Source organism: Anser anser (assembly GCF_964211835.1).
Source record: "Anser anser genome assembly, chromosome: 7".
Taxonomy (NCBI): Eukaryota; Metazoa; Chordata; class Aves; order Anseriformes; family Anatidae; genus Anser; species Anser anser.
This window is the reverse complement of record NC_139727.1, coordinates 8,378,244-8,666,601: the sequence shown is the minus strand read 5'-3', so window position 1 is coordinate 8,666,601 and position 288,358 is coordinate 8,378,244. Positions and strand designations below refer to the sequence as shown.

At 39.1% G+C, this 288,358-nt stretch overlaps 3 protein-coding genes and 1 long non-coding RNA gene across 30 annotated transcripts; 2 read left to right on the top strand and 2 right to left on the bottom strand.

The window, feature by feature from the left end:
• Window positions 1-40,316: 40,316 nt before the first annotated feature.
• Window positions 40,317-89,439, top strand: RASGEF1A (RasGEF domain family member 1A). 3 transcript variants are annotated; one of them, XM_083843852.1, is made up of 13 exons: window positions 40,317-40,475; window positions 64,598-64,777; window positions 71,176-71,304; window positions 76,462-76,599; window positions 80,016-80,237; window positions 80,539-80,613; window positions 80,817-80,909; window positions 82,548-82,650; window positions 82,946-83,025; window positions 83,669-83,860; window positions 85,344-85,467; window positions 85,708-85,780; window positions 86,801-89,439. In XM_083843852.1, the coding sequence occupies exons 1-13, from the start codon at window positions 40,458-40,460 to the stop codon at window positions 86,823-86,825; spliced, it is 1,452 nt and encodes a 483-aa protein (XP_083699978.1). In that variant the 5' UTR covers window positions 40,317-40,457; the 3' UTR covers window positions 86,826-89,439. The 3 variants fall into 3 exon arrangements, with proteins under 3 accessions (XP_083699978.1, XP_083699979.1, XP_083699980.1); XM_083843853.1 differs by lacking the exon at window positions 40,317-40,475 and adding an exon at window positions 63,129-63,380; XM_083843854.1 differs by lacking the exon at window positions 40,317-40,475 and adding an exon at window positions 63,457-64,211.
• An 8,939-nt stretch (window positions 89,440-98,378) lies between these two features.
• On the bottom strand, window positions 98,379-130,377 carry CSGALNACT2 (chondroitin sulfate N-acetylgalactosaminyltransferase 2). 17 transcript variants are annotated; one of them, XM_083843845.1, is made up of 12 exons: window positions 130,264-130,369; window positions 124,140-124,236; window positions 123,347-123,418; window positions 122,405-122,519; window positions 115,177-115,334; window positions 112,790-114,030; window positions 107,039-107,255; window positions 106,417-106,518; window positions 104,611-104,789; window positions 102,972-103,066; window positions 101,502-101,583; window positions 98,379-100,358 (listed from the first exon to the last, which is right to left on the bottom strand). In XM_083843845.1, the coding sequence occupies exons 6-12, from the start codon at window positions 113,445-113,447 to the stop codon at window positions 100,066-100,068; spliced, it is 1,626 nt and encodes a 541-aa protein (XP_083699971.1). In that variant the 5' UTR covers window positions 113,448-114,030; window positions 115,177-115,334; window positions 122,405-122,519; window positions 123,347-123,418; window positions 124,140-124,236; window positions 130,264-130,369; the 3' UTR covers window positions 98,379-100,065. The 17 variants fall into 17 exon arrangements, with proteins under 17 accessions (XP_083699971.1, XP_083699960.1, XP_083699958.1 ...); XM_083843834.1 differs by having other exon boundaries at window positions 115,221-115,334; XM_083843832.1 differs by having other exon boundaries at window positions 122,405-122,515.
• Window positions 130,378-142,187: 11,810 nt separating this feature from the next.
• RET (ret proto-oncogene) lies at window positions 142,188-269,815 on the bottom strand. Of its 9 annotated transcripts, none has more exons than XM_083843792.1 (24): window positions 268,949-269,815; window positions 242,402-242,551; window positions 241,802-241,943; window positions 226,714-226,797; window positions 224,966-225,270; window positions 180,956-181,207; window positions 179,018-179,311; window positions 178,306-178,547; window positions 176,045-176,246; window positions 175,383-175,582; window positions 169,314-169,572; window positions 168,123-168,248; window positions 167,455-167,565; window positions 163,583-163,702; window positions 161,767-162,023; window positions 160,372-160,519; window positions 156,749-156,856; window positions 154,969-155,183; window positions 154,740-154,862; window positions 153,251-153,321; window positions 148,951-149,088; window positions 146,778-146,877; window positions 145,603-145,750; window positions 142,188-143,700 (listed from the first exon to the last, which is right to left on the bottom strand). In XM_083843792.1, exons 3-24 carry the CDS (start codon window positions 241,924-241,926, stop codon window positions 143,543-143,545), a joined length of 3,786 nt encoding a protein of 1,261 aa, XP_083699918.1. In that variant the 5' UTR covers window positions 241,927-241,943; window positions 242,402-242,551; window positions 268,949-269,815; the 3' UTR covers window positions 142,188-143,542. The 9 variants fall into 9 exon arrangements, with proteins under 9 accessions (XP_083699918.1, XP_083699916.1, XP_083699917.1 ...); XM_083843790.1 differs by lacking the exon at window positions 268,949-269,815 and adding an exon at window positions 253,212-253,327; XM_083843791.1 differs by lacking the exon at window positions 268,949-269,815 and adding an exon at window positions 253,212-253,327 and having other exon boundaries at window positions 241,802-241,932.
• Window positions 244,577-246,322, top strand: LOC310902402. The gene is made up of 2 exons (XR_014586703.1): window positions 244,577-245,055; window positions 245,784-246,322. It is a non-coding gene; the product is annotated as an uncharacterized lncRNA (long non-coding RNA).
• Window positions 269,816-288,358: the final 18,543 nt, after the last annotated feature.

The following is a 288,358-nucleotide window of genomic DNA, read 5'->3' as shown; positions in this document are numbered from 1 at the left end:
TGCCTTTTGTATGTACTAACAAAAGCAAAAATGTGCTTTGTGTCATTCTTTCTCATCACCTATTGACATTTTAATGAATTTTCCTGTTCCAGAATCTCTCTAACACCATTCATATTCACCGGAGAGAGCTTCCTTTGGATAAACTTTTCATCTTGAGCAGAATGTTCTTCCACTTTGCTGTCTTTAGCATACCATTAGTTTCTACCCTTTACCTATTGTATTACTTCTTAATCATAACACTTATAGAAACTGTGCTTTTATATGTAAGTTTCAAAGCACCTTAAAATAGATATATATTAATAGATAAAAAGATCATATAAATATGCTGGAAAGTTAGGTGAATAAAAACTGCGAGAGGGCATGTTTAGCTCTGCTAAACTTCTAACTACCTGAACAGGTAACTCCATAACTTTGGACAGCAATAAAAGATAATTTTGAAAATTACTTCCACAGTTGTGGATCCTGCTAACCGAGTCACATTCATGCAAGCCTTCCCAGATTACAGAGTCTACCTTGCCTGTTTTCAAACAATTAAAAATCTGCACCTCTAAAAGCCAGGACAAAAAAAAAAAAGAGTTAGACCAGACCCATTTCCAATATATAAAAATATGTCCCACTAGGGGAAAGCTTCACATCACTTCAAGTGTTATAGGATTCGATGAATTATGCATAAATAATTACTATAGCAGAAGCTACATCTCAGCCTTCACTGAATCAAATATCTCCTGAACAGAGCATGCTAAAGCCAAAAACTAAGACACACTTCAAGCTGCCAGTCTGCTACTGCTGTTCCCTTGCACCCCTGCACAACCACCACTCTTCTCTTGTGCTAGCACAGGCACTTGTGTTGTTGCTTTGCAACTCCAAAGTCTGGTTTACAGCTAACCATTATACTTGGGTTTTGTTCTGTGGGCTTGGCTGGATGCTTGGTTTGGGTTTACCAACACTTGATTTAAAAACCTCTTGCTAGTATACATTGCAGCTCAAAATAAATAATTCTGGCTGATTCTGAAGGTTATGAAGATACTGAGAACAGGAAGCAATATACAAAGGTCAAAAAAATATTTGTTTTGCACACTTAATCACTGTTACATACGAACTTCAATTTGACAGATAACAAACTATAACGCAGATAAGTTATAAAAAGTTTCTAGCAAATATTTTGTCCTGTGGACCACCCTTTCCAAAAGCCCACATTTTGGATAAGTCAAAAACTAATTGGTTTCTGCTCAGGGAGCCCAAAATAAATGCTATAGCAAAGACAATCTTTATCATCCCACTGAGCTGACTAGAATACAACATGGTTTAAAGCAGAAGAAGCTGAAAGAGTAATACGATATTTTGTTTTTTAATACATTGGAGTGCAATTCTTTTCTCACCCCAGTTGTAATTGACAAATGGCAGCGTCGCTCTGGTATAAAACAGAAGGAGGCAGAAAACCCTGTACTTTGCATAACTAATGGAACAGATTGCTCTAAATCAGAAATTAGTTCTTTGCAATTCATCTGTTAAACTTGCACCCAAGAAGCATTTTCCTTAAAAAAAAAAAAAAAGCCAGAAATCTAACTGCCATAGAACATTTGCTTCTATAAGTAGCTTCTTTTGCTAGATATTTTGGGGTTTTGATAACAGAATCAGAATTGATTCTGAACAAATGGGGAAAGCAAATTTTAATTAGGGAACTGAATATTGCTTCTCTTCCATTTTGTACAATCGGAATCATTCATCTCGGCAAGGTGAATGGATACGAGGAAACAGTCTCAAGTTAAGCCAAGGGAGGTTTAGACTGGATATTATCAAGTATTTCTTCATGGAAGGGGTGGTCAAGCACTGGAACAGGCTGTCCAAGAAAGTGGTGGTGTCCCTATTCCTGGAGGTATTAAAGAGGTATGCGGATGTGGTACTAAGGGACACGGTTTCGTGATGGGTCTTGGTAGGTCAAGTTGGTGGTTGGGCTTGACGATCTTGATGGCCTTTTCCAACTTAGATGATTCTGTGATTCTAAGGCCCATACTTCACTACTGACAGTCTTTTGACTGAAATGAATGTTCAGTTTCTGCTCAGTGGAGGGTGTAAACTCCATTCAGAAGTGGAAATCTTAGAAAAGAAGTCTAAGAAGTAAAAACAGCTGTGGACGTGGCATTCACAGTGGCAGAGAAGAACACAGAATGAAGCAACAGAGTCAATCATAAAAAGGAACAGGAAGATCTGCACTGTCCAACCTGTGGCTGCCCACACCTGATGACTCAATCTGAAGGGTAGCGGTGTTCAAATACAGCATGTGCACAAAATTAGTGAGAAAGCAGAAGGACAGAAAATGGGGCAAAGACCCTTTCATAAGCATTGGTTTATGACTAAAACCGAACAAAAATAAACAAAAACAACAACAACTAAACAAGGACAAAGAGGAACATAATGTAGTCTGATTGAGCTTCAGCATGCTCCAAAAACAGCACCACTGTTATTTAGTAATATATTTATGAAACAGAGATAAAAGGTTTTGAGGGAAAGAATGGAGTGAAAACACCAAGCTCTAAAAAGAATGGACTGAAAATGTAGACAAAGTGCACTAGAGACTGCAAAATCAACATCCTTACTTTTACTCAGTAGCTAAGCACACATAATCTAATGGCGTCACCCTGTCACCACAAACACGTCTCAAATAAAGTTATCATCACTTTAGCATATCTATGAACTCTAAACCAAGGAACTTCAAAGTACTTCCCTCCCTGCTTTGGATCTCACTACCAAGTCAAAACACTGAAGCACATTCATATCTGGGAATTTGAGCCTGTCCGTCTTCCCACAAACAAGAACCTATTCTAAGAGGTTCTGACCGTGACTCATTTCTCAAGTGCACATAATGGGCCAGTTTGCACTCAAAGCTGGCGCATCCTGTTCTTGATTACATAAATAAAGGGGCCAATTTAAGTCATTTTTTTTTTCCCTTAAAGTGATTGCTGTACTAATGAAAGATGCCAAAATGACAGCTCCATAAGATAAGTTTCACCATTAATCACTGGGTGGAAACAGTTCAGCACAAAAGTCAGCAGAGCAGACTGCAGAAGCAGCCGTGGCATTTCTTCTCTTACTGTTCTGCCAATACATCTGAGCCAGCAGCGATTCCCCAGGCAATTGCTTTCCTTGCTTTGTCTTCCCAGCTGATATTCCAAAGCATGTCAGCCAGGGTTGTTTCTTTTTTTTTGTTGTTCAAGGTGGAAAGATACTTCAATAATTCCAATATCTCACCCCAAACTTGATAATCCATTTCATGTAGATTAATCAGACAACAGTCAATTGTAATTACTTCGTTTTCCGTTGAAATCTGTATTGCATACCTATTTTCAGCTCTTGAACTGATTTCAAGTCAGCACTTCTAGGGTAGTGTGCCAAACTAGCTTGCAATCAGTAATAAATTCGTAAACTAAACTTTTAACAATGCTCATGTTATTAAAATGGGCTGGCGATGGGATGTGGAATTTGCTGATTTATTCAAATTTCATGGATTTCTCTGTAACCAATTACCATTGAAATTTCAACCTGCTTTTTAGCATCCCAAATGACAGAAGTTTTAAGGGTTACTGAAGGACTTACTGAGAGCTCAGATAGAAGTCTTGTGGTCTGATAACACACAGGGAATCTACAACTAGTTGGAATGCAAAATAACATTAAACTGCAATCATCCTCTGAAGAAAAATATATGAAGCAAAATGTTAAATCACAATCCATGACAAATTTGTCTAACTGATGAGCAGTTCCAGACCAACAGCCTTAAGCTTCCAAATTCTTTTTGCTCACAAAATTAAATGAGACATATGGAAATGGAAAGCAACAAAAGCTGCAAACATGAAAAATGGGAACAAACACACAATTAAAGGCATCTGAGAGTTCACGTCCTTTGCTGCCTCCTCAGAACAGGCTGTCTGGAAAACTAGATAGATAGCAGTAATGACAGATCATAACTGAAGAGCTGAAAAATAACAACATCTCCCTGGCTGGGCCTGATGGTTACCCCAAACAAAAAATCTGCTTTCCCTGAATTGGGAAATGGGTGCCAAATTTTAACCAGATCTTGAGATAACAGCAAGTACATTAATTTCTTAATATTAGAACACAGACATCCAGGAACTTTGCCTTGTGAGATCCCCTAAACGCAAGAGTTTTGCAGAGGTACTTCAATCTCAAGCGAGGTTAGCAGCTTGCCTGTGCTATGAAAAGCTGCTGCAGGCAGCCGGAGCATGGTGCTGCAGGCTAGAGGTTGCCAGCTTGCCATGGAGAGGTCCCACTGCCTGGCAGGGCAGAAACCTAGCACTGGGACTCACAGGGCGGAGACAGGGCACAGGAATCGGGTTCATAATTTTACCAAAGCATGTGAAGAGGCTCACTACAGAAGGACAAGGGGTTTGTGAAATTCCCCAGGAGCGATGCAGGTGAATTTCACTGTTCTGCCCTAGCAGACAGGCTATCCCTCTGCTTTCTCCTTCACCAGTCTAAAAGATACCTCGCTACCTTGAAAACGGAAAGGTTGAGTTTTAGCCAAAGAACAGACTCCCTTTGTTACCTCTAAAGGGACCCCTGTCATGATTAACCAAAATTCCCATTCCCTCTTTTCACATTCTTTCTACCAAATCGTGCAACAGTGCTGTGCCTGCTTACTTCTCCTTTTTGCCAAACAATAGCTGCATTTCAACGATGCTTTACAAATATATTCTTGGACTGTGCAGCCCTTTGAATGAAATGCCTTATATACATGTACAATATGCCGTGAGTATTGTCAAGGAAACCCTAGCTCTGAAATGCAGTAGTTGCTAAGAAACACCACAGCAGAAGGGGAACAGGGCGGACCAGCAACTTGTTTACTGGAAAATATATACATATTTAAAATATTCATCATTATTATTTGGGGTATTTGTATCTCAAACCAAACCTACACATTCTTAACAACCAGTTCTAATTTCATTTTCTTCCTGAAAAAATCCATATGTATCTTAACATTTCTGAATCAACGGCCCCAATTTCCCCATGCTTGCCATAGCTCACCATCACCCCAAGGAGCTGACTGACCGGCAGGAATTTACTTCCACTCTCCATGGGCTCCAGCAGATTTTGTATCAAGCCTTTTGAAACAGAGAGATGTTTTCCAAAAACACAGTTTGTTTACTTTCAACCAGGGCAATTATTTGCATAGCTGCTTGAACAAAACACCTAGAGGAAATCAGCATTCCTGAAACTTTTGCAAGCAATAAGCAACACAAGAATAGGACATCCTGTATATGTAAGCTACTCAGGTTAATAAAAGAACGTTGTCAGAATCCACACGCTCATCCTCTGACTTTATTGCAAAATGGAAAGAATTTCCTCAATGTAACTGAGACAAATGACTAAATGAGATTCAAGTGCAGAAAAAAGAGAGCAATACAAATTTTTACAAGCACAATCATCCAGTTCCAGAACAACAGGAGAAAGCACAGATTAGGAAAACTTGACTATAGTTGCCAAGTCAAATAGTTAGAAAGTGCAACATAATATAATAGAAAGCAAATTCCACCCCCCCTCCCAAAAAAAAGAAAAAAAAAAACACCACCACTAACAACAAAATTATGCCACTTGAATTTTGTTCTTTTCTACACATATATCATGTTAGGAATTGTGTGATAAAGACTGCAAGAAAACCATTTTTTCCAAGATGGCATTCAATAGCTTAAAACATTCCATTTTTCCATGCATTTCTCCAAGGCAGTAAAATTCCCAATTTGTAACACGTGAGACAGAAGTTTCACAAAACTGCCATGCTCACTAGAAAGAGCTATCCTGTACCTAAATGAACCAGAGAACCTGCGGAAAACACTGCAGTAATTAAAGAGTAAAGAATAACACACAGAAAAAGGCAGAAGCTGCAAAAGCTACAAAAGCAACATCAAAATGGAACCTCTCAATTTATTAACACTTGACATTGCACATCTAATAATGTTCATGTAAAATACAGCCTTTGTGCATTAGAACAAATGGGAAAAAAAGGAGTTTTAGCATCTGGCTCTGTACTGGCACCAGTGTGAGTCTGCAGCAGAATCAACCAGTTTGTTGAAAATGTTGATAACTTACTCCCATTGTAAAACTCCACAGAAACAATTTCAAAAACCTTTCACTCAAAAAAACAAAAAAAAAAAGCTTTTCAGTAAGATGAATTTTTTTCTCCAAAATTCATTTTTAGACTGCAATTTATATCAAAGAAAGCAAACCGAAAACCCAACTGTGAGCAACCCTTTCTGATTTAATGGAAAATATAGCATTTTGACTACAAAGGCTAGAAAGGCAGCTAGGCAGCTAGAGCTGTTGTCATTCTTTCAAGGGGATAAAAATACTCTTAGCTGGACTCATATGTGGCCCCAAATGGGTTGGAATTGCATAAGGAACATTTGAATCAGCACATGCCCAACATTTATTTTCTTGTGCCCAGGCACAAGATGAAAGTTTCGTACATCATGTGCATCCCACAGCCCAGCTGCAGCCACTCAGGAGCGGCACTGTGCTCCCAAAAAGCCACTCTGCAGCATGCAAAGCCCTTCTGTCACTCAGGCTACCTGTGCAGCACCTGCCCAGCAAACTCAGTGCTTTCTGCTTTTAATGAACTCATCAGGTGCAGGATGTGAACCCCCCGCCCCTCAAAAAACCACATTTCCATCTGGGAAATCCCCAGGAAATATGACAACAACCATCTTCTTGCTGCATTATAGAGGCCTGCTACAAAGCACGCTAATATTGAAAGAAATGGCCACTTGAATGTTTTACCAGAAGAAAAACCCTGTATTTGTTTCTGAATTTCTTATGCGAAACAGCTGAGATTAAAAGGAAGCACTCTGCAAAAATAGTAACACAAGTCAGAAAAAAACCAAAACTTAAGAACTTGTAATACGAAGTGTCTGTAAATTTTACTAATTCAACGGTGTTGATGATCTTGATATCAATGATACCCGTAACAACTATCACAGGAGTAGAAACCGTCCATTAGCAAGTACACAGAGACCCATTTGTAAAAACTTCCCTCACCAAGTTGAGATTTTGATGTCATCATAAAGAGAATTAGATTAAGAAAATTGTCATGAGCCCAATTATGACTCCATTCCATGTTCGTTTTCAACAGTAAATTAAAAGGTAAAAAAAAAATACAAATTTTCCATCATCCACTTTTTATAAGCTTGATGCTTCACCATTATATTGTGATTATCTAGGCATAGAAATTTTATAGTGAAAAGGTTGCTTTTAATATTACTGGTCATAAGAAAGTGAGTATGAATAATAGGATCTTGAATAGCTGAGGAAAAATTCATTATATCTGTTGGGGACAGATAAGCATTCATGAACAGATTCCTAAAGTGCAGATGAGTTCCAAGGGAACGTGATCTGTCAATCACTCCGGTGGCTTTTGGAGACAAGTCTGCTGAATGGACATGTTATCTTCCAAGTAAGCGGTTAAAAAATGTAGGTGCTCTTAGACTCTATTAGAGTTCACCGAATAAAACCAAGATGACATTTTTAATGCCTCACAAGTTTGTATAAAAATATATAGTATGGAGATCAACAACATAAAAATTACTTCTCATGTTAATAGTCATTACCCAAGCAATAAATTGGCATATCTGCTAGGACGGAACAAATATGCTCTACTGTGAACTAATTGAAGTTTCCACCCCAGAGCACAAGCCAAACTTGGAGAAAAGAAATGAGAGATTTAGCTCCACTCTTGTATGGTAAAACCAGAAGCAGAGAGCAGGAATGCTGGGAGGCTTCTAGTCAAGAATGCAGATGAAAGCCTTCTCTAAAATTTAGGGAAGTATCTGTGTTTTAGAGTCCTTCCCCAAATAATTGTGCACAGTTACTTGATAGTAACTTGAACACCTAAGAATTTCTGTCATTGCTTGCTTTCTTAGGAAATTGATATAAATCTTTGTGATTTTAGAGTTTTAAATGTCCAAGGAGGTCAGAGGCTTTAGGGATCAGTCTTTTCCTTCACAATATTCCTTAAACGTGATTTGAAAGAGTTCTGGAAGCCTTGGTTTGAACCATAAACTACATAGGAAAATGGTACATGCTCACTAGATCTAGTATATTAGATGCATTAAACCACTGAATTCATTTGGAGGTAATTAGGGAGAGAAGATAAGAAACACAGGTATAAAATTAAGAAAAGTTTAAGTGACTGAAATTACAAGCTGTGTGTTATGGAAATTAAGGTGACACTACTCAAAGACCATTTGCTGATGCCTATCAATAAAGAGACATAACAGATTTTCTGCCCATGTGGATTTATCTTTGCATCACCTAGCCAAAAGGAAGCTATCAAGATAGTTGGTACATTAGCTGTTGGTTTTCTGAAAATCACTTAAAAATAGGAATCCTTCAGTATCCAGCATGATCTTCCCAGCAACTTTCTTAGAGCTGTAATTTACTGATAAGCACTACATGGAACCAGTATATTATCAAGCTTCTTCATCAGTTCTGTAGCTTTAGAAACATTTATTTCCTGAGGCCACTGAGAGAATTTCAGCTTCCCCCAACCACGTCAGCAGTCGGAGCTGCAAGTTGTGTACCCGACAGCACCTGGGACCTGGCCACCAGTGTCAGCCTGCGTCAGCTCTCTGACCCCAGTACTCGCTCCTGCAATGCTGCCGTGGCCTGAGGCAGGCCAGGGTTGAGGGAGATCCCCCAGGGCATCGTTACAGGCTGTGTAGTGACTGCTCTGGATGTCAGAGAGCTAACACGGCTGTCAACGAAACCCTTGGCTGTTCTTAGGCCACCTTTGGGTCCCTTGCAAATTCAACATTCATTGCAACCTTAGTCAGAGCTCAGCATTTCTCAAATGTGGTAAATATATCTTATTAAAGTTAACAACGTGAGTAGGAAGGCTAGATCAGAAGTATGATCTGCTTCAGAGATGGACAAAACGTACTTTTTATTTCTGAATTCCTTTGAGCACTTTACTGCTATGGTTCTTGAACTGCAGTCACGGAAGTGTGACGGACCACTGGAGTCAGATATTCTGCTCTTGTCACGAACTGTACCTATGGCCCTGTAGGCCCACAGAAATTGCTTCTGATTACTCAGCTAATTGTTTGGTACCGTATATGATAGATAGACTGACAACAGCATGCAGATTTAAAGAAATATTTCTCATTTTAGCTCTCGCAACATTTCATGAAGCTGCCTAGCATTCAGATTATATATTCAATACTCTTACATTATTCCTCAGCTGAAGCATAGGAAAAGGGGGGCACAGAAAGTTTGAACCACCTACATGAAACCACACAAGAAATCTGGCAAAGCAAAGAAATAGAACAAGGGAGCAGGAGGCTGCTTGATGACTGCTTGAGGTCCTACCACAAATACCCTATAATCCCACGAACCCATCATTCCCATGGCCCTTTGTACTAGTCCTATACATAAGTACAATGCCATTATGGGAAACCTAGCTGCAGAACTTCTTTTACTGAAAAAAATAAATAAATATATAGACACAGCCTTGCTTTGTGTTAGTCATGTACTGTATTAGACTAGTATTGAATTCAAACTTCGAAATAAGAACAAAATCTCAGGGATTAACTCTGAGATTCACACTTGCTACCTGTATACTTCATTCCATAATCTCCTCTTTTGGACTGCTTTACTTGCATCCTACACAGCACTAACTCAGGCCAGCCAAAGCTGAATGAAGGGATTTGATGAACAGCAGGCACAGAAAAAGCAAGCAAAATAATCTCAGGCTTTTTAAACTCACATCGGCCAGGATGATCGTAATGTCTGTCACCAATCTTGTTTTTCAGCCTTTATTAGGCAGACATTTCATCCGCTGTCCAAGGCTTCAGCTAGTGACTTTGTTCTCTCATTTTATGTCAGACGTGATATGTAGCTATGAAGAATGATTACTATAGCTATTTTTCAAGTGGATCTTCAGCTAATACACATACAAATTCTCAGTTCAGCAGCTAAATGATGTGTATGTTTGCATGATGAACTAACAGCTCAGAAGGGGGCATTATATACTGCAACATAAAGAAAGACAAGTTTCTTAGTCATCTGTTTACCTTTTCAAATTATTGCTGTATATCGGGTCAGTATACAATAACGATACCATACAACGTTTTGAGATGGCAGGCACCCTTCTGAGCAAAATAACCACCTGCTTAGCAAGATCCGAACAAACACCGAACGTAAAACCTTTCTTAAGTAGACCAGGCTAAAGTGTTAAAACATGCAACCATAACACACACATGTAAAATTTTATTTACACAGGGGGCAATTCCTTGCAGGCTGTGTTTCTTCAGCCACTCTGCAGGGGCAGCAAGGGAAGGAAGTGTTTGCAGAGCAGCTGTGGGGGAACAATGGGAGGAAGAAGCGTCCTGCGGGTGTCAGCCCTGCGGGATGTCTCCATTGTGTCACACCTTCCGCAGGGGTCGGGGGCAGGAGGAACAGCAAGCCTCTAGAAGCGAGGACAAGTTGTGCAGTCCTCACACGGTCTCTGGTTTCTTACAGAATTAGGAGCACAGCAGCCCACCCCCTGCCACCGCCTAAGTGGTGCCTGATGGCTTATACTGGCCTAAGCCCCTGTCAGCTCAACAAAATGATTTCCCTACAGTATTTACTGTTGTTGCCTCTGCACACAGCTTACAGATGCTTAAACAATCTCAGAAAAGTTATCCTTCCTTCTGCAGACAGTTGCCATGGCTATTTAGCATTCCTTTAATACACATTTTTGTGGCACCTATTATACAAAAGCTGGGACTGAGCTGAAGCTGACCAAGGAAGGTGGCTGCTTGATGGCATTTTCACAGATTTCTCTTTATGGTAGCAATATTCAAGAAAATAAATAAATAAATAAAAAGCAGCTCTCCACATATTTCAGCAGTTGATGGCTTCTCAAACCCTAAAATCATTCTTGATAGAAACAGAAATTATAGCGCAAACACGGAAACATTTTAGACATAAGTGCAGGCACAGAAACAGAAATTACTGACGAGTAAAAATTGATTCCTTTTGCTAAGGAAAGGCAAACACTTTGAAGAGATCAGATTGTGCTGTGTTATGCCATTAGAAAGCTGATGAAGTTTGAAGCTCTGCAGAGGCAGAAGAGCTAGTTCTGACAGAAACATGCTGACTAAGAAAAATCCCCTTCTATATTTAAAAATTGCAGCAGATGGTGCTAGCAGTGGGATGCTGCACCAAGTTGTTATGACTGTGGGCACTCTCATCTATCACGGCAAGTCTTGAAATGCTGTCACCATACTGTAGGTCTCAACCTGAACTCTGCAAAATGCTCAGAGTATGTATATGATTTATTGGGTACCAAGTGCCTCTGGGCCAGGCTTCATTGGAAAAGCTTCAAAAATTACATTCCTGTGGCCTGGGAGAACTTGGGATGTCTTTAGGATAGCCAGGATGCTGGAGAGCTGTACCCTGTATTCGCTACACAAAACTGTTTCCCTCCTAACCACGTAAAGCCGGTAGCTTTTGGAGGTCGGGGGTATTTCTGCATGGCATAACAGAGATGCTGCAGCCCACAAGCATGCCAGAAGGTGTGCAGGGCTGCCAGATGGGGCCTGGCACGGAGAGGATGGTTCGTGGCTGTGGAAGGTGCCTACCAGCAGACACAAGCTGCATCTTCAGCCTTCCTGGTGCCACGAGGCACTTGGGTTTGGGGGCCTTCACCCAACGTGAGGGGGCATGAGCACGGGCTTTCAGACACATCAGCTAGCAAAACCATCCCCAGCCTGAATGTGCTGCCAGCCTCTCCTCCTCCTCCTGGCAGAGGGGAAGGCATGAGGGATGCTTGCAGCCTCCCCGCCTGCTCACGCCACCCACGCTGCCTGCAGCAGCACAGCTCCCTCCCACTCCGCAGCCCTCCACCGCAGTGCCAGGGAGCTCAGCTCTCTCCGCATGAAGGTGTGAGCAGGCTCACGCCCACGCCAAGGCTCGAAATCACGCCGTCATGCAGCTACCCCTCCCGGTCACCTCTGCTCTCCAGCAGCATCTGCAATCATCTGAACAGAACGAGCCAAATTAGCGGAGAAATTCCCTCCCTGCCTTCTGAAAAACCCACAGTATTTTTTATGAGTTATTAAGCACACAGCCCTGCTGAGTGATGATTTTGGAGTTACAAAGGTATTCGCTGCAGGAATTTTTTATTCTTTCTCACGCTTGCCATGGCAACCAGGGTATCGAAGTGCTTCAGAGTAAGACAGTGCCTCACAGTATCTAAAATAATGTTTGTGGTACAACTGACTTGTTTCTTTTTTCTATAATGGATTAAACATTTTTAAAGCTGTCTTCGAAAAATTGGCTGAAGAAAACAAAGCCTACAGAGCACTATTTTTTTCTGCCTACTTTAACAAAAGAATGTGAATATAGCCTACGTTGATAGAATTAGAGGACCAGAACTCTAATAAAGAGAAAGACTGCAAAACAGGACCCAGCGTTTTTTTCTTAAAGCTACAGGGAACCTAAGGGAACTGGCAAAAGTACAAGAAAAATCTCTTCATCTTTTAAATGTGATTCTGTGTAGGATTTACGGCAATGCATTCACTAAGGTTTCTCTTTTGGGGGGGTGGGAGGGGGGCAAAGCTCAAAGTTCAGGATCCTGCCCTTCTCATATCTTATCTGCACACCAGCAGCTGATGCCTCTCCTCAGGCGTACAAGACAACAGAGAAATACAGGGGAAAGATGACATACCTAGAATGCTGCACATTTCTGGAGGGAGGGAATAGATAGCTGAAGGACTCCCGTCACCAAAGTATGGATGAAGCCTGTAGAATTTATCTCGTACTCAATCACAATAAAGCAGGATATTTTCTCATTCCTAAAATAACAGAAATTATTACTGTAGTATTAAGAATTTGGTATACCTTTCAGAATCAGGATACAATTGATAGACATGTTTCATGCTTCTAGAGATGAACCTCTCAGATTAGAAACTCTTCTGAAAAAAGAGCTGTCAAAATCAGACTGATCTCCATGAAAAGAGGCTACGCCATTAGCAGGCACCATCTTGCCCTTCTGTTGGTATCCTTGTTGAGGAAACAGATCTGTCTCCATAATTCTTATTTGCGCAAAGATAAATTATGTGCCCTAGGTAAAATCTTATGACAGTGCTTTCAACCAGTTAGCTATAGAAACACTTTTCTACTCTAAATTGTTTATATATACACCTTCTTTTGTCTCCATTCATTCCCATACAGTAGACCACAGAAAATGGGATGACTGAAGTCTCTTTTTCCATTTTAGGAAGCTCAAACCACCAACAGGCTCTTACTCACCAAAAAATTAAAGAATAAGATAGGGCACATCTCCTCTCTCATCCTTCTTTTGGTGTTTTAGGATGAAAACTGGTGGTGAAATGAAAATAAAACTCTTAAGAATTGTCTGGAAATAGCTTTTAGGCTTTCTGAGCAGTACGACAAAAAATTAGGGAAAGGACTCTATTCTCAGCTATTAATAAATGTAATTTCCAAGAATGAAAAATAATGAATACTTCCACTAATGAGCACTTCCCAAACACTTTCACACTTGCATGGATTCTATTATTCATTTGCTGTAGAACTACAGTTATCTACTCTTATGCAAATTAAAACCAGAGTGAAGAACAAATAGGCCATTTCTATACAAATCATGACAGATTCTTAAGTTACCAACAGTTATTATATTATCTGATACGAACAATTCAAATCCAGGGGCAAAAAACAAAACCAAAAAAAAAACCACCAGACAGTATTGAAAAGATTTCTCATACACTGATTTTACGAAACGAATCACAATGTGCCGAAAACAAAAGCAAATTCTATCCTTCTGTACCAACTAAATTTTGGGAACCAGTCAAAATATAATCATCTGATAATTGTGTTACTTCCCATTGTAAAACAAAAGCAATTTTGCCATCCAACCCTAATATCTTGTTTCATTATCCTAAAAAACATTTATTATTGCCTATTGCTGGAATAAGTTCATTTACTTCTTTCCCTTTTCCTTTTTTTTTGTTTAAATATTGTTTTAGTAGTCCATAATGTACAATGGGAAGGAGGCTTATTACTTCTGAAGAACAGTATTTCCATGGCAATACCAATCATCTATACTAACAATCTCCTATCATCTTTTCCCAACGCCTATAACTGTTGGAGCTTTGCTTAAAATAAGTTAATAAAATACTCTACAAAGAATATATTCACAATAGAGATTTCATTACTTCCTTTATGTATCTTAGATATTCTTGGTTTTTATAAGAGCATTTGGGTCATAACATCTCTTAAGCAATTAGAAGCTCTTTAATTAGATGCAGGTTCATGCAATGCTGGCACACTTTTTCAGAAAAAAACTCAACTGTGTAGACTCTTACTGAAGCTACAGGGAGCAGAGGACCATATCTACAAGACCAAAATATTTGCTCTTACTTCTTTTGCATATATGTTAACAAAAAAATTCCTGTTGTAAAACCAGTTAAAGTTAGGGGGTTTGTTTTTGTTTTTGAATTCACAGAAAGTGTGAAGAATAGGCACATGGCAGGACTAGCACTATTTGCTAGTGCTTTTAACCTTAATACCATAATACTGGCCATAGTTAGAAACACATGCCCTATTCCCCTCTCCACAAGGCAAAATCTGCCACCAGTGGCAAGGAAAAGGCTGAAGTTAAATTATTATGCTGTTGCTCTTAAACCTGCAGTTGATTTTCACTGTATCAGAAAGACAGCGTGACTGACATAAAAATGAAGATATTTTGACACAGCAAACTGATTATTTTATTTCTACCCCTCACTGATAATTATCCCACTTTCAATCTGATCCAGCGAAGAAGGAACACAAAGGCCTATTATAAACTCAAGCATATGGCACCGATCAAAGGAATTTAACTTTCTTTTCTAGGCTAAAATTATTTTCTTTGGTAAGACCAGAAAGCAGCATCGATCTGCTGCTTTCCTCTTCATGTTTCACTTCAGCAGGATAACAGCAACTCAACTTCATTGTCAGCAATAGACATGGTCCTCAACAGACAGACAGCAGTAGCCAGCGAACAAAGTCTCAGACTTCTTCTGCATCCACGTGCTCTCATACATGCGTTTGCTTCCTCAGAGAACACAGAGATACAGAAGAACTGCAATATAACTTCATCTCATTCTTTCATAACACAAAAGCAGTCTCAGAATTCAATAAAAACAGAAATCTTAACTGAGAGCATCTCCCAGAATTTTCTGTATAGACAGAAATCTAGATGGAAAAGGAGGAGGAAGGAGGAGGAAACCTTAACAGCAAGTTGACGAAGGAGGCTCTGTGTGAAAGGAGCAGAAACAGCCTTGGAGAAGTGACAACTGCCCTGGCTTCTCTCCCTGCAAACTGGGGTGTAGGCCTCCCGTGCTCCAAGAATCCTCACAATTTTCCTCCACACAAGATGCCTTTTACACCATCAACGCTCTCTCTTTTCCCCTTCAGATACAACTGGTTCTGATCCTTTGTAAAAGTTGAGGCTCAGCAAGAAATAAATCCCTAGCAGATAAATCAGATAGATAACCCTGTGGCACATCACAGCCCACAGAAGGAACCAAGTATTACCTCTCCCCAGAAGAAACTGCCTTTCCAGAACATCATACAGGCAGCTAAGAGTCCCTTTACTCCTGCCTACATGTAACTGTGAGAAACCATTTCCTGTTAGCAGTCAATACAGAAATTCCAACCTATTAATACATATTCCCAGGTATCAGAAGCTTAAGAAAATAAGCCTGAAGTCTTGCATTGAATTTACAGTGCTTTTGCATGACAGCTACAGCCATCAGTTTTCAGGCTGTTCAGAGGATATCCTTCCATAGCACATTTTGTACAGGGAACAACTTAATATTAGTAGCCTCTACGTTAAATTGTTGGAAGAGTATCACTGCATCAGTAAGGACTGGTACCGTGCATTTATTTTTCAGCAGGCAATTCCAAACAACATAAACCATTAAACAAACCGTAGCATTTTGAAAGATAAAGACACTGTGTAAACTGACGGTGCATGCCGAAAAATCTCCTCCCCTGAAAAATGTGAGGAATTTGCATTGATGGCTTCCCACATTACATATGGTTCAGTGACATCTCTCATTCCATAGCAATCAAAAGTTGTTGGGGGAAGGGGCTGAAGAGAGAGGGAGAAGACAGATGACTAATTACAATGACTGAAATAATACATACTAATGAGGATTTACTCTCTTGATCACTTGCACATGCAAATATACACCTGAATCAAGAATATATACAAATACTTCAAGATCTTCTATAATAATTTTTGTATAATTTTAGTCATGGTTCCCTGACTACTTTTTCTTGCTCATTTAATTTCATTGGGAAATCTGGAGTAAGTTATTATTAAGCAAAATAGAACATATACCTTTTCATGTTTTGGATGAAGAAGAGATGGAATATAAAATAGTAATCAAAAGACAGTGTGCTAAGGAGAAGGTTATTAAGGCTGCAGAATGATTTGATTAATCATTGCATGTAGAAGTAAAGTATTCCAAAGCTAGGAAAGTTTGTGATTAAACAGGTCTGTACAGCCTTGACTTCATGCTCTGGAGTGTTATGAACCAGTCCTCTAACAGTGTAACCATACCTTGCTCACTGCGTACACAACCGCCAGCACTCGGTGAACCAGTCGTCAATTAGCACTTCGGTTCAGTCTCTCTGTTTGGTGTAAACTGCCACATACTGTTGTAAGAGTCAATGACAAATTGCATACTAACCAAAAGCTGCTTTAAGACAGAGCTGCCCCTCCATAGCCATCACTTCAGTACCCGAGTGCTTCCCCAAGTCTTTACTGCAGCTTGCTCTGGGAGGGGGCACGATGTTTCTTTCTTTGCATCAAACTCTGCACTGCAACTTTGAGATTCATCATAGAAAATCTCTTAAGGCTGTTTCTGTTACAATGGTAGCATCAACTAAAACATTCCACAAATAAAAAGCTTTTTTTTTTTTTTTTTAATTGATGCTATCCTGTTCAACTGCTTCATCCCTAACTATTTACAGACCCTTTGAAGAATCAGGGACACTGAAATCAGTTTGAACCTGCGTGACCCAATAAATCTTAACATTCTGTCTTAAACTGTCCTGCCTCAGACATCTGCTTCAAAGCTCTTCTTTTTCTTACTGTGTTGAAATTAAGAAGACCACATTGGCCTTGGAGGACAATCATACAAAATATCCTTGAATTTCCCCATAAGTTTTGAGTAACTTTTATCCTCTCCTCTTCCATTCTAAAAGGTTTTGTCATGCTTGTGTATTTTTCATAGTCCTTCCAATCCAGCAAGAATTAAGAAAAGAAAGAAAACAGCACATTACATATGCTTCTGAAGGCATTAGGTTAAGTACTTTGTAATTCCTTCTTTTGCTAAATATTTTAATCAAATGGTTTGAGCATTTTTAATAGAAAACTGTTCCCTCTGGGGAAAAAAAAATCAAAAAAAATCAAAACTGACAAGTTACTCCCAGTTTAAAGAAACAGAGAAAACTGCACAATGTTTCTTTAAGAAAAAATACCCCAACCTTTTTACAGAAAAACACCTCATGACCAAAACATCAAATGTGGTGTTGAGAGACTAGGAGGGATGCTACTTCAGAAGCGTACAGCCACACTTACTCAGCACATCTTCTTGTTCAGCGTTTTATTATAAAATCTGTTGAATGACTTTGTAAAAAGAAAAAGGATAGGGAAAAGATTTCTAAACAGAAAAAAAGAGGTAAAAATCCCTTTGAAGGATGCAGAACTCCCTCTTTTGACGCTTTTCCCACTTTTCTCTAAGTGACAATATGAGACATACTTTAACTTTTCTAACACCTCAAAAGAGCCGTAAAAATAACTTATTTACGCATTCATTCATTGCTGAAGCAAAGAAAGTCAAATTGTTCAAACCAATAATATCAGGGAAAAAAAAAAAGAAAAAGAAAAATTGTGACTTATTTTGTTTTATCCAATGCTCAGTTTCTCAGTGAGGAAATATTTGGGTAGAATATCTCCACAAACTTTGTCTGTTGCTTTTTTTTTTTTTTTTTTAACGAGGTAGGAATTCCACCTTTTTAACACAGGCACTAGATCAACCAGTTTTATTTTGATACTGGATGGTCACCAGGCCATTCAGCTGACGTGGCTACTTGAATTCAGGGAGCATGGGCTTCCCTTTGCCTGGCGCACGCTACAACAGTTTAGTTCTGCCCTACAGGTCTTGCTGTTCCTGAACCTAGGACAGCAACATGAGTCACCTGCTTTCCCAGACCAGGCTTTCTCTCATCTTGGAGGCCTTCTTTACAAAGTCAGGCTTTTCTCTTATGGATGACTTGACACACTGGGATGCATATTTCTCCAGCACGCACCACTACTGAGACACTAATTCAGAAGAGCCAGGGCAGCAAAGCTAGCTGCAATGTGAGACACAAGAGCATTTAAAATAAATAGTGAGGATAGAAATTGAGTCCCTCGGAGCAGAACAATTCTTTGGTGGCCTCGGTCTGGTCCTGGAATTGTCTTTCTGTCAGCACAATTTACATATTTCTTTTCTTTGTTTATTGCAATCACAGAACTGCTTCAAAAATATTTAGATACTGGGAGCTCAGAGGAGACATGTTTACATAGCTGACATTGTGAAAAGATAGAGATTTCTCTGGTGTACAATGATCCAAGAGGTTTTATCCCTTGAGCAGGAAATACTAGTACCCTAATCAAGATAAATTATGTTTTACTAATGTAGACAGACACTAAAGGATATTTTTCAAACAAGCAGTATAACACAACGTCACTTGCTGATACACTACGCCATATAACATTTGGGCAACCAGGTATTTCAAGAGAAAGAAAGCAAGATTAAACATATTAGGACCAATTTTCATAGCAAGTTAAGCAGAAAAATTAGTCAAGTGGCTGCTAATGGAGTACACTCACATTAGCAATAGATAATAAGCCTCCAAGCAAGAATTCTTAAAACCTATTTGCCCTTTTTCTGCAATTCCAGTGAAGCAGCAATTGTGTACCTGCTTGGTACTTTTGCTATCACAATTTCCCAAGGAAAGCAGTAAGCCAGACACTCCAGCACAAACTGCAATACATATGAGGTATTTTGTTAAAGGAATGCGTGTGAGCTTAAATGGATCATCTTTGTAAGGGATAACAACTCAGCTTCCAGATCTACATAATCTAATTTTATGATAAAGCTACCAGTTCCAGTGATCTATGGAACAAACTCCTAACCTTTCAAACAGTGTTGAGGCAATCAGCAACATACTTTACGGCAACAAGACTTAGTCATTTCGATACTGGGCCCACAAGCAAGTGCCTTGCATGTGAAAAACGCCACTCCTCAGCCACATCTGGCTCTTCAAAGCAGCTCAGCTGACCTCATACCCACATATACCTCTAACATGAATAGCAACAAAAAGTCATATTTATTTTACAATTCAGATTAAAACTAACCATGTCCATGTTACTACTTACAAGTAGTCTCTCTTGGAAGACTGGCAGATACCCCTAGATGCACCTTTAATGTCTGAGTTTTCCAAAAGAAAGAAAATGCTGGCAGGTATAGGGTTTCAAAGCTCTGGAAAGAACACTGATAACTCCACACAAATATTAGGATGTGCACGCTTTTTCAAGGTTATCTAAGGAGGAAAAGATTTCCTGCAGATGAGGCAAAACATTCACATGAAATTGGTGTGACATTTCTGTGAAATTAATATTTTTAAAAGCCTCCAAACGTTCCCATCACAAGCCATAAATTGCTTAACAAATCACTGGGGCTGAAGACCCACAGAGCAATTTTCTTAAAACTTGTCCAAAACCCTGTGGTTAAAAATGAATAAAAAATAAATATGCCCATAGCACCAGTAACTAGCACTGTCTAGAGCAATAACACAGAGCTTGAAAAGGCCTCTCCAAAAACAACTTTGCGGAATACAGCGTTATGAGGGATGTTTGTGCCCTGGGGGCTGCTTTAACAAACACTGTTTCTGTTAAGGGGATTATTACTGCTGGGCAGTCGTAAAGCTGATGGCTTCTTTAAAAAACTAAAGCAATCACTACACAAGTGCTGAAAAAGGTTTACTGTGGTCAACTTAACAAGGGGTCAAGAGCAAAACTAACACAGAAAAAAATGTGTCTCAGAGTCTATCCAGAAGACATAGATAAGACTGAAGTCAGGAAGACTTGAAGTTATTTATCCTACAGTTCTCAAAGGACTGGACAAAGAAGTTACTGAGATCTGCGCACTTGGGATGTGGAGAGCACAAAGTAAATTTGATTAATTGGATTAAAGGACAGAATGTAGCATCCATTTTTAAAATGTGGAGGAGAACTAAGACTTGCAGAGTTGTCAGCCTACACAGCAGCACTGCTGAAAAATATCAGTGCTAATATGAATCACAGTTGAGTCAGTTATGTAACACTGCACAAAAACAAAAAAAAGCCATTCTGGGAGGTAATAAAAGGAATATTATATGCTGTACGCAAGATAGGAGAGGTAATTATGCCTTTCTTTTTATTATGTTCAAATGGGAGACTAGGCTCAACTGGAGTTCTCCCCATCAGAAAGGACAGAGACAACATGCAGTGCCCAGAACAGGCAAGCAGAAATGAAACGTTGTTTTGGGAAATGCAGCTGGATTGTTTTGTTTAAAGAACACCAATTCTAATCTGCCAATAAGTAAAAAATTTCCACGCAATCGACAACGTTAATTGTTCTCAATGGCCGTGTACACTGGGGGTTAGGAAAGGGAGGAAAAAGGAGGTTACAAAGAATTTGCAGCAAGAAGCACTGAGGTTAAATATTGTGAAACTGTTCACTTGTTCTTACTGAATCACTTGATCAGGGCAGGTGTTCATGAAGTCTTGGTCTGACAACAGAGTGCAAGCTTTGCACAATACAGAAATGAACTCACCACTGGACATTATAAAGGGGAAAGAGGAGTGAGCAATAAGAAGAAGCTCCTTGCAAAAAAAACAAACAAACAAAAAAAAAACCAAAAAAAAACCAACAACAACTGACAATAGCCAAAAAAAACACCAGCCCCAAGTTAAATGAAAATGTTCAACAACATTTCTTAGTACAGTGCTTTCTTAATATTTGAAAATAGTTCCAAAAATATCCACCAGGAAATTTGCAGACAAATCTGATCTTCCTCAGTGTATGGTGTTAAAGTAGGTAATCTCCTGGGGAGAAAGGAGCCTTCCTTTCTATTATTCTATTTTTAGATACAGGAAAAAAAATATCATTTTCAAGAATAAATTATAGCACCTAAAGTACAGCTTTAGCTGAGGTTATTAGGAAGAGAGTAATGAGGCTCAAGTCCTAATGAAACTTTGCCGTAACATGGAGACCTTAATGTGGTTTTTGGTTGGTTTGCTTTCTTCTGATGACTAAATAATCTACATAATTTAAAGTATTTCAGAAATAAGACAGCCAAGTACCAACTATGGCTAACATATTTTCCTTTTTTGTATGGCTTAAATTTTACTCCTTACCTTGAACAAAACCAATCAGCTAAAGATTTTAAACCAAAGAGGAGCTAGTTTATTAGGTTAATCTGGCTTGCAGGAAAATTTAGCCTTCTTCTAAATTCCTGATTATCTCAAAGTATAGAAATAGCAGCAGATGCCAAACAGGCTGCATTTAAATTGCTGGTTTCCCAGCAAGTGTGTTTCCTAGGACTGCCTCATGCTATGCTGCATTTCAGAGCCATAACAACCCAATCCCATTATAATTAACACATTGCCTATACACAATGTTTTTGTGCCATGAGGCAGTCGCTTCAGCCAAAGAGTTGCCCGGTATTTCTATGATCCTCAGTGACTTCCTGTCCAGCTTCTGTAAGAATTTGGGCAACTGGAAAAGCAGAGCGCTTGCTCCTGGCTGCTAACCCATTTTTCCTGCTTCAGCTTCCAAATGAACTTCTTGCACCTTTGCTACTTTAAAATATCTCAACATTTTGAACCGGTCCTCATTTCCTACGCAGGTCCCCCAAGTGGTGCTGGTAAATTGGCAATCAGTGGCTCTCATGCCTCCCTGAAATAGACCTTTTCCTTTGCCAATGAATGAATGGATGGCATCCCATATTTTGCAGGAATACATTTTTGCAATGATTTAGTGAAGCTCTGAGAGGAGCAAGTGCTACAGGAATAGCTACCGTTGGATCTACCTGAGAGTACCCATTACCAGGAGCGGTGCGTGACCTTCAGCAGCTCGCTGTCGATGTGCTGCCTCCTGTGGCTGGTTGAAGACATTTTCCAATACGCCCTGACACTAAGAATTACAGCAGCACGTGTCACGAGTGGTTCTCTTGTCCATGCAAGTTATCACAAGTGAAGCATCAAGCTCCATGCGTTATTGTACTCTGCTGCAGCTATTTTTAAATAGATCACTCTGCAGAGAGAAAGTTTCTGTGAGCACCTGTTTTCATTCATATTTTATGTATTTACACACACAGTATTAGGTTTAACACCTATTTTATACCTTTCCATTTTTCATTTATTTTCAAAAGAACAAATTATATGACAGAAAACAACAGAAAGCTGAAACACAGATGCAGTCAGTAATTTTATGTAGATGTTCAGCTGATGGTGATGCTTTTGAGATTTATGACTTCCGCATTATCTCTCATTTCCAATTACTGCTTTGTGTGCAAGTTGCAGGGTATGTGCTACGCTTTATCACTGCCAGATGGTTCTGAGTTTAGTGAATGAATCCGTAAGGTTTCCAGGCAAAGCACTGGTGTTGGGAGTAACAGGGAAGACTCTGTTACAGATTTTTGAGCATCTCCCACGTTGTACTGATTCAAATAACTTGTATTTACTGTGGACTGCCCTCCATGTCAAAGTGAAATGCTTGGTGGGGAGAAAGCATTTCCTAGTCCACAGCAAAACACATGTCATTAGAGATGCATTTATAATGGATTTGACTTAATAGAGGTGGAGGCCTACAGACACTGTTAATGCTTTACAACAGTAAGGTTGTAGCAAGCTTTTAGCACAATATAATGATTTGCCAGGCTAAAATTATACACAGAGCAGCGCTCGGTTGAACTAGCATATTATGTTTTCACTACATACTCACACAACTTGGCAAAACACAGCTCCTTCAAATCGCAAACCATTTATAATAATTGGAAGTATCATCCAGCTACGCTGGCTCCAGAAGCTCCAGACAAAAGGGGGTTAAACTATCCACACTGTCATCGTGCAACTAGTTTTATGGCTCCCCTCACAGGGCTCAATATTAAAACCACACATACTGTTGCTTATGGGAAATTCTTAATTAATAAAACCTAAGTATAATGTTGTTTTCAGTAGGAGACCATGTACAGAATACATTCTTATCAGCTCTGTACAAAATCCTTTTAGATGAGCTTATGGAATGCCTTTGTGGAGCAAGGAACACCAAAAATTACTATGAGGTTCCTTGTCAGAGTTTATTTTGCATTAGCTACAAATTTTCATTTGTAAAGGCATTACATAAAATTATCAGAAGTGGTTCTATGACATCTTTTAATAAGAGCAGAACATTTCAAATTTTCTTACACTTCTCACTCTTTTACACCTGTGGAATTTTCCGGAGCTTATAAGAATATTTTTGGTTGTATTTCAAGATGAATTTTAATATACATAGAGAACGACAAACTGATGGCTTCTGGGAGTAAAGCCGCCTGTTTACCTGAATGACAGATGCAGCGCAGGCATCCTGAGGGCACGTTTCCCTTACACATGCTGCCCTCCCACTGCCCTGAAAGGATCACCTCTAAGCTGGCAGGGGATATCCTGGGTCTATGCAGCGTTACTCCGTGGCCTCTCTGCCAAGACTATGAGCAAAGGTCTCCTCCTGCCCATGATGATAGGGACACCTCTCCACCCACGGGTGACTGGACCCATTACTCCTCAAACCCAGTCTCCTCAGATAGAAAAGGCACGTAGAAATCAATGTCAGACAGCAAATAGGCTTTCCAACCCAGAAAGTAAAACTGCCTCACTGATAAACAATCTAATATTTTCTTCTGTTTTAGTGCAAAATGGCAGCCAGACAATTTTTGTATTTGAAAATAGTTGCATTAGTTTGCATCAAACTGCATTTCTTAGCCTCTTTTCATTTACTAAGCTATAATATCTAATTCATCAGTCTGAGCTGAAGGAAAAATATGCTTCATACTACAGCCAACTCTACTAGGCAGCCAAAAATCAGACTTCAGTAACAGCAAAGTCGGATATTTTACTTTCATAAGTTTCCAAGTAAAATATCTTTGCAGAAACAGTTAACAAGTGAGAAAGGGAGCTGGAAAAGCAAGTCAATAATCCCCTAGAATTATTGTGCATATCCGTGAAATGCACTGGTATAACTGGGAGCATCTAGACAAAAATGTTGAGGATTAAGAACTGAATGGAACATTAGGATAGGACTGGAAATATCAGTATTCTTTGCCTACATTTCCAGACTACAGTCTTACTGCACCAAAAGTCACATCAAGATGTACACACACAGGGACTGTACCAAACTCTCAGGCAAGCGGGCATTTGAGATACATCACTAAATCCCAATACTTCCCCGCCGTGTATTTTGTCCCTTCTTTCCACATCAGTTCCCAGCACAGATCACAGTTTTCACCCATCCATGTCAACATACTAAGTCTGTAGGAAGCTAACCAAACGATCAGAAGTCAGACAACTTTCTTGCAACGTTGGGTGACGACAATGAACACTGAATAGATCTGAAAAATCACGCAGAAATCCCAGGTCAGGCATCTGAGTTGTAACCGCTGCAAGCTGTGCCCCGGGGGTTCACCCTTCCTCCTGGCAGGCGGAGCACAGGGCGATCCCTCCTTCCTCCTCCTGTCCACCCCGCAGCCCCAGGCGCAGGAGAAGAGTGGGAAGCGCACTTACCTTGTGAAGCAGCTCTAACCGGAGGCCTGTCAGGTGTGAAGGCAACTCAGCAGCAAGGGTTTCTCTTTTGACATTTCCCAGAACGGGAACTGTAAAAACAAAGCAGGTTGCTTTCCCTCATTTTATTCCTTGGGACAGCTATCAAGAGCAGCTCAAAGAATCTTTAGCAACATCTACCATTTGTTACTTGTTACAAAACATCAAAATAGGTACAGTAGCAATACATTTTACAGAACCAAAATGCTCTCACAGCAAAAAGAGCACTTGTTCTTGATAAATTGCAAGCTAAAAGTATGCGTTGGTTTGTGGGTTGTTTTGTTTGTTTTTAAGCTTTCCTAATGAAATACACAGAAGAGCAAAGCAAAGTGACTGAGTCTCTATATTAGTCCATTTGCTAAAGGCACAGGGTATGGGCTTTGGGTTGGAAGACCAGGGAAACAGCAGCAAACAAGCGCCACTCCGTAAACACCCACCAAAGGCAGACGCAGGAATAATAAGAAAATTAGCATTCCTTTAACAGAAATACAGTAAGCTCCAGCTTGAATTCTGGATCCAGATGGTTTTCTCTGTACCATTTGGAAAATCATTGCTTGATCCTTTGCATTGATATGTCTAGCAGAGAAAAATGGTTTCACGTATTCAACGTCATATCTACATGACAGAAACCTTACAGTCAGAGACCACTACAGCCCCACAGCATGACAGTCCTCAAAAGGCAAATAAGATCAGCTTCAGAGGCACCTCTTATCCTGCCCTGCTCTGTGCCTCTGTATTCTCCCCAGCCTGCAGCACCGCTGAGCTTGCTGGGACTGACAGCGAGGTCTGCAGCCTCTCCTCCCGAAGCACAGACACGGGGCTGCTGGCAAAGAGCAAGCCAGCCACAGGCTGCCGGTTATTTCTAGTGCTCGGGCTGTGCACGGTCCTAGAGAACTAACTTACTGATAGATATTTGCACAACTGGTGGTATGCTCATCTCAAGTTATATTTCCAAGTGACTCTGTGAATACAAACTTTTCAGTAGCTATTGCATCCACTCTTCCCCTCCCCCATCCTAATCACCACCAGCATCTCACATGCAAAACCACTGACGTACAATTAAGTAATCTAAATGAGATTATTGCAAGCACTATACAGAGTTTTTTTTAATTAAATAATGCAATTACATATGTATATATATGTACATATAGACACAAATTGATATCCATACAATTCTCACAGAACTAGCAAGTCTATTACACCAACCTATCTAACAATCAGTCTTCTGTATTCAAGGGGCCAGTCAGCCTCTGCTTGAATGGAAAAGGCCGGGAGCAAGACAATATTAGCTAGTGCTATTGGCATGGAGGCACTACTTTATAGTTCGCAGCAGAGTTATTTGGAATTATTATTCCACCACAACCTATAATAGAGTATTAAAGAAGCACAAAGAACTGAAATCTTGCATGTTTTGCTCAACAGGCCAATGACAGTACTTTAACAGTGCTCTTGTTCAAAGTCCTTTCTAACTCAGATCCCAGAGCACTAAGCTGTCACGGTACCCTTACCATCTGTTAAGATAAACTGGCCACCTTCATACTAGTTCAGATAAGCCTGGTGTCCCAGTTCAGAACCGTATAGTTATAAACCCAATGGATGGCAATGCTTAAGATGCGTTTGTGAATGGGGATCTAAGTGAGAGAATTAACATATTGACGACGCCTCCTGCTTTCTGAAGTATGAACAATTTCACCACTGACGACTTCTTTTTGATTTCCTCAGCACATTATTTACAATTCAAAAGCATCAAAATTGCCAAAGGTGACCAAGAAAAATATTATTATGGCTTCGTAAAAAATAAAAAAAAAAATAAATAAAAATCGCCGTGAGCCAAATCTAAGAGTTAATTGAAAAAGAAATTAAAAATCTGTTTATGAGCTAATTGCTTTTACCTTTAAAGATCATCATTACTACAGCACAGAGAGATTAAGGTTTACAGCTGATTAAGCAAGCTAAAAATTCCAAACTGTCAAATAAACTTTTCTGAAATAAAATATAATGCCAATTTCCATGGAGAAGAACATTGAAATAAATGCAGTCAAATTAGATTGCAACTATCTCCAAACAAATAATGCTTCTTTTCTAAGCTGACAAAAAAGGAGAGACATTTAACTGTATAATTACAAAAATCTTTATAACACAAAGAAGTAAATCTAGATCTGAACATATGGAAAGTTATACTTAGAATTGATTAAGTGTGAACTGAAGTAATGCTCCAAAAGGTTAGACTGGGAATTTGTGATCTCTGAAAGACAAAAGCTTATTTGCAACACCAAGCACAAAATACCTCTCTTTATGCACAGTATTTTATGTAGTAGTTCTGCCAGCTTCCACAGGCTCCCCTACCTTGCCTTGCACGTATGGTGAAGGACCCATCCATAAATGTTCTGGGGAATAACGTACAGTGGTATTTTTGCTTCCTAGCAAGCTCATCATTATTTTCAGAGTACTCCAATTAACTATTCATTTTTTCCTGTTAACACTAAAAATGAATTAGTACCCTAGAAAGCTTCCTCTGCTCACTAGATTTGGGAATGATGTTATAAAACCTCTGCAAACAAGTCATCACACGTCTGTTGTTAATGCCTCTGGTCATTATCCGTGCACAGAAAAACACTTACAAAAGAACAGAGATTGTCTGTGTTTAAATCACACAAACAGGCCAAGGATTACCTCGTTTAGCATAGGTTGATGGCATTTACATGAACTTTATTTAGTGCACAACAGTCCTGCTAAATTTGTAACTATTAACAGGATCTGTTCATGAGACATCTGACAAAGTTTCCCTTGATATCAAATCTAAACCCAAGAGATGAAAGATTAGAATAATTTGCTAATTTTTCTGAATCAGATGCTCTGTTGTTATGCCTCAATATTCAACATAAACTGCTTCCCCTCTGGAAACAAGAGACCATGTCTCCTTGGCTGACAGGGACTCCTTAAAAATACACAATCTGAATGATAAATTGTACTTGTCTGTATTCAGGACAGGGTTTTTCACAGCTGGCTTGTAAGGTGCTAGGAAGATAGCTGACGGCTACCCTCTACAAATTCAGTTCTAAAATAGAGTTGACACTAAATGACACAGATGAATTCTTTCTGCAAACATAACCCAAGCAGTTTACATTCAAAGAATACCTTATCTTAATGGTTTTACTAGAACTAATGCAGCCAAAGTGTCTTTTTTATCATAACTTGTAGCCCTGAGATAGATGGACACTGAGATTTTGAGGGTTAAAGACTGTGGGTGAGCGTAACGGCAAGCAAGAAGAGGGCGTACCAGCCCGAGAAACAGGAAACCATGAGTGGGTAGCAAAGAGACTCAGAGGGGTTTGCTTTCTCAAATGCCATCAGTTGAACTTGTGATAATGCTCAGAAGAAACATAACAGATTTGCTGGAAGCAATACTTGCAGTCGTGTGACTTCTTGGAAGTATGCTTAATGCTAAGCTCATGAATAATCTCTTTGACATCAAGGAAATTTTAAATGGCTACACACATATTTTGTAAAGATCTGCAAAAAGATGTCAAATACAGCAACAAATGCTTTGCTACACAATGCAACTATGGAAAAGGGGGATCCCCCTGGATTTTGACACTTCGGTTACACCCCTGGTTTGCCCTATTTTTTCTGCTTCTTTAGGTTGGAGGAATACAAATGGATCAGCATCAGTTTTGGCTGTTAACCCTTTTGTTCAAGATAAGCAGACATATTTGAGCAACTGTTGCTAAGGTGGATTGCAGGCGTACTTCTCTCAGGAGTTGTTGAAAGGGCTCAAGTGTCTATTTGGAGCAGGGCAGTTAGTGTGTTGGTGTAAAAATAGCAGAAGTTTCCCTGCAAACTTGCTGTACTGTACCAAGGATTTGTTGTTGCTGAAGTTTGTGTGCAAAAATCACACCAAGTTTAGCATAATAGTATTGTGCATGACGTAAAGCTGAAACATCCGTTAGCTGTAAACATCTGATGTTTGTTCAAGCTAATTAATCCTCTAATAGCTGCAGTATTCAGATGAGAAGCTCATGAGAATAGACATGTAATTAGTTTTCCATTTGTGCCAACTCCGTAAAGTTCTGTTCTGTAAGCATCGCGGAGCATAGACGGGGAAACACTCGAATACTGGAGAAAGACAAATGCAGTATTTTAGGAGGTGGAAATGGGTAGGACTCGCTGTGTTAAATACAAGGACGCTAATTGTAATGCTCAGGCAGACCCAGGAAGAAAATCAGTCAATCTGTAAGCTCCTAGAGCACAAAAAGCCATGAGAAATAGCCCACACGAACTTGTCAAGAACAGATCACGTCAAAGCAATCTAATTTCCCTCCTTGACAAGATAACTGGCCTGGTGGCTAGGAGGGAGCAGTCAGAGTGACACGTCTCAACTAGGTTAAAGCTATTTGCTTTGTCACAGAGGGCGTTCTTAAATGGGGCCAGAGAAAGTTTCCTCTGCAGGGAATGACCATAAGCAGGATGCACAATCAGCTGGAAAATCCTAATGGAGCCACAGTGATCAGTGTCTGGTTGCCCTATTAGCAAGCTGTCTCCAGTGGAACGGTACGGGGGCTGCGCTGCGTGCTGCCCAGTGCGTTCAGGAGTCCATTAACACCACCGTCAGCAGCATAAACGACACATGAGAAACTTGGGAAAGTTACCAGAGTGGGTGGAGACGTACTCAGGAAGAAGGCATTAAAATTCAAAGTGTTCCTAACAAACCAGAACTTAAAAATAACAGGACAAAATTCAGATTAGACATGTGCGCGATGAGTGGAGAACTGCAAGCAAACGCGCTAACACAACCAGGAGAACTCATTAGGCAGGAGGTGCAGTGGATCATGATAGGAGCCGATAATGTGACTCAGAGCGACTGCTAAAAAAAAATTTAAAAAAAATAAATAAGAGATGAGAGGAATGTTATATGCAAGCAGTGGTGGCAATGATTCCACTAGTTTCAATGCTGGCATTTCTCCAGCTGGAAAAGAGCCCAAACTTGAGCTCCAAACTACAAAAACCCAGGAAGTGCCTAGGAAAAAGCTAGAGAAATGAAAAATACAGGAAGACATCTTACAGGCAAACACCATGACTGTTTTGTTTGCAACACACACACAAAGCAGAAAACAGAAGGGGTTATGATAGAAATCCCTCACTCCTTCATTAAAACCTTTCAAGAACCATTGCAAAACGATGTGCCAAGAATATTGGGCACTTTATCTTTGGTGGATTTTAAGTGAGAGACCTCAGGTCTCTTCCAGGCCCCATTCCTATGATGCTCTTCCAGCAAGTAAAACAAACCCCACACCACTGAAAGCCTTTGTTGCATAAAATAGATGTCAGTCTCCTGACAGTCAGTCTCTCCTGGCAGTCAGTCTCCCACCTACTTGGGAATGAAAACAACTTAATGAGATTATAATTCGCAAGTCAAAATGAAAAATCTATTTAATCTGTAAATATCTAATCTAAACTACAGAACATTCTTGTCAAGAGAAGCATGCACAGTGATAAGATAATACAGCAAAGAAAAAAAAATCACATAACTTCCACCCATGATATTAAGAGAACAACCACTGCTAATATCCCTACATGCTACAGTAATTGGAAAAATTACAAAAAAATAATAAATAAATAAAGATGAAAGAACCCTGTTAGTAATTCAGTTTTAACATCTAGTAACCCAGGGAAAACTTCTTTTTCAGTTACTGGAAAAAAAAAATAATAATACAAGTACCTGCCTTCCACATCATCTAAGATGTATTTAGGATCAGAGAATGATGATAAGGGAGAACTTAATACTCAGAAACGTATTGGAAAATATTTTGGCATTCTGGCACTGACCTCAGTAGACAGAATTGCATTAGGCTCATTAAATACAGACTAATCAGGCTTCCCACAGGAGATCATATGCTTATGTTAACTATCTATAGGAAAATAGAACTCACTTTCATAGGGCTATGATTAATTATGAATAAGCTTTACAAGACTATTTTATTTTCCTTTATGAAGCCTCCTTTGAATTCAGTGCAAGTGAAGAGGCACCTGAAATGACTTCTTTTGTACAAACTAGTGTTATCTTTACTGGAAAGCTGCATGGAGAAAAGTCCACCTACACATACCTGCAAAGCAGTGAGGAAAAGCCAAACGAGATAGTTTTGCTCTAGGTTTCCTGGTGGGTTTGGTACCAGTAAATTGGCTGAATGGGTCACAGGACTGGGTGTCGTGGGAGCTGGGTTCTTCACCTGGCTCTGCCTTCAGCCCCTGACACTTTCCAGGGACCATGGCAGTCTCCAGCACTAATACATTATATGCCTGGCACCTCAGCTCATTCTGGCCACCAGAATTAGTTGACCAGGTTAAGTCTGAGCTAAATGCCAACACTGGCTTTCAAAGCAGTGTAATCTGAACACACTCCAAAAACCCAAGAAGATTTTACCGGGCACTGCGGGGAATCCTAAATGCACGGAACTGCTAACAGTGCTGTTGCTGGCTGCAACAGAGGTCAAGGGACTCAAAATTGCAGGTCTTTTCCTCTAGGGTTAGATGTATGTATCAATAATCATTGTTAGCACCCAGTTGTGAATTTATTTTTTTCCTGCGTCTCTGTGGGGATGACTGTCATTTCTTTAATTATCAAGGACAACTTTCTTGCTCATCGCAGAAAGTGTGTAATACATGAGACATTTTTTCCAATAAATAGGTGCTGTCATTTTTTCAAACTGTGAACTAGGATGGAGACATTTCAGTAGGGAGAAAGGCTCAGCAACAATCAGCATCAGATCACCAGCTACCGTTGCCCACCGGCTATGAGAAAAGGGTGGTAGAGAGATGCGGAGTTGCTTGAAGGAAAGGCAATAGGGTGGGATAGTTTCCTATTCTTTCTGCTTTTCTCTCTGTGTGATGTCCACACCCAAAGCACTGGAGCACAGCCAAACACTCACTGTTAAAAATAAATAAATGAAGCACCACAGTGGTGTGGGACACTAAAACTATCCAAAGAAGGAGAGGTGGCCTGCGCTTTTGGCAAAGAAAAACCCCTCCTTGTTAACCATGATGCTCTGAGCACAGTGTTCTTCTCTGGGAAACAGGATTGCAGGCACAGCATCTCATAGTAGATGACACCACTGTCATCTGCATTTGGTTTGTTTTAATGTAGGTGCTCACCCCCAAGAAACTGAAAACAACATCCTTCAAACAAATATCTCTAATCTGTCTTCAGATAGCAACCACTGCCAGCCTTTATTATCGGATTCATTCCCTCTTAAAGCAATTCACAGATCTGGAAGCCAGAAGGGAACAAAATCATCATCTAAACTAACTTCTCACATAATAGGGAACACACAATTTCACCCACCAATGCTCCCATCAATCCTCTCCACACTTGCAGCCACGGGAGAACAGAATGCCACGTGGCCCCTGGCCAGCACACCACAGCTCAGGGCTTCATCGCTGCTCCAGACAGCAAGTCTACTGCCAACACCAATACTGCCCGGGGAGCCCTCTGGTATGGAAACACTGCTCGCACCTTGCTAAAGCATGCTAGCATTGGTCTTCTCCCATCGTCGTGCTCTGTTCTGACAGCTCCATCCAGAAACCTGTGAAAAGCCAAGGATGCCTCTACCCAGTATTAAGTAACAAAGGAAAACACGCTCGAGCAAATGCTCGGGAAAGAAAGGATATGACCAATAAAACAAACCCACTGGTATTCTGAAGCCAAGTGTCTAACATTACCCTTACCGCCTCATCCTGATAAATGAGCCGCGGGCTTTCTTCTCTACACAGCGCGCAGCTGTGAGACAAGAACCTGGCGGGAGCTTCTGGCTGAGCCTTCCCTGGACGTTTTCTACAGAGTGATGTGACATGGTGACCAAGCTGCAGCAGGGCTGGTTTGTTGTTTTCTTTGGTCCCATTTGTCACAGCAAGCTTAACTTATTCATTCAAGTCAATTTTCCGTAGAGCGCCCTTTTACATCTACCAAGAAAACGACATGTCACTGAGCAAACCAACAACACCGCCATTCATTCCAGAAGCCAAGGTCACCGCCTGCTGGCCCTCAGCCCAGATCCTGGAGTACCCATACTTAGTTTGTACGTCTGTATTACCAAAAGGGCAATGCTTTATTAGCAGAGAATTTCAAACTCCTAATTTCTGTCAGGCTTTTTGTGGCTACATGACACATGCCGAGCCCGAGCTTTTTTTCACTTCCTTTTCACCTAAATCCAATGAAGCATCCTGGCTGCAACACCAGCCATCCTCTTTTTCCAAGAAGTATTGTGTCTCTCCAGCTCAAATTGCCTTTTTTCTTGGAATAAAGTCTGCTTCTCAAACCTGTTCACCTTTCACACGATCACTTTCAAACACCTTTTGTAACAACTCCCATATGGTGACTGTAGGAACCACTTTGCCAGCAAAGAGTTTGGAGTTGCCTGTAAACAAGAAAAATGCTGAAGATTTATGTGAGAAATCTTTTGGTGCTTTCCAAGCTGGATTTTTTATTTTATTTTATTTTCAGCTGAGCTGCTGGGCATTTCCTTTCAGAATTAGGGATAGCTGTTTTTTCCGCAGCTTCTGCTTTGGTCACGAGGTGACCGCCTGAGGTCTCACGCCCTTCTGAGGATCCTCATTCTATTCTGGGACCTATTGGGGGACATCAAAAGCACAAGACTGTGGCCACAGGGAGTAGCTGAAAACATCAGGTCATACACTGATGGCTCCCTTTGAACAGGCAAGCTACAGGGAGCTACCTCAATACCAATCAACTAAAACACTGCCCTTACAATAACACAAACCGAGGAAGTCCACTTCGTTTTAACACAACTTTTCAACCAGAGAGTGTTTAGTAGCAGACAAATGATGGTTCATCATGAATGCAAATCTGAAGTGATTCACCGGTTATGACACTTGTTTTGGGAGGAAAATAATCTTCCAATGTGATCTGAGTATAAATATTTGTGCTAAGAAAGATGATCAAAAATTGAGATAGTGTCCGCTGAAAATTTGGCTCAAATCTTGCAAACGTTGAGCCTGTGCCAGGCAATCCACTTCACCAAGGAAATCCCCAGTAAATAGCTTATTTCCTAAAAGTGCACAGCACTTCTACAGCCAGAAGTTCCACTTCTGTTTTGCAAATAGAAATCCCTTTAAACAAAAAAACAGCAGACTTAGTACAAGTAATTTAACCCCCGTATTCAACATCGTAATGACTCCTACATGATGAAACAGTAAGGCATAGCACAGCCTTACCAATCTGGTGCCCATTTCCACTTTTCAAAGTGAAAATGAAATCAAAATTCTCATTAGGACATGGATGAAGGTGAAACTGTTATTAAGAAATGGAAATATATATATATATTCCATCCTTCATTACTCCAAGTTTTCAGAAAAAAAAGTCAGTGCCAACGTAGCCACACACATACCAAAGCAGAGACAAGGGAGCTGACACACAACCATACTGACCTATCCCATTCCTCAAAGGGATCCAGAATCTGGTCTCGGTCCCAATTTACATCTTCAGACACTCCCAAGATCACACTGCTGTAATCAGATTTACAGTACCAGTATATATACAAAAACTGTCAGTGCGCATGTGTGCCTTAGTGTACGTTCTGTAATTATTACAGACAAACACAGCCAACCTTAGTTTAGATCCCATTATCATGGTTATCAGAAGTAACAAAGAGGCTTTCTCTCAAACACAGATGCTGGTTTCAAGCTCAAAATTCCTCTTTCTCACTAAAACTCTCTCTAAAACAACAAGTTACATTGGGTAATCAAAGATAATCTTTGGAAAGCCACAAATCAGACATCAAGTGATGATATTCTGGGCCTTTTTTAGAGTGCTTCCTCTTTCCTACTTTAAATAAAACTGAAGGGGAACAGTTTTATTCATCATGTACAAGAAATAGTTCAGAGGAGATGAAAAACATTCCTCAAAATCTTCTCTACTAAATTAATCATTTGAAATAGAAAACACTAAAATTCCTGCATATTGAAAAAGCATGACTGTTCTCTTTCACTTTTAACTTTCCCAAGCTGACTTTCAAAATAAGATACAAGTTTCAACATCAAGTAATGCCCAGTAAAAGCACTGTTCCTGCAATCCTGACAGCCCTATTTTACAGTGATGGTGGAGCAGCAGAAGAACAGAGCAGCCACCACTTTCTGCAGGCTGTGTTGCTGCCCGCCCCATATCAGACCGTGCTCCTGTAGGCAGGATACCATGAAACAAGCCCCATGTGTACGAGGAGTGGCACAGTTCAGCCCAGCCACGAGAAAATTCTCCTGCTATAGGTACAGGCCTATATGTATCCGGACCTTTTTGAACCACACGTGCTCAGACCTTCTCTGGGGCTCCTTCCAGCTGCTGGCAGCCGTACACAGCAGCAGCCACCAGCAGGGCATGCTCGTGTCCACAGGTGCTCTGCTGCTCTGCTCCTGCCACCACTCCCATTGCTGGTGCTGGTGCCATGGGCACCTGACAGTCAGAAAACAGGTGTAGCTTTCCTTTGTGCAACAGCATATACCCATTACAAACACAGCAACTCCATCACAGAAAGGTCTTTAGACTCTGAAGGTTCAATGGCTTCCCCAGTAGCAGCCAGACAACTGAAAATGTCTCGGCACTGTGTTCTGTGACCTCTCCATCCCTCAACCTGATGGACTTTCCAAGAACCCATACCATGACAGCTTCCTACACATCTTTTGCTAACCAGCTACTCACCATCCTCAACTATTATGGAACACAAAACTGTTAAGCTCCATGTATTCACCACCCCTTTGTAAAGCTTTGCCTTCTTTCCATTTTGCTAACAGCAGAGTCAGTGGTGCTGAGTGACAAAAACAAACTGGTACTGAGCAAGAGGTGACACCAAGACAACTTTTATCAGCTTAACGAACTATAAGTCAAAATACAGACACTATGCAGGTACAAAGAAGTGAAACGAAATCTATATTCATACGTTGTTGTGGCCTTGACATTGCTTAAAGATAACACTCCATCAAAACCAAACTGCAAGAGTAACATTCAGACAGGGACTCTGCTGCCAAGCACTTGTAGCCGACCTTCGCCCACGCAAACAGAGGGAAAAAGAAGCGTCTCCTCCCAAAGGCAGTCACCTCCAATGAGAAACGAAGGCTATCTCTGTGATCGCAACTCGACGCGTTAATCACAACCTGCCTCCAAAAGGCACCTCTTTTGTTCTACATGGGTCTAGCAGATTTCTTGGGAAGTAAAGCTCTCCTGATTTTAAGCCTGCAGCATGTATGGGTCTTTTATATTAGGAAAAAATGCAACTGTTTGCTGTCAGCAATAAATAGCGCTAGTACATTTAAAAACTGTATTTGGGAAATTATTTTTTATCTTGCCATCGTAATATCTCAGGAAGGAAGATGGAGCATAAGGGACATCACTATTGTATTCTCTAACACCAAATGTGATCTTCAGTTCTTCAAAAACATCCCCCAAAATTCAAAAATTTCCTTGGGACTTTATTAGCTTCTCTTTTTTTTTTGGTCCTTTCCCCCAAACAACTACATTCAAGTAAGTGGGTGGATGATGAAAAAAAACAAAACAAAAAAAAAAACGAGAAATTTTCACTCCCACAGCAGTTTCCCACTTCTCCAAAAATAAACGCGCCGTTCGTTGTGTTTTTACACTTGCTGTAGGTTCCACTACATAGCACTGAGGGGGATGGGGGTTTCCATGCTCTGCACAGGGCTGTACTGCAGTATGGGGCTGGCAGGAAGCTGCTCTCTTTACAAAAAGGGAAGCTGGCTGCCTGCGTTGTTTGAAGTCACAGCCTGGCTTAACCCTATATGGGCAACCCAGCTTCCCTCAAAACCGAGCCCTATCCAGTGTTTTCAGGGGTGAGACGTGGTTGTGAGAAGTAGGGTAAGAAAAGATAGAGCAAGCGTGGATCGCAGCCACGCATGCGCCCAGTTCAAAACTTAGCAACTACAGCAGGTCACATCTCACTAGGGCTGAAGGTCAGGAACTTCACGTGGATCCCATTTAGGCTACGGTGTTATGAGGTTTTCTCTAATTCTCAAGCAATAGGTCCTGCTCTAGGCTTTTTGTCATCCTCACAAGTAGGCAGGAAAAGCGAGAGCTGCCTTTCCACGGGAAGTCCGTACGTGTGGCATTACGGCACTGCAGGCTTTACTGAATGAGAAACCTTGACAAGGAAGCTGCACAAACACAGCTGGTTTCCCAGAAACTGTACTTACTAATAATGCAACCTAAATACAGATGTGTGCTCTTAACTGTGTTAGGTTCTGATAGCTTCTGCAGCCGGGCTTAGAGAGGCCTGCCAGCAGATCTCTCGGTTACCTGTATGGAGTCATCCTCATCCTCAAGGTCCTTAGAGAAGCTCTCCCAAATCAGGAACATAGTTATTCATTGATTTTTATTTTATTTTTAAGTACTACAATCAAAACAACGTTTTCACTTCAGTTTCAGGCAAAATCTGCAGCTGTTAGCATGGAATTGGAGCAGCATTTTTTCACTGATCTTTTTAACAAGGAGAAGCCTTGCATCATATAAAAGTAACAGAACAATATATTACGTCCAACTCAAAATTGCATTTTTCTAATTACTTGCTCACTTCCTATATTTCCTTATGTTTGGATAATGAAAATCAAAGAAATAACATTTTGTTTTGAAACCAGAGAGTTACTTTGGATTAAAATTGCCAAAATGGAGACCACAGGAGCCCTAGAATTTTTGCAACAGTTGGTGTGAAGTAAAGGAGGTCGAACAAGCACTACTTGAAAGCAAAATTAACTGGCGACATCGAACCGCTGTGAAACATTCAGGCTTGAAGGTGCAAGTGTATGAAGATTTTGTCCTTAGTTTCTTATGGCTGCCAAGTCACTACCACAGCATTAAACCCTTATATTAATATGAGCAAATGTGCACTCAGTACCAGTAAGGACCACGCATACAACAGGCACATCGTAGGCACAACAGGGATCGTCTGACAGCAGCCCTCAATCTCCCTTTTCAGTGGTTGCAGCTATAGGCACAACCAGTTTGTGCCCTACTTAAAAATAAATGACGTTAAAACACATTTTCCTAGCTGTGCTTCCCTAAGAAGGGAAATTTTAGTTTTTCAGCCACAGCAATTCAGTACCTGTCAGTTATGTGGATCAGGAGAGGACAAAAGAAAAGGTTATCCCTAAAAAAAAAGGCAAAAAAGCTGAGATTACTCTGACACAGAAGTAAATTGAGCTGTTTTTCCCCCTCTTTTGTCATGCCTTTCTTAAAGCTAAGCTATTTTAATTTCATTTTGAGGAAAAAATAAAAATAAATAAAAATAAAAAGCCTTAAAGCCACAAACAACAGCACCCAACTCAGAATCACAACTTCAAATTCACCTTAGTAATTCAGCAACAATGAATTTCCTGTAGATAAAAAAAAAAAAGAAGAAGAAAACCCAAGTCCTACTAAAAGCCTATGGGACTCTGCTCCAAAATTGGCCTCTGGCAAATTATCTCTGAATACTGTGTACTCAAATTTGGATTCTCTTCAGTACATTTTATCTTAGGTGTCAAGAGAATGGTTGCCAGTTTCTTTGTATCTTTATTTTTATGTCACATTGAAGACAGTTTAGTAGATATTAAAAATATATAGTTAATGATTTACCCATCATTCTGATGAGATACGATTGTGTTGTCACTTCCCTTCATGCTGCCATAGTACTTCTCAAGAAGAAAGATTTATAATTCTTCTATCACCATAACCATGCTAAGGAACAGAATTTTAAATTCCAAAGCTTTTATTAAACACTTTTCAGCACATACTTTTATAACTAGTCAATTTGACAATGTAAATATTATTGATATTATTCTAGATAAAGTTTTTCAAGGACTATTACAAGACTAGGGTGTTTTGGTGGTGGTGTCTTGTTTTGTTTTTCAGGGGCGGTGGGAGGCATTTGTTTTACCCCAAACATGCTCCCAATTCCTTTCCTATTTCTCTTCACCTAGCATCTGAAATTCTGCCTTTATCCCTTTTTTTGCTATACCAGAATTTGTGCTATTTCCTCCTTCTTATGAACCTCACCTCTTTAAAGCTACACATCAGATCTTATTCTGATTCTAGAATGCATTTTCAGTTTAAAATAACAGTCTGTTCTGAATAGTAATCCATTGCACCCCTCATTTTAAGGGGAAGGAGGCAAGACACATGACAAAAATCATAGAGTGAAATAGCTGGAAGTCCACCCACTGGGAAAGGCTGGATGGCAGAACCACTGTGCAATGCTGCTGTAAAGAAATGCAAAGTAAGTATTATTTTACTTCTTATGATTTTTATGTAAAAGTTTCTTTCATATGTGAAAGCACTAGCGTAGGCTAATTTCTAGTTAGAGACTTATTTTGTTCAGAAGTCATATTGGGCAGTCTTATACTTCAATAATTCCATCCAATTCCATAAATTATGCCATCCTCTTCAGCAATCGCCTTTGGACCTTCTTCCTCATTTCCTATGGCAATTTCCCAGTTTCCCCATTTTCCTTATTTCTACATACTTATTTCTGTATCTCTATACAAAATCCAACACAAATAAGAAACAACAACAAAGCCAATAGCATGCCATCATTAACTACAAACTAGCACCACCTATATAGAAAATTCCCTTTGTTATTTTCTGCTTTGCCTCTTCTTGCAATAATTCACAATGTGGCCATATATGTATACAGAGAATTCATGCTTTGTTATTATTTTATTTAGCAAAGATGCAATACCATGCAGGAAACCCATTCAGGTTTCCATCAAAGTACATCTAGTATTGTTTCTGTATGATTTAACTGAGCTTCTGAAAAGTACTGGGCATACTGCAGATATTACTGGGCAAAAATTAAGTACAAAGAATGGTCAACTGAAAATTGATTTTGAAAAAAAAAAAAAAAATCCCAACAAGCTTAATTCTAGAGTGTTAGTTCCTAGCTGCCAGATTTCCATGGGAAATACTGCAACTAATTGCCAGATACATGTGTAGGAATTTTGTGTGTTCCCCCTAAAGATAATCAAATTGAAACATCTGGGAAATGTTGCTCTAAAATCACACCAAACCAAACCAAAGCCAGAGAGATTCTAGCAGCAACAATATTAGCAGTGGGCCAAACAGAAATTCCTGCCCCAAACCTTCTTCCTCTCCTTGACCACATCGATACTCTGCCCTACCCAGCATATGAACTCCTATGGACCTATGTGCAGGGCAGGTAGCAGAGCAGCTGTGGCTTGGCTGGAGTTCAAGGGAGGCTGAGGCCAGTGTGGAAGTTCCCAGCCCAGCCATCACCAGCTGCAGCACATGACACCTACGTAGTGGAAGGCCGGGGCCGTCAGAGTTTCCTCTCACGCGCAACCCTCGGCAGCGCTTTCAGTTTTCCTGGGGTATAACTGGCATGGAAACCACAGCACCCACCCACAGCCAGCACGCTCTGCCTGAGCGCAGAGGGGACACGGAGCGGCGGCACGGCAGGGAGGGCCTCGGGCACCAGCAGAGGCCCAGCTGTGAGCAGAGATGCTCCTGCAGACCCCGGTAAGTTTGGCACAGTGCCCCCCTTACAGGGGACAAACACGTCTCTGGGAAAATGAGGGTGGGAGCAGATTCTGCTCCTGCAGTGATGACAGCAAGCTCTTGGGCGGCTAGCTGTGCATACAGATGTTTAATACGACGGTACAGGGAAAGCATGTTTAAAAATGTGATGCAGTTTGTATATTCACTGGTGGTTCTGTGTGTTACATCATGCTTGAATCGTATGTAATCACAGAATGATTCAGGTCGGAAGGGACCCTTGGTGAAGGGAGTCTGTAAGGATTATGTGGCGTTGGCTTTGTGCAATACTGTTGTGGAGAAATGGAAACAGTGGTTGATATTTCATGCTACTGCGGTACATGAGTATTTCTTCCTCTTGCTGCCAGTGTGGGATACCAGAAAAGACAGAAGGAGTGGTGTGAACAGACGTTCACCAAGTGCGGTGGGTCAGAATTGTGTGGGCAGGTTTAAAGACAGGCAATACCTCGAGGGGTGTTCAGCTCCCAGGGGTGCTTCAATTTACCTTCGGGGGTCCACCCATCCCAGACCCGGAGCATCAACCAGCAGGTTTCAGATATTCAAGTCAGAGTTAGGTATGTTGGGGCAAAGACTTCATTCTCAGTCCCATTTTTTCCTCTGCTTAATTAATTAAACAAATGAAGAGCAATAACAAGCAACAAAGTAATCCATCTGTTAGGTAGTACAACCAAATAAATATTTTCCTTAAGACCAAAATGTAGCAGGTTTTAATACAATAAAATGAAAACAATTAGAAAGTGAGAGCTCTAATTTTCAGATGTGAGAATTACCATCCCCAGATGTTGTTCAGGGGGTGTTTGCAGTGCAACTTCTGCTAGACCAAAAATGCTATCCTAGCGCTTTACAAGGGGATGGTTCTGCTGCAGCCAGCAAAGTCCCACTTGGAGTTTCTCAGTCCGGTGAATTTAAGCTTTAAGTGGATTGGTAGGGACCTGATGCACATAAGCCATGCAATCCCTTGAGAAACGATTTTCAGATTAACTAATAAGATATTGGACTGCTTATAGCTTATTAGAGAGAAACAGTGAGCAGCAATACTAATAGCTACTATGCCTGGGATTTAAGAGCTGGATTTAGCTGTCACGTCCATAATTCTTATTGCACTGGTTGTGTAAAGGAGTAGGTGAGAGGAGGGTTTAGCTTCATATTAAGGAAGGTAAAAAGGCTCTACAGCAACGTAATTGCAGGATTAGTTAAAAGTATAAGGCAGCTTTGCTCCACTATTTACACATCAAGGCAATTTATGGAAATCCTCACACAGAAAACTTCAGTAATTGAAAATAAGAGTAAGCTGTTTCTGAATCTCAAGTTAAAGGACAAGCAATATTATTTTTCATGTTAAAATATAATGCATAGAGAAGAATGGTAAATTTTCACAAGATACTTTAAAGGTCATCTCCCCAAGGGAAAAGAATAAGATATGGGAGCTTCTTGACCAACAGTAATTGCTATGATAGTAATCGATCTGTAAGCCTGTAGATATCGAAACTACAAGTTCACGAGATTTCTGCACGAGACCATTTTGACACTAATTGCCACTCATCCTGCAGTGGAAAGTTAAGGCCAAAGGGACAGAGCAACCAAACACCTTGAGAATAACCTGGTACAGGAGCATCACAGTACGTGGACGACATGTAAGAACAGAGAAACCATAAAGCCAACAGACAACATGAGTCAAAATATGAAGGGGCTCGGCAGACCCAGCAGGGCAGAGATACTAGGCTGAGTAGAAATGGAGGTAGAAATGGTCAGATTTGATAACAATATATAAAACCCTAAGCACAGAGAGTGAGGTTATCATAAAAACAATCTTTAGCAAAGCCATCATCTCAAAACTAGAGAAGCACAAGATTTTGAGATTGCACACTAGAATGCATCACTGGAGATGACCAAGGTAGCAAAGGGAAGAAACCAGGCAGCTAAATTTATGAGCAACTGGTGGAACAAGTAATCTAATTGCATGTGATAGCAAAAAGAGGCAATTCACAATAAAATAGAGCCATTACAGAGGACCAAAATTAAAGTGCTCTGCCTGGAATACATATGAGGCCAGTGACTACTGCTTTCTAATTCATGAAGCCAATTTCAGAACCTTACCACCTCTTCTAATAGAGATGACATGTTAGAGGAGCTGAAAGATGAATAAAAACATAAACTGTTCACATGAAAATGAGGGTTATTAAAATAGCTATTTGATGTTTGAGGCATAAGTAAGGAAACCTTTAGTTTCAACCTTTAGCTGCGATCTAAATGGAGATGGATTACCCTTTTGTGACAAAGCCATCCTTGCACAACTTCTCTCCTATCCTAAGGAGGCACAGATCAACCTCGCTGTCACATCCCATTAAGAGCAGAGCTGATAAAATGCACTGGGATTCCAAGGTGACACAGCTGCTTTCGTTACATTTGTCACAATATTGATTAGATTAGGTCTGAAGCCCATCTTTGGCCTGCTGCTGACCCATCGCATCTCTAGGGAAATTCTGTGGAGTGGGAAACAGAATTGAAAACTACTACAACAACGGAAATGTTCAAGATGGTTACAGCTCATGGGACTGACATCGGTGTGACAAGTGCTGATTTTTACTAACTATGCATCCTAATCCATTAATCCCCAACTAGACAACTAAATATTATGTTAGCATCCCTTTCACAGTAGTTAGCTTTTGGGAGCTTAATAGCATCAGAATAACACATTAAATATTTTTCCTTCATTCACTGGAGTAAATATTAATAACAAAGCGATGCCTCGCTCATTTTGCCCACCAAACTTTTAAAAAGCAAATAAAAAGCAGTAGGTGCTCTCTCTGTGGAGCTTTATAGCGTATCATTTGTCTTCTACAGGACGTTCAGTTGTAGATATTACACTGCACACAGCATAGCTGGTGATGTTTCAGCTTGGAGAATTGTGCAACTGAGCTGTGCGGCACACAGCAGCACACAGCTAAGCACCCTTACGTCTGTTCTCATGTTTTCAACAGGCTTTACTTACTGCCATTAAATATTTCTAATGTAACACACGCCCTTTCATTGATGTAGCCTTTGTATGTGGCAGATTTGACAGTTCAGAAGGTACAAAGAACTACTTTGAATTGCTAAATATGCTTCATGTTTTAGACAGCATGGATACCAGAAAGAGATTTTTTATTTTTCCTTTTTAAGCATGAGATCATTTTTTCTTCCCTTTCACACGGGGGCTACCCTTATAAATACCATCAGCAGACACATCTGAACTACAAGGAGCCTGAGCAATAAGTTCAGTAAATGTCATCCCTTTTCCCCACGCCTTTACCTCCCACATGTAACATCTACTCCTCTGACAGCACCACAATGGTTTCGTTTCTCCTTTCTTCCAAGCGTTCCCTTCTCATCATCTTCATACCGCTGTACAAAATACCACAGCTAAACAGTTAGCACCCTGTAAGTAAAATAAACATTCCTATCTGCAGCGGGGAAATTGCAGTACACCCGTCATGCTCTGTAACAGAGCCTGCGACTAGCTGACAGGCAGCCTGCTGTGGACCACCACTGTCCAGAGCGACTTCTGCACACTCTGAAGGATGCAGCAACATGAAGCAGACCAAGCATTGTGCACTGTTAGGTTTAACATAACAGGGTGTTACAGCTAGATCCTGCATTTATTTTATTTCCATGGGAGTGGGGAAAAAAAAAAAAAAAAAAAGAGAGAGAAAAAAGAAACCTGGGATTTTCCTCTACATAAAACTTTGCAATCTCAGTGTACCTGTGACAGTACATGTTTCAGGTTGCTATTTTGATCCTTTTCAAAACTGTTAAATTTTCTTCCAAATTAAGTCCAAGAAATTGTTTTGCCCTGTTCTTAACCTGGTCGTACTTTTTTTCCACTCAGAAAGAAGGAGCATAACTTTTCTTAATACAATCCTAGATTTTTTTTATATTAATATTAAATTAATATTAAATCTTCAAGAAGCTCAAACAACTGCTTTGCAGAATCTTGCCTGTTATTACTGCGCAGACCTCAATTAAGATTCTGTGAAAGCCTTCACATCCCCAAACTATGGTTTGCACCCTAAGAATATGAAAGAACCAAACTTCTAAGAATTGCCTGGTGACAGATAGGGGGTCAATTTTTTCCACTTTAAGGGCTGAAAACTTTGCAGGGTGGTTTCAGCCAGAATTAGAGTTTTCCTCAAAACGGTACAGGTTATGTCCCAAAGAAATACGTTCGGAAGATCCTCTCCTGAATTGTCAGACAATATTCTCTAATTATACTAAACGTGTTCCACTGACACCTTTGCTCTCACTTTTAAACAAAAGCAGTAAAGCAGCCGCACCCCTTAAAAGTTATACATCAAAAATTTTCTGAGTGTAGGCCAAAAGGAAAGTGACCGTCCCTTGATACAATACATAATTTTAACATTTTTTCGTTGTTGTTGTACGTTTTAAACAGTCATTTATTTTTGCGCAGAATAGATCCACAATCTGAGAGGACATTGTCTTGAAACTCTTCATTCAAATTGACATGGGAAGCACCTTTCTCTCCTCTGAGAAAGAAACAGGCTGATGTGTGGGTGGAGAGAAGTAGTTCTGACAAGGTTTAAATGGCCTACTTCGTCACCCTCTTTTCCGCGCCCGCTCCTTACACACAACCCTTCCCCAGCTCATCCATCTCTCCTGCCGTTCCCCTCACAGCATGTTCCCCTCTCCCTGCCTCATCCTCTTCTCCATGCTAACCTGGACACGCTGTCTTGTGTCCCATTCTTAATTCCATTCCTTCCCTATCAGTCTCTGGCCTCCTCATCACCACTGCTGGGTCTGGTTATGAGAGCAGGATCTATCCCCACTCCTTGCCCACCCCTCTGCTGGTCTCTGTGGGCAGGTCAGGCTGGAGCCACGCACTCAGCCTTGACAGAGCTGCTCGGGCCAGTTGGGGGTCTGCATCCCAGGAATGAGAAATGTTAGTTGAAGGCAGACTGATAGCTCTTGCAGTTTGGGTTTGTAGATCACAGACTACACCAGAAATGGACTTGACGTAGTTGGTTCTGTTTGACCGTTTCTAATGGGGCTTTCCACTACAATAACAGAAAGCTAAGGCACCCTACAACTCAGCTGGCAGTCCGCTGCATCGATTTGCTACTAGCATACTTCAGAAGGAAGCCAGAAAAAGAGGGTGGAGATGCAAAAAGCAATGTCATTCTTCTGGACTACGAGCAGCTCACTTGTGTGGGGTGCCCTCCTCTCCCCAGTGATCATTTCTGCTGCACACAGTCCAAGGTGTAAACATGTCTCCGGCCCACGCTTCCTTCTCACCTGCAGAGAGAGCTTGCAGGTCGAGCTTAAAGAGTACAGCAGAGCACATGAAAAGAAGTGTACAGGAACCCACTTCTTTGAAAGTGCTGACACTTTGGAGGATGAAAGAGGCTTGAAATCTCCAGAGTTCCAGCCTCACGGGCACTAAAAAAAATCCCTTGAAAAGAAAAGAAACAGGAGAAGGAAAGAAAAAGTGCACATCTCTGTATTTAGAAGTTCATATATTTAAGTCTCTTGAGGAAGGAAATAGGTTAGGAAACTGACAGTGAAAAATACCAGATTTGAAATGCTGAAAATAAATCTGATTTTCTGATACAAGTTTTAATTATTTTTAAAATGAGAAACAGGCCTTAAAATGTAATAAAAACAATTCACAAAACACAAACCCAATACAATTTAGCCACCAAAGGGCAAAAAGTTAGGAAAACACATGCTAGGAATAGTTTGGCCAGAATTTAATTTGCTTTCAGAGACTACATGTTCACCATCAACAATGGGCATCCCATTACTGTTCCTGCCACCGAGCAATAACGGAAATGAATGCCACTCATTTTTTATGCAAGACACAGACGGCCTTATAGTGTAGAGCAACTGAAGCTTTAACCTTGTAACACAAGTCTCTCGGTAACACGTACAATCATTGTAGCCAAACTGGATTTTTTGAGAATAATCTGGAAGAACAGCCATAATGCATCTTGGATAGCATTATTTTTATCTCATGTGCTGACGATGCCTGCAGAGATAGTGCTGAGTAACACATACGGCTCACTTTGATATTTATTTGCAAAGAGAAGAGCAAGTGCGTGCTGCTTGCAGTGAGGGGGCAGTTGGGACAGGGAAGCAGCAGCCTCACACGTTTCATCCTGAAGGCCTTCAGGGAAGAGTAAGGATGCACAGTAAATAAATAGCTGATGTTTAAAGAACAGACTAGAAGCAACTAAAACTTTGCCTCCTGCAAAACAATAACATAATTAATGGTTCAGGAATTATATTAGAGTGCGATGGCTTTTTCTGTAGACTAATGACACCCAGAAGAAAAGAGTCTCTGCTTTGAATGAGAACATCAAATTTGATTTGTGTAGCCTAAACAAATAAATAATGATTTCTTAATTTAGATAGATCTCTACAAAAACAGAATCCTCGCATTTTAATTGCGGATGAGACAGTAAAAAGTAAACAAAGAAGTTGGGCAGTCCTCGAGCATATGAAAGAAGTGGAGAATCTGCACGAGGCAGACCTCTTTGGTAATCAGTCATGGCAAATTGACAGGCATTGCATCTGCTCGGCACCTTCCAGCTTCGTGACTCAGAACTGCACTGTGAAAGCCGCTCGCAGCGCCGTTCTTAAGGGGCGGTTTGCACTGAAGGAAAGGGCGACTTGTCAGCAGGCCGAGGGCAGGACGTAGAGCTTCAGCTACTGCTGGACAAAGATAACATCTCAGAGACTTTCTGGGTATCAGAGCTTGCCCTAGCCACTTGGTACTTCCTCAGCACGCAGCAACAACCTGACGACCACGTCCGTTCTCAGGGAGCTGAGGCCAGCAGAGGGGAAGGCAACAGAGGCCACAAGCAGGCGCACCCCAGGACGTGAGGGTCCTGCGGCCTCCAGGCCCGGCCTCGCTCGTGGCCCCGTGCCCCTGCAGCAGCGAGCCCAGCTCTCACTGTGCGCTCACTTAGCGGCTCTGTTCGGCACCACGGTCGCTGGCGAATGCCCTGACCCCTGACTCGTTGACCTCTGCAGCAGCAGAACAGAAGGCGAAGGCTGGCAGAGCCCAAGTTTTAGATTGTTTTAAGCAAGGACCTTCCTGTATGGCAGTACCACACCTTGCAGAGCTGTTCGTGTGAATAAACACAGGCCTTTCCCCCCCGAAGATCCCTGTTAGCCTTTTCTCAAATTTAGGAGTAATAAAAAAGCAAGCAGGTAACTGATCCAACACAACCATATATAATTCAAAGTATAACCTGAAAATCCAGAGCAGCCCACGTCGCAGTAAAAGAGTTTTAATCAATTCTAAAAGAGTGAGGATATAGAATAGAGATAACAGTAACATTTAGTTTAGTTTCTACTGGGCAGAATTTAGAAGAGGCTGAACCCTTTTCCCTTAGAAAACTGAAATAGGAGAAAAAGTTTTAACCACACTTCAGTGAACCGCTGGGGGTCAGGGATCCTTGACACACTCCAGTGCTGTTTTAGTTACCATAAGGAGCTTCGGCTGTGCCTAGGAGTTTTGTTCTTCATGGCGAGATAACTGGAAAAACCCTGAGAAAAGCACAATACTGCACAGTCAGGGCCTGAAAAACCTCTGCACTTCCAGAGGCAGGAAGCCAAGACAGACTGCAAAATGGGTGATGAATGCTGGGATGAAAGCTGGGGTTTGGGAAGCAAGAGGCAGCGGGTCAAAGGCCAGGGCCACCCGGGCTCTCCTTCCACCCCGTGCGCTGTCCCTGCTGGCTCTGCCCACACACCAGGCCGGGGCTGCCGGCTGCCACCGCAATGCCAGCCGGGGGTGGGCACTCGCGGTCTCAGCACCTTGCTTGGAGTACAGGGGAACAGCAAGTCTGTTTCAATGCGCTGGCAGTGCCAAGAGAGGAGTTTTATGCATCGTATTTTGCAAAGGGCAGCGTATAGGCGGAGAGCGAGGCCGGGCGGCTGAGGGGCACGCAGTCCCCAGGGAGGCAGGCGGCGGCAGCGGCAGGCCGCAGCTCACTCCTTTGGTTTGAAAGGACGGCAGGGAGTGAAAGGGCATTCTTTTACACAAATACCAGGCAGAGAAAGGTCCTGCAAGCAACTCATACCCTGGTTGTGAGCACTTGCAAGAGCTATTTAAATTAGCAAGCAGTCAGCACCCACAGGAATTAACACCACAGGCGCAGAAGCTCAGATGCACACCCTCTAGATGTTCTTTTCTACCAGGGAAATATTCACTGCACGCAGATTGTTTTGACAAGTTATCTGTTTTTACTTCAAGAATTCTAGGTACTTTTCACTAAGATTTTCACTTTCAGTTACTCTGTCCTCAATGTGTACGTACTATTAACATAAAATAACAAATACAGCTCAACAATCAAAATATTATTTCCTCTTTGTTACATATTATGACTTTTTCCTCCTCACTCCACCAGGAGGGGAACAAATGGAAAGTTATTCACTGTAACACCAGAAAAAGTTAACTTGGAGTGGGATGGGTCTAAAGACCAACAGAAGCCTGAATTTGGCCATTCACCGTAGCTGCTTGCATATTATAAGAACTAAATTGTCTGATGTCAAGGCACTATCAAAACCTAAGTTGATAGTCAGCTACACCCAGTCTATAGAGCACGCATTCCTCATCAATTCACATTCCCACATACAAAGCATCTTCCTGCATACTTGTTGCAGGCAAAGTCATTTATGTTTGCGTGTGACCATAGCAGCAGCGCTAACAAAACTCTGGTCCCCAGGCTAAGGTATTATTTATGAGATCATCCACTGAATAACAGCTGGGTACTTGCTCCTTGCATCTTGGGACCCAGCCAACAGAAGTTACACATGATGCTTTCCTCACCGATTTGTCTTCTCATTGACAGTAACAGTTCCTTCAACATTACAGACATAGTTTAGACACAGTCATAGTAAAAATGCACATATATGTATTGAAATCCTGACAAAGACTGCCTTTCCATTTCTGACAACACGTGACAATATATATAATTGCTGATGTGGTGGGGTGCTGAGGTCAGATTAATATTTATGATCAAGAATTAGTGGGGGAAAAAAATCAGCTAATAAATCCCCCCAAACCAAGCAGGTATCGTGATTCATTTAAGTATGAAACATGTTAGGCTAATGAGGTTTTTACCAAACCAGAGCAAAGTTTCAGGAGCTAAGGATGATTCTTAGGTGGCAAAATAACTTGGATCAAAAGAGACAACAGCAGTTCTTCTGTTTCGAGCTTTGCATTTCATTTTTCAGGGTTCATTCTAACCCCTAAAAACTCAAAACAAAACTCCTTGGGTGTGGACTGAAACAAGAGGTTTGAGTGAAAAGACTGGGTGGAAACCACTGAGCCTGAGAGCCAAAACGAGCACTCGGACCTGTGCTGCGCACACGCCTGGCGAGCCTGACACAAGTGTTCATTTTCCTTGTCTGTAATTCTAAGCCCAACTAATTTACCCTAAGAGCTTCCACTGTAACCAAGGGTCTGGGGGCCAGGGACAGGAGGGAATTAATCTGAAGTGGCACCTCCTAATGAGCAAATAAAGATCAGAAACCTTGGGATCTACTTGCGCAAGAGCAGGGAAATTACCTTTGAGCGTTTGATTTTCAAGAGATGAAGGAGAGAAAGAGAGAAACGGAACTGTGGCCACAGGGGGGAAATTTATGAGAAATGCAAGTTGTGTGGTTGAGGCAGCCTCGGGGACCGCTGAAAGGTTTCAGAAGGTGGACAGACTCCTTTCTCATTAATGAAGGGGCCCTGACTCTGGATCCACTGAGCTCTCTGCGAGTGGAGGGCTATTCAGCAATCTCCTTTGATTGAAAGCGTGAGCCTGCTGCTCCAGAGCTCCTGGAAGCTTTCCTTTTAATGAGGAGCTGGGGGAAGGGGGGGCGATGGCCAGAGGAGGGGAAGGAAAAGATGGGTAGCAAAAGCGCTGGTAGCTGGACATGGGACTTGAAAGGATTTGCAGGACAGGCCTCTGGGGGAAGGTTAAAAACTGACAAGGTAAGTGACGCCTTGCCCGGGCTGACTTTTTACTTGCTGTTCATTGAAAACTTCTCTGCATCTTAATCCACCCTCAGCCTCCTACTTTCTCATAGTTTTATCAAATCAGTTATTCTGCTAGCACTGAACTTAAAAAGAGAAAAATGCTGATTTTCAGATTTTGCCTAGTTGATATAAGCTATTTGAGTAATGTTTAAATATATACATATATAAATAAAATCCTGATCATCTTCACTGCTGCAAGAGGGAACATGCAGCTTGCTGTTCTGACTTGTGCACAGCCGTGAGCTCTCATCAGACTTTGTGTGGGCTTGAAATGCTCTTTTAGTCCTCTGCAGCTGAAAGCTGAACACACATTATCACTAAAAAGGATATGAAAGATGGTGCTGGGACATTTGCCATAAATATACAGGAATGCTCCTCAAAGCAATGAGGAATGTGAACAGATTAGTAGCTAGCGCAGTTCTGAGGATTGTAATGCCAGATAGCTGTTTCTGTTAAAGATTACAATTTTATATTAAAAAATTACAAAAAACACTTGAAATAAAGTCACACCTGTTGCATGTGTCCATGATGTTTACTTGCTTGTAAGTGAGCTGCAACAGAGCAACGTGTTTAAGCACTGACGTGTACTTTAGAAGGACAGAATCTTAAGTCACGTATTCAAACAATTTGGGCATAATTGCCTCAATGGATTTTAAGATATTTAAGGCATAAAAGAGCCTAAATTAAAAATAATATGAAATGTCATTATAATGACTATACCAGCAGTGCAAGTACTTCCAGTACTTCCTTTGTGACGCAAAGTGTAAAGTATTCAATTTTAAAGGCCCAATTGATGCTTTTACAAGGTATAATGTTATTAGTGTTTGACTTAGTATTCAAATCTTTCAAAAGCAATATAGCTACAGAAAATGCTTTGAACTCACTCACTTGTAGCCAAATCTGTTGAAGCCCAAAGTCTTCAGCTATTTCAGTGTTTGGACCAATCCATAACGGGAACTTCTGGGAATGGTTATTGTCCTCCCCAGAGACAAACTGTACATTATTTTAGCCTACTGTGACATTCCAAACCACGTCTCAGACCAGAGTTCTCAAACCCAACTGAGGATACAATTTTATTTGCATTTATAAAACCAGCATGGATTTACCTCATCGGCTCCCCAGCTAGCACGCAACAGTGCACTAAGTTAGAGTCTTCCCAGACACAGCTCTCAAAGAAAAGCTGAACTGTTAACTACTGGAGCTCTGTGGCCATACAGATGCTTGGGTATATAGGATTGAGCTCAAAGTCTGATAAAACCCAAGATGACACATAATTTACACGAATTAAAACAGTGTCACAGAAAAACTAAAGCTACCACTTTCAAAAGCATACTTGAGAACAGTTGAGCATAATTAAACATCCCTCCCTTTCCATTTTAACCACTTCAGTGCTCCAAAAATCAATTGCAAAAGATCTCATTTGACTCAAAATGAGAAACCAAAGTACTACATAGGAATAAGTAAACCTAGCTAATTAATAACTATTTTCTAAAAACAAGTAGGTGACTTTTAAGCAATTACTTTACTGCCCAAAAGGTATGGTAAAAACCGTTCTTGGTAAAGGAAGGAAGAAAAAAAAATTCTATTATTTATTTATCAACAATAAGAAAAAAAAATGAAAGATGCAGAGAAGAGCTGGGGTATATTTATAAAGCAAGGGATTAAATTTTCAGTTATATCTGCTAATGCTACTGGTGTCTATAGATGTGTGAATTCAGTTTAAACAGCATTTTGCTAGCTTTTATCAGCTGCCAAGGAGAATATATCAGCCCCTTGCAGTCTGCAATCACTTTGTTGATTACTTTCTAAACTGAGCAGAGATCTTGGTGGGAAACTGAATGGGAAGTTCAAGATAAATCTAAGCACAGCCTGTGTGTGTTGACTTGGGGTTCAGTGCTGTGATGTCTGGAGTGCTATGATCTCAGTTTGGTGGAGCTCCTAGGTGTGTAGATTATTAAGTCACATTGACAGACAGTATTATCTAGGGAGTAACAAAATATGAGCAAAATCTGTTTGTTTTTTTTTTAAATTTTATTTTTCTAGGCACATGAGACAGTTTGTGTCCACATTTAAAACAAAATACATACAGAATGATTTTAAGAGTTGAGCATGTCATCACTAAGAGAAATGGTTTATAAGGAAAAATTGTAATGAAAAAAGATGAGGCCATTTACCTCAGTGATGAAAATAGTGACCTATGATTGTAGAAAATAATGATATGGGTTATTACAAATTATACAGTAAAGCACTTGAGCGCTTAATATGACAATCCCCCCAAACCAGTTCTCAACATTTCATACATTGCAAATGTTAGGAGGCAGATGCTAGTGAGAGGCTGCTCGTAACTGCCGCTACCTTGCAGGACATCGGTGCGCTGTAACATTTGTGAGGTTGTATGAAGCATATAAATCAGTCAGGTTTTAACAACCATACTTATAAAATATTTAGAAAACTTCAAACAGGAATTAGGCACATGATGTACTTAAGCCTCTGCAAGTTTCCTTCATTTGATGTGATCAAAATCAAACCAAGCAGAACACAAAGCAGTTCAAGCAGCCATCCTTAGCCCAGGCCTAAGCCCTGCTCTCCCCAAAGTTTCAGATGCTCGTTTATCTCCCATGCCTGCAGGAGAACCCATGCGTCTGATTACTTTCTCAGCTTCTTGGGCAACAAGTGCTATTTCAAGCCATAAACTTTCCGCACATCAAAGGCTAATTGGGCAAAGCAGGACCTCACACTCTGCTTCCTACCAAGCAGATCACTCAGCAAATCCCACAACTTGAAAGGCAAATATCTTCCAATTCTCGCTGCGCTCCTCACCAGTCCACCTGAATTTGGGCTGAGCTTAGAGAGGCAAGGAGGAAACAGGTGCATGCAGCAGAAAAACAAATAACAGATACGTGGAGGTGCTGATGATTCCTGCTAACAGTCTCGCAGCACCAAAGGGAAAGGAGTGATTAGGTAACTCTGATGACCTACCTTGACTTGGGGCTTTACCTAAAACCTGCTTAAATTAGTTCTGTTGCCTACAAGGAGTTTTGGACCAAGACCCAGATATGCAGCACTGGACACGATAACCTAGGTCACCACTCCAACGAGATCATTGTGATTTTTTAAAAGTCATTTATTTTTGAAAGAACCAGGAATGTCCCAACATCCCTAGCAAAAAAAGCACCTCCTCATGCTTTAAAACACATGCATACATACACTGCAAGAACAATGCTGTTTGCCGACTTCACGCTCTTTGATGTGTGAATGTATGAGACAATTGGAGACATTCCAATTATCTCCAGTTCAAAGTTATGCCAAAATTAGAAGCAGTTATGAATAATGTATTAGGTTTTAGTGGAAACAGCTATGCTGAGTAGAACAAAGATGAAAGTTTAGCTTACCTGTGAATATGTGAAATAGGTGAATATGTGAAATAGGTAAGCAGCACTGCTGCCTTAGACAGAGCTGTTTGGAATTGCACATCCTCAGAAGTTCAATTAACAAAACCTATGTCAAAACAGAGTTTTGTGACAGGTTATAAATTGCTTTCAAATGCACTTCTGATGTTTTCAGAGTAGAACTGGAAGCCTAACTTTCCAGTGAAACCTCCTCTAACTTCTTTATGTGGCTTTTCAGAAGAAATAACCAAGTCAGACCTATTATCATTTGCCGCTGCAGACTAGAAGTTGTTTCCTGGTCAGAAGGTGTATCCTGAGAGGCTCCTTAACTAGTACTGCAGTACACTGAGACAGATCCTCAAAGGGTGCTAAGCAGTCTCTTTCCATTACTTTCAGCAAACTTAGTGATTTCCTAAAAATCTAGTATTTTAAGTAAGGAATAAACTACTTCCAGGTAGAAAAGCTTCTAGATAGATAAGCTGTTCTTGCTTGGATGTCTACATTATGTACCAGATAGATATCCAATAGGTATTCCAGCATTGCCTTCTATTATTGCAATTCTACTTTGTGGACTTTGTGAAAAAGATCGAACCTCAGAAGATGATCACGAGAGTGCAGGCTGTAGAATGAGAAGATAAATATAGGTACTTCTTTGGTTTTGCATTCTAAGAAACCTGGTTTTCCACTCATTACCCCACATCCTCGTGTTCTTTTTGAGTAATTGGAAGGAAGCCTTTCTGGTAAGGCAATGGTTACCACTTAAGCACGGTCAGCAGCAAGGACCACACATCTTTGACAAGGGTATCTGACAACAGGCCAGAGATTATTTTTCTTTGTTTTGCGTATAAAGTTATCTGTACCGTTATTTACAGGTGCCCTTGCTGACATCCTGTGTTGCTTTCCTTCACTGACTTCAGTTTAAGTTTGCTGGTGTTTTGCAAACCATAAAAATGAAGTCATTGTATAAAACGATCCCACATTCACTAGGTTTTATTAGCAGTAGCAACAATAGTAGCTTTAGCAACAATAAAAATTGTATCAATCAACAGACTCACTGGGGTTACAAAACAACAAAGAACATATTTCAACAAACAAATTTGTAGTACATCTTACAAAAGTTAGTTAATGTAGCAGCTAGTATGAAATATTTTCCACAAATAGCATGTAATGCTAGGCAATTCTAGGCTTTCATTTACTTTGGAAAATAACTACCAATACAAACCATTAGTGTACAGAGTGATTTTCCTCTTTGGTCTTAAAATTTCATTTCCATTTCCCAGAACCAAACTGTTCTACTTGAGCAAACCCTCCTTTACGTCACCAGGCGTAGATGGTAGATGACGTCAAATGCCTACCCCCTCTAACAATGCAGCAATTCCTCCTGCATCACCCAATTTTTATGCCGATGAAACACAGCAGATCCAATAAGCAGCATGGAAGTAAGCACAATGCCATTTATCTCCTTTTCTGGGCTTGTCTTGCACAAAGTAGAATACAACAAGGAATTGTACAGCCTACACTGTATCTCAGTGATGTGAAACAGACTGGTGTGTAATCACAGGAGTAATTTGCCTGCAATGTTCTATATTATGCTCATAACCATTCTTGGAAAAACATAAAACAAGGGAATATAGTGTCTCCAGTTAAGTGGAGTTCATGTCTATAAAAAACTTAGGTTGAACACATAAAGAGTTTCTGCATCTCACTGATTAAGATTTAGGCTAGACTTCATTAATGAATTTGAAAAGATCACTATTCAAGTAACTTAATGCATTTGCAACACTTCATGTGAACCAAGTTGCATTTTTCACTTCAGGATTAGGCTGCCTGATATCCTTTCAGTTAAATCTATAGCACAACTAACTCCCAGCGGGATGGCTTGTCAGTTTAGAATTTCTAGCTCATCTTTGCCGTGCACATATCCTGTGGGAGAAGCTAGTGAGAACAGAGCAAGCTAGGAAATGTTTATAAGGAATTATTCTCCTACACAAGGAAAATAATCTGATTTTCAGTGTTATAAATCACTACTGCAACACAGTTAAGTCATTATTTTTACATAGCTACATTTGAACGCAAGGCATCTGGACATCAGTTTCCTGGATATAGATCTGACAGAAATGTAAGAGTACTGTCTGATCAAAATTCCCTTACCACTATGAAAATTAAGGCTGTCCAGGAAATCTGCAATAGCACAGAAAAGCATACAAAGCTTTTACTTTTATGCCAACTGCTCAAGTCTCACTCAGACAGTAAGCAACCATGTACCAGTTCAGAAGACAAACCAGCACAAGGGAATGAATGGAAAAAAATCCCTTCCATTCTTGCTATCCAAAGTAATTTGAAACTTACTTTTGGCTACGTTTATTATTATTATTATCATGCAATGCGCATGATTGTATGAGCATGAGTTTTACATAACATTTCATACTTTGCATGTATAGTGATGTCAATTTGTTTTGAAAGGTTACGGAGAGAGAACTAAATAACAGAGATGATAACTATATTTTCCCAAACTAGTGGAGGCCACTCCTCCAAACACCACTTCATGATTCTTCATGAAATTTATTTGCATTGCAACCATTTCTTAAAGATGGCTTCCCATTTCACAAGCCCAGCCTCTCTCTCTCTATAGCTTGTCTCCCCAGACACATCCACGATCTGGACCCATTTCTGGCTCGTCTAGTTCTGGAGAAGAAAGGTAGTCAGGAAAGCTGCATCAATCACGGGAGTGTGCTGTGAACTGTACGGAGATTACAGATGCAAGCTCAAGTTCCTGACTCTGATATGACTGTTTATTTCAGGGAGATTTGTCATCCCCACCCAAATGACAGTATTTAAAAAAGCAAATGTCCAGATAAGTTTAAAAAAATCCCCAAACCTGAGCTAGGAGACAGCTGGGAGTAAAACAGGCTCTGCTCGTGCCATGTACAGCCTTTACACACCAAGAATTTTGTCTGATGAGGAACACCAGTGAGCACAAGAAAGAACAAGCTTCCTCCGGGGAAACGACATCAGCTTTAAGTTTCCCACATGTTCATGCCTGGGGAATCCCCTCTGAAGTCGCTAGCTAAGTGACATCTGTTTCTCACCACTGGAGCGAGGCAAACAGCAGCAGTAAGGTTCAGTCTCGGGCACACCAGAGAACATACAGGGCTCCTGAATTTACTCGATTTGTTTTACACTATCCAATCCTCCTTATTCTGGTGAGGGGGGAAAGAGGAGGGAAGACCATAAATGATAACATTCAAATAAAATAAAAACAAAGTTCCCCAAAAGATCTTTAGTGTTGGTGCAATGAATTTGAAAAAGGCAAAGGAAAGGGAAACAAGTTTGATAAATTATTATCCTACTGACAGTGAAATAACTAAGTGTTCCACCTCACCAAAAAAGACAACCTATGAATATGGAGACTACTATAACTAGGTAGCCTGTGTAATAGCTAACTTTTGGATGACTGCCAGTCCCGAATGGTAAAGCCAAAAAGGCACACATTGGCACACATTGTTTATTTGTCGTCAGTTATTTGATTTGTGACCTGGTCAATACCGAGCACAGGGAAAATGCAAGTTCCAGGGAGAGAATAAATCTCTTTTATTTGTAGTTCACATACATTTATTCTCTTATGCAGATATTGTCATAAAGGGTTGGGCACAGCAGCTCAGTCATGTTAATTCTTGGACCAATTCATGTCAAGCTCCTTTAGCAAAACAGAAGACTAAGTAATTGTTCAGTTAATTTCACTCATGGAAGAAAAATATATAGTTTGGTTTTGTTTTACTTTCAACATTTATGCATATATAGTAAGGGGGTGTTCACCAGCAGTTCAGTCCTCAGTTTTATCCAGTGCAAAAACTGACCACAAAGGGTCATCATGTTTTAGTGTTCCATGTTTGAAGTTTATTTTGGGATAGTCTGAGGCTGCATCCCATGATAAATAAAAAGGCTAAACTCACTTGTAGAAGAGACAATATTGTATATTCTGTACTACTCAGCATCAACTCAATATACATTTGTTTATTCACTATGGTTCTGATAAAATAGGGCAAGTCCTTCCCATGTGCCTCAAACTATACTGAAACACACTGTAGCCAGTCCATCTACACACACATTTCTAAGCAGGCTTGGGGACTCATCCATCTGTTTGCCAGCTCCCGTTGTTCATCAACACGTGTTCTTAAAAATAAATTCATTTTTGAATGCTTGGTATTTTGGTGACAAGCTTCTAAAATCAATCCATATTTATTTTCTCAGTGTTTCTCCTTACCTCTTACTTAAGATATTAATATGCATACCTCGAGGTTCCTAGTTTGGTTCTATCCCGAATAAAGTCATCGGAATTAAACCAACAGCTGTTAACTGCCTGTACACTGAGTAGAGTTTAGGCCACTCTAAAACTTCCCTAATAATTGTTGCTGAACGTCTTATTGGTATCAGCAAAAAGAATCCAAGCAATAGATGCGCACAGGAACTGAATTACTAGCGGTAATTCAGGTAAGAGATACATTACGTGTGCAACAGAAATTTGCTTGCAGCAGTACCAATATGCAAACAAATTACTGCAAGTGAGCTCATCCACCCAGCATTCTCACCATCAGCTGTAAAATCAGATTTGTAAAACCAAAGAGACTGAAAACAGGAAAAAAAATAAAAAATGATCATCTCACTGACCTTAATAAATCTTCCAAAATACCTGTGGGAATGCTAACAATGTTGCTGTTATAGGTTCTGCTAAAGCAAACAGAGGGCTGACTTCTCAGATTGGCAGTTTTGATTTGCTAATTGTGATACCCCAAAGCCTATAGCACTAAAAATAAACTTCTTTTTTGTTGAGATGGTTTAAAAAAATAGCAACCCATGTGCATTTACAAAAATACCATATCAAGAAGATTGACATCAGCACACATGCAGATTTTTTCTTCCCCTGGGCACCAAATTGCTGATGTATGTACGTGCTCCTTTCTTGGCATAATCGATTTTCGCTTTCTGCACGGTGGCACATTCTTGGAATAGTTGGTGTCGCAGCAAGCATGAATATGCAAGTGAAGGACAAAATAGATAGGATTAGACCAGGACTCCTTCGTTTTGAACCCAAGCTTGAACCCGTTTAAAATAGAATATTGGCTGCCTTTAAAAATTCAGCTTAAAAAGACTCTAAAAAAATAATAAAAAGAATGCACATTACATTGACATGCTTCTGTTCTTTCACATTATAGTCAAAATCACACTGAAGCACTCACAAACATTAAAAACAGCCTTTATATGTTTTTATGTCTTTTCTTTGAAAACAAGACACAAGCAAAACGAAGCAGATTCCAACATCTCCACAAAACATACAACAAGAATAAGAAGGGAACAAATCTACAACTGTAGTAGAAGCAGCTGTTCAGCTACACCCGAATTGCCTAAATTGGCATTTATGCATGACATGTTGTCGCAGTTCCTTTAAGCAGAGCAGGCTAAGCCAACTATCTTTTTCCGAGATCTTTTTCTGTCACTCACTCTCTGACTAGCTCTCTACGCATTTAAATGACCTGAGATCATCGGACTTGTAAGATGTTCCTGTTGCTACATCAGTGATTCAAGGAAGTATATCACCCCTTTTAAATCTGTTTTGTATGCGCGTGTGTTTGTTTTTTAAACAAACTTGATTCATCCGTACCACCAAGAACATAAAGGACACCCATGATACATTACAGCGATGTTTCCCAACTTGATGTACCCTAAATCTCAATTAGCAGGCAAGTTAATTCCTAAAAAGAACAGAATTCTAAGACCAGAACACGTATGAAAATTGGGAAACAAACTTACTATTAGCGAACTTCTTAAGGCGACTGTGCCAAAACAGCCATTAGTATCTCAGGCAGTACTGAGCAGCCACACCCCAGTATCATAGTCAACGTGTGTCACGTTATGTTAAGAGTCTGCTATGTTGGCACCAGCACAAACAGCTGGAAATAAGCACCATGCTCTCGCTGAATCCTGGGGAAGAGCATTTCTTTCAGTCCAACTGCAAGACCCAGTCCTGAGCATCAGCAAAAGATTAGTTTCACAGTGCTCAACAGTTATTCTCAATGGTGTGTCACAGGGCTGACCTCATGGCAATAAAAATATAGTTTGTTCCCCAGATAGGTAGGTGAATTTTCACAACTAGCTTTCCGTTTCAAGTAGCATTGAAAACATACAACAATGAAACACATCTTAAGTTGTTCTTATATTTTCAGCTTGGTTTGCTCTGAAAATTGCTGGATATTTCAGGGGTAGAGCTGGTCAAGACCTCTACAACACAACATTTTTAAAATGGAAAATGCCATTTTCAAACTACAAAATTCATTGGCTCTGACAAAAGTATTGTGTGGAAATACTCATCATGTCCCAGGTCAGAGAGAGAGAGAGAAGCGTGGTTGATAGTAACCACAGACAGATAGCTGCAGCATTCAATCCCACTTCAAGTCCCAAGCTTAAAAAGCCTTGCTGAGTTCAGAACCACGATTTGAAGCTCGTCTCCCACTCCCATCTGCTGCCAAGTTATTAATGTGCCATCAAATTATTCTGCAGCATGAATCTCTGAAATTCAGCAATGTTTGAATTCATCTAAAAGCTGCCTGAGAATAGGTTTCAAATCTTAAAATTTGTATGCAACAAGGAATCCTGGAACATCTGTGCAGCCCAACAAATAAGTCTAAAAACCTATTGTTCCCTAAAGACATTTGCCTGAGGCTTTGAAGCTGCACCTCCATTCTACTCCTGAAATTGTAAGTTCTTACACTCCATACTAGCTTGTTTCCATGCAAAAGCCCCACCCGAGGCTGCTGTCATTACTGCTTGTAGAATTTGATGACATTTCCTGGACAAATTCCATATTTTAGATCCAGATAAAATTGATTGGTCTATAACCAAGGCCACTGATCAATAAAAAATATGTATAATAATGTGCATTTTTAATTCACCATTTTTTTTCCATGCTCTAAATGATGATATTAGGCTATATTCACAAAAGCCTTCTGAAATGTAAGAACCAAGAATATACTGTTATAACTATGCTTGTAATGGGCATATCAAAATGGTTTCTGAAATCATGCAGCTCTGTAGGGGTAACACACTGCTGGAGAGGGACATAACGTGCTCCTCTCTATACCCTGGCCACTCTCAACATCACGTAGATCCCTGAGTAACAGTTCACCCTCGGAGTAAGAAACAGGGCTATGCACTAACTCAGGCTTGCTTCAAAAGATGAAGACGGAAGCTTTGTCCCATTTTGTTATTTAATCAGCACTGTGAAGAATGCCATGCTCAGTTAAGTCCCCTTTCCATGTCTTCTCCTCTGTTTTTGTGCCTCATTACTTCCTCCACTGCAGATGCTGGGCCTTTAAATCAGGTTGGCATACTCGGTTACGTGAAGCCAAACAATAACAACTAGATCCCTATGCAAGGTGACCAACAAGGGTAGCTTGACAACGAAAGCTACAAAGACAGCATTTCTGGGAGAGTCCCTTTATACTTGAAGTTATAGTCTCAGATCAGCATTAATGATATTTGTAATTGCTTGCTTCTCTTAAGTGCAGTTACGTTTTAAACATACACAAAGGCACATTTGAGTCAGTAGTTTCCAAAACGCTGGTTTATATGACCACTGAAGGAAATATATATATATATATTTTCCTTCCCTGACTCTTGTTTCATAATCTTCGCTCTCAAAACAGTTTCTCCTTCACTTTCACCCATTCTTCTTTGCTACTATTCCTTAATTTTCCCAAGTTATCGACTAACAGACCCCAAGAGAAGATGTGACTATATAAGGAAATTCAAACAGTAAAACAAGGACGTACTCTCCTAATATAAAAATGGACAAAGTAATGCAACAGTGTGAAAACACATCCTTATCGACATCTCACAGATGAACACCGAGGCTCAGTGGGATCAGACAATTCGGACAGCAAGTGTGCGGCACTGGCAGGAACAGAACCCAAATGGTGCAAATGCCAGTCCAGCTCATTGATCATTAGGCAGCAGAAGGTGTTGTACTGTGTATGCTGATGTTAGCTGGTATTAGACAGGCTGAAGCAGCCGTGGAGACTGAGACAGGCAGGCATTGCTCTGCTGACTCACGCTGCAGCAAGAGATTCCCCGACCGGCCCGGATGAACCAGCGCAGCGTCGCCTCAAGTTGTTTTTGCAGCGAGCTACAGAACAAGTACAGACTGCGCTGGTTCCCGTCGCTCTGGGGTCCGCCCACCAGTAACATGAGGCAGTGCCTGATGAAAACATCTTCAAAATGCAAGCAATTTGTTCAGGAACAGAACTTACATAACTCCAACAAAACAAACAAGCAAGCAAACAAAATAATTATTTAAAAAAAAAAAAAGGAAAAAAATTAAACCTTAGGGAGTTTCTGTACCTACAGGATTTCAACGTTCAGAATACAGATAGCTAAAGGTCATCATCCAGGCTTTACAGAAAAAGAAATGAAATGATAAAGTGATTCATCTGTTGCACGCTACATGAGCTGAATTTAGGTCCTCAGCTTCTCTGTTGTAAATGTTACCTCCCAAGACTACGTGATACAGTGCTCCAAAAGAGCATCGTGCATGCTAGAAAAGGAGCAGTACACCTCCCTGAATTTGTTTTCTGTGACACGTGCCAATACATATATACATGCACATGCATGCGTACAAGCACACGCACACATATTTACATTTATAAACATGAAATACGCACACGTACGTCCTTTATACAGACGTACAAAAAAAATCTAAACTGTATCTGACTGCAGAAAGGAGTAGTAACACGGAAACCAGAAAGGAGCAGGGGTTGCGTTATGACTGCCTGAATTTGTGACTGGAGCCCGATCAGCTCCGCGAGTTCCCCTCACGCGGGCGTGTAACGCTGCGAGCCCCAGCGGCCGCCCGAGCAGGGCAGGAAGGCCGAGCAGCCCGGACGCAGAACGACACCGGGTATGTGTGCGCGGCCGTGCTTCTTTTCAGCCCCGCTGGCGCTCTCAGCTGCAGGTACCGGACGGGTCACCACGGCGCCCCGCAGCCCTCCCCGCGCAGCACCGCCTCACGGCCCCGAGCGCAGGGCCCACACGCGCGCCCCGCTGCGCGCTCCCGCGGGCACGCGCACCGGCGGCCCCGCCCCCTGCCGCGGCGGTCGCCATGGGAACGGGGAAGCCGGGCCGAGGGGCAGCGCGGGGACAGCGCCCGGGGCTCCGGGCCCCGAGCCCCGCAGGCGGGCCGGCATCGGGCAGGCAGCGGGCGGGCAGGCAGCAGGCGCGCACAGGCGCGCGCGGCCCCGGCCGCCCCCGCGCCGTTGGCCCGGCTCCGTTTGAACGGGCCCCGGCTCGCGCCCAGCCAACGGGCGCCGCGCTGGGCGCTGACGTCACGGGCGGCGGGCGAGGGGCCGGCGGCGCGGCTCGGCTCGGCGCGGCGCGGCGCGGCTCGGGAAGATGAGGGTGAGCGGCGGGACCCGCGGGGGGACCCGGGGCGGGCGGGCGGGCGGCGGGGCGCGGGGAACTTTCCCCAAGGCTCCGCAACTTCCCCGGCCGGGCTGCGGGGGGGCGCGGGGCTGGGCGCAGCGTGCGCGTCGCTTGGGAGAACCCGCATGAAGAGAAGAGCGGCTCGAAGCGCTCCCTGAACCGCGGTCCTCGCGTCGCGGGGAGTTTCGGGGTCCCAGAGCGGTTCCCGACGTGCCGCCCCGACAAGCGCGGCGCGAAGCGGCGGGCGGCTCGAGGTCCTGCCGTGCCCCGTCCCCTCCACGCACACCGGCGCCCCCCGGTCGTGCGCCGCCGCCTTTGTTGGGGCCGGTCCGGCGGCGCCGCTTCACCTGCTGCGGCTCGGCGCGGGGACACCGCCGGTACCTTCCTGCCCCTGCATGCAGCAGCAGCGTTCCGTGTCTAAGTCGTAGCCAGTTTTAAATAAACAGAAAATCCCCGGAGTGTACTCACGGTGGTGGCTGCAGGGGAGCGGTAGAGCTTGTGGCCAAGGGGAGGGAGGTGGAAACCCCAAACCTGCGTGTGGTTTGTGTGTTAACGACAGCAGGTTTGTTTCCTAAGCAGAAAGCTCCAAGAGACTGCTACCAGAGCTGCGTATTTCAGCATGCCCTTCCACTCAGCCCGTGGTGTCACATACCAAAAACAGGCAGTTTTGTTCAAATAGTGTGAGCCCCCTGGTCCCAGTGACACTGACGAGCAGGAAATGCCCTTCAGCAGAGATCCTGTATCTCATCCAGCTACAGGAGTAGCGAAGGATTTATCATCACAAGTTCATCAGTATTGCGCCCAAAGGTCTGACTTCAGAAAAGTAAAAAGAGGGGTATCAGGGCAGAGTTTCTGTTGTTTGTTCAGTAAGGCAGAATTCAGAAAGCGTTTTACGTATCATCCCTGTTCAGTTCTAAGCATAAGGAGCAGGGGGAAAACTGGAGAGAAAGAAGAAATCATGTGCAGTGAAAAGATCTCGTATAGCTTCTGCAACTACAGCCTCAGTGACATAGTTTCACGTGCATTTCAAAGCCAAAAGCCAACTCCAAGACATGCAGCTGGTCTCAGAGCTTAGCTCAAATGCCCAGGCTGCAAGCAGTCAGATATGTAATTGTGTGTAATGTATGCCTCTGTGATACCCGTGCATAAGACAAAAAGAGAGCTTAACCCTTTTTCTCTCCCCACTTCTGCAGGAAACTATGCCCCAGACGCCAATATTTTCCAGTATGCTTGGTTCCAGTTGTAGTGGGCAAGTGCAGCCAGACATGGGAGAGAGGTGTGTGGACCCTGTTTATCAGGACGGGAACATTGTTTCTGGATCGCTGGAGGCCTTGATAGAGCGCCTGGTGCCCACCATGGACTATTATCCAGACGTAAGTAGGCACTGAAGAGGGTTTTTTTCTTCTCATGGTTTCCTGGCATTAGGATCCAGATTGATGCATCCTCAAGAAATTCTACCTCCCCCTGATTTGAGATTAAGATGTAGGCTAAAGATGCATTGATTTCCTTTGTAATATTCACTCCATAAATATGTTGCTCAGTGGGGGATACTCGCCTTTGTTTGTTAGTAAGGATGCCTGTTAGAAAGGTAAAGCCATGTTGAACCCAAACGGGTGCCTTAAGAACCAATTAAAAGCAGCATTAGCCATAATTTTCAATCCTTCTAAGCTGCTTTACCTCTAACACAGCCAAGATTAACTTTTAACCAGCTCCTACCTAGAGAAGTAGACCAGCTCTTTCAGCTCAAATCAGCTCTGGTATTTTTTTACCGCTTAATTTTCTGTGCATCTCCTAGTTAGACCATCAGGAAAAAAAATAGATTGTGATTATAATGCTGTCTTTCTCAACACATTTAATGGGTGAGTGCTGTGATAATGTTTCTGAGCCTGAAAATGATTTTGCAACTGATTAAATGTCCTCACTGCAGTCCCCTGAAGTAAATGTTACTGATAACTGTAGGGCATGCAGTAAGATTCTGAACTTAGGATATTATTAAGAGATCACTTTATCACTTAAATCGACCCTTTGTACCCATTAATGAATGATGTTATTTAAATTGGTTGCCAAAGATCTGAGAGGTTATATAGGTTATATTCCAAGTATGAAAAAGCAGCAGCTATGGCAGAAGCAACCCCACTCTTTTTAAGACTGATAGGGCAAAAAGAAACTGCATTCAGTACTGACTGGTATGTTGAACTTCCACTGTGTTAGTTGCCCATGCTAGAATCTATATTTTGCAGTATGTCTCTCAGTCTGATCCGTTAGAACTTTTTACTCTGGTTTCACATGGGTCACAGTAAAATCCCCTCAAGCTCACACATACACACCACACATCTTTACAGTTACCACGCACAAAAAAGGCACCCTCCGTATGGGTTTAGTGGGTATAAGCAGCAGAATTTCCAGCAATGATCAGTGAGAGATTAAAACGAAAAAGCAAAATGAGGATGTTTTAATTTTCCAATTCAATTCTAAACCTCTCATTTCAATATGCGCTACCTTCAGTGGATGCTAAGTACCTTCATAAGACACAGAGGAATCGCCATAGTTAGGCATTAAACCCCTGTTGCACCCTACACAAACTCATAGTGTAGAGCAGATGCAGAAGAAAGTTCGAGCTTGAAGAGAACCTTGAAACACGGCATACCAGTGAAATAGTTCCAGGCTGCAATTGCTAAGCTTTCCAAGGACTCTGCTCCTTGGATTTTGTTTAATACCGGAATGTAGTTATTTGCTGCTTGGATTTCTGGAATATCACTAAGTTTTTTAAGTAGCTGCTAATGCACATCCCTTGTTGTAATATAGGATCTATTTATAACACAGCCACTCTGAAAATGGTTCCATAAAGCGAGCACTACTTAAGGGGTCCGTGACTTATTTTGGAATGCTGCTGGTTTCCATGGTGCTATCCCATACCCTGTGCAAGGGAGCATCGCAAACCACGCAGGCACAGACCCCACCCTGGGAGGCTGTAGTTTAAATAGACAGCGAGCTGACAGCTGGGAGAGATACAGCAGAAGCAATCAAGAGAGCTCCTGGGAAAGGGAGATGAAAAACAGTATTAAGACAAGTACATCTCCTCTGCAGCAGGACACATTCTTTTAGTTAAATCAGATCACCCAATTTAGCTAAAAGGATTCATTTTAAGACAAGTAGATAAATAAGCTTTGAATGACATGAAGAGAGAGCTGTATTTGAGTAGGTGCAAGTTTTGCATTTCAGTTCAGTTTCATGTTTATGCTTAATTTCATGCCCACTTCTATTTTTAGGGAAGTTGCCACAAAAGGTTAGTGTGATAGCCACTTAATGCCGATGTCCTGTCAGAAGAGGGGCCAACACTGTTTGTTCAAGAGAAAGGTATAAGCACCTCCCAGTTGCCTGTCTCTGGCCACACAGGCAGAGAGAGGGGGCAAGGCATCACACATTAATTCTCACCAAGAGAAGCTATTGGTTACGTTTGCAGAGATTACCTTTAGTTTCAGAGTGACACATCTACAAGTTGCTGTACTCATCCAAATTTTTGGATCAGTACATCTAAGCACCATGCTTAGAAAGCATTCCTGTCTCTGTCGACATTAAGCTAAAGATTGCAGTAACCTTCCAGCTGGAAAAAAAGGGGGTGGGGAAGAAAGCAAACACAGTATCTTTCTGTGCTGGTTACAGAGGCAAAATAAAAATGTATTTGCCATGTTGGCAGAACAAGAGACAGACAAGGGAGGACAGGAAAGATAAGGGCCTACATTTGTGTATGCTCTTTTGAGGTTTGTTTGTGTACAGGGACTTGTTCAGCACACAGGAAAACGTATACTCGTGAGACAGAGGAGTTCGGGAGGTTAGGAATGGAATGTACCAGTCTGCAACCCTTGTGCCCAAGCAAGAAAGTGTTTCAAGAAAATGTTTCACAAACAAGAAGTTCCAGAATGAGCAGTGAGTGCATGAAGAAAGTATTTTTTTTTCTCCTCCTCAAGACAACATCAGTACATTCTTGGGTCAGAGAGTAACAATTCCTTCTTTAGTCTTGTGTGCTTGCCTTTTTTTTTTTTTTTTAAATATAATTCAGCTCATCTCTTAGCAACAACTTTAGGCACTAGAGGAATCTGGCTTCGTTTTCTCTTGTAAAGCACAAGACCCTTTTGTGTCAGCTAAGTTGTTCCAAGTACAGAAAGATTTTTATATTTTTTTTTGCCTCTCCTCCCAAATACCTGTCACTTCTGTAGGATAAGAGGAGCTTAACTTTCAATCTCATAGCTTACAGAAGCATTTTTAATCATTTTTTGTCAAACCAGCTAGCTAAGTTTCCTTCTCCAAACCATCTTCTTCACATGTGGGGGAATGCCTATGAGAGAGTGGGGGTCTTTACGCTGTTGTAACATCTAGCCTATATGGGTGTAGGCATACAGGTGTAATAAATCACAGAAATCCTCAATCTGGAGAAAACATCTGGCATTAGTGTGAAATATTTCCTATCCAGAAAAGCTACGTTCCTAACCACTGAGACCTACCGCTAAGCTGATGTGTACAGCTTAGTTCAGCCTTGATTTTCTCTATTGGACAGGAAGTGGTTATTAGCAGAGGCAGGGAGACAGGGCTCAGCACTGCTGTCAGACACAGAATTTTTAACTTGTTTCTTACTTGCAGTTACTCCCTTGTCTATGCCAGCATAAGCAAAAAGTATCAAATCTATGCCAGCAGTATCAAAAAAAGAAACCTAAGAAGTAAGACCGGACACTCATATATTGTAAACCAGCCTTAGTTAAGTGACTTAAGAAGTGGCATAAATACAGCAGATGGGTTCCAGAAGAGTAATAATTTGTTTCTACAACTTAGCAGTTCAGCGTTGTCTGGAAAAGCATCGCACGGGTCCAGTACAGATACTGCTGATTACAGAGAGACACCAGCAAGCCTAAAATGAAAAGCACACACTTCTACGGCCGCGTATCTTCCTGTATCTTGCCACTTCAGCACTTTTTTGAACCTCATACAAAACAGTACCAAAGAGACCAAACACAAGTACAGGTCATCTGGGTCACTCTTTTCTTACAGTATAACAACAGGGAAACGATACTCTGAGTGGGGCTTTCTTAGAGTCGCTCTGGACAAACATTGTCCCACATCACACAGACTTCCACCAACGAGACCTACACTAGAATTAGTACGAGAAGCAAAATTATATCTTTCCTTAAAAGAATGTGTTCCAGCTTATCAGAGCGAAGGTCACCAACAGGGCAGCACAGCTTGCATTTTGGTTCTTTGCCACTTATGTGTACAGGCAACTTTCTCGTGGGCTTCCAGACTTCCAAAAAACAAGAATGTGGGGAAGGGATGAAAAAGTATCAGAGTTCTTTTTTTTTTTTTTTTTATTCCCCAGCTCTCTTAAATGCAAAATAGGGTAAAAGCAATAGCTGCTTCGCATTTCCAGAATAAAAATCTTCACACAACCCTGTGACAGCTGACACACCCAGCAGCTAAATTCCTTTCCCAGATGGGCCAGACTCACAGTTTTAAGTTCAGGGACAGTGCTGATAGAAACAAAGACAGAAATTGGCTACAAAAACTAAGAGAGGACAACCAGGCATAGGTTACCCCTCCTCCCCTCCCCCCCAAAACCAAGAGCATTCTGTCTCATGTTTTAATTCTTAAAGGAAGTGCATCAGTTTAAGGATCATTCTCACATATGTAAGCATACAACAAGTGATATGTTGTCCCCATAACATAACCAAGTCCCCTTTTGTAACCAAGTCAGCTCTTCAGCCGGTAACACGTTGCATGCACTACTCAACATTTTATATATAAAGTTTCTCCAAAGCTAGCTCAATGTCATCAACTGTTTCCAGACGCAGGTGTAAGAGCTACATTAAATTTCTTGTTAAAATTCATAAACTTTTTGTCATGTAACTCTAATTCTGAAAATTCTGAAGAGACATAAGCAATGTTGGGCAGAAGCCCAGTTTAAGTTATCGCTATGTCCGTTTTTGGGATGTTTGCAGCCATGCCACCATGAAGGGAAACCATGCTGTGTCCTGCTGCTGTCCAGGCCACCCACTTGAAGTCATTATGAAGTCATTATGAAGATCATTAGGTGGCCCCAGCTGTCTGTCTCTGGTAGACAGTGGAAGTGCTTCTCAAGAACCCAACCCAAAGTGCCCATCCAGTTAACCTAACCCTTCTCCTCCTCTCTTCCTCTATTCATAAGCTGTAGAGGAGGCAAAACCTACAGATGAATTCATTTTAATTGCACAGATTTAATACTGTTCCTAATTTAATACATGATCCCCGGTGCTTATAAGGCCTTCAAATCATAATTTATATTTTAAATGCAGTGTCACACTTCACTCTGTTCCTTCATTAGCTTCCTCTGCAAGCTTGGGAAAGAGTTGGATTTTGGATTTTCCATGGATACATACTTAATCTATTATATACTTCGCACACTCTCAACACTCCCAACTCTCAGCACACTGACCTCTAGTTAACTTCATTTATATTTTAAAAACACTCCTTTTTCCCATTCTGATATTTGGAAGTATTTTAATACTAAACTTACATTCTAGGGCACGCTGGATACTAGAGAAGTAGAAACATTTTTCACTGATAGCACATATTATTGTAATTAGAGAGCTAAACTCCATAATTTTTTTGGATTCGAAGATACCATTGTTGTTTGGCTACAAGTATGTTTTAGAGACTACAAGTGGCAAAATTCAGTAGCAAAATTCAGTAGCAAACAGTAAAGATGCCATATTTTAGACAACTGGCTGTAAGTTTTTAGATGTCTCAATTTACTTGCCCAATCCGTGGTGACATGTGCACATCGACTATTTGTATGCACAGCCGGCTGTGGCCTGCCAAATCACATTTCTAAAAATATGGTTCAAAGTAACAGTACACACTGCAAACATAGCATAGGGCAATTGAAATCCATAGCAAAGGAGATCCCCTGCAATTTCCTAACTACAATTTTTGTCAAAAAGCCTCAAGGAAAAACAGAAGTCCTTATGAGATGCTAACAACGTTACTCTGGCGATTACATCCAAATACAGAAGCCAAGTTTCAAACACCAAAGCAGGACCAGGGCACAAAGGCATTCTCACATCAGCGTAATTGCCCAGAGTATGATTTGGAATACGATGCATTACAGTTTTTACGAGGCAAATGGAGAGGCTTTTTCTAATGAGCAGTAATAATTGTTGACACATACTGGTAGAATTCATGCTGAAAGGAGTCTGAAACAGGCCCACATAGGTAAAGTAAGCCTAAAACTGAATTACTGTCATATGTCCTCAATCTACGCTAAAGCTTGTGTCAGTGACTGTGGGAAAAAGGAAAGAAAAAAGATACATGAAGAAATTACGGCTGTGGTTTGGAATACACATGAAGCAGTTTTCTGCAGCTCAATGAAAAACAGTCGTTCCTGCAGAAACCAAGCAGCAAAAATAATAGTGTTCAAGTGGCATAACATCCTAGGCTGGACATATTTCATTTGTCTGTTGGTGAGTGATGACTAGCTAGGCATATTAAGTTGGCCATTTTAAAGAGAAATAATTTGGCAATCTGGAAACAACACCACAGTAGCCTTGAAGCCTACAACATTTCCTCTTAACAGCGCTAGAAAAGACCACAACCTCTCTGGAGGAAGGAAGGATTACATAAAGTTTAAGAGAAGTAAAGCTACATTTATATTTTATAGAATAGTTTTTGTTATTAGTCTCCAGGGAAGACAGATGATTTTTGCCAAAGTTATTCAACTTGCTTTCTTTCCTCTCTGCTCCCACAGAGGACTTACATCTTCACTTTCCTGCTGAGCTCCCGAGTCTTCATTCACCCCCATGAGCTCTTGGCTAAAGTGGGGCAGATCTGCATCAAACAAAAGCAGCAGCTGGAAACGGGGACTGAGGCAGAAAAGGTAAATGAACATTTATGTCCTGCACTTGGCTGTGCTGCTGTCATTTATTTCCCACTCTCCTTTTCATTAAAAAGCTAAATAGATGGATAAAGAATAAATTGAAATTACGATCAGCATGTATTACTGAATGTGCTTTTATTTGGCTTGTCTTCCTTGAAGCACTGTTGCTTCTTTGCTGACTACAACTGTAGGTAACGTAGTACCTTATCAGCCCGGTACGGTGGCCAGAAACACAACTCTGCTCGTGAGCTCCAGGTCAGTGCCGCGTGCTGGAGCAATGTTTATCTTCCGTGAAACCTGGCCAGCAACTCGCTTTGCACCTTTGGGCTTTCGCCAGGCTAGGTCTGTCTGCAATCTGAGTCCCGTCATCATGCTATCAGAGCTGCGAGGTCTGCTAGAGGTACACTAGGAACCTGTTATTGCTGGGGTGTTATATATAGCTTGGTGTAACAGTAAATCAGGAAATTTCCTCTCATGAAAATAAAGGGATGCACTACTTGAAATGGTAGCCTATGCTTGCACATATGAATATGCAGTTTTACTACAACTAATTAGACGTAACGGGGACAGTTTATGATATGCACCGAAATCCATTTAAGTCTCACCATTATGGAAAACATGTATTGAAGGACTTGACTGAAAACAAAGTACCAGAATAGTCCCAGCTGGGATGCAAATATAAGCGGCAGAAACAAGGATGAAGTCAGCAAATACTTGAAGATCTCAAACTCTTCAAATCCTGGGCATATTTTAGATCCATTCTTCTATAATGAGAAATTAGAGGCTCACATTCCTAATTCTCAGCACTTTGATAATCCCATTTCCTTTCCTCCTTGTTGCATCAGGAGTCCAAATGGGAGCACAAAAGATAACCCTGTGCTTTGGCAACACAGGATTTTGACAGCAATACTGGCTTAAGGGCTTCTCTCCCCCTTTCTATTCCTGGTCTTCAGTCTCATATTATGTCACAACACTCCTCCACAGGGAAAGCTAACCACTTGGTGCAGGGTGACTTGCATCCAGGTCAGTCCCCTGCTCCACTCACCAAATAGCTGTGTAACTAGCTATGTTAGTGCTGGGGAATTGGAGGTTCTCAGGGAAGGCAGATGTAAGTACTGCTGCATCCACCTTTGTACAGAGGTGATAACAGTTTCCATCACCACCCCAAACTAGTTCATGACTTAGCAACCCCATGCTGCTCCTTTGTAAATTGTAGTGTTTAGTTAGACAGAGCTGAGGAACCATCAGAGGTAGGAACTTGTAAGAGATGCTGGGACTGAAACATGTCTGAAACATGGGATAAAGCTGTCTACAGATATGTGATAAGGATGAGTGACTGCTGTCAGCAGCGTCAAAATATGTACGTGAAATGCTTGGATTTAAAAATAATGGAATATAAGATGAAACTCTTCTGTGAATAATAGTACACTTAGACGAGTGTTTTTTAAAACCAAAACAGTAGCTGGAGACTGAACCACTTGACTGTTAAAGATACAGCGCTAGTGGTAAAGTAGTACAATTCTGGCTTTTCATCAGATGCATTTAAAAAATCATCATGACTTCCACACTGAAATGAATTAGCGTTACATCCTAACAACAGGATGTGAAGTAGAGCTGCTCATATTCCAAACACCCACACTCTTACACCTTCTGCTGACAATTTGGAAATGGGCCTACAGGAAAACCAACAGCAGGGTGACAATAAAACATGAGTGTTTGGGAGGCTGCTTTAATTTACATGCTTTTCTAGTTGCTTTTCCTACTACGCCCTTGATCCCTTCCATCCCCCTTCATATGAACTGTAATTTTTTCCAGCTCACTGAACACAACGTTCTTGGTAAACACTACATAAAAATTCTGACATCCCTCTTGAATGACTACTTTGCAGACCTGTACTACAAGCACCTGTATCTTTTACACAAAAACTTGGCCACTAGCATATGCAAACATTTGTTTTTCTATCTGGCAACAAGTAAAAGCTCGTTTTACAGGCAGCATGGAAATTGTCAACTTAAGGCGCTCTACCTACTCACACTCATAACCCGTCATCAGCTGTCCTTACCTTCTAATAGGGGACTTCATAGGAGGAAATAGCTGGCAAAAGTAGTTAAAGCAGCCCTGATCATGTCTAATAAAAGATTTGCATAAACAAACTCTAAGACAAGAAGCTGGCTGACTTGTTGCCTGGGTACTGTGTGAGCTGAAAAAGTGGCAAGGAGAGACGGGTGTTTAGGTTAGGCACCACACTACTGATCGTTCCTTTGTTTTTGACATTTCTGGCAGACAGAAGAATCCTGTAGAAAACAAGCTGAGAGAAAAGTAGATTAAGAAGAAATATGGGATGTCTTAGAGCCCACTGAGAGTCTTTTTGGCCAATTGTAAAAAGAAAGGGTTTCATGGTTTAAAATGCCAGTTATACTATAGATGCAAGTAGTTTAGCTTGACCATAAAGGATAAAATTTAGCCCTCCAGAAGCACATTGGAAATTGGAGACCCAAAGAAGATGGCCACAGAAAAAAAGCACTTGTGTATAATGTAAAAGTTAGCTCCTATTAAGCTTGTCTTACCTGTCTCAGAATACATAAGTCCCTTCAAAAATTACTAATCTTCCTCAGTTTCTGTCAGCAGTAAGATCTCCTTTTTAAACCAAAAAATGGGAACGGTACTTGTAACCAGGTCAATGTCATTAAGCCTCCCTTTCCTGCAGCCACTTTACTGCAGCTGCCCTCCTTTCTAACTGGGAGCTGGTTCTCAGGCCTGCCTGTCTTTTGCCTCATGTAAAACAGGGCTGACCCAAGTACCTAACAGAAGTATTTTTCTTCTCGAATACTTATGGGAGAGGTGTTCCCACTGACTCCAGAGAATTCAGGCCTTGCAAGGAGAGGCTGACATCTGGAGCAGGACTACAGAAAGAGCAGGTTGGTAGGTTTATTGCAAGCATGTAAAAAAAAAGAGAACGCGTGTTGCTGCTGCCCACGTATCTGTGCAATTTCTATCTAGGTTATCGCAAACCACGTGCGGCCAGCCTGTCACGCTGCTCTGGGTTTCATTAGAGCACACATGAAACCGGAATCTCATGTTTTGCTGTACTGATGGTTTTTAGTGTTGCGCTCAAAGCATGCCTCCTTTTCATGAGCATTAAAGCATCAGATAAAACAACAGGCTTTTTACACCTGTAATCCCAAAGACAAAAATAGTTTGACGTTGTCTTGCAAAAGATGCCCAGCTTTCTACCAGAAAGAAAGCAAACACTAGTGACTCCCAAGTAGAGATACATGTGATGGGAAGCCAGAGTTCACATGGAGCTGCTCACCACAGCCTAAGGATTTTGGAGCCTTCCTTCCCCCATCCCTCCATGCTAAGTTTCAAAAGTTTAAAAAAAAGGTCAGGATAACTAATAGCAAAACCAGTTCTATAGCGGCTTTCGGTGACCAAAAGGGGAGTAGGCATGTACCTGTTAACTCCGATGGAATGGAAGCATGCTGCCTCGCTAAGTAGTTCTCTCATCACCTGCAGGTTCTTCTTTTAATAATGGAAGGCTCCATGCATTTCCTAGCAAAGAAGCCTGAATTGTCTTTTCCTCAAGGCAGATGACAGTGGGAGCTCCGAAGACAGACAACTGATCTGGAGCTGTGTTGCCCTCTGTTTAGAAAGACCTTGAAGCTGGGCTCCACAGGAGCATCACCAGCAGAAACTGAACTGTCAGAGCCTTCCTCTCCCTATCTGTGTGCTTTGCAGGAATGCCAACTGCTGGCAAAGAGAATGTTTTCTTGTTGCCATCACTACCTAACTATTCTGTGCATCTCTCACTAGCATGATCAATTAAATACTGTCAACAAAAAGAGCTAGGAAAAGCATGCTAGTGGAGTGCAGTTTGCAACTCTGGAAAAAAGGCAAGAAAATTCCCTTCAGACTTGCAAGGAGCATTTGTTCATTGTCAGAGTGCAAATTCCAGGGTGCACAGTTTAAGGTTCTTATTAACGGTTTATTAATATTCTGACTGCATACCTGTGAAGTGTAAAGAGTGCAAAAAAATAGTTTAGTTTGGTTGACTTTAGGTTTTGATTAAGTGATCCTGGGAGATACTATGATCAGAGGATGTTTTGGGGCAGAAATTCGTATCAATTCTTGTAAAGCATCATCTGTCTTAAACTTCCTATAGCAATACTCCCATACTAAAATCACCTTCTGTAGCCCCCAAGCTTCTGATTGAGTGCAGTAAGGAAATTACATTGCAGATGAGAAGAATGAACAGCTGTTTAATGGGACTTCTTTAGCTTACACAAGTAGGAAAGTAAACAGATGAAAACTTCCTCATTTTCCCCTCAGTGCATCACAGGTTGGGTAGAAAATAAACATAACTCGAACTAAGTTTTGATTCTGGCTTGTTAAAAGTCTTCCTAGCACACCCACCCAGTTTTGCATGAGTGCTCCTTCAGATTTACTGATGCTGCTCTCTATTGCTATGATACTGGTGTAATTGGCATCCAATTCAGGTCTAACCGATGAAAAGCCTTTGAAGATTCGTGAGTAACAGAAGAACTTTGAAAATAAAAAAAAGCGTTGGCCCTTACTCAAAAAGCTATCAACCACAAAACAGGGAAGAAGAGCTATTTTCTCCGTCCATTTTGATTTAGATGTCACGGAGAGAACACACACATCTTTCCTGTCATTCATTCATTTTAATATACAGCTCAATCTGTAGGGTCTGATAAATTCTATAGAACAGAAGCGTCTTTGTGAACATGTCTCATGAAAGATACCTGGTACAGTGCTGCATTTGGTATGCATTTGAATTGTAACAGTAAAGGTACTGCTGCCTCAGATGGCATAAATCAGCTTAAGTCCCACGGACTTCAATCAAATAGGATGCTTAAACTATCCTGTCATGTTCCTGGCTTTATAAAGCTAACCTTGAAAATATCTTCAAAGAGTTTGGTAAGAAACATTGCCAAGCTATCCTGAAAGGGGGGTAAGTCATCTTATTTAGGAATCTGGCTCACAGTTAAATATGTTCTTTTTTTTTTTTTTCCCTTTGACCTACCACAGATGCAAAGTATATTCAAGGGCATCTAGTTTTATGCAAACCGTCATCAAGTATTTACTCTGCTGTCAGAGAGGTCTATGGTCAGTAATTAACACATTGCTTCTTTCTAGGCAAAGCTGAAATCCTTCGCTGCCAAAATCATTCAGCTCTTGAAGGAATGGACTGAAACTTTCCCCTATGATTTCCAAGATGAAAAATCCATGAAAGAATTGAAGGAGATCGCTCACAGGATCACACAATGCGATGAGGTAGGGGAGGGGGGGAAGTAATATTTGTGTCAACCTCTACGTAGTTTATCGTATTAAATTAGAAACAGTTGCTCCTACTTGCAGTATTTTCTAAACAGACTACAGCAGCAGTTGCTAAGCTGTCAGCATAGCTGCAGGACACAGGCTGAAAGATTAACTTAATGGTCTATTAGCAGAAACTCTCTATGTATAATCACCGAGTATAAGATGAAGAGACAGAAAATTCACAGTGATGAAAAATAGATGTAGTGCAGAAGCAGAAAGAACAGTGACTATAATGGCACAATATAGTTAACTCTCATGATGACTTATGTCCCATCCTTTGTGCTTTGCTACTACTCAAAGACTATCAAGTATGTTGCATCAGTGTACTCTAGCTCAAGATGAAGATGCTTATGAGTGAATGGGGTTTTTTTGCTACATTTAAGGTGCCCCTGCAGTATTTCCACAAAGGAAGTTTGAGATCTGCTAGCTGGTCAGTCACCAGTCTTAGCAGCCTTGAGTTTTCAGTCTGTGAAGAAAACTAGCTCTCACAAGAAATGTTTCTGAAGTGATCAGATAAAGCAAATTAGAAGATAACTACAGATGTTACTCTTTTTTTGTTTGTTTGTTTAAAGAGAACACTGACAAAACCTACACTTCTTCCTTATTGAGCAAGTCACTCTAACTACCAACAGACAGAAGGAAGGCTATAATCAAGAACTGCAAGGGAATTAACTGTGGGGTGTTTGTGTGAACACTAAGGGTTACTTATATACAAGGAGAAGCTTCTCCTTGTTTTGAAAGCCAAAACTTCAAGATTCTTTAGAGAACAATTAGCAGGAAACAGGAAGACACTTGTGTGCTGTTTTCATTGATTGGAGTACAGAGACAACGAAGAATAACAGGTCTGACAGCACAGTGTGAATCAGCGATAGGACGCAACGCAATTAGGCGTTACCAGGTTGTCAAAAGGAAGTATGTCAGTTTTGTTACATCAGCAGAGCTGTTTACCTGGATGCTGCTATGAAAATGTCAGTGCCTTAGTAGGAGGGGAAAAGCGGATAGGATTATAAGGCGCCTTCTATTCCCTTTGTAAACAGGGCAGAGAGGTGTATGGTGGCAGAGATACTACTGTGAAAGGGGACTTGGCAAAATTGCAGAGCTTTTGTTTAGCATGCGTATCTTGGTATTTATTTTGTCCATTATTTTGATCTAGAAAGAAGTTGTGACCTTTCTTTCTCTTCCTCCCCACCCTTACATATGAATGAGTTGTCATTTGTGAGAAAACACATCTCGCAATGGCTCAGTGCTCTGATGTCTGAGGCTTCTGATGACATCTCTTAATTACAGCATCATAGTATTTATCCCCTTAGCAAGGCTACAAGTCAGGTTTGATCAGTGAAGAGCTATGCCACATCTGACCCCTAGGAGATATAATTTGACACTGACAAAAAGCAGCTCTTGCTCTCAGTATTCGTTACCATCTTTCTGTCCTAAGAAATTACCTATGCCATGCTTCAGCAGGGGATTATGGCAACGGTTTAGATTTTTATTTTGTATTTTAAAGCTTTTCCAAATCCCCTTAGGACACTGTTCACATATATAAGATAGGAGGTAAATCAAGAACTGACACACAACAGTCATGTGCTTGTGCCAGTGATAGAAGGCTGCATAACAGATAGCTATAGCTACAGCCAGGACTAAGTACAAACATCTCACCTGAACTCAAACAAGGACGAGTTATTGCCAAACTCACTGATGCTGGAAACCAAACTCGGAGTCATACCTCTCAGATCAGCTGAAACTTTCACCTTTATTTTCCAAAGTTATAAGAAAATTTAGGACAAGATCACTAAGGAAAGGAAACTGCTAAAACTCTCAAAGAGCCTTTGTCTGAAAATTAAGCTACCAATAAAATTACAATAGCTTAAGTAAGCCATAGTTTTTAATACCATTGCAGTTTCTTTGTACACCTTCAAATAACGTCTGATAGCCTCACCAACCCTCACATTTGATTCTCTGTGATCCGCATCTAGAAATGTAAGGGGGTAGGCATGGGTAAGTGAGGCACAGTGGCTGAAGTCAAGTGGTTCACAACAAAAAGCTCAGCATACTGGAGAGCAGAATTAGCTCTCTATTTTAGTCCCCCCACCAAGCTCCCTTGGCATTTCTAAGCACTTGTAGCACAATATCCGAAATGGCTCCAGCCAGCTGCTGTTCAGCGGTAATCTAGTTGCCTCATCAAGATGAGCTACACTGCCTTCAGCTTTTCATTTGATTCCACTTGGGAGTCAGATTATTGCCTTGTAAAGCAACATTCTGACACTATTATTGCTTAATTATAGCATGCGATATACAAGTATTTGGTAGTCATCGTCTCTCACATCTGCTACATAATTTCAGTCATCACTGCACATTAGTGGCTTCTTTGAATGATCAGAGCCATTGCAGTTCTTTCTACTACATCCAGTTGACTGGTGGAAACCAACACAGTGTGCTGTAAACCAACAGTTAACCTTGTGGCTAACTTCAACAGAAATAATTTGCATGAAATCAAGAGAACAATAGCCTAGTGGAAAGGAGGACTGTCTCTTAAAACTAGTTTGTTTGTGGTTTTTTTTGCCTTTTTTTTTTTCCCAGGGGCAGAGAGAGCAGAGTCAGAGAATTTGTACCGTTTCAACTAGTAATCAGAGGGACTGAGGAATAGGAACTTGATCAAGGTAGCTCTTTGGAGTTGACCTCAGAGGGAAACATCTATAGGACAAAAAATCCATGGCAGAAAAAATTCAAATGCCTTAGTTGTCAAAAAAAAAAAAAAAAAAAGACTGTGGATTGTATTTTTATTGCTTTACTAGTATAAGTGCTGGATCTGCAAGGACACAGAACCAGCACCTGACAAATACAAGGGCGTTTTAATTCTCCTAGAATTCAAGATATTGTGCTCTTACCTAGATTGTTGCATGCAGTGATTATTCAAAGCCACGCTATGGTGTTTTATGGGTATGTTCCTGGATACAATGTACATTCCCTGGATTCTGTTGGGCTATGCGGTCTTACTTGATCATCAGAGGGTCTGCTTGGAATGAGAAAGCTTTTGTCACTTGGTACACAGAGGATCCAAGAAGGCCTGTACAAGTAGCTCTGCCACCTTTCACTGAACTCACTTCTAAGCTGTTTACCCAAAGGCCTTTGAAATGGGGTAGCAGTCAACAACTGCTGCAAGGAACAAACCAGCCAAGCAGTGAAACAGAGCTGCAAAGGCAGGCAGGCACAACATCGTTATGTGGTTGTGTAGGCTGTTCATTTGTCACAGGATGCCCAGCCCAGGTAAAATGGAAGATAATGGATTTATTTTTCCCAGTCAGAAATTGTTTGGTGATGTGTCTGCAAGAATTAAAGGTCTTTAGCAATCATTGTTTCTGCCTTTTGCTTAGGAAAATGGTACAGTGAAAAAGATCATTAGCCAGATGACACAAAATCTCCTGATGGCCCTCTCCGCACGGAGCCAGTACCAGGAAATCAGAGAGAAATTCCGGCAACCTGTTACTGACAAGGGCACCATCCTCAAAAACAAGCCACAGTCAACTCAAAAGGACATCCTGAGCGTGTGCTGTGACCCTCTGATCTTGGCACAGCAGCTAACCCATATTGAACTGGTGAGACATCAATTTCTGTGAATTATTTCATTTTCCATTTACTAAATATTAATATACTCATCAATATGAATTTTGCTATAGGCTTCACTGAAAACCTCCAGTGTTCTAATCCAAAAATACAAAATGATGAACAAGAACAATAAGGTACACTCTGTAGAAATGTTGCATACTTATCAGTAAAGAAAGCTTAAGGAGATGAAAGTTACCAAAACAATCTCACACCTTTGGATTTATTGATGCATTTTTAACTGATCTCCCTGTCTGCCTGTACAGTGACAATCTCTCATCTCTCTGAACACAGGAACGGGTGAGCAACATTTACCCAGAGGATCTGATGCAGATTGTCAGCCACATGGACTCCCTAGATAATCACAAGGTACAGAGGGAAAAAGAAGCTGTAACTAGGATTTGAGTATACTCTGTGCAGAAAAGGCTGCCACTTTCTGATCTTTGTTAGGCTCATGCCTTAAGAAATATCCAGTAAGATTTCAATCAAGACATGAACGGAAGTTTATCCTTTGGTGTGTTGTCTTTATCATAATACAGGATGGGATTAATATGTGGCCTTTTCTCTTGCAGTGCCGAGGTGATGTTACCAAAACCTACAATTTGGAGGCCTATGACAACTGGTTCAATTGTCTCAGCATGCTGGTGGCTACAGAGATTTGTAGGGTGGGTACTAGTAGAAGATAATACAGAAAAATAATCCTGTCCTTAAGAACAAATGGCAGGCAGTGGTCTAACAGATTTAACCATGAGCATTCCAATTGAAGATAATTGCATTATTTAAGCATTAAATTATTTGTATGCTTATGTGATTAACAGCTCACAGCTACATTTGGCTTTGCATATATTCTCTGGTTTTGTGTAGCTTCTGTAGTAACATCAGTCATGCCGTGAAATGGAAGTTGTGTGGCATTTCAGTTGGGAGTTGTTTTTCTTAAATACATCCATAAAGTGTTAAGGTACTCACTATTGAAGCACAGAATTACTGATAAACTGCTCTCCCTCCACTGTATTTAGAGATCATTACCACAGCCATACATACAGTTTTGTTGTAGAAGAAAAAAAGAAAGAAGGAATAAACCTCTTCAGAAGTATAGAAGGAGAAAGGTTAAAAAAAAAAAAAGAATAGCCTTAGTAGAGGCTAAAAGTAACTTCTGTCATACTACTAGCAATGAAATGGAAGATACTGCTCCAGAAACCCTTTCTGCTTGTGTAAACTGTCTTTTGAGATTGCTAGTAATATGTATCAATTCTATCAAATGGTACATTTCCTCTTTATTCCCACACATTTGGCAACCCCGTAGTGGAAACCCAGATGCCCACAGCAGCTTCGTGCTGTCCCCTTTTATCAACCCTAGCATCTTAAGATTTCCTGCTCTCACAGAACTTATTACAAAACATACTAAGTCATCTTCTTCTAGAACTGGCTGATATCACTAATACCTTTATTAAAACAACCACACAAAAGGTTTTAGCATACTGAGGGCTAAGCTAACTTGTTGACTACCAAACCATTTTCTTCTGAGAGATCCCTGGTGAGGCAGTCTGCAGTCACCGTTCAGAACCCATTTTGGATAAGCCAGACAAAACTTCTAGATGCAAAACATGGGAATGAACAACTAATCTAGGCAAAAATAAATAAAACTGATGGATTTCTGAAACAAAGTTTGGAGACGATGCTGTATATCGATTTTGCTTCACTAACTATAAAAGAAAATCTGCAAAGCAGATGTCCAGTATCACTGCTAGATCCTTCGTATGTTTGCATGGATGAGGATAACGTATATTCACATATCCCTACCTGCTATTAAGAAGTCATTTAAGAGTATGCAGAGCATAATGTGAAAATCAGGACATGGCAATTACTCTTCACTCACATCCAGGTTACATGTCCCACTCTCGAGTCCCTCCACTACTTCTCCCCTTCTCCTTAGTTGTTTTTTTTTTCCCCCTGTAGTTTTCTTTCTGATAGCCACTTCATGTTTTCTTCCTTTTCCAGTAACAGGAAGTTGCTTGAAAGTGTCTGACTTGATCATACAAGTTCCCTAAGACACTGAACTTCACGTATAAACAAGAAGTTACACTCCCCCACAACTGAGCAGATAATTGATAGCAGCCCCAAATACTGCTTTTTTTTTTTTAAATAGATCTGAACAAAATATGCTCAGGCCTTTGTCATCAGATTGCTTAACTGGATAACATCTTGAAATGTCCTTTCAATCATCTTATAATAATGCCTTTAACTGAACATCCTATTCAAAGTTCAGGCCACCCCTTCCCTCTTAACAAATCTTTTTTTTTCAGGTTGTAAAGAAAAAGCAGCGTACGAGAATGGTGGAATTCTTCATTGATGTGGCAAGAGAGTGCTTCAATATCGGAAACTTCAACTCAATGATGGCTATTATCTGTGAGTATTCTCAACACAGTTGACAAAAGGCACTTCATTTCACAACCTGACTGGCAAGACTGTGCTCATACTTGCCTTAAGTTGGCTGACCACATCAGCACTTCTACAGCAGCAGTGTGTTCCAGTGACAGATTAATGTGTGGGTGGGCAGCATTAGCTACCACTTGTGGCTGTCAAGCTGAACTGCCTTCCAAAGCATAAGCATGGTGCTGACATACAAGCAGAGAGTTGCATTAGCCCTGTATTTTTTCAGCTCAGTTGTTTCTGTTTTGGTCTTCTCTTTCTCTCTATTTAGCTGGCATGAACTTGAGTCCTGTGGCACGGCTAAAGAAAACTTGGTCAAAGGTCAAAACAGCCAAATTTGATGTTTTAGAGGTATGTATAAGGTTCAGACTTTATTTAGAAATCCATCAAATAGTAATTCCACAGCAGATGTTGGGAAGAATCAAAGTCAGAAATCACAGACACCTGTCAGTGGTCACCAGTAATATAAACATCAGGCAGAGCATTTCCCAGATTTCAAAATGCCTTCTTGCCTGAGAAGAAGAGCTAATGCAGGTTTTCTGTACGCTGTTTCTTCATTCCATATCTTTATTCCAATTTAACATCACGGTACTTTTCACCCTTCATGCAAGTAAATGCCTTTTTACTAACCATAAAACTGATTAGAGTGCTCCATCTAGTGGCGAACTGAATCAAAACACAACTGAAATCAAAGACTGGTGACAGCAAGTTGGAATTGTTTTTCTTCCCCCAATAGTCATTTATTATTTCCTTTCAACCTCCCATTAGCCATCGAAAGAAAGCATAGATGTAAAGCCAGTGCAGAACCATCCTTTCAAGCAAGACAGGAATTAGATAAACTCTGAACCAACCTGATCAGTATAAAGTACTCTATCTTGACAGCTTAAAACGGTGCTGAGATATTCAATATACTATATACTCTCTGATAAGATCACCATTTAAAATGTTTAAAAAATGTGCATTACATGATTGCCTTCCTCCCCCATAAAAACAGCACCACATGGATCCTTCCAGCAACTTTTGTAATTACCGCACAGCCCTGCAAGGAGCAGCACAGCGATCTCAGACTGCCAACAGCAACCGAGAGAAAATAGTCATCCCAGTTTTCAATCTGTTTATTAAAGATATCTACTTTCTGCACAAAATACATACGAACCGCTTACCCAATGGACAGATAAACTTCAAGGTAGGACTTCAATTTGTTCAAACTGTAAAGCTAGTTAAACATTGTACATTACAAACATTTGCCACTTTTAAACTTTAACTCGTTATATTGCTGAGTCCCTTAGATTCTTCAGCATTGCTGTAATCTAGACAAAGTGATATCGTTATCTAGGGGAAGCAATTTTAATGTCTCAGTACCACGTTTCTGTGAAAGATAGTGCTTGCAATTGACATGTATGTGTTATATATCCAGCAGATCCACACACAACTGCGCATACCAAAGAGAGTCCATAAATCTGCTGGAATGTAACTGCCTTCAGTTAAAAGATTACTTTAAAAGTATACTGAAATAGAGATTAATTCATACGTTTTACGTGAAATAGGACAAACGGACTGCAAACCATAAAATGTACATAAGCAGAACTGGGTGTAATAACATTAATTTGTAATGAAAATTGACGCGTGAAAGGACAGAGAAGAAAATAAGAATTTCTGAAGCCATAACTCACGCTTTAAAGTTACTTAAGTAAAAAATGAAAGTCTTATACTAGCCCACTGGAAAGGGAAATCTCTTCAAGGAAGGTTGTACTCACGCAAACTTGAAAATTTAGTAAGAACCTGAAAACAAGTACTAGAATTTTCATGTACCAGCAATGATGGCGGACAAAGATTTGTCACGCCTCAGCCCTGCTCCTGTCTTATGTTCAAAAGGGACTGGAAGAAGTGTGTGTGTATGGGGGAGAAAAGTAAGCCCTTCTGTGGCAACAAGCCATTGCATCTGATCAAATTGTAATAGGTGAACTTCACCCTAAATCTTCAGAGTTGCTCTCATCAGGTTAGCTAGCTATGAATACCACACACAACCAGCTAATGGTATTTAGCAGGTCTTCGAAGGAATTTCTACTCTCTGAAGAAATGCATGCTTGACTCATAGTAGGTGAACAAAAGGGAATTCATGCCCTATTTTTTTTTATAAGCTGACATATGTTTATGTTGTAAAGATTCAGTTATTCAAAGATTCTGTTATTCCGAGTCATTTTTGAATTCAAAGCTAATTCTAAGGTGACAATACGTGCTGCTACAGAGAAAACAATGGCAGAAGAGTAATGATCTCACAGAGTTGGTAAACATGAACGGTTTTCACATCACCAAGCATACCTTATTTGCAGCAATAGATGGAAACATTTGGCCACCTGGAGATACATGAAAGGGAATGGGGAAGGGGTAGCACTTACAACAGTATATCCTCTAGTGTTACATGTCAGATTTGGAGGGGCGGAAAAAAGTCCAAAACTTTCAGAGCTGTATAAAGGTCACAGAAATTCCTTTTTTACATTGAGTTCCTGAATATGAAGGTTGAAAGGCTAACAAGGAAGAAAATGGAATAAGAGCTACTCAGAGTAGAAGTGTCAATGAGAACAAGGCTGAGAGGCCCTGAAATTATACAGAGTAACTAGTATTTGAAAGAAAAATAATTGTAACATTCTTTTCATTACCTCATGCAGAAATTCTGGGAAATTTCAAGACAGATTCATGATTTCTTGACATGGAAGCAGGTTGAGTGTCCTTTTGAAAAGGATAAGAAGATCCAGAGTTATCTACTCACAGCACCCATTTACAGTGAAGAAGGTAAAATCCCTTATTGAACATGATAGTGAGTGTTCCAACTCAAAGTGCATAGACCATACGCATGAAAAAATTAACATGCAAAAAAAAATTGATAAGCATGTATTACCACTTCCATGTTGGCTCCTGATGAGAATAAACCTCATGAATTAAGGCTTAGGTTGCACCTGCTATATAGCAATTATGTGTATTTTTTTCAGTTACAGAACCCATTTATCTGATTATCCTTATTGTATTTACTAGCTCTGTTTATTGCATCCTTTGAGAGCGAAGGTCCCGAAAACCACATGGAAAAAGACAGCTGGAAAACACTCAGGTATAAAGCTTCCTTAGCACATGGGGCTTTTGCAGACATACACAGGCATGCGATTGCTTTGTATGCACTTTTGTGCACTCAACTCACAGTCTTCTCTGAGCCCTAAGCACACGGGTACGAAGCCGTTAGCTTCTTCCCTCCTGTTTGCAAACCCAACAAATAGCACCATTATGACCTAAATGTAATTTTTTCCCTTCAAAATACAAATCTGAAAAAAATGCAATAGGATTCACATACAGCTTTCCCAGCCAGTGCAGGCTACGGGATCACTGCTGAGACTATTAGAGAGAATATGCTTGATTTAGGCTATGAAATAGAGTTACAGAGTCCACATTCATAGCAGTTTTCAGACATGCTTTTCTCAGGGGGACAATTAAATAAAGATACCAAGAAGGTGCTATCATTCATCATACTTATGTCCTTACAGACGTTATAAAAAGATGAAATTTTATACAAACACTCTTATTAAGGGAGAAGTTCTCAGTGACTCTTCCTCCCTCTTTTAGAGTGAGAAGCGCCTATTCCACATACATGAGATCAGTTAATTCAGATGAGAGATTTAGACCTTTGCAAGTCATTACATATTTAGATCTGAGGTATCTGTACCAGATAATGAATGAACGATGAATCCAGCATGTCCTGAGCTGCAGTCAATCTACATCGTGACTGCATCATGAGTAGACAGCAATCCCAGAGTCTCCAAGGAAAGCCACGTGAACTTCACGCTTAAGACACCTGTGCTCTCTATGTACCTTGTGCTAAATCCAGGGCTGTTCTGAAAGCAATAGTATGTTATTTGTCTGAGTGCATCCTAAACGCTCGAAGGTTAAAGAGGTTATATTTTCATTTAAAGGCAGCACTATTATTGGAAATTAGAGTTAGGTCAGCTTATAGCAGTTGAAAAGTCTGTCCTTTGAAGAAAGGCTTCCAGCTACTGATGCAAGATAGTTCTATTGCCAACCTTTACCAAAACTATGAAAAATGTGGTTGTGATAGAAAATTTTTTATTACTTTTTCTAGGACAACTCTGCTTAATAGGGCCTGAGATTTTTGGATCCGATCTGCAGACTTTGAAGCACACAGAACGAATGTGTTTTTACAACCTGAAAGACTTGGACTGAGCTAAGAAAGACCTCACTGGCTGAGGTCTGTTTTGTATATACAGTACCTTTTATGAAATAAAATGTGGTAAATATTTCACATGTCAACCTCGAGGCACTTAAGTGAAGGATTCTGTTTTTTTATTTAAAAAAAAGAAAAAAGGGCAGGGCCCTGTTCTCAGAGATGAAGTGTATTGCGGGAGGTGGGATCCCTGGGGAGATCTTATTCTATCAGCATCCAAATTTTTATTTTTTATTACTTCCGCCAAAATAAAACAAAATTAAAACACATCCCAGCTACAGCCAGTGTTCAGGTTACATACTCCACTGGACCAATAGCCTACAGAACACTCAATATGTCTCTCTATCCTTGTGGTTTCATTCAAATCAACGAGACTGATCATACACGTGAGTGTTTGTAGAGCCAAGGCCTTAGACATCTGCAGTAAGCCTGTTCCTCTCCTACATCAGAAATAGTGCCTTACAAGGTACTGGTATTGTTTAGTGTACCTTCTATTACGCTGGATTGGAAGAAAAGAAAATAAAAATATGGATGTCTCAAAACCAGCTACAATGTACTTTTTAAATAAAACAGAGAATATGGCACATGAGGTAGAGTATACCTGCCTATAACATTGACGGTGCAGCAAACATATTTTTGTTACGTGACTTAAAGAGAAGGTGGGGTAACTGCTGGGGGATGTGCGTTTGTGTGTGCGTATGTGTGTGCATGTGTGAAGATGCACACTTCTAAGTTTTAATACTTCTGGAAACTATCCTTTAAATTCTGGCTGTCAGAATAGTTTGTGTTTTCCTTTTTAAAAATCAGGGATTTTTTTTTATTTTTTTTTCTTTAAGAGAAGGATGTCTAACCTAGATTATCTCTGCAAAACAGGTTCATTGTGTCTTTCTGCAAACAATTTATGTAAAAAAAACCATACATGAATTAGGGAGAGGGAAGTATACTCAGATGTCCAATTTGAAACTAAGGCTGAAATTTCCAAAGAGTTCATCTCTACTGACTCGGCCATTTAAATCCCTTGTTTCCTTTGAAAATGCTAGCTTGGACTTCAAGACAATTAAAGCAGAGACCAACTTGCATCGTAAATGGTTTTTAGTATTTTGCAAGCCATGATTAACAGTCTGGACCAGAACCCATTGAAATACATCAGAAAACAACATAAGAAATTGATCAAGCCTTTGAACCCAGTTCAGAATCAGAGGTGATCTGTAAATCCACTGATGCTCAGCATTTCTAACTTCTTTAAGCTTCGATTTTACACCTAATTTAGCTATCCAAATGAGCATATGAGAAAGTTAAAGATTCAAGCTATCCATTTCAGGAAAAAAATTGATACATTCCAGGATTTTCTTTCTCCCCTGACCACGAAGTTCAGAAAAAGAGAAAATAGGCTCAGATTAAGAACTATTTTGTTTAATGAACTATTAGCCATGAATATTTACTATACTTTCTAGTAATTGTTCTCTTAAGGCACAATGGCCAGACATTTGGAAAGATAGTGACTTGAGCCAGACAGTTGTATCAGAATTTTTCTTCCAAAGAAAGCCCTCTGAAGTTTGCAGTGGTTTCAGCCTCTCTCATAGAACCTCGCCAAGGACCTCTGCACAAGTTTCTTTAAAAACAGTCAACTTCAAGTAGACAATTTGTATCCTACTCTGCCCTGTGTTGAAGCGGGGACAAGCCTCGCTGGACTGAGCGTCAGGTTTATTCCAGTCCAGCAGACTATTCTTGCTGAGTGCCTACAGCCTTGAGCAGCACCACTGTTGCACGTAGCATCAGCATTCACTTCACAGAAATTGCTTGCTGTGTTGGCCCTGTAGTACAGTGAAATATTAAAGAGCCTTCCCTCTCTCCCTGTTCTCCCTCCTGCTCCCTGACAAATACTTAAAATCAGAACAGTAAGGGAGAGAGATAATCAACATTTTGCTATTCCCATAGCACTGAAATCAAAGAGAACCAAAAGCGAGTTAGGCCATGGAGGAGGAGGAGGAAGTGGAATACTAACTGTTAACAAGAACAGCCCAGAGAAGGAGACGGGATAATTCTTATGATCTGCTGCTATTTTTCCTGTGCTGAAGTACAGACCTTCAGCCCTGAACTAGAGTAAGAATATTTATACTGTATTATTACAGTGTTTTGCACTTTCAGAGATGTTCTAGCTAGTAACGTTGTTGGACACTATAAAAGGGATTGTATATCAGCTTTGTTTATGTAACTGAGATTTAAAAGGGATGCTTAAAATTTAAGAAAAATATATATTTGAAATGCAATTTTAGAACACTTTCTGTAAATGTATGAAAAAAGCTTTCACATGAATGTGCACTTCACTGGTCAATCAGTCCTAGTATATACTTGAAATCAATGCAGTATCCACATTGGTTCCTTTTTATTTTTCTTCCCTCAGTTTGATACATTCTTTAAATTCTGTGTTTTGCTATTCTGAGCTGAAATGCTAAATATAAAGCTGTACCATAAAGCAGGATATTCCGTGTTTGACTGGATGTGCTTGCATTAATAAAAAAGTTGCTTCAACCAGGCTTAACTTTTTCCATGTTTATTTTTCACTTGCAAACCGACCAAACCACAAGCCTGTGGCTGAACGCAGCGAACCAACCATAGAAGATGAAGTTGCAATGAACCAACCAGTTTCTTAAGTTTAAATCCTGACTTAAAGCTGCGTTATAAAATATTTAAATATCTTCCAGCAAAAGCTGAGCATGACACTAAGCCAACAAAATGCTGCCAGTTCTGATGTGCTATCCCTGTGCTAGTATTACAGATCTGATGCAGAGCATCTGCTCTGGAATATTTGAGTACCTCAATGAATCTGGTTAACAAACCCACCGAACGAAAGCATTTTGTGTCCTAGGAGTTGAATTTTGATGTTCGTTTGTTTTGTTTTTTTGTTTTGTTTTTCCCTCTCCCATACATTTACCTTTTAAAGAGGAAAGCACAGAAACATTTGCTGCTGGCTGCAGCACACTGTGGGGTTTCCTGTAGCAGGTTTCTGTTAACATTTCAATACTCCAGGACCTTCGGTTGCAACTGCTACCCTTTTTCATTGCCCTAATTTACAGAAGCAAAGCCACTTCTCCAAGGTCACACTGCAACCACGCCAAGCACTGCGCTGTGAGGTAAATCCAGCCTTCCTAATGCATTGTCCCAGTCCTACCCACACTACCTCCTTTATCTGGGATATAAGCCTTAAAAAAAAAAAAAAAAAACAACTGAGCCTTACAATTGTGGAAGCTCAGCTCTGGAGATACCCTAAGCATTTTAATCAGTTAAAAACTCTCTGGGGACATTGTTTTGGTAACCAGATGTCCACAACAAACTCACGGAGTAGAACAGTACTACTTTCAGTCATCATGGGTCATTAGGAAAGATAACGATGCTTACCAGTGTTAAGAGGATCAAGCAGAGAAAAGTCTGATGGTCAGTTCACACTCATAATTAACATGCATATTACCTCCTTGAAAACTCACTTCCAATTATGTCCCATCCACTCATTAGGATAAATTACCTATTTACACAGGCATAAGAGTAAACAATAAAATTGTTTTCCATCTACTTTACTTCCATCAGAGTATAACCAAACTATGATAAGCAGCATCTCAATACCAGCAAGGTGTTTTAGTGGTGTTAGCAGAAACTTCATTTATTGAGGTAATAGTTCCCAAGAAACAGTTTTTCTTTCAGCAAATAATTCTCAGGTAGCAAAGTTCAGTTGACAACAGATATTAGTACATCTTTATTGGAGGGAAATCAATAATTCTTCTGAGGACATGTACAAACAAATCTTTCCTCTCCAGCCTGCAACATATATCAGGTTATCAAGGCAACCCCAGCCTCCCAACTAATTGGAAAAATCTGCAAACAGCAGTGTATGGGAGCAGATTTCTCTCACAGCTTTCTCTCATAGCCATTAAATAAGGCAGCACAGACAGTGAGATAATTCACCAAAAAAAGTTTTGTTTTGTTTCTTAAAATAAAATTGCAGAAAGACTTAATCCTAAACCATTAGCACAACTGAGGAAGTTTCCAGACGAGTGAGCACACAACTATTAGCAAAAGCTGCTTTCTAGTTCTCCCTTACATGCCTGTCCCTAGAAAAACAGAGCTAACTGGGCACGCTGAGCTTTCAGCACACCTCCATCAGCCTCCAACAGAGGTGCCCTGACCCTGCAGAGGCTCCTACCCCCACTTTTCAAAAGCCTCTTATCTTTGCATTGCGCTTACATGTGTGCTCCAAGCTGAGTGTGGAAGAGACAACATCTGGGAGTACATTCTGGAGTAGTTTAGCAGTGCAGTTTAAAATGAGTCCATTTCTGAGACTTGGAATGCTGAAGGATTTGAATATTCCTATGATTTCTAACCTTGAAACCAATCTCTAATAACACCAGTTCTGTGGCTTCTTGACACCACATTCAGCTTTTGCACAGAAAATGGATGCAGCTAGTTGTTGCAAAATAATTCATGTTTGCCTATTTTTGTAATAAAATACTAAAAAGGGATTAAGTTCTACATCACACAGAGCGTGCTGATACAGTTTCAGGTAACTATTCCACCTCCTATTCCTCAGATGTTAGAAGAAAATTCAAACCACCAGGAAATGCAACGAGTTTAAAAATTCTAACCCAATAAATATACTGTTTCTGATTTACTAGGATACACAACTTACAGTATTAAGAATGGTTAGGCCTCTAACAAATAAGACACTTTTATGTAAAGTTCTGAAAAAAAAAAAAAATGTTTGGTGAAACCAGTACACATTTACTTGAAACTATTAGTAGCACCTACCAGAAATAAACAGGGCTGTTGACATGCAGAGAATACATGTAGTGTGTTTGTTAGAAGCCTTTTGACATTTACAACACTCAGAAAACTTAAATATCTTAAGTATTCACGTTCATCACCATTAAAGCTCAGTGCTGAAGAACTTGGCCCACTTTGAAAAATCTCTCATAAAATTTTTTGAAGACATAAAATCCAAGCAAAATAATGAATCTACATATCCAAACCTTTTTCCCCATATAACTCATTTCTCTTCTCAGAAATTTCACAGTATCCAAATATCCCAAGATGAATTTCACAAGAAGTCAATGGCCAAAAAGTTACTTTCAAGAAAGTTAGAACACAACCACAACAATAAATGGGGAAAACAAAACCAAAAAAACCACACACCCCAAATCCTCCAAGTATTCACAGTCCACAACAAGATGCCAGCTGCCCCCAATAACCGCCTGGCCCAGCACAGGTGCTGCCCCTATTCGGAGTAGCCAAAGCTTCATCTGTCTCTAATATTGTTTCCAAGGCGCATCTGAACACAAAGTAACCCTACAGGCTTTACTTTTCGTATTATTCCTTTAATAGACAAAGTAACCCTTTGCCCCAAGGCCTATAATGAAGATGGAGGAAAACCACAGTGGAGCTTGCATAAGGTCACAGGAAATCTGTTCAAGAGCTCAGGCTCTCCTGGGCTGCACAGCTTCACCTCATGCTTCCTCCAAATTCATCACACTCTGCAAATGCACACTGCTGTCTCTCACAAGAGAAATTCCCAGTTTGTTTCACATATTCTCCATTTTCACGAACAGCATTGCAACAACCCTACTGCTGGGGCATAGCTGTTGCTGCTTTTAGGAGGAGCAAGGAAGATCTTACACCGTATCTGTGAAAGCTGTTTATAACCTCTACATCAATTCACAAGAGATTTTATTTTACTCCAGATGTGGTTTTGTTTCTTTTTGAGGAGCTTTTTAAGCATAAGCCTAAGAACATTTATGTGATAGCAAAGGACATACATGCCCTGATAGACAGGCAAATGGCAATGCAATTACATAAAAAACACTTAGTTGCTGTAATTTTTACATCAAACAATGTCACAATCATAAGTAAGATAATACTGGAAAAATGGCAGATCAATGACATTGAAAGTAGCAGGAAGAGGTTAACATGCTTGTTTATATACAATTCAGGTACAGTTTGCAAAGCACTCTGCCCACGGAAGAAAACAAATCTTAGATACGTTAATTTGCATTGCCAAAGGTGGTTTTATTTTCAGCAGTTAGTGAAAGCTTAGAAAACTTGAGTCAAGAGACCTCAGCCACACAAGTCCCATAGTTAAAAGGCAACACCACACAAACCTACAACAGCTCCACCAAATCAGGTGGATCACTGAAAACTCTTATCTAGGTGCTTGGCTTCAAGCTGAGAGAATTTGCTTCATTTTTCACAGAACACAACTATACTAACCCAAATACAGCTGTATTTTAATACAGCCCTATCCAAACATCTAGACTTAAACATAGAATCAATTTATTTAGCATTCCACCTTAAATTCAGAAGTAGATTGGCTCACAGTAACGCACCACATATCCCAGCTACAACACCAATTCTCCAAACCCAGCACAAGTCCTTCAAAGAACCACACAAGAACCCCTGCTAAAAAATGAAAACCATACCCTTTTTCTGGTGTAATCCAAAAAAAACACTTACCTTAAATTAAGCCACAAAGAGGTAGACCATGTTGTCCAGAAGAGAAGTAGAAGACCTTCTCCAGCTTCAGATACCTACTGAGGGCAGCCTGCTCCTCCTCACAACCCTAACTACGCACACAGCTGCCATCACTACAGCAATTACCACAGCTGTGGCAACGGCCACCCATCATGGCGGGCTCAGGGCGAGGCCTCACCACACAGACACAAGCCCTTCTGGCATTGCTGCCCCCACTCCCGAAAGACGTCTGGGGCCTACCTCCAGCCGGTACAAATTCACCTGACTCCAAGAGCGATCCAGAAGCCATCATTTGGAGCAGCTGAAAGCCTGGGTCCCCGAGGGCAGGCATCATGTGGCAGGGGCTGGCGCCCTGCAGCCCAGCCAGCTCCCAGGCGCATCGAGGCCTGTAACGGAGGCCACGGTTGGGCCTTAGGAGATGGGCCTCACAGGCACAGGGACCAGTGCTGCTCAGTTTTGGCTGTGCTGTGCCCTTGGAACATTCAGTTGCTTACTGAATGGCACAGCAAAGTCCTAAGTATTATCGTCCTTCAGATGGATTTGGGGGATCACGTGCACAGTTAGTGCACCCCAGCCGAACTAAAGCTTAAACCACCTTTGCTGAACAAAAAGCTTTTATCGTTACACTGACACTGGAGACAGTGAGTCACAGCATTTATCTTGAATCATCAGCTATTTCCAGTTCTTTTCCTCTAATTTACTGATCTGACAAAGGAAAATGTGTTTCATTTTATTCTAAATTTAATGCACGAGCATGCAGTAAAACAGTAGCTCAGATGCTCATCCGCACTCAAACACAGTGCTTCACCACCTTTTCTTTTTCCCCCCATATGCAATTCTTCAGTATTAAATGCTGAGAAGCGCTAACACTCATCAGCACAAGCTATCCAGCATTCAAAGATATTTCAATAACAGGTGCACGTATCTCAAAGTCCAAAGGATCACAGAATTTCATGTAGTGAATCAATACAAGTATAAAGCAACTAAGTATTTTCTCCTGGACGCAAGGAACCGAGAACTATGTATTTCCCTGTAGATTTTTGTTTTTTCACCTGTATTTTGATTATTTTCTGATTATTTATTTTTCTAATTCAAAACCGCGCTTGTACCATAGCTTGGCATATTTTAAAACAGATTCAAGTCTGCAAATTCAAAAGCACGTCCTGAATTCATCCTTATATGGGATCTAACATGAAAGCGTGTCCCAAGCTAATCTCAGTTTGACTTCCCTAATTAAGAACACTTCCCCTTCCCTCTGCAGATGCAAGTTCCTTGGAAATGTTTACAGTTAATGCATATAACATGTAACAGTTAAAAAACAAACAAACAACAACAAAAAACATTACTTCTCATTCCAGCAGAGCATGTTGGTATTCTATATTTACTGCTCCAACAATAAAACAACTCCTCCAGGAAAACACAGCTGGCTTTCCACACTCAGACCACAACTTGAAAAAAGGAACCTGAGTGTCACATAAACAGCATTTACCATGGCCCAATGCAGCCCAGTGCAAGCACATGTCTGGCTCAGAACTGCATGCTGTGGTTTCCTCGGGTCATGGCCCAGCGTTTGTGACAAGTCGACAATCCAGGTACACCGTTCAGCTTTAAGCCACCCTATTGCGGCCATCACACCTCAGTCACATTACATACCACAGACCCAGTTCATAGCCATGACCCAATACTGGAACTGGGCTAACAGTGGTATGTATTTGTGGCAAAAAAAGTGCCGGAGAAACAGGCAGGTGCCACTACCACACCTCGCCCTCACCTGGCCCTGTCCGGACTGCCGCTGGAGCCTGCTCGCAGCTTTGGCCCTGAGGGAGAGGAGCAACATGGAGGCGAATAGAGCTGCAGTATGGCCAGGCAGAGGAGGGTTGAAAGCCCCTGTGGCCTCGCAGCTTTGCTCTCTACTAGGATTCAGAGCTGCTGAACCCCTAGAGTGCAAAATGGGACTGTGAAGCACACTGTAATGTTATCTCTTCAGTCCCATGGCAGGACTTAAGAGGTTGAGACTAGACACTTAGCTAACATTTTCCAGCCATGTAGCCAGATGTATGCCTAAAGCAACATGCGGAGATTTCACGTTCGAAACATGACTAATTTCCTCCCCTTCTTGGATGAGGTTAAGAAACACCTTCAAAGAAGAGTTGCATGTTTTAGTGGAAAAGAGCAAATCTGTCTCATCTGCACAGCCGAATGCAAACGCATGCACTCGTATCAGAGCCTGGTGACTGCAGAATGCAGCCTGAAGTTCAGTGTACTCAGATAAATGAAATCACTTAAGATCACTTCATAATGAAGGAGTATCCTACTATTTCTAGTTTCATTACAGAACAAAACCAGTCACGTGCAATCAAACTTCGAGCATTAACTCTTAAATTACTGATCTTTGCCTTGAACCACATGTTGTCATAATATATCTTACTGTGTTTCAGCACGAAATACTATGACAAATCAGAAATAAGAAGAAAAGGTATTAAGACAGATTTCAAAGCCAGTAAATGGCAGAAAGCAATTCCTGCTCACCCTTGCTGCTCCTGTCCTGCTTACAGGATCCAGACTTTCCTTGCCACTCATCACCGCTCTTCCTCCCAGCAGCTCAGTTAGCTCCAACTCCCAGTGGCTCCTGTGTTGCTCAAAAGCCAATACAGGAGCTTATAAAAAGCTGAAGGCTTCGTGGCACAGTGTTTTAAGAAATGAGAAAATCCATATCAAAGAAAAAGAGAGACTGGGCTAAAAAGGAAGGCAGCAAGTACACTACTGTGATGAAAAACAGAGGACAACATGATGCAAGACAAAGTGGTGAAAAAATAAGTCATCCAATTTTTCAGGACATGGTATTATTTACACAGCACATACAAGTTGTCTCAAGTATGCTAAGGAGTTGGGGAAAACTATTTGTGCTCCAGAGTTGTACATTTTTCTGCCTAATATTGATCAGTGACATAGCATTATGTTAACTGCTCAGGAGCATAACTGAAGTGTCACTAATATCCATAGCCACATAGAAGATAGTCAATTTGTTAGCTTGGGATAATGCAGTGGTAACTTAACTTCAAAATCTGAGCCCTGAAAGTGGCTTCGCTCATGCATTTCCCTAAGACTAAGGCAGAGGAAGAAGAGAAGCACTTCTAGAGAACGTGTAGTCAACGGGCTTCTGTGGAAATGGAGAGAGACCCAAAGAATGACTAAAAGCAGAACAGACCCAGGAAAGCAGCAGGTAGATGGTGATTTGACATAATTGTACAAATTTAAGTAACTTTTGAAGCAACACACTGAACAGAATCATTCTCTCTGCAGTCCACAGGTCTCAACCTTTTCTCTTTTTATTTTGGGATTACTAGGGACATCTTGTCCTCTTCTGGAGGATCCTTGTTAAGATAGACAAAACAATCCATCTGTGCAATATTCATCAATCAGCTCCGTTCAGTGAAGGTCATTTTGAAAAATGCTCGTTAATTCACTAAGGAACAATCATTATCTTAAGTATGACATTGTTTAAGCTAACTACTTAAAAACATTGGTAAGTTCAATAGCAACATTCAAAATGCTACAGAACAAAAAAAAGAAAAAGGCCTATTTTAAGGTTAAATTAAAAGCTGCAAGTTTAAGGCAGTTACTTATAATCTAATTCCATTAATGAGAAAAATTAAGTGATAAATCGTTAGTGAACATGAGGTATACATGATTAGTAGTAATTCCCCGGAAGTACAAAATTTAAATCATAACAGCTTTTAATTTAAGTAACTGATTTAATTTCCGCTGTCATCATTGTTAATAAGCTACCCCACAAACTGTAAAAACACCATAAAACACTATTAACGCTATTAGAATTGAGCATTTTCCTGCTGTAAATGTTCTACAGATTGCAAGCAGTAAAATCATCTTGCAGAAGGGCAGACGAGTTGTTGGATGTGTGTACTGTATCCACTATTTAGCAACAAAATGTATCTGAGGAGATTCCATATCCTTGTTATTACCATTGTGGAGCAAGTACCTTGCAATGACTTAACATAGCACAGAGCCCACACTAATCTCTCTGCATTTCATAACACAGCACAAATACGCTCTTAATGAGCTGATATGCCATAGCACATGTTCTCACACAAGCGGTTACTGCAGAGAGCAGAACTAATTGTGCAGAAGAGAGAAGAGAAAGGCCAGACCTGCAAGGGCTCCAAGAAGTTCACAAGTCCTCAAATCATTATTTGGACTGCTTGTGTCTATACCCAACCCTGACATGAACAAATTGTAGTAGTTCTGACTTAACTTCAGTGCCTTCACTTCCTCATTCTGGGGTGATGAACGGAAAAAAAAGTTCTCAAGAGTAGTTCCTACTGATTGCCTTCCAGCATCTATATCAGACCAGTTTGGATTGCACAGATGCAGACAGGTGAAATTTTTCTCCTTCCTCATTTCAGACACTTATGATAAGCACAACCACTGGAAATAGTAGAAGATAAGAGATCTGGCTATCCACATCAGTCTGCTGTGTGCAGAACATGGGAACTAAACTGGTTGAGTGATAAAAGCTGAGCTGCAGCAGTGGTAAACACGTTCATACAATCCCAGCAGTCATGCCAGTGTGTGAAGTGAGAGGCATTTTTGATGCTTATTCTTGCACCAGCAGAGCCAGGACAGCAGTAGCTGACTAAGTGTTAAGGGTTGGAGTTTCAGTAGAAGTTCCTACTTAAATCTTACTAAAACTCATCATGCCTACGTACTTACTCTTTTTCTCACTGGTACATTATTTTGTAAGTACCCACCACCAAGGTATCTTACAATAAAACATCTGGTGTATATGTAAGTTTTATATGTGGTCAGGGTAGATGTTCACCTGAGCTGCAGAAGTGTGCTGGTTGAACTTCTCACTGCACATACTATTACTTGAATCTGGTGTGTCATCTACCTGGTAAAATATTATAAACATTTATTTCAAAGAAACAGCTTAAAACGATTTCTAAAATGCAGATATTCCATTTATTATACAGAGAAACAGTTGCAAGAAGTCTTGCAACGCATTCTCTTCACTCTAAGTACAATACAGGAAACTGTTCTCCACAATAAGTTACATAAAGGCAAATTTTATGTACATATATAAAAGGATCAGTGCCTGGAACTATTTGCACAGCATATCTGCTATTCAGAAAATCAACCATTTTAATTTTTAATTGCCTTCAGAATTCTTGAAGCAAACTGAATTCATTAACAAAACTTAATTACCTGGTTTGAAAAGGTTTGAGAAGGGTTTTGGCCTAGTTTCTAAATTCTGTGGAGACCATGCAAATGGTATAACCACTGAATTAGCATTCTCAGCATTAATTTTAAAAACAAATGTATTAAAAATTAGGCATGCCATATGGTAGCATATAAGACAACATGGAGAAAGGTGACCTGCCTGCATTTAAACTGCTTATGCATCCCAGAACACCCAAAAGGGGAGTAGGGAAGTAGTAGTGCCATTGTACAAGACACTCATGAGACTGCAGCGTAATTCTGTTCATGCATGCTTGACCCCTTCCACTCCCTCCCCCCTCAAAAAAAAAACAGGCAACTGAAAAACTGAAGAATAAGGCTACTGGGATAAATCAGTAGAACCAAAAGTATCCTGTGATGGAAGATTGTAACAGCACTTGCTTTTTCAGTCTGTGAAACAGCTAAGAGTATGTGATTTGCTTCCAAAAACACGTCAGGAAAATGACAGAGGGAAAGAAAGGGACAACACTGGCATAACAGTAAATGGGTCTCTAATAAATTTACATGGCAATTAAATGATGGTTCCTCAGCTTAAAGGCTGAGATGCACAAGCAGGGCCTCTGAATAAGGAGTGGGGCCAAAAATCCTTAAAAAAAGTTTAATAGCATAGCTCAGTTCATAGAAGGGATTCTATGATGTGGTATGTACTGTGGGAAAAGACTACATCCAGAAATGCCCAACTGGAACATTCCTACCTTCTTTGATCCTTGATCCATCACCAAGATAAGGCGGTGGTGTCTTTTGCAGTGTGAAATTATATTAAACGCTCTAAAATTCCACTTAACATTATCATTCCCCCGCTCTTTCACATGAATTTCTTTGTATTCAACAATGTGCATGTCTGTTAATACAGCAAATGCAGCATCAAGCTATTGCTGTGAAGTCAGCCTGAACAGACAGCATACCAATTAGCATATCCTGTACATCTTTTACAGCAAGATTCTTTTTCACACCTCATTTCCACAACGGAGTGTAAGTATAATAGCCTTCTAACATCACAGTGCAGTGAGCCATACAGACTGAAAATACTCAGCACAAGATTTAATTTAATTCTTAAAATAATATACATTTAAGAATCAAAATGTACCACATGGAGAAGAGTTGAGTTGTACATTCCACTGATCTCTCCAATCGACACTGAAGACACTTTCCTTGAACTACATATACTTTCCAATTCCTTATTTGAGGTGCTTCAACTTGCAAGATATGTAGGTAATAGCATATCAGTCAAAGAGTTACTCAGAAAACAAATACAAGAACCAAAAAACCCTAAACTCTTCCTCACTGAAAAAGAGGCACTGCATTTTTAAGCTGAATTAAGGCTGTAAAATGATGCTGGTTCATTGTGAACATGAAGTCATCAGTTTCACCCCGTCACAGGGCTCCATTTAACCCACGGCTTCGCTGTTAGTCCTGTAAGCCTGTTTACGGAGGTGAGTCTCAATCTCCTCCCTGAAGACCAGCATCCCAAGGTGCGAGTGAGAGGCTTCATTCATGGCTTTGGACTGGATACACATGCGATACTGCTCTGGAGTGAGTTCATCTGCACAATGTTTCTCGTGCCAGAGGTGAAACAGACCAGGGACTGGTGTCCTGATCACAATCAGGTCACCGTGCAAGTACTTTCTGTAAAGGTGAACGTCCTCACCACCCCAGCCTTTCACTTCCAAGTCAAAACCCCCTATAAAAACAGTATCAGAAAACATGTTGGCATACAAGCTAGATCCAAGGTAAAAAAGAAGCAACACTCCTCATATTAGACGATCTATGCCATACCAGAAATTATGGAGCAATTAAATTAAACTACTGCATGCCAAAGCATGCCAAATTGAGGGAGAGGAGCTTCATACATTCCACATCTTTTACAGTGGAAGCTGTCCAGGACATAGATCATGCACTGCTGGCTTCAGAGAGTCCCTTACAAGAGAGCATCCAAATCACATTATGCATGACACCCCATGTGACAGCTGCAAGAAACTATAGGCAAACCACACTGGGTATGCTTGTGTTATTTTTAGCAACCATAATGGATTTTAGCAGCTGGAAAATGAGGCAGTCATGTACCATATGAAAAGCCCTCTCTAAAAGTGTCAGCAATTACTCCATAGGTCACAACTCAAAAAGCTTGATTAAGAAAAGTAACCTATTGCATCATTTTAAGGTCTCTCTTGCCTTTCCAGGACCATAGCGAGTATCAGTTCAGACTGGGGTATAGATTCAAAACTCTAGAATTATGATGTCTTCATTTAGCATATAGCATACACGTCAGGCAGTATGTCTGCTATCGGAAATCAGCCTGCATTCAAATCATCATATAGCACATGAGCTGTATCATTATATCTTCTGGCACATCATCTTCAAGAGAGTCTTCCAAATTTAAGAACATCAAGTTGTTGTTTTTAATAGCATGCCACAAGAGGGTGCCAAAGCATATTTGTAAAGCCTTTGAACAACTATAAAGTTCTTTCAAAGAAGCTTGAAAGTTTAATAATGTTTTTTTTTTTTTTTTCCCTGTTAGCTGTTTACTTGAGGAACTTGCTTCTTAAACTGCTCATTTGCTCCAGGCAGTCAATATGAAATGTGAAAGAGTAAGCTTTGTTAACACTAAAAAATATTGCAGCTTTTAACAAATGCTCATCAGGTGGAACATCAAAAACTACAAAAACGTGTTTTCATTCATTGGTCCAACTCGGTAATCAGCCAGTTGGACTTTGGAAAAATAAAAATTAAAACATTACTTCCCTGTAGTTAGATAAGAAAACAGGGAACACAGGAAACATCTTTTGAACCTCCCCACACTTTTTATGGTATGGTTTCATCTTACCAACAGTCAGGAAGTCTGTCCGGTATTGACAAGTCATCCCAAAGCCAAAATCCCTCCAGAAACCAGAATCCTTTTTGTGTACCTACAATTTTAAAACAATAGCTTTTTGAAATGCAAGATACACCCAAGGACATACATTGCACTTGGTTTAGTAGAACCCTAAACTCTTGTGATCATTTGCTCAATACAGGATACAGCATATAATGTTTCCAGTATTTCTGTGACATATTGCACATATGGCCTTCCTAATTACTTGCTCACTTTGCCCTTTTCTATCGGACTTCAAGTACTTACTCCTTTTGCAGTTTGCACTTTTACCTTTCAGCAACACCACGTTTTCTATGTCATCTACTGAGACCAATCATTGCATTTTTGATAGCTTATTGCAAAGTCATCTGTTCTTGGTAATCCAGTTCCTACCCAGTTTCTAATGGTACATTTGCCTCTCCTTATTCTGAAACATTAAGGAAAGTACGCTTCATTAAGTCAATCATAGAACTGTTGGATTCAAATAAGCAAATAGCATGGCCTTCAGACAAAAAGTTCACGCCTCTCAGCTGTGACTACCTGAGGCCATATACAAAAGCATCCCTCCTACAGCATTCTAGCAAAGAACTTGCAGGGAAGGGAGGGAGAACTACATTCAGTGACTGTGTTGCTTTTTGTTTTTGCTCCTTCAAACTTACGTACTTCAACAGTCCCAGCTGCTAAACCCCAATTTCACTTACACAGCCTCTTTAAAGAGTGTACTGCTGGATATTCAGTGTAGCCATTCCAACAAAGACTCAGAAATACAGCACTTCCAAGTTATCCTTAAACCCGTTCTCTCGAATGTTTGAATTTTGTTTTTTTTATTTTGCCTGAAATTTCCCCTAGAAGTAGCGTTTCTCATTAAAAAACAAGATAAAATTAATGATATAGCACCCAATTTCATAGATTTGGATAGCAAAGGAAAATTTGCAGAGCACAGCTGCATACTCAGTCTGAAAAAAGCCACTGACATCTTTTCCTATCTTGAGTTACATGGCACACTTCTTGAACCACCATTTAGGTAGTTAGCAAAGAAGTCTACATTTAGAGAAGCTTATCAGTGTTCATAGTTTCCTCCTTTCACTTATTCTGTTTGATGGAGCACAGGATCAGAGTTGCTGCCACGTTATTCCCCATCCTCCTAAAATACTGGCTTTCCAACCCAGAATTTGGAGTTAAGCAATAGATTAAGAACTGATTAAGAACTACCAACTTCATTTGTGTAGTTGCACATTTAATTTAAGAAGAACTCCAGGCTTATTTAAGAATGAATTTGGTACTGTTTGTCTTCCAAAATGCTTTGCCTATAACGGAGAAGGGTGTTTACATATACACTGCCAAAAGTTATAAGATATCCCACGTAAGACTATTAAGTTACAATTAATTCTCTTTTAATACAAAGCACAACTAATTCTATTCTGAATAAGTCACGCTACTTACCAACTGTTGTTCTACAGGGGGTGGTATATCTTGGTTGGCATAGACAATAGCAGGATTATAGAGGCTGAATACCACAGGATAAAAAACCTTTTTCCCTAGAAGTCAAAAAGGAAGTTGTTACTGCAGGCATCCTTTCTGAAGGAAAGAGGAAACTAGAAACTAGTCTCTAACTGAAATAATAGTTATTAGCCATCTAATGAAAACAGATAAGAAAACAGATAAAAGGTCTAACCACTAGGATTTTCCATTCAGGTAACCCATGGCATCTTGTGGGCCAGAAGCTACAGGAGCAGGGGGAATATATACACAAATTCTTAAACATATGTTTTATATATATCCACATTATATTTGCATATATTGACATGACATTAGAAGACTGAAAAATCCCTGCAACAATGTTAAGCAGAAAAGCAACAAAAATACCCAAGTCCAAGTAACCACTCGCACAGCTTGAGTTTTACTACCTTGCCTCTTTCCACACGCACAGAAAGGCATGTACATCCAGGATGCCCAGCAAGAGCATTAAGCATCTTGAATATCCTCATTACGCTGTGACACCAGTTCTATGCCTGTTCCAGAAGCTCGATAATGTTCTTACTATGCCAGTAGTGCAAAGGTATCAGCGATAGCCCATGAGAATACTCAGTACCTTGATTTGTGTATAAATTTGAACGTGTCAAGTGTTTTCAGATCTCACTTGAAGCAAAGACTAACTGTCAGCATGAACTAAGCAGTCTCTCAAACTCTTCCTTGTACAAGCTCACAGAACACTCCTCTCCCAAAGTTTTTCCAATTACATACGCAACTCACTTCATGAAGCGCAGAGACAGAAATAAACAGAACCAAAATATCTGCCTTATAGCAGTCTCTTGTCTGTTTATTATGTGAAGAAAACTATCTATTAATTCCAAATGAACTAATTTGAATTTGGAGAATTTGTTTTGGCATTTGGAGAAAGTTTCCTGGCTGCAACAAATCTGGAATAAGAGTAAGCATTAAGGAATAAAACAAATGTTTGACAAAAGAAGGCCTTCACTAGCACGCTTGTTAACTAAAGAAAGCTTTATCCACTGTTACACAATCTTGTACAAGTAAGTTTCATGAGCTTGAGTAAAATGGTCAGAAGAACTCTGAGCTTGGCAAGTAAATATAGAACCCTAGCTCTGTCTCTGTAAAAAGCACACTGTTTAGCTCTACTGAAAACCATTCCTGTGATGCATCTTGGCCATGCAATCGCAAGTATGAGAACACACAAAACAAACTTGTTTGTTAGAGATTTTGTTGCAACAAAAGTCACCTTCTGTAAAAAGTGCTGCACTGAGTTTTGTTACGCAAGTTTACATAGTTTGTTAAAACAATTAAGCTGTACAGCTTTCTTTTAGACTTCCAGAAGTTAAGAGAATGTGAAAACTACTTATTGTGCAAAAATACAGGTTCTTAAGACAAGTTATACTAGGGTAAAAGTTATTTCTCAGTCAAAATAGTGTTTTCATGTCTGCACATAGAATTTTTCATTTTCCTACGTGTATTGGATTAATCAACTCCACCACTGAGATTAGTTTTCTGTATACACAACTCAGATCAATTTAAGCCAAACAAGAAGACAAGACTCAATTTCAGCAACTTTAAAGGAACATACCAGGCTCAGCATTTAAGCGACAACTGTTGAGGAACTCAGCTGTGAAATAGACATCAACATCACAGAAGAACATCAGGACCTCGCCCTTTTCCCAGGCTCTGGCACCCATGTCAAGTCCCCGGCCACGGTTAAATTCCTCATTTAAAGAGACGAGTGTGTAATTGTGGAAGTTAGTTTCTCTAGAAGAAAAACAGAGCCAAACCCAAAATAAATCCGTGTGTGGAGCGGAAGGGGCTATTTATACTTCTTCAGCATTTTACAGTAGTGTCGCTCCGGAAGCTTTTTAGCATCCCATTATATCATCAGGATGAGAAAAATATCAGTTCCACTTTGTCTATTTCGAGTACCGGAATTTAGACATGGCAAAGAGATTAACCTCAGTCTTAGTCCATAACTTCACTTCACAATAAATCATTTGAACAGATCAAAAAGACCTTCTGGCAACTGATATTAAAATCACCAGGCAATAGCTGTCTGCTCCTCTGAAGGCTTCTTCAAGTCTGAGAAGAGGGCACATGAAGCCTGAACACCAAACTCATATGGCAAAAGGTCAGCTGTATATTTATGCCACCATAATCCAGTCAATTGGCTTTTCTTCACTGTTTCACACCAGTAGTACACATGGATGTACTCATTGTAGAAGAAAGGAAGATTAGCCAAGGAAGGTTGGAAATACACCTGAGGAATACCTTCAGGCAAAGTGTCCCATTCAGAGACATTACAGAGGACAATTCTCAAAGGGAATGGAATGAATATATCTAACAGTAGCACCACTAAGAAGATTCAGATAAAGACCCAGTGAGTTTGCTGCTCTAAGCCTGACTACATGTTGTTATGAAAACAAGTCTCACAGGGAGCACAGCAGGTGGCAGAAAGTACCCCAGGAACAGAAGGCAGCAATCAGCAAGTTGTGTGTCACAGAGGCTTTACAGGAGTAAGACAAAAGCATTCCTTGCTTCCTAGAAGATTTCCATGCATGCCAGATCTACCGACCACAAAATTTTAAGCCAGCAGCGTATCTGTCTGTGCCCACTCCTGGCTAACCAATGTCATGGGCTCACAGGGTTAAGAACAAGGGCTCAGGCAGAGCGTGAACTCCTTAGAGACTTAGAGACACTATTGCCTGACCCAAAGGTGAGCTGTTGTTTGTGAGGTATCTGTTGTTTAGTTGGGCAAACCTGTTCCTGGAGGCAAAAAAGCAACATTTGAGAGTTTTATACCAAATTTGCTGTAATGCCACTTGCTGTGAGTCATAAAAAACACTTGGTTTCAAGTTGTTTTTACAGCAGAGGGCAAGTGCTGGACTCACTACTTATTACATAGACGACAGAGGGCAAAGCTTAAACTCCTTTAACAGACTCAGCAGCCCACCAGCCTTCCTTGGCTAAGGAAGCCAATCACTTCTCTTCCTTATCATTAAATAAAATCAATTCCCTAGTAAAACAACTATCAACACGTAGATCCCAGTTCAGAAGAACTTCCGTTCTTATCAGAGTATCAGCATGATTGAATACTCATGGCAAAGTTCACCCCTGTAGTTTTGTTTTGGATTGTCTAACTGAAACCTCCAAGCAACTACTGTTAATCTTTTTTGGCCTCTAAAATGATTTACAGTAGTTTTCAGGAGACTTTTGCAACTTCAGCTGTAAAATGCCAACCAAAAAAAATGTGTAAGGCTTACTTTTCCTTTTAGCCTGTAACTGACTGTAAGATTCTTCTTTTTATTGTTTCAACTTTTTTAAAAATAACATTTTAAAATGCAATCAATATTATTTGTATTGACTAACAGCATATCAACACACTTACCTAGCTACAGACTCCAGGATGTTTTTCACTTCCGATAAGCCATCTTGTCCAAAATATACCACTGTGAGGTGGATACGCTTATCCTGATGAATACACACATCCCTATAAACACAAGCATAAGCTGATATTAATTATTACTTGCAACATAACAGAAGCTTCAGGTACTTTAAAGCTATTGTGTTTAGAAGTATTAGCAGATGTAAGTATTCTGGTCAGACTTCCACTAGCTTCCAAGGAAATCTAAAAAAAAAATCTTTCCCCACTTTTCACATCTTTCTGTTTGAACCAGAAGGCTCCAATACTATGTGTCTCCATCACACACCTTATTTTGTAAACAGAAACTCAAAAGCTCATGTAAATAGAAAGTTTTCAACATCATGTGAGTCCAGACTCACAGTGGCCCTGGCATTCACTCTAAAAGGGATGCTGTTTGAGAATCTCTCAGTTCCTTTCAGAAGGAACATCTCCAGACAATTGGTTGAAATGACAAACATCCCAAGGCAGCTGCACAAAACATTGTAATTAGTTTTGTCACAAGTCCATCAGAACAGAAATTCATTCTGAAAACAAAACAAAATACTAAGTCACCAACATAACTCACTGTATTATCTCATGCACCTACCTAAAGTTTTGCATAAATTGTGCAAATGCCTCAGTTCTTCCAGCAAGAGGTACAATAATGTTTATGATTGATCTAGAAATATCAACCGTTTCACTCTTCACTTTCATGAGGGGTCCAAAAGGTCGGAACAACGTGACATGTCTGTATTCCATGCCATCCATCTTCTTATAAAACAGCTCATACTGTGTCCCCTTATCTCTTTCTGTACGATAGTAACCTGAAGAATAAGTCACACAAGTAATTTATAAAGTCAAAGATGCCAGCAGTTGTATTTCAGAAACAGTTTTTCCTGAGAACTCTGAAGTGAAAAATAGAACTTTTGAGGGCAAGTTTCTGCTTTTTCCTAATACAAGCAAAAAAAAATCATGCTTACCCTCCTAGCTTCGTAAAACAGATCTGAAAAACACTCAAGTAATCTCTGGGTCCCTCTGTTTCTTAGAGGTCACATTGGGCTTTATGGCACTTAATTTCTCAGAGCCCTCCTTCAGAAACATCTTAAAATTTTCATATCCTTCTTCTACCACGGGGCCCAGAATTGCACACAGCATGTACACCATCTTACCCCAACTTCTTCCCTCTATACCTTAAGCTCTCTTTACCTCCCTCTCAGTTACCTACAGGGCTTTCCCTAAACCTTCCTCTATGTTATTCTACCCCCGTTTCCCCCCACAAACCAAATCCAGTTTCATTCACCAATTCCGCCTCCTGCTGCCCTTGTTCTGTATTCACCCAACAGTCTTATAACAAACTCCCTATTCGATAGTGATTTTTGTCAGACCCCTTCAGCTTTCCATTAGACAATTCCCCTTCAGCTCTTTGTAAGATGCCTTCTTGCAGGTGTACGTGGGCACAGGCAGAATTCACAGGAAATGCCCATTACTGCGCTAGAGGGACTGTGGGAAATAGGCTGTAGCAGAAGTTGGTGCTGCAACTGAAAGTAAATGGTAACTGAATCTAACTTTTCTAACCTTACAAATTAAATGTTTTTCACTCTTTAAACAAGGAGTTTGTAAAAACTCCTTTAAGACACACAAATCCACATTCATTCCTAGTGGAACTGAGCTATATAAAATATGCACATCTTAACGCAGAACAAAAGTATGACAGTTTCAAGTCAATATTAATTGGAAGTACCAAAAAGGGTGGTTTAACGAACAAGGAAAATCCAGTGTTGACTGTTAGAAGCAGATAGGTCACAAATCCCTCAGTCTTATTTCACTCCAATCCTTTATGCCTGGTAGTCGAGCGATGTAGCCTGAAAACAGCCTCTTGGCTATAGAGCAGCTGAAGCACCAGTATTCTCACATCACGTTCTCATATGATATGCAGCAAATGCATTATACCACTATTCCTGTATATGTTAAAATTCAGTACTGTACATTATATACCTTTTTCTAGCATCCAATAGCTACGTCAAGATAAGTACCCTATGACTGGTAAGTGAAGTACTTAAAAAGCAGAGTTGCCAATAGCTTACCTTTAATCAAAGGATAAACTTGTATGACACTACAACAGAAGGCTGGGGTAGGGCAGAAATAAAATTTCTAGATTAAAGTAGCTTGATCAAGTTACAGCAGCATTTTTTCCACAGACTCGAATAAGAGTCTTATTTTGAGCATTGCCTTTTCAGCATTCAACTGCTGCAATATGAAATTGCTAACTTTTGAATCTCATCATCTTACCAGTTCCACAATTTTTTTTAATAGTATGTGATCCTAGAGTTACTTCTCTTGCTATGAGCTAACCTCCTTTGGCAATCTACTAATGTGAATATTTTTATGGGATTAGAACTTCTATACACAGAAGTCAGAATTGAGATCAGCCAGAAAAAAAACCAACATCTGGTTTACTACTTAGTTTTTATTACATGAGTCAGTCCTGGGTGTTAAAAAAATCTGAATATACTATCTCACCTTCCAACTAGCATATTCTGGCTGCCATCCAGAAACAGAGCTTTATAAGCAAAGAAATAAAAAGCAGCAGAAGTAATTTAACAGTTGCTTTTCCTGGTCCAAGAAGCTTTATCAGCTTTGCAGAGTTCTGTTTCTCACCAAACCTAATCTTACGAATACTGGAGATCAATTGTTAATCAAAGTCAAAAGGTTTTCTTCAATTGCCTTAAACTCCCTTACTTGTTTCACATCTATCAGGAAAGCTACCAAGCATTTGGTCTGTGGAATGCAAGATGTGTCTTGGTTTTTGTGTATTAAAGTTACCTGTTGACATTACCTGGGTGCGGGCCTATTTCTGGTCTTAGAATATACTAAAGGGGTTGTTTGCATGACAAACAGTTCAGTATAATAAGGATTCCCAAGGAGTTTCAGCTTTGAGCTTAGAGCACTGGGATAAACAATTTTTACATGCTGAGGACATTTTGGGTAGGGAGTCTTCCCTTGAGTTTCAGATCAAAAGACCATTTCTGTCCTTGGCCCTGTCCTAACCAGAAACACAAAAACAAGGAAAGCAGGCCCCAACAGCACTCAGTCTGGCAATCACGCAGTAGCAAGACCTTCATTAGATACTAACAAAGTGCTCATTAACTTCTGAAAGTAAGGTAAAGCCCTGTTTTCCAAAGGCTATTTTTTAGTGGCTACTCAATGGAAAAGCTTTCAATCTAAAGCACTCCACATAAACTTCACTGGTTTATTTGTGATGCATCAGATCGAACACTGAAGAACAGATGACTACGAAGGCTTAGTTTTGCATCACCATTCAAGATTCAAATACCACAGGCTCCTGAAGAAAGGGGATGGACCAAAGTAATACCATTATGCTCTTTCCACCTTACTCACCTCACCCCGTGTTCTCAACCATATTCAAACATGGATCTCAATGAAATTGTCTATTGTTAAGCACTACCTTAGAATTCAGCACTTAGGTTCATTGCTTGTAGTTGCAGACCCCTTCATTTGTGAACATAGGTGTACTGCAGCTTCATCCTCCCTAGGGGTGCTTTGCATGCAAAGGGAATAGCGTACTCTTGGTTTTTCTCATACCCTCAAGAGTTCAAAGACCTAATAGCAATAATAAGAAAAATACTTAGATGAAAATGCTTCTGAAACAGCAGCCGCAGAAGTAGTTTTTTTTAAGGTCAGATCTTTGTTAATATCAGAATTCTAGAAGTTTCATTTGGGGCTTGATCAAAGCAAAAAGGGTAACAACGCAAAAAAAGCTCTATAGATCTGAGAAACTTACTGTTTTTCTCCTCAAAAAAGTCACTTGAGCTTTGTGAAAAAATCATTTCAAACTTTCAGAAAGGACCTCTATAGTTGAAATGCATACCTGCAACTTCTTTTATTATTTTGTTTTTAAACTTCATGTTACTGCACTAAGCTGGGCAATACCCATGTCTTTGTAGACACTCTGCGTAAGCACAGAAGGGAAAACAGCAGCGACAAGAAAGCTACCATCCATCAGCATGTATTTTAATTTTTTTGGCCTAAACTTGCTAAAGTTTTTCAAACTTGCAGGTTTCTCAAAACTTCAGTAAAATTGGCACATCTACATTAAAATCTGATGGTTATGCATTAACTAATGCGATGTCTGTTTTCTCTTCTTTTGCCCTAGAACACGAAAAATCCAGTTTCTCAGCCTCTTGTTTCAAATTGCATAAAACTCCAGTCTCAGTCATAAATCACTGATTTTCAATTATTCCTATCAGCAAATAGGATGAGAATACAGTACTTAAATGACATATCATTTGTTTAAACTGAAATTTTAACAAACTGTCTTTAAATGAATAGTTGCTGGATTAGCATTGTTAAGTTGTGCTCTTCGCACGTTTACACAAATTGTTGTGACAACTTCAGTCAGCACACTAAGTTTGCAACAAAATTTGAACCAAGTAGTTTATGATAGCTTAAGGCAGCAGTATTTTCTAAATGGGAAGGTGTCAACTGTCTACCTGGACTTCTATCAGACACCGTAAGTAACACTAGAGCATTGGTCACAGTTCTACAGTGCAAGGGACCTGTAGGATGTGCCACCAGCTGGTTCCATTTCTTAGCTCTACGTTTTCAAACAGAAAACAATTAACATTCAGAAGCTTTTGTTTTCCTGGCCCAGTGTCTAAATTAGCCAGTAGTATTTTCACATACACAAACACAAAACACCCACACAGCCCACAGCTTGTCTGAAACAGTACAGTGGTATATAACACTATAGCTAGCTGCTAACACACCCATGAGCTACAGCATGAAAATATTTTCATTTAAGTACACTAACTGTAGAAAAGATATACAGTAACCTATGCTTGAAGAGACTGCCTTTAAAACAACATGAAACTAGTTCGTTTTCCAAGAACATTTCTAAATACACTGGCGTGAACAGAGGCCAAGGTACGAAGTACAATTCAAAGGTCCTAAATCTGCTTGCTTGGACATCTGCAGCCATGAAATGCAGTACCCTAACAGAAGTGAACATCTATTTCAGTACTGGTTAAAAATCCACTAGAGACTATGCATTATCCAAAACAAAGGAAAAGCAGCTGCACACTTAGAAATAAGACACTGCAAGAACAATTTCCAGACAAAATAGAGTTTTAAATGAAAGCCCTTATAAGAGCCTAACACTGCACTGGCTTTGTTATACGGCGAGTGAAGTAGATTCTATATCCAGCCCCACCTTCCTGAACAAAGAGCTTGGCATTAAACTTAAAACACAGTAGCCGTCAAAAGCAGAGACTGTTTCTGAGCTACAGACCAATTACATCATCTTAGACTGAAAGAACTGATTATTTCAAGGCCAACAGCACCTTTCTCCAGCATGTGTTTGCTTAATAGCGTAGACATCAGTACCGCTGATATCCAGAGTCCCTTTTATAGTAACGTTCTCTCATTTATAACATAGTCCAACCTGTTTTTATGGCAGCATGAACTGTATTTAATATTGTAAACACAAAAAACAGGTACTAGGGCAGTTTTTGATAACTCATCTCCACCAGCATTACACTATACCTTGAAAGCCAACTTCTACAGGAATTATTGCTAATGCATTTTTTAAGCGTGCCAGTAAGTGCTGAAAGCATAAATGCTATTTGTTTTTGCATGTTGTATAACTAAATTTACAAGCACTGAAAGAATTGATGAGAGAACGAGAGAACTGAAAAGTGCTGGTATTAACAGTCCCACGTTTCAGTGCAACTTTGTTACATGCTTTTCCCCAGTAAGCCCAGTTCAAAGATGCACAGCCTGGCACAGACCTCATGACTAGTGTATCACGAAAGGTCTCTTCAGAACACCACATTCTTCAGCTGACATAATCTTACCATGTTAATCTACCTTCCAACATGAGTACGCCAACTTGATGAAAGTCCGAAGCGTGAATATTAACTAAAGGTAGTAGAATATGGATGTGTGAACAAGAGAACCTGTACCTTCTTAACCAAGTAGTTTAACTATACTGGAACAAGAGATTCAATCAGTTTCTCCGCAAGTCTTTCAGTTATTCAAAAACATATGCAGTTGCATCACAGACTTGAGCCAAAATCTATTACAAAGGCCTCTATTTTAAGCAGATACAACTTGCCCTGCACACTTCTTTTGAAAAAGATGTCTTCTGAAATGAGTATCTTGTTCCCTACTCAAAAAACATAAGAGGTATTATTCTCATCACCGGAAACAGAAGCTCTTGCTGTATAATTACTGTTTCAAGACTATCTTCAAATAGGTAAAAAGTAAAAATACAAACATAATTAAACGCCCATTGTGATATCGTTACGTTAATTGGCTGGAAAGCATCTAATACACATACCTTCTACAAAATCATTTTCGCTATACAGCTGCCTCTCTCCTACTCCATCATCATCATCTTGACCATCTTCTTCATCTGGATTATTGATAACTTCTAGGCCAGCCTCAATGACTTCCACCAATTCATCTCGTTTATCCTTTCTAACAGGTTTCTCTTCTGGATGCCGAGTGAGCCCCATCTCCAGCTGGAATACTTTCATGGACGTAAAGCTTTCGAAAGGAACGACACCATATTCACTAGGCAGTTTGGCCCCCATGCTCACCTCAGCTTTGTCAATCTGGGAATGGAGGAACTCTAGGAGATCATTCGATGCTTGTTCTTTGGTGCCCTGGTAGTTCATACCATTGACCTTGGGGCTCTTCTTTTCCTGCAGGGTTTTCAATTTATCACTCATCTCCTGAAGCTCTTGCTTTAACTGGGCAATCTGACGTTTCAGACTGGTAGCTCGGTTTTGGTAATGCTCTTCTTGTTCCTGCAAGAGAGCTTGATAGTACTCTTTACCCATGTTCTCACCTATAATGCCAGGTAGAGATCCATTATTATCTGTTTGTGGGGTACACTCGAGCAAATACATGAGCAAAACTAAACTGAATAGAAAGGCAAGGCCCACTAACAGCCAGCGAGTCCTGGCTTGAATTACTAAGCCTCTTCTGGGCATTCTCGAATTATTTCCGTTTCCAAACAAAAAACATAAATTATCTGCTCATGCCTTTTTGGGAACATCACCTCAGAATTCAAATCTCAGGAAATGGAAGAAAACATGACCTTAACTGTTACTGTAAGCTCTGACAAAGTAGCAGATAAGCAATTTTCAACCTCTTCCTTAATCAGGTGTCATTGGAGAGAGAAATCTGAAGTTCCTGCATCAGCCATGACCATCAACTGTATGTTTGGCTGACTCCATACAATTTGTTTAGGATTTCCTACCCCAGACAAAAAAAATGCAAAAAGTGGGGGAGGAAGGAAGACACCAGTGAAGAATCATATTCCCATTTCCTAACAGAAACACAAAGAGTTTTTAGCCTACTTGAAATTCAGCAACGGAAGTCTGCAAAAATCATTTTTATAAACTTGGAAATCGACAGCCTCCCACTTTCCCACTGTGAGAACAGTCTACTGTTTAGTAACAGTAATTGTCATTGGCTAGTCTGACATTTTCCTCTGGCACTTCAGTATTTTATTCCACTTCTCCCTCCTTTCCTTGGAATCTGTGGTTTGAGTCAGCAAATTGAAGACAGAACCTAAAATTAAAAGAAAGGTGCATATTAGAACTACAAAGCAGCTGATCATTTCAAAAACACATGAACGAAGTCATAACATATGGGTGCAAAGGATGACAGTGAGAAGGGGTGGGAAAAGTGAAAAACATTTCTTTCCATTGCAATACCCAGTGATCCCCTTTGACACAGGGTCTGGAAAACAGTAGTAGGAACAATCCAATGAAATGCATTTTTCACATAACTAGCTCTGAGCTAGCTAAAGCAGTAATGGTTCTTCTAGTCTCATCAGGTTTTATTTAATTCCCCTGCTACTTTTTTCCCCTTCCCACTGTGGGAAGAAAAAAAAAGGGAGCATACTCTTCTTATCCCTCTAAACAAAAATCAAAAAAACTTTGACGCAGAAGTTTGCATTTCCATTTGCTTTTACTTCAGTAAAAGTATTTTAGAGAATACTTACTTAATAATAAAGTATTGCAGACTTAAACTTTGAAGTTCACAGAAATGGCATTTCAGAGTAGTACACACAACAGAATTTGTATTTCAAATCTAGATTCCCAGGTGAGGAAAAGGAGCTTCAGACAACTGGACCACTAACATTTCTACCTTTCAATTTGGATAGGTAGAGTAAAGAGGCACTGACATTTTGAACTGGTCATCTCCTTACAGCACTGACTAAGCAGACTACGAACTAAAGACCCGTGAAAAGGTCACAGTTACTTAAGAGGACATCCAAAATGACCATCAGCAAAATGGTTCGTGGGCCTATTTCAGTGACAGTACAAAGAAACAACAAACAGGAGGGATGCAGCAGAAGCAAGCTTGAAGCAGGTTATTCTGCTTCCTAAAGCTAGTAAAACACTCCATTTAAAATTTGGTTGTAGAAATTAAGTGAAGCTCATTCAAACTTATCCAAGGGATCTATTAGTTCTACCTCCATTTTGAACCACGTTGTAAAATTGTCTTGGGGAGATTCTGGAACTTGACTAACTTCAAGTTTTGTTTCAGTATGCTTATTAAATTGGAAAAAAATGCTTACTCCAATCCTCTTTATACATAGGTTGACCAGATTGCTATCTGACTGCCACAAACCAGAAAGCCAGCCTTCTACCATTCTTCCAAATAAAGCCAGTGCCACAAAGCACTTCATGCATTTAGAATACAGCTTACATCCTTGCAACATCTTTCTGATATGTCCTTGTAATATTTCTCACTTTCCATTCAGCTTCCAGCACCAGGATAGCGCTTCAGTGAGTATCAGGTACCATGCATCAGTGGTAGCACGATATTCAGCACCATCACTTGCAAGCAAACTCCAATGACAAAGCCTGAAAGATTAAATAATTTATTTACACCACCAATACTGGTGATCACTGATCCTAAATTTGCATGCATACCATGCACACCAAGTCTTGCAAGAGCTGCACACCTTGTAGTCATCCAGATGAAGCCTATGGTACTGCTTGAAACCATTATAGTACTTCTAGTGCTAGCATCCACATCTGTGACCCAGTCACAAGTATAAATTAGATACTTTATATAACGATTCTATATAAGCAGTTTAAAAGCAACAGTTATCTGAAACCAGAGCTTGTTCTACTCATGTGAAGCTACTGGACACTTAGGTACAAAATAAGCTATGTCAACTGAACTCCAGAGGACATTTTAAGCCCAAATAAGACAGACACTAGTCACTTCTCATTGAACAAACATTAAGGCACTTTATATGCATTTATGTAAAGTGACCAGCACCAGATGTATCCTCAGACTGCTGACCAGGGTCCAGATGTGGTAAATCAAGGCAGACAAAAAAAATAATCTACAGGCTAAAGCTAGTTAACAAAAGTGATGCAATTTCCTATGGTTTCTTTAGTTGCCCATATGATGTTTTTGCACATTTCCTCGTGAATTCTTGTTCTGTTAGAATGCAAGAGGTGAAGCCACAATTAGTAACATGAAGAACCATGTATTTCTTCAAATATACAGAAATGCTAGACTAGCAAAGCCCTTCCATGCAGAAGCTTGGACACCTTATATCAGTTATTGCATACTGAATAATTGATCAATGCAAAAAACACTGAAAAATCCAGCTCCAATTATTTACTGCGCAGCCTTATTACTATTGTCAAGAACAACTGTTTGTATATACAATGATGACAAAATGCTATCACATCATCACAGCAACCAGGTTTTTAAGAGATGCTTTTGGTACGGGGAACAGGGTAGGCAACAAGGCTAAGCCTTACAGCTCAGCAGAACATGAAGAGCACTTGCTGATTTTCCCTCTGCATTTCTCTTCCCTTCCACAGGATAATTAAAAAATGAAGGCATACAGTAGAAACTAGATGCTAGTATTTCTAGTGAAGAGACTGTCTTAATCGCCTACCATTGTACAGTTCAATGATGGGCAGTGCAGGCAACTGTAAACCACTGCTAGATTTGGTTCATCACAACCCCTAGCTTCGAACTGCTTAAGTCATGCGACCTCCTACCACCACAGGCTTTAAATAATCACTAGTTGTTGTTAAGTGATATGCAGAAACCCCTGAAGCTGGGGCATTAGCATATGAGGCCTTCATTCAATTCTCTGATCAATAAGCTGCCTTGTGTTCAATTTTGGCGAGTCACTAAGTTTCTTAGGTCTTATTCTTCTCTTAGAAACAAGTGAAAACAGACTGCCTGATGTGGTGGCAAGAGGACAAAGTATACTAGGAGATTAAGAGTCCCTCAGACAATAGCGAGGGGCCATGAAAGAACAACTCTAGCCTTAATTAGTTCCTTTACTGTGGCCAAATGTACATCATTATGGCAATCGCAAATTGAGTCAGCGTGCCTACACAGGGACTAGCCATTTCCATTGCATCGTCAACACAAGAACAAAAGATTGAGTAACTACAATTTTTGAGTCTTACCTACTGGCACTAGACATCTGTTTCATGGAGCACTGCCATTAGGGGTATTTAAAGCAGAGAAACAATAAAGCCTTTGCAGCAACAGAATGTACTCATGGTGAGCTGTAGAGACCTCACCAATTCTTTTCCTTATTTGTTTTAATTATCCCCTCATTAGTTGAAAGCCTTTCCTAGTGAGCTACTGACAATCTTATTAAGACAGACTTTTGCATAGAGATGGACTTCACCTATTTGTTTTCAACAGTTTTAGTGCAACACCTTAAAGAACAGCCATCTTCCACACTATTGCTTCCATGTGGCCTTTAAAGGCAATCAATGTTTGTGCAACTGATTGTCTTAAACGTTAAGATTTTAAACTGCACATGGAGAGCTGAAGGTGTAAGTTAGTTTACTAAAATGGTGGGGGACTGAGCCTATTCAGATACCTTGTCTTTTTTTGGTACTATTACTGCTCAGAGAGTCAGGAGTCAGATATTGAGATTTTCCCCTCAAAGAGCTTGAATTTTTCTCATTTACTACCTTTTAAGTGTGCTGCCATCTTTGGAAAAGGTTCCAAAGATCTAATAGCTACCAGTGACAGGACTGAGCACATCCCCACCACCACCCTGTCTTTGTTCTTTCAGTTGTAACGTGGTACATTCTAAAGTTTATAAAAGAATAAGATTACCTCAAAAAGTAATCGTGGTAGTTCCTGTGATCAGCATCCTACCATTTAAAGATCAAATTCCAAAACTTTAAATTGCACGTGTTGGTATTTCACTTCATTTCAATTCTTCAAAACAAGGACATTTGCAATAGTCCCCATGATCTCCAAAGAACAAGACCTCTGAGTCTTATGCAATGCTCAGGAAGATTTGCAAGTCTTCTGGAAGCAACTGGTTGTTATTCTTCCTGCATTTCCAGGGCCTTATGTATATTCAGCTATGGAAATGCTTCTGTTCCTTACAAGAGAGCTCACTGATCCTCTACGCACAAGGGGATAGACCCGCATGTTAATTGAAAACGTTTTTAAATTGCTTTTTTATTATATTAGCACTCTGTTTTGGTTCCTTGTTGCAGAGGATGAGTACTTCTTTCTAAACAAGGGAAACATTCACACTTGGAGCAGCAGCCTAATTCAGTATGCTTCCTTCATGCTAGACTGTGCGGACATTCCTCATTTTAACATGTTCTACTTCAGACATGTCCTTTTCATTCTGCATGCCCTAGATGGTCATAGTTAAGCTGCTTAGGAAATTCCAGCTGATTTTCATAGTTGTTTTGTTTGTAACTTCACCAGATGCCACAGACATTGTGTCTTAAATCCTTCCACACAAACACTTTTCTCCTTGGCGAGTTGTATAATGAAAACTTCAGGTCCAGTATCATCCCCTGAATATTTTTTTCCTGTTCAGTGACACCCTCCTCTCAGCATTGCCTGTGAACACTGGAGAAACACTGCACAATCAGTTCATTTCTCCCTTGCTGAAACCAACAAAAAGTTCAATGTTTCTGCTGTCTCAGAGAATCTTTGCATAAAACCCTAAAATGAGAAACCTCAAACCATACCTCTAGTACGCAGAAACACATACTGTGCGCTTAAGTCCATTTGGGTACAACCTCAGAAGAGACAGAGGAAGTTGTTCAAAGGCTGCGTTGTAAAGCTCTAGTCAAATGAGTACCAAAGTCAGGCTTTTCTGCTGTTGGGAACATTACTAGGAAGGTAACAGCAAATAACACATCCAAGAGGAGTTAGTGGCCAGTTTCCTGAGAAAGGTGAGAACCAATCTTTCATCTGGTACCTCACTCACCCTCACTGGACTAACTATGGACAACGTTACTATCGCCTGACTTGCTTTCAGGTACATTTCTACTTCAGGTAGCCCGAAGACAAGAAAGAAGCTGAAAACCACTGTCCATTTATGGAAAGAAAGCCAGCAGGAAAGTGAAAATAACCACAAAGTAATGGAAAAAGAATCTGGGAATTGCACATATCACAACCACTGCCCATGCACATCACAGTCACTTGCACTGGGCAGCAGCTCATTTGCAACGTTTTGAAAGCTTAGTGCCTAGCAGTGTTCCAATCCACCACAACAGGCAAACTTAGTTTAAGCACAGACCTTAACCTTTGCAACTCATTATCTGACTGGAATTCAAGTGTTTTTTCTTCACATTGCCTCTTACAATCATCCAAGTTTCCTAGTGACTTCTCATACATCTTCCAGCACTCCCACTGGAAGTCACATTACCTCGGCATGCTCACATGGATACTACTGTATAGAACAAAACCTGTAAAAGCACACACCACTGTTCTCTAAACCAAACAGGACAGTTACTGCAGAAAGTTGTTTTCCAGACACTGCAGATCAAAGCCAGAAGTCCAGTTGATCTCCAACCTAAAAATCAGTCAACCTTAACACTTACAAATTCATCAGCTCCACTTGGCTGATAAATAAGAAAAGTGGCTGCATTCAGCTGGAGGCCATAAGCCATGCCACAGACCTGCAGCAGTAATGGACACCTAACCTTTGAGGTACTGCAGCATCACCTGGCTGCTCATCAGCTAACAATCCAGGATAACGCTGAGCTCTAAGTTTAACACCACTCATTCACTCACAGCTGTTTTATGGTCTCCCTTTAGTTTCTTTGTTATGAATTCCCACTGGCAAATCCAGAGTCCTGCAGGGGAAAGATGACAGTTGCACACTGATCACTGAAGAGGATCTTCCTTCATTTTTAATTGAAGATGTGGAAAAAAACACCCAGGCAACAAAAGCTATTGCATACATTATGAAAAGCCTGTAATGAATATTGCAGGTTGAGTATACCTGCAATAGCTATCCTCAGACATTTGTTTAGTTCCTAAACGGGAAGGAAAACAGACCTTTGGCACAAGGATCACAGTAGTACTAGTAGCATACCTGCAAAAAGTTCAGACACGGGAACCACTGGGAAAAAGTACTTCAGTGATGCATGACAATCACAGGATTTGTTACTGAAAAATACAGGCTTAAGGAGAACATCTGCATGGATATTCCTCATGCTAATGGTTTACTTGAACAAAAGTAACACCATGTTTTGTGAGCAGACACTTATCTCTGAAATAAAATTAAGACTAGCCTTCCACATGTTTCTACTTCCCTATTACAGACTGGAGTACACAATGAGGATGTACAGGGTCTCACTTCCCTTCTTTCATACAGCAGACAAACTCATGTCCAACACACAAGGCTTTACCGCTAGGAAATTTTACCCTTACCCACTTATAAACGAGGTTCTGCTGCTGTATCTTGGCTGCATCTTTTTGGGAGATGCAACTGAAGCAGGGCACTTCGTAGTAGCTAGAAGCTTCTTTAAATAGAACAGAATAGAGTATGGTTTCATCTTAATAGCGAGTTCAATCATCATAGGATTGAGAATACTTACATTTATCCTATGAAGGACAAATAAGCAAGTCTTACTCATCACACACTTCAAAAAAATCTCTTCAATTTCTACTTCAGTTTCAAAATGTTCAATTCCATGTATTTTCACAATTGTCTCAAGTCAATACAGAAAAATCACAGCTGTGAAGTTCCTGTCCTCTATCACATTCCCCCCTTTCCGATCCAACATGGACAGACAGAAGGTTAATCAGCATGCCAATCAAACAGAACAGAAAATCTGTTTTCCATAGTATCAGTTCTCACTGCTACAGCTAAAGCAGAAGAAAAAAACAAGCAGAAGATAATATACAATCCAGAAATGGTGCTACTTTTGCCACTACAGTCCCTGGAAGAAAAAAGAACCCTGCTGTCACCCTCAGATGAGTGATGTGCAAACTGTACTGAAACCATTTAACCCAATTCTTACATGACTTGCTGTGAAATGACATGGAAAAAATGGCCTTTTGATAAAGTGGTTTTATCTTCCTTAGGTGATGGAAGGAAATGAATTATTGTTTGTCCTGGCAGCTGCCGCTCCTACACAAAACAGAGTTCATTATATAGTTAAGTGGACAATGAATGAATTTGATTCACATTACTTACTTTATACCTAATCCAAAATAAACAATGAACTCATGAAAGTGAGTCCTATTTTGGCTTCAGTGGAGGCTAGAGCAAGCCCATTTATCTGGAAACTTCTGAATGGAAATGGGAAATCAAAACACAAACAGCTACACCTTAAATGACCTGTTCATTATTATCCTCATTGTAGATAACACCTGGAAATAGAATCAACTCATGGCTGCTTAACTGTTTAATGAAGACAGGCATCTTCTTGGCAAGAAGCCAGTGACGAAGCATCCCATGTAAGGCTAAGTTGAAGGGTATGGGGTTTTTTTCTTAGTTTTAGATTACTGAGTTGCTATCCTGAAACAATCACTAGCTCCCAAAACCTAAGTTTCTTATTTTACACAGCTTTTCCTATAGTTGATATTAATTTGTTGGCTTTTGCATTCCTGTAGGCACTACTCCCCTTTTTAAAACTGACAAACTCCAAACTTGGGGAAGTGAATCTTTTTACTCTTATTGCAAGGGGATTAAAAGAAGAGCAGCACTAACATGACTAGATTCATTTTGCATACCCTGTGTTATTACACTTACACCTAGAAATAGGAACAGAAACACAAGTCGTAGTATTACCTTAGTACAAGTAGCGGTGAAGCACTTTATCGTCATTCCTAACATCTTAAACAGCAAGTCATTTTTCACGTGAGCATTAAGCAATACAGGCCAAGAACCTGACCCACTTGTACCAAGTGCTTTACAAGAACCTTGTTAACAACCTATTCTCCATGAGGGACTGTGTAAGCTGCATGGGAAACTAACATTACAGCAAGTTGGTTTCCAGGTCCAGAAGTGCAGCTTACTCAAACACAGCGCTCAGGTCTGCTCACTGAAGGCTGCCAGTTAGGAAAAATATTGTGGAAAGCAGGTTCTGGAAGCTCCAATGGTAAGGGCAAGGCTGGGAAGGGCTGTCTGTCTTCATTCAAAACCAGAACTATTGATTATGCAAGAGCCATCAAACATACCCATGGCAATTCAAGGCAGTCTGTCCATATAAGGCTTCAATATAATTTTTTACTGAGTTGTGTGCTACATGAAAAATCTACTTTGGTTCACTACCCTCAACATTTTCTTTCTAAGCATATTGAATTGATACCTACATAATTCATGAGTAAGTATTACACTTGACCAATAATTCTTCTAAGTAATACTGTATATAATTAGAAGAAAACACTACAGAAGTACTGATGCACCTGTTAATTCTTAGAATTTGTAAAGGAGATTGTAAGTAGAAACATTATTCTACCAGCTGAAAGTTGCCATCCTTCACAGTCACTACCTCATAACAGTACATGCAACACTACACAGTCAATCAAGGATGAAGAGCCAGGTGCATTACCAGGAAAGATAGCTCAAGCAAAACTAAATCACCTTTTTTTTTTTACAGCAACTTCAGCTTGTCCTCAAGAATGCATAGCAGTCTGTTAGAGTACATGCAGTGCAACCTCTACGCACCTTTCAGTATGACGAAGCAACAGATGTTGCAAGGAACATCAATAAAACTTCGAACATTCGGTAGTCTTCAAAACAAAATGCTGTAGAAGGCTTGTTGTACAGGAAAACAGCCTATCTGGGGAAAGAAAAAACAATTACTCTCATCACATCATCTTACAGTGAAGAAGGAAAAGTAAAACGCACTGAAAATGTTGCATCACTTCAAGCATCTAAGGCAGTGACAGCTAAGCACTCCCCGCATACAAGACAAATATGTTCCAGCAAGTGCTACAGAGCCCTAAAAGGTACATCTAACCCAAGAACATAGTATTGGCACAGCATACCTACACAGAAAATTGCATCAATACAAGTACATTGAAAATAAAAAGACACAATGACTGAAGTTGTTAGTTGTGCGAACAGTAGCAGACAAAGTTGAAAGTCATGTGCTTTCTGGAAATGGGGTATGCTTCGGTAAAAAAAAATCTATGTTATCAAAATCAAGCGTTCTTCCATTTTCTCAGTTCTCCTAATCATCATCCAGTTCTCTTTGTGTGGAGATCTCAACATGGCAGTTATGGTAGCATACGCATAGTAAGATGTACTTATTCCAACATGTGAACTCTTGTGCTATATTTAAAGGATAGCTGTCATCCGAGTTCATACACAGAACCAGTGGAACGTTTCCCACCATGGGAGGTAAGGAGGGAAGTCAAACACTCTGTTGCCTTACAGTTGTAAAACAGAACTGAAATGCTTTAGGACAGACTAGATCCTCTCTGAAGCTCTCAAAGACAGTTAACAGGCAGTTATCATATGCTGTTTTCTTTTTACCCCACCAGAAGATGAGACTGAAAAGGACAGTCCTCAGCCAGGCTTTCCTTTCTGACAGTTACACTGCTGATTATAGGCAGCATTTAAAAAGACAAAAAAAATCCAACTTGTCCCCAGGATTGAGTTTACCTTCAATATTTTTTCCACAGTACGAGCCATATTACTGTTTCCACAGAGTTACAAATCCAAATTATGATGAAGCTGTAGCAGTTAAAAGGAAGAGAGTGAAGTTAAGTTCTCAAGTGCACCTGAATCTTGCTTAAAAAGACCTTCAGGCTTCTATTAATACCAGCCCTAAAAGCTGGAACATAAAAGCATTGATTTAAATTTCATCATAATGGTTTAATTGGAAAACTGAGGGCTAAGTAGTATCACAGAGGCGTTCCCAAAGTTACAATTTATTAGTGAATTTGTGCAGTACCCTGAACTAACTAGTATTTACCCAGAAATCTCTCCACTGTGAGTCTGAACAGCAATAAAACCGCTACAGCCACCCACTGGAAGACACTTATGTCCATTCTGTCCAACTGCTCTTAAGACCTCCAAAACACCTAAAACCTGTTTAAAATGCAAATAGATACAGAAATTGAGGAAAGCAACGATCCCACAGGATTCTTGTTTTTCTTTTTAAATAAATGGGATCAGCTAGCTTAAGTTGACGTGGTATCAGAACTGGGATGACTTCACTATTCCTCAGCCCATGGAACTAAGACAAGGGGAACACAACCTACAAATATTTTGAAAATAGCTAACAACTACAGCGGTTTAAGTTCTGCTTTCAGCACAAGTCAGGCATGAATATGTCACCAGAAATGAAAGCTGGATGCCAAATGATTGAGAAACATCTGGTGCATTCCAGAAGCACAGCTAGATGTGCTTATACCATCTATCATTTCGACATTACAACTGAGGAGAAACTTACTCTCAAAGGACTTGAAGCAGAGAAGCTAGCAGCTTGTCAGAGCTATTTATCCTGGTGTTTCTTCTCTAAAATGTTGTCTTGCATTGGAAAAAGCCATCTGTATGAAAAAATAGAACTCTCTCAGCACTTAACGTTACCCTGATCCTTCCCTTTTTGTTTCTCAAGTGCCTGAAATCAGCTTTTGGGACATTTGAACCATCTTTCCTCCTCTTCCCATCAACAGAGGAAGATCACCATTTAGAGGGGAGAAACATCAGGAGTTTCTGTAAGCCTCTCTAGTTTTTGCACGTCCTTCGTGCAATTCTTCTACTGCACTGATATTCTCCAATTATTGTTGCTGGTTTTGTTGCACAGCAGGGAAAGATTAAGATGTTACTACAGACACTTATCACAAAATGTTTATTCAAAGTGACATTTGACACATGGTACCACTGGCAACAACTTCTGTTAAGCTATTTTAACACCTCGAGGTTTTTCTTCCCTCTCCTTTCTCTTCTGGTCCCTTCAGAGGGTGACTTAAACCTCTATCACTTCTCACCTCTTTGTCTAGCAAGGTAAAACTAACAGAGGCTCAGCAGCTTGCAAGACTGAAGAGCAGTACTGAAAGGTTAAATGGGAAAAATTCAAGGTCACTGGATTACATCAAAAGAAACCTGCAGGACATGCTCAATAGCACCTACCAGCAGAATCTAACAGAGCAATTTGGAGGCCAAGCCTCAGCCCTGCTGCCTGCAGGGAGCAGGGGCAGGAGGTGGCACCGTGCAGGCTCCTTCGCAGGGCAGCACCGAGCCCCAGCCACCAGCTGCCCGGCACATCCTTCTGCTCTGCAAGCCGCGGGTCTGAAGCCTTCCCTCTGTATCAGAAGCTCCCACATCATGGCAAAGATGGACCAAGACTGCTAAGTGATAACAGCTTCATTTCCACTTTAACGGAGCACCGGCAGCACAAAGATGCAAGCCCTCCGCTGCCCACAGGGCTGCAAGAAGCGTCGAGACTGCTGACAAGCGTCCTATCGTTTCTGACACCACTGCTTGGAGAAACTTTTTACGGGACAGCAGAAGTGCTACTGCAACTCATCTGAAAGCTACCACCCAAACCACTCTTCCAGGACAGACTTCATTATAGAGAAGCTAATGACTTAGCCCTCTGTATAACTCCAGAGCCCCTTAGTTATGTTCAAGATGAGCAAACTCTGAAAATCCGAAATGCTCTAAAACATGAGTTAGCTTGCCTCATATCCTCGGCTTTAATACACTCGCACTGCTTTAATGCAGCATTCCCTGTTGTTTACTTTGCACTGCTGCTGAACATCTGCCCCGCAGCAGCAAGAAACTCAGCCCAGACAAGTCACCCACCTATTACTGCTGTTTCTCCACAGAAGATACAGGCATGCAAACTCCAGAGACTGCACGCTGAATTAGGAGAAAATCGGCCTTGTTAGCTATCAAGTTGTAACTGTAACAGCATATCCCCACAAACCAAGGGTCAAACATCTACACACCGTTACTTACAGCACCTCTGTGTAACAGCACCTCACCCACCAGTTTTAAACTCACACAGCTCTATGTAGCTGGACACATACAAGCTGCAAACTGTCCTTCCTTCAAAACTGGCATCTGAAAGTTTATTAGGGTCCTTTTTCCCTATGAGATTATCTGGGAGCAGTCACCCTAATTCCCAAATACTAATATTAATACAAAACTAGCATAGCTTCATGTACAACCTTCTGAAGGTATCCTACAGTTTTGATCTTTCATGAATGTGCTCATCTACTGTCTTGCCAAAAAAGCATGATTAATAGTGCAGCCACATTAACCTCCTTCTTGGATGGATATTCATTAGCCACCAAAATTAAATACAAGAATCCAGTACCTATATAGGGACAAAAAATCTGAAGTGTTTAGTGATTTTACTTGGAAATATTTATTATGTGCAAGTCTTGCATTTTAAGTTCACCGTTAGATCATAGCTGTCCTGCACTGTATTGTTTTAACTTCAAACACACAAAGACAAATCTTACACAGTGCTCGGCTCCGTGACTTCTGTCTGTGACAGCCACTAAGGATGTGGCAGGATCCATCTACAGAGGATTAATTAGCCATGAAAGAATTATTTCTATTCTACAATTGGAATATCCATTTCATTTAAAAGCAATTCCTTACAGTAAGCCAGAGGAAGAACAGTAAAGTTATTTCCCATGTTTTGGGAGAGAGGTTCCAAGTGTTTCTGCCCACCCAGCCCTCCCCAGCTTCAGTCCCGCCACCTGTTGCCAAACACCCCACCACTCCTGCACATCACATTTTTTAGTCACCTATTGGGCACCCACACTCAAATGTGAAGCCTCTCACCCCTCCATCTATTGAAACAATTAATTGGTAACTTGGGTCACTTCTTGCCTTAGTAGAGAAGTTACTGGGGACGCCTGCTGCAGACACCAGAAGCACCTGTACGCTGGCCTCAAGGTGCTTTCTGGACAGCTGCCCTGAGGAGAGCCCATCAGAAACCCCAGTACCATAAAGGACCATAAAGGAAATTGATCCTCTTCCAGAAGTGGCTTTACCAGCAAAACAGGACTGCTTAATATGAAGAAGGAAGTAAGGGAAGAGAAAAAACAGACAAGCCCTCTATCATCCACCTCGCCAGTGAGATAGCCACATTTAATACAAAGGAGGAAGACAGTGAAACAAAAGCAGGGACAGACCTGCCCTTTGTGTCACCCGCCAACACCACTGCTGGCAACAAAAGCCTCCCATGTGTCTGCTGAGGAGATGCCCAGCGGCCACGGCAGGGTGAGGAGAAGCAGCAGAGGGCTGAAGACCCCGAGCCCCAAGGGAGCACAGCCGGGGGCTAGGCCCAACACACGTGGGGCTGTGTGGTGCTCGTGCCACAGGCAGAAGTCAGCCAGTAAACACACCAGTCACCATGGTTATTTTAAATTTCGGTTGGAGATGACTGAGGCAGGAAGTGGTTAGATTAAAAAAAGTATGTGCAAGATTTCCTCAAACAATAGCTTCCTCACCTAAGGTCTTATTTGGATACTTGGCCTTGAAACAGTGACATGCCATTTATGCTCTTTCCAACTCTCATACTTGCATTCACAGCACCCGCAGTGGCTTCCCAGTTTTACCAACACACTAAAACAAAGCTTTAGAGAACTTGGTGAATGGAATAAGCGTTTAAAAACCGTTAGGATAGAAGATGGATCACATATGAGTTCTACCATACTCCACCCTGCAATAGCTATCAAGCAAGCATCTCCTGCTGGCCTCCCAACATGCAAAATGCAAACAGTATGGACAGCATAGTGCCAAGGAAACAAGCTTCTCACGTCTGCTCTAATGTGCTGTATTTTCAATGCAGCAAAGTCCTCCAGGATTAGGAAAACAGGCTCACTTTTCTTTCCCCTTGAGCATTTGATCTATATTGACTACATACAGCTTCCATCGAGTATCTAGTTATTTTTGCTTAAAAAACCACTCAGTACAACTGATTTTACAACACACAGCCCAGTTTAAGACTCCCAAGAACTATTAAGCTAACTGACCTGCCCACATTTTTTAGTAGACGCAAGATACCAGCAGGTCTACTTTAAAGGTGGTTATAACAGGCTTAGATGACAGAAGCAGCTAGATGGCCTCAAAGGTTCCAGTCCGTTCACACCTAACGACACTCATGACACGAAGAACCACAGGTTGCTGAACTGTTCCTACCTTGATTATTTTTTCAAGAATAGGTTCACAAAAAAGAAATTAAGAACACAAGTCAGCTTGTACTTCCAGACTTTTCTAACAAACAATATTATTAATGGGAGTGCTGGGCTTTTTTAATCACACAAAATGAAGCTGGTCTGGCAAATAGTTACAAGTGCCCTCCTGCAAATGCTTCTTATAAGCTGCAGTCATAACTCAAAAGTAATATTATATTCCCACTCTTCTACAGAAGCATAACATTTCTTTGTGAACATTTTGTGATTTATGATTTCACTTTCCCCCCCACTTCCAGCACCACGCTTGCAAGAACGTAAGTAGTTGCATGGATAAAACACAAATATTTATTTTTTTTAAGAAAACCCACTACACTCTTCAAACATTTTTTCATTGTGCCCTTTGAAAGCTTTTTCTTTAAGAAATATTTAAAGAAATAAGAAAATCTTGTACTTGAAAACCTTGTCTGTTTGCTATTTTATCTCTCCACAACCCAGATCATTATGCTCTCCTCCTGTATGTTTACTCTGGTGGGCTAGTCCTCTATGAAAGAGGAAGACAGATGAGCTAACTGAAAGCAAAACATATTATTAGTTCCAACACCACCCAAACCCTTACCCAAAATCTGAGCACCATCCCACCTCCACAGCCCTGCTCCAACATTATTTAATGACAAAATACTGCAAGTCATGAAGTTTGCTTCATAATGACAGACTGTTACAGAGTTAAGAAAAACATTGTGCAATTCAGTTAAAAAATGGCATCGTATTTCCCACACCCTCCCTCCCCCACGTTCAGTTTTATTTATTTAAGATCGTGCCATTTTGGTGGTCCATTTTTACATAGAGGTCAATTGAATGCTTCTGACAATTAAGAAAATAGCTGACTGTGGTGAATGGGTAGAAACTGTTACACCAAATATGATGTGGGTTCTCTTGGCAACAGACCACAGCTGCTTATCATTCAGCTATGCCCCCAGATGAGGTTTTTCATTCACTTGGGAAGACCCAGATCCCAGGACTGGAATTCAAAAGCAAAGAATTTAAATTCACAAATAATTTGATGCAATTTATACCATGATGCAGCAGCCTCAATAATACCTTTGGGGTTCTCTGTTTATTCATTTGTTGGATTTTTTGTTTTTGTTTAAAGCCTGAGAAGGACACTGAAACAAACTCACAGATGGAAGAGACAAAGAACCATTCAAGCTCAACAGATCTTAATCACAAGTTTTTGTGGGTTTCCTCCAGGAACAGGCAAGCCAAACAATTCCTATTTGTGCCGTGCAGCCCTGCACTTAATAAACGTGCTCCTCATCCTACCCTCAGGTTATCGATGGCTCAGGACAGGGGTCCCATAGCACCACCCAGTGCGGTCTCCCGACGCTCACAATACAGACCTACCAGCCAGAGGCTCCCATAAAAGCCTGCGGGTGTAATTGAGACCCTCAGCTAACAACACCCTGTCAGCAAGAGCCATCTACCTCCCCTGACAGCTGCTGGGAACACATCCAGGCTGCTGTCTCTGACAGTGCCTGGGGACTCGCTATCTCACTAATAAATAAAGGGAGGCCAGAAATCTCCTTCTACCACACTGAAAGAGAACTGCAACTTAAAGCCAGCACAAGCTGGGAAGTCTTGCTCATGGTAGTTACAATCCCTCAAAGAGAAAAGAAAAGGTTTGAGTACACAGCCTTAGCCTGAGGACACCGCCTCTGTGCTAAGCCGCCCTCACCCGCGCTGCCCATGGGGCAGGATGGCACACGGCTTACCTACAGCTCCGCAGAGAGCCCTGCATCTCGATTCCTACCTGACAGGGGACTGGGAAAAGAAAAAGCAGCCCAACAAGCCACAGATTAAAGTAAGTGCTAAAGAAGCAGATCTAGATGATTCCTCACCAAACAGATGTAAGTTCAACGTTTTGTATGCCCAGCTTTAACAGCTGGCTTACCGATCGCAACCCCCCCCCCCCCCGGCTCTGCTTTGTATTCCTGCGATACACGAGCTGGTTTCGGGGTTAACAGGCGCTAACAGGACTCGAGGTGACCCAATGCCGCCGGGCAGCCCCGAGGCGCCCCCCCACCCACCACGACCACGGGGGTTCCGCGACCAGCGGCCAGCCCGGAGCGGAGCAGGGGGCACCGAGGCGGGTGGAGGGATAGCGGCTGGAGCCTGGCGCGGCGCCACCGCGACAGAGCCCCCGCCCCGAGCCCCCAGCCCCAGCCCCAGCCCCAGCCCCAGCCCCACCCGGCCCCAGCCACCGCGGTCAGGGCGGTGCAGGGCGAGCACAGCGCGGCGGGCTGCCTGCTGCCCCTGCCCAGCCGCCGGCCCCGGGGCGCCCCGCAGGGAGCCGGGCAGGTAGGCGGTGGGCGGGTGGGTGCTGGGGGGGCCGCGGCGCGGTGCCGGGACGCCCCTACTCACCCGCGGGCCCCGCCGCCGAGCCGCGGCCCCACTTCCTGTGCGCTAGGAAATGAGCGGGCGGAGCGGCTCCCGGCCGCCCTTAAAGGGGCTGGCGCCGGCCCCCCGACCGCCTCCGGGGCGGTGCCGGGCCGCGGCCGCGCTGTGGGGGCGCCCCGGTTCCGCACGTGGAGCTCTCCCCGCTCCCCGCCGCCGCCCCGGGCCGGGCCCCGCCGCGGCCCCGCTCCGCTAATGCTCCGCTAATGTTCCTCCTGTCACCAACACTGCGCCGCTGGGCGGTGGCCGCTGCGGACAAGGCACTGGTCTTGACAAGGAAACGTGAGGGGAGTTGTTCTCCACTCGCCCCGGTGTTTAGTTACAGCTCTGTATCAGTTCGTTAGTTCTTCAGTTCATCAAATAAAAATAATAATTATTAAAAAAAAAAAAATCTGTAGGTCTTAGCTTAAAAGGATGCTAGGTTTAGGATCTTGGGCACTCTTCAGCAGTCCGTGTGGAGGGTAGTCTGTAACAACCTGAAAGGGTACAGGCAAAACCATGAAGCGGGTGAGATAGCAATCACAGAATAATAGAATCATCAAGGTTGGAAAAGAACCTAAAAATCATCTGGCCCTACCATCACCCTACCACCACTGTCACCCACTAAACCATGTCCCTAAGCACCACGTGCAACTTTTCCTTAAACACCCCCAGGGACGGTGACGCCACCACCTCCTTGAGCAACCTTTTCCACTGCCTGGCTGCTCTTTCTGAGAAGACATGTCTCCTCATTTCCAACCTAAACCTCCCCTGGTGCAACTTGAGGCCATTCCCTCTAGTCCTATCGCTGGTTATCTGCGAGAAAAGGCTGACCCCCAGCTTCCCACAACTTCCTCTCAGGTAGTTGTGGAGAGCAGTGAGGCCTGCCCTGAGCCTCCCCTTCTCCAGACCAAACAACCCCAGTGCCCTCAGCCGCTCCTCACAGGACTTGTGTCCCAGGCCCTTCACCAGCTTCACAGCCCTTCTCTGGACACGCTCCAGGGCCTCGATGTCTTCTTGAAGTGAGGGGCCCAAAACTGAGCACAGGACTCGAGGTGTGGCCTTCAGCAGAGCAGAGCACAAGGGAACCATCACCTCCCTGGTCCTGCTGGCTACATTCTGTCATAACTATATATGAAATATCTCTGGCCCTGTTCATCAAAAATCGATTCGTATGCGCTCAGAAGTGACCAAGGATCTGTTCTGTAAAGATCCATGCCCCGCACTCTGCTGGTTTGCCCACAACACCGTGGCGCAGCATCACCCACGTGAGGGAGAGGCGGGCATCAGCACCCTGTGGAGCAAGGCCTCGCAGGCTCTCGGCAGCGGACACTGCCATCCCTGGCACATTGTGGGTGTATCCCAAACCAGTACAGAACAGCCCTTTGTCTTCAGGCAGGCTGAAACTGGCCCCTTCATAAATAGCCCCTTGCCCTGTGCACCGCACAACCTGAGGGAGGGCTGGATGCTGGGGAGCCTGATCTGCCTGGCCTAAATTCCAAACAGTGTGAACAAAGAAGGTCTTTCCAGAGAATGCTTTGAATATGCTGTGGTTTTAAATAGGCAGGGATTTTCCATGCAGACTGGGAACTCTCTCACTACTCTTTGCTGTCAGGCATTCACTTCACTGCTCTGTTCCACTAACAGCTGGGCCGCACCTCATAGCAAACCAGCATATGGGGAAAATGTGTGAGGCTGGTGTGACCGGCAATCAGTGGGGGCACTTTCCTAAACTTTGAAGGTTGTCATGAGGCTGGATCCTTAAAAGACATCTTCAAAATATCTTTAAAGAAACTCACAGAGAGGGGAGCAGGTTTTAGATTTTCATATATGCGCTCCTGAAACTAGGTAAACGTGGGTTCTTTCTTTCTTTCTAAACTATATGTAAATATACTGCTATTTTAAATCCGACCTCATACAGAGTTTCAGTATTGCATATTAGAGATGACTCTCGAGTACCGTCCCGCTCCCGCTTGAGCTCTGTGTAGTGGTAAATGCGTCAGAGTTTACTAGATGCCCGTGTTATTTTACTGAATCTGGAGACTGCAGAGTTCTGCAGACATAATATTATCTGCAAGTTCAAGAAGATAACGGAATGGAAATAACCACTGCCACCCAGCTGATTTCATTAACCAATACTGTGAAGTAGGTCTCAAACAAATTGACAGCCCTGTGTCACACGTTGGTTGGTCTACAGAGAGCAACCAGACTGAATATTGTCCTTCGAGCTTCCCGGGTGCCCCTTTTCTGTGCGAAGGCTGGTTGCTACTGTGTGCTGAGATCTCCACAGAGATGGACTGGTGATCACACACAGAATGCTGCTGCTTCTTTAAGGGATGCCTTCCTCTACTTTAGAGTTTCTTCACTTCCAGAAAGATTAGTTTCTTTTTCTTCAGCTTGAGAGAAGGAAAGAATAGGTTTCTTAAATTCTAGTAAAAACAACTCAGGTATTCATAGTCATATCTGTATAAGAGGTGTACCACAACAGGAAAAAACGTTTTTGCAGTTAGATTTATATATAACTTCCTGACTCTTCTGTCAAAATGAGCCATTCCAAGAGTAGACGTTCCTTCATAACTCAGACCTATACTCATGCTGACAAATGTTGTTGTTTCTATTTGATCTTAGTCTTACAGCCCTACAGAGGAATTCCTGTTTTGTTTGTGAATAAATAATGCAATAAAACATTAGGAAATGTCTGTTTTAAGACAATTCATTTCAGCTGGGGGAATTTTCCTTAGAGAGGTGTTTGGAGACCTCCTAATACCTGAACGCAGTGAGTGTGTTTATATGGGTGACAATTTTACTAAAACATTATGATAGGATGATTATTTTGGAGATGACGAGACAGACTTTTAAAATATTTTCCTAAAACTTTGGTAAATGGTGTTCTTAAATTGGTGCAGCTAGGGAAAAGGAAGTGGCTGGCAATAGCTGATCTCAAAAAGCAGTTTTCCAGAACAGCATTAGCTCTAGCCTCTAGTGCTTTTTGTTTTTTCTTGTCTTTGTATTTTTTTAAGCATATGTGTGGGCTGGAGGGGAAGAAACAATAGAAAAAAAAGAGAGGAGCTGATCTGAGAACATGATGCCAAAGTGAAGGAGTAATGCAAATGAGACCAAAGGGGAAATTAAAAGAGGAAAAAAAAAAAAAAAAAAAAGCAATCCTTCAACAGTAGATATTTTTGTTCTCTTATCCTCTCGAGCTGAAATGAAATGTGCATGTAGAATAAGAAAAATGGTCTGTTATTTTGCCTGAAATTTCAGAGCTTTAATTGCCAAACAATAGTCATTAGTTTGCCGTGACACAGGGCTTTTTGTCAAATACTACAGCTCAGCCTTACTGATGGCACAGTTCCAACAATGATCCCATGTGAAGCTGCTTTTTCTTTATCCTTGTTTTAATTGTTGCAAATTATTTATAACTGATACTGAGCAACACAACTAAAAGCTTAATCGTCTTGATTTGTATATTTTCCCCTGAAAGTCCTCATTTTGAGCTTTTATGCCAAATTATGTTCCATAACCTTTTTGTCACTCGTCCCGTCCAAACACATCTTGTGCTATGGGCTATGAAATAAAGGGTCATAGAGGAGGTAATTCATTACCGCAGAATTAACAACGCGAAACTCTACCTCAGGCACAGATAATGATGCTGTAGTGTGAGCCTCAACCAAGTCACCGAGACACTAACTTAGTGCTCTTTGTGTACCTCCCAAAGTAAAAGGGACACCATTGCTGTTTTATCGTTATCGCGGGGCATCTGTGATGAATATTAAAGGTGCTTTGAAGGTCTGCATGTTTCACTTCACTGCTTTAGAGGCTGAAATCATCTCTTGAGTTATGATAGGTTTAGAAGAGAATGTATGTGCAAAATTACTTTGTACCAACACACGAGCAATTTACTATGCAGTAATCTTCCTTTATTTATTGTTATTGTTCCTTATTTTGCATTTATTTGACCTTTGACTTTGCAAAGCTCAGACTTTTGGCATCTACATCTTTGAATGTTGAAGGACTGCCTATATTTATATACTGTTTTAGTATCAAATAAATGCTGATTTTTTGGTACTATAATGTAACCGATTTTAAACCCACTGTTTGGGATTGTTTGGGAAATGAACTGCTATAGATCGTTTTGTTTTGTGTTGCTGCTGCTCTGGGATTGCTAAATTACTTCCTTTTAGAAATTCCCATTAGAAAATAGAGTTTGTACAGACTGGCTACAGCATCAGCCAACTTTAAATTCATATATTGTCTCCTTCCAAACATTAAAGCAGACAGTTTTTATACTCATGAAAACAGAAGGAATTCTCTTAATTCTTATTGGAAAAGATAACCAATATAATCACAGTAAGTTAATATAAATCAGATTTAATAACCACCTCGTGTCTGAAAAATATGGTGAAAGCAATTCTTATTTCTTGTTTCTCCTTTGAGTCGTGACAATTTAGTTTAACCTTATCAATGGCATTGGCAACTATCAAAGTGTATGGAGCATTGTATCAGAATTGTTGGGATTTTTAAAAAAAAGTGTATATTTATTTTGAAATTAATATATAGTCACTGTTTGCAAGAAACGTTTGCTGAGCTCTTTAATGATAGAAAAAATTCAGAAAATGGTACTATACGGGAGCACGCATTTTTGGTTTTTGCTGCAGAGGAACAGGCATGAAAGTGAATTTCAAACAGTTAAGTGCCCAGACTCCACTCCTTGCTCCGGCTGAAGGGAGCGTGCCGTATTCCACAGCAGTAGCTGATCATTTTCCTGGCTGCACGGCCTTATTTTTTCTGGCAGGCGCCACAGCTCACATGCCCAGGCCTCCACCGCTCATTTGCAATTGCGGTGGGATAGGGGACCAGAATAACCAGTAGTGGCATCGTGGAGCACAGCAGTACTGAATTCTGCATTGGTTTATTTCTGAAGACTCCGAGGTACCTTTGCTATATGGCTTCTTTCCAATGTCACCAGGAAGGGCTTTAGGCATTCTTCTAAAAAGGGATGACAATTTTGTCACAAATCTGTTGACTACAAAGCAGCTCTGAAACAAGGTCCAAGCAGCTGTATTCTGTACCTAGAATGGAAAACAGATAAGGAGGACTTTGACTAGAAGACATAACACTCTATTTTGTGCAAAACATACAAAAAAAAATTTTTTTTTCCTATCTACAGTATTGCAGAACAGAAACTCATTAAAACTATGAAGTAATATATTTAAAATTAGTCCTATTAAAGTACCTTTTAAAATGTAGAGTTCACTCTCTAGGATGCGAAAAGAAACGTTAGATCATTCTATATATAAGGCAGTATTGGTCGCATTTAGAATAAAACAGGATATATTAAAATAAGATATAAGCCACACAATCTTTCATGAGCACTCCTTGTCTCAGAAGATAACTGTAAATTATCAAGGTCTTTTGGTTATTTATCTGGTTGGGTTTCTTTTTGTATTTAAGAATCTCATGTACCAAAGCTTAAGTTGCTGAGATAAGTATTAAGTATCTACAGTAAATACAGTATCTTTAGAGAGGGAATTATTTAGGCTTCCTTAATCTGAGATGTTTAATGTTTTATTCAGTATATCAGTATGTAATATGCTTTACTGAATAATCTGTTGTACCCTCTGTTCCTGTCCTGCAGACAAAAGAAAACAACAACAACAAACCACAGCCTTCCCTACAAAATAAAAACTGTAGAGAGGTACAGTATGGAGATGATCATCGATGTTGACAAATTAGCAAACAGCTAAGTACAGAAGAGTTGTTCATTTCTTTGTACGATAGACAGGATCAGAGACAAAGAAACTTCTCATGTGCTCACTTGTCTGTACCATGCTGGCCCATTTTTAACAATAACTATCTACACCAATCTTTTTTTTTTTTTTTTCTTTTTTGACAAGTGTTAGCTACAGGCTTGTCTGTAACAGCCACAAAACCTTTCCCTTCCTTTGAGTCCTAACTCCAGTCAACTTATAAGTTATTTTTGTTTCCCTTGTTACCATTACCCCTCATGGTTGCGTATACATCATTGAAAAGTTTTTAAGTGCAATGTTTCTGGTATTCGTAAACTACTCCTTCAGTTGATTGAATCTTTTACTCAGTCTTGCCCATGACACGTAAGGAAATGCTGCTTAATTGCTGGGAGGAAAGTGAGATTATTGTGAGCTTCCCCTAGTAATGTGGGTTACAGGGTCAATATGCAAGGTGCACTACTGTACCTGTTCCCTCCGGTCCCCTGATCCATGCTCAAATCTTGTATGACAAGGCTTTTAACCATATCCTTGAATCCTTTTATAGCAAGAAAGATATTATGTGCTATTCATATTAGTGCATTTTAAGGTCTAATGTTGCTACAAGCAGAGTTGTTACGTGTTCCCTATTAGGTATATGATTATCATTTGAAATGGTAACTCTTACAAATAATCTCTAAATTAAGGCTTAGCTTTTCAAACCATTTATTTCAAATTTCATAATTTCAGTAAATCATAATGGAGACTCAGTTAAGCAACTCAAAATAACTGGATGAACAATTTCTATGTGATTAAAAAATTGTCTCTGATGACAACTCATTGCAAACCAATTTGCTTTATCTTTGTGCATGTAAAAACGGTGATAAATATATTTCAGTATAAATAAAAACATTCTCAGTATTTTTATTTTTTAACAAAACCCCACATCATCTGTTTCTGCTCAGTATTTAATTGTCACAATTCCTTTTAACAAATAATCCTGGAAGAGCAACACTGGATGAGATTTCCAATTGTCTTTTTTTTTTTTTCTTTTTTTAATAAAATCCTTATAATCCACATAAACTTAATACATTTCTATTCACTATGTGTGGACCAGGCCCCTGTTCAGAAAGCCTTCCTGCACAGGAGAACCATTTAAGTGTTGAATGGCTTTCTGACTCAAGGCTAGAATCTCTCTCTCAATTATTTATACCCTGTAGCAGAAAGATTCATTCTTGTCTACCGCTGTCAAATCAATCACTGACACTCCTGACCAGAAGAAAAAAAAAAAAAGAAAAGAAAAAAAAGAAAAAAAGAACACCTTGGGAAACAGGGAACTCTGCTTGTATCGTGCTGGCTGTTTTTGAAGCTGTGCACACAGCTATACACATGGCTAGGGAGGTAGGTGTCTCCTGCATCTGAACCCACGCTGGATGTGGTTCATCTCTCTGAAGCTCGCATCTCTGACACAGAAGGTTTATTTTGGCATTTCCGAACCTTCTTTTTGTTGTTGGGGATTTGATAAAATTAAAAACCCAGATGTTTCTGGCTAGTTATAATTGTGTGTTTAGAGAGCATCATGTAAACCCATGGGTTAACTGTGAGCACCCAGCATCAGGTGTGCCAAGGGCTTTTAATAGCTGTTAACTACAACCCCCTAGGAGCCAGGATAATTGTCTGTTTTCATAACATCACAGCTCTGGATGTATACAATCACCAACCATGCTATGCTAATTAGCTACTAACCCTATCTTAACATCAGTGGGTACCTGTAAATTAACTTTTCAGTTCAGGTCGGGAGGATGCTTTTACCGTGAAGCTCCTTACAGTCTCTGGATACCACACTGCAGTTCCCTTCACGAAGCAATCCATGGCAAGCTAGGTTGTCTGCTGGCCAAAACGTAAAGTGAAAACTAAGCAGTATTTACTACGCCCCAACAACTCATGCATTTTCACTCTGTAAGACTGCACTTCGTCTTATCTGAAGTAAAGCACACATTCAACTTCAGATTGCTTTTGTTGCAGTGCATGCATTCCCTGCGGGTGTAGGATAGATCAAGAGGGGGGACGTGGGGCTGGGCTAGTGACTTGCAGTTGCCTGGCTGTACCATGCCTCTGCACCGGGCCAGTGGGACAGAGGGCTTCTGCCTCTTCCGCCCCATCAGGAGATTCTCAGTTCACAAGCTTAGAGGGTGAGAAGGTCAGGGAACCCATCCTGCAGGACACGAGTGAAAGCAGGCGTCTCCGTCTTCTCACCAGCACAAATCCTTTTGTCCCTGCAGGCTGCAGCATATGGAAACCACTCCCATGGGCGCACACATTTTCCTCCCCAGATCAGATCACGTGGTAAGGGAATAGTGGGGTGAAAGCAGAGAAGAAAAGGGAGAGACCACACGTGTGCTCTTTGCACTTTTCTGTTGACCCCTTGTCCAAAAGACATAGTGCCAGCGTGGCATACAGTAATTCACACCTACTCTTAGAATCAGCATTGTGAATGATTAAAATCATATGTCCCTACAGTGCTCAATAATAAACTATTTTGCAAATATAAATCTAAAACTAGGTCTCTAGATGTCTTAGTTTACATTTTCTTCCATCCTCCACTTACAGAAGATTACTAAATATGCAAAAACCTTGTCCCACTACAAAGGATGTTTTCCAGCAGGGCAGCACTATTTCCCATCTGAGAAATGCCAACGCATTTCTGAAGAAATAATCGTAAGGTCTGTTAATAACCATCTCTTGCAGAGAGCGGTAAGAAAATAACTTTTTTTTTTTTTTTGCACAAGTCTCTAACGTTTTGCTTTATTTGTATGTCAACTTAAAAACAGAAGAGGAAATTCACATAAAATACTTCGTTGAAGTAACTTTACATGGGGACTTCTGTGGATACAGGGCTGACTGGACCGGCCCCGTACCTACAACCTAGGTGGCAGCAGTGATTGCTGTTACCTTTATGCCCCACTCACATTTTAAAACATTGCATCTATGTGCAGACATATTCAGTAATTCCAACCATGCAACTGGTGGTTCTTTCCACTGTAGCAATATCATGATGAAATAAGCATCTTTGATATTTTGAGTCAAGATCTGTCCATTGGCTATACTTTCTCCATTAAAATAAGCAGAGGTTTATCAGGAACATAACTGGAGATGACTGAGATCAAAGCTGTTTTTCGAAAACACAATCTATTTTTATTTTTAGGAGCAAACAAAACTAACAAACACCTACTGCAAAAATGACTATTCAGAATATGCATACTGCTTGCTATCAGTGTAATGGTTTGAACCTCAGCAAACTTTTGTGCTTAGCTGAATAAGTGGAAGGATTTTTTATTGTGGCAAGTTAAAAATAACACTTAAATCACTTATCAGGTATGTTAATGCACTTTTGCTTATATCAGCAAGGATATAGTCACTCTCATTCTGATACCTAATGATATCGTTTTGTCACTGATTTCAAAAATCACTATTTTTTTTCACTACCTTGGAGATGAACACACTTTTCTTGCATTCTCTTTTCTAACAGAAACTTCGATGGTTATTTCTTGACATGTCAAGTACAACTGCACTACTTTGAAACTGTTCATATCATTTTCGATTGGCCTGTAATGCAAATGAAACAGCTTCCAGATGAGGTGAAGTTGGGTTATATAAAATGTACCTTGTTAGTACCTAAGTAAGGAACTAATTATTTCAGATGAGCTTAAGGGGAAGTGTACTCGTCTGTAGTCATCTGGGCAGAATGATTATACTTAATTTCAGAACATTATCAGTAAAATGAACTTTCATAGCAGCTCAAAAGAATGTTTTTAGCAAGAAATTCGTTGTATTAAGATATCATACAGCTCCTTATAAAACCAGGTGAAATCAAGAAACACACCGTGAAAAGAACTGTTAATCTTCTCAAAATGTATCAAGAATATATCTGTCTATCTTAACTGGAAGACACAGGTTGCTGTCCCACAGGATTAAAAATGAAAACAAATGCAAAACACAGGTTACATGATCAATTCATCTTTACTGAAAAACTTGATGAATACTGAAAAATATTTCATTCACTTTCACATCTGGGTATACATAGAGGTATAGTTGTGCTTACTTGCCTTCTAGTGTATAGTATAGTACCTACTTCTAAATATTGCTTCTAGACAGATGAGTTACAGTATTGTGCTAGGGATGGGTAAATCTGTGTTACTGCTACTTTGTTCATTTTTTGATAATCCTTCCATATTTTTGCTAGCAACTACTGGGTTATTTGATTTTAGATTGGCAACTATTCATGAATAATTTATTCATGAACGATCCCACTAACTTCAGAGGGGTACTTACAAAGCTAGATGCAACAGACTTGAACAGCCGACCACTTATGTTTTCTAATTAATATTTTAAATACTTTTATACATCTTTAGAGAATGAGGTTTTTTTTTTTGTTCTCCCCCACCACCGAAAAAAAAAAAAAAAGATAACTTAAGCAGAAAAGGTCAAACCCATTCATCTCATTATGGACAATCTGCACCTTTTTTATGGGGATCACTGCCTAGTGCTACCTAGGATTTGGTGCTGCTAAAATTCATCTTTGTTTTACTGTACGACTGTAGGTGTAGCTGCAGTGAGAGATAAAGGGATTTTAGGTGGGCCAATTTTTGAAACAGCATTTCACAATCATAAGTAACTTTGTTTGAATTTTCTAAAAAAAATCCGTAGAAGTACCCTTTTTGAAATATATTGTGAGGCTTGTATTATTCATATAAGACTATATATAAAATCAAGACATAGAAATTTGCTTTTGCTATATATTTTTGAGAACTACTAAAAAAGGGCCATTTTAGAGTACAATAGAGATTTATGCACATTTTGCATGAGAACTCAGGTAAAACCAAATAACGGCAATATTATGTAACTCAATTCATAGATTTTTAAAAATTTGTATTATATTAAACAGGCATATGCCTGCACATTAAAATATGCAAGCTCACAGTAGATTTTCTGAGAATCATACCTCTGGAAAAGTTTGTAGAATTAATATTAAAATAATCTCGTGCTGCTAAAAGTTTCTTGTGCTGACTACAAGGGTACACGAGATTGACCCTCTCCTCCACCTGTCACAACAGAAAGCACAGGCCAGGTAAATCACTTAAGCTCTGCTGGTATTTAGAAAAGGCTGGCAGAAACTTCCAGAAATATTCCCTCCAACCTGTACATTTAGATTAGCCACTCGTTCCCTTTGAGTTCACATTCCTCAGGGCAGCCAAGTGCCTAAGTATTTCTGGCACTGATGGAAATAACAGTCTGCATATCACTTTTTTCCCCATGTAGGAAGTATATTTACTCTCATGTAATTGGGAACTGAAACAAGATTGTCACCATTCTGACTAATAGAAACACAGAACAGGAAACACTTTAAGGGAAATTTTTACAAAACAATTACTCTGAACCATGTATGTATTTCATATGCAGAATCTGTCAGGTGACATAGGTGGCAGTAATTATTAGTGAACTTTTTCACGTGAATTAATGGTGAAACAACTGTGGCTTATGCTGGAAGTCTAAAATAAAATATGCCATATGCTGTGCATTCACTGGTTATTTCAGTAGCTCTGTCTCACTCACCTACCGTAGAACAATGTAGCTTCACATCTCCCAGTTGAATATTGTTGCTGGAAATAGCTGATAAAAAGAAACTTAATTTAAGGAAGAATTAAAAAAAATCTTAGTGCCTTGATTGCTTATGGCCAATAAAGAATTCCCATTTGCAGACATAAAACACAGGAAAAGAACCACACAAAAAAAAGTTACCAGAAATGCCACTTTTTTTTTTCCATAATGTCTCAAAAGAAAAAAAAAAAAAAGCCCATATAATGGGCTTGTCAGTGCCATTTATTTTACAAGTATTCATTCTGACAGCGTTCTGAGTTGTGTCGTGCCACTGAAGACCACCATTACATCACAACTGAACCCCTTTTGTATATATAGCTGTATCTGTTTGCTGTATGCAAGCATTACACAACACGGTAATCGTTGGTACAAAGAAAAACTCACTTTGCTTAGTGCTTGTCTGAAGCAAGGACAGAACAGAAGATGATATCTAAAAGTGAAGTTGTCTAAATTCTAACACAGCACTTTATATCCCACTTTTTGTAACATGAAAACCTGTGTTAGGGTTTTGGCAGTCTGACTCTCTTGTTTCTGAAATCACAAACTTTAATGGAAACAAAGTTGGTACACAAAACAACATCTGAAAACAGCTAAATTGGATTGTAAGTGACAGGATTAAGCTTTGGTAGGATTGGATTATTTAGAATAACCATCACAACGTTAACAACGAGTCACTCGGGATTTACATCCCAACATTTGTAGCAAACAAAAGTTATCTTTAACCATATTAGATTACAAATAAAGACAAAAGTAGTGCTGATCATTTACTCTTCCACATAGAACACATGACCCATAGTCCGATCATTCTCCTAAATATCAAGTCAGTGTTGTAAGAACATTTTTATATTTCACCGTAACAAATTCAGATGACAATTCCTTTGTATGGGTTCATTAAGAGTATTGGACCACTTTTGCTGTGCAAGTGTTGCTTACTCGTAACTTTCAAGATAACAGCTTTATTTGGAACTATGTCATGGCAGTGTCCTGTGCATGGCAGTGTATCCAATTTTGAGCTGAGAGGAGGGCTCCAACCCACTGAACGTGACTGCAAACAAAATCTCTACTTTAACTCGATCTAAAAAATCCTGTACAGTCCAAATTGAACTCGTAAAAGGAACTATGATTGTACAAGACTGTACGTTTTAGCATTCAGATGTGTATGATGGAAAGTAAACTGTCAGATGAACACTCTTGATTGCCATCAGTCTATACAGCATATCTCGTATCAAATTTATCTCCATTGTGCTAACGGTAAGAGCAGTTAAGAATAATAAAACAAACTCTCTTCTCATTAAGACAAGACGATACATTTTACAAGACTTCAAATGTTGAATCTCAAGTCCTCTATTGAGTTACTAAATGTTTGCTTCCAAACCAAGATACAGGCTTCATTAGTGCCAACATCATTGTAACACTTCTCATCTGATAGCAAGCTCAGTAGTTTGGGAGCGTTATTTCCCCCTCCCTTCCATATATTTGTGCTTCCTGCTTAGATCAAGTGGTCGTATGCTAACAGCCACTATAAAAGTAGCAGTTCGAGTACATTTTCCCATCCAAGAAAGCTGTAGTACAGGATGGTTAATCTAAAAACAGTGAGAATGAAGTGCAGAGCCATTTGCAGTAACAAGTTGCCAAATGGAACCATATGCAAGTGGCAATCTAAAAAGAAGTACTGGAACTACAACTCTTATCCAGCCTGATATGTTTTCTGAAAGGGGAAATCACCAATTATAGCCTTCAGCATGAATAACACACTTCAGAAACTACCAATAAAAGTTTGCCAATTGAAAAGTTGTTGTTTGTACAAAGAACGAGCCAATGGACTTTCCATTCTTTGCATGTTTGTTCCCCTCATGAGTCCATTACCTTTCGCAAAGAAAATTTTAGCTATCAAACTTGTCCATAAATTTTGCCGCTGAGTGTGAAACCATCCAGTTAGCATATACACTATCATTTGCATATCTTGAAAACACAGAGTTAGTGCCATCGAATCTTGTGAGTGGAACGGGGCTCTCCTCAGGCCAGTTCGGGTATGACATGCCTAAAAATGAAAACAGATAATTTTTTCTGCACTGAAGAACCATAACTTCACGTGCAGACAGTAAGGCCCTTGGCAAAACTCCCTTCAATATTTCAAGCCAGTCCACTGGATTTTGTCCCAAATAATTAATATAAATGACGTTTCACAATCCCTGAAGCATAAATTCATATGTAGGCAAAATTCTGAAAAAAATAAAGTGCTTTCTTGATTAAAAAAAAAAGTGCGCACACACACGTGCATAATAAAAGCTAATAATTTTTCATTTGATAAGCCTCCAGCTTTCCGTCATTTTATTTTTTAATGTTCTTATAGCAATGTATTGCTTTGCAAGAGGAAGTTCTTGCTGTACAGAAAGTGCTCCAAGAATTAATAAACCTATTTGGGACAGGATCCAAAGTCCATTTCAATCACTGAGAGTATTTCCACTTTCTTAAATAGGTGTCTTTTTCCTTTGCCTTGAATGAGTTTTGGGGGAGACTCTCATACCCTTCACCAGGGATCCCCTGCTTAATTTTATAAAATCCAGGAGCACAACTGTGTGAAGTCCAACAAAGTCTTGAGCACTCTTGCATTGATTCAGCATTTAAGCGTGTATATAAAGCATGTAATTATTTGCATTGAGTCCAGTGATGTTTCTCAGTTGAGGCACAGGGGATCACCAAATCGGAAACAGAGTGCTTAGCACCATGCCAACCCAGCTGTGCAAGGAGTCAACTACACCGGGGTCAGGATTTTCAAAAACAGTTATCTTTTGTTGCTTATTACGTATTCAGCATCTGCCATCAACCTCAGTGGCAGCTTTTCCTGCTACTGCATTCTTTTTACTATCTGGCCACTGAGCACCCCAAAGTGAACGTGAGTTGGGGGAACCTATTAAAAAAATTATAGCTAGGGTATAGATAAAAATAGACCAAAAGCCAGGTATTAATGGCAACTTTTACGCTACAAGACCCAACTTTTCAGAAGTCATACTGCTTGAAGAATGAAAAAAATATCTATAATGTTAATAAATGTCTAAAAACATGTAGAATATTTAATCAGGAGACAAAATGTAGGAGTTTTGGCAAGAACCATTTTTACTGTCCATCTCACCATCACAATATGAAAGCATATGTTCTTTGTAAAAACACTTGCTACATCATTCAATCGGGATTTAGTACTGACATTTTTGTAATAAATCAAAGGACGTGAAAACAGCTGAGTACTTTCAAAATGCCTGCTGTTAAGTCACTTTTTAAAGGGCTTTACATGTCGATTTAGTCTGTATATAATACTTATATAGGTATTTCTACCTTCTGTATATGATAGTCTGATTTCATTCACATTATATAGACATCTCAGCTTACAGATCCAGAATGCATTAACAGCAGCTGAAATTTAGAAATCCATCTCTATAAAATAAAAATGTTGCAAATGGGTACTATCATTTAGCTGTGGCAAAAAAGAAATATATATATATATTAAAAAAAGTCTATTGCTTAAATTAGAGGTGCAGATTCTAACATACTTTAAATGTTCCTAGCCCCCCCCCCAACAGGATAGTTGAATTAGATACTCATAAGCATTTCGTATTTCCCCTGAGAATACTTCCCTGATCTTTTTTTTAAATGTATTTTACTGTATGATATCTAGTCGTTTTACTTATTTTCACATCCTTTTGAAAGCGTTTATTTTAAACACAGCTGCAAAATGACTAAAGGATGTTCTTGATGCAAACTTCGACATTTACCAAAAGAAAAAACAAACAAACAAACAAAAAACCCAAAAGAAGCTTCCAAGCAAATTTTGATTGGCTTCATTCAGACAAGAAACACTGCAATGGGGTTACAGAGTCTGAGAACAGTGCAGAAGAAAAATCATTTTTGTGTTGCTAGAATCTAGTAAATGCATGTGAAATTCTACCATAGAGTTTGTTTTCAATCCATGTGGAAGGGAGGGTTCGAGGGAGGGGAGCATTATTACAGTCCACGAGAGGTGTCTCCTCTTCTGAGAGCCCATCATCATAAAGTAAGGAATCAGAAGGGGTGGAAGCCGCAAGATCTAAGTAGTCCTAAGAAGTGAACACACAAAAAGCTGGGTTAAAGTACATAGCAGTGTGGCTGGTTGGGTATTAAGGCTAAATGTGCATCTGGTTTCTTTGAATCAAGTAACTACAGACCTCACTGTATTTGTCTTTGGATCGTACTTCTAGCACCAGACTAGGCTCTCCCTTTCTGAGGCACCTTTGGAAGTAACCGATTTGCCAGCACACTAGACATGCTATGTACATATTAATACTTCCTTTGCTTAATTCTGCATATTAGTAAGACAACCAAGAAGTTGGTTGTGCCAGCTGAGTTGTCTGACCTTCAGTTTCTCTTATGCCTGATATCTGTGTATGCTTCATACGTATATGCTTGAAGGAGAAGGTACTCAGATCTCCTCATCTTTGTACACAAGGTAAACGCCATCAAGTTCCCAACTGTCCTAACAATCAGTGCATTCACTCTGTTTCTCATTTGAATCTGTGGCCTACACCCCAAATCCATCACATAACTAGTAGATTTAAAAAAAAAAGTGCGTATGTGCAGGTAGGTGTATATATATACATGCATCTTCTACACATATGCAATGTGGACTTATTTTCAGACCTCAGCATCCGTTTTTCCACAAAAGTCTCTACAGGGTTATAATGGTTTTAAAGTAAGTCCAAATGGTGCAATCATACAGCTTCCATATCTCTGTTGCTATCATCATATCATTAAACCAGATTCACAGAAATACGGAATTATTTTAGTTCTAGGCTTTCTACTCAGTGCAACAGTGCAATTTAGGAGTAATATTTTACAGCAATTTGTTTGTTCATTAAGGAAGCTGGACAAACTAAGGGTAAGTCATCTTCTATACAGGTTTGAAATCAAAGCCACTACATGAGGTAATACTGCTTTCAAAAATTGGGATGCATTTGGAAGAAACTGATTAAATGCTTTAAAACTTTTGAAGAGTAATGGTTTTTAAAGAAAAAAACATGTCATAAATTCTGTATATTCAAACTCTCATGATCAGAAAAAAACTCAGTTATGCTTGCTCACACTTACCCTACTCTTCACCATCATTTTCTCTAGTTCCTTGCTGATCTCAGCAAATGTTGGTCTTTTATCTGGTTCTTGCTTCCAACAGCGCAACATCAAGTTGTACCTGTGATTCCCACAAGGTAGAAAAAAGGTATTTGTAAGAAGTGGGTCAAGCTTCTGCTCAAATAATTTGTAGTACTCAAGTTCAACCACACCCTGAAGGCCACACACAATTTACATCTTTGTTTTCTTTTGTCATGTTTTCTGTTAAACATTCCCCTGAATTAATGACTGACATTCACAAGAATGGGCTTTTATTTTCATGAGCCTTTATAAGTTCAAATGATGATGCACTTGGCTGTCCTTGTAGGACTGCAGTCTGAGGTTTCATTATTTCTCAAAGAACCACCTCATGTGTAGGCAGCACACCAGATTTCTAAGTGATTTTTTTTTATTTGCCAACAACTTTAAAGAAATTTGTGTATCATCACTGATGTGCATCTCACAACTTGGAAAACTGCTGTTATGTCAGAGTGTTGAACTTTGCTGCTTATGCACAGCCGTGGAGAGGAGAAGATTGGCTTTGCTGTACACAAGAGACTGCAAATTATCCTTACCGTTCTTGCAGAAACACCCCCCTCAAATGTTTACCATCTTCATTTATTTAAATACTGTAAAGTTTCTGTAAACTTTGCTTTGAAGTGAAGTCTTGAGGAAATACCATACCTAAGACAACTTGTACAAACTGATGTTCTTTGATTGCCTTTATTATTATTATTATTATTATTCTGCCTTTATTTCCACACCAAACTCTATAGAAGGCAAGTTAAAAGGGAACAGAATAGTCAACTGACTATTGGACATATGCTAAGTTCTGGACGTGTAACTCTCCAACCCAGCATGCCATTCTTGTTATTTTTCTAGCTCAAGTATTTTCAAGACTAACAGATCTACATCATCACAAAACTGTTCTGAGGAAACAGTTGACTGCAAGAGCTACAGAAAGCTCTTGAAAAACACTACATTTTCTGCCTCATCCATGATTTCTTTTTTACTTGACTGTTTGAGGTAGAGAATACAATTGAAGTAAATGGTCCCCAAAGTGGGCTCACAAAGACTGTCAGTAAAATATTCCAAGAAAACCAAAAAAAAATAAAAATAAAAAATCTAAACGAGTCAGAAAACCACGATATGGCTTGAATAGAAACTTAGACATGGTCAAGCTCGCCTAACATAAGAAGCATCAACACTGTAAGATATGTTGGAGGCATAAGGTCTTATTCCCCTCTGAGATGGAACAAACAAAAAAATTAGATTATATCCTGGAGGATATTTACCAGTGAAACTTGTAAACTTCTACTCTGTTCTAGGTTGAGAAGTTCTTAATGTTTTTCTCTATATGCAGTATTAAAAAAAGATAGTTATATTATTTCTACTGTATTTTCTTTTTCACGTGGCCAAAGCATCCTTCATATTAAAAATCAGTCAAGGTAGACACCATAATGATTATAGGTTGGTAATTTTCTTCAAAACAAAACAAAACAAACAAAGCAAAAAAAAAAAAAACCAGACCATGACCAGATTTGCAGGCTGAACATAAAATCATGCCTCATCTCCAAGTGCTACGTGAAGAACCAGCAAGGGAAGGTATATCACACAGAGAATTTTAATAAATCAACCAATAAAATGTGAATTATCTCCAAACAGAAATTGTAATGGGCTTATCAAGTCACAGAAAAATTATGTAAAGACTTCCAGGCCAGGATACTTTTTCTCCCATGTAATGCCAGGACATTCAGACAATTAATACCAACAACTGTGGATGGAATGTTTTTGTTATTGGCTGAAAAGTACTCAAATGTTTTCCTGAATATTTTAGCTAGCACTGATTTATGAAAATCTCCCCTTTACCTCAAAAGTTTTGAATATTCAAACTGATTTCACTGATTGGCAAGTGTTATTCAATAGGCCACACATATTCGGGAGGTAGCTGCAAACATTGAGTTGGTAATTCCTTTCCTGTGCTTTACTGTTCATTAATTTCATTACCTTCTTTTGAGTACTCCGTATTTTGATTATACTTCTGAGATACACAGAAGAATATTTATGTGGTGTTTATTCAAACCATTTTTTTTATATATATTTTTTTAAATTTAATAGATGTTTAATGAATCTAATCAAATCAAGAAGTACTTACATTTCTTCACTGCAGTTTTCTGGTCTCTCCATTCTATAGCCTGTTTTTAGGAGGTTAAAGAGTCTTTCAGGAGCAATACCTGGGTAGGGATTGCCTCCCAAAGTCACAATCTCCCACAGCAGAACTCCAAATGACCATCTGAAAAAGAGAAAATGAGCTTTTATATACAGCAGTAGGTTTCAAGAGCTCGGTGTGGCTTTCACCCGACAGATCTCTTTCTAGCGTTTAAGAAACCAACCAAATTCAAGATGTTGCTGAGCCAGAGGGGCCGCACAGGGCCATTGTTTTTCTCCAATACCATTCATTACAAAGATTAGGAACCAAGAAAGTAGAAATAAGGGCTGTCCCTCTTTTATCCTTTGACAAAAGCTGTGTCCTGGGAAGTCCCATCTTCAGTAGAAAGTCCTCCCTCCACATGGTGTCCCAGCTCAAAGGCTGGTTCTTGTTCTGTGTAGTGCTCCTGGAGATGCTTTTTCCATCGGCTATCCCCTAATTAGCACTTACAGTCCTAATCAGACATGAATGTCTAAATTTACAGAAGATGGCTTAACCAGTTACCAAACTGAAGACAGTTTGCTGTCTTCACTGTGAGGTTGTTTTTCTTTGTATGTACAATGAGTTTATTTCAGTCACAAGCAACACCTTTGATGTCAGCTGCTATGTGTGGCCCATTCACTCATTCAGGACTTAATTTACTACTTGGAGATAATGAAAGAAGAGGAAATAATCTATTGTGGAAATAATAAATGACTAAAACGTAGTTTAACATAGAATAGAAAACAGAATAAGCTGTTTTCCAAAATGAACAGAAAAAGGAATGACTTTTTTAACTCATTTTATTGATGAACTCGAAGAAAATATTTTTTTTCAGTGGGTTGGAAATATTTAGATAGATTAGCTTAGTCCATCTTGGAGGACAAACTATGAGAAAAGAGGCAAAAGTATTTTCTCTTCCTTTAGTGGAAGCCTTATTCTAGACACAAAGAAGCCACAAATTACTGGGAATCTGCTCGACTGGGAGAACTTGCCAAAATTTAGATGTTCAAAATGAAGGAAGCCAGCCAACACTGTCTGTTTCACTCAAAGGGGATACTCAATTGGATGCATCTGGAAGCAAAATTACATATAATTTATGACAAACGTTAGCTTTTGTACTCTCATTGGGTAATTTCTCTGAAAACTGCACTTTCAAGAAAATTTTGGGGAAGGTTACACATTTAATGGCAAAACAAGGGAAACGTCTAATTCCCTTTGAAAATTCCATCTCAAAATTTTAGGAGCAGAACTCACCTCTTTGTGCGAGGACTACAGTCCAACTGTACTGCTCACATTTTGAAGAATAATAGTAACCCAAAAAGTACAGCAAAAACAGGCAGACAATCCAAACTACCAGTTTCACGCAGTCCTAAATAGTTATGCAGCAGCTATTCTCCTTGATGCCATTCATTGAATTAATTTTTAATCACTCTGCACATTCTTGAAAGCTAATGAATATTTATAACATTTTAATATACTTTATTAATATACCACCTCATACCCTTTTTTAAGTCAATTATGCTCTAGCATCAGGTTGTAATACTGTCCGTGATTAATTCAAATAAACTCTGTAGCACGGCAGGTTTTATTTTTAAAATCTATCTCTTCTGCTTAAGAGGAATTTTTCAGAATGTGGAAGGAGGGATCACAAGTAATTTCTTAATTAGCTCATGTTGTTTTTTGTAAACGGGCACACTAGAACAGAATGCTGTAGAATGCTGCAACGTTTTCAAATTGTTATACAAATTGAGCAGTATGGGAGGAGAAATATGATATGAAAATTTTCCCGCTGTGCTGTATATCAATGAATAAAAATGTGATCAGAAAAAGCCAGAAAAGAAAAAAAAATAATAATGTGAACAGGAAGACAGTAAGCTAGCTTTCCGCTGATGTCACCAACCTCTGAATCAAAAAGGGATTTTGTGAATGCTGGCAAGTGGTACGGCTATTAAGCACTGCTAACCACTAACTACATAGAAAGGCTTTAAAAGGAAAAAGCTGGAAAACAAATACAGAGTATGAGAAAAAATAGCATACTGGCATGGCTGTTGAATTTATTAACATATGTTCACCTCAAATATAATTGCATCACCACAAAGAATAAGGAATATTATAAAATAATCTTTGCAGTGAGTGTGATTATCTAAAACTAAAATCAATGCTGCAAAGAAGTAATTAATTTATCAGTTTGCTATGCTGTTGGAATGGCAGTCATGGAACCTTGTACTGGAGATGATTTCTTTGCAGTTCTGTGTCTCTCTCAGTAAGGAATTTGCTAAATTAGGTGTTGCTATAAAATAGTCTTAGATTACTGACATGTATAATGCCATGAATAATGAAGGTGACCTCACCGGTGAGTCAAGGCTGTGTGTAAGTGTGGCAGCTATGTAGACCTTTGGTGCAGTTGCACTGAAGAGGCATTACAAAGCACAATGCACACTCTGTTAAGAATACCCAGCACATCTCCAAGAAAGCTGCTACATCTGCATAGCAGTGCACAGAGGTAATATCTGGGAAGATCTGAGAAGTTGTCCAGTTACACAGCATCACTAAGCTACCCTGGGCTCTGAGCTAGCCTGTTTGAGACCAGGTGGGCACCATCTGCAGAACTGTTGTATCACGTGTATGAGAGAGGTACTCCTGAGCTTAATCACAGCCCATCAGGAAAACAAACAGGGAGGTTTGGGTGGTGAGGCACTGGAACAGGCTGCCCATAGAAGCTGTGGATGCCCCATCCCTGGAAGTGTTCAAGGCCAGGTTGGACGGGGCTTTGAGTAACCTGGTCTGGTGGGAGGTGTCCCTGCCCATGGCAGGGGCGTAGGAACCGGACAAACTTTAAGGTCTCTTCCAACCCAAACCATTCTGTGATTCTATGAATCTATCAATGACAGTGGATCCAGGAGATCAGTCAACAGTCCACAAAAAGGCAGTTACATGGCAACACAATCTCTTTCTGGCCCTAAACCATAATGCAAATTGCAGAAAATGGAAAAAAAAATAATGTATGCTTGGAATTTTTAAAAAGAATTTTTTAATTATCTGGGAAAGGTCACTGTAAAGAAGCAGGTCAGCACAACCAATACTCTGAGGAGGAAAAAAAGAAATCCAGAAAGACCTGTAGACAGGCCTTAGTAAAATTCATGTTCTCCTGAGAATTGCACCTACTTTTTTCTTACTCCAAATGAAACAAAAAAAATGAAAGTATTTTGCTAATTCATTTTATAGGGAATTTTCAAGTTAAGCAAAATAATTCATTTCACTAACACTGTTCTGACCTGCAGAGAGAAGAGTAATAACTGAATAAAATTATTTTAAAAAGTAAATATCGAAACGTTCTGAAGTGAAATGCCCTTGAGATCAGTATGTTTTATGCAATTTGAGTTTAATGAAAATATTGCTTTAGTCAGATTCTCTTTTAAGGGGTGTTTGGAAGGTATCCAAAATGCCACCTGGCAGAAGATGAGGCATAAGTACTGCTGCTTTTGCAATCCCTTAGAGGTGTTTGGCTTAAATAAATAATACTTGGTTTTACAGTGTCTGCCTGGTGACTAGCCACAACCACTATTCATCCCAGAGAGAAAGGAATGTGAAAGTATGTGTTCCTGAGTTAACTGTATAGAAACACTCTTCTGCTGGGCTCCTTCCTCATCAGGCAGTGAAAAACAGCTTTGCTGTGGAAGTTTTGCAACCTACTCATCACAGGTGAGGTAGAAGCACATCTTCAGAAACTTAGTTTCCCTAATGCTGCAGACAAGCTTGCATCTTGGCACTGGAACCAGACTGTTCCCCTAAGGTGTGAGCTGGCTGTCATTAAAATTAATTGGAATTATGTCATTGATTGCAATAGGAGTGAAGTCAGACATAACATCACTCCTCTCTTCCCACTCCATCCTGTATCTGCCGGCAGGTGTTACGGACAAGTGATGAACGAGAACTGGGCACTTTGGGTACAATCATTATCATTAGCAAAGGTTAATGATTTTTGTCTAGATCTCCAAAGGCAATCATCTCACATTTACAGATCCAATGCTTGTTGATTTCAACAGGAATTATGTACCTAAATACCTCTCAAAATTTTTCCCTCAGATTTGATTCAAGAGCAAAAAACTCAGATATTACTGCCAGCAAATTGTGCCACCCAGGTTGTGTTCTTTACACCTCTGTCTAAGCGTGACAGCTTTGACTACTATGTAGACTATTTTATTTCCTCCCGTCACCTTAAACAAATGCATAAAGTGTAAAGAAAGCCAGAATTTAAACTTACACATCACTTTGTGTTGTATAGATATGATCAAATAGGGATTCTATGGCCATCCATTTAACAGGTATCCGACCCTAGGAGGGAAAAAAAAAAAAAAAAAAGGCAATTACTGGTCAGAAAATTAAGCTTCCAAGAGGAAAACCAACTTTTTTTCCAGTAACAGATACTCTATTCATATTCATATTCTAATATTTTCCAATGGACTGAATGATTTAGCATTTAATAGGAAAAAGTGAAGAGAATAATTGTAAGAATTTTTTTAAATCACTGAATTTCATGCTCCTTTCTTTCCTTCCAAACACTTCAATAATCTAATTAAGTACAATACTACTTTTTTTTTTTCCCCCCGCATTGTTATCAGCTTAAGCCAGATAAACTCAACTCTCCTCTGAAAAAAGTTTCATCCAAAAACATATGTTTTTCAAGCATGAATGTTTTTCTTCTAACAGAAAATACTCCATTGCTTTTAGGAAAGGGACAAATGCAAAAATGATGGGAAATGATGATTAAAGAAGAAACCTTTGGTTTCAGAACCGTAGCTGGACAATCACAGTCAATTATAGAGTACTAAATTGAGTCTGTAAGTTGCTACTTTCCTTTGGTAGGGATTCACTGTTGAAATCTGAGACATATCCAAGAAAAACTCAGCTTTGAAAAATTTCCTAAATGTTTCATAACCTTAACAATATCACTGGCATTAATATGCCATACATTCTCCTTATTCTCATGAAATACATATATATATATATATATATAAAACAACTGTTTCAGTAGGTTTTAAACATATCCTTTTTCCTTGCTCCCGATTGCTCATCTTTTCCTCTTTTCCCTATACAAGAAGACAGATGTTCTGTTAAACTCTATGGTGACAAGTGTCTCTGAAGTAAAGAGAAAATATCCATTCAGTACATCAACACCCCACCATATAAAACGGAACTGCATTTAAGTAAGTGCATCATTCCTAAAACATCGAGCAACTGGTATGTAAAACACATGTATTATAAGACAGCTAATGCATATGGCAAAGCCCTTTTTATGCCCTTTTTATGTATGATCATGTCTTCCAAAAAGTCTTTTTCTTTCCAACTTATTTTACCTTATAGAACATTCACACAAACAGCACTACTGGCCTAAAAACAAACAAACAAACACAGAAAGCTAAACTTAAAATTCACAATATTTACACAAATATTTTCATAAAATTATAAGTTTAAAAAATATAGGCATATTTACAAATGAGGAGAATGAAGAGAGGAACTAATAGTGACTTAAATATGATAATTTTTACATATATTATTGTCCTGCTAGTTAAGCTTATAATTTTGTTTCATCTTCATTTGTAGTTCTTTTAAATTTAAGAGATTTATTCATAGTTAATTGTTGTCATTATTCATAAAATTAGCTATTTTCTTCTGTGCTTAGGTCCTGCAGTATAAATTCTCTCTCTTGATTAGACAATAATTCTCACAACTCTTTTTAACATTCACTCTACCTTGCTCCTCTTGACATATGAATCTTCTTCATATACATCACGGGATAGGCCAAAATCAGAAATCTTCATTTTGCGCCCTTCTGCCACCAGTACATTTCTGGCTGCTAAATCACGATGAACAAGCTTTTGAAAGAAACCAACAATAGTGTTTATGCTTCTTGTGGAGGAACAAACTGCTGCATGTCCATCTGTCACAAGGACATGCTCAGACTACTATTACATGCTCTACCTTCATTTCCGCGAGGTACTGCATTCCTCGAGATATCTGCCATGCAAATGATATCAGATCTCCCATTGTTAAGGCTCTCTCATCAGGGTTATCCAAATAACTTGAATTTCTGTTACCATCACTACCCACATAGCTTGGTCCCACTTTTCGACTTTCCCTGAGAAAACTGCGCAAGGAGCCATATTTAGCGTATTCCACAATTAAATACAGAGGGCCTGAAAGAAGCACACACATCGATAAGCTTGCAATTAATAGATAACCATTTTTGATTTTTTTCAAAACAGTCTCTTCTAATCAACATGTTGTTTTTAATAGTCAGTGACTCCAGAAACCTTTGTTCTTCACATAAATGGCACTGACGTCAGCCACAGAATTTTTTTCTAGCTTACATCCTCTATGCAAAGCGAGTGAGTTTCAGCCTAAATCAAAGCTAAATTCAGGCTCTAGCCTATTCTCTCACCTGGATAATTTGAGACTGAAGAAATACAACCTTCTTACAAATCAGACCTCTGAAACAACCTGAGTTAGAGAAGCTTTAAAAAAAAGCAACCCAAACCCAAAACACTTTTCTGTAGTGCATGATACTGAGTTTACAAATCATCTGCTAATTCCAGTGTTGTATTTAAGGTGCCTTTTCAGAGCACTTAAAAACATTCTGACATTTCAATCCATTAGCTTCTCCACCCTGTTACCCACATGAATAATATCCACTCAGCATGTTAATGCTAAATACATTTGTCTGCTCTATCAAAACCCTCCCACCCCATACACCAATGAATTAGCTTGATATTTATTAAAAGCCTGTGACTCAGAAACAGTTCACTTCCTTAGGGATGAAAAGATACATTGTACTGAGAAGAAAAAAAAAAATCCCGCCCTGCTAGTTCATTACCTTACTAAAACTCAGAGATGACTCAATCCTGAATTACATTCTCTGTCTACAACTAATAGTGCCATCTGCAACAGAACTGGGTGAGCAAAGAAGGCAGGCCTTAGCGCAAGGTTGCCACACATATACTGTAATTTTAGGCTGCAAAAATCACAAACTCTTTAAGGGAGAAGGACCACAATCAGAGACACAAAAGGAAGAGGATGTTGCCTTGCATACCCATTTAACATGAACAGAAATTATCCAGACTGATTCCTATGCACAGCAGTGACAATTTGTTCCACTGGAAGTTTTAATACATGGATCTGAAAATTTCTTTCCCCTTAAAATATACCTTTCAATGACTGTGGCTTTTAACAAATATCACAGTAAGAGAGAGACAATAGTTTTGTGACAGAACAGGAAAACTGTGTGTCAATCTAACCATCAAGCTCTACTTTAACAAAGGGATCTGTAGTTATTAAAAAAAAAAAAAAATCACCTCTCTCCCTGACTCAGGTCTCAAAGCACTGTTATAGTATGAATAATAGTAAGAATAATGAAAGCTCCATTAAACTTTAAATATAGTCCCTATCTGAAAGGTTTACTGAGCAATAGTATTAGGAAAATACATACTGTTAGGAGACAACTAGTAGTAGAACGATTAGTTTCCAAATAGTTTCAGAATCAAAATGAGTATAGAAAATACCCTTGGGAAGAATGTTAGTTACACTGAATTTGCATTTCCTCATCCCTTCCAAGTTGCTTGTCTTATATGCCCTCATTTTTTCAGTCAGAAGCATATTTAAAAGGTGTTCAATGTTTTTAATCACTAGTCCAAACCCAACAATGAACTGCTGTTTATTTCCTTTTTTGAAGTTTTCATCTTAATAATGAGTTTCTAATATTTACCATCTTGACTGCAGGCTCCGTGAAGTTTGATGACATGAGGATGGTTCACCTGTTTCAAAAGGTTGAACTCTGACAGCAGGTCTCGCAGCTCACTCTGGGAAGCATTTTCTGCAGGTGCCCAAAAACATAGTTGTGGTTAGGAAAGCATTATCCGAAAGTTCTCTTCATAACATCTGAATTTTGAGATGCACCATTTATCATGGAGTTGGCAAGAACTTAGAAAACTCTTTCCCACAGGAGAGAAATGTCCACCGTCCTGCAGTCACTCATATCGGAACCAGGCAAATGAGACAGCTGCTGTTCTGGCTGGGTGAGCTGCCATCATCACCCCTCTGCCCTGATACAAAGGGCTACACAAAGAGCAGGTCAGCCAGCAATCAGAAACAAGAGTCTTCAGTGTCTTGCAGATGCCATGAAATTATGACAGATCTTTTCCTGTGTTCTAAAGCTATTCCTAGGGTGAATCAGAGCAAACTAAGAAGCATGTGAAAGCCTTTTGTTTGTGTTTTTTTTTGGCTGAGCAACCAAAAAAGACTTGCTCAGTTATCTCCCTATGATTTAATCCTCTTTCTCCGAAATAAGTTTTCCAATGGAGTGAAAATCCACTTATCTACTGGCTTACCGTTGTAGCACACATCCAGATTTAGAGTTCAGAAACTAAATGTACAGATCAGATTGATTTTACTGGGAGACATATCTGCAGTCTTTGCTGATGTCAGTGACAGTAGTATGACATTATGTAGCCCCCAGAGATTTCCTTAGTCTTTCAAGCATTTTGTTTTTGCCGAATTCGTCTTACAATCTTCCTCTCTGAACACACTGGGGTTTGAAGGAGATCTTACTTACAAAGAAACCACAGGTCAGAGCTAAACCTTTGTGTGCCTCATCCTTAATGACCTTGACAGAGAGAATCTCCCTGTATTGTTCCTATATAGTGTTATTACTGGGCAACTTACAATTATGTACTGGCCCTTACTTTAAGTTAATTTAAAAAAAAAAAAAACAACGTCACTTTCTGATTTTTGTTACCATACTGTTTGCTTTCTGTGAAGGTAGTAAGCACCAAAAGGATACATTTACATATCCATTTAAAATGTGTGTGCTCATAGTTTGCCCTGATTACAATAATATTTGATTCTGTTCTACTGTATGTTGGTATTGGTCTGCTATATTGTCTGCTTATATTATCATACAGAGAACCTATACTCAGACTTGAGTCTTCTGCCTCACAGGAAGTGCAATATTAGATGATCACTCACTACTTGTAAGGAGTACAAAAAACATCAATTTAGCTAAACCAAAACCAAACAATATGAACATTATGCCTGTGAAAAATTTATTTTTCTAGCTCTGGGACTGCATAGTATGTGCAAGAAGAGAAGTTCCCTGGGGCCCCTGCTCATCTGTATTCTTGAAAAATCACCTTCTATAGTTGACAAATGGACATTATTAGCTCTGAAGCTTTATGCCCCTTGTTTTTAGCAAACAGTGAATGATATCTATTTACTTGTTTGCAGGTGTTGCGCACTTCAATTTTATTCTGAGGGCTTTCATATCATGCAAGATCCATATGAGTAAAGCGCTAGAAAAGGACTGAAAAAAATTCTCCCTCTGTTCCTTTAAACCCCCATCCACAGCTCCAAGACTATTTTGGCTCAGCTAATTCCTTAGCTCTCCTTGTTCCCTCCCCAGAACATAGCGCCAAATTGACAAAGTAGGAGAAGTCCTACCTTGTTATGTTCTTAACCACAGGTTGTGCCAAACTACACAGTTAGGAGGAGATACCAGGAAAGAGGTACCTTTTATGAAATAAGCAGGAGGCTTTCTGTGCTAATTTACTGGCTTAAGATCAGGCAATGTAGAGTCCCTAATGCTAGGACAAGTAACCCTTTGCATCTGAGTATAAATCTGGTTCTGCTATATGTAACAAGGATAGGATGATCGGTGTTGGCCTGATCCAAAATGACTGTCCCTTATCCCTGGCAGCATTTTATAGACCACTTTGGACTAAAGCAATATTTATTATACTTGTCATGTGTTAACAGTAAAGTTAAACCATTAATGGATAAATATTTCTAGTAATGACAAATGTTCTCCACAATCAAGTTGGAAAATGTAATTTCAGGTGACTATGTGCAATGTAATTTACATTACAAAGGGATTCATTAGAGCCCCAAGTATTACTGTAAATGTCAGACCAATTTATTAAAATAAGGTGCTTAAAATAAAGGGTTACTCCTTCCTACTGTCAATTCTGTACTTGGTAATAGCTAGGGAAAGCTGAATGTTAAATCATCTGCAAGTAAAAGCAATATTTTTACCACTATGTCTTGGAATCTTAACTCAGTCACATGTTGTTGATGACAATGTGCTAGAAAATCAGTAATACTGAGTGCACAAATAAATATGAAATAACAATCATGACAAACCCATTTACAATGACATACAGGTTGTTACTTGAACATTGCAAGACTTGACTAGTCTTCACCTCTGAAAAGACTTAGTTCTAAATTTTTTCCATATGACCTATCTCCACTGAACCTCTTGCAATGTGGGCATGCACTTCGTAAACCATTTACTCTTTTGGTAAAATAATGGAATATAAAGCATCTTTGCTTTAAAGCAGCAGAAGATGGATTTTTTTCTCTTTAACCATATATATATGTTTTTAATAATAAGCAGCAGCAAATAGTTGAGGTCATTCAGAAAAAGCTAGCTAACCAGCTAAAGGAATCTTCTTGTACCCGTAAGCCTTTCTGAAGGTTCTTGTTTCCCATCTTCATCCTCTACTTTCCTAGGTGCCTGATACGTAGGGACTACATGCACTTATGGATTAGCACACAAAACAACAGAAAAGGATACAGTTGTGTGAATAATTGACCTCCTTCACCACCACTGCATATCTAGTGAAGTCATCAGGCCCAGACATTAGATATGTAAAATCTACGTTCATATTTAACAGTAAAGGTGGCAAAATGTATGGATTACAAGCCAGATTCAGCCTCCGCCTGAAATGTACACTAATACCGGAGAACTTCTACTTCAGAGACCAAAAAACAACTAACCAAACAAAAAAAAATCATCTTTTTCTTTCAGTATCATTTCTTTTCCTGTACGGCAAAGAAACAAGTATAAATGGGGCTTAAAACTAAACAGAGACAGGCACAAGAGCTCAAGGTCTCATATTATCATCCTAACATAACCTAGGAATACATTTTTTCCCTATCTTTAAAGTCTTAGGCAGAACTGAAGACATCACAAGAAAACATTAGGCTCTTCAAACCAGTTTGGCAGAATTCCTGGTAATTGAAAAGTAGATCAGAAAGTACAAAAGTAGATGGAATTCTCAATCAGAAAAGTAACTTAATAGGCCTATTCTGTCTCTTGCCTTGCTTATAACACGATTTATTTTAAAAGCTCTGCCAAAGATAACTGCAGGAGGGGAAGGGAGCATCAGAAAGCTTTAACATGCCCTTGCAATATTTCCATCAATGCCAACCAAAATTAAATGGTACTGGTTGTTCACAGCTGACATTTTACTTTCATGTTAGCCCCTTTTCAAATCCATGCAGAGGTTACAACAAATAGTTTTCAAAACATTTCAGATGCAGATGGGAAGGTACCTTTTAGCATTTTCACTGCCACAGTAGTATAGCCAGCTCTTCCCTTGAGTCTGAAAGCTGTTGCCTTGACAACCTTTCCAAATTCTCCCTCTCCAAGAGTTTTACCAAGGACCAAGTTCTTCCGAGGGAATTCCCACTTCGGATCTTCCTGCAGGAGAGAAAAGGAATCCTATAAGACGAGTAAGAACAGAAGTGGCTAGCTACAAGAGAAGCATTAATGTTCAATAGGAGATTATTCTTCAGGAATAGGTATACTTTGGTGTACAATTTTGGTTGCTCCCTTTTTTGTCAATGAGTGCATTGCTATGAAAGCTTCTGAATCTCTAAGCATTTTGCAAGTGTTTTTACATTACCTTAAAATCACCTCCTTCAAAAAAGGCTGAAAATGCAGCCTGTGGATAATAGATTATATTTACAGGACTTAGAAATTGTGTACAAATGAAACACAAAGTGATACAATATAAATGCTTGCTTTCAGAATAACTGTGAATATGTGACTGTAGACTTCACTGAGAAGTAAATCAGTTTTACTTGAGGAATAAGGCTTTCCCTGGAGAGTTCATCAGACACAACAATCCTCCTCTTAGGAAATGAGCGTTATTGAGCCTTACAGCTGCAAAATGGTGACAGATGTACAAACCAGATCAGAGATGAAAGTAAACAGAGCACAAGGTCTGTGAAGATGTCAATATCTAACATGCAAATAGAGCTGGTGTTGCCACATGTCATACAAAATGGCAGTGTTTCTTTACTATATTGGTCCATGAAAACACACCAGCTGGCAGGCATCCTGAATGGTATGTGATTTACCAACACAGAAGAAAATAGATTAAAGGTATGATAATATGACTGGACAAAAAGCATGGGCACCATTCCCACATGACCTGACAACCTACAGTGTGTCTGTATAACAGAAATCAGGAACGGATCTCAGCTTCTTTTTTCTTTTTTTTTTTCACCCCTAAATTTATTCTCTGTGGAATACTATGGCTTATCACAGAGATTACAAACCTGCTGATTATTAGACTATTATTTTATTTTAACAATGTTAAATGTAACAACTTTAACAATTATATTACTTTTAAAATGTTAAACTACACCATCAAATGTAGAGTTACATTTAGAAAAAAATGGCTTAAATTTGACCCATTGTTACATTATATTAAAATGGAACAAAAATGGAAGAATATACTGGCCTTGTGCAGTAAGTTATATGATTTATTCAATTACTCATTAAGTATCTGTCCCTCTATACATCACTTCTGTTTTAATCATTTGATTTGGGTGTTTCTATGAGCAGACTGCACTTCTGTAACATTTTCTGCATGCATAAACACCATGCTTTAGGAACAACACAGACATGAAAAAGTATATGCAAAACGATATCAGACTTACTGGTATTTTAAAGGTGTCTACAGACACCTGGTTCTCCATAGAATCTAAAGAAGGTCGACGGACATTAGTAGAAGAATAGCTGATGGGATAGGACTGGGCTGGGCGCCGGAATGTCATTTCTGCAGAGGCAATAGGTGGCTTTGGAGAATTCTTGTGGTAGCGATGGATGAAATAGGAAGAAAGCAGCACAGAGATGATGAAGGACAACAGCACTGCCCCTGCTATGACAGTCTTGCACACATCATCACATAGTTGCTCTGTGGATCAAGAAGAATTTATTAGAACTCTGTTGTTTCCTATTTCAGCTTGGGCAGTTCACGTGACACAGGTGTGACAAAGAGAATTCAAAAACATTTTTAAAAGCTACAGGAAAACCTAATAGATGATTTTCTCTTTTGGGCACAAGCAGGTAATCAAATGCTTAACTGCCTGCGTAAAATGGAAGGATAGCTAGCTTGAACCCATATTCCTTGTCTTTATAGAAGTAGCTACTTCTAAGACTCTTCTTTAAGGTCCAGCCTACCATATACTGATCTTCTGATACTACTTACATCTCCAGAGACCTGTGACTAGATTTCACTTGTGGAGAACAGTTTGTGTTAGAACCATTCTGTTCAAATAAGATCATCTTCAACATGTTAATTTTACTTCATTATGACGCCAATTGTTGGACATAAGAAAAATACTTCTCTTCATCTTTTTGGATTCTAAAGAAAGAGACTCAGCATATTTCTGATTTGTATTTAACAAAATATTGTTTGTGAAAGTATTTCCTTATGCTGCAACTGCATATGTAATATGCATTTTTTCCTCCACATTTACTACTTCTCCTTTTCCATAAGGACTTTTAGTGTCTTTCTTTGGAAACCAAATTATGTAAGTGCCCCTAAACATCATTCCTCTTGGCTGCGTGTTTCTCTCTGAAGGAACTGAGAGATTCAACATACTGTCCTTGCACTACTTATCATGAGATAATTCCGACCCCAGATACACAGTTAAGTTAATTACATCTGCAAGCTATACCTCAGAAGTAAGTGAAACAGCATAATATTTTTCTGGAATGTAAGTGCAGGGGGAAAATTTATGCTTCCTCTTTTTCTTTTTATGCCTATAAAAAATTTACTCAAGAGTAAATTGGGGTATATTCTAAACAATTTAGTTTGAGAGATGTAAAATATTTGACTTTATGTTTCTTATTAGTAATAGTAAAAACAATTTTAAAATAATAGTATTTAATCCCCATTAATCTGCTTTAAAGAACTGTATAAAGCTTTTTATCTTTAAACAAAGGTCACTGAATAAAGTAATCCACTCCTCTTCCTAACACTATGGGTGTAGGCTATATGACATTTTAAAGCTGAGATTTTCAAAAATGATTAGGAGGCTGGAATTACTTGAAAGTAATAGAAGTCAGTATTCTAATTCTCCTAGGTGTCTTTGCAAATATCAGGTAAGCCTCACTGAAATTCAAATACTGCTGAAAAGCAAAGGATGGCCAACCTGTTTTTCATGTAGTAATGGATAAAAATGAATTTTTGCCAAGGACAGAAACAACCCCCTCTGGAGATTCCCAGTCTCCATAGCCAGAAGTCAAGGTGCCTGCTCTTAATTAATTTTACATTATCCATAATTATAATTAATAATTATCTGAAGATATTTTTATTAAGATATTTTAAAGATACAATAAAGAACCAAATATATTGCTAATTAACGTGTCCACAAGTTCAGATTGTTGCATGTATATAAACATGGAAGATGGAAGATAGAAACAGAGGGAAAGATTAATATGAGAACAGCAGATAATGTTTAGACTTACCTTTGATATCATCTTTCTCACAATAACAGTTCTGTCTTGGGAAGCAGTAACAAATCCCATGTCCTGACTTAATTCCAAGATTTCCAGTGCCTTTCCCATGACCACCAATAATGTTTCCACCTAATTAAATACAGAAACAAGCTAAGATTCGCATGTAGTTAAAGAAAAAAAAAATAAGGTTCAAAGTTTTCCATGGGTTTATCCCCGTATGCATCTGTAAATTGGCAGCACAGCACAGTGCAATGATAATGACAGGGATTCTTGAAAATTAGGGTAGATTCTAAATGCTGAAATTTCTGAGGTCCTGAAATGAGGGGATCTTGGGTGGCCTGAATATCAACCCTGATTAGCTGTTCTTCCTGTTATGGAAAACTCTTGATTAAAATTGATCTTTTATACAAATAAAATAGTTCTCTTTGCATTGCATTGTTAGAATATGTTCCTAATTTCATGTACACTTTAAAACTCTATGTAAAATCCCATTATTTAGTGCCAAACTTCTACCTCAAATGATCATCTCGTGGCTGTCCTTAGTTTTGTCAAAAAACATTATGGTTCTGTATCAGTGAGGTCTTCTCACATTTTAAAATTCTCCCTAAAATATCTCCTCTAGTCTATTTATTTTAGTTTTTCTCTACCACTGTCTTCAGGGTTTTTTTATGCATGAGGTGATGTACAGAGCAGTGTTAGAGCATACAAATCCAGCAGTCTACAAGTTGAGTTCTGTTCCTGGTTCTGATGCCAATTTCCTCTTACCTCGGAAAAGTCAGCATACTGTTCTATGTATTATTTGTTCTATTGCAAATGTAGATAATGATACTGAATCACTTCTGTAAAGTGCCAAGAAATAATCTAGTGAAAGCACTAAAAATAAGTGTCAAGAGTTTAAAAAAAAAATTCATTACTAAAGAAGGCATTGTTTAATAATAGGAAACACTTACAGAACTACTTGATTTTGAGCAGGAGATGATCATGCAGAGTAAATGCAAGGTCAGGCCCAAACTGTATTTCCAATTAAATATATATTTTTTTCTGGATATAGTATCAAAGTGACCATTACGGGTCACGTTTTTCATGTATAAGCTGCCTTTAATCACAAACAGCATTGCATTAAGAGATATAGACAGCAAACCAGTCAAGTTCAACAAATTTAGCTGCCATTCAGAAGGATTGTCTAAACCATAAAGGGATTCAGAAGGTTAACAAGATATGTTCAATACAGTCTTATTACTTCAAATCATTTTCCTCCCTCCTAATTCAATAGCAGAGTGGATGACTGTTTCTTTTCTTTGGATACGTAGCAAAAATTGAAGAGGAGAATATTTTGGCAAAAGGAAAGCAAACATCCTTCTTTTTTAAAAAAAAAAAAAGTGAGACTGGGACTTGGGTATCCAAGCAAAATAGACAGATTTTGACCATCTTTGCAGAGTGACCTACTAAAATGTACGCATCTCAGCATGTTAATTTGGGAAGAGACTCTGCTGAGTCACTGCCCTCTCTGCTGACACTTGTTTTGAGAAGCGTGGGTGTTCCCAAAACTCTGGCTTATCCCCCCAACCAGCCAACTTTCTCTGTTGTGAAGAGGTGATGAAATAAAGTTTCCATTAGCCTTAGAAAATGCATATTCTTTTATATATATATATATATATATATATATAAAAACTGTATCTATCTGTGTTTGAGGACCTGGAAGAAAGGGGGAGCAGAGGATCAGTAGATCCTACCTAAATGGCTACTGAGCAAAAGATTTGAAGACAAAGGTTTTTTACACAGCAGGGAAAGAAGGAACACATCTTTACTGTGGGTGTACACTGGAAACATGGAGCTTCCTATATGTATTCCAGAGGTCCATAAATGTATTTTTCACCAATTACTGCTGGTAGGGAAATTCCAATGCTGTTTTGAATTGTGGGGTATTTTACGTATTTGCATTTTAAATCATCAGCTGTTTCCATTGCCTTGTGGTGGGAAAGAACTTTCCCTGCTTCAAGATAATTTGGAAGAATGAAAAACAGTAATCCTATCCCATACCATGTAGAAACTCCAGAAATTCAAAAAGTAAAAACAATGATTTTCAGACAAAACCAAAGGCAATGAACAATTACTGCCAAAAACATAGCAAGGTAGAAGCCCAAGTATTTTTTTCCATTATCAGAATGTCAAAGTTCAGAGGAACCTACAAAGATAAGTTATTTACAAATATTTAGTTAGATTCACACACCCAGCCCTGAAGCAGCTTGTTGTGACAAAAAAAGTGCTTCATTTAGAATGCAGTTAGGTTGCCTCTTTTGATAGGTACAGACGCAGCACCAGCTGTTTCAGCTGACTGCCCTTGAATTTAATATTTATAGTGTTAGTGTGAGAAAGCAATTCTGGGACTCCAGCACACAGCTATCTTAATGACAGATGAATTATAAAAACAAAGTATTTTAGCAACTGTGTGTACTTAAAGAATATCCTTGATCTTAATGCATCTGGGGCTTTTCTATTTATTACTTGCTGTTTATTTCCAAAGAAATGTCCTCTGCCAGGAAAAGCTGAAATAATGGTACTTCTGCACCTCTGAGCTCCTAAAACATGCTCATTTCTCTGTCTGTAAACATACTGGTTTTGGGCACTATCCCAGGCTCTGAATTGCATCAAATTACATATAAAATTATCCAACTCAGGCATTAAAAAGGCATACATAACATCTTGAAAGCTTGTCTTGCTTGCCTGCTGCTATTATCTAATCAGACTGTTTCTTTCAGGCTTCTGTCACAAACATTTCCACTTTTGGAATGGCAACTAATTCCAGTTATTACCAAAAAAAAAAAAAATCAGATGATCAGAGTAGTTACTTGCATTCACTTCAATCATTTCTGCCACTTTACAGATTGTTTTTTATGCACTCTAATGAAATAATGTGATAAAAGTCATTTAGAATACATAATCACATTCTTTCATGTGAGAAATACAAAGGTGCATATTTATTAATTCGTTTTTATAGAACAACTTCGGTCCTAGCCCATGATATACTAGTAGCTCCTCAAAAACTTTTTAAAATTTAAACGTGGAGTATAGAATGCCAGAACCAGGAGAATTAATCAAAAAAACAGTAAGATGCTTACATATTTATTCATTCATTAGATACTGAATGCTGTATAAATGGATCAAAAAATGATCATCTCATAGAAGACTGAACTTGCTCAAGTATAGTACATTGTTTTGCTAACCTTGGTATCTTCAGGGTGATTTGTGACCTTGCAGGTATGTGTGTGTGAAATGCAAATAAATGTGTTGAAGAAAAACCTGTAAATGTATTTCAGTTCTTCTTTTGTAAATGCTGTTCATGTGAGTCTCTGCCTGTACCTTCAAATAGATAGGGTGTTGGATCACTTTGATGGTTACTTGTCAAATAAGACCAGATGCATTTCTGAAAATGATTCTTCTTAAGCACACGTATTTTGAATTGAAATTTACTTCTTTTTACTTATTTAGTAAATAGTGAAATAGTTCAAAGAGACGTGGTTTCTGTTTCAATGTGCTACAGTTTGGAAATACGGCATTAACCTGCCTAAAATCAGTATTTGTTTCAGCAAATATCTCCAATGAAGAACACTACCTGCAAATTAACAGAGGGAGCAGAATGAGAATTACTGAGAAAACCTTATCTTGCCATCACTGAGAGCCAACAGGTGTTAAGCTGACTGCCTTCAAAAATAACAAGTCTTCATAACCATAACGTTCTTTCATGATTCATCTGCAGGTATGACAATGCATATATGGTAAATATGTGGAACTTGTAAAAGTATCTGGGCTTAAGAAAGTAGAACTTGATGAACAGCGATCAGCTGCAACACAGAAAAAATAATCCTAAAACATTTCCATACTTGTGCAGTCCTGGGGGCACACAGCTGGATCTTTGCTCTCAACTACATCACAGGTGCCATCTGGACAAGTCTTGATACTTGGGGTGCATGTGGAATAGTTTGTGGTGATTCCTATTAACAGGAAAACAGAGTTATACAAATACCACGAGGCTTTGAAGGAAAACTTACTGCATCTGCTCAGTGCATAATGACACACCAAAATACAGGTCAACCTTATTTTAAAAATAAACATCTGTGAATAACTATAAATACTTTCCCATCTTCTAATGTAATAGGACAGACAACAACTAACAGCAACTGGAAGGAATATAATTTTCATTGTGTTTTCTGATTTGTGTCTTTGATAGCACTTTGGGTAGGTCACAGTTACAGTGAGAATTACTTGAAAAAGAGGTAGGAGACCATTTTGAGACTGACGAGTAGCTTTTACAGCTAAGGACATTCCTACACAACTTTACACGTATTTGACTACAAAGCTTGTCAAAGAGAATTTGAAATGCTCAATGCAGTTTGACAGGATAAAGCATCAACACAGAAGCATTGTTATGGAATAACCAAAAGTACTGCCACCTATCAGATCTGTGTCCAGCTAAAATAAATCAGTTTATAGAATTCCACAGATCAGTTACAACTAAACACAAACTTGATTTCAGACAACAGAAACGTACCTTTCCCACTCCCCTGTCTCCACTGGCATCTTCCTGTTAGGACTCCCAGGCCACCACACTCTTCACATTCGGCATAGCGCTTACTCACAGCACAAGAGTCCGGGCAGTCCTCTTCTTTTTTTAAAACTGTTGGGGAGAATGTTTGCTGTCAGTTCAGTAAAAGGGAGATGAATACACAACAAGTTAGCTCAAACCAGAAGGAAAATTCCTTTCTCTGGGGTAGGAAGAAAGGAGAGATGAGGGAAGAGAGTAGACCGAGTGAAGACTGACTGACCCGACTATCAATTTGTTTAAGTAACATTTTAAAAGTCCAGGCATTTCTCTTCTGTGAAATTAAATAGTAAGAACATGATGGCATAGTCATTTTTTCTTGATGTCACACTGTCAATGCCTAGAACTGTAGAAATATGCTAACGTATTTCTGGTAACACAGCAATAGGGACCATAGGTCACAGTTTCATACAAAACTTTTAATTAAGCAAAAATATTTTGTACTTGGGCTAATGCAGTAGTAGCCCAAGAGTGCAAGTTAGGAATGTGTGATTTCAGACAGCACGACGCTCTCACAAAAAGTAAAGTTGAGGCTTTTGTTTATTCTTCATCAACCCATTCCCTCCTGACATAGGAGCTATGATACAAAACAAGGAAAGTGAGGAAATTATGAGGTAAAATTTTCAGGTTCTGCACAAAGTGAGATAATGGTTTGGAGAGAAATGGTTACATCCCCTGTGTAACCCTCCTCTGCTGTGGCTGTTAAAGAATATTTCTAACACTCTGCCCTTATGGCGTTTTCAGTAAAATGAGACAAATACAATTGTGTCATTAATATTGAGCAAAATGTAAGACCAAAATAAATAAATAAAAATGGGAGAGGAAAGTTGCGAGAAAGATTATTAAATATACTCAGGCCAAAGAATTATGGTTTCATACATGTGTGTGTGTGTGTGTGTATAAGCGTTAGAAATTACACATGGTGCACCACTTTATCTGCACGACGTCCTCAAATAAACATCTGTTGCAGTTGGGTCTGAATCAAAACTAATAAAAACACAAACTGCAATCTGTATCTTGTAGCTCAACCTCATGCTCATTGTTAATGCCATCAGTTTATGGATCACCGAACTAACTCATGACCTAATACCAGTAACACATGTAAAAAAGGAGATTGTTCTAATTGACTCAGGTACTTACGAGTTCCTTCTAATACAATAGTGAGAAGTGTTTTGGTATGTTTCCTGCTCTGCTTGTCTGTAGCTTGAATAGTGTATTGTATTTCTTTGCATTCAGGTCTGCGTAGTACAGAGGAATCATTCACATAAAGGCTTCCATATTTGTCTTCTCGCCCTTGAAGTATGCTGACAGCGTAGCAGCTTACGTTGGGGGACAGTAACTTGTAGGTGATGTTCACACCACGGAATTTCATGCAGTTTTCAATACAGATTTTTCCTATCTAGGCTCAAACACCAACAAAGAAGTCACAGACAACAGAAACAAAACTGTACATCAAAAATATTCTGTTCTTCCCCAAAATATCTTAAAGAAAATGGAGAATAGTTTACCTTCCACAGCTTAGCATTTATACATGATTTGATATTTTAACACCAAAACAGAACTTGAACCACAGAATCATCTAGGTTGGTAAAGACCTTCAGAATCAAACACAACCATCCACCAGACCTGCCAGGTCCAATCACTAAACCACTTCCCTTTGTGCCCTGTTTATACGTCTTTTAAATACCTCCAGGGGTGGGGACTCCACCACTTCCCTGGACTGCCTGTTCCAATCCCTGACCGCCCTCTCCATGAAGAAATTCTTTATAATATCCAATCTAAACCCCCCTCACAACTTGAGACTGTTCCCTCGCATCCTACCAGTTGTCACCTGAGCAAAGAGACTGACATTCACCTTGCCACAGCTTCCTTTCAGGTAGTTGTAGAGAGCAGTGAGGTCTACCCTCAGACTCCTCCAGACTAAACCCTCATTCCCTCAGTCCCTCCTCAGAGCTCATTTTCTAGTCCCTTCACCAGCTTTGTTGCTCTTCTCTGCACATACTCAAGCAACTCAAAAATCCTTGCAGGAGGGGACCCAAAACTGAATATCTGAGATGTGGTCTCACCAGTGCTGTGTACAAAGGGACAGTCACTTCCCTGATCTGGCTGGCCACACTGCTCCTGATGTAGACCAGGATGCCACCGGCCTTCTTGGCCACATAGGCCCACTGCCAGCTCAAGTTCAGCTGGCTGGTGACCAGCGCCCCTGGGTACTTTTTGTGATGGGCACCTTCCCAGCCTCTCTTCCCTGAGCCTGTCCTGCTGTGTGGGGTTGCTGCGAGCCAAGCACAGCACCCAGCATTAACCCTTGTTGTACATCATGCGATTGGACTTGGCCTGTCCATCTGGCCTATCCAGATCCCATGCAGAGCCTTCCTGCCCTTAAGCAGAGCAACACTCCTACCTAACTCGGTATCGTCTGCGAACTTGCTGAGGGTGCACTGGATCCCCTCGTCCAGATCACGGATAGAAATGTTAAACAAAACTGGCCCTAGGACTGAGCCCTGGGGAATGACACTGGTGCCCAGCCACTCTCCAGACTGAACCCCATCCCCTATGACCCTGAGCATGGCCATTCAGCCAGTTCTTCACCCAGCCAACTGTACCCCTGTCCATGCCTTGAGCAGCCAGCTTCTCCAGGAGACTACTGTGGAAAACAGCATCAAATATTTTACTAAAATCCAGGTAGACAACATTCACAGCCTCAACTACTAAGCAGGTCCTTCAAATGTGATTTATCCTCAGTAAAAACAAGAGGAGAAGGATTACCATTGTCTTCTGGTTAACAGTGGAAACACTAAAAACCTTGGCCCGGGGACTCAGCAATATTTGGTGCCTACTGCTGGTGGTAGGTCATGTTCAGTGAGAACATAACCCTATGATTTGGGAAAGTCTAGGTTCAGTCTCTGCTCTGTCCCAGGCCGATCTGTGAGAAAAACTTCGTATTTGCTTAAGAAAGCAAATGGTTCAGCGTGAACAAAGCTGAGATTCTTTTCAAATAAGACAGAAATAGAGATCGCTAATGCATAACTTTTGTAATACTACAGTCAAAACTTTCTGGCCAGCAGGGCTTTCTGAAAGCCTTAAAAGGAGAAAGGAACTCATTGTTTCCCATTTGCAATTTTTTAAACATTTTCATCTAAAAATGAAAATATGTGGATTTGCCATATATGAACTCCTGCCTGCCAGAATATCTATGCTAGAGCACTCGTCAATCTGAAACAATCTATCTAAGCAGCACAGGAATGTAAAGCCCTGTCTCCTGTCCAGCTCCTATAGGAACTGATCCAAAACTCTCTTTGTTTTTTCCATTTACTAGAGTGGGATTCGGATCAGATCCAGACAAACTGGCTTTCCTTGCAGAGAAAACCACAATGTGAAGGGTGGGGTATTATTTAAGGAGACTTGGTGATGGATTCTTTTCAAAGGCTTCAATTAAGATGTGTTTTCAAGTAGCACTACTGCTGGTTAAAAAAAAAAAAGTTGATGGACACATCTTGGTTTTGGCATTTTTATTCAAGAATGTAAAAAGAAAAAAAGTTTGTTTGTTTGTTTTTAACAGTAAGCCCTCTTCCTATGAACCTGGACTATTTAGTCAGACAGGAAGCTCTTGCAGTCCTAGAAGCATACTCTGTCATGGAATAATCCTACTTCATCCAACATTTCCCTTCGCGTGCTAACTGGTCACTTGGCACCATTTGTTTTGTTGTGTTTTTTGGCATTTTTATTTTTCTTTGGTGTCAGGGTAGCATACAAAGACTACTAAAGCAAGCAGAAACTAGGCCATTACTGGTAGTCAGCTTCCATGCTGTCTTCTCCTGACAGCATGCTGGCACTGGCAAGAAGAAAAGGAAGTGAAGACAAGACTGCAACTGTTCATAAATTCTGTCTAAACAGGCTCCATCCAGTACCATGTCATTTTAGGTTTGGTGTTGTATTGCAATTGGCAGTATTTTGCAACTGTTCCCAGTGATGCTTCTTTGATGCAGTAGAACATAGCTACATCCCATGACATTAACCTTTATATAGACCAGATAAAAATTGACCTATCTTGCTGTCTACTCTGCCATAACTGTTTTGTCCAGGCACCCTTTTACCAACAAAAGTTTCCTGCAAATGGTATGGACGCAACATAAATTTAGAGCTCCTGAAGAACAGATTTTCTCTATAGTACAGCAGGGGCCAGTTTTGCTTTCTTTTTATCACTTAAGGAGAAGCTAAAAACGCCCCCCTCAAACATTTTCTGCAGGAAAGACGGTCTTTCCCATTTTTGTCTGGTTCCACTAGAGAAAGACCAAGCTTGTAATTTTGCTCTGCCTCACAGGTTCTGGAGACAGCACAGATCTCAAATGCAGCAGGGCACAGCCCCAGGGGAACGAAGTAGAAGCAGGAAAGCTCCTCTTTGTCATGAGGAAGGTGGAAAAAATCCTGATAATCAGGGCTGACATCAAGATACAGGGAAGGAATCTACAAAGACGCAGTTTTTAAGACACACAACACTTAACGCAAAAATATCATTACCAGGAATAGGAACGGAAAAAATCCATCTTTTGAGCTCCAGAGTTTAATAAAGTCTGGATAATGATAATGTTCCTCTTCACTGAATTCCAGGGACATTTAGACATATAAGCTCTTTAAAAATCTCAGCCTATATTATTCATCATTTATCTCAGTAAATGTCAATAGGGCTTTAAGTCCTTTGATAAGTTAAATGCCACTGGGCAAGCCTGTACCATCAGGCCATGCTTCTGTTATTCAATTCATTTAGCTGTTCAAATAGACAAATGGCATCAGCCCAGCAGTTAATCATTTCTTCACACTCTTGTGTTTTCCTTAGGGCAAGAGACAGTTCAGCCTTCATATTGATTTGGCTCAGTACTTTTTCTCACTGCTCTGGCACATCACAGCTAATTATGCAGCCAACTTCAATAATGTGAAGTGCTGGGGACTAAACTGCTTACATCGACTTGTACTCGAAACCTGACCACACTGTAAATTCAAATGCAGTCTCAGAACTAAGTGGATGACACTTTAACTGATCAAGAAAACCATCTTCAGAGCCAGAATAAGTTTTCCATTTTGCTGCCTGAGAATCAGAACAAGATCTCTTTGTGAATTTGCATGTAGGCAACACAAAGATATTCCACAGACTTGGAAGTTCTTCATGGAAGAAACAGTTTTTCCCAGCTACTACTGCCACCCAGTGAAACTGCACGGTTACTGTAAAGTGCCATTGTTTCCAGAAACCCTAAAAATCCATGTCAAATGTTCGACTGTCCTGACAAAACACACGTTTTTGTTCTGCTGTTCTGAAACTAAAAAAAATATTTATTTTCAGTCTTCAAAAAAACACATTCAAACAATTTAGGGCATGCACAGATAAAAATGGTTTAACCAAATTTAATTTGGACAACAGAGAATTAATTCATTAATTCATAATGTTATTGTATGTCTGCTTGTATATATACATGCACACACACAAAAAAGAAATATTTCATACATATTCATGCATACCTAATAGTCAACTTTCCCCCCTTTTTGCAATTACAGTCATGTTGTGACATACATGCAGTTAGGAGTCATTTTTAAATGATAAGAACTAGACTGTAAGTATCTTATGCACCTCACGTTACTTCTTTTAGGAGGAAAACCACTGGTTTCACCTTGTCTCCACGCAACAGTTTTCTACATTTAGTGAGAATAAATCTTTCACAATCTAGTGCTACAAACAAACAAACAAGCAACAAAACCCTCCTAACATCACAATTATTGTGATCTGTGCAAAAAGCACAGTATGTGTTCTGAAGTTTTTAACAGGCTGCAAATTTAAAAGTTGCAGCAACAAGGAATCACGAAGTGTCATACAGCAGTTGTTTTCATAAGGAGCCCGCTATGTGATCACTCGGAGGCTTTCTCATACTTAGACTATTCATTGCAGACTGTGGGTAAAATCTCTCTTGAATAAGCAGCATTTTTATTCATCATGTAAGGCCTATTCTGTACTCTCAAAAGCTACCAGACCATAGTGCATTTCATCAGATTAAATATAAAAACATGATTTATACACAGCTTTCCTTTTTCCTTCTTTTTACAACTAGCCAGAGGCTTCAGGATGACTAAAACTGAGTTCTTCCTTAGGAGACTTCTAATGAATTGGTTTTCTCTGCAATTAGGATTATCATATTTTAGTCTCAATCCTTCTCTCTGTTGCAAATACAGCAGTGGTATTACAGCTTTATTTAGTAGTAAGATATACTTCTCAGCAGCTCCCTCAAAACAGCTCATCATTGATGTTTTTAATATTCACTTTCATAAAATTAATTATATTGAACTAGTTCCTTATTAATGCACATGTTCCACAGGAATTACATTGCAATTTTCACCTGATTAATGTCAACCTGTTAGAAGGTGTTTCTGGAAGGCATTATTAATGGCAGTGGTAGTGATTAAACTAAAATGAGGGTTAAATTAGGAAGCACATTAATTACTAACTAGCCATTATCTAGAGAAAAGCCATTAAAAATGCTAGAATATGTAGAGCTGGGACTCAATAGCTAGGACAAAGCTCTTTTTTTGCTGTTGACATTTTCCCACTTATTTATGCCTAAGACGCTAATGGCTGCCAGTACCTCTGATGATAGTACGTCTCTATTTCTGTCAATTAATATTTTCACGTATGCCCTCTATTCTGCTATTATATGGTGAGAGCTGGTGTCCAGTCTACTCGATATCCACTGTGTCCACATCCAGCAAGTCATCTTGTCATCACATAAAACAGCTACAAACAATGCTTTAACCATATGCCTATCGGAGAACACATTTGTATGTCAGTTCTTGAAGAGTTCCTGAAAGCTATGCGCATGACAAAAAAAAGTAGAGAAGAGCTCAGCTGTTCCACAGAAGCAAGCAGAAATAACCATGTAATTGCAGAAAATAAACATTTAGGAATGAAATACTAGCAACAACTATGCCAGTATGTAGCTAAATCAGTAGGGGGAAGCCAGAAACAGTTTTAGAATTCTCACATTTCATAATCTAATATGTAATTTCATAGTGTACCATGAAACACAGATAGCTAAACTTTACCTGCATACAAATGCGAGCTAGAATCAAGAAATAGAGCCTAGATTTCCTGCATCTCACCTTCTAGTTATCTACCTACTAGCTCTGACTCTAACAGAGTGAAAGTATAATTAAATCAGTTCTTACTTGTGCAAAGCGTTCAGCATTTCTGTTCACTGTGAACTGGTAAGTTGTGTTTGGAAACTGAATGCTGACAGGGAGGATGGAGACATTGAAATGAAGCATCACCGATCTTTCCGGGCCATGAAATTCTGTGTCGTTCACCAAAACATCCAGCTGGAAGGAACGATGCTCTGTGACTGAAATACTTTTATTCAGCACCAGTTCTATCAAAAGATAAGATTAGTCTATTATAAACCAACATTATCTGAGAATGTATTTTTTGATACTGTACTCCCCCCCAAGTTATAAATATCAAAGTTACTCCTAATAGGAAATGAAAGGAAATTAAAAAAAAAGAAAATGCAGTCCCATGGATTTATGCTCTGTGCTATACAAGATGTTTGAAGAGGTACTGAAAAGGTGATCTTCCATGCTAATGACCATGTTGAGAACCCAACCGTGGCTTAATCAAAACCTCTCACCTATCTGTACAATGAACATCACCCCATATAATCCCTATCCCAGAAATACACCATTTTTTCAGTACATGCTTAAAGCTCAGTGTTTTGCTTAATTTGAAATTTATCAGCTTTCTTTGGGTAAAATTTACAAAATGCTTGAAAAAGTTAAATAGCAACTGTCAATCATTATCAAACAACTTCTTTATTTGAAGAAAGAGACCTTACTGTACTCGTGTTGAGTTCCCCTCACTTGGCTGCCATTTGGGCTGAAGTGGATTTCATCAAAAATGTGCTCTACCCGAAATGTTTCATTTATCCACGGATCATCAGTAATGATGGTTCCTGTGTATTTCTTTCTGCTGCTTTCAAGAGGATAAATAGGTGTGGTGTCTGCATCACATACAGTTAGTGTTGCAAGGACAGTTCCCTGGAAGGAAATCATAAATGACATTGCTGACTGACCTTGAAGCTTTCTTCCCTTGACATGTGTTTGGGAGATTAAAATATTGGTCATATCAAAATTTTCAACTTTCATTTAGGCCCACTTTTATTCAAATTAATTTTAAATTCAGTATACCAATACTTCACACTTGTTTGGTTTTGTTTGTTTTTGTTTTTCTCCAGAAAATACGTAGGAGCATTTTATTAAAGCAGGTTAGTGTTCACAGTCACGTTCAGGGCCTAGGAAGGGAGAGTTTATCTGGCCTTAATGTTATTGTCACAACAATCTCCACTTAATTAAGTATTAAGTTTGACACTTGGATAAATTAGTGAGGAGCCACATGAAAACCTCAAACTGGACTGTCCCCAGTTGTGCAGCTAGAGTACTCAATCACTTTTATATATATATATATATATATATATATTTACATATACAATATACTAAAATATTTATAGATTCATAACATATTACATATTTAACATATATTAATTTTTATATTTTATATGTGTGTGTGTATGTGTGTATATATATATATACATACACACACAGTACATCATTATATTGTAATCTAATCCAAATACAATCCCAAACTTTTAAGGCAGGAAATGAGTGCACGTGCACAGCTCTTTAATTGTATTTTTGAATGTACTGTATTACAAATATATTTAATCAGTGTTATTCTACAAAACTACTAAATAAGCAGGTAACTAACACATGTACTTAAATGACAAGGAAATTCATTCACTCCAGTCAAGCTTCACTTGAAATGACAGAAGTGGCCCGAATTGTCTGTCTTCTGCTTAGCTTACTAGATTGCCATTTTCTAACCGGACACTGAATGCACGCAGCCTTTAAAATTCTTTATTAGTAATGCTGTTATTTCAAGCTCATTTAGTTGCTAGAAAAGATTGACAGTTTCCAAATATAATGGTTGTCTTTCTACCACAAACTCACAGTGAAACTCACCACATTCTGAACACTTTGCAGGCACATAATTTCAAAGATAATATTTCAATTTATAACACAGTGTTATGAGACCTTCGCCTTTTTCATCCAGAGCTACGTGAAACAAATACAGAATTCTTCCAAAAACGTGAAAAGGAATTGCGTTATATCCAGGCAAACATGATGTGTTGTCAATGCTTGTTGTAGTCTGAAGGTGGCAGCAAACTCCCCAAATCACTCTTTTCCCTTCCAGACACAAACATGAGCAAAACATACTTTGAAGGGAAATTTGACTGCAAAAAAAAATAAGGTTGCTGTTCTGAAACAAAAGTCCTGTCATGACATATGCATCATTTAGGCCCATAAAGAAGTGCCTTATCTATATCATTGATGTATTAAGCTTTCCGACTGGAAGAGCCAAAAGCGCGCTTGTACTCTTCTCTACTGAAGCAATGTGTGTACATGTACAGGGGCACACACACACATCCAGGGATTCAGTCCATTTGAAAGATCACCTTGGCACAGTAAAAGAGAATTAGGAGGAGACCATTAAAGTAAGATCCTGGCGCTCTCCTTTAACAGCCTAAAACTGGAAATGTTATCATGTTTGCAAGTGCAAAGTTTGTCTGCAGGGACAGAATCAACACTGCAGAGGATGAGCACTTCTCCTCACTTTTTGACACTGGTACAGCATCCTAATAACTGTTCTGAATGTGTTTCTTATATCTTGTAAGGATTCTCACATGCACCTGTTCTAACAACACTCAATTTCAGCCGCTTGGTGGAAACAACCCTGTAACAAATACAGTGTAGAGCTCTATATGGGAAGATACAATAACCCTAACCACAGTCTTGGCAATGGCCCATCCTGACCTCACAAATTGCTCATGTTTGTTTACATTATTCTTTCCTGACCCAAACTGTTGTTATTTTGGGGTCTGAATAAGATATAACAAGAGAGGCGTGGAAGAATTCTTCAGAATCACCATTTTACAATCACAGCTCTGAAGAGCATGGTGTGACCATGTGCTTGATGCCAATAACCGCGCCTACAACCACTGTGCTCCTTCTTCAGAGACCAGATCAAGGAGAATATTACCTCTTTTCTGTTGAACTCCACGACAGCATCTGCAGTATCAGTGCCGTTAGGAACGAAAGGAGGAGAGTCATCTTCATCTAACACATTTACCAGGAAAGGCACCTCAACCTGCATTTCCCTGAAGCCCTCTCTCACGGTACATTTGGCAATCAACTCATATCTCTCTCTCTCTTCTCGGTCTAGGCGCTGTGTCACGCTCACGCCGGTGGTGTTCTCATTGTATCGAAAGGGCATACCTTCGGCTGAAAAACATAGCCACAGTATAAACGGGGACAATCACTTCCCATTATAGGACTCTGTTTTCTTCTGTAATATTCTTCTACATTCCAGTAATCTATTTGGACATTTTGACTGCATGATAAAAGGCAGAGTCAGAAGTGAAACAAAAGAAAGTTGTGGGGCTATATTAGGGTAGACAGAAAACATGGAAGATCTTACACTCTAGAAGAAGCACAATTTAAAGCTCAGCATATTCCAAATCTGCTCTTGCCAGGTGAAAACTACTAAAACCCATCCTTTCCTTAGGGAAGGAGACAGTCCTCCTTCCCATCCTTTCTGTATAATTCAAAGGCAAAATGCTCAGGCTCAGATCACATTTGCAAGGGAATTTCCTTTAGAGAATCAACCTAGCAGATCTACTACAAGAGAGATCTTAATAGTGCAGCTGTTTGCCTTTATTGCTGGGACCCGAAAGATTCAGTTCCAGTTTTACCTGCCAGCAGTTTGTAGGAAATGCTGAGATTCTGACACAGATGATGAACTGAGGGTAACTGGAGCTGATGAAATGTGCCAGGTGGTTTATTCTCCTTGATGTGAAAGGAGAGATCCATTTCCGTGAAGCAAAGCTGCCTTGCTGTCAGTGAACTGCAAGCTGGTGCAGTAGCATTGATCAAGGAGAGGACAACTGTCGTACGAGGAGCAGAGTCACATTCCTTCTCTTGGAAAGGGTGGGATGAAAGGAAGACATACAGCATCACTTTTGATAATGTCATCCAGTTTCCTACAGCTTCAGAAAAAACACACCAGAAGAAATATTTTATGGACGACAGCTATTTCTTTTACAATTTCTAATGTTCTAGCCCATTATTCCACAAACAACCGCATAGTTCTATTATGTAACAGAAAAATTCTTGGATATATAATCTACTGGTTCAATGACCTTAAATTTTAATCCTAATAACTCTAGAAAGCCAAAAACCTATAGGTGTTACTACCCGTTTTATTAGATAGAACATCACTGAATGGTGTCAATGGTTCTGCCTGTAAGACACTGACATACAGTAAGCCACTACTAGTAATCAGCTTTATGATAGGACTGTTTTCAAAGGGACTAGAGTAGAGTGGGGTTGCAGTAGGGAAAAATAGTGTGCAAAATGGTAACAAATATTGAGGACAGACGCATAACTACTGTCATTTAAATAACAGTGCTTTGTGAATTTATACCAATTGAGGATATGGATCAATTTGCTTATGTTTAGCAGACAATCTGCTTCATTGTTCTGAAATAGAAAGAGCTGGTCAAAATATAACTGACATTAAAATCAACCCATGACATCTACAAACACACCCTTAAGCTTTAATTATTTTGATTACCAGTGTTTTACTACAGACAGAATGATAGTATCTGTGACACAGCTAATTCACTTGAAAAGAGTCTATAGGTCACTATGATGTGAACAAAACAAGAAACCCCAAGACACTCAAGTTCTGGATAGCTATTCTTCCCTTGCTCAGTTACAAACTGCTATCTGGTATACATGAACGCCAAGTACCAAAAATGCAGTGAAAATGGGTAAGATAACAAGCAATAAGCATGAAAAAAATAAAACAGTAAGTGTCTGAAGTTGAACATTTAAACATCAAGGCACCCAAATCAAAGGGTAGTGTTGATATATGGCCCTTAAACTCGACAGTTACTACAGACTTTCCAACAGCAGAATTTCTGCAAGTGATCACAGCAGTTGGCCATTAGCTCCTTACCCATTTCCTCCTCCACCATCTAATGATATCTAATTTCCTCATAGATCAAAATCACCAAAACCAATTTACTGCTAGAACATGAAAGAAAGGGAAAAACCTAGGGTAACTCATTTCTATAGTTCAACAATAAGCTTCTTTAACTAAACCAGATCTCAAGAGAAAGAGAGCTACACATAACTACTTCTTCCAAGAACTATTTGGTGTTACGTGCAAATTAACTCTGTGAATCCAAGTTACAAGACTTTGAGGGCTGTTTATATGAGAGTTAGAAGTAAACTAACTGCATTGGTCTGGACACTAAGCACTCAACACTGACAAAGTGGAATTGGCTCAATTTGCACCAGTAGTTGAACAAATTGCAAATCTCAGTGTAAAGCTGGGACTTATTGCAGCTGTGAAATGCAGGAAAGTGATTTGATGCAGTCCAACATTCCTGCTGTATTGGAGCCTGCAGAGAAAGCAGCTCGATCTGTCCCAGGTTAGCATTTGATTTAGTATGCATCTTGTTGCATTTGCTGTGGGTTTTGTTGGTTCTGGTTCCCCATTTTTAAAAGGTATGTGTTTTTTTTTCAAATTCAGTGGTCATAGGCTGATTGATAAATCTCATGATCCAAACAAACTTTCCTTTAACAACAGATACTTCAACAAGGGAAGCTAGTCGTGTACTTACACAACATGTTAAAGTCTTCTCTATCTATGCTCCTGCTGAGGTAGAGAAGTCCTGTTTTTTCTCTAATTTGAAACCAATGATTTTCATGGGATCTTGCTCGAGAAATGACAAGATTCTGGCACAGATGAAAGTGAGCTGCTTCTCCGTGTGAATCCCTCAAGGCATGGATGCGCAGGAGTGGTGTACCTGCTGGCTGATCAATGTAGACGTTCTCTGAGTACTCTTTCCTGGGGAAGTACAAACCAAAGGAAGCTGCAAAGGAAGGAACACAACAAGAGAGTTACTTGAAGTTAAAGGATTTTTGCACTGGCATTTTCTTAAGAGATGCATTTCCAAAGAATCGAAAGCATCATTTTCTAAGGATTAAAGCAGCATTAAAAAATATGAGAAAAAGACAGATCCTCATCTGGTGTAAATCAGTCTAGTTTTGCTGCACTCAAGCCAGGGACATAAACTTCAGGTTTTTAGTGGTTATGTTCAAGTTACAAAGTCATCTACTTTTTCAAAGCAAAACTGCCTTGCTGTAAACATGGCCCAGCTTAAGCAGAACACTTAATGAAGCTCTGCTTGCCAGGTTTTACTTAAGTTCATATCTGTAGCTCTCATCTCTTCTTCCATTATCTCACAGATGATATTCAGAGAAGGAAAAAACCTCTGATGAAATCACACATGAAGTAAAAAAAACTGAACGCTTTTTCTGCTGAGAGAAAACACAGAAATGTATCAGTGGCTTTCAAACCTTTCCTCGGATTACATAAAACCTTTCTTACATGAAAGTCCTTTTCTGGCACCTTTCTAAACAGACCAGCATGATACTTTCCCCACGGAAAATAGGACTTGTTTAAAGAAAACTAACATGGGAATTATATATAAGTACTTAGATATTACCAATAGGAAAGCTCAGAACTGACTTGCCTGAACAGGGGAGGCAAGTATACACCTATTTGTAATACAATGAATGTGACTGACTGATTCTTCTTCCATTTTTTTCCTCTGTCACATTATAGACATTTGCATGTAGCAGGACCCAGCTGCCCTTGACGCCTATTTCTTCAGCTGGTATCATTTTACCAGATCACTTTGCAATGGCTTCTCCACCCCTTTCCTATGCCTCCGTTCCAACTGTACAGCTTGCAAAGCTGATGGCAGTAGAATGGGTGATACACATTGAGCGAACAGTCATTAAAAATAAGCATTAGAAGCACGGCATAAGCACGTTCTACTGAGGTGTCAGAAACACTAAAAAACCTGACAAAGCTCTGGATTGTGTAATGGTCATCAAACAGGACTACTCCAAATTCTTAAAAAAAAAAAAGAGCTCTGTTATGTTGAAAATAAGTAAGGTTGAGGTGAGATTTTTGGAAATATAAGAGACAGGCTAACAACTGTATCCACTGCAGCTGGCTGAAAGAGGGCTAGTATCTTCTTTGGTTGCACAGGCAGAACAATGATGGAATTAATCTCAAAGATTTCCCACCTGTATCTTCTGTACACAGTGATACTCATGTACACTGAAATACTGGACCTGTCACTCTTGTCCTTCATCTGCACTGACAGCCTGTACTTGCTCCCATACAACAGAACCCTTGCACTTTGCAGAATTTTGCAGCATCTAACGTGATTTGGTAAGGGGTAAGGCATATGAAAGGCTCACACATCTGCTGAACAAATGAAAATAATAACAATCTCCATATGGTACAAATACAAGACTATCTTAGCTAAAAATCAAGCCAGATACAAATGGAAATAATGGTAACACAGCAGTAAAATTGCGAGTATAAAGCCAAAACATCTTCAAAACACCATCAGGCTATAGCACTTACTTATATTATTATTATCAGACCCATATAGTATTCTACTGAATGAAAAGGACCACAAACAAACTGCAAATGAGAGGCATCTAATTTCATTTGGAAATACCACAGAAACCACTCTACCTTGCAATGCTTCATGACATCAGTATGCCTGGATGCAATTACCTCCATGTGATTTACAGGGCCCCATTCGTCATTCTACATATACTTTGCAGTATTTGAATAAAGTGGTAAAATGATGCAGTAGATGAATTTGCTCCGAAGTAATTAATTCAAAGAAAAGCCAACAATAATTTTGTGAGAGTTTTAGAAAAGCAGTTTAACCAGTAACTCCTGAAGTCCCCTATCTGGAAGAAAACAATTACTTCTGATTCTGGCCCCATTACCACCTTTTTTTTGCAAGTTGGATTCCTGAACATTCTTAATATATTTCAAATCTCTTTCCAGTCTTGCTGTCTCTCTCGGTCTTTTTGGGTGCAGGAAAGGATGGGCAATCTGTACCACTAAAATTCCTAACAAACAGGTTCATTAATGAGCGGGATAAGGTGATACCCAAACAGCAAGCCCAGCCCCAGTCCAAATGAATAGATTTCCTTGAGGTATTTTCTATAAGATCGTGATTCTACAGTTATGAAAATAGGCTTATAAAGAATTAGCAACAAGATGAAGGAATTTTATTTCCTTATTTCTACAACTGAGGTGAACAATTCTAATGTGAGTGAGGAAGGTGTATCACAAACATCGCGTGGTGCAAGGACTAGCACTGTAGCAGAGGCAGAAAAGCATCTCCAATAAAAGGAATATATAGAAAGGAGAGTATATATAAGCAGTGTTGATCCATAAAGTGTGAAACAATACCAAAAAAAAGGAAAAACAGTTGTAATTATTTCCCCACCTTAAAGGAGCGTGTTCATCTGTACAAGCACACAGATGAAGTAATCTTGACTGTCTGTCTATACACTAAATGTAGACTTAATAGCAGGTAAAGAGCCTTCACCAAGATGTGTGCACGCAGAGTCCTGCAACCACTGGTGCACATAATAGAGAATAGTTACACTGCAGCAAGCATTTGGATCACACCGAAGCTTTTGAAGTGAATCCCAGAAAAGACCCCACTCGCGTGGCTCTGGCTCTTCTCACAGAACCGTCTTGGAGCACCTGAACTTGATTCCTCCAGCCACATTCAGCCGCTGGAGCCGGATGAGAGCTGGTCCAACGTAAAAACCTCTGCAACATTGACAGTGTAAGCATCAGGTTGTTGGCACTGCTGGCTTTGCTCTTCAAATCTGGGTCTACACTACATGCCAGCGTGTACACAGTCATGTTTAACTTAAAGTACCTTAATAATTATTACAGAATTAAACGTCTAAAACTTTTTATGCAAGTACACCTCAGCATCCTGACTGCTTGGCAAAAAAAAAAGAAAAAGAAAAGTATTTATGCTGCAGACTCCCTGAAATTCTTTGGTGTGTGTTCACAGGATCAGTCGTCTCCATTCTCAGAAAAACAGGGAAAAAATCCTGTAATATACAAATCTGATTTCTCTGTAGGTAACAGAAATGCAAAGCAGTGCTTTGTATTTTGAAAAGAAAGGATTCTGTCATAAAATAATTTAAAATTTGCATCAGTAATGTAATTAATGTAAAGTAATTAAATTGACTTTTTTCATGAATATAAAAAAACCACTTTAAGAAACTTGCTGCCACCTTCCTAAGTAGAAACATGATTTTTTTTTTCTCCCTTATTCAAACCTAAAAGCTGAAGAAATGGAATTCTATCAGAAGTGTTAGTTTTTAGTACAGAGCACGTTTCTACATTCAGGACAAGACCTTAGGATAGCTTTAAGTGATGCCAGTGGATCTTAAATACTATCATGTTTTACTTTAAGAAAAGGTAATTCAAGTGAAAAGATTTTACAGCAGTGTAGAAACTTAGATGTTTAAAAAAATAAAATAAGGAAGTTACAAATTCGATTTACCATGTTACTGTTATTGTATTCATCTAACGCTGCTGATCTTGAAATTACTGAGATATTGTAAAGTGGTTTGTGCCACCTTCTAATTCCATTTCAAGCACTGGAAGAGATGAGAGGTATGCGACAGACTGCCCAGGTCCCAACCACACTCTGCATATAAATTTTTGGGGGGTGATTTTGCAAGAGACTTTTGAAGCTGAAACGTAGCACCCACTTCTCTGAGTGGTGTTCATTCCCTGAAGATCTAGCAAGTTAAAACCAGATTCAATAAACTTGCCATCTGGTAAATACACTACAGGAGGAAGAAGTTCTGATCCTGGCCCCAGTACCTTGTGTCCTGAGAAGAAATCGATTCCGATGAATTTGTGCAAGCTTCCTATGGAAGCCAGATGGAATTTTTATTGAATCTGCCATTTAAACAAAGGTGAATTTAGATGGTTAAGCTCAAAACTGATGGTTAAAGTGCTTTTGCTTAGGAATTAAAAGCAGAGGAACAGTTCACATCATAACCTTGAAATACACCATGGGAAGGTTTTGCTGTATAACATATATGAGTAACATGCTATGTATAGGAGAGAGAATTATTGGAATATTTCGGCATGTCTGAATATTTTTGCTAACACAATGCTGCATCTGGCCTCTGTTCTGCAATCGGTGCAGAAAACATGGCAATCTCTGATAGATGAGCAATATAACATGATAATAGCGTATCAGTAACATACAGATGAGAAAAGTGATCGCGTTTAAGCGGATGTAATGCTGCTGACTAATAGCTCCTACAGGAAATAAATAGAGTTATGACAGCATTTTTGCAGTTCAAGGAGAGAAAGCAGATAAAAATGAGAGTGGAGAAATCTGATTATATATACTTTGAAGCCTTGATGTAAACAGAGCTTTTGAAATAAGGCAATTTTTCATGTAGCTTTTTTTCCAATCACAAATGATTAGGTCAATAATGTCTTTTTGGAAACAAATTGTGTTTATTTATTTATTTTTTTTTTGTACAAAGTCTGTTGAAGAAAGATTGCGTATTTTTAATTTTTTACGCCTCCCACTGTAGACTTAAGTAGCATAGGTAGACAACTCTTGATGAAAACTATGAACAAGCAACGTTATACTATTATCAATCATGAGGAGGAAAAACAATTTTTTAGTCACAAAATGAGGAGGCATGAAGTTTTTTTATTAGTAAATAGAAGACTTCAGTTTGAAAGTCTCCCAAACAATGTTTGCAACCTTATTTCAAGGTAAAACTGCTAACCTTGGATAACATGTTTTGAAGTGAATTATCCCAGTTACAAGCTTTGCTCTGGGAAAGGACATACTTAGGCCACTGAAAAATCATCTCAAGTCCATGTGGATGCTTCTATGTTTCTACTGAATGAAAACCTTCACAATCCCACAGTGTCTGCTGGATTAACAGACACTTAGAACTCAAGCACTAGTTTGTGTCCTTAAGAAAATATAATGAAAAAAGTAAATCAGCAAAGTGGAAATGGAATGAGGGTTGGTTTTCACTCACCAAGTAATAGACACCTATACAATCAGTGTCTTGACAAAGTTTGGTCAGAGATCCCCAGCATTTTGGAGGACAACATGACAATTTATTAAGAATGGAACAGACCTCATACAATCAAAATCCCTCATCAAAAATTGACGTGCATGTCAAAAAAAAAAGGTACGGTTCAACGTAATGATAGCCCTATCATTGTAACGTATAGGAGATAATGATGTAGATGAACATGGGAGTCTGCTGCTAATAATCCCCCATTTGCTGCACAGCATCAGATTTCAACAAGCAATTATCTGGCAAGGTTAGTTTTGTGTTCCTGAAATAATTACCTTTACTTTTGATGAGTAGCCATTATGTTCCATTACTAGTATTAATATACCCAATGTTTGATACATCAGAGAATGAGAGCAGCAATGCACTTGTATATTTTAAATTAAAGGATTCACCCACTTAACACCATTCCAACCCCTACAGAATTAAATAGTAAACTCACCCTTATAATCCAAAAAGTCAGTCATTTAGAAAAAAGCACTGTCACTGAACGGAAGGATAGTATGAAACAAAATGGGTAAAAACAACACTACGTGGACTACATACCCTGGGCAAGGTATTCAGGACACTATGTGCCATTTAACGGAGGCTGATCAATCCCACACAAATAAAAATGCTCCCGCCAGCATTTAGATGAATGGCTCTTCAGCCAGAGATGGTTTAACAGAGAGAACAATCTCCACCTTTATGCAGGGAATCGCTCCAACCTTTCCTCCGGTTCAGCAGCATGGTTTTAAATGAAGAACTCCTCACTGCACTATCCATCACTGCACTGGGACTCATTTAAAAGGTAATCACAGGAGAAGAACTATTTCCAATAGACTGGGCGACACATCACCAGAGGTAACTGCTCAGAGAAAATATTCACCAGGGCAAAACATAACAATGTTTTGTTAATAAATAGTAATAATAATTAATTAAAAAAAGCACCCTGAAAAGCTGTTGGAACACCTCTGAGAGGGACCAGCCAACAAGGAGCATCTCGGGAGCTCAGCTAACATCTGCAGCTCATGCCAGAACACGAGCTAACAGCTTCCTTTTTTAAGCCATGGCAAAAGTCTCAGTGCCAGAAACTGAAGCGCGTATGGAAGAGCGCAGTGCACACACTGCCCCTCGCTCGCCCATCTCCCCAGAGCCAGAAGGGGGCACAGCAGCATGGGGGGGAACGCATGCTGCTGCAAACCCTCCACGTGCCTGTGCAGCCAGGTGTCAGGGTGAGCTCCCTGACCCTGCCAGGTGTGCAGCCACCACCCAAAGGAGACTATTTTGCACAAATACAATTATTAAAGTATTTGCCTGGTATTATACAGAGAAGTACAGTCAAATTCTGCCCTTGCTTCACTGAGTTTGGGCTGCAGCGTTACTGCCCGCAGTATAAATCACAGCACATTCGAGAGTCACCAAAACAATGACAAATGGGATAACTGACAAACACCTAATTAACTAGCAAGCAATTAATGCAGCTCAGCAGCATGACGTTATTTTTAGGAATGTTATTTTAAGCTGATCATTACAGAAATTTTAACAGATGTGATGTGAACCAGTGAACACAGGAAACTGTTCTAAAGCGAAAATGAAATGAATTCCTGCTTTGTAAAGCTGCTCTTCTGGATCCTAGGTTAGAGTGGACTGGGTAAGGATTGCTGTAATGCTTCATGCACAATATTCTGAAAATATATTCAAATTTTACAGAGCTGTGTAATTGCTGTTTCACCTGTTGTGTGCATTTATTTGTAGCACAATTGCTACAGAAGAACAGAACAAATTTAAATGGCAGCAGTATCAGTGGAATACATGTGTTTTACAGAATACGACACCTCCAGAGGGAGCAGGTTCTTGCAAAGTGATGGCAAACAGAAACAGTACTTAACCAGAATATATTCCAGACCTGAAAAACTGGTCTGCTCTAAGCTAATTGCCTCTCGGGTGATTTTCCTCACCAGATTCCCATGATCATACTGAAAACAAACCTGGTTTTTGGACTGAAAACATAGAAATTACGTAGATACAAATATCAGATAGAAAACCTCAGTTGACCACCTGTATTAACCTACCAGTAAGGAAAAATGAGAATTCTACAAGACATTAATAAGTTAAATCTGCCAAAAGCCAAGAGATCTATCTGACAAGAATGGTTTCTTACAACATCAGGTATTTTAAACATAAATTTTAAAAAGTCAGGACAAAAAAACTGACCCTAAATTTGTCAGAAAGAAAACTATTCCAACTGAATTTCTGAGAATTGTCAAGGTTTTGATTTTTTGCATTAATCCATGACTGACAAATGTGTATTTTTCACAAAGTAGGACTGTGACTCTCTAAAGTTCTACAAGTTCTCTCTGATGTCCACTTCAGACTGAGGTCAAACCCGTGCCTACACTCTTTTGTCAGAATCTACATTTCAAGGTAAGCTTTAGAAAGTCACTTTTCTGCTTTTATAAGAACCAAAAAAAAAAAAAAGCTTCTTTTCTCTTGCTTTCGTATGGTTTGTTATTATTTACTTTAGCAAGAAGGCATGTTTTTGATGCTGTGTTGATCTAAACACCAGTGACACTAAAACTTAAACCATTCTTCATAGAAACAAACAGGCACAAAAAGCTTCTGTAAGAGGTTGCAGGGTTCTTGCAAATTCTTCAGATCCTGATTCTGTCACACCTCATTATTTATGTGATTAAATAATAATGCTTTTTAAAATGTGGCTTAATTGCTTGAGAATAACTGGATATAATTTGGCTCAGTATGTATATAAAGCTGAAATATAAGACGAGAAAACTGATGATTGTATCGCAGCACCAGTTATATTAATAAATGGTTAATAGAATTTATTTCCATCGGGATGCATTTACAAGGCAGTATAAAAAATGAAGATGACTTTCATTTTTATACCATTTCATTTCAGTTCTGTATGGGCACAATTTGTCTTGTTACATACATTTGGACATCCAATGACTTCTCTGTATTTTTCTTTGTCAACTAACCCTGAGTTCAAGAGCACTGCAGAGAAGATCTTACGAAGACTTCCCATGCTAAAAGCTACAAAACTTGGGGCTTTATTTGGCTTTGCTTACAGAAGGTGACAGGTAAAAATATTCACTTAATGCCTGTGAAGGTAGAGTGTATGTGCATACATACATAGATATATGTGTATCAAGATTATAATAAGATCCTAAAGAAAATGTTTGTTGGATTATGAATTTGTGAAAATATACACAAGTACACAGAGCTGTATTTTCAGCCACTTTTTTTTTTTTTTTTTTTTAAAGTTGTTCAGCTAGGAAAATTTGCAGGACTACCTAGAGGTGTCTCAGTCCGTTAATATACACAGATGCAAAAGGAAGAAACAGTTGCACTACAATGTCCCTATAAAAGGCTTTCCATACAGCTCAGCAGTCATCCGCAGGATCATAAAGCTTACAACTGTAAACATAAAAGAAATATTGATCCACAAATCCATAATGTCAATACATTATTTCTTGTATTACCTGATCCTGAAGTAGCATCTAAGTGTCTAATAATTATACAAACAATAAAAGAAACAGGAAATAAAAGAAACAGAAAATAGGTTCAAACCGTATCCCCATGCAAAAGCTATACAGCCTTTTCTAACTTGAAGATGGAAGGCTATTTTAAAATATTTTAAGAAATTATTTTTCTTTTTTTGCATGAAATAATGCAGATCAGTTCTGTAACTGAATAGCACCTTATTCGGTGTGAATCTCTGAAGGAAAAGGAACACTAAGAAGAGAAATTTTTTTTAAAAGACTGTCTCAATCTTGGGAGGTATACAAAGGTTTCTGGCATCAGAAACAAAGAGGCATCTCTACTGAGATTACTTCAAGTACTTCCTTATCACGGGAAACAATCTTGTACAACACTAACTACTGTTGTTTGTTTTTTGTTGTTGTCATTGCCTTAAAACCCATGTGTCGGAACAGTAATGGTTCTTAACTTACTCTCCCTAGAGCAGGAAGTGGCTAGAGCTAGTGGCCAAGCTAGCACCACTCAGGACATACAAATAAGAGATCTTACAAGCAATCAGAAGTTCTTCATTTTAAATGGTTCTCTCTTTTCTGTAGCACATAGATTTATTTATCTTGAGATTATCAAGAAGAAAGGCAAAACTGAGAATAAGTGCTGCAATGCCATCACACTCTCAGCTCCATCAAAGACAGATTCTGCAAGCACCGATACGTGGGTCCACCATTTCTTTGCTTTTATCACTTTCAATGAACCCCAACAACCCAACACATCCCAGGTTCATTCATGGTGCTCATGTTTCTTGCACGTGGAATTATTCTACATCGTATTTTAAGAAATGCCAAGATAAGAAGGTAGACTCAGTCTGCTGTTTTATTTGCAGTTTTCAAAATAAAGAGCAATTTTCCTATTCACCAACCATATGCACTCTCTAGTGAGTTCCAGAATGTGTTTATATATGACATATATGCGGAGGTTGTGATGCATGAGAAGCTAGAGAAGACCAGTGATGTATGGATCACTGTTCTGTGCTAAAAACGGGGCACAAGTTGTAAATCTCAACCATAAAATCCTTAATTAATAATGTAGTGACATACAAGTGCTCTAAACCATTGTTATATTCCAATTAGCTTTCTCATATATTTGCTCCAAAAATGCTGAGCTCATATGCAGGGTAAATATTATAGCACTCATTTGGAGAACAATGTACTAAAAACTAAATACATTTAAACTGTGCAAAAAAATAGAAATAAATCGCAAGACAATCTCATCCATAGAAATTGTTCAGCATACTTGATAAGATGAAAGGATCATTGAGGATAAACCAAATAAGCTTAAATTAATTATTTTAGTCAGAATGACATCAGTATCGCAGTGCATTTCCTGCATTAAGGATTCAGATCACTGCTGCTTCTTTAATAAACACAAAAAATAGTAAATTTTCACAATCCCAAGTCATGAAAAAGAATGAAAAATAATAACTGTTGATTTATGACAAAGATTTGTATATGCACAAACTCCTGAGCTGCATTACCACTTTATCTCAAGTTTCCCCATTTCCTTTCCTCCAGCTGCACTTGATTCTGCATCATCAAAATGAATGCAAGCCTTCCTGTCAATTATAAATAGATGGAGTCAAGGCATGAGGGATCACTTTCTGACATTTCAGTGCAATTCAGCTGCTAATGACCACAAACACCTCCATTTCCTACTCCTAAGCATCTTCATAGGATAAGTACAGTCAAGCGAAATAAGTAAAAAGACTTCTCACAAATAGCTTTTTTAACTCATCACCACTCAATCACAACAATTAACAAGTGGTAACTTGACCAAATGGTAACAGTATGGCTTTGGGATAACTACATAATGCCTAACTCTTCTGACGGGGATCAACAATGGTGGCTTCTCTACCTCAGCATTGGTAAAAAGGGGTTGATTTTCAGAGAAAATGCATCACCTTCTTATTTTCTGAAAGGTGGATGAGTTTACTGCATCTTAATCCATTTTTACTTTGGATTCCCCACTGTTGCATTGGAAAATCTATTTTCTATATTTAGCACAGATGTGTAAAAATTATCCTGCTAGACCTTACACAGTGACATGGGAAATAGCTCTGCCTGAATTGTGTTTTATCCATATCTTATACGGCTAGCTTCCCCCGTTTTCTCCAATCCATGCAGTTCATGAAAGAAAGAGACAGCAGTATCATTACCTCCTTACAGTAGGAGGCAATCAATGAAAACTTTTGCTGCTGCTTGTTGAAAATTTGCCAGAAAAACGCTAATGACAGGAACGTGCCCCTCTCACAGGAAAGTGCTCTATTATTAAGAGCTGCTATTCTCTTTCCAAACACTCAAGGGAGCTATGAGCTTGCAATTCAATTTCTCAGTCCAGGAAGTGAAATATCAGTGTAACTGTTAGCTTTATTTATTTATTTATTTAAAGTTTTGTCATGAATTAACAGTCCATTTTGGTTTATATTGCTATATTTTAGGTGATCTTTGAAATGAAATGCAGGAGGTAAGATGTTGTCAATTTGCTACTTTTCAGTTTTAACTTACATTATTTCCATCTGAGGAATATACATATGCTTCAAATTGAAATAATGACATAAAATAACGTTACAACACCATCTGCGCTTGACCTTTAATATTTTCTTAAGTGCACTACAGACCTGCTTCTAAAATAGAATTAAAAAGCTGTATTACACCTGCCAACATAAAAATAGAAATAAAATAAAAAAGACAAGAAAACATCCTATCCCAGCTGTGAACATCACTGCTTAATAAAACAGAAGAACTTTTCCTCTGGGGACTTTTAATCATGACCGCACAGTAGCTAGTCATTATGCTCTTGTCTTAAAGCATAAGTGTTGTCAGCAAAATAGCAGAAATTGTATTGACAAGGCTTGGAAACAGGCTGACATAACACTAATGATAAGCATTTGACAATGACAGGTTTTTTTAGACAGCTCTTATCAACTAGCTTTAAGACAGAAATGAATTACTTCGTATTTCTGACAAGTTATAGGAATGAACCAGAGAAGTCTAAAAGAAATCAAGAATGATATTCAGCTGTAGAAGAAAGTGCCTCTAACTTTCCAAATCCACAGTACATTCTCATACCCTGGTACTCAGTTTACTTTTACAGAGCAGCGAACCTGGAGTATCAGAGGTCTTTATTAGGGTTCACAAAAGCTTTGTTTTCCTATAAGTGAACTTTTGGGCCTTAGCCCAGACCTTTTCTGCTGGGCATGCCAAACTAGCACACATTGCCAAGCAACCACAGACACTATACATCCCACCTTTATTTATTAAAGACTGATTTTGCTTATTTCATGGGTATCTCAATATAGGCGTTTAAAGTTTTTACTATAAAATTAAATCCTTGCCCCACACTTATATCCTTCACTGTTAGAACAAGAGATGGCAATTCCTTTATCATACAGTCAGTTTTGGTACAGGTTTCACTACCAAGAAAGAAGCAACATTATTGTTGGGAAACTTCTGATCACTTACTGTCTTTAATCATTAACAATGTCTACTACATACAGGTCTGAACTGAGTCCAGGGTTGTACTGATGCACACAGATAGCCCTTCATATTGACATTTATTCTGAACTATGTGTAAGACTACCAGAATAGGCACTCTGGTCACACGTTTTCACTGTAAAAGCCAAGTGTAAGTGACAGTCCCAGAGCTGAAGAAAGTACTGCAGTAGTTCACTGACTAGCCCCTGGGTAACCCCACACAAAAATAATATTTTTGATAGATTTTTCTCAAACGGTGAAATCAATGCTTTCTCTCCATTTTTTCTGCTCTTTTTACAAGCTGAAAAAACCTCCAATGGCATCTCAAGACACAAAGAAATACTCAAGTCTCATTTCAGCATGGTATTTCCATGCCCAATGTATCACGGCGTTTAGATTTTTCAACTCCTTTGCAAAGGTGCTTACTGCACCATTTCATCTAGAGCTCACATTTTTAATTTAAGCGTCAGCACAAGATCTCATTTCCTGTGCTTCCCCTTTTCCCCTGTCAAGGCAGTAACATTCACAGGCTAAAGGACTACAATAAATAACAAAAATAGAAGTTCAGACTTCAACTGAATACCACAGAAATATAAATTCGAACACGCATGTTGAGTCTGCTCAGAAACTTTTATCTGTGCCTTAAAAGAAAGGACACAAACACCTGAGCATGAACAAACAAACAGGGTTTTACATGATGGCTAAGACTCAAGTACTTGGACTTTTCCATGAATGCTTTCCGTGAAATAGAGTTTCCCTGCAGCAAGAATGAATGGCTGGCTGGCTTGATGCTTTTTTCTCTGAGAATAAGTGTGTAGTTGTAGGAGCCTAACACAGTATAAGCAAGAGTAAGTCAGACATAACTAAGAAAAGTAAGAATATACCTTATCATTAATAGTTACTATTAAACTTCACGCCACAAAGAGATCATAAAATACAAAGATTTATAACTCAAATTTCTGTCTATGCTACAACTACCAATAAAATACTTGCATTCGGCTGTACTCCTCCTTTCGTAAGCCTTCTCTGCTGACAGGATCAGGACTCAAGACTGAAGCTAAACTTTCCTAGAATTTGCAAAGTCAATTAAAAAAATACTGGAGAAAGAAATTTCAGATAAAAGTTCTTATTTGCAGATAAAATTAAAAAAAAAAAAAGGAAGGAAGGAAGGGAAGAAGAAGGAAATACAAAATAATCTCTGCAATGTAATGAAATGTCCAAAACAAAATGTTACCTCTATCTTTGTACTCAGATTGTGAGCTGAATTCCAGAGATAATTCTTACGGGAAGAAAAAAAACAAGTGACCTAATGTTTGGTAACCCAAGCCTTACTGAAAATTGTGCATGTGGTTCACAACACAATTCAAAACCATTTGGTTTCTGGTACAAAGGAACTGTCTGTGAATTGATACCCTCATGACACTGGTCCATATCCTCTGGAAGTACTCATTGTAGGTCTACCTCCAAACATTTCAGCACATCAGTTCCATTTAATGCTGCAAAAACAACTGAGGGAAGCAATTTATACAAAGGCTATCTGATCTGTTCCAAAGGTGTCTTCCCCACTAACAAGTATCATTTTGAGTGATAACATCACATATACATCATGTTTATATTATCTAAAAAATAAAATATGAAGAGCACTGAAAGCACCCAGCCTGCAGCTCCATCTCCTTTAATGCAAACACAATATACCACCCCTACTGAGAGCATGGCATTCCACTTGCATTTCATACTTGCTTATAAAACTGGGTGCTTCAAAAGGAAAACAATTAATGGCCATCAGATGCTTAGTTACATGGATTATAGGTAGCACTGAACTGAGAACGGAAACAATATATAAGGAGTAGACCTGCTATTTGCCAATGCTTTTGACTTATTTTCAAGCCTACCATCTCATTCATCTTTCTGGAAGAAGGGAACCTTGAAAAACCACAGACTGACAACTATGTCTCATTAAAGGGTGCACAGTGTGCTCAGAAGTTTCCTTAAACACTTCAAGCTCTAAGGATCATGTGTTTTTCATCAGTCCTCTTGGGTCTTAGATTGGAAATAGTTTGAGAAGAGCTGTGTAGAAGGTACATGCTAGCTGACTAGGAGATAATAGTTGGCATTGCTGCGCCAAGCTTCTTCAAATTTCATAAAGGAGTACCAGGGCGTTGAGCACTTCAGCTCTTCTCCTCAAAGACCACAGGTTAAACGCATGCCTGACTTCATGCTTCAGTGCTGAAACTGTACCAGAGCATAGACTCAAATCGACTGACACGCAGACAGAACTTACAAAAATACCTATTTTTAATACAATTACTGGCCTCATCCAAAGTTGCTGAGGTCAAGAACCCTAGAGACTTCACTAGGTTTGAGACTCGAGGCAACACCATGCAACTGCTCACTGATAGGATAACACAACAAATTTTAGCATATCTGCAAAATGTGACAGTACGGGTGACACCTGAGGAGAAAAAAAGACATATGCTTGGAGATTGTTGCATAAACATGTTTAGTCAAAAAGAATGCAGAACTGTTATGTTTTAAGAACTTCTACTAAGGAAAACGTATTTAAATGTCTCAGCTTCTACTCCCTGGGTAATGAAATGTGTTGTTTTAAACTTATTTGTCCAGAATTTAGGTTCAAAATTGTATTTGGACTATTAGCGCTATTCTAAGAGTTTAACAAGTTTAATGTGTTTCTCTGTAGCTATAAGCCAGTAATGTTTGGTTATTAAGGTTGGACAATATTCCTTCTTAAACCAAAATTAATGTAGCAAATCGATTATAATTCTTCAATGATCCCTATCCATTTGAATGAACACTGCTTTACCAAAAGGCCCAGTGGAGTCACTCAGTCTACACATCATTAAAAAGGACTTCATGGACCTACCCAACTCAAAGGTCTTTGGCTGACCTGATTTTGCCAAAATACTACTTTTAACAAAGATCACAATGCTTTGAGTCTCAAAATGAGAATGCTTGGTTACTTATATTTTATTTTGTATTGTACTTTATATATTTGATTGGCGAACCTCAGAAAGGATCTCGCATGTTGCTGCAGTGATGATCAACAATGTAATTTTAAAATTAGATTTATTCATTATGGGTTTAATTCACTTTTCTCTGAATAAAGCCAGAGTAAATCAACTTATACAGCTGTGTGAGCAAAATATAACTCTCTTCTGGAGCAACAGAGAGGGAGTAGAGTTGTACAGCAGACCTCCACGGTCAAGAAGAGAGCATGGATGACCTCCATGGCCATACAGCTCTGATCCAGAATGAAATGGCTTCCTCACCTGCAGCCTATTTTTGTTTCTTCAGCATTACCCAAATCTTGGCAGATTGGTTTATTTTTGAGACACCTTGTCCATCTCTAAGACATATCCAGTTATCAGTATCTTTTCCGCTATAAAGGAAAAGTATTCTCTTATATATTTTTTCAAAAAACAGTCCCTGTTACTCAGGATAATCTCTTTTACATTAAGCCCTAAAGAATGCTAGCCAAAAGACATTTTGCTCACACGGAGACATAGTAACAGTCACAATATTATGTCCTAGATGTTACTTTTGATTCAAGAAAGTTCAGAAAGTTAGATTCTGGTGAAAGACAACCTTCCTAGAAATGTTTCGTTTCACAAAATGAGAACCATCTGCCAAAGACACAGGATTATGTTAAAAGAGTAAAAGTAGCAACTTTTTCATGCAGCTATGGATTTGCTATCAATACATGCAAACATATATAAACAAAATCCACACTTAGTAAACATGTAATACAAACAGCACTATGTAGATCTTAATTAGAATCAGAAACATTTTTTTAAATTGCTTCTTTAAATTGCAATCATGTTTCTTCTGGAGCAATTTGGATTAAACCTGTCTCTTCAAGTATGCAGAATACCCTGTTTTCTAAAGCAATTAATTTACCCTGGAAAGTTCATAAGTGAAGCTGCTAGCTAACACTCAACACATCAATCATTACAGAGACCAAAGTCTAGTACATGGAAACAAAACAAGGGCAAGATTAATACTACTCATATTTCTATTCTGATTTAAACAATTTACATCAATTTCACGTTGGTCAGCCACAGGCTAGAGCGTGTAGTAGTAATACATGCTCATTCATGAACATGAATTCACAGCTGGGAAAATCAAACAGAAGTAGTAGTACAAATACACACAGACTTTGAACTCTAATCTTTTAGCTACAGTCAGGAAACATTTAGCACACGTGCTGGGATGTTGTTTTGAAGAGAGAATATTCATTTAATGAGTACAGATTTTATGTACAAACACATGACTACATCCAGTGGACCTAATAAAATTGTAGTTAGCCTTCCCTGTGTTAACTTTACGAAGTCTTATTTTCCCTGTAGTTTCACTCCCCTTCTAACCTCCTGTGCAGCTTTATATCCTAAGTTTTCTTTGAATTGTCACAAGACTGCCACCAGTAGCGTTCCAGAGCCCAGGCAAAGCAGAAAACCGTCTCTTGCCATCCGAATTCAGCTTCCAGTTATCAACATACAGAAGTGAGTGAAACTGGATTGTTTCCTAAAATAATGCACTACAATGAATTTTCCAGTCCTGGAAACATGGTTCTTGTGGCTAAACATAAGCAAAGGAGGGGCTCCCTTGAAGTGAAGGAAGTTGCCCATATGCACTGTATTAAGCTTGTGCCTCAAGGCTCTGGGACCTCCGTGCCCCAGACCTTTGCCTTTATTGGCAATACCAGCAAAAGTAGTTCTCAACCGAAGTTCATCTCACCACTGCCTCTGCTGTGCCAATGCATTGCAGAACCATGCCCTGGCTGCAGGAGCCAGCTGGGTTTCAGTCAACTCCGCCCAGAGGAAAAGTTGTACGGAATACCCAGCCCTGCAGTTCCTAGCCCTGAACAAAGGCCATCCAGTGCAAGGAGCTGCCACAGTCATGGAGACAGAGAGCCTGGGTGAATTTGACAAGCAGCACAACTGCAACGGGTCCAGTGACTAATTTGTGCTCTGCAGCAGATGAAACCCCAATGGCGAGAGTGGTTGCTCATCCTTCTCTCAGACAGAGGTTGCCAGCCAAAGCTAAGAAAATTTAATCGTTCTTTAAAAGCTACTGCTTACAACCCAGGCTATTATGATAAACCAAAATACGCAGAGTTGAAAATGGTCGTGGTTCAAAGGTTGTCTGGATGATTTTCACTTGTCCTTGGTGCCACACATCCCACATGAGAGGAAGGACCGCAGCTGGGGGAGGCAGGAGCAGCCTGGCAGAGCATGGCCAGCCATGAGTTAAAGCCTGGAGGCTTCATGAGACCCAGCTCCCTGGATCTGGACAGTGCTTCACCACAACAGCAACCAAGGGACATCTCACTGGCACAACTGGCAGACTGGCAGGATTTATGAGTTGTTTGGAAGATATATGTGACTTGTTCATCCACGTGAAAAACATATGCCAAGGTCTTTTAATGAGGACTACATGCAATGTCTGATAAGAGAACAAATTGCTGTATTCTCTCTTCAAAGATAATCCAGACAGGTTGTCAAGCATAGCCTAGGTCAATAGCATGTATTTCTATAAGATTTTTCAGAAAACCAAGGAGAAGAACACAGCAAAACCCCTGTGAAAGAGCTGATGGCTCTTGTATTTTGACATGACTGTACTCTGGCTTCAGGATGATAAACTTTCTCACACATTTGATTGATGTAACTAGCTTAACTGATTAATCACTTTGCCTCCTAGCAGTTCCTTCCTGCTTATATCCAAGGAAACAGTCAATTAGGACTATAATTAATTCTTCCTCTCATGATGGGGTAAATTTGGAAGCTTGTGACCACATGAATGCAGGCAGTGCAGCTGGTTAATCTGCAACCCTGAGCCTCATGCTCCTAATGAGCAAACTACAGCTCTTGTACTTCAAACAGCAGACAAAATACCCGAGTCCTCTACAGGCTGTTTGGATACTTCCAAAATAACATGTGGAGGAAATACAACATTTAATCAGGCAGTTACACTGGAAAACTACGAATGTGCTTTTATGTCAAAGATGCATTAATGGATAGCTCAATAGAAACCATCAGAAACTGCAAGACAAAAAACACTGAAAACTAGTGAAATTGCTTGAACGAAACCAACTACCAAGTGCACATTGCTAGAGAAATAGGATTAAAAGGTTTAGCACAAAGATAACAATGGAAAGCTTTATCCCAGATATACTGTAGTTTCTTCACCATATTTTGAAAATCTAAACTAGCTGTTTTTGCAAAATAAACTACACCACAACAACAGACATTGGAAAGCAAAAATTCACCCAAGGAACCTGCAGCCACAAGCTGTTCAAAACTCAAGCTATAGAGCTAACACAAGCCCTTCTGACCTTAAAGTGGATGTATTCAACAAGCATCTAAGGAAGAATTCAGAGACTATTTTAGTACTTCGACTGCACTCTTATAATTTCCAGTGATTTATCTGCATTACAGGAGTTTCTAGAAGATGTCAATCCAATAACATTGACTCTGCAAAATATAGAGACCAATTCCTCCAAGCTGTCATAAGGTTGGAGATTATTTGGTTCTTCAATTCTTCACTATTTTTGTGAAGTAGTTTTTGAAAACACGTTTTACACATCTAAAAACAATGCTGGCTGGTCACATCACGTGAAATTCATATGACTTCAAATGTTTTAATGTATTTTTAATGCATTTTTGCATTGAGCATGATTTGTCACATAAATCTGGTGAAGGCGAGAGACGTCGGCAGATTAGCAAACTAGTGGGAATAAACTTCTGAAATTATGAGTGAGCTAAAAAAAGATGCCTTAATTACATTTTTTTGGAATAAGCAGAGGTGATACTGAGTTCCATAAATACAAATTTACCCTCAGAGTAACAGATCTGGATCAGACTTCAGACTGAGGGTTTTGGTTTCCTGCCCAGATCAGCTGCAGAGCAATTTCATGAAATTACCACAATTCAAGAGAGAAAAATGACAAAATCTTAACCCCTATTTCACTTCAGCCTTTTTTTTTTTTTTTAAAGGCAGAATTTACATAGTTTAATTCGGGTCTGTACTTCACTCCTTGGAACATTCCAAATGGAAATATCATCAACATAATCCAAGTCAGCCTTACCTCCAGGCACTCAGCTCCCCACTCCCCTCCTCCTCCTTTTTCTTTTAATCCCAGTGAAAGGAAAAATTGCTAACAAACATGTTAAGTAACATACCAGTTCCGTATCGCTCATCATTATTTACACGGAAACACCAAATGGGTACTTAAAATAATGATAATAGTGAGTTGGTAATTTGATCACAGATTCCAGATGATTTCCAATGTTTAAGGCATTAGCCACAATAAAGTTTGATTTATTATTACATTTTCCCTATTTATTCTCCCATGAATGGAATAAAACCTGTGTCACAAAGGAGCAGCTAAGACAATAACCTTTTATTACCCTGCATATGTATGAACATGTGCACCAAGGAAAGCAGTGGATGTACTTTTAATTAAAATTCAAAATATTTATTTTCGATCAAATAATATTTTAAATAACCACTCTGGAAAAAAAAGTCAAGTTAACTTCATGCCAATTTTTTTTTTCAAATAACCAAACAGATGTCCCAATGAAATTTGCCATTATTCTTTCCAGGAGGACAGCAGCCATGATTTTTCCAATAACTTTAACAGAGTTCATTCCAATTCTGCTTTCCTGGACAATGTACTAGGAAAAAATGGGAAATTGCTTTCCTGAACATTTCTTACGCGGAAAATACCATTAAACCAATTCTCATTGATACTACAACAACAGATTGAGCAGGCAAATGCCATATTCTCTGTTACTCTATGTATTTGTTCGTTACTTTTCTTAAAACTCTTAGGTTATTGCAATTAGTAGCATATCATACAAAAGATACTGCTGTATAGTTAGGTGGCCACAAATACACAAAACTTATTATGCCTCCATAGAACAGTGTCTCTGTCTACTCAGTACATACTACTTCAGTATAATTATTCCCTAAGTTTTCTATCATCAATGTTTTTTGTCTGTATTTTCCTATACATTCTGAAAAACATTATGGAAAACATACTGCTGAACTCTTCCTCTTTTTTAAGTTCTTATTTCTGAACTAAATCTGTAATGAATGTAAATACAGTATTTCCAACTCCTTCGGGTAAGAACAACTACTACAGCTGTTTACAAAATCAGGGAGTGAATGACGAAAACAACAAAAAAACAGTGAAAATTGAGGAACATGATATTTTGTTGCTACCTGTTGAATATTAGTAATAGGAAACATAGCCAAAGTAAATTAATAATTAGATTTTTGTCAGGACAACATGTGAAGTGCACTGATGACATTCTAGTATCAACCTAAACACCTTAGAAAATGAATGTATTCTGCTAGCACATGGCTGACACGGATATAGACTGGGAGCCTAGCAATCGATCCCTGATTGTATCAGTGCTTAGAAATAAAGTCTACCTCCTGTCAGGAAATCATGCAAACAGGAAGTCCAAGGCACTGATCACTGTTCCAAGTCACTGATCTAACAGGGACAGCTTCAATAGCTTGGGAAGCAAATCCTGGACTGGGAGCTCTAACAACTGCTTGGAAAAACTTAGTGGCCTCCAGGATCACCTAGCACTGCCAGCTAGATGGCTTGATTTTCCTTTGGTTGCAGACATTGCCAGCTGGTTGAAAAAGAAAAAAAAAAAAAAAAAATGCAAATCTGAGCTTAAACGCACACCCCCAAGAGTCCCCTGTAAGTATTTAGTATGGTACTTCTGCTCTCAAAGAAGGAACATTCATTTAAAGATATCTTGAAGACTTCTGAAAAAATCTATTTCCCCTTTGGGTCTGGCAAGTATTTGATGGAGTATTGCCACTCTGGTGGCCAAGATACCCTCCCACAATCACTCTCCAACATCTCCTAGTCCACATTTCCTCCTGCCCAAACCACAACAGCATAAAGTGATAAATCATTTTCATGCCAGTTGGCTGACTTCTCCTACGGTTTAGTATCAGATCAACAGTAAGAAAATAAGCAGTCATGTTCATTTATGTAGTCACATTTGTTTGGTACTGTAAACAAAGTTGTAAATTCCCCAGCATACTTCTTGCAATCCTTTTCACAGTACTTACACTCTATTTTGTAACATCTGATTTAGAACAAAAGCAAGCATTTCAAGCACTAGGCTGATAAATATTTACTTGCCCAATCAGAAAAGCACAGGATAGTGAACGTACAGTTTTACAACAGCTGTAAGGTATTCTAAAATGAAAGAGGTTTCTGCCTTGCAAAAGGTTTTAATTTAATAACAAACACAAATTACATGGTGTGGTTTCCATATGGATCACTCTTACTAAGTTCTTAGAAATATAAATGTGAATCCCCTCCTTACAGAATCCCACCCCTTCACTGCACTACTAAATGGTCTCACCATGTTTTACTGTATTTAGCCCCACTTCTGCCTGGAGTTTTCAAGAACCTTATCCCCATACTACACCTGGAGAACTGGGACATACAGGTTAAGGACTATCTAAATGGGTTTTGCTATAAAAACTACATCCAGCAGGTAAAATCTCTAACAGATGCCTGCAGTACAGACCTAATCCATCAACAAACTGTGCCTTTAAGGATATAATTTCCTTTGCAAAGAAGAACTGGAAGCAGTAAGGGGGTTATGATCCAAATACAAGTTCCTCTCTAAGAGTGCTTTGCATTGACAGTCCTAATACAGTGCATACCAGAGGACCTAGGGGACTTAACCAAAACCACACACCCTGCTTTGTCACAGGCACCTCATTTAACTGAGGTCTAATAAATAATAGATTAAAGCCCTGGCCATGATATCGTATTTTCTCTTGCTGTGATTCTTGTAAAATTGTACAATAAGAATTAAAAAAAAAAAAAAACTCTATGAAAGTATATACAAAGATAGTATTAATAAAAGGCATTAGAGCAGGACTTTGCTTAGATGATAGCTGCTAATGGCCAGGGCATGCTCCTCAGGGAGCACCGTGAGCATCTCCTGAGCGAGTGGAGGAGATGCGAGTGCCTTGCCCCTACATGGCATCTGAAAACAACCCGGGCTCTGTGGGGTCCCATGGCTGCTTTGGGCTAAGCGACCGGAAACCAGGGCTGCAGCAGGGGATGGCCAAAGACAAAGACCACAGGGCAAACTGCACAGTCCCCTGCTGCGTGATGAGCATCATCCACTGCTGGCTTAAATTTCACAGATTAAGGCAGTGCAACAGCGGTATTACTGAAGTGGTTTTGAGTCATGCTCTTAGGTGTTCCTGAGTTCCAAGATTTTTTGGTACTTTTCCACCAAAATAAGAAGGGTCTGATAGGAAGTGATCATCACAAACATCAGCAGCTGCTATGCATAGATGGTACTGATACGGAGACAGCTGGGTACACATTTCTGCGGTCATTTCCTTGATGAATAGAGTGCACTGTTGCAAATAGAAATGACATTGTGAGCCTTTCTGGAAACACTATAGGTTCAATCCTGATTTGAATGACTGAGACTTGTCTTTGAGACAGAACGACTCCAAAATCTGTCAATCCTTCTCCTATTGGCATTCCACTCCTAGGAAGGCAGTGGCTTTCACCAGCAGCTCTTCAAACCTATAAGACACGCATCTGACTCTGCAGAAGGTCACAAATAACACGTCACTTAAGCGTACAGGGAACAGAGGTTTTTAAAGGAGTATCTGTTCAGCCAGCTAGGTCCTTTCTCCAGCAGGAGCCAGAAAAACACGTCCTGAGCCCTCTGGGAAAACTGAACTGCTAAGTGTTCTGGGCAGGCAATCCAGGACAGTTGGCAAAACAGCATGTGAGTGAAAGAGGAAATCTCAAAGGCTAAAAGGGAAAGGGGCAAAATGTGAGCATGCTGTAGTCCGCTCCTAAAATGGCTTTACCAAAGGGGAAGTTAATGGGTCTTCCCCTCATCTACAGGATGCATTTTCTCCCCCCATAAGCTATCATTTAAAGAATCAGCTAGTACTAAGCAAACATGCTATTAGCTGTTGATATTTAATAACATAGGAACAGAAGCCACAGTCCTGTACTTACCAGGCCTCCTGATTAAGGGGAGCACTGTAACTAACAGTGCCTTTGGCATTTTGACAGTTTCAGGAGGTTAGTGCAAATTTCTGACAGGATATGCACATCAGTGCTTGACTGAATCACCAACCAACCCTTCTGAACAACAACAACAAAAAAAATTATAATAGTCTTGTAGTTTCAGAAATATCACCAAAATTATCAAGTTTGCTCACAAGGTAGTGCTTTCACAAGGCAGTGCTTCTGACCTTTAGATAAGGGAGAGTGGGACAGCAGCTTCAAGTCTTGGACAGTTGAATTTCTCCACTGTACCAGCAAAATGAATATTCAATAATAGACATACTGGTGACCCAGTCAAAAAACACCCAAAATAACCAAAACCCCAGTACCCCTGGCACAAAGAGGACAATTCTCAATAACATGGAGCTGATGAAGAGAAACTCAAGAGTCCCTTCTAAATTCAAACAACCTAGGTCAGTAAACAGAAAAGGCTCAGAGCAAGGACAGAGCAATTTCTTTCTGTAGAAACCACATTTATGCTCTGTGCCACATTCTGAATACTAAAATCAGTTACGGAGGTCTCAGCCCTCAGAAAACAAATCAAAATGAAAAACAAAACAAACACACACAACCCTGCAAAACCATTTCCACAAAAGCAACAATCCAAGCTATAAAAATCTGAAGATACCACCTACATTAACCAACTACAAGCTTTTAAGTGTTGTTAAAACACAAGGGCAGAGATGCAAGGAAATACATGAGCAAATGCAAAAGCAAGACAAACACACAAAAATAGTTTTCCAAGCTTCCCTCTAAAGAGATGAATTAGACCATGGAACATCCTCATTGCATGGAACAGGGTGAACCAAGTTGGAGGCAACGCTGGAAATGCATACAGCAGAGGAACTTTGAAACCAGATTCTTCCAAAGGTTCTATCCATCTTTAACACTTCTTATTATTCTACAACTAGAAGGTCTTATACAAGTGTTACACAATCATATAGTTCCCACATTTCCACTGAAACACGGATAGGATATTTGTCACTGCAAAGCTGCTTCTAGCAGGCAAGCTACAGTAGCTCAAAGCAACAAGATAAACCAGGCAGATGTCAGAGCTCTCCTGCTGAGTGCTTTAGTCTGAGCACTCAGTTTAGCAACATGAAGATGTTTTTGCTGGCTGCAAGAGGACTTCAAATGGCTTGTCTACAGAAATTACTTTAGAGGAATATTACACATGACATCATCCAACTACATTAAGTCAGTTCAATTACTGCTAATCAACTTAGAATATATCTGTGTAGTTATTTTTAGAGGTTTTACAGAGGTTTATTAGGAGAACATATTCTAGCACTCCCTTTATTAAGATGCCATGATGTTCAACTGTTTTGAAATAGGACAATTTGATTTTGTATGTCTTTTGTGTAACATTGAGATTTCTCAACAGTTTTAACTTTTCTTACATTCCGCAGGATTAGTTACTTCTGAGGACAAATGTCCATTGATTAACAATGAAAACATGCTGGTTGCAGAGAATTTAATTAGAGGACAGACTACAGATTGCCAGGTCTAACTATCCAGGAATTTGCTTCTCCCTTTTCATTTGAAGCTCAAGGAAAACAGTGAAAATCCTGACAACACTCAAAGCAGTAACGTTTTTTGTTTACAACACTCACAATAACATATGGTGTGTAAAGTACAGTAAAGTTCCCAATAAACACACTGACATAGACAGTTTTACATTTTGACACTGGATGCTGCTGGGATACAGGACCACGGGTATATTTGACTGAACAGAAGCTTAAAGTTTTCTTTTGTGACTTGCAGGCGGAGCAGCTCCCAGGTCTGGAGCAAGGCACAAAGCCCAGTCCTTGTGCACTGCCACAGCTAAGGACAGCCAAGCTCCTTCCCCGCAGTCAGCGTGCCGTACTGCGGTGTCAGTACTGCAGCTGCACAGGGCTCTGTGCACCCCTGAGGGTACTGCGGTGAGTGCAGCTGTGCACGCAGCCTCGGCAGAACAGATCCCACACTATTTGCTAATGTGCAAAAGATAGCCAGCATCACATCAGCATGGCAGATAGCGTACCATACAAACACTGAATAAGAAAACTTTTCTAATTATTATGGGAGCAGGAAAGGGGAAACCTTTTCCAACCTCTTTAGTTTTCACTCTCATTCTCTTTAGAGGAAATAAATTTAAAAGTTATTTTCTGCCTACCTATTCCACATGGACCTTGTCTTACCTCTCATGCCATAATAAATCAGGAGTGAATCCACAAAAATAATATTAAGCCAACATTAGCGGGGTGAAGGTAAGTTAAAGAGAAAGCAAAAAAAAAAAAAAAAAGACACCTTCCCACTCCACTTCCATGCTGTTTTGAGGCTAGGTTTTATTACTTGACCAACATTTTTTAAGGGTCTGTTTTGCTTTCTATACACATGTAACTCCCATTACTGTCAGTGGAAATTATGTATGCACATCAGTAGCAAAACAGACTGCAGGATATTTAGCTCTCTAAGGTATCCATGTCCCCGTTACAGTCATATTTCAGGAGAAAAGCCAACAAACGTATTTGGAATTCTGCCTTTAAACAAACACTATTTTACAACAGACACAAGTACAAGTACTGATTCTTCTAAATGGAAGTAATACCCAAGAGAGTTCTAGTTAAACCAATGAAAGAGTGAATTGACAGCATTTATCTTTCTCCACTATTCCCAATGTTTCAGTTTCACGTGATAAAAGTGATGAGAAATATCAGGGAAGAGAAACAAAGACGTGATTTTCCAAGAAACTGTATGCTGAAATGGTAAAAAAATTTACAGCAGTGCCTGAAAATAGCAAACAAGGCAATTGTGATATTTAGTTACTAGAACTAAGAGTCTTTATTTACTATGTTCAGCGCATTTCCATTCGCATACCACAAAGAGCTTTTACGATATTAGATCTCTATCTCCATACAATAGGGGAAGAAACAAAGGGTGAAACAGTAGAGATTTGACCAACAACTGAAACGACAAGGAAACCATGTTTCCTAACTCCTCATCTGACATCCATTCCACTGTAACATTTCTTGACTAGTCACTCTGATGCCAGCTCAGCAACCACAATCCCATCATGTAGGTTACTCTTTTCCACATAAGAAATCCCAACATGCAAAAGCTCCCAACTCTGACAATAACCTGTTCTTTCAAGTTCTTGTTATTTTTCACTGCATGAACAAGTCTCTTCATCTCTCCTCATATACCTACACTGTTTTCATTCTAAAGCATCTATATTCACATGGCTCTTAAGTGTTCTTATACTTCCAAGCCTAACAGCAAAAAATGCACGTTGGCAGCATCATATTCATCACTGATATTCATCAACATATTCATGCCTTAAAATCAGAGGAAAGCACTTGATTTCCAGTAAGAGCATGTCTTTTCATTCCACCACTAATCATCTGACACCACAGTGTTTTCCCCTAAACTACATTTAGTTTTTTCATTAAGAAATTAAACCTAATTATGAATGTAGGGCTATAAACTACAGTGTCTTTGGGCACAGGCACTTGTCCTGCCAGCTTGCTTACCATGTGATTACATGAGCAATCGTGGTTTCTAAAACTCTTTATTTCCTCAATGAACTTACTGCACTCCACAAGCCAAACGAAATTCTGACAGGGTCTCAAAACCAACACAAAAGGTGAGATTGAGCTAATGGGAGTTTTGCAGCTAAAATCTACAAAGCTTGATCCTATCCAAAGTTATTTCACTTCAATCACAAGGGGAAAATTCATAATAGACCTTAAGCTCCCTTTGAACACCTCTGTTTGAAAAAACAGACCCGCATTAGCAGTGTATTAGAAGTTACAAACGCTAGTCTAGACATTACAGCTACAGCCTCCTTCTTTAATCTTCTCTGACTCATATGTATCTGCATGCACCAGGTTGTGTTTGTCCACATGGTTTTCTTGGTAATTTGAATATCTCAAAGACCCTGGCCTGAAAATTGCTCTATAAACATCCAGTGCATCAGTTTTACTTACAGAAGTGATTAGCTGAAGAATCTGAGCTGTTACTACCTTGAATAGGAAATAAAATGTCACCCAGCAAGCCATAAATTATGAAAGCTACTGTTAAACACCTCAACTACACTGCAAGTCAGAAAAACGTAGGCATATTATCTGGAAAAAAAAAGCAAGTGTACATCTTCACTACAAAAACACACCAATCACTTGTTTTATTAAACAGCTATAAGCTTTTCAGCCAATAGCTACTTTTCACAATGTATCCTTCCCTGATTTATCCTAAAATGGATGAAAATTTGTCGATGTGCTCATTCAGGGATTTACTATTTATTTATTAAAGAGGATGAGTCATAAGGATTGGTCCAAGCCCTCTGAAGGCAGCAGAGTTTGTCATAACATTTGTACAAAACTTAAACTTTTTTGGCATGTGGTTATCTTATTTCCTACCACCTTTAAAAATAATCATAAAAATAAATCCTCCCCTTTCCCCCCTCCCAATCATTTAACGTTCTGGAACCAAAAAGAACTGCTTGATTCTCAAGTAACAACATTTTGAATTTGTAAGGGATAAGTCAAACAAATTCCTTTGGTAAAACTCTTACTTGTACTGGAAATACATCTATTTTAAGATTAATTTCATCACTGTCAATCAGCTTGCAAAGAAAAAATCAACATAGACTTGTTGGCACATCGTATAGTTTTCTGTAAGGCATTTGTTAAACAGTGTAGCTACACTGTAATAATGTTTTTTACTGTAAATCTGTTTATTACATTAGTGTTTTTTTCCCCTCTTTTCAATAAATCTCTTTTGCATGTGGTAGCAGTGGAACCACTTCAATAATACAACTCCTATTCTGTTTTACAATGACTGTGAAGGGATGGCATTGAATTTTGATTTGTCTTTGGCAGAGCTGATAGAGATGTATAGCATGTTAAAATGTTTGCATTTAAACACACACAAGCTACCACGTTTCCCTCTTTTTCACAGTAGGAATGATGCACAATGATCAGTAACAGAGTTTTTGATACATGGATCCAGCAGGTTTCTAATAAATCAAACAGCCTGATGAAGAAAGATATCTTAAGTTGCATTGTTCTCAGGAAATTAAAAATGGTTCACGCTACATGATACGTATCAAGAGTTGCGAGTAATTATAATCATTGCCCAGCAAAAACATTCTACTTCATAGTTTTTTTTATAGTGCCCGTGACTATCATATCTAAATGCTGCCTAAGTAAATTACTTCTGTACTCAAAGATTAAGAGTTGCTGTAACAGAAGCATCTGGACTCTGCATCTACCTCCAAAAGGAGCTTCTCAGAACAGGTGTCTCCTCTTAAATTTTGTCTTGGACACAGTGTTTTACAGGGTGTTTTGGAGACTTAACAAAGTAGGTTCCTCCTGTCTCCAGCCAGCCTTTTCATCACCAAGCTTCCCCATGAGCACGGAATTTGAGTCTGAATTTTCATGTGCTTTACTTGGTCTTGCCAGAAGTATTATGTCGCAAGAAAATCAAGGGTAACAATCTTGATCTAGAACAAGTCCACACTCAGTAGAAATGCTTTGTCGGTCGCACCTCTGCATACACAGTAAACATCACTTCATAGACTCAGCCTTCTCTTCTCCAAGCAGAACAAGCCAAGTGTCTTCAGCTGCTTTTGATGTCATCCCCTCTAGAACTTTCATCATCGTTGTTGCCCTCCTTAGTGCACACTCTAACAGAGTTAAGTCTTTCTTACATTGTGGCACCCAAAACTGCACACAGTGCTCGAGGTGAGGCCACACCAGTGCAGAGCAGGACAACCCCTTCCCTCAGCCAGCTAGCGGTGCTGTGCCATCAGACGTGATGTGCCTGATGCGCCCCATGATGCAGTTGGCCCTTTTGGCTGCCAGGGCACACCGGTGACTCGTGTTCAACTTGCTATTGCCCACATCTCCCAGAATACCTTCCCGTGGAGCTGCTCTCCAGCCTCTCATCCCCCAGTCTGTGTGTATATCCAGGGTTGCCCCATCCCAGGGGCAGAAAACAGCACTTGCTCTTGCTAAATTTCATGTAGTTGGTGACTGCCCAGTCCTTGAATTTGTCATGATCTCTCTCTAGAGAGATCTCTCTTTGTCAAGGCCTCTCAACAGCTCCTCCTAATTTAGTACCATCTGCAAACTTGTTTGGTATGCATTCTAGTCTGGCATCCAGATCCTTTATAAAAAACATTGAAGAGAACTGGCCCTAAAATGGAGCCCTGGAGAACCGTACTAGTGACTAGCCGCCAGCCCGACGTAACCCCATTTACTATAAACCCTTTGAGCCTGACCTGCCAGCCAATTGTTCACCCAATTTCTCTGAAGCAGACAGCGACAACAGCAACTACCTGGCTGTCAGGCAAAACAACTAGCTTCTGCATATCAGAAGCAACTTCAAGTGATGAGCAAGGAAGTATGGATGGAACTGTCAAGTGAAGAGAGCTAGGTACAGCTTGTTTCTAAGAAAAATCACCCCTCTGAAATATCCTTTTATGGCTTGCTATTACATCAGATTTTCCTTGTTCTTTTGCTGCAGCTCTCTTTAAAAAGAAAATAAACCAAAAAGCAAACACAGGTGTTTACTCAAGGATCAATTCACCTGCTGTTCTGCTGCTCCACCTGCCCCGTCACCTCAGTACCGACTCCAGCCTTACAGCTGGGATGACTCATCTTTGCATGAGTACATTTTTCAATGATGCATTTTCAGGTGCTTGTTTCTGCAAAATGAGAAGGAAGGATAAAGACCTTTCCTTAGTACCACATCACTTGTCCATTTTGCATCCACTTTTTACCTTTTTTTTCAAGCACAAAAAAAAGCACAGTAGTTGAATCCTTCAGGCTTCTGAATGTCAGGCTGATGTGCAATTCACCCCTTTGTAATGAAAGGCATCATAATTCAAGGGCATCTGCATCATCCTCCCCCCAGATAACAATTTACTGAGGCAGCGAAAGGGAAGGAGCTTTCAAAGTTGCAAAATTTCAAATCTACGTTTGAATGGAGTTGATGGATTTCCAGAAGCAGAGTGGAGTGATCTGCTTTGAATTAGCCATTATCTTTTACATCCCTCCATGTTTCCTGTCATCACAGAAGAAGATGAGTTACCCTTTAACTTACTGTAGAATAATCTCTGACTACCAGCAAAAGGGTAGTTAATGCTATTGGCAAGGATGATTTAGGAGACAATTTCAAAGCTCGGTTAACTATAAAAACAGAAGTCCTACTAGAACAGCCTCATTCATTCTGCATACCGAGTGCGAAGAAAGCAGAGCTTAATACCACAACTGCTTGGAGATGTGACAACACGACGAGAAGTGGTCATTTCTTTTCCCACCACTTTCTCACTGACAAATGTATCCAGCTTTGCTGACAGGAAAAAGTGTTAATCAACAGTTGCTAAAATATGACACCTAAAGTATATGACATCAGTGCCCAGAACTGCCCTGGACCAGATCTGGCAGGCCTAAGTGTACAAAGAGGAAATCCTTACCTTACAGATTAATCAGACTAATCCTTACTTTACAGATCTCCAATTTAAACAAACCAAGCCAAGTAACCTGACAGCTGCACACAGACCAGACAAACCTTTAGCATTTGAAAAAAGTTTGATTTTAAATTTAAGCATATTTTTAAAACTCCTATAATGAAAATGGCCATTGTTTCAGAAAACTACTTGACAGTCTTTTTTTTTGTGCCTAAACAGCAGCAAGTAAATGCTCTGAAGTTCACTAGACAGCCTGAAGCTTTTGTTTGCTTTGACTTTTTTTTTTTTTGCTTTGACTTTTTTCTTCCTGAATGGATTTTCTTATACACTGTTAAAGATGCATGCTATTTTTTTTAATGCAAAACAAACAGACAAAAACAAAACAAAATAGAGGGGCAGGTAGGCACTTCATATAACATCTTTTTAAGACAACAGTCTAATGACCTGCAGTATTCAAAATTGGTTACAGAGTATCACCTCCTACAACAGAGGTTCCCTGCATTTTGTATGATGATACCTCTCATAACCCTCATCCTTTCTTTTAGAACAACATGCATGTTTATCATCAATATCGTAATTGCAAGCACCACTGAAATAGTTGTTTAAAATGACTGCGTGGTTACTTCATGGATAACTATGGTTGACAGACCATCCACAATGTGAGGCCAACAGTTCAAAAACCAGAGAGCAAAATGTAACATGTTTTCCCTGGATATTCAGCTGCCAGGAGCACGACACGGAAACACCAACATCAAGAGAATGACCACCAGCATCACTGCATCATGTATTGAGCTAAAACATGATTTAAGTACCACCACCCTACAGAGTGAAACCAAGCAAAACCTACACACACTTGGTTGCATACTTGACAAGTTGCAAAATCATGATGTCCGTCACTGTCCGTTTGTTTCTCATAAAGCCCAAATGGGTAAATTCTTTGCCTAAACAACTCCACTAAAATGATCAGCAATGAGGGAGTTGCCAAGGACCCTATTTAAATGACTTTTAAAGACTTCAATGTTAAAGTCTCTGAGATAAATGGGGAAATACCTCCCTTTCAGTTTTTATTCCAAAGTAATTTGCAAACTCTGGAAGTTGTCACTGAATTTAGTTTTCATTAATTAATGTCGGGAAAAACTACCATGATGGAAGGAATGGAAATCACTCTCAATGTACATGTTCTCCTGAAGCACGCATAGCAACTTTAAAAGGAAAACTGAAACTAACAAACCCTTCTATTAATAATAGTGGCAATTTCATTCTTGTCTCAATTATTTTACCATCTGCAGGCTAACTGAAGTCTAGAGGAAAACACAATCTTCATTAATTGATGTTAGAAAAGAATATGACCCCATTAAAAACACTGGTGAACCATTATATTAAAATCTTGCCCATTCTGCTTTTGACAGTACTTTGTGCATAGACAGTTTCTTGTTTTCACCTTCACAGAGGTCTGTTTTTCCCAGTTAACTAGATCTGCCATCAGCAACAGAAAAGAAACAAGCATTTTAACACTAACTTTGCTGGAATGTCCCCAAACATAACCATACACAGAGAAGCTGGAGTGTACTACCTGTACTAATGTATGGGTTTGGTGTTTTTTTTTGTTTGTTTTATACAATTATTTTGAATTTATTCACTCTTTGGCAACATAATTTTTTTCATCTTTTCTAAAGCACCAATACGTTAATACATTTGGCGAGGATTGGTCGACCCAAACTACATATGGGCTTCTAAAAAACAAAAGCACAAGCACAAAAAACTTCAGAGTTACCAGTGTTTTAGGCTACCTGTTCCTTAATACATCAGTGTATCCACTTCTTATCTAGTGATATCTAAGGGAAGTCTTAATTAAAATTGCCAAAAGGAGATGTCTGTCATGAGCAAGTAAAGATGACATGTTTTGTGGATTCTCTAAGCCAACCCTGTAAGAATAATGCTCCTTCCTGAAAAAGACTAAGTCTCAAGGTTTTCATCCTATTGCAGAACTGATGGTGTTCACAAGCTATTCAAAATCAGGGGCGAGGAGAGAGATGTACAACAACATTCATCCCAGACAAAATTCACATGTCTAAAAGTCACAGATGCTGTTGACAGTGTCCATTCTATTTATCAGAACATTTGGAAAGGTAATCACGTAGCCCAGTGCAATTCCATTTTCAACAGCAGTTCCACACATTTGGAGGTTTCCGTCCAAATCCCAGAAAAGTTGACAAGTTAACAATTCTGCTTTAAATGAAAACAAACTAGGATTAAATTCAGTCCTTGGAAAGGAAGAATATAGTCTACTTCTTACCGATTTTCTGCCTCTACCTTGTCTTTAGAATAGGATACAACATACTGTTATGCCATGCTGGCAAATACATGGTAAACAAGTGTCTTCAAAATGGGAAATAGGATAACATTATAGGATTGTACCATTACTACCCATGGTTTTATTTTGTAAACCACCATCAGTTCCTTCCACAATACCAGCGCTGCCGACCAACAGCAGCTAAGTAGCTCATGCCCTAAACTCCATTTTAAATTACACGCATATAAACTTAAACAACTTAATTTGAAAATGCTGTGGAATTACAACGAATTTATTGTTGCAGTGAAAGACAGCCGTGAAACAGAACCAACAATGAAAAAGTACAAGATGAAGTTATTCAAAGATTATAATTTAGCAAAGATTTTATCTGCACTGATAAAAAGGAAAACTGCAGAAGAATTTTCAGCAGCAGAAGTCAGAGACAAACAGTCCTGACAACTGCAAATTAGGATTCAGGGTGTAAAACACTGATGGTAGAGTTACAATCCTGGCACTGATTTTGCACAGTCCTTGTGCTATCATTACCTTCTCATTTAGTTGTAAGAGCTGCTTACCCAAACCATAAATCCAGCTTAACTCTTGAGAAAATAGATCCTCAAATCCTACGTCTATTTCAGTAAGTTTTATCACTCCAATGCATTTCCCTCGCTGACAAAAAGAGTTCTGCCTCTATTCATCTGGGTGACAAGGTTAGGCCATAGGCATATAGAATTTTTTCAAGGCCCTAATTGGAAATGCTCAGTACAAGTGTGCGGTCCCCAACTCATTGCCTGAGATTTGAGAACTGTGAGCATGGTATTAGAACTTGATTTTTAAAAAAGACAAAGACAACCACATATCAATTATATCCCCAGGGAAATTCTTGAAGACCCTGGAAACCAGAAACTCCAGAAGCTTGCCTTGACATCAAAGGCATCCAGCTCCTGTCTATTCAGCTGTTGGTGATTAACAACATACGTATTTTGATACTGACTCTCAAATTGCATTGAACACAGACTCAAGGTATCATGCTCTCTTAAAGAGCGCTGATTGATCAAACACCAGGCATTAACTTCAGATATACAAAGATTGTATTCATCCTATTTCTTACACCCTAAGCACAAAATCATCAGTCAGAAGTTTCCTTCAGAGGTCATCTAACTCACCAAAAGTAGGAATGACTACGCATAACTGACCTCAATGCATTCCTGTCCTACCTGTTCTTAAAATACTCCCGGTGACAGAAATCCCACAGTGATTGCAGCCTTTGTGAATGAATATTGCCAGTCATTTCTACCTTTCTTCAAAATCAGTATTTCTTGAATTTCTCGTTATTATCCTCTGCATTCCAAGAGGTATGAAAGCCAAAATGTACCATTCAAAACTCGATACTTCCAGTCTTCGTCAGGAGATGATGTCGCTTTGCTAGATGGAGTTTTAGTGTTAACTCCATATGGTAATTCTTGTATCAGCACCACCACCAAGGATCAACGCGGAAAGAAAAAGAAAATCCCATCTCATTAGGATTCTTAGTGACAGAACGCTTCACAAAATAAGGAAAAGTCCTTGTTACCACTCTCTTCATTATTCTGACGGTAACTACTTAAACTGAGTTTGGGATTACTGGCCTAAATACTTCACATACATTTCCTTCATTGTCTCCTAGGAGCCATGTCATAGACAAATAAACCCTGAAAGGCTAAAAGTACAGAATTGTATAGCTTCTTATAATCCGCTTTCAAATTGTCAGGTAGTTAGAATATCTATGTCACGATGCCAAGATTTCCTATGCAAAGGCAAAGGATGGAATTTTTTGGTACAGTGAAACAGAATTCCCACCTAGCTGCATGATGCTAGAAGGCAAGGCTTGAACAAATTTTTGAAAAAATATTGTCACAATACAAACCAAAATGGAACCTGTGGCAGCCAGAAAGGGGAGAGGGAGATAAAGCAAGAAGTAAAAATCTGAGGCCTTCCAGACTTACTTTCTTTAGGCATTTACTGCCCTGAAACTTCTGGTCCAGTTTTCATTTCAAATTTTAATAGACTAAAATGTAAGAAGAGAAGTAGTTAAATAAGGACCTTTACCATAATAATAACAGGCTGGATCAATACTATAAGGAAAAAAATGTGTTGTTTCCCCCCCCCCCTTTTTTTTTAAATAGAGGTTTTATAGGAAAATATATAGAGGTTTTATAGGAAATTTATATTTAATTTATATTTATATTTTTTTAATTTATATTTAAAATCCTTTAAAATCCCTTAAAATCCTCCTTGTTGAATTAGCAGAAAGTGTTTTAAATGTGTTTTTTTTTAACATTTGTGTATATTTTTAAATACAACAGAAACTGGAAAAATGTACGGTACAAACTCTCTCCCTGCCCAAAAAAGTCCTTAGCAAAGCAAATTAGGACAACTCTTCTGCTCTTCTCCAAGGCAAAAGTTGAGCAAAGCAATAAAACCGTTTAGAACGCTTTCTCATTCAGAGCGTGTCAGCAATGCTGAACTGAAATGCGCAATAAAATTTATATTGGAGCTATATTGTTCCCCCCTCATCACTTTAAAACTTATGTGTTCAAAAGCAAAATTTAAACAAATTGCTTTTTTTTCCTTAATTGGGATGAATCATTGTACAGAAATCATCTCCCTTGGTCTTTTATGTCTCAATAACATCCACAGCCTCAACTAGAGAAGCCTTTACCCTGAATTACTCAAAAGCAGTAACAGGCAATTATAATTTCTTTATATTTGTTTCTGTATTTCTTTCCAAAGATAGTGCTTCCAAACTAGCTGGATCCTTTGTATCCAGGGTGACAAAGGAAGTCTGAGATATTACATTTAATTGTAGTGCATTACTAACACACCAGGAAAACCTGCCTTTTGGAGCCATGACAGTTGTTCATCTATGTACACTCCAGGAAAGGGTAAAAAAAAAAAGAAATTTGTGACCTAAATGCGCAGCTACAGTTTTAACTTTGGATGTGTCTGTGCAATTCAGTTCAGAGCATGCAAGACTATTTTAAAATGTTTTGCTGGGACAGGTTAATCCTAAGCACGTGCCTATATTTCTTGCTAAAACTAGTCCTAATACCTCAGAGATGTGAGAAGGCTTGGCTAAAGGGCTTTCCAAAACAACATTCTTAATACCAGAGGTGCCAAAAGAACATTTTGTTGGTGTCACTAATAACAAGCATTGAACATTTGCTCCAAAAGTTCTATCAGATCTTTGCAGTTATCACAGTACAATTTCACGTGACAGAACCAAAACAGAAACGCCCTTTACCCAAATCCACTCTCATTCCCCTGTCAATTGATTTTTTTTTTCCAGAAAAAAATCCTTTTCCTAGTAAAATGCACCAAAATGTTAAGCCCTCTCCTGATGAAAGTTTTTTATGCTCTCCTTCCCACTCCCTGGTATTTATATTTCACGACCAGCACCCTTCCGTCTTACAGTCTTGCAGACCACAAAGCAATGGCAATGTAATTTAGAAATATTTTTATATAATTTGCCAGTGTCTGTTTTTATTCTTTGTAAAAGAAAGCTTGATTACAGCCCTAGAGTACATACACATTTCAAACTCTCCTGCTTTGAGATGACTGTCATTATGTATTAATCATTCTATACTGGGTATTCCCAAACAAACATGCATAATTCATTTCAAACAAATTCAGCTATTTAAAGCCATACATGAACGTTATGGGCTAAGTTTATTTAAGTCTAGCTCTTCTTTAACTTTGTGTTCCATTTTATTTGTACTAATCAGATTTCTTCCCCCCCCCCCCCCCCCCCCCATTTCTGTGCCAAGCCACAGGAACACTGGTGGCCAGTATCTGTCTCCCAAACACACAGCAGCAATACAAGAAGTTATTTTCAACCTGCAAAGTAATTTTTGAGGAACAGTGTGTGAGGATGGCGATGATAACCTACAGAATCAAATCCATTCTCACCAACATTTTGTAAGCTACTCGTATGTCTTAAATCCTCCTTTCTCTTTGCATAAATGCTTTTCAGTGTCCACTTGTAGATAATGGGATATAGAAGGCCACCTTACCAGTAAAAGCAAAAGAATCCTGAAGCTAATCAGTATGGAGGTATACTCTTAACTGAGTCAAAGGGAACTGCTCTACAACAATCTTGTCAGGCACCATTCTCACAGTCTCAGCTCTTGATAACGGAATGGCACCTGAAATTATGTATCTACTCTACAGAAAAAGAGAGAAACTTCTTAGTGTCTTAAAGACACTGAGATTTAAGTCTCATCTCCAAGACAGCTTTGGAATGGCGCGGACAGGAGTAGTGGCTGCCTGCTGTAACCCAGTGGCAAAATGAGTCTGTAAGGGGTTTCTGAGCTACGTGAAATTCTGGTCTACTGATGTCAGCATGACTTTTGCCATTTCACACAAAGAGAACAGATAATCAAATTGTCTATATAAGAAAATTTGGTGTCTCTGAATCAGGAAAAAAACAACGTTTAATCCTATTATCTGAGAGTAAAATTTGTCTCACTTAGAAGAAAGCCATAATGGACACTAAAAAAAACACCCATTACAGCAACACAAGCAACTTTGTTATATCAGTTAAATATAATGTTTAATTAGTTTTCTAAATGCATACACTGAAAAGCCATTAGACAACCATTAGGAGTAATACATCCATTTTCTTTTTACAATCACCTGATTTAGTTAGCCAAATTTCTGAAGTAATCCAGTCAAACAACATTTTTGGCAATATTATCCCAGTAAAGCTTCTAATTCCCTTTTTTGATTGTGATCACTACAATTTTCCCTTAAGCTTTAAAGAGCTGATGATCATTTTTAGTTCAGCAGATTTACCTAGCACCTCTTTTAGGTTAAAACAAAAAAAAAAGAAAAGCGTCCAGTACAGTTATGGTTCAGAAATCTGACACTATTTGTGTTTTTTTTTGTTGTTGTTGTTGTTGTATTTTGTTTTGTTTAGAAGTGATCTTGAAAAAAAAGTTTTGTGTTCTGTGTACATGGGGGGAGAAGACAACACATCTGAAGAATAGGATAGCTGTAGATACCTTTAACAGTACTTCTAAAACATCTGAACTCCAAAAGCAGCAATATCCCACTGGCTATTCACTCCTCAGCTGACTTACTATTTCACTTTTTAGTAACAAAAGTTTTCTTAATAACCTTATTAACTAGCAACCTAATATAGCAACCTAATAAACATTACAACTTGTCAAAAGGTTCATGCTGTAGCGACTTTGCCAAAACACTGCAGAAGCGGCCAATAGATCTCACTGACAAAGGACAAGATCTGGTTGTAAAAATGAAGCCTCTGAACAGATCTTACTCTATAGCTTCCTCCAGCTTCTCTGATGCTTTGTTTTTGCCTAATGCATGTGCCATCACTCTAGAAATTCTGTAAAGTTTTTCAGCACATTTTCTCCACTTTATGCCAACCCCATTATGCCTTGGGTTTGTTATATACAATCAACAGTATATATGATGTGCAAAGGAGGGTTTTATTGATGGCAGCATTCTACCAAAGAGAAAACTAGAGATAGAGCGAGACACAGAGCAAATCTGTAGTACAGCTGTTAACTGAACTTGAATCCTGATCTGACCAAACTAATATGCAAACCTCAAATCTATCCTTCTCCTATGCTAAGTGCTTTATTTATCCTTGCAATGCTCCAGTTGTTTGCCTTCCAAAATGTAAGAGAGTTTTAAATAATAAAAAAAAGTACATCTGGAGAATAAACAATTTCAAAGTTTATTTTGAATAACGTAGTGAATTTTAATGTTCTGCTTCTGCCAAACCAAGGGTAAGTAAAAAGTAGGAACTAAGAGCAGTTCCTGACTCTGCACCACAAACATGTCAATGCTGAAACAGCATGCTCTGAATATGGCACCTTGTTCACTTCAGCAAATTACTGTCCAAGTTAAAATCAGTTTTGCAACATTACAAATAGACCGACTCAATCAGCAGTGCCGGGCAGTTTGTTACATTTCATAAACAAAAGACAATTCCAGTCGATCACCAGCTGGTAACAGCACCCTCGGTCCCGCTGGAAAACTTAAGAATGCCAACCTATGAATGGAGCAAACCTGCTCTTCATCGCAGATGGACTCTAACCACTTTTGTGTAAAAACACAAAGGGGCTCAGCACAAAACACTGAGCTCCCCTAGTATTTTTCCCAACCCGTGGCACTTTGGCGTTCGCTACGTCACGCGATGGGGGAGACGGCAGCCCCGGAGAAGTGGTAGCTATGGATTCTTGCTTACTGACTTCTTTCTCCTGTTGGTCTATCTCCTTTTGAATACGCTGAATGCATCAAACCATAAAGTTGCCGGACAAGATATGGAGGAGAGATCTACTGACTGTTTTTCCCCAAACAAGCTCCAACCCTACACGGACCAGAATTTGTACTTGCCTTGTTACCAGCCTGAGCAGTGGTGCCAGGGAAGCAAGTACATCAACAAATGAACAAATCCTTTCACTCCTGCCAAGGCCCAAAGCAGGGAGGAAGAGGGGGAAGAGGGAGTGAACAAAATACATGTTTTCTCATCAGTTCTGTCTGTTGTTTCAGTAAAAAGAAGAAGAAAAATAGCAGACTGTAATGTAACACACAGATGGAAAACAGAATGCTGGCATACTACTCAATGTGTATCTAGTATTCAGGTGCTGAAGCAGCACTGGCATATGAGCTGACTGCTTATGTTAATACTACAAGAAATCTTTGTTAATCAAAGCTTAATGAATGTGAGTTTTAGCATTAAAATGCTGTCCTTTCATAATCTTCATATTAATTTCCTTTACGCTGTCTTTATGTTAGTAACAAAACCCACAAATGAAGCCAAAGACCAACAGCCCAACAGAATGACTGGCAGAACTAATCAAGCCAATGCGGAATATTGCCCTATAACACACAGTGAGAAGACAAGGCAAATACAGGCATCTGAGGTACAGAAGGTACAGCAAAAATAACAATGGAAAGTAAGGGAATTACATATAGCACAAAGATGGGTCCTATAGTCGTGGTTTTAAAATCTCTCCCCCAAAGCAAAAAAAAACAAACAAACAAACAAAAAAAACTAACAGCACATTACTGTTTGTGAAATGGAAAAGCCTGCAGGTTATGAACTTCAGTGCAAAAGTTGTTTTGTGGAAGAACTGGAAGGTGAAGAACCTAGCGATGGGAATCAAGTGAGGAGAGACACGGAAGGTGCAAGGCACCTTCCCCAGAAGTCAGGAGGAGTGCTGGGGTTAGCCCTGCCACCAGCTCTGCGAGTGAAGCAGCAGCTTCATGGCCGCACAGGCAGCAGCTGGGGACCTGAGCGAGAGGAAGCACTGGCACCACCAGTGGGCAGCTAGGTGCCTGGAAAAGAGACAGCGCATAAGGTACTAAACCTAGGGACAGAGAAAAATAACAACATAGGAAAGAACCAAAGGCTCTTCTTCTTTCTTTTCCTCCTAAAAAGAGTAGCGGGGGTTGAAGTTTCTTCTCAGCTCCTATGCCCTCTCCAAACGTGACATGTAAGATCTAACAAAGTACCACTCACTTTTCTCCACAGATTCCATTTTCCCTTGCCCTACAGCCAGGAATATAATCTAAAGAAAATAAAATGAGAATCACATATTGTCTGACCAGATCACTGCCAAAATGACAGGCACACAAACAAATTTATGTCTATCTTTAGCCTGGTCTGTGACTCAACTCAGTGGCCTGTGCTCCACCATTTGATCCGATTAGCACTGTTTTGGTCTAAAAACATTAGTGCAGAGGCGATCTTTTTTTGGAAGAATCGCATAGGTGTTTTTTTTTTTTTTCCAAAGGAAAACATCCTTTTTCTATCAAGAAATACAAATATTACACTAAATATCTAGAGTTAGGGGAGAAGAATGTCAATATTTGCACAGTTGGTTTCTAAAGTCTGTCCTTGATCTGAATGCATGAGTTGAGCCAGGACTTGTAAATTATAAGCAGTCAAAATAAAACATTAACAGTAACCCTAGCAGCATGAAAGTGCACAGTAAGAATCGGTCCCATATAGTGCTTAAATGAATACCAGAATTAATACATTCATCAGTAGTTTCAGATCACAGTCAATAAAATTAAAGTTTTAAATAGCTTGTATTCAAGAGAGCTTGTGTTCAAGTTGCAACCCTACTATTTACATGTAGAAGTATGTTTCCCTTTCATTCTTATAAAACATGCATAGTGTAATGCTTACAAACTTCATTTACTGAAAACAGATCCTTTAGAAAGTACTTCCTTCGATAACAAAAATTACTTTCCAGATGAGACAATTGTACTAAGCGCATCCCACATCCCACTTCTGAAATATATTCATATTCATTCTATAACATAAATCTGCATTTCTTTTAATTGATATTGATGAAACAACGGTAGGCTTAACCTGACAAGACATTACTTTTATTTTTTGCATTTCTAGGCTGCCTCATGTCAATATCAGTGCCTACAAGAGACTCCCACATTGCTCATGATGCAGGAGCAGCAAGTCTGCAGCCTTTCTGCTTCAGAACAAATGGTCCACTGCACTTCTCAAAGCCTGCCAATAGAAAAGAACCAGATCTGATCCTTGCAACCAACAGCATGCTCACCAGATTGATTAATCCAGCTCACCTAGTAAAAGACAATCTTATCCAAGTTTAAGAAATCTCTGGATTACCTGTGAGCACCCCTCTTAAGAACTACTGCAATTCTAACCTTTCCAAGATGCCACAGGTTAGATAAACCAAAGATACACCAACAGGAGCTGAGTGCAAGGGTATCACTGTATATTAACCTTGGGTGGCAATCCTCTATGGCCAGGTCTAACGCAGGTGAGAGAGATTTCTTCATAACGTCCGGTGAGGGCATGGCATACTCAGCACTGAAGAAACTCCAGACTTCCCCTAGGATGGAGCTCAACAAAGTTTGACTGCATTCCTCCCTCTGCCAGGGCACCGCAGCATCACACACAAGTTTCTAAACTAGCACTCTTTGCACCTTGGGATTTTGCTAACGCCCCCAAGACAAAACGACTGATCTCAGTCCTCTTGTCAACTCAGCTTTTATTACATAAATAGGAATTAGAGTCACACATCTAAACAATGTGAAACAGTGCTTCTCTAGCAGCAGACACCCATATGACATTGCTAATATGCTAGACTTCTTGCAATGACTATGAATACAATTACTCTGAAGTACGATCTAAATGTATACAACTTTTCTTCCCCATGGTTTTAGTAAAAATTAAGGGGAATCAAGCATGAAGCCTCACCAGTCAGAGCTGAGAGAGTAAACAAAAATAATATTTACGGTAAGTCTAAGCAAGTGGTATTAAAAAAGAAATCTACTTGGCAGTCTGTCCTACTCAAAGTAACTTCTGTAATATTCCTCCAAGCTATGGACAAATCCAAGAGTTAACACTTCATGGTCATATTTAATAACAACAAGTCTCTCACTGAACTGATATCCATCTGCTTAGGTTGGATACTTAAAGAAGAAAGGTTTAGATATCTATCTGGAGTAGGGAGAAGACACAGAGATAACTCCCTTCCCCACCCACAGTTAGAAAAGTAAAATCAAACGACAGTCCAATTGAAAGGGATATACTGAAGAAGAAGAAAAAAGCCATCGGAATAAAGCAGCTTAGGAGGGTGGTCTAAGCATCCATTATGTTTAGTACATGGAATTTTCTGGGGGATCACAGCATGGATAGGAGCAAGTTCATCTGTCCAGCTTAAACTGAAACCACTGAAAATCATTTTCAAGCAAATGCACATGCGCTATTTAGACTAAATAAACCATACCCCTCAAACTGAAGATCCTGGGTAGATTACATTTCTCTTAGCTCTGCCATAAACATGAAAGAAAATGGATTTGCCATAAATACAAAGATAAAAGTAAAGCAGCATGATAGATCATCCATTAGCAATACAAGTATGGCTAATTCTTCCTGACAGTGAAATGACTTGGGATACAACACATTCTATTTATTTATTCATTTTTAATTAGTACTTAGACTATGCGTATTCTGCCTATGCTAGTTGCAGACATCCTAGGTCTGAGCACCAGAGAGTTTTTATAAAGATCAGAGGGTGATAAAAATAACATACCAACATGAGAAAGAGTAGGGGCAACTTAAATATTTTAGCATAGAAAAAGAAAAAAATAAAATTATATAAAATAGAGGCTTTACAACCTCTGACTTACAAAGAGTAGTTTAAGATGGGGTGAACTACTATAATTACTTTGAAACAATAACGAGAAGGAGCAAGCTGTTGCACTTTTCATAGAAAATCACAAGTAGAGCATTAATATTGCACTGCGCTCCGTTGTTCCAGCTGGTGGACTACTGGGCTGGTTTAGGCTTTGCCTTTTTTTTTTTTCAGAACTGCATTTTTGGTCTGCAGGGTTGTGCCATGTTCTCGAACAAACAACAACTTTGATTTACTCATGTAAACACCAGAAATGCATTGGCAAACATTGCCATATGGAAGAAACAGAGATATAATGGGGTTTCTGTTTACTTTAGAAAGTTGACATCTGCGGATAGCATCATCTAAGTTACGATTCAATAACTTCTCATCTTTTGGTCATTTTCACTTATCAATCCAATCCCAATTTAATTTGACGACGCATAAAGCCCTGGGAGGGGGACAACAGAGAAGGAGCGATCTTGTAGAAACTTAAAATAGGAACGCGCTTGAATATTCTTCCCTTTCACATCATAAATTTAAAGAAGAAGGAAACTCACATCTGTTCTAACTTAGCTTTAGAGCTTAAAAAGCAAAGAAAAAGTATTAGGGTTATTCGTACCTCGTCCGCCTTTTGGCAAAGGTTGGCGGAGCCGGACCGGCGGCCCCGCAGCCCCGCAAACTCGCCGGGGGACCGGCTCTCGGGCACTTACCTCCGCAAAGCAGGAGGAAGCCCGCCGCCCGCCCGGCGGAGGGCATCTTCCCCGCTGCGGGCTCTCAGTCGGGGCTGCCCATGGCCCGGCCGGGCACGGCGCTGCTTCGGGACGGACGGCGCCGGGCTGCCCCCCTCCGCCGCTCCTCCTGCAGCCGGCCGGCGGCCGGGAGCGAGCTGCCCGTGCCCTCCGCGCTGCCGGCGCCGCCGGGGCTCTGCGGGGAGAAGCCCGAGTCAGCGGCTGGGCGCAGCCCCGCGCCCCCCAGCGCTGCCCGGCCGCCGGCACCGCCCGGCTGGGGCCAGCCCCCGGCCCCTCCTCCGCGCCGGGGCGAGGCCGCTCCGCTCCGCTCCCCTCCGCGCTGCCCGGCCCCCCCGGGACCCCCCCGGGGCCGCCCCGCGCCCCGCCCCGAGCATCCCCGGGGGCGGGGGGACCGGCACCGGGACCGGCACCGCCACCTGCACCGGGGGTCTCTGAGCCAGCCCCCGGCCTCCGGGGGAGCGGCGTGAACGCACCAGGTGCGAGACAAAGCGGGGACGGGCGCTGCGGCACCAGCACGCATCCAAGCGGCCGCCTCTCACCCCCAGCCGAACACATTAAACGTGTTGAATAATTAATCCTGGGGAGAGGAGACGATTTTTGCTTGATGGTAGGAGGATGCTGAAAAGAGATGAGCTCTACCTGGCAGGCGACCAAAGTAAGCCGGAATGCGAGCATCCCGCTGAGCGGCGAAACGCCACTTTTAAACCGCAAGCGGGAAAAAAAAAAAATAATAATAATAAAAAAAAAATCAAGCCAAGGCAAAAACACCCTTCAACAACTCAGCGACAGGTCTCTTGAGAAAAGCAGCCCCAAAAAGCCGCGGCTAACAGCCCCCGACCTGAGCATCGAGCGCAACGCTACGGGACCGGCCCCCGGCCAGCAAAACAGCGCCGGGTCCCCCCCGGCCGCGACCTCCGGCCCCCAGTGACCCCCCCCCCCCGACTCCCCTCGGGCAGCCCCCGCAGCAGGGACCCGCCGGGAGCAGCGCCAAAGGGGGCGCCCGGACCTGCGAGGAAAACCCGGCCCCCCCTCGCCGCCTCTCCGACCTGCCGGGATTTGGCTCCCTCGCTCCCCGCGCTGCCGTCGCCTCGCCACGGCAGCGCTGCGCTGGAGGTCTGTCTGTCTGTCTGTCTGTCCGTCCGTCCGTCCCTCCGTCCGGACGGCAGCGCTCGGACGCCCAGCAGCGGCTGCCGCTCCGACCGCTCCCTGCCTTCGCACTTCGAAACGCCCAAGCGAGAGCAGGGAGGCGCACACGGTGAGGGATGCTCAGCATCAGTAATTTCACCTAGCAGAGACCGCCATCGATTACTTTAAATACAAATCCTACGAAATTCTCCCTCTTAGCCTAGCAGGTACTTCACTTAAAATACCCAACACTAACGGGCAAAACATAAGAAATTACCCCATAGAACTGGAAAAAGAAAGAAACCTGATTTAACTTTTCTGTACCTCCATCCAGCATTTCCACGCTCTTCATCACCTTTGGGAAAACAATAACCCAAGTGCAAGCACACCAAGGGGTAAGAACGAAGTTGGGATGAATACTAGTGACCACCATAAATTAATTGCATTTGAAGCTGCCTGATGGACAGTACAAATTAAACTTCTGGTTACTTACTCCCGTGGCACAAGTGTTTGTGGTGCTTTCACAGATGCTGACAGAGAGGCATTTTTGGGATGTCTCCACAAGCCACGGGAAAGGCTACAGCAAAGAAAGCAACATATAAAACATTAACATTAAATCAATGCTTTGTGGAGAAACATCTTACGTTTAGTTGAGCTTTATCTTAAATCATATTTAAAAGCTCGCACTGTATACAAATCAATATTGATGCCATCTAAAATACACCACTATCATCTGCACTGATAAATGCCAGTTTCCATCCAGGACAAAGTGACTTCTTGGAAGAATTTCAAGGACTTCCAATCTCTTCTGGCATCTCAGCAACTGAAGCCAAAGCTGTACGCTTCTGCCAACTTCAGGCTCTGCTCCAGCGCATTAAGACTGGTTTAGGATGCCATCAAGTTCATCATACAAGGAGCAGAAGTAAGGTCACCACAGTAATTTTTTCATTTGATTTCCAGGCTTTTAAGTTAAGCAGATTTATACCTTTTTAGAGTATCATAGCTTACATACAGCACACATGGGAAAAGGTTGCCAACCTGGATGAGAAAGGGACTAAACATTAGTGCCTTCAACATTCCAGCTGGCGTGACCATCACTTTAGCGTTAATGCAGTCACTGTCCTTGATGGAGCTGTTCTCCTTCCTGTCCTCCAGCACCCTGGCAAGCCTTCACCAACGAAAAGTGATGGTGTACTGAGGGCATGAAGTTTGACCCAAAAATAAAGCCTACCACACAAAATATGGTAAGACATAAAAAGGAAAAACTAACTTAACTGCAACATCTTGTGGATCTCTGCAAAAGTCTATCAAAATGGATTTTTCCCTCAAAATTCAAACTTCAGTGGGGAAAAAACAAAACAAAACAAAAAAACACTTCCTGGCCAGCTCTGTTTCCACAGCTACGAGGAGGCCCTATACAGACTGAAGCATCTGCCCTTGAGTTTACTAGAGGAACACGAGCCTATGCCAACACCCTCTTTTCAGCAGTGAACTTCTGCTCAGATATGTATAAAATGCACATTTGTGTCATTCACCTGATTTTGTTGCGTGAAGGCCTTTTGAAAACTGAAATCAAAATCAGCGCTACGAAATGGAGAATAAAAAGCTAGGTGTCCTTAACTCTCCAGACAAGCTCAAGCTCTGTAATGACACCTCCCATCACTCCTAGCAAAAATACTTTGGAAATAAATTGACACTTTCCTGCAGGCTGGTGCAATTGCGAGACTATAGCTCACAGTCATTTATTTCTGCTTTGCTTTGAGTCATTCGTTTGGCACAGCAGACGGAGCTATTAAATTATTGTATTTTTTTCTTCTGTAAAGGCACCCTGAGATGTCTTGATATGATAATGCTTCCTGAAACTGATGCTAATTGATAACTGTTTCATGGTTTCATCAGAAGCCCTAGGTCATGCTCAGTTAGCATCAAGACAGGACACCTTAGGACAGCTCCACCTTGCCATGCTTTCCAAACAGTCACAATGAACACTCAAACATTTTCAAAGAAACTCCTCCTAGAACACTGTGATTGACATCTGACTTCTGATCATTTCAAGACTTAAGCATTTTTTCTCCACACTATAAGGGCAGTTGTTACAGTCTCAGAGTCTGAAGTACTGTTGTTGACCACTAGGAAAATATTATTTTAAAATGCGTTTTTGTTGTTTGTTGTTGTTGTTGTTTTAATCCTTATTATCATTTAACTCTACTTTGTGATCAAATTGTCATGTTACAGCTAGGATGGCACAAAACAGTTAGAACCTGAGGTAGATCTAAGGGTAAAGGGACAGGTCAAATTTTCATCCTGACAATCACAAGGGATTTATCTGCATGCTGCATAATATACTTAATTCAGGTTATTTACATGTTCCTCCATAATCCATGGGATTCATTTTCTTATCATTCTGTCTGCTCCTTTCTTCCCTCCATATTGCATACAGCTAACTTTTAACCTGCCCAGCAATCCATACCACCTACTTCTGAGAGCCACGCGTTCTCCTGGAGTGCTCACCCAGAAGTGCTATTAAATGTTCAGAAAGCCTCATTACCACAAGAAAGCAGCAAACCCATGCTGAGGGATGTCTCCATCACAGCACCTGGAGAAGGTGACCAAGAAGATAATTTTTTTGCCTTTAGGAGGAAATAAATCCTTTTTTTTTTTTTTTGTGCAGAAGGAAATAATGCCACCAACCGTCCTGATCACAATAAGTTTAAGTAAGAGCTCCACATAATCCAACACATCAATTTCATGGCAAAACAGGTTTCTTGTGGAAACACTGACAAGGAACTGGCAGAAGTAGAGATGTTGTGTGAGGGAAATCAGAACAGCACATCATAAGCCTGGGCTACACTAGGAAAAATCAAAATACTTTAGAGACCTGACAAAGCTATACCTCTCGTGAGCTGGCTGCCACGGGAGCTGCTTTCATCAGACCCCACTGCTAGTTCTTACAGTAACATCTTAAGATCCTCCAACAAAAGGTACTTCACGTCACTGCCAATATAATATAGAACATTTGAAAAAACATTCATCTGCAACAATGTCTGATTTCTGGCCATCAGATTGTTTCACTGAAAGCATAAGCTTAAGTATCAAAACCACTGTGAAATAATAGATCACGGTCATCTGTTTTCTTGGGCAAAACAAAACTCATTGTCTGTTATTACTGACTTTTGAAGGCATCATAATTCTCATATCATTGATTTACCTGAAACTTTCACCTGCTTGGCTCAATAAATAAAATAATTCTTGCATCTTTGATTTATCTGAAACTTTCACCTGCTTGACTGTACTGCTACAGGCGTATGTGAATGCTCAAACTTTTCCACGCAAAGGCGAAACAAGTTCTTTGAATACTTGGGAACAATATGTGTTTTCACATTTCTTTCCTATGAAGAAGCTCCTGCTGTCTTGCATTTGTCTGATTACTTTAGCCCTCAAAATTGACAGAAAACTATACTTCAGTTTTACTATTGTTCCTCTAAAATCAGTCCTGGGAGCGCCATGAATGCTAGTTACTATATCAACTAAGAGGCATACGTGCATGTGTCCCGTGATGCACACTGATGCTTAACTACTGTGCTTTCTGCACAAGTTTCAAAACTCAGAGTTTAATCCCGATCTGAATTTTCTGTGCAACCATGGACCCGTGGGATTACAGAAGCATGACAAAACTGGATGGAAACCTCTCACAGTGACGATGCACACTGCCCCATGCAAGACAGCCTGCCACACCACAAGGCTGATGATGTGCATGTTGCAGGGCATCCAGCGGAGCTGTGCCGTGGCTGCCAATCCATTGCCACAGGAATATCCCCCGGCTAGTATCAGGGAGAGCAACAGGGCTGATGACTCATGATTATCTCATTTGTGCACACAGCCCTTTTTTGCTTGGAACCACACTATAACGTACTCCCAACAGTTGTAACCCATAAGCACCTTGGCATTGAGGCTCAACGTTTATTCCATTACTCAAGAGGCATAAATTTCCCTGAGGTATTAACAGGCATCAGTATGATAAATCTCTGCACATCACTATGAGCAGTGGAGTTCTTCTGAACTTTGAAGACCGGATTTTTCTAGCTTTTAAACAAACATTTTGAATCTGCCTGGAAACATTATGAACACGCACAAGAACATTCACACACTCCCCATCAGAATTTGAATGGTAGGGGGTAGATGTTTTTCCAGAAGTTGCAGTACAACTAGTAAGAGAAATATATTGAAACTGGCAGCTGATAAATTAAAACCAGCTAACAAAATATAAAACATCCTTTGTTAACTCTTCTCCATATTGGTTTGCATTAGATAATGTACTATTATGATCATAATGATAAAACAGTTATTTTCATCCTCATTTCTTAGCATTTGGTGTTAAATATAATAGCCCACCTGAGAGACATGAAACCACAATTCCCTACTTACTCATAAAGAAACAGAGCCCAGACAATGGCCAAAGCAAGTTTCTTCTCTCTGCCTAACGTACCCCTACAGTGACCTGGAAGAGGTGAATGTGTTAGAGCATTATTCTGTTCAACATAGACCTAAATACCGCATTTTACAACTCTACCGGAGGCATGTATATGACCCTACAAAACACTGCATTACCAACTGTAGCAAAAAAAAAAAAAATAATAATAATAATAGCCAAATAAAGCAGTGATACTTCCTAAGTGCCCAGCAAATATTTGTTAATCTCAGCTTCTGTTTTCTTTCTGCCTTAAATAGTATACTTTGCTACAGTGAACTTGAAAAGACGACCACTGACTACCCTAAAGGTTTCAAACCTGAAAAGAAAATATATTGTTATATCAAATAGGACAATTTTTAAAATAACCAATAATGTAGAGAAACCTACTCAAAATACACACATGCTTGAAGTTCAATATGAAATGTAATTAAATTAGACTGACAAAACGGTATCTTCCACGAGCAGTATAAAACCCAAGTTGCTTTATGTTGAGCAACAAAGCCCTGAAATCTTTGCAGCTTTACTTTTGCCACATGTATACTGGGAAGAGGCCCCAGTCTTCTAACACAGACATATCTGTATGTGGGAGCTAGGAGAGACTTTCCAGCCACACTGCTCTTCCATCAGTTTCTGCAGCTCAGTAGGTTCGCTACATGCCACAGTGCCATTGGCAGTGACACCTGCAATCACAGATGGGGTTCTGCCAGAGTCAGCAGTCTTCAGTCATAATGGGATACCATGCAGGGAACCAGGTGGTTGGAAAAGCACAACAGCTGCTGACTCGCCATACTGCATGGGCTCCCATACAGATTGTGCCCAAACAAAATCCACAGCAGAGCTTTATGCAGAGCCCAGGACTAAGGTTGCTAATATTCTTATTGTAACAATGACTCCATCATCACCCATGTCAAGCCTGTGCATTGTCCCGTTTACCACCTGACAGAGCTGAGGAACTGAGCTGCTGTGGTCCCTCCTACAAACTTTTTAACCTCTCTTGTGGGTAAAGTAGCTACAACTTCTTGTGGTGTAGGATATTTATCCACCAATCCAGATGCACAGATCAGGCATAAACTCTCAGGTCACTGTCTTCCACAAAAGAAAGCACTGACATCATAAGTCTTAGACCCTGCTACCTCTATGCATGATCTAGCTCCAGAAGAAAAAAAAAAAAAAAAGCACATCTATATTGTTTTTTGTAGGACAATGGTTTTATGGTGATAGATAGCAGGAAAAGTCCCCAGCTGATGTAAACTTTTATAGGATCAGAATGGAGCTATAACAATATATAAGGGGAAAGAGTGACCAAACAGTTTTCAGTCTCCTAAATCATCAAGTCAAATTCTGCTGGGGAAGAGCTGACAAAATCATGACCACAATTGAGTTACAAATATAAACATGAAGACACACTAAACTTAATGAAGAGAAGGTTGCATTCAATAGAATTACAATTAATTTCATCATTATAGGAATTAGTATAAAAATATCAGATTCAGGACTTACAAGGGACTTCACCTCTAAGTTAACCTGTACTGGGTTAAATGATCTACATAATCTGATTTACTTTCTGCACCGTATGTTACAAAATTGTGATCATTAGAAACCAAGAAATATGATTCTAAGCTAATTCAAGAGATCTGCATTTATTCTAAAGTGTGTCTTTAAATATATGGCATCATGGTCATAAAAGAAAGCACTCAGTCAGGTCACACATCTTCATTTGCACCATGCTTTACAGAGGCACGTTTGCCCCTGTTATATCAATCTATCAGAATGTGCTTTTCTATTACACATGACCACAGTCTCTACATCTAAATAACGTATTACTAAAAATGAAATCAAGAGCTTGCCTGTGAGGAATTGTGAGAAAGGAGATCGCCCATACATTTTTTATTTGGTCAGTATTATGCCTCTTAAATCTCATTCAGGAACTAGAAATCTGTGTTTGAAGCAGTGGTGGAACTGGTAAATTTCTGGCATCCATCCCAAAGATTTAGCCTCAAAATAACATACCTGTGACTAATACAGGACTCTGCTACATTCTTCCTGTGCATTGAGTAAGGCCTGAGTGCTGTAAATGTAAAAATACATGACTGCCTGTGAAATAGTCTGCACAAAAAGGGTGTACTCAGGTTAGAAAGGTAAACTTTGAGTGCTTAACACTATAATATTGTCCCTGAACGCAAGCTTTTCCAGTACATCATTTCCTAAAATATTTATTAAACAATATTTAAGCATCACACCATATAGAGCCACAGTGTGTGCTGCATAAGTTACCACAAAAGTTTAAATGACTGAAACCAAGAATTCCAAAGGAAAATGTCCATCTATTGGACCAGTTTCTGTAGGTAGATACAATATATTATAATTATACAAAATGCCAAGCATACTAGTATAATCTGTTAATCCTTTAAAAAAAAAAACTACACATGCACAAAGGAAACCATGATTAATGCCTCCCCCTTAACTAAGGAATTTGATCATTATTTTAATTTGAATAGGACCAGAAAGTTATTAAAATGATTATGACCAATAAAAGGACAAATGGATGCTACGTCACGGTCAGCCCAGTAGAGATTCACCCCAAGACAAGAGGTGCCTGACCCTCTGACATCCTACATGGCCTTGAGGCTCTGTAGAATGGAGAACACATTATGGACAAATGGACTATTCTGGGATTTTAGTAGAAAGTCTTCAGAAAGTGCTGGGTGTGCAAGTTCCTCTAGTTAGAGGATTAACACACAGGCAGATAAAAAATGATTTTCAAGGACGAGGGAAAAACCTAGTTCTCTCTTCCCTTAGGTCCCTATTCAAAATGTCAATGTCATGATAGCTTTTCAAATTAAACACAAAGAGAATTTGCTACCATATTTTTTTAGAAAAGACACACCAATCTACCGGGGCAAAATACTGTGGAAGTTGTATTTTGGGGAGAGGAGACGCCAAACATTGCAGCTACTTGTTAACTAGCGGGAGAATCTGACTGCAGTTTCTCTAGTACAAAAAGCAGCAATAGCACAAGATAACTTTAAACTATTGACTCTGCCTTCAATATACACATTATAAAAATAATATAAATTGCTAAGTATTTTTTCCCAGAGTTACAAGTCAAATCACTTTACATATTTAGTTTTTCTGTTTTCAGATGGAAGAAAATATTTCTGTTTTAATAAAATTACACCTACATTTGCACATACATTGAAATAATGTAAAACCTTAGAAGTTCATTGTAGTATTCCTTTGTGTCTTGACTTCCATGATCTTAAGAGTAGGAATCAGAGCCCAAGGGAGAAAGTAAAGAGGAGCTTTAAATGCCTAAAGCAGATAACCAGAAGTAGGTTACTGTCCTATTTTTAATTTATGCGTATTACAAGATGAGGTGACATTCATGTATATGCCTCCTATTATCTATAGCTAGGCAGTTTCTCTTTTAAGTTAGGAACAGAATTTAAGTAGCCCAGCTGACTGTGCTGTCTGTTTGGATTGTAGACCATCCTGTATATTAGCTCAGATAAATTTGTCTTGGAATTTCTCTGAAGCAGTATATATGAAGGAAACAGTTTCTTGTTTCTAAGTCGTAAGTATGTGGTAGCTCACAGTAATTCAAGACAGCTGTTTCAGTGTTGTTAGCAGGTACAGCAACATTTAACTAAAATTGAAAGCTCAGTAAATACAAACAAGGCCACACAGGTGGTGTTTGATGAAGGGCAATAGCTGTGGAGCAGGCACACCACTCATTAATTGGAAGAGATAATTTGGACTGCTGGTTTTTGTCTCTTAGAATCTGGCAAATACAATTCATGAGATATGATCTGAAATTATGCTTTTTCCATTACACTTACCACACTGGAACATTATTCAGTTAACACCTGGGAGAGACTGGTTTGACAGACCCAGGTAAACAGAAAGCAGGTAAATCAATGCTCTATCAACTTGCAATCACCATTTTTACAGCTCCAATATTTTTAGGTTAAGCCAGACCTTTTCAGCCCTCCTACAATACATCTCATGTAAACTAGGCACAGCTGGTCTGTGCACCCATAAATCAACTGTTGAAGGCATAACAAAATATACACAACTAAGGCAGAGAGAGGACAAAAGATTGTGATTGAAAGAGAAACCGTGCAGTGAACCTAAGAAGTCAATTTAGAGAGTCTTGACGTGTTTCATCAGCACATGCCTAGGAAGTGCTCCCGTGGGGAAGGTAGTTTTTGTCTTAATTTTTCCGTGTGTTCGTTCCTGAGCAAATGCTTTGCATCAGGTATCCCTGAATGAAAAGAAATGTTGACGTACAGGGTGTTGACTTCTGCAGCCAGGAAATGCAGCCCCACGCCACACAGGCAGGCTGGCTGAAGTCATGGTATGGCCAGAGAAGCAGCATGAACTGATGAGGAGTACCTGTATAATACTGTTTGTCTCCCTATATATTAGTAAGTACAAGCATATTATTTTGGAGGGAATTTTAATTACAATCTGCTAACCACAATCCCAGCTTTATTGGGAAAGGGTTGTAGAAGGGTCTTAATTCCCTTTTTTTCACTGTATGGCTATGTTGAAAAGATGCTTGACATCAAACCAAATTCAACAAAAGATTATATAGTGATGTCACACACACACAAACACAAAAAAGAAAAATTATATGTCTTTCTTTGTCACTAGCCAGAAAACATGGAAAAGCACAGGGTAACTGCACCTAAGACTGGCTTGATATAGACTTCTAAGAAGCTAGATGGGAGACTGCAATTTGCATGCCTAACACAGTAACTGTTGACAAGGTTCCCCACAGATAATAGGATAGGAGATTAAGCAGTTTGAATTGAAGTAAAATGTTGGACATTAAACTGACAGTCCTCAATACACACTGTCTAAGAGGCCAGTGGGAAGTAACGTCCGAGCTACACTAACGGGCCATAGAATAAGACTAAAAAAGAAAAAAAAATTGTTAACTGCTCTAAAGAAATATTGGTTGTCACCTGTTGACATTTTATTCAACTGAAAACAGGAATGCCGGCTCTGTCAGAAGTCATTTCCAAGTCACTGGGGACTTGAAGAAGTTACAATAAACAGAATATGACAAGAGGCACCAGCAAAAACTAACTGGAACCACAGTATTAAACCATGAAGTTACAGAATCATAGTTCATAATATTCAGTACTGATGAGCTTTTCTGTCAGAATCTTCTAAATGATTAAACAAATACCCAAAGATCACAACCCAGAAATAATTTTCAAGGACCTACTGCCTTAGACATGTGACATCTTAGTTTTCAAGGTTTTCACATGTCCTGATGCTGTCCAACAGCTCCTGAATTTGTTGGTGTTAGCTTATGAGTCTTGCTCTGCAATATGAATCAAACTATTTACTGTTTTTAGACAGTCAAGGTTATTTTGCTCTATGTATTCATTGTGAATCCAATCCATTCTTTCTGAATACATCCTGAAATGTCATGGTACCTGGGTCAGCAACATACATACCCCTTTAAACTTCCTGTGATTACCCATGAGACAGAACTTCTGAGAGTAGCTTTCCCTCCAATGAATGCCTGAAATAAAAGACTAAAAAAAAGTTTTTATTGATTATTGCCATAAGAAACCTGCAGTGAGTTCATGAAGATGATTCAGAGCTTAGGCAGATGACTTAATGTTGCTACAAAATCCTACATGAACAGGAATTAAAAATATCTTTACTGTGTGATCACACTAAAAATTTGTCCTCTGAACTTTTCCTTTTTGTACTTGCAGATTCCTCCTTGAACTTTGAGGTACTCTATCTGGTTGTCTACACATTCTTGTACTTTTCTATATAATTCCTCCTTTCACTGCATGCATCTGCTGCTAATAGCCATTGAATAGTGGTTCCCTCAAGACACAAAGCCACTAAGGCTAACATGAGCGACAGTGAGGTGACCTGAAGTAAGGACATGCATCACTGCGCATGTCAGTAATGGAGTGACCAATGCCATCCAGCAGGACACCCTCGTGCAGGACAACCTCAAAGTTCTGCCCAACAGCCATCTGCCTGGTGTCGATGCTGAACAAAATGTCACAATTGACTTAAGGCTTCTTAGGTGTACACCAGGATCCACCAGGATCAGCCTCTTGACAAAGTTAAGGTCCCAAGGCTGAGTTATCTCCTAGACTTCAGTACTGGATGGCTGCAGCCCAGCTGCAAGCCACAGAGCAGCGGCAGAGTGGCCCACAGTATGCTGAGAAAGCCCACAAGAATGGCCTTGCAGCTCTGAGCTGCTCAGCAAGCCTGGGAAAGCTGTTTTGCTGCCACCTCTGACCTAGTACAAATTGGCAAGCAGCTCACATATGGCTCACATCAGCCTGCAATCTATACAGTCAGCATCTAACACTAGCCCCAGGTGTTAGAGCCTGCAGCATTTGAGACCAGAACGATGATCAAGTTTAAAGGCAAAGGGAATAGAACCAGGAAATTTCTTTCCCAAACAGAATGTTTTACCTGTTCAAATGTTTATTGCCCACAGTGCAATGCAGAGACCCTGACTCCACAGCAAGTAGAAGGGCTTCATCGGCTTCACTGGGCTCCACTGAGAACACCCAGCGAGTATGGCACCAGGCAGTCGAGCCACCAGTTCAGAGCCTGGCTGAGGCAGCTGTGCTGCATCTCCTTTGTGCTCTAAAGCATGGATCTGGCACTGACAGTTTTCCCTTTTGCACTTCACTTCACCACTTTTGCATCAGGCTGATCTAAATCTCAGCAAACACTTGTAGCTGGAAATATTACACATGCTAAGTAATTATGGTAATATTCTTCATTTGCAGAAAGCAGATCGTTCATTAGCTACCCAAAATAGCTGAATGGCTCAAGAAACTGCAGCCAACAGTAGGCAGTTAAACCACCAGGTAGCAAAGAAAAGAGCTGTAGTGGCTTAACAAGGATGGAAATTTTCCCATTTGCACAGTTGCTGTTGCAAAAACTTCACTACTTCCTCCTAGCTAGATGCCAGGAAAAGAGCAAACACTACAAGTATTAGAATAACATCTTTATCATTTTGCTACTGCTATTAAAAAAAAAAAAAAAAAAAAAAAAGCTAAGTTCTTTCTGTAATACAAATACAATATTCTGCATGAAAGTAACTCACATGGCTGGCACATATAGTGTTCCATGAACATTAGAATAGTTCAGTTGGAAGGGATCTACAAAGATCATTGAATCTAACTGCCTGAATGTTATCCACATGCTCTCTGTTCTCAGAATTATATTGCTCATCTGGAAAGGGATTCAGTGAAAAACACATCATTTACTATCAGAAATGCAGGTGGACTGTGGTGTAAAGTGAGCTGCCCGGAGCCAGTAGCATAGCTGGGAACACAGTTCAGAGTTCACATCTACAGACCTGTTCAGTGTACCACAATATTTGGCAGGTAGGACGAAAATTACACTTGACGACTGGAAGTTGGGGTGGAGCCCCAGGTAAGCTTTGCTGTGTACACTCCCCATTCCCTATGTCTTACAGTCCTCACAAAGCACCCAGTACTTGACACGGTTGAAGACTGGATACTGGGCTGCTTTGTCTTAAGTCAGCTTGATGTTTTCTCTTTATGCTTCCATCCCATGAAAATCATAAAGATGTAATTTATTTTGATCCTGCAGGGGTTAGTCAGATTGCTAGGCCTGTGGATTAACTGATGATAGTCTATGGAGGACTTCAATCACATTACTGTGTTGATGTTCTGGGTCACTAGTCTAATCAAATGCATGTCTCATGACGGAAACAAGCAAGCCTGGATGTTTTCTGAATTAAAAGACATGGTCAGTGATAGTCACTGGAACATAAAATAAAAAGGTATTCAATACTAGAACAGTATAAACCATTGAGATGCAGAAAAATAAAATTTAATCCTGGTCCATATGCCAAGAGAAATTGATTAGCTTATTTGCTTAACTTCGATGCTGTTTTATTTAAGACTCACACTTTAAACATCCAAACGTTCTACAACCCTTCATGTAGTACAGCTCAGACTGTTCCCCCTGGAAGACTTACTTTCAGATTTCAAAGTTTATTTTCTAAGTATGCGTTTATATTGCTAATATTAATGGCAGCTCAGCTGCTTTATGCAAGGTGGGTTGTTTCTCTTTCAGTATTTCCAGGCAGTCTGCAAACTCTTTCCTGGGATATATATATATATATATAACATATTTGCCACTCCATAGATACTACCACAAGATATAATGACATACATGTGTGGAAAATCAGGATATTACGAGCCAAGACAATGTCATCACTTGTTTATCCTGATGGGTCCTGCTAGCTGCAGCAAAGCCTGCCTCAGATTTATGATGAGCAAATTCACATCCACATAACAACCCACAGTAACACAGTTTGCCTGTTCAGAGAATAGAGAATGGATGCATATGTATAACTATGCGCTGAGTTGAGTTGTTATCTAAGAAAACTGTAATTAAGTGTTAGATTTTTTAGTTAGTAAATACATGAGTATTTACTAACAAGAGGATGCAATCAGCTTTATTACAGAGCATAGGAAAAGCGTAAGGAAAAACATAGGAAAAAGTATGGATCTCTATCCCTTTCATTACAAAGAAATTCGTGGCAAACGGCAGTAGATTTCAACAGACACATGTGAACCATTTTAAAGCAGACAGTCTCCAAATAATTGTCAGACTAACACTGATCAGTAGTACCTTTAATATATTTTCTTCCTGACAGATATCAGTGTTCCTTCTACTCCACACATGTATACTCTTTCATTCCCTCAGAAATGATAAAAACCCTCTCCGTTTTGGTCAAAGTATTCAGTCCAAATGAAAAATCACCCTCATAATAAAGCAAGTGTTAGCCAGATCAAAAAAAAAAATCAATTAATCAGCGAGAATTTTTATTAGTCAATCCTGTAACTAATTAAAACCATTGATTGATAACAGACAACACTGCAACAAAGTTATCTCACTTTTAACCCAGCAAAATGATCTTCCTTCTGTGCATATAGATAGTATAGGACAACCTGCTTACAGATAAGTCTGTAACTGCTGACCGATCTATTTTTACTTAGTGGTAGTATTTCCCCAGCTCAGCAGTTCTGATAGATCACAGCTTTGAGTCTGAGACGTTTGTGAACCACCTCTTTGTTAGTCACAAATAGCGAAGTGCACATCGATAAATCACACCCTTTGTCTCCTCCTTTTCCCTCCCCCTGACAGTTGCTGCTTTTTCTTGTCAAACCAAGCCAGGCTGAGCACTCCTGAACCATCTCTATTAACCTGCAAGAAATTCTAAAGAAGAGATCCTATGCAATAGAAAGTGACCTCAAATAATTAACATTTTTGAAGTGGTTTTTATCTGAATTTCATCCAAGGTACATAAATCATCATTCATCTTTCCTCTTCCTGGCAGTGCACTTAGACATAGCAAGTCTTAAAATGATGACATCACCGTCCCATGATCCTTCATTATAAGTAATTAAAGCAGTAATATGCCTCTTCTCATCCACTAGTCATCAAGCAGACTTACTCATATGAAATCTCAGGCATAGTGCACCTGAGGTGAATCAAGAGAGCACAGGACTCAATGTTTTTGGTGAACTGCTGGAAGTTTTGTGTGAATTTATTGCTGCTTAGAGAGTAGTGCATGTTAACATGCAGGGAGACTAAATTCTGCTATTAATCCATGAGACAGGTGCTGCAGAGGTAATATTAGGTTCCCTATCCACATACAGTATTCAGGTTTTGACGAGGAAGAGAGGAAGGAAGGATGGATTTAGTTTAGTCTGTGCCTCTTCAGATTTTGGCTTTTCTCATAAACACACTGGCAAAGCTATCAGTAGTAACATCTGGATAGTATGTTCAGTGACAGGGACAGTACCCAACAGGAACTAAATCAGACTCTCAAGCACCTTTCTGCAAAGACTGATGATGATGGAAACTTTCTTACACTGCTCAAAAAGCTTTGGTCTAAATAAGTAAGCTAGACTGGCTACCAATTGCACAATACCAATCCAACAATTCAGTGAATTTAACCTGTTGTTGGGTGAATTTCATATTATTTTAACTCATTACAATTGCTTCTAGATAGGCACTGCTGTTTCCTGCACAGCAAAAAATAAAATATTGGTCTTCCATTGGCAATTGCAACACCATGCATCATATTGTATTTTAATTCACATCCCATCCCACTTGGTCACCTTATCTATGTATTTCTCTTCAATAGTGATTCCAAAATAATGTCCTTTTGGGCAGAATCTTCAAAAAGCCTCATTCCAGCAATAGTTGCTTGCACATATACAACAGCCTATAGTGGTGGTGCCATAGCTTTATTCATATAAAGACTGTTCTGTGTATCTTTTTTTCTGTCCCAATCCCAGTTCCACTGTACTGGCATTACCAGCAGTAGTTACACTACCAAGATCAGTTTGCTAACTGTTACAGACCAAAAACTGATTGATTGCACTGACATTCCAGCAAGTATGGTAGATATGCAAGAAAGAAGGCATCTAGGAAAGGAGGAATATGTTGTCAAAACATGCTTTTGTCTATTGTTCTGTTCACAAAAAACAAGTTCTGTAATACAATTCAATACTTCCTTTGCTTCTACAACTTAATGGATTAAATGACACAGAAATCTTGGAGGACTGTCTATTCGCAATGTGATTATCTAGAATAACATCTTTATCTCTTTGGCCATCAAGACATCAACTACCTGCACACCTGCTCCACACCTAGTTTTATCTTTCAAGCCTATCTCCTCCTGCCTCCACATGCCCTGAACCCACACAATGGCACTATACCACACCTGTGTCAAAATCTGCCCAAACATCAGAACCAAGAATTCAGCATACTAAAAGGGACATTTCTCAACAAAACTAGATGTCAGTTAGAACTTGCCTTGCATCACTAAGCATGAATCTCCATTTTAACCTTCTCTCCGGATGGGCAATGCAAATAAAGGCAAATCTGAGAGTACAGGGAGGATTCCAGAGGCAAGGATCATGGTTCTACATGTACGATCAACTTTGGTAAGGTCCATGGTACACTTAAAGGAAAACCTGTTCTATTTCATCTGAAAACCATTTTGGGGGAGGGGGAGCAGAAGCTCTTCCATATGGTGAAAAATGATGAGATGTATACTTACTTTCTCTTGTCAGTCTTATTAGAAAGGTCACATATAGCACTTTGTTCCACACGCATTTTTCTACAAAGGTTACCCAGTCTATCCTGTTCCAAAGAGGGCAAAGAGGGATCAGCCACAGTTGTCATGCTTAACTGATATTTGTCTATTTAAAACAAACAAACAAACAAACAAAAAAACAAACAGAAATTCCAGAGTCAGTTTAGGCTTTCTGTTCCAGTGCTTCACACCGTTAATATTAAAGGATAGAAGATGTTAGAAAATGTTTTTTTTCTTATACCAAATCTGTATTTTCCTTACTGCAGTCTAAGTCCATCTTGCTTTAACAACTGTATTCTCACCTATCCACAGTGGGAAAACAGTGTAGTTTTCCTTCCTCTTTGTATCTACATTCCACCAGTTAGTAGCTTAGTAGCTCTGTTATTCATTTGACCTTAGTTTGTAGGTATGCAAACCAGAAAAAAGTAACTACAGGGTTTTAAGAACAGAGAAATAACTTCTATAAAAAGAGCAAGTGAGCGAACCAACTTGTTGGATATTTTTTACATTAAATAAACAACAACAACAAACTTTCTACAAGAATATCACAGGAGTAATACTGACCTGGAGAGGAGTTAGTAGGCAAGATCTAATTTAGGATCCAAGATATAGTAATAGGATCATTTAAGTGTAGGTATTATTAGTCATCCTTTAGTCTCATCATCCAACATTCCAAAAAGGGAGTATTTCCACAGATATCTATTTCATCACTACCTGCAAAAAAAAAAAAAAAAAGATTAGCTGAAGATTATTTTGCTATTAATGATCAAAAAGAGACATGATTGTTTTTCTGCCTTGAAAAAGAATCTTTTTCCCCCCCTCCTATAATTACCATCTCTTAATTAATCCAATACAATGAGTGGCTTAATTAGTTAACTCTTGCATTTATTTAATCTATTTACCAAGTAACATTTTTCATTTAAACTTTTTGGACTGTAAGCCCTAAAGTGTAGTCATGTCTGTATGATTAATATGTATAATGCATATTAACGTATGTACTGAAACTTATAGATATTATTTAGAATATATATATATCCTAATTATAATTCTGATCTATTTCCTCTCTGTGTGAAGAGCATTAATAAAAAAAGGGTTTAGATTTCTTTGTTTGAACGAACATTCAGTTACAATTCTGGTTTATTTGTTCAGACTGCTGACATTTCCATGGTCTTTTATTAAAGATCTGATTAACCTGCAGAAAGAGCATGATGTTTGTACAAAGCTTATGTTCTCTACACCTACTTCACACCCACATATTGCCTTCTGTTAGGGGAACATCGGTAATGTCAGCATCCTGTATCATATGACAACACCTTCAGAGGACTGACCCCATTGTCAACAGAGCATGATTTATAACACCAAGAACCAGAATATGAGTAACAGAGTGTGTCTGCCTTAGCCTTTGGTCAGCTGCTAGGCTGCTGGTAGGTTCTGAGTGCGCACAAAATCTTTTGACCATGCAGCCCTGCTAAGACCTTTACCCACACCGCCATCCACTGTGCTGGCATCCACTTGCTGTAACAATCAGCTTTCTCACAGTAGGTTTGCCATTTCTAGACAAATTACAATAACTGAAGCTGTCTGCATGTGACTTTCTGAGATGTGCTGGGGATAGCATTCTCCTTCCTGAGCTAATCACTGTTTCCCTGTGTTAGGTGTCTTTCAGAGTGAAAGCACTGTCTACAGAGACATGCAGGGAAAAAGAACACAACTAAGAAAACTTACCCATGAGCATTTTAAGGTAAGCTGCAGGAAATATCTTGCATCAAATCAAAAACCTACTAGTGTCTAAAATGGCTAATGAAATCAAATAATTTAAAAGCTCAGTACCCATTTCCTGTTACCTGGTGACTCAGACTATGAATGGCATCTAACCACCAGATCAGCAATTATTACTCTTTTATCTAAGCCAGGTGATCAACAGTTAACGATTCTAAATGCAAAGGGGATTATTAATATTATACAATACCACGAGGTCCGCACTTCAGATGCAGAATTGCTAACAGGCTATAAAATACAAGATATTATCCTACCAAAGTCATGGTCAACTAATTTAACTTCACAAGGTGAAGCTAAAGGGAAAAAAAAAAGTAATAGTGAGGAGATGCAACAAGGAGAAAAAGATTCAGAATTACGTCATTACAAAGCCAAATGCAATTGCAAACCTGAACTGATTAAGCTTACTCTAAACAACAATATCTCAATTTATCAATTTATTTTGCACAGGCTAAATCATCCCATATCTCATAATATAAAAAAATATTCAGGAGTTCCATTTTTCTGGGCTGGCAACATATGGTTTGCATTTCACTTGTGCATGATGTTTATATTATTTCTCCAACTCTGTATTTTCTAGGAAAATGAAGCTGACTACATACTTAACCCCAAGCAAAATTTGCAGATGTAAAAATATATATATACACACATTATATTCCTCTGTGCATCTTCTCTTAGTGTGGCCTTGAACATGGAAGACATCTAATATTCAGTGATATAGCCAGGTATGCAAGGAAGGCATGGACTTGTATGCCTTGTGCAAGACTTCTCTGTGAATGCAATGTATTAGTAAAGAAAAAAAAATATATTAAGATCTCTGTGAATCATAGAATCATTAAGGTGTGAAAAGACCTCCAAGATCATCCGGTCCAACCATCCCCCTAACCACCAACATCACCCACTAAATCTCTTTTATGAGATGGGAATACGAACACAAAATTCTGCTTGTATATACACACCTCTTTAAGGTACGCTGCAAATTCATGTGTCAGTAAATTCCAACTCTGTTTTGTGATTCAAATAAATTGACGCTGTGCCTCTCACACTTGCCAGATAGCTACGGGTTCCACCAAAGCCATGCAGCAAAGACTCCATATAACAGAAACATGAGACTTGGAGGATGAGAAGGGAATTTCATGCAATTACTTATTAGGCATTTTCTGTCTCTCTGTATACTATGATTTCCCTCTTTAAGCTCCTGTCGATCCCTTTTATTTCCTGTATGTCTGTTAGCACCTCAGCTCAGCCTGCTTCCTGAGGTGTTAACAGTCCCAGGAGGCAGGAGACAGCATTTTCCAACCAGCAAGGTACTCTGAAAATATGAATCTTCAGTGTTCCAAACATGAAGATTATACCACTGAAAATACCAGGGTAGGAGGAAAAGGTTTGTCTTCAAGGACCAGAAGGACAGCAACCTAAATGACGCAATTACTTAAGGATCAGTAAGTACAAGAGAACTTGGGACAACATTTTCAAAGGAATTATAAAAATGCTCAACTTCCAATGAATATGTACCCTTAAAGATATTTCAAAAGCCAGATACTACATCTTTAAAAGTATAAAATACCAAAATAAAAGTTAGTAGAAATTACATAGTGTTGTGTTTTTTTTGTTGTTGTTGTTGTTTTTTTTGTTTGTTTTTTTTTTTAAGTATGACCCCTGAAAATGCTAGATGTAAGATTCATCAGATATTAAACCACGGCTAAACTTGATCTTAGCCAAAAGGGCACTTGCCTGTATTCAGTTTTCAGTAACATCTATATCAGATTGGCACTCATAGCCCATACAATGACCTTTTTAAAATTCATTTTTAACATTTGGTTTTATGGAAGTGAGAGAAAACTTCTGCCCAGATGCTGCCTTTAAAGGAGTGCCTTTGTAACACAGAGGGGAAGAACATGGGAGGAAGCACCTCATGAGGCTATACTTGTTATTCAGAAGAAAACAGTGTCTATATTATTTGAAAGGCACAGAAATCTAGAAATCCCTTTATTATTGAAAAAAAAAAAAAAAAAGTTATTTTCACACAATTACCTTTAAAAAAACAATTGGATGTAAGCCAGGGCATCATGGTATGTTGCATAGTTGTGAATTTGGGGATAAAAATATAAGAGTTTTCATAATTTGATGGAGTTGATTACTGAAAAGTTTTTTTTTTTGTTTTTATTAGGTAAAGAACATGTGCTCCTGGTCCTGACTGGAACCTGGAATGTACAGAAATAGCAAATAGCAAAATAGCAAATATTCTAGGGATATTACTTATCCCTAGAATAGAGCAGGATATTTTGTGGCATTGTGAAAAGGCTTTTCTTGCCCAGCTGGTTTTAAATGATACCAAATACAAAATCCTTTGGACTTTAATCATCCTGGCAAAGGAAAGAAGGGTTGGAAGAGTTTAATACCTGATTCTTTATCTGGATGCTTTCTGTTTTAAAGATGCAGGAAAATGGCTGTTTCAATCTAGTAACTTCTCCATTTCTAAATTCTGCCTCTCACAGCAACAAAACAACAGCATTCTTCTGCTCGATCATGAAATGAGACTTTCAGAAATGCAATAGCAAACCTTGAAGGGTGAATATTAAAGCTACCTTTCCCTCTGTACAGCCAGAGTTGTAGTCAAACATGCATGAGTTCTGCTGACAGTGCCTTCATGCTGGCTCTGAGGGACAGCAAGCAAAATAACGTAAGAAATATCTGTAGGCTTGTCATGTGCTAATATCCTTTTGATAATGCAAACTGTTAATCCTAATCCAGGTAAAAAGAAGAAAAGAAATTGGGTTCTTATCTTAAAGAGTCCACATTGGCCAGATGAACATTTCAAGGTCATCCGGTATTGCTATAAACAAAACAAACCTGTTGGCTCTATTATATTGTTAAAATCCCATTTGACTGACAACATTTTCACCAAACACAAGCAATTTATTTTTGTTTTAAGCTTTAATTAAGTATTATAGATTGAAGTGAAATTAATTAATAACTTTAAAGTACACTGACCCAGAGAGCCAATACCTCAATCAGGTGAAGCCTGGGGAAAGGAAATGCATGAAATAAAATGAAGCTGTTCTGTACCCTCAATCTCACCCAGTAAATCAAAGAAAAGAATTTTTATATTAATTGGCAATGAGTCTATGTCTAGTCCGACTGCTGACATAGTTAGCCATAATAATAAAAAACATTTCTGTGGGAAGTGAAAATGCAGTTTGAATGTTAATAATGCCTTCATTTTCTGCCCTGATTGATTTGTTTGAATAGTATTCAAGCAGCAATGTCCCTGACTCAATTGCCTATCTCAGGAGAATCACAGAAATCAAGTAACTTATGGGTTGGTAATTTATACAAGTGACTCTCTGTATATGGAGTTCCATTTCAGAGACAGTTCTGGAAAAACATAATGGTGATTAGGTGAGAAATCACTGCAGAACAAGTTTCAAATTCTGAGCATTTTTCCATTCCACATTGCTTACTTTTCTCACAAATTGACTTTGCTTAACAAATACAATATGGAAGAAAAGGCTCTTTGGTGCAATCTGGACAGTAAAATTACTTGTGTCCTCTAAAATTTAAAGTATTCAGACTACTTTTTAAAAAGAATTAAGAGCATGTTCTGACTCTCTTCCCCAAGCAAGCCCATAAAATGTCAATTGAGTAATCATAAATTAGTTAAATCTCTCCCACATCAGGCTCAATTTGCTGATACATGCAAAAAGCCAATGCTAGCAGGCCAAGCCTCTGTGTGTTAGGTTTGTATTTTGTTATAAAACTTTGCACCACATATTTTAAGTATGTTTAAAATGTTTACATTTCCATTTTCCAGACAGCTAAAGAAATGTGGGTGCACAAATTGATTATTAAAAGCAGCATTTTTAAATATTCTGACATTAAAAAATCTTAATTTCAGTATTTTCTTCATATATTAAATGTGAATGACCACTATATGTGAAGTTCAGAGAATTAACTTGTGCGTTATACGCCTGTTAAAGGCCTCATAGGTCATTTGAGTTCTTATTAATATGGAATAAAAAGAACTTAATAAACACAATCCACTAATAAGTCTTGTTACATTACCTGAGTCATTGTTTCCATACAACAAACATTTTCAAGTAATGAAGCCTAACAGGCAAAATAAATCATTGAGAATTTGATGTTTTTTTCTCCTCTACAGAAAGCAGCAGTAGTAGTTCAAAATATCAGTCCATCTGACAGAGATGTGCCCAGTAGATATGGAAAGAAGAGCTGAGCTTGCAAAGTTTGGAAATTTCATTTTCTAGTCAAATGGGAAGTAGATGCCTCAAAACAATAGCTTTCATACCTTAAAAGGATGAAAATCATCCACCTGTGCCTTTCCTTAGGATTAGATAATACTGTACATTACAAACATTACAGATGAAAAATTTAAAGAAAAACTTTTGAAGTAGACGGATGGCATGCAGTGATACGCAGTGAAATCCCCATACCTTTTCTTGCTGAGGCCAAGAGATGGAAGGGGCAGATTGACTAGAAAGAAGTTCCATACGTGAAAATTAGAAGTAGAACGGAAGCAACCCTTATTGTAAAGGATATGAAAATTGATAGATTATTTAAAATTGTCTTTGCTAAAATCAGCCCAGGATATCAGACTTCCAGATGCTTTGTCTGCCTCCCTCTTTGGGGGCTGAGTGTCAACAAGTGCACTGCTGCATACTTGGAGTGTTGAATTATGACCTACTACAGCAACAGTACACTTGGCATCACAGTTTCACAAATTATAGATTTATATTCCTGAACAAGTATACAATTAAGCAGAGTTTTTCCAAATGGCTCTAGAGGAGACTTGGGATTAAGCAAAAATGATGACTAATTTATCCCTGACTTCCCTTGATAATATTCACCCTGTTTTCTAAGTGCTGATAGTCATTCACGTTAATAAACACTTAAAATATGTCAAAGAACTCTTACACCTATCTGGAATGGATACTGTAGAACATTAGATGAGGAGCAGGGTTTAATTCACACAGCAGTCATTTTTCAGTAAACCAAACTGTTCTGGGAACAAGCTTAGGGTTCTCACTGCTGAGCGACTCCTGCATCATTCCTTCACTTCAGCAATAGAGTAGTGATTTACTTCCAGCATCGTCCCAGAGACAAATGAAAGGCTGGCCACTCTACAATCAACATCAAACACCACATAATACGTGGTGATCAACATCACATAACATTAGTCTCCGTGGGACAGAAAAGAAACAAACCACTGTAGTCACAGAGGGCAGAGACACGTCAGACAAAAACAAAACAAAACAGTCATTGATAGCAGAGAATGCTGGTAAGCCACCATCATTTAGAGCGTACATTTAGTTCTACATACCCACTTCAGTAGGAAAAAGTGTAGAAAACAACCATAAAGGGCATGGTAGCAATATCTTGATGCGTTGGCATCAACAAGATCAGTAAAATCCAAGGACCTGGATCTTTAAATGGGTGCACCACAGCATTGCTACAGTTAAGCAGATAGGGCGGTGCTGCCTTTACACTTGCTAAGGAGCTGGCCTTGGAGCTGAATGCTTCAGCTGTAAGAGGAGGATATGTGGTTAGCTTTAACTTGTCTCATTAACAAAGAACAGGCAAACTTTCTTATGTGTGAGGCAAGCATAAATGCCAGAATTCAGGCAGCTAGCTGAAAACAGCAGATTTGTAGTTGGCTTGTCAGCAAAGACAACAGAAGTAAGACATACTCCATACTAACAGCAAAGTGGGAGGCTATGAGCACAAATATTCACACAACTTTATTAGAAGGAGAAGTACTTAAAATATTCCAATATTCTCAAAATAAAAGATTTTCACAGAAGTATTTATCTTTTACACCCGCAATTAGTATTTTGTGAATTATTTTCTAGAGGCATAAAGAGTAGATACTTAAAACACTTACACCTCACCATGTCCTTTCTTTAGGATAAGCAATAATTATTCATGCCTTCAGTACTCTTAAGTGTAGCACAGTTATTCAGATAACATGCCAATATAATCCTTAGAGCATACACTTGAGATATGATGCACAAAATGCTTAAAATCTTTTATCTAGAGATATTATTTATTACATGAAAAATACCCCGTTGTATGCAGATCTATTTAAATCCTATGCAATTAAAAAAAAAAAAAAAGTTATTCTCTTGATAAACCCTATGGAAATGAAGTTTCTCTCAGCACACTAGTTTTGTGCTGGTAGAAGCTTGTACTTCAAATAAATATGCTACATCAGTTCCATGCCTCTTTCTCTGAAGTTCTTATTGCTAGGATTTCATTTGCAAAGTATTTGAACACAGTACATAACTCAAGCAGGTTCTTGTCAACATGCATTAACACCTTTTACTGCTTCATTTATAAGAGGCATTTCCTCCCTGTTCCCTCCATAGCATTTGTATTGAAGTTCATTATTCTACAAGTTGCATTGATGTTGCTGTGTGAAGTTCAGACTTAACAAAGCTACTCATCTACATACTGCAATACTTTAAGTAGTTGCCTATTGATTTTTGCTTCTCCTTTGAAACCATTATAGCTGCTTCTGATATTTTTGTTAAACACCCAATGTAAACGTAGAAGATGGCACAAGGACGCAACAAGGTTTTGCAAAGAACCTCATAAAGTTTTAAAACTAGTTAGCTCAATTAAGAGAAATGCATTTCCTTCTTTTTCATGTAGAACATGAAATAAATTCAGTGTCTTAAGTGAAATCCCCTTTGTTAAAGAAAAAAAAAATCAGAAGGACCCTGTGAATTCATTTATCATGTTCTAATCAATATCACAAAAATAGTTGATTTGGTTTTCCACACTTAAGAACTTCTAGAAGTACAGTAGCTTTATGGCAATTTCTGGGCATAAGCATTTTAAAAGACACATGTTAGAACTATTCAATTATAAAATCAGACAGCAGTATTTTTAGCAAGACCTTTCTAAGCAAGCCATTTAAGATATATTACACATAGGTACCCAGAGTCCTGTCATATATCTTGAGCACGGATGATACGTCTGCAAGAATGCTTGTAGTTTCATGTCAATTTTTCAAATTTTATTCATTGGTTTAATAGTCCCCTGACACACTTTTTTTTTTTTTTTTTTTTTTAAGATATTAGCTATTTCGGCCCTCAAATTCCATCATTTTATTAAAAAGTTAATTTTTAAAATGGCAGCATGACTCTTAACAGACAGAGATTTTTAGAATTAGTCTTTCTTTAATGCTCATCTCAATACTGATCTAAAAGATAAGAACATTCAGATGGATGAACTTCAGCCATTATGGCTTCAGATAATTCTATAGGCAGGCATTTCCCCAACATTAATATGAACCCACTGTGTTTCAGTTTTCAAAAGCTTGCTCCTGATTTGATATCTTAAGGTGGATTCATTGCCTTCTGGTAGATTAAGCACCTTTTTGCATTATAAGACGTGTTACATTCAGTAACTTTCTGAAAGCTTTTTAAGTTGGCTGCTTTTTATGTTGGTAGATTAACTGCCAAAACTCTAATCTTCAATGCCACAAGACAACTTGCTCTGTCCAAAAACGATGAGCGGTGAACATTGCTAGTGATATTTGCATGATCAGTAGGCAAAATTCAGGTCCTTATTCTTGTGACTGTATGATTCAGTAGTGATTTGTCTTCTGGCTAGTTTCTCAGTTTCATCCCTGCTTTTGAAAAAGAATAGTACAAATTGTGTGTAACGAAATCCAAACCTGCTGACAGGTTTTATTATGAAACCTACATTTGGGCCCATTAAAAACTTTCATCATTATCCTAAGCTGAGTGAGTGTGAGCAGATTTATGATTTTGGTTGGAAATGATGCTGAGCTCAGAGGTTTCATATCATTTAATGTGAAACCAGGCAAATCTTAGCAATTTTGGATTACTTTTAATATGTACTTCTGCAAAAGTTCAAACATGAAATCCAAAGGAGGGCTAGAGAGAATAAAAACAGACAAAAGACTACATGAATATCTGGAAACAAAGTGGTACTTCACCTTTCTTGAAAAACTGGAAGGATTTACATAGGTGGAATACTCAAGAGTTGCAAACACTATGTAGATTGTAATTTTCACAACATTCGATCTTGAGTTATGTTAGTATTTTTACTCAAGGTCCCCTGGTCATCAGCTTCAAATGACCAAGGTAGCCACTGTATGTTTCTGTGGTCAATATGATACACAGTCTCCTTTTGCTTAAGTGCAGCATGCTTACAGCCTTGGCAAGTGCACAGAAGAATATTACTATTACAGGTTCCTACGGAGCATTAAAGCTGTACTCTTCTCGGAGATGATGATCCCTTCACTACTGATATATAACCAGCCATGGAAGTAAAATGCATGACACAGGAGATGAGATTTTTGAGCAGAAAGAAAATGGAATGATCCTACAGTGAGAAGGCAGATGCCAAAGAGAAAGGATACGGGACATGAAATGCAGGAGTGGGAAGACAGCCATAAGTACACGAGGCAGCTAAATTCCACAAGTTGAACAAGGGGGTCTAACGTAGGTGGTGACACAGATCACAAGTGATGGTTGTAAAGACATAAGTACTACTAGAAAAGGCAAACTAGAGGACTCAAACAGTGATCCACAAGAACCTTGTCTTCAACATGTACATTAGAGGAGGCTGGAAAGAAATTACATAGTATGCAACACATAAGGTCACTTCAACTTAGATCTTACTCTGACCAAGGTCTTACTCTGCCACCCAATAATTAAATGCTGGATTTCACAAGTGAGCAGAGGTTTAAAATATTTTCTGATTCTCAGTAATATTCACTGCAGTGATTCTAGATACTTTTGTTAGTTATGTAAATGTCTAGTCTTCTGCTGCAATAGCTATTCTGTTGGAATATTCTGCATTGAAGTAGAAGTAATTTACTATTCCTCAAACAAGCAATGAACTCCTCGAAGGACTTTTTTCTTTATAACATCTTTGAGTAAAAAAAAAAAAGTCTCATGTTCATTTGCATGCTATAATTAAAAATAAATAAATCAATTTTTTCTCAGCCACTATTAACCTATTCAAGTATCCTTTGATGAAGACATCTCAGATGACTACTATGGCTACTAGTAAAAACACATTAATTATAAAGTAATAATAACAATGTTTGTTAAGGACTAAAGGATAGTCTTCAGGCTATTGAGTCTACTTTTAAAGGTTGGCTTGTTAGACTTTTGATAGATTAGCTTAGTTTCTGGGATTTTTTTTTTTTTTTGAATTATGTGAACAGGTTCATAAATATTTCTGTTTAAAAGGTGGATATGGAAGTCAAATGTTCTGAGTTTGGCAGGAGGAAATAATATTTTGTTAGCTTCTTTACAATGTTGAGAGAATCCATATGGAGGTCAGACTTCTGATTCAGAAGCATGTCATTTTCCCTCCCTAGGCAAACCAAAGACTGGTCTAGAAGTGATATGGGTGGTTCTAATTTTCAACATTGTCTTTAACAGGAGGAAGAAAAACAAAAACAATAAAGTAAAACTGAGCAATATACTATATACTATATAATCTACTATATTTCCTCCAAAGTATCAAGACCCATGCATGCTGCAGCTAGGCAGTCTTGAAGCTAACAAAAGTCTTTGGATTTGAAAGCACTTACCAGAGATTTCTTTTCAACAGGAATAAATCCTTGACTTTGCATGCACTCAAACCAGCGCAGCCAAAATAATCCCCTCAGGGAGAACCACCAGGAAATGGGTCCCTGACAAGCAATGTCTAGTGTAGAAATCACAGAAAATAAAGAGTGAGGGAAGAAGGAAGGCATCAGCATACATACCAATCTTTAAGTGTTGTTATTGATTGGATAATCAAAAGGTGCATTGCTCAATAAGGACAGCAGCTAATCTATATAGTAGTGACAGGGAAACAAATCTAATTTTAGCTGTGGTTCTTTTGCAACATGAGAATTAAATATATATATATGTATATATATTCTTTTGTAATTTTATTAGCCCAGATAAACTACGCTGATGTAGAAAGCAAATCTAATGTTATTATGGCACTGATATGTACATTTAGCAGAGGTTATCACATAGAAATGTCTATTATTACAAAAAAAATCTATGCAGCTTAATCTCAACTCATGATTCTTTACTGCTGAATAGTCTACACCCTTTCCCCCTCTCAAGTCTACCTTTTAGATTATCAAGCTAATAAACTTGCAAAAAGCCTGAGTCCATACCCCAATCACATTCCTAACTTCTAATTAGCTAGGTCACTTCTGAAATTAAGATATAGCTCCTACGTTTTTTTCAGTCATTTTTTCCAGCCTGTTATAATGTAAAAATTAAATTACTGGTACTTGCTTTTATTTTACCTTTTTTTGAATTCTAGAGTAACAATCGTCATTCCATCACTGTAGAACCAAGCTCAGTTTCTGTGTTGGCATTTTTCGTTTGTACTGATTTTATCTAATATTATGTAATAAGAACAGGTGACAATAAAGAACATTTAGGCTTTTGAGATGAAGCACATACATTTTTCACAGTTTCTATTTTATGGTTCTGCTACTAGTGAGAACTCCTATTTCTGTAGTCTCACTCTATAGAAATAAGCTATGTTTTTAGCCAATATTCATTTCTGTGAAAATAAAACAACAAAATACAGTTCAGAAGATTGCATATTTTTCAAGACTATGAAAAACAACAAGAAAAATGAAAATTAAACACAAAGTATTTCCACCATCTCTGGCTTCATAAAGCATTGCCCATTACTCAGGCGCACACAAAAGACATTCAGATCACTTCTATTTACACACTGTAAAAAATCTTTAGCTATTTTTTGACTGCTTACATTCTCTCTTCCACTGAAAATACTTGATTTTATTTGCTCATAGATGTCAATCACTAAAATCTTATGGTTCATAACTGAAGCACGATTGATACTACAAAATCAGTGTTCTGAGTGTGGATATCTTAGATGGACTTAGTGAAACTGTGCTTGGTCTTTTTCTGGGGTTTACTCAAGCTCAACCTCTGTCCCCAGTTTAAGCAAGCACTGTAGAACATTAAGAGAGAAAAAAAAAATTAATTTGTGACTACCTTTTAATTCTCAATGTTAGGTGAGCCAAGAAGGAAAATGAAACCTCTCAGTCTAACACACACACACAAGACTATATTCAGTTTGGAAAGCTTCTGTTCTCTTAATTTATCTATTTGATATTAAGCTTTTTAGTAGAGGAATCATTACTTTCTATGCCTACCTGCAGCTGCTACGAAAAACTCGGCATTAATTTTCCTATATCTGATCATGTATTAGCATAATGTTAATTTGTTACTATTATTGAAACCATCACCAGGAAAGAGTCCTTTATTTTTACAGTCAACACGATACCAATTCACAAGATAAATGTAGATTTGTATTGCTATTGATTTTACCTGTCAGCATCCATAGACATCACCCGTTGTTCCATAAAAACGAAGCAAGAAAGGATGTTCTATGCTGTTTCAAGATCACATTCAAGAAGGATATTCAGGAATCATATTCTTACAATTGTTAACACCCTAAGTAATGGTCTAACTACAGATGAATCCATACTTGCACATGAAGCAATGTATAGATTTCAAGAGTCACTAGGGACTCATCAGTGCGATAGATAATTTTTTGGTGGAGAGAATATATGGCTGCTTTAATCCTCACGTCATAATGTAAGATTGAAATTGCCAGTTCTATGCCAGTTTATGGCAGCACTGTTATTCAGCAGCTTTAGGTCCGATCAGCTATTTCAAACTCTCCCTTGGCTGTAGCTTGAAAAGAACAAGGGAAGACACAGAGAGGCAAAGGATACTTAAAATAAATCTTGGCTAGTGCAGTGGCTGAGGAAAGACTTACACCACTTTATCACATATCCTTTGTACGATGTTAAATCTAAATTAATTAAATAAATCAGTTGATGAAATCACCCTATAAATGTGACAGCACATCATAATTCACTGCAGCTGCAAGAGCAGGGAGCAGATGGAAGACGTTGGATTTTTCTCTGAGCTGAAGTGCCATTTTGCAGGTCCAATTCTATTTCTTTTAAGATTACTACAAGTGCATGTGTACAAAGGGCCTGATTCTGCAGCTGCTCCTTGCACAATACTTCACTGTCAGGAAGTTTTCCACAAAAGCAAAGCAGCTGCAGAACTGCACCTTTCACATTTCTTTCTCTCACAGGAGAGGAAATCCTGGCCTGTGTAACACTAGTGGAACTGAGGACAAAAGTTGGCTTTAAGTTTAACTGTAATACATTAACAAGTGAAAGGATTGTCTCTGTTGTCTTCTCCCTATACATGGTACATTAAACATTTCTTTTAACAAACATATTCACATCCTCTGAAGTTCAAGCTTTAGCACCAACAAGCGATCCACATTTGGTGCATTGCAGGTGGCATGTCAAACAAAACTACTTGCTGTAGGCTAGCTAGGACTGAAAGTTATTAATTCACCATTAAGCCATACAAAGTGAACAAGGAGAAAGGGAAAATAGTGCCTCAGCCAGGAGTCTGCGCAAGTGGATTGACTGCACATGGAGCTGTGAGCTGCTTGCAGTGTCTCTTGCAGCTTGCTAGAAACTGCCAGAGCTGCCTTGCTCTGTATTTTATTTTTAAAGAAATAACACAGTGATGTGGGAAAAGGGGTGTGGGGGGTATGTGTGTGGGAGAAATAGGCAGCTCTTAGACTCTATTTTCATCTTCTGGATTCCAAGAAAAAAGGCAGAGTGCAGAGCAATATGAGCTGTCCTGAGGAAACCAGCGTGCATGCTGTGCCCTGTCCTGTGGTAGACAGTAATGCTGAAGAATCAAATAAAGTTGACTTGCAATAACTTGTAGTCACACCCAAAAATCTATCAAAGGCAATACAAACCCTTCTGTACGTTTTGATAGATTCAGGTTTATGGTTTTTTTGTGTGTGTGTTGTTAGTTTTTTTGTTTTATTTTTAATTTTCTCTGAAAATCATCACCAAGGTCTGATAAGCAGCAAAGTTAACTTCCAAAACATGAGACAAATGGGAAAGGCAAACTAGGGAATCTGGACCGTGACCATATCTAGATATCATGCTATGACAAATGGTAACAATTCATGTTCTGCTCTTCCGAATACAGACCCAGGCTGCAGGAAGATTGGGATTCATCTCCTCTTCTCATTTAAAGCTGGTCTCAGAAATAGGGATTCACAGTGATAATATATTACAGGCTCTCATGAGTATCTGCCTAAACACTAAACTACTGAAGATGGTAAAAGAGAAAAACACCCCTATTTACTGAGAGCATCACTTGATGTTGACATAATGCATGGACAGAGCTCAAGCTATAGGCAGGGAGACGGACAGATCTCAAGCTATAGGCAAGGAGATGGGCTTTTCTTTTTCTACTGAGGTGTCTGGACATGGTAAATATACTGTGCCTCCCACAGTTTGTTGACAGACATACACGCAACGAGAGGTAATGCATTTATCCTAAGGTGAACATTAATCATGATTGGAGTAGTTAAAATTTCAAGAGTATCCAGAAACCAGATTAATAGAATAGAGTCAGAACAGAGCTGAAGAAGTTATGTGATGTTACTCTGCCTTCACACATCATCTATCACACTTTTAAACTTGATTTTAAAAGTCTTCTGTACATCATTATAGCTGCCACTCATTAGCTTATCATTCTTTCTTCCTATTCTGTTTTTAGGCATATTTGAAAGCTTATATTTATTAAGTAATCCTTAAGCACTTTAAAATCAAGAGTGAATGTTTTATCTACGCTAACTTTACAGCCTTAGAACTACAAACCACAGGTCCAGAACATTTGCTTTTATATTAACTTTCAGATCTCAAACAATTACTAGGTACTTGCAGCACATTTATATTGGAATATTAACATTTTTATTATTCCTGTAACACTGGTAGTCCAACAGCCTACTTGTCAAGATCATGTTCAAACACTAATAATGTCTTCCAGAGAGTGAAACTGCTTAGCAAAACATGTTATCTGCTCTAGATAAAAGACCTTAACTGCTACTATAATTCCTAACTTTCTCTGCTTCAAAAAATGCAATAAAATTTTCTTTTCCTTTTTTTTTTTTTTTTTTTTTTTTTTTTTTTTTTTTTACTTTTTATGGGTGGTAGGTGCTAATTTTGGTTTTTATTTGTATCAATAACTTGAAAATCAGAAGGGGCTGTGACTCAAATGGTTGATGCTGACTTGTTGAAATGCTACGTTTTCATGTTCAGAGAAGGGCTACAATGGTTTTGAAATCAAACCTTTGGGGTGGGATACAACTGAGAGAGAAGAGGACAGATGTTGTGTAATTAGAGAATGAAAAGAAACAACTGTTCCAACATTTCTGCATTTCAGCCCATAATCTGCAAATGAGAAAGCAAAACAACAATGGATTAAAAGATGACTAATTTAATGAAGAGTTAATGTTACGAGATACGTATGTGTGTTTATATATATATATATAAAAACATATATATGTAACAAAAGCTCTCTTATTTTTTTTAAATGTCTATTAAAGCAAGCTATTCCCACAGTGGGAAAAACAACTTTATGAATATGCCCTTATTCTTATCAGAAACATATAATATTCAAATGGCTTAAATGTGGCCTTCAATGCAACATGCTCTTAGCTTGCAAGCCTCAATTTGGTTGACAAATAAAATACTTAAATACAAAGCAGAGGTGTTCTCTTGTCCTCCCTAAACTTAAGCTTGACATCACACCACTAGTGCAGACTGCATTACTATAGAACCACAATATGGAATAGCTCCACCAGTAGTGATACTGTTATTCAAAAAGTTGCACTATCATGCAATCAAACTTTACGGTTTCTAAGTGAACCGAAATATCTTTCTGACTTGGGTGAGTACTCTGTGATATGCCAACAATGCAGACACGGTCAAAATAATGCGAAGTTACCAGTTGACTTATCTATGTGCCAAGCCATTCCTCATACGTCAATTTGTGGGGTCAGAAACAAAGATGAAAATAATAACAAAACAAAACAAACAAACAAAAACACAATTAATAAAGTCATAATTTTTTAGGAATAAAATCAGCAAAAATAGATCTGCTTCCATTATAGGTGAACCCAAATAAGCAAATTTACGTAGGAGTTCAAGACTAGTCCCCAAAAAGCAACACTTAAAGTGCAGGAAGATTCAGATTTGACTGTCTGGGTTGTATTAATCTCTAATTTACTTAGCTATTGTTAATAGCTGTCATGCAATGCAAGAGCTAGTTTTGCTCAGAAGAAGCAAGCCTTTCCCACACAGATTTACCACAGCAGGGGAAAAAAAAAAAAAAAAGAGGAAAAAAAAAAAGATGGCCAGATGTGATTGTGGGATCCTGTGAGCAGTTGCTCATTTTTAACTTTCTGACCCTCTGTAGTCTACACTATAACAACACCCCACTGGTAACAGCAGATTTCACAGAAATGGATAAACCGCCTTGAGAACTGGAGAGGATAAATTTTCTTTATCATGTTTCAAGGATGATTAATAACACAGAGACACCTTATCAGACAGATCCAGGCCTTGCCCCGTGTCAGCCTGTCACCTGCAAGCAGAAGGCCTGACACCACACAATGTATGCAGGGCAAATCCATGAAAAGCAAAGTCTGCACAGTTTGTGCACAGCAGCTCCTGAGCATGCAAGGTGTCCCTGCCTGCTAGCAACCCAAAAACAGTTAAAAAGAAACCTTCATGGCTTAAGCCACTGTAGAAGCTGGCAGTCTATAGACTTTGGTCTATGAAAACAACCTTTTAAGTCATACTCTGAAAGTCTCAATCTGCATATATTCCTTCCTTTGGTGGACTTGCCCTTTCACAACAGAAAATGCAGCTAAGCAAACCAGCCAAGATTGTTGGTGCCCTTCAAAATGAAGCTTCCCTCTGAATTTAAGAAATGTTGAAAACACGTCTTTATTAGGCAGAGTGTTTTTCCAGGTTGTCTGGTCACCACTGCCTGGATGGGCATCTTTAGTGTGCTGTTTGGTTGCTGAGAAAGTTCTAAAGAGCATATGGTGTGCAACAAATATTTTATACAGCTCATGGCAATATAGACTTTTTTTGGTTTTGTTTTTGGTAATTTTTAATAATCCTTATCTGTTTCCTAGCTTGCATATAAAAGGTGAGTTTGCTCCTCACACAAACTGGCTTGTCTTGAAGGTAGTTGACTTTGCTCAAAGCAGTTGTTCATAATATTTGAACTAAACACCACAAACCAGGGTCCTCCAGAAGAAAATGCCTGTATCACTCCTGTATCCCAGAACCGTTGGTGGCAAAAATTTACCCAAGTATTTTTTCCCCTCATCTCTCATGAAAAGGGACACAAACAAGCCTGGTAGTTCCTCATAGAAAATATGATTTAGTACTTAACCAGAAAGAAAAGCAGCTTCTACCCAATAACCAGCTCAATGAACATTAATCTCTCTCACCCAACAATGTCTTTACTTATTAAGAGTCTTAAAGCAAGAAGGTTAATATTAGTTACCACATACATCACAAGCTACACAATAATCAGCGTTTTTATAGGTCAAATACAAATACTCACTCCAGTGTTCAAGTGCAGTATTTACTGCTATGTGACTGCTGTGAGCTGAAGAGGAGTTTCGTAGACTCACAAGTCTGTCTTATTCAGGAATAACAGGTGATTTAAGATACAATCTTTCCCTCTAAACCTTTCGGTTGCTTATGCTGCCATTGTAATAACACAACCACAGGGCAAAGAGTCTTTATTTCACAATAGCACTGAGATGACAACTGAACTGATAAATCTTGTATATGACTTTCATCCCAGAGCAGTTCTACTTCACTGTAGAAAAAGCTTTACTGCAGGCTTCCTTCATATTCCATAATATTGATTTCAGGTTTTTTAAATACCTAACCCAGTAGTTTCAAATTAAGCAATGAACACTGCACCGGATTTGTGAACAGTCTTAATATGATGAATAGTTAGAAATATCTCTATCAGCCTACTTAAATAAACTTTAAACTTTACACAGTACAGAATGAACTCTTTCTCACCTACAATTGCTAGAAATATTAAGTATCTTATTAACATTACATACGTCTACTCATCATTATGACAGAAAAACAACATGATCATATTTACAGCAAGAGTCACAGCTGTGGGTGTCCCTTACAAAATGAAATTAGTTTTGATTTTGTGTCATGACAATGCTCGTTAATGACAAGTACTCTAAAAGGGCGAGATCAGACAATGGTGGCAGATCCATGAATCATTGCAACAACAACAAAATGAGTAACTTAGTGAGGGTCCACACTCCTCTCTCCTCTAGCTGACTTCTCAGATATATTGACTCTCTCTGCCCTTCAAGGAGGAATCCCATGGGATATAAGGACTGTACAGTAAGTACATATATTAAACCACCAACAAGGGCTCAGCAGGCTCTGCTGACCACCTGAATGACAGATGTGCTACGCAGATGGATAATATGATAAAAGCTAACAAAAGGCCTGAAGGCAACAAAAACTGCACATGCTCCTGTGCTGCCTCAGTTTTTAAACTCACGCTAGAAATTATTCTATCAGAAATCAGCTAGGTCTGAGGAATAGCTGAAATTGCAACATGAGTTTAAAATGCTGTATTTTGGAACAATAATTTCAACATTTTCTGAGAAGCTTACATCTGAAAATGAAATTACTTAAGTTATAAGATCTTTGAGGCAAGGCTCAGTTTTGCTCTGTAACTGCAAAATGTCTGATAAATTCCTGGGAAACAGATGAGTAATAAAAATTACTATGATTTCTTAATTTCAGATGCGAAATTGGAACATTCTGAAATCCAGGCAAATCTACTTATTTTTATGACACTGCAATAACCAAAATTACTTAGTTTATCAACACAATAAGCTCTCTGACCGTACTTTATTCTCAAACCTGTATAAAAGTTTACTGGCCCTACAGGACTGATCTGCTGTCTCTTCAGTGAGTCTCACCCTTTATAGAAAATCTTTCATTTTAAATATGTGCCCTTTCACTTAAATACTAAACATATAGAAAATCTGTTTTATTTTCCTTGAGACACAGACACCACTAAATAACAGTTTCTAAAATGTATGTACATGTCTGTCTTACAGAAACATATTTCTCAAATTACATATAGCTTCAAAATAGAAAACCTATGGTTGAGATTATCACCATTTCATTACCGCGTTGAAAAAGAACAATAAATTCTGAACATTCTATGCTAAATACTCGGGTAGAAGATATAGTACACAAGATAATCTCCCAAACTATAAAACAATTTCAAACAAATACGTGGCCAGGTTCTGAGCAACCATCACCTCCTCCTCCATCGATAGAAGAGACTGTGACATTACAGTTTCCAAATAGCTAATGTTCATGTCACACTTAATGAGACAAAAAGGTTCAATGCAAAAGGTAATTGCTTCTGCTGAGTAGGAGTGGAGGGACTAAACAAGAAGGTTGTTTTGCTGGAAGTTTATGCTGTCCCAGCCCAACTATCTTATTTCTGCTCATATATTCTTTTGGCAAATGAGTCAGAAAAATCCATTCAGAAGGTGAGAAACTAATTCAAGAAGGAGAAATGCAGGCTCCAGCAAACTTTTCAGAGCTGCTAGGAAATTGCTGGTAAGAAATACAGCACTGAGTGCAGTAACAACCCTTTAATAAGAGGGAAGAATGACAGAAGAGGAATATATGGCACTGTCTAGGGCTATTTCACATATCAGCTAATCAAAAATAATTCCACTGAAGTCAACCAATATTTGTAAGCATAATATAAAAGTAAATTGGACAAGCATTAGACTTCTCCTAAGGTTCTAGTTATGTGTTCATTTCTCATGGTGACAGCGCATATTGAATTGGTCTTGGCACTCTTCCTTGTCCTGCCAACTGCTTATTTCTACAATACAGAGTTATAATACAAAGTATTTCTTAGTATTGGCCTCTGAAAAGCATTTAAGTAAAACACTGCATATATATATATATATATATGTGCTTACACGTAAAGCTACATGACATGGAAGAGAAGCTGGCCTACTCAAATTATTCAAAAAGAAGAAACAATTTTACCAGTAGAAAATAATTTTTAAAAAGCAATATAGTCCCCCTTTCCCTCCCCCTCTTCCCCCCAGTACAAACGATGTTTTCTATTGATCAATGATTACGGGTAGTTTTTTGGAAGTTAATTTAAAATAGACATCTAATTTTCTCTGACAAGCTACATATTCAGTTTCACACATTATGTGACCTTGTGGATCGATGGCTCAGAAATTTTCCTGTTTGCTGTAGTGAATTGTGCCCCACAGTCTTGTTATGCTATGGCTGGGCAGCAACACAGTGCCCAGCTTGCCAGCTCTGTGACAGATGTTGTTTGCAGGGATGTTGATAGCTTCTAAAGAAAATGCCAAATTAAGTGCACTTGGCAGTGATCATCTTGACCAAAACTGTGGGAACAGCTCCTCACCCTTCCTCAGAGGTACAGAGGACTCTCTGCTCCAAGGACTATTTAAAAGGGGGAGGATCTCCAAGGAAAATTACAGCTTATTTCTGTTTTGGGAGATGCTACCAGAGTTACGGTCTTTTTAAAACTTCCTTCAGCCTCTACCCAGCTCCTTATAAAAGCACACCATGTGTGCAACTTGTGTTCTATTTTTTGTTTCTGCTGAGGTGACTACGATGTTTGGCAGCTTGCAAAGAGGTAGTGGCATTGATTTTAGTTTCATGTTTAATGGCTGTGACGCAAGTGGCACCTGCACACCGTGGCGCAGAACTCCCCCGGCACTGACCTTTGGCCAAGGCACTCTTGGCTCTAAATGGATCTCAGCAACCTCCTATTTTGTGGAACTGATTATTTGATAATGACTATGGAAATATGGGACGCTAGCAGAATATTAACATAATAAACTATAAGCCAGATTTTCCTAAATTCAGCAGTTGCAGGTTGAAATATCATTTCCAGTCAGGCAAAAATATCACAATACAAACTAAACAAAATAAAAGCACAGCCAGCCTCTATTCCCTTTAAAAAATTGTAGTCTTTCAATCTTATGGAAAATGACATTAGTGTTTTTCATTGGCTTTTTCATTTTCTTGTTTGACATGTTTTTTCCCCCCAGAATATTGTCATCTTGCTCCCCCACTCTCCCCCTTTCCCTCCACACTTGTAGCTTTTATTTCTCTTTGACAGACTACTAGCTGGGTATCAAACAATCAGTGTTGATTAAGTTTATAAAAATTGAGTTCCTCATCTTCTAATCAATATTTTTGTTGAATTGCAATACTATAAATTTTCCCAGCCATTTACTTTATTCCCCTTCCCATCTGAACTAACCCCTCTCCAACTAGTAGTTAGGAATGTAACCTATTCATACATTAAAATGATCTATTACCCAAATCCCCTGTGTGCTGTTTTCTGTAATAGATGTTTAAGTACCATACTTTATATGCACGCACAAATGCACATGGATAGATAAATCACTGAAATCTTTTTGAGGTTCATCCCATTGAAACTACACATATTTTGTAATCCCTCCCAGAATATTGACCTTTAATTAACCTGAGACACAAATGAGCATGTAAATCTTTAACTTGCTTTCTTGCAAAATAAAAATGCTTTTAAAATCACCTTAACATCCCAAAACCTGGAAGAAAAAAAAATGCAGAAGCAAAGGAATGAGCAAACATTCATGTATTGTAATAATTTTTCTTCTGATCAATATGCATTACCTTTTTCTCTCTATGCTGTTTCCAGTATTTTTCTCCTTATAAAACTTCACCCGCATTGCCGTTGTTAGATTCAGCTGTGACATGAATGGGGATGCTAGACAAGTGACTGTGTTGCTACTTTCTTAGAAGCATGCAACATACGAGGTACTAAAATATTAACTGCTCTCCCTACTTCTCCCTTACCATGCAAACAGGCTCCAGTACACATTATGTATCAACAAGCTCTCACACAAACTCTGGATGTCAAACCAGTTGGTGCATGCATCTGGGGTCACTATCATGCTTATGTACAATGAAGTGTATAACAGCAAATGACATACCTAGTCACAAATACTGTGACAAGTACATCAACAAGCTACCAGCTTTAGCACCTGATTAACTGAACAAAGACTGAGTCACAAAAGATCTTTTTGTCCTTTTGACCTATTTTTCAAGGGTGTTTATACTGCTGTCTTTATTGCTACACCTACCCAATGCCATAACTTCATAGCTACGTAGGTCAAGAAAGGGTATAGTAACCCTTCTTCTGAATGTGTTTTAAGAAAAAAAAAGTTTTTCTTGCGCAGCTATGATATGAATAGCCCCTAACATTACCGAAAAAAAGGGGGGGGGGGGGGGGGGGGGGAGTAAATGCTACCTTTTATGATGACTCGATGACTCTATTTGATTAAGTCACCTCTGCTATATGTGCTAAAGGAAAACCATAACAGCAGGTCGAGTTGAAGGGGATAAGCTGTTACAAAAACCACTGCCAGCAGTAAAACACATTTTTGACCTACAAGTGGCATGTTTATGTACTGGGATATCACTACAGAGAAGAATGCTTGTTGTTATACACATCAGAAACCTTACAGCTCTCTTCTGTCACAAAATTCATCTAGCATCCCATCAGCAGAGTGAAAGAAGAGAGAGATGAGCAAGAAGGAATACCAGTTCCAAGTGTATGGAACAATACTGAAATCAGGATCAAAAGGCCAAAGCTGCAGCACACTGGTACCCATTATCCCTTGGATTTTGTGGAATATATTCAATCACAAAGCCTCACAGAGCTTCACCCTTCCTCTGCCTGCTCCCCCACCCCAATGTTTGGGGGGATTTTGATCAGTTTGGTGTGTTTACAATAAATCAATGACTGCTCAGTTAAACTACTCAAAACAGCATAAGGAATATGGTGGAAATATGCAAAATAGTGCTTACATGATTTACAGAAAGTCATGATCAACTTTTACATATCCTATGTTTAGCTTAACACTCTTGATTATTCAGACTTTAGAGCAGTGAGTGTTAAGATTAATTCACACCAAACTAAATATAATTTTCTAAATTACAAAGTACTGTCACATGATAAAGTACAATATTTCATGTCTACAGATTAAGAAAATGTTCTAAAGTACATGCAATGCTAAAATTCTTATCACTGGCCTCTATCCTTAAAGAAAGCCTGCAACACTTATGATACCTGAGGAGATGTGGGCACCAGAGAGCATTGTTGCTGCAAGGAATGTTTTATACTACATACAGAAGTATTCTTATTTAAGAACTTGATAAAACCTTTGAAACATTAAAAAAAACAATTTAAAAGGGGGGGAAGGGGGAGTGTAGAGGAGAAGGCACAGAATCAGATACGTTCAAACATAATCCAAAAAGTATTTGCACAGTTGACTATGCCTACTTTCAATCTGCCTGATTTCAAAGTTTGTGAAGCTTGCTATATCCTCAGATGAACTCATCAAATAATTATATCTCAGATTATGATATCTGGGTGCAAAGACTCCTGATTCTCCTTCCAGCTCCTCCATTAACTTCACTGTGATCATTGGCTGTTATTGAGATGGAATTTGTAACAGAGCCTAATGATATTCCACATGGAAATTCCACTGAAATTTTTCACAAAAGGACATCTCATTTCTTTACACTTCAAAAGTCTCAAGCATAATATTCCACAGTATCAGTTTCACCACTTGTGGAATAATTTAGTTCTTTGACTCACATGACCCCTGTGACTGAATTAATAAACCAAAACTATTTCAACCTTTCACCTTAGAAATAGTATAGCATCTGGAAAAAATGTACATTTATTTGAACAGATATATTAATAAAATAATTCCTAACTCTAATATATCTATTTCAGCATACAAAAGTATCATTTCCCTAACATGTTTCACTGGTATCTAATGGAGTTCAAGGTGGAGTTCAAGGTTCTGTTAGGATGTGGAAAAAAATCGAGGTGCATATACCAAGTAAGGAACACCAAAGAGGTGAAGCAGGTCAGTTTGCTGAGCTGACGCAAGTAACAGTTGACTTCAGACTAAAAAGATCTCTGCAAAATGTGCATTAGTAGTTGAGTATTCCATACTTATGTATGATTTAGGGATGAACAAGAGGCAAAATTTACACTGTTGTGCCTTTATAAACACACACAATACATATATATGTCATATAAATGACAGCTAGTCACAACTAGACATGAGAAACACAGGAAAATACAAACATTGTGAATCATGTGCTACAAAGTTAGGAAATGCCAGACTTATTATGATTTTAACTCCAATTTGCTCCTGTGTACAAATGCATCATGATCCAGTATTTGATTACATGATTCTTGAATACCATTTCTTCCACAAGACCTCAGTTAGACTGCAGGTACGTTAGACTGCACAATATCCTGGGAAGAAAGGGAATGCAGAAACTTTGTGAATAACGAGTTGAATCTGCCTTGAACTTGCACTTCAGTTCCCATTAGAGTAATGGTCACTTTGGCTTTATGCTTTTAAACAGACCTATGCTAAAAGTATTACTGAAAACTGTAGCTGACTTCAGAATATACAATGGAGGAAGTACAGGAATCAAAACAGACAAAGCAGCCTGTCAGAGTGAAAAACATAGAAACTGCATGTTTAATCAACAGTGCACATGTGTAGTTGACACCAGAGTCAAGGAAGGCTGGTTGTTCTGGGTTGACACATCCATTGTTAAGAGAATAGTTTGGATGACTGGATGAGATATATAAGTAAAAACGTTAAGGATTAGAATAATTTTTAAATAGAAAATGCAGGCCTAGAGTCACATGAACTAAACTATGACAAAATCGTTTGCAAAGACGCAGTACAGATTGTGCCCTTGCTGACCTCACTGGGCAGAACAACTTCCATATATTGGCAACAGAACTGGACTTCTCTCAATAATCTGCTCTTTTCATTGACCTCCAAAGAAAGGCTTCTGATGTGTGTATATAGAAACACACACCAATTTATGTGTGTTTAGGAAAAGCAGCTTACGTAAGCCTCCTCTTGCTTTCATAAATTAGGACATACATTGAGATGCTAAATACTTCTGAGTTATGAATGCTTGAACTAGAACTATGTTGTCCACCTGGAAAGTATGCCTTATGGAAACTGTTATTGCATGAATAACTAGTGTCTAAATCCCTGAAAGAAAGCAGAACAATTGTTCTTATCCATAGCAGTTGCTGTATTTTTATTAAGGGGAAGGAAAAAGAAGACCATCTGTGTAGCCTTCTAATAGGCAGCCAAAATTAAAAATAATAATAACAATAATGTAAACAGGTGCTTTTTCATTGTTCTCTTAAAAACATGAAATCCCTGCTTGGGCCAGCGCAAGACATGATAGCGAGACAGAACCAGTATGGATTAATTCTGCTTTGCTTTTAGCACTGCATGTATAAAGCAGCAATACTAATTTAATAGGGGAAAATCAGAAAGAATATATAATATATATAAATCTAGGGAGCTATCAGGCAAACCATGGAAGAGCAAAGATACTTCTGGCATGAAAAAGAATGGGAAAAGAATGACTTGCAGCCATTTCCACAAACATTTATTTTACAAGTCAAAAATAGCCAGTAAAAAACATTGCCACAGAGCACTGATCCTCAGTTTCTCTTTGCTGTGACCTGAAACTTCAGTGATGATTATTTGACGTTATTTAATGATGAGTAATTTATTACATGATGTACTATTTAAAGCATATAGTTCATACAAATAAAAGACAAATAGCATTTTAACACAGTAGGTAATCCATTATTGACTCTGATGCATAACTATTACAAATATGTTTTTCACTTGGCTGCTTATTACTTATTTGTAAAGAAATATCTTATTAACAAAGATAGAATGAAAGGAAGAGACACAGAAACACATATATATATTTAGCCTACACTGAGCCGAGTTGCTACAGTTTAAAACTGTTTTTGATGTAGACTAATTGGAAATATTGATTAAAATGAAGCCAGCTCACTGGAAGGATGATGATAATAGGCTAATAATAACAATTGATTTTGCTTTGATAAATAAACCAAACTGTGAGCTGAAGGTACTTTGATTTTGACCTATTTATGGTCTACATTCCCTTTTTCCTATTGTTATGTTGAGTTTCTGAGATTTGATCAGAATATTATTAAAAAGATAAATCTGAAAGAAACACATAATTCACAGAAGGATTTGACAACAAACACTTCTATGACGGACCATTCTGAAATACAGAATTGGTTCCCTCCCCACACCCCACTCCAGCATTACCAAATTACATGTAGTGTGTGAGCAGCAGTAATAGTAATTAAAAATAATGAGGCCTGCTAGGTCTGCTAATTCTATTATCTTTATAGCATCAGGCTTCAAGCAACTCACCAGCAAAACAGTGCAGATGAGAAATCTCTTTAGAAGGTTTAGTGGTTGTTTACAATGCAACAGGATAATCCTTCCAGCCTGGAAAAAAAAAAATAATAAAACAAAATCAGAAAACAAAATCAAATGCAGACATTGAATAGATGCGGTTCAGAAAAAAAACAAAGGTTAATTGGTTGGTAATCAACATAAAACTGTTTGATTATTTTTTCTCCCCTCAAGAAAATCAGAGGCAACTAAGTAAGGTGCTGCAACATTAATTTTTTATTTCTCTGCAAAACCTATTTCTTCATGGAGTAAAAATGAAAAGTAGAATTTTGTATGCTCTGAATGTCCGTATACCATTTTAACTTTCTGTGTAAAATCCACAATAGTTTTCAGGAACCCTCTGCTACTCTCAGTTTTGACAGAGCTGACAACGCTATTCTAACTTGCAAGGTCCTAAAAGTGGAACTGAGGTGTAGGTCTAAACTAGGACTGTAATGAGGTCCTTTGTCTGTCCCAATCTATTAAATAAAGGATTTTAATTTATTTCTGCTACACTCTGATGCTGTCTCAGAGTCCCATGAGCTACATATGAGCTGTTGGAGATCATATATTTTTTTGCAGCTCACTAACACTTAATTCCTTACATTACCAGCGGAACAGCAACATTTGAGTTCCTAGGTTTAACATTTGCAAAACATCTTTCAGAAGATGATTGAACATTGTGCAATCTTCTTCTTTCTGCAGGCATCCAAATCCAAGCCTTCTGGAAAATTATGAATAGGCACCCTCTGACTCTAGAGGAGCCTTGTTCAGCAGCTCATTTGTGTTCACTGCTTTCATGTAATGCCTTTATCAACCATGACTGGAGGCACATTTTCAATGTTAGAGCTAAAACATGCGTGCATGTGCATCTGTATGTCTATGCGTGCAAGTGTACAGGCTTGGGGGGGGGGGTGTTAGTGGATTTAAAGAATCAGTCTTTTTTGTATCCTGTATCATGAAGTTTATCAAAGGCAGGTTTATCAACGGCTTTGATTACAGCGTTTGGCCTCACTACAAGAATCATCAAATCTTCTTTGAATCACAATGACAACAGATGTCATTAAGAAACTGAAAAAAGTAGCTCTTTAAGAAGATGATCACAATGCATCACAGTTTAAGCACATGGAAACCACACATTACTATTTACAAATGTTTCTGAATAACTTGATCCTCTTGCAGCACAGTTCAGAAGGCAACCCAAGCTGGCAAGCACTGCAGCAGCAGATATTGCTTGCAGCAATGGGGTGGGGAATAAAATTGAAAAAAATAAAAAAAGAAAAAAAAGTAGCATTCAGGAAACAGAACCTGTATTTTGCAGGCAAATCTATGAAGCTTGAAAGTATTTATTATTCTACATTTTAAAATGGAAATGGATAGATATACAAAACAATAATAATTTTCTGAAGTAACCTTTCATGTCAATTTGAACGTTATGCAAAATAATGCCATTTATACTAGATGCCATTTAATTTTGTCATTTAAGTGGCAAAAATGAAAGATAAAATACACCATTAAATAGACTTTTTTTTATATACTTTTTTATTTTTATTTTGGGCCACCACCCAAATTTAGTTGGAAAGCTTCAGCTAGCTGCAGGTCTTTCCACAAATCACCCTAGCATACATTTTAGGATATATTTTATGTTTAGGATACAAATTTTAGCAATTAGGATTACTCTTCTTAATTTATTTTTCTTGTAAGGTTTTTAAGATATGGACAGAGAATTCTTAAGACATGGACAGAGAATACTTAATAATCCTGAAGAAAAGCACTTAATTTAACAGACAAAAATCTAGGGATATTTTTTTATTATTTTTTTTTTTCCCTGGGACATATTTGCACTCCTGGATCAGGAAGATAGGTAGCTAAATTCTGGACAAGGCTGCTTAAATAAGGGATAAGTAAAAATAAAATGATTGCATCTATATCCTGTATAACACATCAAAAAGGAAGGTGAAAGAAACAGACAATAAGAACAACAGTGTTAAGTTTTACACGAGAAATAAAACAAAACCACACACTTACCTATTCGATACACACACAAAGGACATGAGCTCTGTCCCAGCTCATCTGGAAAAATCCCAGATTTTTCCCATACTTATTTTCTTGGTTTTCCACAGCAAAAGATACATTTGAAGAATTATGCAGATAGTTATTTTGATATGCCATATTGGAATAACTTTGCATTACTTTTCTTCTTCATAGTTTCCTACTATTCTTTGAGCGTACATACCTTAGATTCACATTTCCAACATTTTTATAAAACCATCAAATATTATAAGACAGCTTTTTTAAGACAGACCGAAAAGCAAAACCAACAGGTCAGACACCAACAATAGAAATTGGTACACTGAGAAATATCTCATAACATGTCTATTTCTATTAAATAGATAAGAAAATTTTTAAGTTCATAACAACTTAAAGCAAGAAACTGACGTGGTAATTCCTCTGGGATCTGTGCATCACATGCTAGAAATGGCAGGACCTAAGGGGACCTGCAGGAGATGCTGGACATCACCTTTCAGGTCTAGTAAACCCAATAGCAAGAGACTCTTTCAGCTAACCTTACTTTTTACCTCTTTTTTTCAGAAGCGCACAACATTGTTTTCTCATTGGTCATGCAGAAACCCACAACCCCTTTTATCTTATATCCAGTCTGTTAATACAAACTTTAAAATACCAGCAACCCCATTAGATAATGTGTAGTTATTTTAGAGCATATGCACACAAGAACTTTCATGTGTTTCTCTACACATAAAAAAAAATAGAATTTGTTTTCATTTGTTTGGAGAAAAAACAAACAAAAAAAACAGGCTGGTCTTGGCTCTCACATGCAGAAGTGCAAAGACAAGTCAGCAGAGGGTGTCTCATACCTTAACAGACTGAGATAAGGTCAAACACAGACTTCCAAGAGAAAAGATCAAAGCAGTGGTTGTGAAAGCGCAGAAGTAGAATCCACATTTATTTTAACGGGAGTTTTGAAGAGATTAAGTTCAAACCTGTTATGAGTTTGATTTCACAGTGCTTGTTTGGTTTACCATCTCTTTTTTTATCCTCAATACTCTCTCCCAGCTTTCTCAAATATTGTGCTCATAACTGCTGTGGACTGAAGAATATAATTCTGTGGATTTAGTGGAAATGGAAAGCATAGGAGGCATGTCACCAATAATTACACTGGTTAGCATTAGTCAGAGTCAAAGGTAGCACTGAAACAGAAACAGAAGGAAATATGAAATTGCTTTTCAGCCCAGTGCTGGAGCATTGCCGTGTGGAATCATAGGGAACACACTGAGGAAAAAATGTATTAAAAACCAAGCAATATGTTCCAAAAGAGGCAACCCATCCCTGCTTTCTTTCAGGGACTCACAACAGAGCATTGGAACTCCTAAAGGAAAAATTCAGTAATTTCAGCTATAACCTCTGAACAAATGAATAAAAAGCTTCAATGGAATAAAACAGAGCAATAGACCCTTCTGAGTCTGTGGATTTAGGCAACAGAAGCAATTAATTTCATCAGTACATGAGAAGAAAATGGGGAAACATATGACTCCAGTGAAACAGATCATATATCCAGTATCATTAGGAACTTTCACAGCAATCATCTGCATCATTGTTAGTTTAATTAAATGCACATTAACAAGATGGAAGCAAAAGGCTTTTGTGAGATACGAGCAAAGTGACATCTTACAGTACTCACCTACATGGTTGATTTCTAAGAAAAGCGTAAAAGTAATCATTGGAACTTAATTATAAAATCATCTTAATCCAACATCACTAGAAGCTAGCACATATAGTGTGGTCTCACCCTCTGTTTGCAGTTATTTGTTCCTACCTTGGGCTGAGACTAACTACTGTTACCATGCTACTGTAACGTGCACAGGAACTGATTCAGCTGAAAATTTAATAAGTAAAAAGGGTTTGGTTCTCGGGCTGGATCCTTGTTCTAGCTCAGGGCATTGTCACACAGACACTTACTCAAGCACACAGGGGGGCAGAGCAAGTAGCTGGCGGTGAGAGGCAGAATGAGTGGGACTGTCCCTTTCAACAGTACTGCAGAATTATGCCAAATGCTGGCTCTAAAGTCACCCTGGGCACGAGCTTCTCAGAAGCTACAATCAGAAAACCAACAGTGTTAAATAGGTTCTGCAGCACGTCTCTCCTCCAACATGCATGCACCAACAGAACATGCTCAAACTCTGGGGAAATCTAATAAGACAATGACTTCTGTCCCTATTGGCGGAAAGTGATATATAATTAAACCAGAGGTCATAACTGAAGATGGAGGCAAAAACAGTCTTTTCAAAATTTCTGAAAGAATTACAGTGTGAGGAGATTGCTAGGCAAGAACAATTAATGCATTTATCAATTGTGCCTTGATAAAAAGTTGTTCTCCCCAGCACCATCTACTTTCTAGATGGAAATAGATTAAATTAATTGGGTTAAGCATGTTTTGCTAATAGCACTGCACAAATGGTATTCACAAAGCTACAGTGAACAGGTACAGCAGCTTTGTGAGTGAGCTACCCAGGCAAAGGACTATATAAAGTCCCATTTTTATATACACAAATTACTTATAGCTTTTTCTTATACAGAACAGAAAAGGAATAATTTTCTAAATAGCTGCGTCTCATAAGTTCTTGTTACACTATAGCCAACCTCATTCCTCCCTTATCAGCTTTGAATTTGTCACTTTGGTGAGGAGAGCCTTAGCTTTGCAAATAGAGCGCTATTATGATTACTTTCTGGCTTTTATAAGTGGAAGTTTAGTTTCCTAAGTTACAATTCCAGAACTGGTCATTCTTCTAAGTGCAACTGTATAAGTGTTCCCCAAATTCTACAGTAACAGGTGGCTTAGAAGTATGTGCAAATACAGGAGTCCTACTGAAAGCTGCGATACAAATGAGCAGCCAGACTCAGATTTTGCTCCCCAGTACTGCCCAAAGGTGTTTAGTGAGGATCCTTTTAGTTGAATCATGAGGAGAAATATATACAACTGAAAATAAATCAAAGTCCCATTGACTGGTGTTTCCTATTGGCTCCAAGAGTAGGAATACACTTTTTCTGAACACATGCCTAAAAGGCTTTTCTTTGATACAAAGGAGATTGGAATTGGCTTCTTTACATACAATGGGCACATCTGTATGCTGCAGTTTAGTATCTGTCCAGTACAATTAAAGCTTCATTTGTTTAGTTTGAGTGGTAAGTTGAAATAGCTCTGACACTGAGTAAAGCTGAGTCTGAAGCTGGTCTTCATAAACTCAAGTCTGACAGGAAATATTATTTTAACTTGGTCCTGTCTTCATACTGCTGTGTCCTAAGCTTATACAATTTGTAAAAACAAAAATAATTTTGCAAAATACTTTCACTACAGAACTTGCTAAAAATGGCTTATTATATCTCAGACTGAACCCTTTACTACATCTTCAATGTAAACATTGAAATTGTAAACATGAAACCTGTACTAGAGGGCTCTACTCTAGCACACCTTCCAGATTGTACAGAATCTTACAAGACTCAAAGCCTGTAAAAAAAAAAGTAGAGCAAACACTGGCATTGCTGTTTAGCGTGCTACCAGAGCAGAACTGGGAAGATGAGAGTGCTCTGGAAAATCAGCTTCACAAGCAAAAACAAAATTGACTGTTCAGAGTGGTGAGTACACACAGCTGAGGGCACTGTTGTGGACTGGTTTGGCACAACCTGAATCCCGACTACCACAGTCATTTCCTCCTCCCTCCCACTCCTTCCTTCTTTTCTCTTTTGCCATCATTGGCACACATGTAGCCACACCACAAACTGGGTTCGGGGAAGTGTTTCTGCTGAAAATTAGCTGAGAAGAAGGAGAAACAGAGACAATGAGGGTCAACAGGAGCAGCCTGCAATTAGATTGGTCTAAACTAATCTTGAACTGATACTCCTACTGTTCAAAGAGGCTATTCCTCTATCAAGATGTCCACAGAGTCAGCTACCCTATTTAATTGCACATGCATAGCTAAAAGCTATAAAAGAGAGAGGAAGGAGATAGCCTTGTCTGAAACTTTATAATGCAACCTGCTGCACTGTAGACATAATAAAATTATTTGCTAAGCCAGTCCACACATTAGAAGAGCAGCTGCCTAGTGCCTAACTACGAAATTACTCTGTAAATGAAAAGCAGGAATAAAGAGTAGCCAAATGGAAAAATACTTCCTGACCCAGCTAAAGAAAACCATTTACAACAGTTTCCCAGCACAGAGAAAGTAAAAGAGTGCACGCACAGCACTTAGATGTAGAGACTGAACTTCAGGACAGTCGGCAAAGAGATATTTGAAAGTATGCTTCAAAGACAGTTACCTGTGAAAGAAAAAGTGGATTGTTCTTTGACTATATAGTTATCATGAAGAAGAATATTCAAGATCTAAAACTGATCATGTTACAGCAAGCAACTGATAACGTATTAATATCAATAATATAAAATTATTTGCATTTCCATACCACCTTTCATCCAGCATTCCCCAAGTTCTGTACAAATGATATATAACTGTTGTGAATCAAGGTAAATTCTCCAAAGTCAGTATAGAGACCATATTATAAAATTAATCCATCTCTGGGATACAGACATGAAATGAAATCATTTTATAGGCACAGAGAAATTAGAATCCTTGCCCAGTCTTATGGCAAACAGAAGACAGACCCTAAGGTGTCATTCTTTACCCAGTGAAATAAAATTACAAATACGGTTTTTGACTTGCCTTGTGTCTTTCACCATAGTAGTCCAATTCCCAGCAAGTTTAAATTATCCTTATTTCAATTAACTTAATGGATCTATGGCAATTTACTGACATGAATGATCTGCCTTAAGTACTCTGATGCCCATTCAGCTGTAACTAGGGGAATTCAATTCTAATTATTACTCATATTGCCTCCCCCCCCCCCCCCCCCCCAAAAAAAAAAAAGTTTTAAACTTTTGGCCATAACAGCTGTGGGACTATGTTAAGTGAAAATAAGTGCCTGCATTCTTAATCTTGTCATCATATGGCTAATTAAAAACATGTCTCCATTTTGGAGGCCCAGGCTTTGGAAAAATACAAGTTTTGGCAGGCTTGTCCTAGTTTCTAGTGTATGCTTATTCATGTTAGGCAGTTTTGGATTGATAGTGCTTTGCACAGAAGAGGAACAAGAGATGTAATATTTTCTACAGATACGCATAGAGAGTTGAGTGTGTAATTTGCACTGTGCTGTGTGCACTGTACTCCTAACAAGAACAATGCTGGTAATATAAAAATTCTGTTCCTGGCTACCATCAGTTTTTTTTTTCTTTATTTTTTCCAGCACATCTATCAATTCAGTAAAAGTCTCATGCCTTTCAGATGAGACCTACATGTATGCAGAATGAAATCAACACATATAAAGGCCACAAATGGTCTGTTGACCAACTGGTCCTCTTGGATGTTGCAACTGAAATAACTATTATGAACATTTTCTCAGTCATATTTTAAGATCACAGCACGGACAGGGATGGAAGCCAAGTCCCTGGAACTTCCAGTCTGTGCCCTAAACTTTGGAGAGCTGCATATTTTTAAAAAGAGATCTGTACTTTCAAAGGAACAACAAGCATCAGAACTGGTGGTCTCTGCTTCAGAGAAGGACACATCTGTAATGCAGCTCTCCCTAATTTCGAAGTCCATTCCCTGGATGTGTTGGGCTTTCTTATTGCTTACTTTCGTGAGGTGTGCAAAGCTCAAGTCTTGAACCTCCTTGTGAACACTGAAGAAGTTGTGCTGTGACAAATTATTTCAGTAAGTGGCAAACTCCCCTGTTACGATCTTTAAAGAACTTAATTCACATAAATAAAAAGAAAAGTCTTCATTACCCATTAAACATGATATGGAAAAATATGGGAATGCTCAAATATTAAATCCATTCCTATTTGTGCATACTTGGTCAGAATGACTGCATTAGCCCTCATATGTAGGCAAACTATTATTTTGGAATTTGTCTGAGATAGTTACATGTCTCTCAACACTTTGCAACATAAATTGATTCAACAGTTTATCCCGATTTCCCATGCTACAAAAAAAATCATGTCATGGTGCTATTGGTAGCAAAATAGCTGGTATTACCAAAGATTACCAGAAAATGGGTGTGGAGGTACTCATTACTGGGACTAGATAGAACAGAATATGAAGAAGCAGCAATAAATAAATAATCCAGTAATAAAAATGAGTAAATATATGCTAATACAAGAAGGTGATATCTGTCTCCCATGGTGTGTACTGCTTCTTTCCCCTCTTTCACTTACAAGCCAGGGAAAACATTGACCAAAATAAGAAAGAAAAAAGAAGAAAAAAGCCCACATAAATCAGTCATGCAAAATAATAAAAAAGCTCTAGTGCATATATGTATACAGTGTATATATATTTTATTATATACATATTTTTTTATTTGAGACATTCACCTCTTAACTGCTTGAGGTGCCTGTCTGAAAATCTGAATGTTTGGTAACCACATCTGCCGTGAGGCAGCAAACAGAGACAATATCTTTTCCTACGGAGTGAAAAGGGAAGAAAATGATTTCTATAAGCTCATTTGTGTATTGCATGACCCAGAGCTGACTCAATTTTCTTCTACAGTTAACAAATTTAATCAACACCCTGTCACCACTTGACTTTTTGAGAAGACTTCTGAGATTTAATGAGCTCAACTTGGAAGTGCCAATGGACCAATATGGACGTGGGAATTATTCAAGATTTCTGCAAAAAAAAAATTACAGAAAACATAATGTTTGGCAGAAAATGAACTCGAGTTTTTCTGAGAATATGGTGCTGTCTGGATAGAAAGTAATAAGAAAGAAATAATTTTTCAAGTACTACTGAAAAATAGCCAAGCATAGACATTACTATGCATAAATTAATTACATATAAGGTTTAAAACAAAAAAATATAACATTACTTCATAATGGAAATTTCTTCCAATATTGTCTGAAATTCTAGTGAACGTAAATAAACCAACAGACAAGAACAGACGTTTCTTCTATTAAAATCAGAGGAGAGATGAGTCTATCTGCATCTTGATGCAAAGTCATAATGGCTTAGCAAACTTATATATAATACAAACTAACTTTACAGTTCTTTTCCTATGGACATTTTTTTTAGTGCATCAGATTTTTGCAGTTGATTCAAAATAATAATGGATTCTTGCTATTTGTATTGAGATGAGGCATGATATCACAAAATTTAAAATTCTATTCTTAACAAATGATACCTTTGAAAAATGCCACTATTGCATATTCCACCATTAAATTTTTACTGCAATACAACTGATTATGGTTGTTCAACAGGAGCAGAACTAAAATTCTCACGAATTTGTAATATTAACAAAAAGAGTCTGAGGATATAAATTGGAGGAAGGAAACAGCTCAGAAAGGATAACTGAAATGAGGATGGGTGACAGTTAAAATCAAATAAAATATCTAATTTTCAAGGAAAGAAATTAAGAAACATGGCCAGATTTTGCTACCTGTTAAGTTTTAAGAGATACTTAAAACCTATCTGAGTTACAACAACATATGAGAGTCCAGGCACAGAGCCAGCCATGTAATAAACTGGACGAATTTTAAGGAAAGGAGCAGCCATCCAGACAGTGGTAAGCAGAAGAAAATGGCCTTAGAAGGACCAATCAATATGTAGACCAATATGCCAAAAGGCATTTTAGTACCTTCATGCTTTCTGAAAGAGATTATTACAATAAGACTAATTGATTGTTTTGGTTGATATTATTGGATCAAACATTGTGGTACTTGGCTAATTTTTATTCAGCAGAGCTGCCAACTGACTGTGTGGTAGTCATTCAGCATCGGTCCAGTTTTGGCCCAGGGTTTTCATTACTGTATTTCTGTTTGGATAGTCTCAGACATAGAGAGAGGGTCACTAAGGTTTCTTTTGGAAGGCAATTATACACATTTGTAGGAATGTGATTTCAAGCACAGAATTATTCTATGCTACACTGAGCATGATTAAAATGCATGATTAAAAACATTTCTTCCAACACCCCCCTCACCCCAAACAAAAATAAGACAGCAGATGCAAACTCAGCACGAGGGGTAGGAGTAGGCCTTGCTCAGAAGTCTGGGAAATAATATAAACAGCATTAATAAGGCCCTTGCTGTGCCATCTTTAAAAACTTTAGAATTTCAAAAACTTTAAAAAGTTTAGAATTGTGCCCACAGTGACACAAATACAAGTTAAATTTTGCAATTGCATTTTTACAAATGTAATGTGCATTGTAATGTAAATTGCAGGTATTTCTTCCTAATGTCAGTAAACTAAAAAAAAAAAAAAAAATCATTCTTTACATTAAATTAGAGCAAAAGGACACAAAAAGAAAACGGAGAATACAGCATAAATATGGAGAAAAGCATACTACACAGACTTGAACTTCATCTTCTGAGGCTTCCGATGCCTACAGTTTTAACTGAAAGCTTAATACTGTTTTTAAAAGCCTTAGCCAATATATATGTTACAGATGGAATGGAAACAGCAGTTCTCAATAACTTGCAGGCCAGTCAAAAAACAGTCGGCAGTGAAGTAACTGGACAATGAAGCTGCTTTAGGAGAAAGCTCCATAGATTTAACTGCTGAGTCCCTCGGAAGGGGCCTGGGCTGCTCACAAGAAATAAAGAGTTGTCCCTGGGAAACGAGGCAGAGGAATACAGGGATACTTCAATTCAGGTGGAAATCCTAACCACCCCTTAGACTAAATCTTCACAGATATGTGAGTGTCAATAACAGATTTCAAAATGAATCCTCTGTTCAGTTTCAAAAATGCTATGAAGACAATATAAAATCACCTGTTCTTCCTACTGCAGAAGTACAATCAGTAACGCTGACTCAATTTAAAATCACTTTCAATGCCATCACACTCATCTACACAACCAAAGGCGTATATTTTTAAACAACTGCTACTGAAAATTAAAAGATATTTAGGGGAAAAAATGTCCTCTCAAGAACTAACCAGCAAAATAATTTAAAACTTAATTAAAACATTTTTAAATTAATTAAAAATAATTAAAAATATTTATGTAATTGAAACTTTAAATCAATTGGTCAAATCATTAGTAGCCAGTAAGTTAAATCAAACCAGCTGTTGCAGAAAGAGCTAATAATGATTAATTACTAACTTTTTTGACATTTTCTGTGAAAAGTAATATACATGCAAAGAGGGAAAGACTTAAGTAAACATAAAAGATTATGAACAAAATGGTGAAGCCAAAAAAGGAAGCAGCTAATGCTGGATGAGGTATTAAAGATGCAAACTGAAAAAAAAATGTTTCAAATTGTATTTTAAATTAAACTTGAATATTTGTTACTATTACTCCACCTTGCAACCCCATACTTCCTATTTTTATACCATTAGGGAAGGAAAACTGTTGTCCTAATCACAGGTTTTAGAAGAAGTTATTTTGGTTTCTCAAAAGAAAGACAGAGAGGGAAAACCACAAACAAATACAAAAAAAAAAATGTGGTTGGGAACTACCTCACCTCTTGGGTAGAGCTCATGTTGGAAGGACAGGAAACATTTTCCTTAAAAACCAAGTTTGAAAATGTCCCTGAAAAAAACCTGGTCAATATCTGAAATGCTGACATACCCCACTGTATAACTTAGAACTGTACTCCCAAGCAACACGTTTGGTAAAAGTAATAGAAGAAACAAATTTCTTAAGTTCTTAAAAAGTTGTAAACAATAGTAATAAAAAAGAAATAGGGCAGCTCTCTGTCTGTATATAGTGATACCACAGCATGCATTTTGGAGAATCTAATTCAGACTGTTTTTCCAAATGGAATAGAAACATACAAATCAATCCCTTTCCCTTCAAAACAGAGGTATTCTTTAAGTATCCTCTACTGAAACGAATGCTATAGCTATTAATGAACATGAACAGTGCACACAAGCACCTGCATTAGGGTGTAAAGTTAGTTTTAAAAACATTTGCCTGGTCCCTTATCAGTGATGTGCAAAGGGCAGTTGGTGGTTAACGTCTCATCTTCTAATTGAGAACTCAAGGCGAGCAGGATCAGTCACTGCAATACTGTTTATCACTTAACCATCATGCTCCTATCTCAGTGTACTGTTTATGCATTTCTTTTTCCATACACAGAGAAAAAAATAGAAATTGACAATACTCATGGATCCTCTTCTATATATGTTTATACTCAAGATAATGAAAATACTTTCAAAAAAATTTATCCACTTTATGAAAAAATAACGTTTAAAGAGTTGTAAGAGAAGAGAGAGAATACGACTAGGAAGGTCTGGATATTTTTTCTTTAAAGCTGGTTTGTTCAAATAATCTTATACTGAGTATTCCCTTGCTTGAAAATGTAGATGTCTAAAGCCCTAGAAAGAAGCATGAAACCATAAATAAATGTGATATTTAACCAGTAAGACATGACACAAATAATTTCTGAACCATTAATGAATGTCTCAAGTGCATTTTAAGGGATGGGGCCAAAGGTCTAGATTGTCTTATCTTTCTCATAAAATGAGAATTATAAAAAATACAGGAAGAGGGCATCAGGGAAGAGTCATACTCCTGTGTTTCCAGAGGGATGTCATGGTTAAAATACAGTTCACAGCCAAGTTGAGAGCTCCATTTTTGGTCAAAGTCTAATTAATTTCTTAATGAAATTAAGACATGAAATGTGGCCATATCTTAGTTTGGGTTTAAATTGGAAAGTTTACCTTTCATCAGTCACAAAATTCTTTTCTAACCTGTTAGGCAACCTGACATGGAGACCTGAGAGCTTTCTACCCTCACTCAAATTTACCATCAGTCCAGACAGCAACCTAAACTTTTATTTGAACAAATATCTATGGGAACTTGAAGCTGAGTTACACCAGGGACAGTTGCTCAGAATAACGAGAAGATGGAAGGCACAAGCCTTCTGTATCAGAACTTTTTTTTTTTTTTTTTTTTGAGTCCTTTGAAGCATTTTGATGAAATACATAGTCACCATCCTTTTTTTTTTTTTTTTTTTTTTTTCTCAATAGCTACATCCAACACTGGGTTCTTGTATTTACCACAGGGGCCTTTGCATCCTTCCCCTTTGGACGCTGACTACGTGCAGGGACAGCTTTCCCCACCTCCCAATAACTCCAGCACAACGGCAGAGTCCTTACAATGGCATTGAAGCAGTTTGCAGCCTCACAATTACAATGAAAATCTAAAGCAACCTTAGAAACTGTCCCTCATCTGCAAACCATTCAGGCAGATTAATTCAACATGTACATTTATTTTAGTGGTGCAATTCTACAGTGAGTGAAAAAAAAATATATATATATATATGTTATTCAGCTGTTATTTGGGCAACACATTCTTTTTGCCATCTCAATATCTGTATTAGCAGGCATGTAAGATACATATTTTTTATTTATCACTGCACTACTATTAGGATTATTAATTTGATTTAAAAAAAAAAAATCTAGCGATTTTTTAAGCAAGGAACTAAAATGTAGGAACCTCTACCAATAATTCAGCCCACAGAGCATTCAGATTTCTGAGAGGCTCTATTAACCAGATTGTTAACATGTTCACTGTATTTTGTCTGAAAGTAATAACATTTCATTTCTAGTATGTGATTTGTTCCTCCTAAATGGGTGGCTATAAAGAGTTGTTAGAAAACCTGAAAGGAAAAGGTATTCTTATATATTTATCTTCAATTTCAGCAACAACAAGCTACCCAAAGGATTTAATCTGACACTTTAATCTTCATATTGATTAGGGGCAGATGTAAGAATTTGTTTAGCTTGTTTTTAAGCTGTGATTTTCTACAACATCAACATAAGACTCATATGACTTATAATGATAATTATGTCATAAGACTCCAGTTTGTTGGCTGTCTCAGAAACAGATCAACATAGAAATACTTAGTTGTAACAAACCAACCACCCTCCACAGCCACAGAGGAAAAGCCACAAAGTTAGCCTCAGTCAATTCTCAAGGCAACCTATGAACAGAGCACTTTATCAAATAGATGTGACGGAGGTTAGAGGTGAATAACCCTTGTTCTGGTCTCTTTGTAGGTGGAAGGCATTTAATCGCATCAGACATATGCACCCTCTCCAGAGAAGGAAAAAAAAAACACCTTCCAAGGAACTCTATTTCCTTGAAACAGCAATAGTTTACTACCGTCTAGTAAACACTGGAACACATAAAAACGTACACCAAGAGTAGCTTGTAAAAATGTTATATAAAACAGCCTGTTTATCACTTTTTTGCACGTATTAAATAAACATTTGTTTATTAATATTTCTAAACAAATGCTTGCCAGTCTTTATGGCAACAAAATGGTTAAAAGTGCAAAGCTTATACTGGGCTGGATTAAAAAAATTCCCAGTAAATTACCCAGCCAAAGTCTGCGGGGATTTCAAGTGCACACCATGATGTCACACGGCAGCTGGACGGCAGGGAGCTCTGCTGAAAGGCCACTGACAACACATGAGACTCACTGGGGAAAATGTTCTTTCTGACTTGCTTTCTAATCCTCCTCCTCACAGCTGACAGCCCTGACACCTCATACAAAGCTAAAAGTTAAGAGGAGTTATAAAATGAGTGAACAAAAGTCTCAAAGTCTAACAGATTTTGAGCACAAGAATTCTACTGGCAACCAGTCTTTGAGCAAGGGACTCATAAAAGCTTCATTTTAAAATGCAACTTTTCTAAAAATTAGTGTCCCCTTTTCACAATTTTTAGACAGAGATTACAAGTGTTCTTCTTTTGTAACACATTCTCATGACACAAGTCATCTGCTAAACAGCTTAAGTCTTCAAATGTTTGAGAGCACTAAGAACACATTTTTCTTCTTAAAGCCCCAACTCAATACTTTTTAGGATTATTCTAATTAGGGTTGAAAATCATTATTTTGAGAATGGGAAAAAAAAAAAAAAAAACAGAGTTCATGAGACTAAAAGTAATCACACTTTTTTCAGAGCCACTTAAAAGGAAAAACAACAAAAACAGCCAAAGTGGGCATGTGGTCTCATCAGGAAGGCTTGCAGGCCACTATTCTGCCGCAGAACAAAGGCTGCACATGCTTTGCAGTAATCACGTATTCACAAAGAGCCTGAAAGTTGTCCTGGAGGTACCAGAGGGCAGAGGAAAGGAGTTGCTGGCTAATGAACCCTAGAATTATGACAGGTGGAAATGCAAATGACATACAAGGTTAACATCCAATCCAGCAATAGCTGAACATGGTTCCCTAGAGTACATTTTCCTGACATTTTTCTCAGTCTGTTCTCAATGCCTCAGCTGGGCTCCTATCTCTTCTCTTGAGGTTCAGTTCCACAGTCTAATAAAACTTCCTGTCAGGAAACTTCTCCTGATATTCAGCCTAAATTTCTCCTTTCTCAATGACAGCACGTTGTTCTAGGTAACAACATCTTGTCCATTTGCAAGAAGATAAATTCTTTTTGCTTTTGCTGTTTATCCTTCACAAATATTTAATAACAATTATGTTCTTAACTGTCAACTGGATGGGCTTTCAACATATAGATCCAATAAATCAGTCCTGAGGATTTCTCTGTCTTTGTTTTTGTTTGTTTGTTTTGGTTTTTGTTTTTTTACTTTTCAGTCCCTGAAGTTGCAGTACATTTTCTAATACTGAAAATCCCGTATGAGTGTGAGAGTGAAGAGGGGATGGAGGGGGAGAGCAGGTTGCCCATGGAATCAATTTCCCCAAAATTTGTTCCTAAAGCAAAAAAATGATGTTTTACTGAAAATATATATATTTTTTTCAGGGGTGCTTTTTCAGGGTTCTGGATTCTCTAGTTTCTACTGTAAACCTAAGAGACACAAAACTTTCTAGTTCATGCCAATAATTCAGATTGCAACAGCATTTCCACTGGGTGACAAACAATATAAGTTGTCTGGTAACATTTCAGTCTTCAGTCAATCTGAGCTTTCCTAGTGCTACCAGTGTAACTGTTTAGAGTACATACAGATGTCATGTACTGCATGAGTGTAACTATAATCAGTCAAAACTGGTATTGTATTAGTTAAGTACACAAATAAGTCTTGGCAGGAGACAAAAAATCCAGCAGTCTTTCAGAACTCATCTCCCACTGTAAGTGGAGTTTAACAGGATGATCCTTGTGGACTTTTTTAGAACATACAAAAATACTAAGTGTGTTCATTCTCAATACTCATTCAAATCACGTTCTATCATGATATTTAATTACCAAATTCCTGACAAACTTTGCACACCTACAATAGGGCACAAGCTGAGATGTGACATTTTGAAGCACCAAATAAACCTGTATTTAATTTTTAATTTGCAAAGCACTTTTCCTTTACCAGCTTGGCTAACATCTTTAGATCAGTCACCTACATAAGTCTATTTAGGATGTTGTTTTGTTGTTTTTTTTAAAGAAAAATTAACTTCTGCCAAAGCCATATTGTTGTTCTTTTTTTTTTTAAGTGACAAATTTAATTCACAAAGGAAATATTAAACATACTAACCGAATACAGACACAAAAATATTTACAAAGCCAACCAAGTTTTTCTGATTTTAATGTTATTTATATTATAGAATTTCCTAGAAATTGTAAATTATGGAAATTGATGAATTTTTAATTTTTTCTTAAGCTAAAGATTGAAAAAATATATAAAGCTGTTCCTCTATTTTAGATACCCTGCTTTTGCATTTTTCTCTTCTCATATATCCAGTGGGAGTCGAGACAAAGTATTATGGGAAAAAAAAAAAAACACCAACAAAAACTGTGTGCATTTATTGTTGCTCAGTAACAGGCACACAGAAGACCAACAGACAAAAATTTGGAATAAGTCTGAACCAGCTGGAAGGAGAGGGGATCTTTGCTCAACAGGCCAGGTGCATTGCACTCTGGCTGTGGGCTTGTCTTTTCTTTTTTTTTCCCTCTAATGACACAAACAGGATACTTAACCATCAATGTTTTTCAGCATGACCCTTTGTATGACTTCTTTTTTCCCCCAAATCCTTACCTTGTTTTCTATTAGAGGTATGGTATTAAATATCAATTTCATATTGTATATAGAACTATGAAAGGAAAGAAAGTACACATATCAATGCAATTACCACCACCAGCAACAACAACAAAAAGCTTTTAAATAGGAGTGCTGATGAGAAATCTAATGTTTTCATTTACCTGCCACGAAAACTGAGTTGACTGTACCTAACAGAGTCAGAAGGCTCTGCAATTTTAGACAGTTCCCACAATGATTAAAAAAAAAAAAAGCACATTGTTTGTATTAAGCCAACACAATGAAGCACTTTCAGAGGAAATGTGAAACAATGACAACAGAAGAGATTAGGAAGTATTTAGCTGAGCCAAGATTACAAGAGAAATTTGTATACACGTTTATGATGAAGAGGATTAAATGGAAGCTTAAGGTCTCTTTCTGTTATGTCATTCCCTAGATGTATGCTTTCCTTAGTTCTTCACACTTGTTTTTCCTCCCTTACTAATCCAACTATTTCACTGGGACACAGACATACTTTTAACTTACATTTAGCTAATGTTAACATTCTGGTTAGTTGGAAACATTTATGTAGTAGAGAAGAAAGATAAAGCATATGCAAGCATCTGAACAGTTTTCAACTCTCTTACCTTCTGCACCTTATGCTCTCTCTATGCACACAAAAACACATTTAAACACTGCTCTTTTACATTTACTAATGTCAGTTTTAAAGAGCTTGTGTAATTACAAAGGCCAAACTGTTACAGCAGTAACTAGAGCCAATTTTGATAATTAGGCATGGGTGAATTTAAACTGAACTAGTTTTAGGAATAGGTAAAAATGCCACAAAGACAGTCTAAATATAGTCTTCTGTAGTTACAACCGAGTGTGCAGAGGAAAAAATACAATAATACAAATAACACATTTTAATTTTTAAGCTTAATCTTTAACAAACATTAGGAAAAGAGGTAGCATTATGATATTTTAATGGATAGGATTGTTGACCTACCAGACTATGTACAACCGATAAGTCATCACTTATCATGAAAGATATCCATAGGATATTGTGGTTGTGTTTAGCAGACCTTCACAGCCCCATTTGCTGCCCTATACATGGGAGGGCTCGGTTCCCCAGCCCTCCTAGCTGCAGACTCAGAGGTGAGGCAGCCAGCAAGCACTCAGGAAACAGCGGGACAAAAATGGGCCAAACTTCTCCCTCTGAGCACAAAGAAATATGTCACTGTTGCTGGCAATTAGTCTATCAGAGACTTTTTTTTTTTTTTTAAATTAGAAACACCCTCAACAAGAGCAAAGCAGGGGCCAGAAGCTTTATTTTAAACATGTATAACCCTAAACCGGATGGTAATTAAGAACTAGTTCCCTGTTCTCTTCCTTCTGACAGAGCTTATTGACCAATATCCATCTTCATGGATCATTGAAAGAACTCTGTAGGCTGCTGAGAAATGCTGAAAGGCACAGACCATTCTTTTCTTCTAGTCCTGCACCATTAGAAGTGTCATTGCACACACCTAAAAGCTATTGACCATTATTTTTCATTTTTGAGAAAACAATAGAAACAAGGGCCTACTCCACAGCCCATTGTACTTTCTGTATTTGTATTCATTTGACATAATGCTACTTTTGAATCAGGTTTTACATTCATAAATATCAGAGAACATTGCTGTAGAACTAATGTAAGTGAAGTGGCCTGCAATCCTTGAACAAAGCAGACCTTCCTTCCCCATCATCATTATTCACTAGGCATGGCAGAATGAAGGGCTGAAAGGATCAAAGAGCAGAGCAGCAGCAGTGTCTACTAATAATTGACGGTGTAAGCAACCCCACTAATCAAGGGCAAAGTACAGGACACTGTAAAGGACACACACTAGGTTTTCTGCCTTAGCTAGGCTTGTTTAAACCAGCACCAATCTAGCAAAACGGAAGAGTGTACTTTAAACAGAAGGAAACTTTTAGGTAAAACAAGTGGGAGTGATGTTGCACTAGCTAAAATTAAAAATAAACCTTAAAATGAAACATTTTCAGCTATTATACAGTGCCAAAATAGTTCTTCATTTGGGGGGTGGGGAAATGCTAGTGGGTAGGAAGGAGATGAAAGAAATCCACTGGTGTTGTCCTAGATTGTCAAAGGAAATGGTTGAAAGGAAAGCATTGGCTGATATCCTGGCCTTTATTGACTTTGATTCAGGAAAAAATGATGGTAAAAGTGTGCTTGCCATTTTAATCATTCATACAGAAGAAAAATATCTGTACATTTTAGCTTTTAATTATTTATCTTATTTTCTAAATCTTTTTTTAAACCTTATTTTTATGAATTTACTCTCATTGTAGTCAGTATTTATTGCCTTTAATGTCAAACAAGGAAAAGCGTTGCCCAAATTACTAAAATCCTCTGA

Coding starts and splice junctions, on each gene's coding strand:
- RASGEF1A (XM_083843852.1), top strand. Junction 80,910..82,547: donor TGGCTACAGAGATTTGTAGG/GTGGGTACTAGT, acceptor TTTTTTTTTCAG/GTTGTAAAGAAAAAGCAGCG. Junction 85,468..85,707: donor ACCCATTTACAGTGAAGAAG/GTAAAATCCCTT, acceptor TGTATTTACTAG/CTCTGTTTATTGCATCCTTT.
- RET (XM_083843789.1), bottom strand. CDS start 226,368: ATGCTGAGCATCCCTCACCGTGTGCGCCTCCCTGCTCTCGCTTGGGCG. Junction 167,566..168,122: donor GAGACAGGGGAGTGGGAAAG/GTACGTTTCTGT, acceptor TCCTGTTAATAG/GAATCACCACAAACTATTCC. Junction 146,878..148,950: donor GAAAACTGCAGTGAAGAAAT/GTAAGTACTTCT, acceptor TGGGAATCACAG/GTACAACTTGATGTTGCGCT.
- CSGALNACT2 (XM_083843847.1), bottom strand. CDS start 113,447: ATGCCCAGAAGAGGCTTAGTAATTCAAGCCAGGACTCGCTGGCTGTTA. Junction 107,256..112,789: donor CGAAAATGATTTTGTAGAAG/GTATGTGTATTA, acceptor CTTATTCTTCAG/GTTACTATCGTACAGAAAGA. Junction 104,790..106,416: donor ATCCTGGAGTCTGTAGCTAG/GTAAGTGTGTTG, acceptor TTTTTCTTCTAG/AGAAACTAACTTCCACAATT.